Source organism: Canis aureus, chromosome 1 (assembly GCF_053574225.1).
Source record: "Canis aureus isolate CA01 chromosome 1, VMU_Caureus_v.1.0, whole genome shotgun sequence".
In the NCBI taxonomy this organism is placed as follows: domain Eukaryota; kingdom Metazoa; phylum Chordata; class Mammalia; order Carnivora; family Canidae; genus Canis; species Canis aureus.
The window spans coordinates 45,360,482-45,625,518 of NC_135611.1; the positions used below are offsets into that span (position 1 = coordinate 45,360,482).

Sequence of the window (265,037 nt, forward strand, 5' to 3'; positions counted from 1 at the left end):
TTCCTTTTCCTCCAAAGTAAATTAGTGGCTCAACCTCCATCTCAGACCAGTTAGAATTTCTAAGTGTGGCACTTGGGCATTAGTAGATTTGTGAAATTCCGCAAGTGATTTTTAATGTGCAGCCAGAGAAGCAAGTCTAGTCTAGTCCTATACCCTTGAGGATAAGGGCTGCTAATATATGAAGTAGATACTGGATAAATGTTTGTCAGTGTTAATGTTAGTTATTCATTCATTCATTTAGCAAACATTTTCTGTGTCCTTATCACCTGCTAGGCACTTACAAATCCCTAGAAAAGACTCAGCCCTTGACAATGATACAAATGATTGGTAACATTCACTACCATTAAAAAAAAAATTATTTATTTGGCAGAAAGAGGGAGAGAGAGAGAGAGAATGAGAACAAACAAGCAGGGAAATGGGGGGAGAGGGAGAGGCAGGCAGGTGCTCTGCTGAGCAGAGAGCTGATGTGGGGCTCGATCCCAGGACTCCAGGATCATGACCTGAGCTGAAGGCACTTAACCAACTAAGCCACCCAGGCGTCCCTCACTACCATTATTGAAAGCATATACAAGCACTGAGCTAATCACCATATGTTACTTCTTTAAATCCTTGAACAACTCTTTGTTTTACCAATGAGCAAAATTGAGGGGTCTGAAAGATTTAAGTTACTTACCCAATATCATATGGGAAGTCGTGGAACTGAGTGATACGTGTTTTGATAGAAGCACAGAAGAATGGTATCCAATAAACCAGTGTGTGTATAATCAAGGGGACCTATCTTTTGAAAGGTTTTTAGGAGCTGGCTCTGCAATATGGAGGAGAGGATATTTCAGGGATCAGTGCTAGGAAATTAAAATTGGTTTAATACTGTTAACTACAGACTTACTTAGGCTTCCTCAGTTTTTCCACTAATATATGTTTTCTGTTACAAGGTTCATTTCATGACTCTACATTATATGTATTTGTCGTATCTCTTTAGTATTCTCTAATCTGTGATCATTTCTTGGTTTTTATGACCTTGATATTTTGGTGAGTAATGATTTGGAATTTTGTAGAATGTCCCTTTCTTTGTGTTTGCCTGATGTTTTCTCAGATTAGATTGAAGTTATAGATTTTGGGCAGAATATCATAAAGGTGGTATGTCCTTCTCTTTGTACCATATCAGGGGCTCATGAAATCAACATGACTTATTATTGGTGATGTTAACCATGATGACTTGCTTAAAGTGGCGTCAGCTAGCTTTCTTCGTAGTACAATTATTATTTTTCCCTTTCTATACTTCTATAGAAGCAAGTTACCAAGGCTGGCTCATAATCATGGGAGGGTATTTAGCTCCACCTTCTGGAGGGAGGAGTAGCGAGTAATTTGTAGTCATACTTGAAAACCAGCATGATGTTTAGCAAATTTAAGGGCTGTACTTTGAGGCATTGCAGATATTCTATGTCTTTATAGTTTCTCTGTTTGTAATACTGCTTTTAGTATTTATCCAGCCTGGGCAATATCACTGCTATTCTAATGATGATTTCCTATGTTCCTCATTCATCATACGTTTAATAATTGCAGTTCTTTTGTCAGTAAGATTTGTTCTGTTCCTTCTACTTGTTTGTTTATTCAGTTATTTTTACCAATGGGGACTCATGGGCATTTGTTTTTTTCTTTGGGTTATAACCCAGTCCTATCATTATTATGTTCACGTTGTTCCAAATTTGATGATTGAAAACTCTTTGAGTTTGGCTCCTCCATCCTTTGGGCATTCTGGAACTACAGGATGTGCCTGGTTTATCTTTCATCTTTGGTTTATCCCTACTCCAGCTCTGGAGTTAGCCATTTCTCCAAAAAGCCCTTGGTGCCTTTTAGTTGAAATGGTATTTAGAAACCAAGATCTGGGCGCTGGGTGTGCTCATTGTTCATGGAGGGTGCTGTTGCTTCTAGTCTCAGTGCACAGAGCTAGGAAATGTTTGTATGTATACTGACCCATGTGTACACACATTTGCATATCTCTATATTAAAATAAGCATAAGTTCATGGTATCTCTGACTATATATGTCTATATTTTTGTATCTGTATAACTGTTAAACATGAGTCTATACTGATAGAGCAGAATCTACACCCATGTCTATATTTTTTGTCTTTTGTATCTGTTTATATTTTTTGAACTACACACACCACACACACACGTATAAATAAAATTATCCAGAACCATAGAGTTCATTCTGTCCTTTCCCCTTTTCTTGTGGAAATCTTGGCTCTTATTATCTACAATTTATTTGTAAATTTTTTCAATCCTAGTATATATAAAGTAGTTTCAGAATTGCCAGCTTGTACTCCTGAGAGCAATAGATTTACCAGCTCTACAGCACAGTGTTTATATAATTTTTGTTTTCTGTCATTAGCTTATAGTATCAGAATTCCGAGTTCCAAAGTTATTTAGGTCAGTCTCTTTCTCCCCACCCACTGCAGTGAAGTTATGTCTTCCACTTATAATATAGTTGCATTCCTTTATCATAGTCTCCATCTTATTCTGAGAGCCCCTGACTCTCAGTGATTTTTTAAAATATTACATAACAGTTTAGTTTACTCTTTGTAGCATACAGTTCTATGGGTTTTGAGAAGGACATAAAGTCCTATATTCACCATCCCAGTGCCTACTGAACAGTTCATCAATTTTTATTATCTTCAACTTTTTTGTGTGGTCCCCTACCCCCTGGAAATCACTGATTCTCTCCTGAGAATTTTGTCTTTTCCAGAATGTCATAAAATGAGGTTATAAAATATGCAGCCTTTTTTTTTCATTTGGTTTCTTTCACTTAGCAAAATGCATGTAGGATACATCCAGTTTATTGGGTGAATCAATAGATTATTTCTTTCGATTGCTAAGTAGTATTGCATTGTATTGGATGTACTACTGTTTTTTAAATCATTGCATTCTCAAAGGACATTTGGGTTGTTTCTAGTTGTTGGAGATGATGAATAAACCTTTCCATACAGATTTTTTAGCATAAGTTAAATCAATGGTAAATATGTTGGAGTGGGATTGCTGAGTTATAGGTGTGTATTTAACTTCACTAAGGAACTGAAACTATTTCCAAAGTGGCTGTATCATCTTGAATCCCCCCCGTTGCTGTAGCCTCAACATAATTTGATGTTATCAATTTATTAAAAAGCATTTAGCTATTCTAATGTGTGTAGTGATATCTCCTTGAGGTTCTAATTTGTGTCCTTAATAACTAATAATGGTGAGCCTCTTTCATATGCTTATTTGCCATCTGTATATCTTCTTTGTATATTCAGAGCTTTTGTCCGTTTTAAAAACTGGGTTATTTTCTTATTGTTGAGTTTTGATGATTTTAAATATATATTTTGGATACAAGTCCTTTATTGGATATGTGATTTGCAAATATTTTCTCCCAGTCTGTGACTTTTAACTTTTTTTTTCTTTAAAGAAAATAACTGGTTCAGATTTAGTGGCAAGGCAACATGATTTAATAAAAAGGGTAATGATTCAAGACTTAGAAATGCAGTAACAAAATCTCTGCATCAAATTGTAAATGATACTTTATTTTTTCCACAATCAACTAAAATGCAATGTTTTAGTAGTTGATCATCCTGTGGTTGATCTGTTTCCTGTTTGTTTATACCACAGCCTTACTTTGATCCTAAGGATGGAGTGTGGGTGGGTGAATGCATGCATGTATGTATGGACATGAACAATTTATGTGTATGTTTCCTGCAGTATATCTTGATCTGAGGGATAGTTGCATGAAATCTTTATATATAGATATATATCTTTGTAAATATATACATATATCTTTATATATACTTTTACATATATATGTAAAAAGTAGTGGAACTCTGCAGCTAAGATTTGTGCACTTTATAGCATGCGTTTTTATAACTGAGTGTATGTGGGTACACGGTGGTGAAGTGTTAGATAAAAGTACTAAACAGAAGAAAGCACAACTTATATAGAAAGAATGGATGAATACATATGGCAAAGTATTTATGTGAAATCCCATATGATTATCTCATGGAAGATACAGAGCTTGGAAGGAAGATGCTAGCCCAGTATGTGCCTCATGCAGAAGACTGTATACCTTATACCTTTGAGAATGGATAGTTTTCTCTTGATGACAATGAATGAGTAAGTAGCCTAGAGACATGGTTGCAGGGTTTTATTAACACTCTACAAACTTATCTGTAAATTTCTTTTAAGCTTCTTTCGCTTTGTGCTGATTTGGTGATCACCCAGAAGAGCTCCTTTACTAATACAGAAATGTGGATGTTATTGGTGAAGGTTGGAATAAATTAATGTAAAGTTCAGTACCTTACTTTTAAGAACTGAGCCTGAAACTTGTAGTCCAGCTTTTACCAGCCTGGGATGTGAAGACTTCATAGCCCATATAAAAGCGGATGGTCTCGTATAAACATTGCTAAAAGCATAAAACCTTGATAAGTTTATGTATCTGGCTTGCCTGTGCCTTAATTGTGATTGTGACTATATTTTGGGCTGGAATTTGAATATTTGACCTCCTTAGAACTTTTGGTTTGGCCCAGAACCAAATGTAGTCTAAGAGCTGGCAGGCACTGCAGGGGAGCGTCTCACTGCAGAATTTTATTACCTTGGCGGAGACTTTGTTTCTTTGTTTCTCAATGGGGGCAAAATGCTTTTGAGTAATTCCAGGTGGAGGCTTGACAGGGTTTGAGCATTAAAACTGGGTTACATAATTATAGTCCATGGCCCATGTGATTAATGACTTGTGTGCAGGCATATTGAAAATAAACAAGACCTCCTCCTTTTAGATTACATATTTATCCTGAGCTCTGCTTACTACTGTAGTGAAGATAAATGTCTCATTTCACCCCCTCCCTTTTTTTCTTTTCCTCTCCTCTCTTCCAACCTCTTCTCTCCTCTTCAGAGTAGGATATTGGCAAAATTAATTTTGTTCACATATACACTCTGTTACACCACTTCTTTCTAGTTTTGCCTATATTCTAGCAATGCAAGTTTCTATAAATAAGCCTGTGGAAATCGCTGTGTGTTTCTTTTCTTCTTGTCCCTATGTGACCTTCTTTTTTAAAAAAAAATTAAAATAACCTTTTATTTTTATGACAAAAGCACAACTGCCTTTTTATGCTTTCAAGTGTGAATTTATATTTGAAGGAAAATAACAACATAGTATAAAGGAGGAACAGTGTCTTTTTTTGGCCTGGTAACTCTAGTTCCAAATCTGGGCAGGTCTAGGCATTTCAAGCCAATTTGACAGCCAGCCATGCTGCTAATCTGTGTTAATAACCCCTGATTGAAGGATGACCCAGTATTAGTAATCTGGAGACAAGGTATTTGATGGGTACCTGAAAGTCCTGATGCTTTATTTTTATTTTATTTATTTTATTTAAAAAATTTTATTTATTCATGAGAGACACAGAGGCAGAGACTAGGCAGAGGGAGAAGCAGGCTCCCTGTGGGGAGCCCAATGTGGGACTCAATCCCAGGACCCGGGGATCACGCCCTGAGCCAAAGGCAGATGCTCAACCGCTGAACCACCCAGGTGTCCCCTGATGCTGGTCTTTAGATTGGGTAGCATTTGACTTCCAAAAGCCAGGCTGTGCTGTCTCTCTTGCCCTCCCTCTCCACCCTCTTGCGGGCTTCTTCCTCTACCCCATGGGCCACCTTCAGCCTCTCCGTGAAGACACCTTGGTGTTTCTAAGCCTGAACCTCTCTGTCAGATCCTTGTTTTGTTTACATCCTGTTTGATCTTTGTTATTTATTGTTTACATCACATCACATGTGAGACCATGACCACTTGTGGGCAGAAACCAGTCTTGCACGGATCTGCTGGTGCAGTGTCCCGGCCTGCCAAGGCTTCTTCCCAGGGGAAGAGATTCTTTGTGCGCATGCAGACTTAAGGGGGGCCAAGTGGGCAAGCTTGCAGTGGATGGGCTTGAGTGTTCCACGGGGACTTCTGCAACATATTTCTGGTGTGTCTTGCTGTTTGGCCTGGCTTTTTTTTTTCTTTCTTTTTTTTTTTTCCTTTTTATCCTTTGTCATAGACTTTGATTTGAGAAATGGGAAGCAAGCCCAGATTTTAACAATAAACTTAAAGATATTTGGTGAAATTCTTTTTTTGATACCTTCCTGATGTCTGTTACGTTGACCTAAAGCTTTTTGATTAGCTCTTTAATAGTAGTCCTCTTTATGATCTTCCCAACCTGCTGGATTTGCAGGGTTATCAGAAAGGCCCTGCAAATCTCTTCTAGTGCGACTTTAGCAATGTAGGGCCGCGGTTAGCAGGACCCTAGAGACCCAGTCGGGTTGTGGGGAACTAGAAACTTGGCACAGAGGCTGTGAATTTCTGCCTCATTTCCACGCAGCAGCGTAACATCCTGATGTTGAGGGTCACACCCCTCAATTCTGAAAAACCTCTGGCCATCCCACTGCTGGAGTTTCACTGCCACAGGCGCCCGAAATTTCCGATCTCTTGCCTTGTAGCTTGACCTCTCTCTTCATTAAGGCTTTGCAGGGAAAAAAGAAGAGACTTGGCAGGGATCTCCTGGCTTTCTCTATTTGGAGCACCTCCCCGACCCCTCCATTAACAACTGCTCAAGGCAGAGGACTCGGTCCACCTTGGACATGTATGCAAAAGGCGGAAGAGGCTTTGACATTTCTGTCTTTCCTTTCTCTTTCCTTCATTAGTCTTTCCAGATGAAAATGAGAAATATACCCTGATCTTTCCACAGACATGAATTGTGCTTTCTCTTGAGGAGACAGAGTGGTGGCAGTTAGTTTGGGTTTTACTTAAAAAAAAAATTTTTTTTTTTAAAGATTTTATTCATGAGAGACACAGAGAGAGGCAGAAACATAGGCCGAGGGAGAAGCAGGCTCTCTGTGGGGAGTCCGATGCAGGACTCAATCCCAGGACCCCGGGGTCACGACCTGAGCCAAAGGTAGACACTCAACTACTGAGACACCCAGGCATCCCAGTTAGTTTGGAATTGATTGATTGATTTAGTTATGATTTTATTTATTCATGATAGACATAGAGAGGCAGAGACACAGGCAGAGGGAGAAGCAGGCTCCATGCCAGGAGCCTGATGGAGGACTTGATCCTGGGACTCCAGGATCATGCCCTGGGCCAAAGGTAGGCACTAAACCACTGAATCACCCAAGGATCCCCAAGTTTGGGGTTTTAAATGACATTTTACTCTTTTCTACTCTGCCATTTTTATTTGTATTTAGGTCCATCTTCCTGTCCTGCATTGCACTAGATCATCTTTTTATGACCAGGATTAAATCTCCTTTCCATTTTTCTCCATATAACCTCAGTGGTATCCTTATGCACAGTAAGCATTCCCTAATCTTTGTTTAATTCATGAATCTTAAGCAGGTAAAGTCCTTAAATTGAAAGGATTTGCAAGAACTGAGCTTTGTATGTAAGTGCCCCATTTTGCAACACTGTGAGTTTCTGGTAGTTCTCCATAATCTTAGGAAATTTACAGATGCTTTAGGATTAGAAAGAGGGCTATACATATACTCTGTATCACTTAGGCAATGTCTTAAGGTTATTTTTATCTCTTGGTCTCTAATTATTTTGGGCTTACATGTAACATTTGCTTCCAGTGTCCAAAAAGTATCTTTATTGGTGTTCTAGAGGCAAAAATAGTGCCTGGGGACCAGACACAAGTTATTAAGTATAGCTACATGCATTAGGGAGCACACAGTTACTCTTCTCATTGTAACAGCATAAAAGTTTAATTCTTTTTGTTATGGAACCACTCTCCCACAATTCTGAGTGCCCCTTTGTGGAGAGACCTTCTAGGACATCATAGTGGAATTATTATTATTATTTTTTTTTTTTAGTAATCTCTGTGCCCAATGTAGGATTCACAGTCACAACCCCGAGATCAAGAGTTCCATGCTCTTCTACTGAGCCAGCCAAGTGCCCTGGAATTAACTTTCTTTTCCCAATTTTTAAAAAATATCCTACCAGTGTTATTGGAGAGAAGTCATATTTATGTGGAAAAAATAGTGATATTGAGAACTACCCCTACTACTATGTTTCTGAGGTTCTGTGGTACATCAGGCTCTGTGCTGGGCACAGGGACACAGAGGGAATGTAGCAGATATCTAGTCTGTGAGCCACATCATCATGATTCACTTCCATTGTCAGACACATCTTTGAGGGACTGCCCGTGTGGTTTCAGATGTGCTTTGTGGTGACAGCCTTGTACCTGCTCTCTGCCCTGGTTCCCATGCTGTGGGAGCCTATGTGGTGTGCAAGGGCACATGGAGATGGGAGAGTTAACACCCCTGGGCCTAGCCTGAAACTAGGAGGGGACAGAAGCCAGTGGACACATGCTTCTGCCTTCTTCCCCCAAGGAACAGTTCTGGGTGCCATCTGCAGGCTCCCAGGAGATCCTGGTAGAAATGATTCCCTGTTGTGCACAGTTTTGGTAACATGCGCTTGGACTGGCCTTCCCTCCTTCCGTTTCACTCTCCCTGTTCTCTCTCTTTCCTTCCTCCTCCAATGACTTCTCACATGAACTATCTGTACCCATATCCTCATCTCAGGCTCTGTTTCAGGAACACCCAAACTAAGACAGTGATAAAATTTGTTCCATGCCATCCCTTTGAGCCTAGGGTGAAGTAGAAGGGCATACATTGATGAATCATAGTAAAAATGTGCTATCTCAACCTTGAAAGTTCTTGGAAGGAAGAGGCACCTGTTTCTATGGGAAGTGGACCTGACCTAGCTTTGAGGATCAGGACGGGTAATAATAATTAGGCTGGAGTGGGGTCAGGAAGAGAGAAGACTCTTCTGCTTCAAGCAAAGGAGTAGTATGTGCAGAAGTCCTCTGGCAGGAGAGAATGTGGCTGTAGCATGACGACGGTGGAGGAGAGTGCAGAAGGTGAGACCAGAGAGGCAGGTGAGAGTTAACTGTGCAAGACTTTGTCCTATTAGGATCTTGGTCTTTATCCAAGAAATTGGGGAGACCCCAAAAGAGGTTTAAAAGGGGATTCAGGGAAACCAGTTGGGATGCTGTTGCATTAGTCTAAGAGAGCAACGTTGGTATGGCCGGGTGGGCAGTAGAGGGCGTGGAGAGAGCTGGGTGTACTGGGCAGATACTGAGAAGAAGCAGTCAGCAGGTCTTGAAGGTGGGCTGCAGGGGGTGGCGGGTGGGGGGTGGTGCCTTTGCATTGCCCTTAGACCACTGGATGGAAGGTGGTAGGTAGACAGCTTGGAGCTTGAAGGTGAGAGGTCTGTGCTGGGCACTTTATACACATTAAGCATGTAATCACTGCAGCCCTGTGAGGGGGCTCATCTCAGCCCCTGATTAAAACAGGGGTTGAGGCAGATTTACATTCAGGGCTGCCCTGCCCTCAGCACTTTCTCTGGTGACTTCCAAACTGCAAGCTACTCTCTTCTGGTCCTGTTTCCCTCTTCAGGAAGTTCTGTGAGTGAGAAGAACCTGCCTGGTGACTTGCAGTCCTTTATAGCCACGGAGAGCCCTTAGTAAATATGCAGCCTGATTTTCCATTGGTCGGTTCCAGAGAATCTGAGAATGACTAGAGCTCATTCACTGGAAGCAAATGACACACATTTGGGAGAACTTGTCAAAAAGTCTGTAAAGCAGTGTGTACTTGCATATGGTGTTGGTAAAGTACAGTCATCTGTACCTGTTTGAAGTTAGACACCAAAAAAAAAAAAAAGAAATAGATGCACATGAGGAATTACACTGTAAAAACATGGAGGAAGTTGATGGCCTATGTGGTTGTACATAGTAATTTCAGCATAGAAGATACCTTACATTATAACACTTGTGTATAGCAGCTCAAATATATAAGATACTTATGTATATGGTATATATGAAATATATAAGAAAAACAAGTTGAGATGATTTACCTTGTCTATAGTTTTGAGTTATATTATGTATCTTCTCACTATTACATAACCTAAAGGTGATTAAAATAATGGGATATTGAAGAAATCTATTGTCTTTCTGTTTTCACCTGTGCCATGAATTTTGTCATCTAGTGTATCAACTGAGGTGTGCCACCTGGACACCTATTTATTTTTTAGGCTGAAATTTGGTTTACTTTGGCTATCAAAAGAACCCAACCCTATACTATGTAGTCTGTATTCATCAAGAAAGTTTTCTGGCAAGCATATCCTTCCTGTCTTGAAGGCTGTTCCTTGGGAATTCCTTTATGATGAGTTAAACAGGGAAATGATAAATAACCAAAGGCAAAGGGGCTTAAAAACATGAGGTGAATTAATTGTCTTGGTCTTTTAAAGGAAAATTTATGTTGGGATGATGATGCCCTGGGGTTGGGGTGGGGACTCAGTTCCTAAGAAAGCACCTTTATTTAAGTGCGTCTTTACTGCTGAGCCTGTGGTTCCGCTTGGGCTTTGAATGCATAAGAAATATTTTTTTCCAAGTATGTTTGTACATTATAGAAATGAATAGGTGCACTTTGGCTTTCCAGACAATTTGGGGCATGTCTCTATGTGGTCTTCATCAAGATGTGGAGACTCGTGAACCAGAGGTAACTGGTTTTCTGGATGATAGGAAGAAAGTGGAAGCAGCATTTTAGAATGGGTTCAATTAGATTAAACTACTGTATTCCACAACATGGATTTGTTTATTACGTCATTGACTCATTGAACAGTCATTGCTCATGCAGACTTTTCTAGGCCCGATGTTAGGAATGCTGAAGAAACACTCCTAGAACAGACTTTGTGCCCTAGTGGAATAGGTGGGCATATAGCAAAGAGTATCTACCCAGTGTGGTAAGTGCTCTGATAGAGATTTGACTACAGAGCAGTGATATAGCCGAAAGTAATGATTTATTATCCCTCATATATGATGGGAGGATGTCTCAGAAGAGCCATGTAAATTGGTCCTGAGAATGGAGAGGAATGTGCTTTTAAAGCGAAGGCGGGAGGCAGATTTTAGCTGGGAGGGAAGGCACGGAGGCACGGTAGCACACGATACGCTATGGGCTGCAGGGAGCTGCATTGGGGGACCTGTAAGCCAAGGACTGGAAGGGTCAGTGGAGTTTCCTATGCCATGAAAAGAAGTTGGGACTTGTAATCCTATTGAAAGGCTTCAAAGTGGAATGTAATTGTGCTTTAGAATTTTCCTGTGGCTGGTGTGTGGAGCAGAGATTTGTGGATGGAGAAAGTTCTAGAAATAGGCAGCAGAAAGCAGTAGAAGCAGGGCTAGGATCATAGCTCCTGCAGGCTGCAGAAGGACAGGGAGGCACATATGAAGGGGAGATACTGAGGGAGGAGGAGCCAGAGGATTTACTGGCACCTGAACTTGAAGATGAGGCAGCGGCCAGGCTAGCCTGGGATAACTGATGGGCTTCTGTCTCGTGATGGTGGCCAGAGAGGAGCTGGTATCCTGGTTTGGGTACCCAGAACTGAGTTATTTGGGGGCAGGGGAGGGTTGGAAATAATTTTAGTTTGGGTCTTCTTGATTTTGAGGTGGCACAGCCAGTAGGTCCGGAAGAGCCATTAAGCTGGAGATGGAGCCCTGGCTGTCGTGAGCAGTGGTGAAAGCCACCCAGAAGGAGAATGTTGAAAGTGGAAAGATACTCAGGCTGAGGAACATTGTGGAGATGGGTGGAGGTGTGGGGGTGCTTGGGAGGTAGGTGGGAATTGACCGAGGCAAGGGGTTGGGCAGGGAAATGAAGGAACCCAGTAGAGAGCAGACAAGAAGTTGTTTAGGGAGCATTTCTTAGATTTTGGGGCAAATGAGAAGTGTTCCTGGGGGAAACGGTAGTCTACAGCTAGAATTAAACTGCCTATTTCTTATTAGGACATAAATCAATTTTTTTTAGATGCCACTTATAAGTGGGTGTTTATCATTCCTAAAGTTTGCTGTTAAAGTTTAAAAACTACAGGACTTTATAAAAAACCCTGCAGGAAATGGCATTATTATCCATTTTTAGCTGTCTGTGGTTCTTTTCTTGTTTCTTACTGACCAAGTACTGTTCCAGAAGGCCTAAGACTATAGCCAAGGCAGACTTTATGGAAGTGCAGGGAGGTACAGGTGTTTCCACTTCAGTTCATTTGCTCTGATTATAAGCCCTGCTTTTCAGAGGGGGCTCTGTGTGCTTAACCTGGCTTTGCAGAGCCACAAGGTGAGGCTCAAGGTCACATCCACCGCGGCAGCTGAGGAAAAATTAGAATCGAAGGGCCCCAGGTCTCTGTGTAGCAACTAGCTACCCCACCTCCCCATAATTAAAAGTCTATCCTGGTTCCCACTTCAAACGTAACATTTTCCTACCTGCAGCAGACACCCTCAGAAGAAAATTCTGAGCCTTCCCATAGGGCGGAGTGGGAGTGCTGCCCAACAAATACTCATTAGCCCCTTTCATCCCCAAAGATGAAAGATCTGTCAGACATCAGTAATCCCCACAAAATCCCTTTGAGTCTGGGAGGTGGAAAAGGCAGTGTGAATCTTAATGGAGAGAGACCTGAAGGTGTTTTTTCCCAAAGTGTCCGTGTAGTAGATCAACCCTAGAACCAAGATGCTGTCTTTGCGATCAGGGGAAAAAAAAAAAAAAAAAAACCCACAACAAGTATACTCTCACGCTGATGATGCTTTATGGTCCCAGGTCCTACATAAGTCATTTTAATCCATGCTCAATCGATAGCTGATACTGTTGTTGACTTGCTAATGTGGATACAGGGCTTCCAACCAAAAGACAGTTACTAATGACAGGTTTAGTCATGAGTTCCTTTCTGTATCAGAGCTAATTTACTTGGAACCTTGGGCTTTTGTAAAAAAAAAAGTGTACGGTGACTTTAAAATGTCTGGATAAGGTTTAAGCATATTAATCTTATCTAATAACTTAGACGCAGTGATTATTTAACATTTCTTTTGAAAGCAATATTTTTTGGAGAACAAGAGCTGTTCGAATTGTTATCAATAAGTTTTTCTCTTACATGTTTATTAAGTTCTCCATAAGGGACAAAGATGCTGTTAGTTCCTAAACTGTGATTGATGTACTTTCTGTCTTGAGAACAAATCCCAGGACTATTTAAAAGAGTATTAGATGTCCAGAGAATTGTCCATAGATCTGGGGATGGGGCCCCCAGTGTTCATCTCATGACCAGGGCTTTTGAGGGTGGGAATTTGAGGGTGGAGGGGAGGCTGGTAGAATGGTTAGAGAGAAGTGGGTTTCTGAGCAGCTTTGGGTGAGGATGGTAGGGTACAGGTGTTTAGGGATGTACAAGTTAGATGTAAGTAATTCGATGCTAGGTGGTGCAGACTCTGATTTGGTCCCAAGAGGATGGATTGAATGTGAATGGATGGCCACTGCAGGGAGCAGAAATCCAGAGCTCATGCCATAGCAACACCTATAGTTATAGTCAGCTATTGAGTATTGAAATTCCCCCCAATTTTTTCATTTTGCTTACACAGAGTTCACATCTAATACATTTGCCATAATTGCTGATTTGTCAGCAATTCCCCTATGACATTGGGCTCAAAGAATGGGAAGCTGTTTATTCCACAAATTCCTAAAGCATGCTGAGTACCTTTCTTAGTGGTAGGTAATTTATTTTTAAAGAACAACAGTCTCGGGGGGCTGGGCTGGCTCATTTGGTGGATGATGGGTCATGGGTTCGGGCCCCACAATGGGTGTAGAGATTACTTAAAATTTTTTTAAAAACCCCTCAACAATCTTATAGGCTTAGCCTTACATTAAACTTTAGAAATAGTCCTGTGATAAATACCAGGCCCTGTCAGAAGGCTCCCTGGTTTGTCTGTGATTGGAGAAGGCTTGAATGGTCTAATTAATTTAATTATTATTTTAGAATGTTATGAAAATAGTTTTAGAACATTATGATAGATATGGAAACAATATTTTCTAAGTCTGACTATGCGGATTTCTCAATTTGCATTTTCCTTTTAACTTATAATTTACCTACCTACTCCGTTCCTAGAGAAATATTTTTTGAAAAATATTTTACAGTATTTGTTAGTAACGGACATTTAGGCCTGGACTTGGCATTACTGAGTCATCTTGCTAGCCTTGTGCTAGTTAAAAATAATTTAGAGTTTTTATTAGGACTGCTCACTGTGGAAGAAAGCCTGCATTTATTTCTGCTTTACAGAAACCAGGACAAGAAGAGAGAACTAACATTTATTGTCTAACCTTTATTAACTTGGACCAGGCCCTATGTCAGGTAATTCAAAAAAAAATTTTTTTTTCTCATTTTGTTTTCACAACAGTCTGGGAAGGTGGGTGTAATCCTTTCCATTTCGTGCAGAGGGGAATTAGGTTTAGAGACATGGATAAATGACCAAGGGGCAGGTCCCGGCTTTGTCCCTAGCTCCTCACCATGTACTCTGGCATTCTTATGACTGAGCTCTTTCTATTTCGCAAGCACACTCTGGGATTTCTAGTTTATTTTCATTCTTATGAACTCCTTTCAATTCTCATTCAGTACGGTTGGATGGTGCTGGTCTGGTGTTGGTAGGAGGCCCCCCACCACCCCATGCTGGCTACTCTCGAAGTTGTCTGCTAATGACTAAAGACCAAGTGACAGCTCGGACTCCAGAGGTGGCCACCATGGGCCATCCTGAGCTTCTCCTCTGTCTGCACTCATTTCACCTTGTGCCTCATCACACTGCATGCTTGTCCATGTCCCTCAGGCCTTAGGTCCTGGGCTCTCTGTCCTTCGTGTGTGCTTTCCCCTCTCCTTATAAGAATGCATGGCCTCCCTGCCTCCTCACGTCAAGGCTGAGGCCACCAGCAAGGCTGCCCTGCTCTGGTCAGCTGGGCATTAACGTTGTCTTGGTCTGAACTCCTGGCCCATCACTGCCCGGTGCTCAGTATGCTCCAGAGGCTGTCACCCTGGGCTGTCTTCTTGATCCCAGCCTCCCCTTGTCTGTGCACGTAGTATCTGCCCCTTCATCTCTGGAAATGTATTCCCTGCATCCTCCAAACTCTTTAAAAAAGTTCTGTAGTTTGTTTCATTATAGATGTTCATGTTTTCTTGTGGGTGTGTTTTCTTCTTCTAAGCTGGATCCAAACCACCCCCGCCCCTAGTTTGGGTGGATAATCTTAGGGGCATTGCTGTTGAAAATGTCTGTTTGGGAGAGATTCAAAGGATTTTGTTTTATTTTTTGGTGTTTTGTTGTTGTTCTGTTTGTTTTTAAACCAAGGGAAGTTTCTGGCATTCTTTTCCACAGCACCATCTTGCTCTCACCCCAGATGGCTGATTTGTGTTGCCTCTTCATATAATTTATAATGTCTTTGCTGTCTTTTCTCCCCTACTGGCCCTAGGCCCTTTGGTAAGTGGTGCTGAGCCTGACTCATTCTTATATCATGCGTTCACAGGGTCCAGCGTAGCGCCTTGCTGCTCATAGGGACTTAAGTGTTACTAAGTGTAAAATGGGTTATTTGTCAGCTACAACCAGCCCAGCTGAAGGTTCAGATGTACCTAGTATGAAACTGTAGGTTGAGTTCTTATGGATTCTAGGATTTGCTTTAAAAAGTTCCTGCTGTTGGTTTGCTCCCTGGGTCACTTTGGTTTGCCCCGTAACATAAAGGGAAGCAGCCATAGCCATTCGATCCCGGGGACGCCAACATGGGCTCCTTTCTGTAAAATTAATTGAATAAAAAACCAAAACAGTGCTCTGGGAAGTGTTTCTCTCACCTTCCAGAAAGACATCATTATCTGTACTATGGCTATCAGTTTTGTGTTTGTTAGCATTGTTCAAAACCTTATCTCTTATTTCCATACCACTGACACAGGAACCCCAAGGGCCTACTCTGTGTCTGGTACCTTTTATCTCACTTGTATTGTTTGTTAATGGGACTACGTTGAATGTCTGTGCAGGGAGGTTTAAAGGAGAATTTACCGCAAAACCCACAAATTCTTTATTTTCAGAAGTAGAAGTATACGCTTTGCAGGCAAGGGTGTATAAGCACAGGTATTTTCTCCTAAATATTTGACTTTGAGCAGAAATTTTGGGTAAAAACAATATGGCCTCTTTAAGTGTCAAGTAAGTTTTCCTTTAAGTTATAGTGACATCAAGGGCTGTGAATTATGTTGCTATAAAAACATCATCTGAAATGTATCATGCCGTGGCCAGCATCCCTCAGCCTCAGGACGAACCTATGAGATGTCACCAGAGGTGGGGTATCAGTTAAAGCAATAAAAATGAACCGTGCTTGGGGAGAACTTGATGCTTTTTCTGGTGGGTTCTGTAGCATGAACGTTCCCAGCTAAGCTCATGACTTTGAAATTATTGTTTCCTGGAGGTCTGCAGGGAGGGGGCCAGTCAGAAAATATTTCTATGTCTATTGAAGTATTAGTTTATGCTCTGTCTCCAGGGAAGAAAAGTGTGGCAGTTCCGGAAAGTTTAGGAGGATGAAATATGTTAGTCATCAGCAGTAGCCCGTGTGTTATTAGAGTATTAGAGCAGGTGGGGATAAATCTTTCCCCAGTTTACATAAATCCAAGAATTCTTGAATCATCTGCCACTGAAAATTGAAATCACTATTTGATCATTCCTTCCTTCATTCCTTCACTCATTCAACAGTTATTTACTTTCAAGGCACTGTGAAAGGAATCATTGGTTACACTACCTTTGTAAACAAATCTTTTGGGGAAAAAACCCCAAGTATCTTTTGTGTAATACGCCCCTTTTCAGCAGTTATGTCTAGCCTTGGAATTTGGTGAAGTTCTGGCTCATTTGAGCTCTGTGGCAAAGGTAGAAGCCCCGTGATTCTTTTTTTCCTGGGGGGTCCCCTTACATAGCATGGGAGGTGTGTGGTCAGCCTTGCTCTAGAGCTTTTCAGTTTCCCAGAGCCGTTTGTTCCACAGAGATTTGGTGAAGCTGTTTAATGAGAGGTTCCCTGCGGGTGGCTCAGAATCCAGAGCTGAGTTGAACACACTTCTTGATACAGAAGTGGTTGAAGAATTCTCTTTATAGGTGCATTTCAGATACTTTCCCTTTCAAGGGATGTGCAGATTTTTATTTCCTGTTTTAAGGTCAATAGGCCCTTTCAGTTTTATCCCCTTTTGCTAAAGGAGCAAAAGGACTTGACCAACACAAAGACTTGAATCCATATTGTAGGTAGGGTAGCTTCTATGTGTGTGCTGTTGCTTGCCATCTTTTAGAGCCTATCATATTGTGCTAATTTGCTAATTTGACAGTTTTTTGGTGGCTCCTCATTTGATTTCATTTATTCTTTCATTCCTATGCTTCTTCAGTTACTGAAAAGGAAGATGTCCCTCACTCTAAGGATGGAGGAAGAGGAAATGATAATATTGCAGAGTTGATAGCTGTTTCTATAACGAATAAATGGATAGAATGTCCTCCAGTAGTTTTTTTTTTAAGATTTTATTTATTTATTCATGAGAGAGAGAGAGAGAGAGAGGCAGGGAGAGAGGCAGGCAGAGACACAGGCAGAGGGAGAAGCAGGCTCCACGCAGGGAGCCCGACGTGGGACTTGATCTCAGGACTCCAGGATCAGGCCCTGGGCTGAAGGCAGGCACTAAACCGCTGAGCCACCCGGGCTGCCCCCTCCAGTAGTTTCTTTAGCTGTTCATATGGGATATTTTTGCCTGTTATAAAGCTGGAGCCTTGTTACGCTTAGAGCTTGTTTCGGTCAAATGAAACAGGTGCAAGAATATGATAGATGGAGAGGGACATAAGAAGATGGTTTACTGTGAGAGATACTACTTCATTTTTAACAGCCCCTGCCTCCCCTACCCCAAGCATCCTGTTATATTTGTTTAATTTTATAAAAGGAAGATTTATAAAGTTTTTAAATTTAAGTAATCTCTACACTCAACCTGGGGCTCAAACTCATGACCCCAATATCAAGAGTCACTTGCTTTTCTGACTAAGCCAGCCAAGCACCCTATGAATCTTCCTTTCTCTTATTTACTTACTTACTTGTTTGTTTCAGTGAGAGAGTGCAGGGGGGAGGGGCAAAGGAAAAGGGAGTGAGAAACTCAAGCAGACTTCACGCTGAGCTTGGAGCCCAACAAAGGGCTTGATCTCATGACCCTGAGATCATGACCTGAGCTGAAATCAGGAATCAGACACTTAACTGACTGCTCCACCAAGGCATCCTTCTCTCTTCTCTTAAAATGGATGCCATATATGGTGATGGGATGGTTCTGAGTGTTGACAGGGCTGGAAGAAAGGGTGGAAATGGGCAGGACCATCATCTCACAGGGGAGAAGAGGAGGAAAGCAGGTATTTCCTGCCATGATCATCTAGGTGATCTCCTGGATGCACACAGTTTTAAGTTTCTCATGTATGGGGAGATTGCCTGACTCATAATTTGTTATCTGTGGGTCTAGCACTGTATTTTAAAGCAAGCCTCCTCTAATGCTAAATGAGTATACTTGCACATAGATGCTGTGATTTTGGAAGTTATGGGAATTCTTGTACTGCTATTCTGTACTAAAGAAGGTCCTCCCCACCATTCATGGAGTTCTGTCAATCAACTGGAGGAGAGTCATCCTCAATCTGGAAGCCAAAATTCAGTGATGGCTTTTATATACCAATGCTGAATCAGTTTCTTTTGTCTTGGCAAGGGATGGAATCCTTAGTGTCTTTGCATGTGCTGGAAAATATGGTGGTAAGTGTCAGGTAAATATAGGGATCAAGGAAACTGTATATGATGGCAGTTACATGCTCTCTCAGGGCTTCAAGTGAAGGTTTTCCAAGAGAACCAGCTGGAAGTTTTTGGCCTTTTCTGACCTGCCCATGGAAATCCTGTAGTGTCAGGTCAGCTGTACTCTCACAGATTGAAGCAGATTCAAGGAGAGGGAGCATAGACTGGTTCTCTCTCCTCCATAGGAGGAGTGTCAAAGGATATGTGGACATGTTTTAAAATATTGAATGGAATCCTAGTGGAGAAAGAGCCATTCTGCTATACCAGGGACACTGAATAGAGGTAACTCTTGTGACATGGGTATTATTGTTACTGAATTTGGATCTGTCTTGATGGCTGGGCTTGGGGCCACTGCTGTGTACTTTCACAGTATCTTACCCTCTGAACCATGTTGTCCCCATGATGTTGGCTTATTTGTAGGCTGTGAGAGAATGTCAGGCTCTTGGTCAACATCATATCCTCAACACTTAGCATAGTGCCTTGAACATGAGAGAAGTTCAACAAATACTCCTTGAATTGAATTTAATTACCTTAATAAACATTCTGCACATCCAGCACTCAGGTCAACCTTTGCATCCTTGGATTTTGTCACTGGATACATGAACTTTGTGGGAATCCTAGGGAAGGTGTGTTCTGAACAGAAACTAGCCTAGGGAATACAGTGGCCCAAATGGATCTGTCCTGTCCTGCTTCCAGCTGTTCACTGAGGGTTTTCCTCCCCTAGAGTTTCACCTGAGCCCTTTTGTAAAAAAAAAAAAAAAAAAAAAAAACAAGGACCTTGCTGTAACTTGGTTCATGATAAGCAGTAAACATGTGCTGTGTGTATAGAGAAGTCTGCCATTTGTGGAGGTAGACTATAACTTCTATTTGCATTTTTATTTGTCATCCTTTTGTCCTGAATGATGGGTTCTGTAACATCCTATAGTCCACTGGGCAACTGTCCAGTCTCTTTTTGTTAAGGGCAGCATCTGGTGTCAGTAGAACTTTGTGCAGAAACAGTGTGCTAGTGTTGATGGGAGAGGAGGGTGCACTTATCCTCTTGTGAAGGCATCCAGCACATCACGATGCAGTCTTACCTGCCACCTCAGAGCAAGAGCCACAGGTGGTTTGTTCATTGTGCCTGTGACGTCTCTCTGGGCTGAGAGATTGAGATTATGATCCACCTGTGAATGGAGGTCTGGTGGGGGTGAGGGGATGCTCTATCAGATGGCATAGACCTGGCTCCTGTGAGGGGTTAATGGAGTTGCATGTCTGTCTCCTCAAAAACTTCCCTGTGTCTTGTTTTACTCCAAACATTGAGTCTCTGAATTGATAAGCTGCCTTGCTGATAGCAAGCCTAAAGTAAACCCAGAGATTTGAAGATTTTTTTTTTTTTTAATTCAGAGAGATGGTGGTTACAAAGGGACTTAATTTGAAGAAGGGGGGAATTGTGGAAATTTCTGTGAGAAATGCTTTTTTCTTTTTTTTAAGATTTTATTTATGCATGAGAGATGCACAGAGAGAGGCAGAGATATAGAAGGAGAAGCAGGCTTCCTGCAGGGAGCCCAATGTGGGACTCAATACCGGGACCCTGGGATCACGCCCTGAGCCAAAGGCAGATGTTCAACCACTGAGCCACCCAGACATCCCCAAATGCATTTTTTAAAAATGAAATTGGGTAGGGGAGCCTCTCTTCAGGACATGGGTTAAGTAGTAGTAAGTTCGTCTTCCCCAGCAGTTTCTCGTTGACCTGTGTTGGTCATTGCACTGATGGCTACAGGCTGTCACACTCTTGTCACTTAGCAGTGAAAGTTTAACAAACACTGGACACTGCGACTTAGTCCAGAGCTTGATGATAAGCTTGTAATAGATTGGTTAATATGGTCTCTTTCTTTAGGTGCGGTTTCCTTTATTTTTCACTATGATGTGGCCGAAGGTCCAGTTATATTCAGCTTTTAGGGAAGGCTTGGGGGTCGAATCTTCAGCATTATAAAACTGAATGGCTTTTCATCACAAAACTCAAGGGAGAAAAATGAAAGATCTGTTCATGTTAATTAAAATGATTTCATGGTGGCAAGTAGGCAGGCAGCTCAGGGGTTCCAGGACTGGCTGGTATTCATGCCAAAAAGAGCATGAGTGAAATCTGTTGATTGATGATTCTGTCCGCACGTGGTGCCTGTGTGCTGTTACAGATACAACACACTCTTTGTATAACTGAAAACGTAAAATTACTAGAATTTTATTGTAGATGTAGGTTCCCTAGCCCTGCCTTGCATCTCATAAACCTACATAGATTGGTTAGATCTTCTGTAGTCATGGGACCCTGCTATACCTGTTCCATTGTTAACTCACTTTAAAATATGGCATCAATTAACATCTATCTGTGCTATTTTTTTTCTTAAAATTTTTACTTAAGTAAACTCTACACCCAAGGTGGGGCTTGAATTCATGACCCCAAGATCAAGAGTTACATGCTCTTCTGACTGAGTCAGCCTGGTGCCCCAAACCCATCTATACTCTTAAGAAAATATCCACTTGTTGAAAATGGGTTACTGTCCATCCTACTAGATGGAAGTTAATTGTTCATGTGGCCTTGAAATTCATACGAGGGGATCCCCGGGTGGCTCAGCGGTTTAGCGCCTGCCTTTGGCCCAGGGCGCGACCCTGGAGTCCTGGGATTGAGTCCCATGTCGGGCTCCCTGCATGGAGCCTGTTTCTCCCTCTGCCTGTGTCTCTGTCTCTCTCTGTCTATCATGAATAAATAAATAAAATCTTTAAAAAAAAGAAATACATATGAAAGGGGGGATCCAAGAACCTTTGGCAACCACTGATTTGTTACTGTGACAAAACTGTGTCATCTGTTTTGGGAACACAGCTGAACAAATTTGGTGGTCTGAGTTCAGGTCCTTATTCTTCCTGGCTGTGTGACGGGTCTAATTTGTCCCCGCAGGCCTTACATTCTTCATCTGCAGAACAAACAGGGTTGAAGTCAGCATGCCTAAACTTAAACATTCTGTAACCCTGCCTAAAATTATTTTAACCCAAATGATTAGTAGTTCTAATAATCAGGATTCCCCAGAGAAACAGAACCAACAGGAGCCTGCCTGTTGACCGACCTACCTACCCCACCTCCCCATCAAGAGATTTTAAAGAATTGATGCATGTGATTGATTGTGGGGCTAGCATGTCCAAAATCCATAGGACAGGCCAGCAGAGTGGAAATTCAGGTGGGAGTTGACGTTGCAGTCTTGAGACTAAACTCTTCATGGCTGAAGGCTGGAAACTCAGGCAGAGTTTATCTATTGCAGTCTGGAAGCAGAATTGCTTCTTCAGGAAACTTCAGCCTTTGCTCTATAGGCAGGCCTTCAGCTGATTGGATGGGGCACTCACATGGAGGGCAATCTGCTTTACTCAAAGTTTACCAACTTAACATGAATTGCATCTAAAAGAATACTTTTACGGCAATGTCTAGACTGGCGTTAGACCACATGACTGTGTACCACAGCCTAGCCGGGTTGATGTGTTACATTCACCATCATGGTACTTAAGATGCCATTTCCCCATTTTTTACAATTTAAGTCATGGTGATGCAGTGGAAAAAGCAGGCTGGTTTAAAAATGAAATCATGTTGTATCAATAGTGTGATGCATCAGTTCATATCTTTACTGAGCACCCACATGTAAGGCATTCTGCTAGATGTTAGGAAACCAAAGATAAGATGAGCCCTTCACTTTGAAAGCAATTAAAATCTGGTAAAGAAGACAGACAAGTGAAAATCACTGTATGCCATTGTCAGATTTTGATGGAATGTTGAGGTAAATGAGGGCTTGGTAGAGCCTCATGGCTTGGGGGGTGAGGAAGAAGGTAGAAGGTTGGGGAAGACTTCACAGAAGAGGAGACACTTAAGTTGGGTCTTGAAGGGGTAATTAGGGAGACATTCCTAGCAGGACACAGTATGTGCAAAGGCCTGGAGAATAAAAAAAACTCACATTCATGAAATGGCAAGGTATTCAGAATTAATGTATGGAAAGCTTCTGTCCTAATAGGTACTGGTGACTCCATATCTGTTATTATCATTGGAAAAATTTAAATGTGGCAGATGATATATTTTATAATTTCTTGATGAGTAAATAACCATGTATAGGCCATTAGTAAAATAGGTCAATTCTTGGATTTTAAAAAATTATCTGTGTAATTTATTTAGATAGAACTCATTGAAACGTGTTCAATTTTCCATTCTTATCATTTAAAAAATATTTTCTTAAAATATATTTTCTTGTCTGTACTGGGTTAATTCCAAAATGAATTAAAAATTTGAGGCACCTGGCTTGCTCTGTTGGTAGAGTGTATGACTCTTGATCTTGGGGTTGTGAGTTTGAGCTCCAAGGTGGGCACAGATGTTACTTAAAAAAAAATGAAAATAAAAATTAAAAAATCTATATAGGATTTATCTTAGAAAGCAAGCATTCTTTTTTTCTTAAAGATTTATTTAAAATCTTTATTTTGGGGCTCCCTGGGTGGCTCAGCGATTTGGTGCCTGCCTTTGGCCCAGGTCATGATCCTGGAGTCCTGGGATCGAGTCCCATATCGGGCTCCCTGCATGGAACCTGCGTCTCCCTCTGCCTGTGTTTCTGCCCCCCCCGCCATGTCTCTCATGAATAAATAAATAAAATCTTAAAAAAAAAATAAAATCTTTATTTTGAACAGGGGTGGTAGCAGGGGGCAGGGGAGAGAGAATCCTCAAAGCAGGGTCCCTGCTAAGCATGGAACCTGGTAGGGCTCAATCCTAGGACCACGGGATCATAACCTGAGCCGAAATCAACAGTCAGATGCTTAACTGACTGAGCCAGGCACCCCAATGAGACAGGCATTCTTGACCAAATATATCAGGTTTAAAATAATTTTCTCTGGACCATTTATATCACCTTGGGCAAGTCAGCGTACCTCCATAAGCTTTAAATTCTTACCTAAAGAGAGAGCTTGGGCTGGTTTTTAAAGTCCCACCCATAGGATATTCTGTGAACCTGTAAATGAAAATTATTATCTCTCTGTCAAGTTATATAGGTTTATTTCTGTAACATGAATCATTGTGATAATCACACCTTTCCCAACAGCAACTATTTACAATGAAAGTACTTCATTGCTACTTCGATTGAGCATTTCATGTTTTAGCCATTTTGTTGAGTATTTTATGTGCATTATCCCATTCAGTACTTGGAATAACCCTGCAAAGCAGAAAATATTTCCACTTTATGGTTGAAGAAATCAGAGGTTCAGACAATTTAAATAACCAGGCTGGGCTCCCTCAGGTGGTAATGGGGGAAGTGGAGGGTTGAGCCCCAATCTTTTGGCTTCGAAGCCTGCATTCTTTATTAAGGCTGCAACCCACAGTACACAATTATTACCATAATGTAGTATTTTATGGACATAGCTGAGGTGAAATGTCTTATAAAAAGACAAGTCTCACTCTCTGAAAGCAATCTGTTTAATATTTTAAAAAATGAAAAGGGAGGTACTTTCTGGTATGTTGACTAATGGGGCCATGAATTTTAATATGTCACTGGGCAGTGCATCAAACAACAGAAGAATGTATTATTCTTCATAATATGAGAGGATCCAGAAACCACCTGCTTCATAAGTAGTGCAACTCATTCTTTGACTCAGCCCACTTGCATGTGGATCCTGCCCCATGGTCCGTGATAACTGTCTCTGACACACTGGTTCTTCTTAGGGTCTGGGCAGTCCCTCTGCCTGGCAGGTCATTTCCCTAACTTTGGAGTAGCTCTGAGATCTCAGCTTAGATGGTCATCTGAGAGATCCAGTTCCTAACCTTCCATTTTAAGGTAGCTACTTATCACTCATTATCTTATCATATCTGGTCAGGTGTCTACATTGCACATATCACTCTAGGATATTTTTTATGTTTCTTATTTGTTTTGTTTCGACTGCTTTCTCCTGCTTGAATAAAGTTCAGTGAGAGCAGAGACCTCTCTTGGTACTCTACTCCCAGCCCTGGAGTTGTGTTTGATCGCAGTAGGCTTTGTTTGGCTATCTAATCACCATCTGATTGTCAATTTCTTCTCTTCCATCTGCTCTCTCTCCCTCCTTTTCCTCTCCCTCCATATATTTACCTATAAAACTGCTTGGCCATGTGGAGTTATAGTAAATCTGTTTCTCCAATTAAGATTGTGGCAGGACCCTCATATTTCCTTTTTAGTTAATCACTTAACCTTTGATTTTTTTTTTAGTTCCCTTTTTGAATCAAGCCCGAGATACAGCACAATGTTGAGAAATTGAGCTTTAATTATAAAATTGTAATAAAACATGGTTTCTTACCCCTTTTTGTTTTCTCTTGCTAGGGCTCTGTGCTTGAATTACAAAGAGACCTCTTCAGCCAGCATCTTCTGGATGAATGAATGATTAACACCAAGTGTCATTCACACTCCCTCTAGGGGTAAGTTTGAGGGACTTGTGTATCTTAGAGGTATTAATGTATGTCAGCTGCATGTCTGTTTCCCGTGTTACTGCTCTTTGTCGTGGACCTGGGTGGGGAAAGCCAAAGTGGATTGCTCAAGTTGGGGCCGGAAATTGAATTTCCTTGCAGGTAGTAAGTGACCAAATATGAGTGGCTTATTATAAACATGCTTTAATTTGATAGACTGAATGGTCCCCTCTCTGTGGGGTTATGCACACACATCCTCTTTGGGAACTTAGGTGGGGAAATAAATTGCAAGTGTTCATTTCTGTCTCTTCACGTACCACACACTGATACTGCACACACTGGAACTCCAAACCAAACAGGACATCCTGCTGATGAACAGATCTAGAGCATAGCATTTCATGTTGGACTTGTAAGATCAGGTGAGCTCAGGAGACTTGGACATGAGGAAGACACTGAGGGAAAGGTAAGATTCCAATTATGTTAAGGCTGTTCCATTCTGACCGAGGTGCTTTACTGGGTTGATGGAGTGGTTCTAGTTTAGGTACTAAAGCAGAGAGCTGAACAGTTCAGTTCGTTCCCAAAGCAGTATTTGGAATGGTTGCCAGTCATTCCCTGGAAATGTTTGCAGCATTTGCCGTGCATGCTTTCTTCGCTGAGACTCACAGATACAAGCATAAGCTTTCCAAGTGGCACTTCTGTCCTGAGCGGCTTCATGCCCTTTGGATCTCATCTTTGGGTGCTGCCTCTGAGAGCTCATCTCTCTGTACACAACTGAAGGTGGCCACCTCTTTTAATTCTCTGCAAAGTGCTTGTCTTCCTGGATAGCTTTCTCCCTTGTGTATTTATTTATCAGCCTGCTGTTCAACCTTACCGTCACTGGAGCACAAGTTCTGTGTGGTCAGAAGCTTGTTTCTCTGTCCTCACATTGCTCCACAGCCCAGGACAGGGTCTGGTGCACAGTAGCTATTTTGTGACTGAGTATCTAATGAGTTCAGCAGTGAAATGTAGCTCACTGTGTAAGTTGCTCAGTGTCAGATGGTGAGAAATTTGTTGGCACCAGAGGAGGTTTTGAAGATTCACTTTGTTTAGTAGCTGTTTTCTTTCTTTCTTTCTTTCTTTCTTTCTTTCTTTCTTTCTTTCTTTCTTTCTTTCTTTCTTTCCTTTCTTTCCTTTCTTTCCTTTCTTTCCTTTCTTTCCTTTCTTTCCTTTCTTTCCTTTCTTTCCTTTCTTTCCTTTCTTTCCTTTCTTTCCTTTCTTTCCTTTCTTTCCTTTCTTTCCTTTCTTTCCTTTCTTTCCTTTCTTTCCTCCCTCCCTCCCTCCCTTCCTCCCTTCCTCCCTTCCTCCCTTCCTTCCTTCCTCCCTTCCTTCCTTCCTTCCTTCCTTCCTTCCTTCCTTCCTTCCTTATTTATGATTTTATTTATTTATTCATGACAGATACAGAGAGAGAGAGAGAGAGGCAGAGACACAGGCAGAGGGAGAAGCAGGCTCCACACAGGGAGCCCGACGTGGGACTCGATCCTGGGTCTCCAGGATCACACCCCAGGCTAAAGGCAGCACTAAACCGCTGGGCCACCGGGGCTGCCCTAGTAGCTGTTTTTAAATGTGAGTTATTCTCTCACAGAATTATCAAGTTTAGCATTATCTTCCATGTGAAAAGGAAGTTTTGTAATGTTTTGGGTCTATTTGCAAAGGGAGCACTTACTAAAGTTAGAAATTTTGAGGGTGATTAGTAACTCTTGTGGTGATTGAACTTTATATCATCTCCAGTAGAATATTTATTTTTAATTTTTATTTTATTTATTTTAAAATATTTTGTTTATTTATTCATGAGACAATCACAGAGAGAGGCAGAGACATAGGCAGAGGGAGAAACAGACTCCCTATAGGGAGCATGATGCAGGACTAGATCCTAGGACCCCAGGATCATGACCTGAGCCCAAGGCAGATGTTCAACCACTGAGCCACCCAGGTGCCCCTACAGTAGAATATTTAAAAGGAATTTCTGATTAACCTTGGCAACTGTTTGATTTCTGCTTTAATAAAGTTCAAATACCACGACTGAAACACACCTATTCTGAAAAGCCTAAAGTTTAGGTTTTTCTTTTTGTTTGTTTGTTTTTTTGAGTCAAATTGCCTGAGTTTTTTGAATCCTGTCTCTGACATTTCCTGGCTCAGTGACCTAGGGCAGGCTCTTTAAGCTTTGGTGCCTCATTTTCTTCTTCTGCAAGATGAGGGTAATATGAGCATTTTTCTCATGTTAGTATACATGTTATATAAATTTCTGTTTTTTTATTTAGTATATACTCAGAAGTTTATATATAAATACATCAACTAGGTTTACAAGTAATATGTTTGGATACTGTTCATAAAGTGGAGATAGGATTTTGAGCATTTACTTTTGTGTCATGTAGATGAAAAGAGACCATACCCGAAGTTAGCAGAAAGGAAAGGCTTGCTTATAATCATTAATAATTTTAATTAGTTGTCATAGCAATAAAATACAGATACGCCATTTTCCATAAGTATGGCAATATTGCTGTCTCTTTGGTATCAGACAGACTTGGTTTGGGTTTTCTAGTTGTGCTTAGCTTCAGTTTCCCCATCTGCATTAGCACTGCTAATACAAATCAATGAGGATTACTATGAGAATTAAATGAACAGAAATTCATCTAGGTGTAGAAAACTCACCTAACACTCTTGGCACAGGGCTTCATGATTTTTCGTTTCCTTCTTTCTAAGAAGAAGGATGAGATCTAAGAAGGATGTTACTATCTGGACAACTGTGATCATGCTTAGGAGTGTTTGGAAATAGGGTCCCATTTGTAATGATGAAGAAAACAGTATTTGGCATGATATTGCTCTTGAGAGTGTCCTGCGTGCAGGGTGCAGTGGTGATGAGATGCGAGGATCAATGAGTAGAAGGAAGCCTAGGAGCTGGGGGAAGACAGGAGGGGTGTCCCTGGGCCGTAGTGAACTTCCCAGTGTGGGTGGGTCCAGAAGCTGCTGGGCTGCAGATCAAGAAAGGATTTCTCTGCTGCTCAGGAAGGGGGCTGTCTTGGCCTGTATGGCCTGTTATGACCCCTCTTCTGTATAAGCAGCCCCCCATCTGAAATCCTGTGTGCACATCTGGTTGTCTTGGCCAAGTTGGTTGTTTGTGGATGTATGTCCATAGAGACCCAGGATTTAGCTTTCTGAAGTCAGGGAGCTGAGACTGCTGATGGCTTGCTGTTAAAACTTTATTCAGGATTTAAAATTTTCCTGTTTGTGTCTTACCATTTCCATCAGACATGGCACACTGGTGGGCTTCTGGCTGCTTCTGCGCTGTGGGTAAGCTTTGTTGGGCCTGCAAAATGTGCTCCTGACAAGTGTTTTAAAGATGTTTAAATTAGTTGCCTACCTTTTAAAAAGTGAAAATTTCATATAAACCAGCATGCTCAGTGATTATTAAAAATGCAGTTCAACTAGCAGCATAGGGTTCTACATTCCTGAGTGGCGGTGGACAGTGGGGCTCCGTGGCTGCTGGCCCTGTCAGGTGGGGCAGGCGAGGGCCGGTCTGCCATATTATTCACCACTTCATGTCTCCCCAACACCGAGTGTCCAATGCTATGTTTCATTTACATAAGTTGTTTTTCTTTTAGTGGAGTTTGGAGTAAACTGGAAAAGCTCTATCTTCTTCTGTATTAGTAGTGGAAAAACTAAAAATATTTTTGTAGGGTTTCAGGTTTCCAGAAAAATAGAACAGAACTTTTTTGTGTGTGTGCTGAAGAATACTTGTACAAGCCTAATTTGCAAACAGATGGCTTCTGTTTCTTAAGAATATAGTACTCTGGCCTCCATCGTTTCATGCATTTAAAGGGCCGCGACTATGTGTGTGCAATCTCTAACCTGGGCAGTAAAGTTTTCCCTCTGTGTACAGACACAACCTTTTTACTTCTATTTTAGGTCATTTCTTCTTTCTTGGCAACAAGCTTACTCGTCTTCTCCAAGGTCAATTGTTGGGACCACTGGTTGAGTGACGTGGGAGCAGTGTGTAATTTGCACACGTGTGGGCTGTGGAATGAGGTTCCTTTCTGCCCTCTCCAGTGGACCCCTTGACACTTCCCCAACTTAGTGGCACCAAACAGGCGAGGGCCTGTGGCCTCATTGACTTTGAGTGGGATTAGAGCACTGCCCTTTTAGCCCACTGAGACACAGACTGAGGTCTTAGGACTCTTTTCGTTCTACATTTGATGTTTAGGGAAGAATACGGGCTGGTTTTGCATGTGAGGTCTGTTTTGCAGGGGGTGGTTCTGGTCTCACTATGCAGATAAATTAGAAGAAAGCACGCCATGAAATTGGACTTCTGTTGTTTGCAGGGTGGTTGGGAGGAAGAGAGAGTAGGATATGTGTTGATAATGACGGAAAAACTAACTTAATTAGTGGGATTTTGAGGATGACTGATTAAAAATCCCTACAAGGAGTTCTCATCCATCAGTTGGTTTTTAAACAATGGAATGTGCCTTAATGGAGCTGTGAACTTCCCATCCGTCAGTGTATTTGGATAGGAGAGAGTGGCCCATCTGTCAGGATACCGTAGGAGGGTCTCAAAATAGAAATGAGATGGGTCTAGTGGGATGACCTCTGTGGTCTGTTAGAAAACTCAGATTCAATTATTCTCTGTATTAAACTGATTAGGAACCTTTCAGCTCAAACAATTTCACTTCAGTCCATAAAAAGAAAATATTGTGCATGGAGTGGGATGCTGAATAGAATACTTTTTAATTGATTACATTTAATTTTGGACAGGTTACTTACACTTATTTAAATGTTCCAAGAGAGTCTTTCAAAAATGTTACAAACAGATGTGTATGTGTCCAGTGGTTTGTCTTTATAAGTGTATTTCCTAAATGATTTTTTTCTACAGAAAATTTTTATTTTTACCTTAGTGGAAGCTCATTTTGTACTTTTATTTTTGGTAGCATGGTTTTTTAAAAACAATTTTTTATCATTTATATAAAAATATTGCCTCTTGTTATAAAGCATTCTATTTAATTTCAAAATTTAGGAGTTGATACATTATCAATAATTGTCAATAGTCAAAGTGTATTTAATTTGGATATAATGCACCTATAGAAAAAAGTCCATTAAAAGAGAACTTTATTGAGCCTGGGTGGCTCAGTCAGTTAAGCATCCAGCACTTGATTTCAGTGAACTGAAATCCCAGGACCCTGAGATCATGACCTGAGCTGAAATCGAGTGTCAGTCGCCCAACCTACTGATGATCTCACTGTTGTGAGATTAAGCCCTGTGTTGGGCTCCGTGGTAAGTGTGGAGCCTACTTAAGATTCTCTCTCCCTCTCCCTCCACTCCTCCTCCTGGCTCATGTGGACACATTCTCTCTCCACCCCCAAAAAATAAATAAAGGAAAACTTTTATTTTTTTAATATTTTATGTATTTATTCATGACGGACACAGAGAGAGAGAGGCAGAGACATAGGCAGAGGGAGAAGCAGGCTCCCTGCAGAGAGCCTGATGAGGGACTCAATCCCAGGACCCTGGGATTATGCCCTGAGTCAAAGGTAGATGCTCAGCCACTGAGCTACCCAGGTGCCTCCCTCTCTCATGTTACTTTAAAAAATGTATTTCAATGTCCATTTTTCTTGTAACTATAGATTAATACATCCTTATCTATTATTGGAGATGGACATTATTATCATCAACCCCATTTTTATGATGAAGGTACGATTCAGAAAGCTTCTAAAGTCACTAAGATGAATTGCTAACTCAGATCTACTGATATTGAAACCTGAGGTATTTTTACCATACTTTGTGGCCTTTTTTTTTTTTTTTTTAATGAATTGCGATTAGTCATGTGACAGAATGTAAGATATTCATGTCCTTGGTTATAATCAGGTTAGAAACAATTTTTGCTTGGTGTTGACTAAGACTAGGTTTTATTAAAAACATGATAGTTTTTAAAACTTTGACCTTTTTGAGGTATAATTGACATATTAAATTTTAGGGTATTTAGGGCATCTGAGTGGCTCAGCTGGCATCTGGGATCAGTCCTGCATTGGGGTCCCTGCTCTGAGGGGAGCCTGCTTCTTCCTCTGTCTCTGTTTCCCTTTCTCTCTCCATTTCTCATGAATAAATAAATAAAATCTTATAATAAAATAAAAAATTGTAGGATATTTAAAGGGTATATTGTGATTTGACCTATGTATACTGTGTGAAAGGATTCTCTCCATCCAGTTCATTAAGAACATCTGTCACCTCACTATTTGCCCTATGTGAGAGAGAACACTGAAGTTCTACTCTCAGCAAATTTCAGTTACGCAATACAGTGTTAACAAGTGTAGTCACCATGTTTCACATTAGGTCCTCAGACATTACTCATCTATAACAGTTTTTTGTTTTCTGTTTCAAGATTTATTTATTTTGGAGGAGAGGGAGGTGCAGAGGGAGAGGGGGAAGCAGACTTCCCACTGGTGTGGAGCTGGGCTCTATCCCAGGACCCTGAGATCATGACCTGAGCTGAAATCGAGTGTCAGTCGCCCAACCTACTGAGCCACCCAGGGGCCCCTGTAACAAAGGTTTTTAGCAACCTCTCCCTCTTTCCCCCAGCCCTTGGCAGCCACTTTTCTATTTTCTGTTTTTATAGGAGTTTGACTCTGTGCATGTGTGTGTGTACACACATATATCTTTCCCACCAACTTTTTATTAAGAGAATTTGCAAAAATATGAAGAGTTGAAAGAACTGTACAGAGAACACCAACACTTGAATTCTATAATTGTTAGTATGTTGCTGTATTTATTTTTATATGTGTCCTTCTGCATTGTATGTGTGAAGATAGAATACTTCTTAAGTAGTAATGTATGTAATTCTTGGAGATCTTTGCCAAGGAATTTAATTTTAGATGCCTGTTAACATGAATGTCCTGTTACATTATTATCTCACAATTAAACAGGTAATACGGTTTGGAGATAGGCTGACTTTTTTTGGGTTGGAGTACTAAATCAAGAGTGTTTTATTGTAGTTGGGCAAAATTTAAAGAATTAAAAAAAATCTTACATAGTTTGAAACCCCAAGGGACTTCATTCACCCATAAATTAAAGTTCTTTGGGTGACCTCAGTGATTAGAAAATGGAATGCAAACCCACTGGAAATGTATGAGGAATATTGGAGACAATTCAGTCCTACAGACAGTTCTGGCATCAGCAGATCTACATATAACATGCATCAAAAGGTCAGAAATGTCTTAAAATCTAGAGGCAGGGGTGCCTGGGTGGCTCAGTCAGTTAAGCATCTACCTTCTCTCAGTCATGATCTTGGGGTCCTGGGATTGAGCCCCAGGTGGGGTTCCCTGCTCATTGGGGAGTCTGCTTCTCCCTCTCCCTCTGCTCACCCCTTGCTCATGTGTATGCAGATGTTCTCTCTCTCTCAAATAAATGAATCTTTAAAAAAAAAAAAATCTAGGGGCAGGACTAGAATAGGGGCATGCGAATATTTCCACATAGTTCATTGTTTTTCTTATACATTTTTCACATTGAGATGCATATCTTCTTAAACTTCCTTCTTCCGTAATTCTCCTCTATCTCCCTTTATAATCAGGGGTAGTTCTTCTGTCTCAAGAAACTACTTTTTATGCTGACTGATACCTAATTTTACTTTTATTTTAGTAACAAATGGTACTCCTTGATGACTTAGCCTTCTTTCTTCTCTATTTCCTCAGGCTTTTTTTTTTTTCTTTCCCTGAGTAGGATCCATGCCCAATATAGGGCTTGAACTCATGACCTGGGGATTCAGACTTGCATGTCCTACCAACTGAGCCAGCCATATGCCCAGCCCAGGATATTTTTCACATGTGCACACATGCATATGTGCATGTGCACACAAACATCAAATCAACATTTTGGGAATCCCCAGGTTTTCTGACTTGGCTTCCGTGGCAACCTTCTGACTTCAGTCTTGGGGGTTGTGGTTACTTGAGTGGCCTGTCCTGGCTCTGCTGCCTGCTGCTGACCAGCTCTGTGACCTTGAAAAGTCACTTCAGGCCTCCTTTTTTTTATCTGTAAAATGAGGGGGTTGGAATAGGCAATTTTTCAGGTGTGCTCCACTGGCACTAAAAATTGTTTGGCTCTGTGTTCATTAATAAAGTTTTGTAGAGGTTAGACTAGTTTTTATAGCTATTGGACAGATGACCTTATGTAATGGCTCTTATTTTTGCTAATTAAAATCAGAAAGTATTATCTTCAAGCAGGTATTAACTACATGAAACCTATATGGGGAAAAAATGTGTGTGTGCATATGCATATGTAGTGATTTGTTTTTCATGCAAGGCAAGGAGTTAAAAGCTTATATGTCTGTAGTACAATCAGGTCTTGAATATTAAGAATCTTGTCAGTTGCAGGCGTAGATCCATTCATGTTTAAAAAATAATGACAATACTACCTTAAAAAGATGTCATAATTTAAAAAATTTAAACACTACACAGATGTAATCCTGTTCTCCCTGTTAGTGTACCTTTCCCAAGAATTGCTATAAAATCGTTCGAAACTGTTGCTTTCCCTGTTGGGTGTACTTTAAATTGAAAGCCTTATATCAAAAGATACAGCAAGACTTCAAAATACTTGAATGCTTGGTCTGTCACTTTACTTTAAAAGGCAGTTTAGTGCTTATTTTTCATAAAAATAGTGACCTGTTGGGATAACAAGTACTTCCAACGTAGGACACTGTAGCACAGCTAACTTAAAAATGAAATAACTCTAGCAAGGAACACAGAGTAAGCGTATACCCGATATTTTGCAAATTGCAAAATTATTTTGAAGGGCTGCTCTTGAGGCAGGGTTTTTATGACCGTGACATTCCAGCTGTGGTTTTAGAGACAAAATGTTTACTACTGCTCTAAGCACAAGGATGGTAGGTGTGTATTCTTACTGCTGAAAGGCTTTAAAAAAGCAACTGAGACTCCCTTCAAGTGAGTAAACCTTTATTCAGCAAACTTTGGGGCTGCGTTCCTATGGAACTTTGGTGGTAATTCTGGAATGTGCGTCCAACAGCAGCCCAGTCATGGGTGAGCCTGGCGGCTCCAAGGCATGATGGCAGGCTGTCCTGGCTAATCGCTTCAGGCAGCCCATGGAAAACCACTTTCTGGTTAAGTCTGCATCATACTCTTCCACCAATGGAAAAAATTGAACATGATGAGGGTGTGTAGCTAGCAGACAAAAATATATCCAGCATTGCACAGGATCTGTTTTTAGCTCTTAACGGCCGAGCATTTGAAGTGTTCAGCACTGTTTCCTGCCTTACCATGGGCAGAAAGAAGAGAGAGTTTGTGGATTTGTACACAGACCCTGACTTGGTGAAACTTTTTCTACTAATTAAAAGAGCCTGAGAAACACTGGCTACATCCGAAGTTTTGGCAAAGGTAGGTTATAAATGTTTATTTTCCCCCTTCTGGAGTTGAGACTTAATTTTTATATGTGAGGTTTAAATGTGTCTTGAAACACTCCTTTGGGGAATATTTCATTGTGCGCTGACCTTTACTTTGTTTTACATTATTTTGTATTTAGGCTGTGTAAGGCTCTCTGATCCTCAAATCTGAGTGTATATGCCTTCTAACACCTATTGGTCATTTAATACAGTTGCCCATGCCATTTAACTAATAATTCTCCAAAAGCTAAAGGCATATGTTGCATGGATTTATTTTTTCTGATAGCTCAAGAAAGTGTCATTTCTCAGTCTGATCATGTTAAAGCATTAATGACTATTACTTTATCTTTACCATTTAATTCTTTTAGGGCACAAAGGGAAATTAAAATGTGGCAGAGATTGTATTTTGTAGTTTCCTGGTTCTTATATAACCTCATCAGGCCTTGGTTTTGAGCTTAGTGAAGCTATTTGGTTTAAGAGTTTCTTTTCAAGCTTGTAATTTGATGTTCAGTGTTCATTAATGTTTGTCCTTCAGCTTTGTCTTGAACTTTCTGAAAAAGATATGAAATCCCTTGTAATCTGTGTGTGTGGGGTGGTACCTGGTTCAAGTAGAATGAATGATTCATGTCACAATCCCCTCAGAAGCTACTCCTTCATTAGGCATTTGTCTGAATCCTGAGCTTATCAGCAGGGACTGAGGAACCCTGGCTTGGCATAGTACTTCCTCAGCTTTAGGTTTATTTGGCCAAGCATGTAATTCTCAGAAAATTGGTAGGTGGAGAGACAGAAATAGGAAGCTTTTTTGAAGTCATTGTAACTTGGAAGATTATTTATAGAATTTCTGGAAAGTAGGGGTACTGCTGCAGAGCCGCTAGGGTTTTTCCTAACACATTTAAATATTTCATTGTAGCCCTCTATCTCACTTAGGGATTCTACAGTTTTTTCTTACTTTCAGTATAATAGGGCTGTGAGTTATTTTAGGATAGGCAGTGTGTGCGTTTCACTGTGTATCCACTGTATGGATATAGTGCACATTGTCCAGTCCTTCACTTCCTTTACGGAAATGTCTTTTTGGGATAGGGCAGTGGTGAGGACTGTTCAGGTAGGTTCGAATTAATAGAAAAAATGAATAGTTTTATTCATTACTTTTCCTTCGGATCTGGAAAGGGTGGCTCTGATGAGCTGGCAACCATTTCGACCAGGGACAGAGTGCTGTCTTCCTCTCTAGTCCGATTAACACTTGTCAACTGCTTTGATTTTTACCAGAGCTTGTCGACAGAAACTGAAGTCCATTGAAGAACCTATGACTCCAATCCAAACCAACCAGACTGTAAACAGTGTTTTGAATGCGAATAGATAACACCCTTCTTTCCATATTTCAGTGCAGAGGGAGTAACTTGCAAAGGCTTCTCCTTAGACCGGGCCTGTTCAGGGATGCTTGGAAGTGCACGATAAGATTAGGCCCCTTGCCAAGAGATTATCCTTCCAAAGTGGTCCCTCATTTAACCACCAAGTAAAGTAGGTATTTCTGTCTTGGTGGCCTACAGTTGTGTTTGAGAAGACACATATCCTCTTTTTCAGAGATTTAAGGTTAGTGCCAGGTCGCTGTAATCTCTTTTTTATTGTAGATATCAGAAGGAGGTGGGAAGAACACAGGGGCAAGTCTGAAAAGGAAAGCACATGCTCCTTAAATGTTGGATGGGACACTCTTCTGTGCCTATACATATCTCCATGTTTGGCCCACTTTGTGAGATTTATTTACGTGGAGATGATAAACTGAGTTAGTGAGATCCTTAACTCTGCTGTGAGATTTTTTTAAAAAAAATCACTTTTATGGAACATTCAAAACAAGATCTTTATGGACATTAAAAAGTTTTTAAGTGATAGTCTGCATTTTTAAATTTGAGATTAAGTATACCTTTGGTAAGGGCCAAGATAAAAATGGCTTTATTGGGAAGACTCAAAAAAAACTTGTATGGAATCAAAAGTAATAGCACCAATATTAAAGATGGAGAAAGGTAGTAATAATGTAGCAGATCATCCTGAATCTCTGACTGTTGACACATACAAGTAAGAAACATTGTGTTTATAATGGTTTGAATTCTGATAATGGCAGAGTGAGTGTCTTTATTACTCAGTCCTATCTAAAATAGGCTTATAAATGGTAGGAGGCTGTAACGTCAGTGGCCCAGGAATATATAATACACTATTGTCAGCTACTTATAACCCACATTATTGTCAGGCTGAAAAGGGCCCTTGCACAATTTTCAAATGGGAAAACTGGAAAAACCACAGAACTGACGTGGCTTGTCCAAAGTTCCAAGATGGTTAGTTGCTGAGTTGGGACAGGATACCAGGTGTCCTGTTAGCTCCTTCCTTTAGACCTATTTCTTGAATTGGAAATACTTTAGTATGTCCTACTCTATCTTTGTAAATGTAGAGGCACGCATATATACATATGTCTGTACGTGTGTAGATGTATGTTTACATACACATCCCATCCATTCCCCTCCCTCCCTCCATTCTTTCTTTCTTTTACTCAGCTGTCTACATATCAGCCCAGACAGACTCAAAGCTCTACTGGGAGACAAGACTTGTCTTTATATATCCTATCCTAATGAAATTCAAAGCTGTACACTCAGTTGGGGGCAATCGTTCCTATTGATTTGTTGCCAGAGAAAATTTTAGGGGCACACATGCTGCTCTAACCTCTGGTGACAAGATAGCTCTGGTTAGACTTCATCTGCCAGTCTTCTTGGTTTAGCCTTAGAGTTGTTTTGTTTTTGTTTTTGTTTTTTCATTTTCATGATCCTATTCCCATAGTAGACTGTTGAGGATTTGTTAGTTCTGACCCTTAATAGAAGGAGGCATGGAAGGGAACAGAAAAATAGCAGATGGGCTTTATTTTAGTGCCATGGTAGTGCAAGGCACTTTCAGAAAAATAAACCACATATAAAGTGATAGACCAAGTTATCATTTCACTGTAGGAAAGGGATGGAGTAGGTGCTACAGATAATGTCAGGAAGGAGTTGGTCCAGGGCGTTCCTAAGACTTAAATAAGGGCTTAAAAATCCTGGCTATCTTTAGGACAACATTGGAAAGTGAAAAATACTCCTTATCCTGTTTTTGTACTTGACTGTGACACATCTCTATAGTGATAGAACTGTTAGAGCAGGGTTTCTAAAATGGAGATGTGTAGAAGGGCTTAAGGGGTGCCGAGTCTATGCGCTGGGAAGGACAGAAACCAAGAGTTCATATGAAGAAAGACGACTATAAGGAGCTCTGGGCAGAGAGAATGAAAATATTTTCAAGTCATCTGTAGCCACTCCTAGAAGGTGAAGTTACAAGTGAAAAGACTCATTATACACAGTCACAAACCAGGAAAACTCAGGACAGTAAAAGTGAACAGAGAGTAAAGAGCGTCATGAAAAGTGTGCATAAACTCATGGAATACACACGCATGTGTATATGCAGATGTGTTCCATTAAACATTGTTAGCTTAGTTGCAAATGAATCAAATACAGCCAGACAGGTGAAATACAAAACAGTGACAAAACACCCTAGACATAACCAGCACCTAGCAAAGACCTTCACTTATCTTTTTTTCCCCAACATGTGACTTATAGGAGAAAAATGGAAATGATAAGAAGATACAGTAATATGCAGTTTCCCAAAGAGTCCTGCACTGGAATTAATGCTGTTGCATCCTGGTGCTCTACTATGTCTATACAGTGGTGTTCTCAAAATTTTTTTTTTCTAAAATTTCTCTAGTACAGAGCGGTTGCCCTTGGGCCAGGTCTTCCTCTTGTGAGAGTCCTTCCCCATTGGCTACTTAAGAAAAACATTTCCCCCTTCCCCACACAGCACATTTTCTCTCCAATCATTCCTGTTCAAATGCTGGAATTTCTCCTGAAGATGTACAGGCAGACAGACAGACACACATCAGTGACCATCACCCTTTTTTGGATTCCTCTATCCTTCCCCATTCCTCTATCCTCTATCCTTCCCCAGAGGAACCCATTGGTTCCTCTGTCCCTGTCACAGTAAAACAGGAGCGAGTTCTTGCCGGCCACCATCTTCTTTGGTTTCCTTGACCTCATCCTCACACTCACGCCAATCCACTGTGCTCCACCTCTGCTCCACTCTGGTCAGGTTCATGGATCAACCTCCACATTGCTAGGTTCGGTGCTTTGTTCTTTCTCAGTCCTTGTTATTTGAACTATTAGAAACATTTGTCACTTCCTCACAGTCTCCTCCCTTAAATACATTTTTTGGTTGGTTTTAAGGGCAATGTATTTTCTTGATCTCCTCCTAATTGGATTCATTGACTGTTCCTTCTGTTTCCCTCATCTGTGTGTGCGTCTCCTTATTTCCTTTACCTCTTCATGGGGGAGCACCCCAGGGCCTCTTCTTTTCCCTTTATTTACTCCCTTGGGGAGTTCATCCATTTATGTTTCAAATACCACCTTCATATGATGAGTAGCAAATTTGTACCTCAAGCCCACCTTTTCCCTGAACGCTGGCTTCTGTGTCCAGCTGTCAGCTCAATATTGCCACTTTCAACAGACATCTAAAACCCAACTCTTTGTCTTCCTCCTAAGCCTCCTCTGCTATGCCTTCCCCATTCTTCCAGATTGAAAATCATGGCAGCCTTCTTGGCCTGTCATCACTCAGGCCCATCCACCTGGGAATCCTGTTGGCCCTTCCGTCCACTGTATCCAGACTCAGACCACTCCTCATCACTCCCACCAAGTCCAGCCCACATCATCTTTCACCTGAATCAACCTCGTTGTCCCCCATCCCACCTCAGCTTCCACTTGGCTGCCGGCCATCTAATACAGGGCAGCCACAGTGAGTCTCTTGAAACATGCCCCTTGATGAGCCTTCTGTAGACACCACCCTCTAATCATGACATTTAATCTCAACACAAAAGCCAGTGGCCTGAAAATGTCCCTTCGGGCTGCACTCCCTGGCTCTCTGTCCCTTCTTTGACCCCTTCCATGCCAGGCACAGTGGCCTGCCTGTTTCACCTCCCTGGGCATTTGTACTTTCCATCCTCTGCATCGAGTGCCTTTTCCCCAGAATCCACATGGCCTTCTCCATGACCTATTCCCCCTTCATGTTTTTTTTTTTTTTTTTTTTTTTTTACTAAAATTCTCAGCACCTTATAATAACATACTTTCCTCATTTATTGTTCATTTCTCTCCACTATAATGAAAGCTTCATGAAAGCAGGAATTTTTTTTGGAGGGTGGGTTATTTATTGTTATATCCTCAAGGCCTGGAACAGCATCCAACACAGTATTCACTAAACATATGTTGCATTAATGTATTTTACCTAGGATGCCTAATTAGGTAGTTATAGCAGCCTAATGCAAATGCTAAATGTTGTTGGACTTCTATATTTTACCTTAAACATGTGAGTTTTATATTTAATTCTTGTTATATTCCTTTATTGAAGCAATTATGAAATTACTTAGCATTAGATGAAATTGAAGCTTCAGGAAGGTGCCACTTGGTTGTTCTGTGATCTTGAGTGCCCTTCTCCCCTCTTGGCCTTGGTCACCATGGCTCACCCTCATAGCCTTTGGGAAGCATTTTCTTTCTTCCATTCCTTCCCTTCCTTTCTCTCTTCTCTCCCTCTCCCCTCTCCCCTCTCCCCTCTCCCCTCTCCCCTCTCCCCTCTCCCCTCTCCCCTCTCCCCTCTCCCCTCTCCCCTCTCCCCTCTCCCCTCTCCCCTCTCCCCTCTCCCCTCTCCCCTCTCCCTTCTCCCCTCTCCCCTCTCCCCTCTCCCCTCTCCCCTCTCCCCTTTCCCTTCTCCCCTCTCCCCTCTCCCCTCTCCCCTCTCCCCTCTCCCCTCTCCCCTCTCCCCTCTCCCCTCTCCCCTCTCCCTTCTCCTCTTCTTCTCTTCTCTTCTCTTCTCTTCTCTTCTCTTCTCTTCTCTTCTCTTCTCTTCTCTTCTCTTCTCTTCTCTCTCTTCTCTTCTCTTCTCTTCCTTTTCTCTCTTTTCTCTTTCTTTTCTCTTTCTTTTCTCTTTCTTTTCCTTCTCTTTCTTTCCTTTCTTTTTTTCTCAGGGAGATGGGCAGGGGAGAGAATCTTTAAGCAGACTCCAGGCTGAGTGTGGAGCCTATCGTGAGGCTCATTCTCATGACTCATGAGATCACAGCCTAAGCCTAAACCAGAGTCAGAGGCTTGTCCGACTGAGCCACCCAGGTGCCTCAGGGAAGGTATACTGAATTCCAGTGGATATTTAGGACTGTGACCATGAAGTTTATACCACCAAGAAAGCAGATTTTTCCTGTGTGATGATTTTTATAACACAGTGAAATGGAAAAACTACATTGTAACCTTAAAGTTCCTTAGTTAATTTAAAAGTTCAGTTTTTCATTTCTTTCTGCTGGCCCCATTCCCAGCTGGGCCAGCCTTTAATGCCTGGAATAAGGATACCTCCAGAGAAAGACTTTTTCAGTGCTTTCTTTATGAAAGGGACATAAATTACAACTGTTCTTCTAGAAGATAAGCCTAAAAGTTAAATTATACTTAAAAAAAAAAAAAAGATCATTTCAGGTTGAAAAGTACAGAAACATTTAAAATTATTTAGATGTAATGCCTATGTTAAAAAATATTTTAAAATTTCCAGATTGGATTCCTACTCTTTGGAGGCAGTAGGGATGATCCTGCAAGGTTCTGGGGTTCTCGTGTCCCAGGTGGGCCTGGGACACAGAAGCTCAGGACACATTAGACCCTTCCCCACTCTGTGTGTCCATCTCCTCGAGGTATCTCACAATTATAAATTCCTGTAAATTATGAAATTTAAACTACACCTAATGCTATTCATTTTTTTCCCTGAAAGTTTTTGTAAATTTGCCAGCCAAAATCTTTTTGCTTTTGCTGTGAATAATCATAGAATTTAAGGAAAAGTTTGGCAATGACTGGTTTAGCTTTACTTGCGGACCCTAGAACAACTAATTGTAGCCTTAAGCCTTCAACTGAGAGAAATGAGCTCTCAACTGGGGCTTCAGGCTGAGATGGAGTAGAAGAGTGACACATTTATAAGGGTGAGGAAAGCACCTATTCAAAGCAGGGGAAAAAAATGTGTGGTTTAAGCCTGTTCACGTTTTAACTTAAAAGGAGCAGTGTATAATGAAGAAATATTTTGCCAAGAATCACTAGGTATAATTACCATGGTATATTTTGGTCACAGAATGTGATTGAGTTCAGGAGTGCAATGCCTGCTTCTGATTTACTGAAGCATGTGCCTTACCTGCACATCTCTGAGTCACTGAGAAGCCATGTGGTTAACAGCCCGGGTTCTCGTGCAAGGTCTTCTGTTTTAGTATGGAGCCTGGGAAGTACCTACCCATGCCTGGACTCCCCTTTTGTGGAAGGGTTGCTGTTCATAAAAGTTTAAAACGAAAGGTTATTTAAAAGTCATGCTAGCAAATTTGAATCTTGTGACTCTTCGACAGTCACCAAATGGACTGCACAAGGTCTATGGAGGCAAGGATGTTGGCCAAATTTTGGATGGGATTTTGATGTAGACTTGTAGACTTCGCAGAAAAGGGTGGGACTGAACATTTAATACATTAAAAAAAAGACAAAACAAAACACTGGAGAGAACATGGATGAAAATGTGTGAAAGGCATTTTAATAATTTCTAAAAAAAATAAGAAAAAGCTATTATTTTCACTGAGATTATTTTATTTTAAACTATATTCTGTAATTTTGCTTGAAAAGGTGATTAAAAGAAACAAAACCCTGAAATGTTCTCAGTTTCTGCTATGGCCCAGATGTAGCTGGGCCTCTCAACTCCCTGACATTCCAATGACATACCAGTAATATTTGTGGGATTGTTGGTCTCACCACCTCTCTCATAAACTCCATACTGTTAAAGTTGTCATAAACTTGCTTATTGATTCTCCAAACCGTTCGTGTTGGTAATTAGCCCCTCCTTGCCCAAGCTGATAAGTCCTTTTAGGGATGGGATCAGATCATCCCTCCCTTTTGTTTCTCTTATAGTCCCGGAGGGGGGCGGGGGGGGGGGGATGTGTAGGAGGGTCTCCAAATCCATATTGAGTGGTGAGTAGAAGTCTTCACATCACTTGAACTTCCAAGTTTCTGCCAGCGCTAAGAAGTTTTTCTTCCTTTGCCAGAGCTGCCCCAACACTGATCTTCGAGGTGTGGACTACAGTGGGCTCCTTCCAGACTGTATTCTCAAGTGTCCCTAGGAAGCAGCTCGCACTGTGGTGCCTCTGGGACAGTGGGGAAAGGGGGGATGGGCTAATGAGTGTCAACACTCCCTCCCCAGCCTCTCTCCTCCTCTTCTCCTACCTCCTTCTCCTCTGAACATTGTCCCTGACACCAGTGGTCAGGCCCTGCTGCCCTTGATCAGTTTTTCCTGAACAAGCTAGGGTCTTTCTCCATTCAATCACTTGGGGACTCGCACGCTGTCACAGAGTGCCCAGTCTTAGAAACCCCTCTTTTCTTTGGAGGGCCCTCTTTTCTGTTTTCATCTAACAAAATCCCACTCATCCTTCAAGACTCAGGTCTTCATTTAACTTTTTTGGGAGGTATTTTTTTTTTTTTTTAAGATTTTACTTATTTGAGAGATAGAGTGAGAGAGCACCAATCATGGAGCAGAGGGAGAGGGAGAAGCAGGCTCCCCACTGAGCAGGGAGCCTGACTTGTGGTTCGATCCCAGGACCCCAAGATCATGACCTGAGTCGACTGCAGATGCTTTACCACCTGAGCCACCCAGATGCCCCTGGTGGGTAATTTTTAATTTTCCTCTGAAGAATTTGAACATCCATTGAAAATTTCTCTTAAGTTGTAGAATGAAGGAGAATGAGCACCATGTGCCTGACTTGTGGGGCCCAGGATTGCACACTGCCCATGACTGCTCCTCATCTCTTCCTGTCTTTAGCTCAAGTGTTTACCTGGGGCAGTGATTTAGCAAATATTTTGACTCTCTAGACTTTGTCTTTGGGTCTTACTAAAATGGATGTGCCATTCAGCTGCTATGCATAGTTTTATGTCATTATTTTTCACACCTTTTTTTTTTTTTTTTGACCATGAAGAGGAAATGATTGTTCTTCACAGTTCAGGATACAGGCAAATATACAAGCACACATGAGAATTTATTTATTTATTTTAAAGATTTTTATTTACTTATTTGAGAGAGAGAGCAGGAGCAGGGGGAGAGGCATGGGGAGAGGGAGAAGCAGACTCCCTGCCCATTAGGAAGCCCGATGCAGGGCTCGATCTCAGGACCCGGAGACCTGACCTGAGCCAAAGGCAAATGCTGAACTGACGAAACAAACCACCCAGGTGCCCTGAGAATTTAATTTCATAAAACAGTTTTTGCCTTTGCTTCCATGTGCTTCTCAATATTTTTTCTATTTTACCCTAAGCTCTGCTCTATTTCTTTTCTGTTCTATTTTTTAAAAAAAATATTGATCATTGATTCATTAAATGAATTTCATGACCCATAGTTGAACAAACATTTTTAAAGCAATGCTGTGGATGTTAGAATTTGTTATAAAACAGGTGTGAGTGTAGAGACCCTCCTTGTGATAAATTGGCTTCCTTAGGTGATGAACGGTACAAAAGCCAGGCTATTGTTTCTGTGGAATTTATTACCTGCTCCCCTCCTAACACCAGCCATGCTTGTCCTCGGCATTCCAAGGTACAGATTGGTTTGTCCATTCATCTGTGAATATGCATTTGGAAGGGGCCCTGCTGACTTGAAATAGAACCGATAGTGTTCCACAATGGATGTTTAGCTTTTGAGGCCTTAACAGCAGCTTGCTTTCTGCCCACTTTATTTTGTTAGGATTACTCTTCCTAAGCATTATTCCTATGGAGACCAGATTCTTCTTTTGCCTGCCTCTTTTACAAATTGGGTTCAAGTCTTGTGATTAGTAATGAGCTCCTTTGAGTCATGGCATTCAGTTCTCAAATTCTGAGTGTAGTTCATTGACTCAGAATAAGAGAAGCAGGTTTGGGCAATATTTATAGCACTTGTTACTGAGTTTGGATCCTGGCAGAGATGAATACATTTGTTTCAGATTTTTAGGCATGTTCTTGTATTTTAGCCATTTTTATAAGACAGTAAAATTTGAAGGCAGGGTTTCTCAGCCTCAACACTATTGACACAGGTAATACATGGAAGCCATCCTGTGGACAGTAGGATGTTTAGCAGCATCCCTGAATTCCACCCCCTGGATGTCATGACCCCAGTTGTGACCATGGGAAATGTCTCCAGATGCTACCAAATGTCCCTGTGGGGCCCAAACTGACATTTTTTTTTTTTTTTTAATTTTATTTATTCATGAGAGACAGAGGCAGAGAGAGAAGCAGGCTCCTTGTAGGGAGCCTAACGCGGGACTCCATCCCAGAACCCCGAGATCACGACCTGAGCCAAAGGCAGACGCTCAACCACTAAACCACCCAGGCATCTCTAGAATGACTACTTTAAAGTCATACCAGTTGTTCAGTGAGCACTTAAGTTATTTTTGTACATTTTCTGTCATGACTGTCTAATAACATAAGTACGTAGCTTGTGTCATTGTTTTTGTTGACATTTGGCAGACCTTGACACATTAGGTACTTTTATATGCTGTTATAATTTGGAGAATTGATAAAAATCAGAAAAGTGCTAGCAGGATTTATAGGATTCTAAATTTATGTATATAAACATATGATAATTAACAAAATATCTGGAACAGACTAAGATTTGGTATCATAGTATCCAAAATTATACTTATAACTAAAAACTAGTAATAGTACTATAGATTTGTGTTTCCCAATTTTTAAGGTAATTTTATGTATATTTTCACACTCGTCTCACTCTGGGAGTTAACTAGGGTAGATATTTTTATCCTCAAGTTGTAAGTGGGGGGAAATGAGATTCAGAGAGTGTAAGTAATTTGCCCAAAGACTCATTGCTATTTAAGAGATGGAAACGGGTCTACAACCCATTCTCTGACATAAACTAGAGTAAGATTCTGAGATTTGTCTTTTTAATGAATGAAGTTTCAACTCTCCAACCTCCCACGCACAAATAAAGGAAATCAAGTAGATGTTGTTACCGTTAATGATGGCTAGTCCTAGTCTCCTCTTTTTTCTTAGTTCTTATCACTACCTAGAATGTTGGCCTTGGAGAAGGATGAGGCTCCTATTTCAGTATGAAAAGCTCTCTGGAATTACATGAGAAGCCCTGTTGGTGTCGCCTGGTGGTAGAACCTGAGTTTCCCTCACAACCTTGCCCAGCCATAAATCTGCTTTTGTGCAGTGCCTCTGTTATGCTTGCTGTCCCTATTCGACCCTGGTCATCTTCTCCCATCTGGCCTCATATTCCTCTTTATTTGCTCCTTCTGAGCAGCTGACCCAGGCCAGAGACAAAGCAGCCTTTCCTCCGCTGTAAACTTGCCGCTACATGGAAATGGACACTTTGGGAATCTAACTTATCAGTATAAGCCCGAGCTCAAGGCAAATGAAGGAAAGGCAAATCTTGAATTTCCCCCTGAAAGATGGTTCACTGTGGATTTCAGTAGGTCCCAGGGGATTGTAGTGACATTTGTGAATTCCTTCACACTTGACACTTCTGGGGTGGTAATTGATCACAGCTTTTTTTTTGTTTTGTTTTTAAAAAATATTTATTTATTTATTCATGAGAAACACATAGAGAGAGGCAGAGACACAGGCAGAAGGAGAAGCAGGCTCCCTGCAGGTAGCCCCATGCGGGACTCAATCCTGGATCTGGATCACGCCCTGAGCCGAATGCAGATGCTCAACTACTGAGCCACCCAGGTGTCCCTTGATCACAGTTTTAACAAGAAAAAGCATCATTCTTATTTGTGATTTCAGCTTAAAAAGCTACATGGCATGTTTATGATTGGGTATTGGAAGGGAATGCAGAAAGCAAAAGACAAGGACTTTTATTTTTCTTTTAGGTTCATGAGATTGTGGTCCATTTTAAAAATTGCAATATTTTATTACCCAATAAATAAAAGAATTATTATAAAAAAGTGTTTATGCAACATACAACATTTGCTAGGTACACACAATCTTTGCACCATATCCTTTATTCTAGAATGACTTCATTAAATTCTCTGTCAATCAGCTGGGGGCCTGGATGCATATTAGCATACCTAATAACATAAACTGTAGGTTACCATACCTAATACATGTTACTACATGGTAGTATTCCTAATAAGTATTAATACAGGTTAGTATACCTAATATGTATTTTTTCTGTCTAAAGAGACTGGGGGCTTTGAACTACTACTTCTCTTTTTTAAAAAAGTTCACAGGGTTCTGTTGTTTCAGTATTTTCAGTCCCCTCTCTGTCAACAAAGAAAATTTTTAACTTGAATACCGTAAACTTCCCTTAGAAAAGGAGTCAGAGGTGCTGAACACTTGGCCTATTTATTCTTTCTTCTCCAGACAAAAATTACAACTGAAGCATGACGGATAAGTGTCTGTTCAATTTGCCAAACTCCTGAGGGATCATTGTTTCCCTCAGAGATTACCCTTCTTGTCAATAAATTCCTCATAAATATTGAATAAATTCTTCTCGTTTAAGGCAGGTTTTATTTTGCCAGGATTGGCTGGAGATGTTAAACATCTGGTAAGCATTACCATATGCAACAATGCACATTGTTCTCTGCCCCCCACCCGTCCCCCATGTCATCTCCCTTTTGCTTTTCTCTAGGGAGTGTTGTGTTTGTTATCAAAAGGTCCTCGTGGGCATATCTGTATGTCTTTGGGCCAGACCCAGTTGCGAATGATTCCTGTTCTGTCTGTGGTCAAGTCAACCTTCTACCATGTGATGGTGGTTTCATTTAGTTCAACAGGTGTGTATTGAATGAGCCCTGAAGCTACAGGCCTTGGGTGGACAGTGTCTTGTAAAGGATAGGGTCCAGGGCTGTGTTTCTGAACTGTAGTATGACACAAAAATTAAGCTACTTCATTTCAAAGGTAGTAAGAGGAATTGAGCTTATAATCTGCTGCTGGGGATTCAGCTTCCACCCTGGAGCCATTCCGCAGCTTTGAATTCTGGCTCTTGTGTGTTCTTGGGCTGCTGACAAAGGGGGCCTCTTGGTGGAAGTTTTGTGGAGAACTTGACGCCAATGCTCTGTGGGCTGCTGTTCAGGCAGGTGTCTTTCAGATCAGAAGGGCCTGATGGAGCAGGTGGCCGTGGGCGAGTGACCCTGGAGCCTTTCACCTCTGGGGTCATCACTGGGTTTTGGTTTGGAGGAAAGTCATTAAGCACCGAGGCCAGATGCCTGGGTGGCTCAGTGGTTGAGCATCTGCCTTCGGCTCAGTGTGTGATCCCAGGATCCAGGATTGAGTCCCACATTGGGCTCCCTGCGGGGAGCCTGCTTCTCCCTCAGCCTGTGTCTCTGCCTCTCTCTCTCTTTCTGTCTTTCATGAATAAATAAATAAATCTTTAAAAAAAAAAAAAAAGCACCAAAGCTCCCTGCAATCAGCTAGTGGGAGAGGTCTCAGGGGTGGCACAGGAGCAACCCTGGCCACTTCTAGTTCCTTAAGTTAAGATGTAGCTGAGAAAATCCTGATCACTCAGATTTTGAGCTTTTAAAAGGTGTGGGTTCTTGGGGTGCCTGGGTAGCTCAGTCGGTGAAGTGTCGGACTCTTGATTTTGGATCAGGTCATGATCTCAGAGTTGTGAGATCGAGCCCCATGTTGGGCTCTGAGCCGTGTAGGGAGCCTGGTCAGGATTTTGTCTCCCCTTCTCCCTCTGCCCCACCCCCCTTCAAAAAAAAAAAAAAAAAAAGCGTTCTTGTGATCCAGCTCTGGGGTCAGAGTGGTCACAGGGGCCATGTTTTAGTGGCATGTCAGCCAGTGGCTGTTCTCTCTTTTAGAAATGTCTGAGAGCACCCACTGAAAGGTAAGTGGTTAGTAGCAGAGCAGGTGCCCTTTCAGGCCACGTGAGTTAGATGCTGGCCTGAAATAGCTCTGTAGAGTCTCTTGTTCATGCCAAAGTGAAAAGTCTTTTTGACACTCTTCCCAGCCGCCCAACTTAAAATATATATGTGAGACTATGTAGTAGTCTCAGGCAGACACTTGTCTCTTTGGCCTTATCAGAGAAATTTAGGGCCAGTGTCAGTGCTTCATTAACTTTAAAAGTCACCATTGAAAATAAATAAAAGTCACCATTGAACCCTTCAAAGAAGCTATATGAATGGCCTGCAAGCACATAAAAGGGTGGTCAACATCACTAGTCATTAGAGAAATGCACCCTGAAACCGCACTAAAGTGTCATCTCATATTCATAGACGGCCACCACCAAAAAACCCAGATGACAGTGTGGAGAAATTGGAATCTATACGCTGTTGGTAAGGATGTTGAAGTGGTACAGCTGCTATGGAGAACAGTGTGGTGGTTCCTCAAAATATAAATGTAGAATTACCATATGAGCCAGCAATTCCACTTCTGGGTATATACCCCAAAGGACTGAGCAGGGTCTTGAGATGTTTGTATCAGCAGCATTATTCACAGTGGCCAGCAGGTGGAAAGCAATTGGAGAATCCACTGATGGATAAGTCGATGAACAAAATATGGTACATACATATAATAGAATATGACGCAGCTTTAAAAAGGAAGGAAGTTCTGACATAAGCTGTAACATGGATGAACCTTGAAGTCATTGTACTAAATGAAATACGGCCTTTACAAAAAGACAAATGCTGTGTGATTCTACTTACATGAGATACCTAGAGTATCAAATTCATGGAGACAGAAAGTAGAATGGTGGATGCCAGGGCTGAGAGGAGAGGACTGAGGAGTTGTTGTTTAATGGGTACAGAGGTTTAGTTTTGTGAGGTAAAGAAGTTTTGGAGATTGTGTAACAGCGCAAATGTATCTGACATTCACTGTATACGTTAAAATGGCTAAGATGGTAAGTTTTATGATATGCATATTTTAACACAGTTACAAATACAATTTTTTTTTTTGAGTGGGTAAAAATCACAACTGAACCCACCCAGCTCTGCTCTCCTTGTCTTCAGAGAAAATTCAGGCTTTGTATTCTGGGGTTGAGCATGGCCAGTTGGCAGCTCTCCTAGCCTGTCATCTTACCCTCCAAGGTGGACCTCTTGCTCTGCTTCTTGTGCAGAAAGACCCAAACATATGCTGGAGGTAAACTTTTAATGGGGTCAACCTCTATAAGAGAAGTTATTTCATCCAAGGACTATTTCACGCTGATTCTACATTTTGGGTTTCGTTTGCCACTGAGTCAAAATAGAGAACAATATACTGTTGTCCTTTCGGGATGATGCTCCTGCGGTGGTGTCTGTGTGCAGAGTCTGCAAGTTATTTTCTTAATGGTGGTGACAGATGAGCCGTGACTCATGCCACTGCCTTCACCTGCCCTCCCCTGAAACAAAGGCATGCATTTGACTACAGACTGTGTGTTAATGGCCTTTACAAGATTGGATGGGCAGTTCTAGCTTCCTTTATATCTTCCAACACCTCTGATGAATCAGGCAGTTCACAGACATTTCATTTATTATTCTGACACTGATTCTGGACACTGATTGTTTCTTGGTATAATCTATACGAAACCTTTGTTTTTACCTCTTGGGAGCTTGGCGTAAAATGCTTGACGGTTTTCTGGTATTTCTGTTTTTCAGGCTCATTTCGTGGACTCACTTCCCCCTCTTGTGAACCATGCTGCCTTGTCCTAGGACCACGTAAAGTCTACTGACTGTTAGTCTCCCTCAGAGCACAGACTAGACTTCAGGTAAAGCCATCTCAATGAGTCGTGGTTCACGTCAAGTGGCAAGACTGTGAGGTAGTAAGTATGTTTGATTATTTGATCAGGTTATTTTGTTTTGTTTTGTTTAAAAATGTGCTTGCTAACTCCCACCAAAGAAAAGTCAATCCATTTGACTTTTGTTTTGTGGCTGTACATTCTTAGATGTCAAAGAATTAAAATTAAAAACCTACTAAATGTATTTTGAAATGGACCTGGAAACAGGACCTCCAACTTGCCTCAAACAGTGATCTATACTGGTTAGGATGAAAAACTCAAGGGGGAGGTTTTGGCTAAAATTTTGACTTGCATGTTTGGCTTAAGTAATAGACTTATTGAACAAAGTGGGGTTTTAAAAGGAATGAAAAGAATCTATTTTTTTTTTTTCAGATATCCGCATTCTGAGAAGTCAGCTTCCAATTTTTTTCCCTCCCTATGTTCTAAAATGAGGACCCTTAAAGGCTTTAGAGAAGCCTTTTTTATTTTTATTACGTTTTATTAAGATGTCTTTCTTCCCCAAATGAGAGCTTTTATTCTCTACCCCCACCCCTGTTTTCATCTCAGCCTCATTTTGGGGGACTGGTTTTGTGGTGTTCCTACTCTGTGTGATATATATCAAAGCTCCTACAGAGTGTGGTACCCTGACCCATGTCATTAAAAATGTGATTTTGAGCAGTAGTCTCTTATACTGGGGTGTGGCATTAGCTCTTCCAGTAGTTTGTGTAGAATGAAAATCTTTCTCTGATCACTGGAAAATCAGACTATCGGAGTGCCAGAGCAAAGATGCTTTCCTCTCAAGTTTCTGTTCAAGAGTCATTTATTCAGAACCTCTCAGCACCAAGCCTGAAGGAGGCCTCAGCTTTAAGCTGGTTTTTATGCCTGTTCAACTTTTGGACTAATATCATGCAACCCATTATGTGTTTAAAGCAACTAGGGGATCCCTGGGTGGCGCAGTGGTTTGGCGCCTGCCTTTGGCCCAGGGCGCGATCCTGGAGACCCGGGATCGAATCCCACGTCGGGCTCCCGGTGCATGGAGCCTGCTTCTCCCTCTGCCTCTCTCTCTGTGACTATCATAAATAAATAAATAAAAATTAAAAAAAAATAAAAAAATAAAGCAACTAGCACCTGGGCATGAACCCGGTCTACTTGGTTGATGACCCGCATGGCACAGAGAGAGCCAATTCAGTAGGTCACTTCTGTCCCTACTTCTCTTGAGTTCCGTGAGACACAGAAAAGAAGTTGCTTGGTTCTTTTTGCCATGTGTGGAGCTTTTGTTTTGTTTTTAGGAAATTCCGTCCTGGGCAGCCCTGGTGGCTCAGCGGTTTAGCACCGCCTTCAGCCCAGGGCGTGATCCTGGAGACCCGGGATCGAGTCCCACGTCGGGCTCCCTGCATGGAGCCTGCTTCTGCCTCTGTGTCTGTTCCTCTTTCTCTCTCTCTCTCGTGAATATATATATATATATATGTATGTGTATATATATATATATATATAAAGAAAGAAACTTCTGTCCTAATGGAATGTCACTTGGGTCATGTTTCTTACTGACGCTACTGTTCTTAATCTAGGTTAAAATGGGGAACTCCGAGAGCCAGTACACCCTTCAAGGATCTAAAAATCATTGCAACACGCTTGCCGGTGCTAAGCCGAAGCCTTGCTCCCTGAAAATCCGCAGCATTCACGCAAAGGATGACAAGTCGCTGCACGGGTGGGGTCACGGAAGCAGCGGAGCCGGCTACAAGTCCAGGTCCCTGGCCAGAAGCTGCCTTTCGCACTTTAAGAGCAGCCAGCCCTACGCCTCGAGACCCGGCGGGCCCGCGTGCAAAGGCCCCAAGGGCGGCGCGTCCGCCAAGCACAGGACGAGCGCCCCGGCCCCGGCCCCGGCCCCCGCCCCCGCCCCGGCCGCGGGCAACGGCTGCCACCGCGTGGGGCGCCAGCGCGCGGGCCCGGCCGACTGCAACGGGCACGTGGCCGCCCCGCGGCCGGCGGGCGAGGGCCGCGGGAGCCCCCGGGTGCTCATCAAGACGCTGGGGCGGCTGGACGGCTGCCTGCGGGTGGAGTTCCACAGCGGCGGCCCGCACGGCGCGGCGGCCCCGGGGGATGCGGGCGGCCCGGTGCGCCTGCTGCGCTACTCGCCCGCCCTGGGCCCCGGGCCCGGCTCGCCGCCCGACCCGCACTCGCGGCCGCGCTCCAGCAAGGGCAGCTCGCTGAGCTCCGAGTCGTCCTGGTACGACTCCCCCTGGGGCGCCGCGGGCGAGGAGGCGGGCGAGGAGGCCGGCGAGGCAGGGGAGGCGGGGGAGGCGGGCGAGGCCGGCGAGGCCGAGGGCCCCTGCCCGGCCGGCGCGCCCGCGGCCCCCAGGCCCCTGCAGCAGAGCTCGTCCCTGTCCTCGCTCCGGGAGCTCGGGCCCGGCGCCCGCCTGGCGCCCGCGGGCCTGCGGCTGCCCCACGACTTCGCGGGCGCGCACGCCGGCCTCAGCCACCGCGTGGCGTTCGCCTCGGACATGGACGTGCCGTCCCGGGTGGAGCGCCGGGACCCCGCGCCCTACGCGTCCCTCACGCTCCCCTGCCGCCGGCCCAAGGCCCTGACCGAGGACGCGGCCCGGAAGGACACGCTCAAGGCGCGCATGCGCCGCATCAGCGACTGGACCGGAAGCCTGTCCCGGAAGAAGAGGAAGCTGCAGGTGGGTGCGCGCGGCGGCCGGTCGGTCGTCACAGAGCGCGCGGGCCGTGGGCCGGGGCCGACGCCGCCTGCCGCAGCCCCTCCGCGCGCGTCCTGTGCGGGCGCCGCCCCCAGCAAGCACCGGGCCCCGGGGAGTGCCCCGACGAGCTGGCCGCCCGACAATTTCCCTAGAGCTTATTCTTTAAAAGCCTGAGCAAAAAGGAGAGGGGCTGTCGTTATTTTCGGGGATGAGGGGCCTTCCTGAACCTGATGCTACTTTGGGGAAATTAACTTTTTTTTTTGGATACATAAAAAAAAAAGAAAGGTCTGTACAATGTACGATCTCACTGCCTTCTAAGGCGATGGCAAACACTTTTGAAGACCTCTTGCACCCGAGGACACGTAACAGCAACAATACGAGAGTGTCTGACCAAACAAGAGTCGTGCGGACGGTGATGCCTGTACATGACGATGATGTATAAAGCGGTAACGGGGGAAGCGAAGTGGCTTCGTCGCCAGGAAGGGGGTTGCCTTTTTAGGCAACTCGGGGCAGCTGATAGGTTTTTAGCTCTTTGGCTCTTGACTTTTCTGTTTTGTTTGTTTCTGCTTTTAGTTATCTGTAGAAGGAAGAAAGCTTTTTCTTTTTCTTTCTTTTCTTTTTTTTTTTTTTTTCTCCCCCTTAACTTGCACAATATGTCACGAGAACTTGAGCGGGCAGTTTGTCTCTACTAACACTGCACTGTATCCGCCATAGATAGGTAATTACAGAATTTTATAGTGATTTGGGGGTGAAAAAGAATATGACTTCCCTGAGTAGATTTGTTTCAGGCCTGTAAAACTGTTAGTTATTTCCTCCTTAGGCATGAGGTACACCACCACCACCTCTCCGATGTTGTGCTTTGTTGCCTTTGGCTCGCCCTTTACCCAGAGATCAAGAGCAGACGATCCCCATCCTGCTGCCCAACTCTTCACATCCCCACATGTAGTAATTTTCGGACTCCTTACTCATCACTTCTTTCTCTTAAACCACTGCCCGGTGGAAATTAGACCTTTTCTCACGGGTCCTGTGTCCCAGACATCTGACAGACGTTGATCCCTGATGGGGGAAAGTAGCTCCTGCTTTCTCTGAGGCTGCAGTCCCACACTGACCGCTTTCATGCCTCTGATTCACGTGTTTTCATGCTGACTCGTGTAGCCGTCGTTTTCTGTGACCCCGCGCTGATCCTGGCATTGAGCCAGTTATTGTACATCTCTTGTTTGTAGAGACTATGTTTCTCCTCTGTGTTTGTGGCCTGGCTTACACACCACTCTGCTGAGTGCGTTCAGGTTCAGTTGAGCTAACAGCTGACCAGTACCATGGTGTATTGACCATGTTCTGTCCCGTTCAGGCCCTCCTCACTGCCCCTGGGTGAGGTGACCGCCTTCAAGTCTGCATCATCCAGAGGCTTTGCTCTGGATGGTTTGTAAGCCTGTGGAATTAATAAGAGACTGCTTATACGATCAAAGAATCCGAATTTTGAAAGCTGGGGAGGACTTCCCCCTCATTTTAAAAATGAAGAAAGTAAGGCGTAAGGAATTTGAGAGTCCTCCCTGAAGGCACGGGGCTGGTTGGTGGAGAAGCCAGGGCCAACACCATTTCTGCTAAACCTCGTACCTAAACATTTTCCACTTAGCCACATGGGCAGGATATTGTTGATAACTACGAAGAATTGCTTTGGGATTTTTGAATGTTAAACTGCTTTGGATTTTTTAAAAAGTGTCCTATGAAGGCAGCTTTTTAGTTTTGCTTATGTTGCCACAATTGATAATCTATAAATGTGAGCAAGATGAATTTTTCTGGTGAGTACGCCACTTTTGTTGGTCATTTTTTTTTTTTTTCTCCCTCCTTTGAAATCCTTGCACAATTCATGGCAAAGATCAGGTTTAGATCCTTAAAAATGTAGTCAATGCATGGGAACAGAAATTCTGACTTTATAACATGGCTCCAAATGAATGCATATTCTCTCACACACACCCAAACTTCTGTCTGTCAGCAGGGTTAAGGTCCAGAAACCCCTTACCATGATGGACAGAGTTACTTGTTTTGACTTTTTAAAAAAATGATATAAAAAGAGCAACATTTTTTTTTTTTCTTTAAGGGCTTTCAACCAGTAGGGTAAGTTAGGCCCTAAAAGCAGATACATTAGTAAGGAAAAATACACAACTGAAAAAGAATATGACACTAATCAGAGACAGAGAGAGAGAGACACAACATGTGCTAGCAAGTAGTGTGTGTTTGATGACAATAAACTCTTCATATCATTGGGCTGCACTGTAAGTCCTTGTTCCTGTCCTGGGTGAACTTTCAGTTCTGTCAGGGTGGGCTGGGTTATGCTGAAGTAATAAAAAGCTCTCAGATCTCTGAGGGTTAGCACAAGCAAAACTTCTTTCTTTCCCATGTTGTCACCCTGGTCTTCATTGTTCCTCTTTGGGACCGCAGGTCCACAGAGCAGTTCCATTTGGAATACCTCAAGCTGTGATAGCAGAAGGAGAAAGGAAATCATATGTTGGCTTTTTTTTTTTTTTTTTAAGATTTTATTTATTTATTCGAGAGAGAGAGAGAAAGAAAGAGAGGCAGAGACACAGGCAGAGGGGGAAGCAGGCTTCACACAGGGAGCCCGACATGGGACTTGATCCTGGGTCTACAGGACCAGGTCCTGGGCCGAAGGCAGTGCTAAACTGCTGAGCCACCTGGGCTGCCCAGTGTGTTGGCTTTTAAAGCTTCCACATTTCACTTCTGTTCACATTTATTGGTCAAAGCAAGTCACATGGCCATGCCTAACTCTGAGGAAGAGGAGTGGGGGGAGGGGAGAAGGAATGGGGGAGGGCAGGCATCTTTGGTGGGTAGCATTGACAGAGGAGATTCAGGATGCAGAGATCCTGGCCTTTGGGCTCTCTGTCTTAATTCTAGACTTCACAGGCTCTCTGATGAAAGGCATGTGAAGAATTTCCAGGTGTGAATTTGGTATATTTTCCTAGAAAGTGAGGAATGGTGACGATTAGTTTTCTTTTAGCTCCCGAGAGTCACTGATGTCTCTTGAGTCCCTCTCTTATCTTTGCTGTAGGGCCCTGGTCCTGATGGTACGTTATCCATTGCTTATGATTATCCAGTTGCTGAGAAATGGAAATCAGACTGCTTTGTGTACGTGTGTGACCTGGTTCCTTAGTTTCACACCCATAGCATGCTGATCAAGAAATCTAGCTGAGCTGATTTAGGAATGGATGTCCATTCATTCATTCCTGTTACCCTGAAAATCAGTCACTGGCTATTAGGATTCTTGATAGAAAGCCTTAGAAATGTATTAGGAACTGGAAAAGTACACATCTATGTCTCAGAACCAGTTATAAATGCTAAAATGCAATGATTTCCCATTTCATACAGAGGAAAGTCTGTCATGCTCTGCTATGGTGGAACATTTAAAAGTCAACACTACAACTGGAAGACTCTCTTATGAGAAACACTGTCAGGAACGTTTTTAGGTCACATTTAAGTTTGGCACCCGAGCGTCTTTCTCTGGCAGGGTTTGGCTTGTTTTGAAACACTCCATTATAGCTCTTGCTGGGTATCAGAGGCATCCCAGTGTTTCGTGGCTATGAGTCAGAGTCATATTCATAGCTGAAATGATGTAAATGCTAGCTAAATGAGAAGTATTCCTTCACCTCTTAGGTGTTTTTGAAGAGCAATAAAATGACAATTAAAAATATCTTAAAACTTTTTTGAAAGGTTCTTCTCTAAGTGACTCACCACAGCTGGCTTATTTGCTCTGTTCTTGCATAAGCATATGTGTATAAATAAATATAACTATGGGACATAGTGTAAACACAAGTAGAAAATAATATTTTTGTTAGTAATAGCTGTGCTTGGGGCTCAGTTGTTTATTTCCCCTGGCTATTTGGAAGCACTCTCCAGTTGATGATTTTCCTACAAAAGATAGCAGATACTTGCTACTGGATTTCTGGATTGAGTTTCTGAAAGGGAAACCCCTCCACACAGCGCAATATTTAAAATATGGCCTTTGGTCAGTGGTCCTTGACTCAGTTTCCCCTCATTTTTACTTTAATGGGTAAAGCAATATAATGGAAAGCCCTCTAGCAGCTGAGTTGATAGATGTGTGTACTTAGCACCACTCTGCAGGCTTACCTTAATCTAAGCTCTAAATTTGGAATGTTAGTGTCTTTTGAGTCTTTAGTTAGGCTCACGTTCTGCTGAAAAATGTAGTAATTGATGTTTACCAGTGAATGGCCTATATGAGAGTTTTTTTTCTTAAATAAATAGATTTGTCCTCCTCTAAATGAGGAAACAGTCCATGTTTTCAGCTCTGTGCCTGGTCAGAGTGCTCACTGCATTGTAGTCTAATAGGGGGGCAACTATTATTATATGAATATTATTTTATTTAGAGCTGTTTGGGTCTGATTTTTATGTTGTAGTACACATTAAAGTTAAGAGTCATGTCCTTGGTATCCCCAATGCCTGGAATAAAATAGATGTTCGAATAAGAAGATATGAGTAAATGAATATATTTTACAGAAGAAATTCCCAAAATAAGTAAAAACAACAACAAAAAAACCCAAAACTACTTATGAAAAACAACAGTTACTAGCAAAAACTTCTTGTAGATCAAGAATCCCAGTCTGAGGTATATGGTTTTTACTATCTGAAGAAGGAAAATAAATGCTAGAGATCTTCAAGTCTTGATTAAAGTAGAGGTAGGCAGAAGCTGGAGACCGTGTTTTGGGCAGACGAAAAGTGTGCATAACGACACCTAACAACATCCCGGTGCCTATTCCTTACCCATCTTGACCCTGGAGCTAGAGATTTTCTGCCTTAACTTTAAAAGGATCCGGGTGGAAGACAGACTGCAAGGAGTCTTCCTTCCAGGAAGACACCGATTATTCATAGTTAGCAAAGAAATGTCAGCCTAGAAAACCTTCACTGATGTGTTTTAAATATACTAGCTAATTTTTTTTTTTTTTACTAGCTAATTTCTTGATGCTCAACATTGGTTAGATTAAGGAGAGTCAGTAGTATTTTGTTTATGTCTGTAAGCATTGACTCCACTGGATGTCAGTTGTGTTGGGCAACAACACTTTCTACAGTTCTTTCTGGTTTGGTGACTTGATGATGGAAGATGCATTTCTGTTAAAGGATTTTGCTTTGCGGCAGCAGCATTAGCAAACAACAGACGACACGTTTGCAGTGTTGGGGAAGGGATGCTTTGTGTGTCCATAACCTCTGATGGGTGCTCGTCTGCCTTGCTTACAGGAGCCAAGGTCCAAGGAAGGCAGTGACTACTTCGACAGCCGCTCAGATGGACTGAACGCAGACCTGCAGGGGCCCTTCCAGGTGTCTGCTTCCCTGTGGCCAGCAGGCTCAGCTCAGATCCTGTCTCAGAGAAGTGAATCCGCTCATGCAATTGGCAGCGATCCCCTCCAGCAGAACATTTATGAGAATTTCATGCGGGAGTTGGAAATGAGTAGGACTAATACGGAGAATGTAGAAACGTCCACAGACACTGCAGACTCCAGCAGCGGGTCACTCAGCTCTTTGGAGCAACTTGATCTGCTCTTTGAGAAGGAACAAGGGGTGGTCCGAAAAGCTGGATGGCTGTTCTTCAAACCCCTCGTCACTTTGCAGAAGGAAAGGAAGCTCGAATTGGTGGCCCGGAGGAAGTGGAAACAGTACTGGGTAACCCTGAAAGGTAAGTGCCCTGCTGACTCAGGAGGGCCCCTGGAATCATTGGGCCGAGCTGTCCTCTCTCCTAGGAAGCACCAGTCAGTCTGGTGTTAATTTGTGTCAGTGTGAAGGGATTTGATACACAGTCTCCCAGCCTGCTTTTCTACAGATACTTTCTCAAACCTAGATAATATGGCTTGCATAATATTCAGATATATTATTTATACTAATACAAAGTGATGGAATTCCATAGATACAGCTTATTATTTTATAGTAGGTATTTCCACACCATTCTTAATACTTTCCCTGCATCTGGGGGTAAAAATATTCCAAATAAGTAACCAAATGTAGATCCTGAGTATTGTATTCTGCACACATTCAGAACTCCAGAGAAGAATCCTCCTCAGCTTGTATGACTAAGAACATCTGGATTATTTGATTTGTGTCCTCTAACCTTTATAAACTAAGAAAGTCTAATTGTGATCATCACAAACAAATGCCCCCCTTTTTCTTCACATAAAGGAAATAGGAGTAAGGGTTTGTTTTGTTAAGATGCTGCAAGTTTCTTGTAAGCATTGCCATTTAAAAATTCTAATTGCCTTGCTCATTGCGGATGTATAGATTTGAAGTGATCTAAGTGTCCTGAGGAATAGCGAGGCTCTGAGTCAGTACAGTGTGGATTTATACAGATGTAAAGATGGTTTACACAGATGCAAACAGGAAGAGCCTCACAGCCTCTGGCACTTCTGCACAACCGTCTTGTGACTCCGTCAGAGGAACTGAGTGTGGTGTTCAAAGCCAAGCTTCCCTCATTATCGGGCGACAGCCTTCTCTATCCTGAGAGAAAGCAGAAATGGGAATTATATTTGCAGACAGTTTGTGTGAAAGGCCTGGAGCTCTCCCACAAGGATCCTCACCTTGCCTCCCCATGTAGAAATTGTGAGATGTCCCCACCTTGGCCTTAGGGAGCTGGTGCCATTTCATGATAACCCAGTAGCCTGTGTGGGAAAGATGCACTATGGAAGGCATTTTGTCTTTAAGTGACACTTCTCCCTAGCAAACTGGAGGGTTTATAAAACTCGACCCAGTCCCCCTTTTCTAGCTTGTGGTACATTGTGGTTGAGGAAGGCCAAGAACTTTAACCTTGTTTGGGCAGGCTCTTACACCAGGTGACAGATGAAATTTGGAGAGTCGGAATAAGGGATTGAATCTGGCAAGATATAATTTTAAGGGATAAGTTATGCTCTCAGGTTTAATAATCAGATATCTATCCAAGTATAGCATAAGGAGATGTGGCTGCAGAGTATTACAAGGCAATTTGGAGATTTGACCTGTAGGCCATTCCTCGAATGAGTTTCTGATTGATACTGATTTGATACTGACGAAGTTGGTATGAAAGTAAATATGATTTAAAGGAGTGAATGTGATCATTGGCCACGTCGTTATAGATGGCCCCGGTTCTACAGACACATCAGTCTCTCCTTCCTCTGCCCTGGGTGGAGCTGGCCATTTCTGTCCTTGGGAGCATGATGGTGCAGAGCCCTGTTAGTAAAGCCAGATGAGGATTCTTGAGTGGGTTTGACCTGAAGTATCTCTGACTGCAGGGGGGAGTGAAATTGTCTTCTCAGGAGAGCGAGCATCTGGGATTGATTATGAATCACAGCCTGAAGCTGCCTCCTTCCTGCATGTTGTTTGAAAGAGATGCACTCGACTCCATATGTGACACGGATCTGTTTCTTATTTATTGTGTTTATTTATTTATTGTATTTATTAATGTGAAATTTGTTTGTTAAAATGGATGCTTTGGGAAATTGTTCCTTGCCTGTTTTTATGGCTCTGAAGCTCCCCTCGACCCCCCGTGGTGGTGGAGGCTGATGATGGTGTGTGTGTGTGTGTGTGTGTGTGTGTCCGTGACCTATTCTAAGAGTTGGGGCCATAGGTGACGCCGGAAAGATTGAGTCATGCCGTTTGGAGGGTGGCGTAAAGATCCAGGACCACTTAGCCTGCAGAAAACCAGGAGTGGGGCGGCAGTGAGCAATAGTCTTGTAGAAGAGGTGCTGCATTTATTCTGGTTCTCCAAAGGTTGGGCCAGGACTAATAGCTGGAAGGCAAAGTGATTCTGAATTCAAAGTGACCAGAGCCAGGAGCATGTGGAGGGATGCCATCTTCCAGATTTCCCTGCCCCTGGAGACATTTGTGCAGAGCCAGATTGTTGGGAGGTTTCCTGGGGGAGGAGATTCAGGCAGGTCTCACTTCCGGTTGGCAGAGCGGGGTCCCGCACTCCCCCTCCAGATTCTGGTTTCCCCAGAGACTCCAGCTGCTGACTTCCCGGGGAAGGGATGGTGTCTGACACTTCCAGGATCTGTGCTCTGGACTCTGCACTGCTGTCTTGGTGCTTGCTTGTAAAACACTTCAAGACCCATGGATAAAGGGTTCTTTGTAAGTGTAAATGTTATCAAGCACACATTCCTTCCTTTCCTTTGCAGCCAAGGAAAGTCATGCGATAAAGATGTTTTTTTTCCAGCATAACCTTTTCCATGTGGCTTTCTATACCTCTTTCCTCTGGGAATTCACTAGGTTGAGTTCAACTCTCTTGGCTTAGACTCCAAGTTGTAATGTTTGGACTTAACTATTCGGTTTAATCTTAAACACACACATGTATATATACACACATGTACATTTAAGCAGAATTTAAAAATTATCCTTGAACTACCTAGGCAAATAGATTGGAAATGGTGTTCTGGAGAGAGCAGCTATAAGCACACCGTCTGGTTGTATGCCTGTGTTGAATATATAGTGTGTTAAGGGTGTGAATGTTTTTGGGGGCTTGGAGGATGTAATACATTTTTAACAAAGATAATTCTGCTTTCCGAATGTCTTTTCCAACGATCGGATTTTCACGTTGTTCACAGGGGACTTCCTGGACTGAGTAGTTGGCAAGGTGGAAAAGATAATCCCTCAGAATGCATGACGTCAGGAGAGAGTTTCCCAAAGTAATTGGGGGCTGCTGGTGGTTCTGGCCTGCAGTAGGGCAGCTCGGGATGGCGTGATGAGCGTGGCTTTGAGAGGGTATCAAAGGGAAGGTTGGGTTTGAGGGAAGATGAGACTAACTCTCTTTTTCCATTGATGGTATTTCTTATAGTACTTCATCTATTCTTGTACTTCCACTGCTGTTATGGTCTGTTTTCTCTTTCTGCTCCATGGCAAGAAGAACTTCCACTGTCCTCCAGGCCAACACCAGCTCCTGGTGGGGTCTGGGCAGGGCTGGTGGACGCAGGCTGGGTACAGGCAGTGGGGGCAGGAGGGCTGCACTGACAGGGGTGCACCCCTTTCCATCAGCGTTATTGCCCTGGCATTGGGGACACAGATGAAGTTGACTTTGATGGAATAGATTTACAACTGATTTCCTGTTCTTTAAATCCCACCACAACAGAATTGGGCATATTGTTTTACATTCTGGCCTGAGTCTAAAAGGACATGTCCTGTTTTGGCTTTGCGCTGCCCCGGTAGAACTGCAGTCTATCGCAGATGGGGCATTTGGGTTGGCGGCTTCTTGGCACCTGCCCAGGGTTGTGTTCATTTCCTCTAGATGTAATGACTCAAACCACAGCCGCTGGGAGTACAATGGTAGGAAAACTGGCAAGTGAATGTTAACCTCTCAGAAAGAACTGGCTAGAACTGGCATGGGTCTATCACCTCGCCCCCGCTCCTTGGGTCCCCAGGTCGTGGCAGATTGCATACATAGCAGCAGACAGGCCTTTCCTGATGGAAAGATTTGGGGACATTGTTTCTAAGTACATCAGTGCTGGAAAAAGAGACTTGATCAGCCCTGCAGGAACAGCCCTGGCCATGTAACTCTTGTTGCTTTCCCTCCTTCTGGAAGCCTCTCTTAGCCTTTTGTTTGCAGGAAGAAACATGGCTAATGCTTCTTGGGATCAGTAAGTACCACAGAGGAAGAAAATGCTGTCCCGATGATGCTGTTCCTGAGGGCAGACCTGCCTGCCAGCATCTTTTTCTCCTGGCTTCTGTGCTGCACTGGATTCCATTATCTGAACTTACCTGTCCAGATTAAGATGGGATTTCGAAGGAAGAAATGAGACTGGCTAGCATGAAATAGCTTATAAAAAACATATAGACTTTTAGGAGTGAGGACTCCTAACTCAAAGGGGAAAACAGTCACGTAGTGGACCTCACTCATTCACACTACAGCTGAAACCAGGCTGGTGCTGCTTTACCATCAACCTACGAGATTTGTGCAGAGCAGGGGATGGTGACCTTATCTGCCCTATTTGGATGTCAGGGCTCAGCACTTGAGAAGTACTCAAATGTGTTCATTGGAAGGAAGGTTTTTCAACAAGAGAACATACTTGTGAGCATTTTAGAATTAGCCTAAAAATGGCATCTAATAATCATCAGACACTCCTACCTAATTATCAAAGTAGATCCTTAATAACTTCTGCCTACAGTACCTCATTAGCTTATTAGGGGAAAGCTGTGCACTTGCAAGCATTTTTCAAGTAATATTTTAAAATCGAGAGAGAATTTAGTTTCATTTTTCCCTTTTAATCTAAACTAGTAAAATTTGCAATATTATCTCTTCTTATTGTGAGATAAAAGAATACACTAGTACTAAATTAGTTTACATGGCATTTGGAGAATTAACTGGGTACTTTATCATAAATGGCAAAGTTCTGCAGGTAAATTTGTTTTCTTATTACCACAAATTCTAAGTGTAGAAGCTCCCTTAGCTAATGAGGATGGGTTTTCTTTCTGCATTCAGATCTCTTAAATAATGCAGTGTTGTGGTTAAGAACGAGGGCTCTGTAACTCGTGCCTGGGTTCAGGTCCCTGCTCTGCTGCAGTCCAGCTGTGGGACCTGCCCAGTGCTATATATTTCTCATCTGTAAAATGGGGTTAATAACCATACCTGTCTTCTGGGGCTGCTCTGGAGACTGAATGAGCCATTGAAGAACTTGGAAGAGTTCCTGATGGAGTAAGCAACAATATTCCTTGGTATTGTTGTTACTGTGTTTACAGAAACATCTCCTTTTCATCTGAGTTACATTAATATGACAAGGCATGCTTTGGATACCAGAATTTCCTTTTGTATTACATGGTTGTCTCATTCCATTTTCTTCCCTTCCCTTCCCTTTTTTTTTTTTTTTTTCAAAGATGTATCCCTTTCCTTCTCCCTACTTTCTTGGATCCTCAGGACTATGACAGAGATGATGTTACTTTGCTTCTTTCTCTCTCTCCTAGGATGCACCCTGCTATTCTACGAGACCTATGGGAAGAATTCCATGGATCAGAGTAATGCCCCTCGCTGTGCCTTGTTTGCAGAAGACAGCATAGTGCAGTCTGTCCCAGAACATCCCAAGAAGGAAAACGTGTTCTGCCTCAGCAACTCCTTTGGAGATGTCTACCTTTTCCAGGTAGTGTCAAGCTTTCTAAATGTGGGGTTGAGGCAATGGCATGTGTACTATGAGGACAAGAAGGAACAGAATGAAGAGGCAGAACCTAACAATGAAATAGAGTAAAAGCTTAGTCTTTGGGTGGGAGCTTAAGCAAGAGAATTGGCCTCTGTTTGCTGTCAGGTGTCATTAAGTCATTCATACAGCCAACATTCCTTGGGATACCCTTCAAGTGCCAGGCTGTGGCCCATGGGGTGGTCTTTGGGATAGGAAGAGAGAAAAATCGTGATCTCCATTCTGGCATAGCTCATGATCTAGTGGTGCAAGGTCTGAAATTCCCAGAGTGGAGGCTTTTAAGTGAAGCCTGCAGAGTATGGCTAGGAGAGCTTTCGATTTTCCCCCAAGAATCCCAGTACAAGTAGAAGGAGCAGCTTTTCAGGAAAACCTTATAGACAAATGCTGTAAGGTCTCATTTCCAATGGAAGTGGGCTTAGGATGTTAAGATTCAAGTTATCTGCTGTTACGATTTTTAGTAATTTTTTAGCAAATGTGAAGCTTAAGAGCATGGTGTAATGCCAAGCCATTGGTATTGGTGTCAGCCTTAGGTATGAGGTCCTGGTGCTGTCGTTGAGTGTGTATGCTACCTTAGAGTACTTCCTGAATTGCTCCGAGCTTTGGATCCTTCAACCAGCAGGATAACAATAGCTTATAGAATTGCTTATTTAAGGATAAAAAATGTGCATGTGTTAAGTGCTAAAGAAATTCTAAGTATTAGTGATTAACTCGAAAGAGGTAGAAGTGAAGAAAGTGAAGTATGCTTCTGAAGAGCTTCCCAGTCTAAACCCATTGCGGCATGTAGACCCAATTTGGGCTGCAGATTATACCTGACCGGTAAGGCTCATGGAAGACCTCATGGGTCCTAGGTGTCTCGATGACAATGGTCCTGGACACCCTGAGGAGTCTTGCAGGACTTGCAGGAATATAATGTTCTCTCAGCCAGCTGACTTTAGGAATTTAGAAATCTCTGCACAGGATTTCCTGTTGCCAGTTCTAGGTAAACTCTTTGGGCATCTAGCCTTATTGCTGTCCTCAACTTGACTTACAAGATTCAGAGTTTGAGATTTGATTTTCCTTCTCATAACAGAAAGGTTGCTTAGAGTTTCTTTGATGCGCTAACGCTAAGGAATGAATTGCTGTTAATCTGAATTGTAGGGACAGGAAGAACATTAGATTAAATCTGCATGGACTGGGGCACCTGGGTGGCTTAGGTTAAGCTCCTGCCTTCAGCTCAGGTCATGATCTTGGGGTCCTGGGACTGAGCCCTGCATCAGGCTCCCTGCTCAGCGGGGAACCTGCTTCTCCCTCTGCCTCTCCCCCCGGCTCGTGCTCTCTCTCAAATAAATAAAATCTTAAAAAAAGTTAAAAAAACATCTGCATGGATTTCTCAGGGGCAAGTGTGATACTAGTATTTTGTGATTTAGTTCAAATATCCTTAGTTCTCAGAAATTTTCCCAGTAGGTCCTATTGTATGATCCCAGAGATCATTGGAGGATCAATCTGTAGCTTGAATGTGTGTGGTTTTTCTGGACATCAAGGAAGTGGAAGGGCTTTTTAGCCCTGCTTAGAATCATAATCTTTGCCCATTCTGCTTTTTTCAAACTTGCTTTATTTTTAAAATATTTTTCTCATGTGAGAATTGCATGTAGTCATTGTGTCTGAAGTTGACTTAAGAGTAGAGAGAATAGAACCATTAGGTATGTTCCCAGTGCTCAAAGACAACTATTTTAATGTTGTGATGTCCTGTCCCACCCCCATTTTTTTTTATATATTTCATAATTGAGTTCATACCATAGATGAAATTTCATATCCAGGTTTCAGAGTTTAACATTTTAAGCCCTAATATTTTCTCACTCTATTAAAATTATGAGGAGAAGCACCTTTTAGAGAACAGCATAGCATAGTGTAGACACTGAGCTGAGTGACTCTACCCTGGTGTTTGGATTACTCCTCTGCTCTTGGCTCACAGCTTGTTTGTAGTTTGTTGTCCTGTCATATTTGGAGCTACACGATCATTTCTGCTGTGCTCCGGGCATTGTCTCAGACTCTCTGGAGTCAAGGAAGCCTGCAAACCTGAGCTGAGTGGTTGTGTGTGTTTTTGAAATTAAACAGTTTTTATGAAGTGAAGTACTTCTTGGGTTATACATCAAAGCCCAGCCTCCCACTCTGGATGGTACTTTGTGGTAAAACAATTCCAAATAGGTTTTTTCTCCCCCATGTGTTTAGGCCACAAGCCAGACAGATCTGGAAAATTGGGTCACTGCCATACATTCAGCTTGCGCATCCCTTTTTGCAAAGAAGCATGGGAAAGAGGACACGGTTCGGCTACTGAAGAACCAGACCAAAAACCTTGTTCAGAAGATAGATATGGACAGCAAGATGAAGAAGATGGCAGAGTTACAGCTGTCGGTGGTGAGCGACCCAAAGAACAGGAAAGCCATAGAAAACCAGGTACTGCTTATTTGTGTATTTTCTTTCATTGCTCATGTCACTTAGAGCAAAAATCTGAGTTTGAATGCAAATGGCGTGATGTTTCCTACACCTGTGGGGGAGATTCCTTCTGTGGCCTCTTGTTTCAAGTACTTAATGGCAGCACTTTTGTGACATCCATGACGTGTTAGGCTTTACAACCTTTGGTTGTTGTTTTGTGTCCAATGGAATATTTTGTGACCAAGGCTTTTTTCGTAATACTGAATAGTTCTTTCTGGCCTGGCTGACTCTTTCATATAGTCCCTCTCAGACCAAGATTTATATAATAAGACCAATAGAAGATTAGACAGATAGGATTCTAATACAGAGGGTGGCTTTGAAAAGTATGGTTTGGTGTAGCACAGCTCTTCCCATCTGTGGATTCCAAAAAACAGTATATGTATTTTTTTTTTCTGTTTATAACAGATATGGTCCTTAGGAAAATGCTTTCTCTGGTCTAGTTCCACATTCATATCATAATTAAATAGCCAGTTTCTATGCTGTTTGAATTTTGGAGGAGGAGAAGCAGCTTTTTGTTTTCCTTTGCTCACATGCCCTCGGCACTTAGACATGTGGCAATGAAAATTCTAGCATCTCTGTCTTCATAAGTGCAGGATGAGTGTTGTATCTTTAGAAGATTAATCAAGCAATGGCTTGGAGGGCAGATAGGCTTAGAGAGAGCTGTGATTTAGTGGGATGGCACTGGTCTGGATGTGTGGTTACCAGGGCTCGGTGCAGAGTGTCTCCAGAAGTTTTCACAACTTATGTGGAAAACGTATTTCAGAGTAAGTAATTTCTGTAATTCTACGGAATCTCAATGAGAGTATCCTACACTCCTGAATTGAACTACTCCTCAAAGAGAATGTGCCATTTATCTAAAGAGTACCTGCTAGCAAAATACAAACTTCCAGTTAAGAAGGAATTGAAAAGGGAGTTGAAACTGCCTGACAGAAGGAAGGGAGATGGCAGGTGTGTGGGAGTTTGGCAGGAACACCATGGCTGGAAGAAGTGCTGCCAGGAGCTCACCCTGAGTTATCTCTGCCCTCTGCCTGCTTCCTCTGAGCAGCCTCCCCTGCTTGTGGCCAGGAAGAGTTAGGTACTGAGGCAGGTCCCCATCACCCAGCTTTCTGTGCTCATCGCATGTAGAGATGTGACGGTATGTTGAGTTACCTGGCAAATCCAAAAAGCTTGCAGAGGAGAAATGGTTATCCCAGTACCACATCTCCTGTGTGGTCCTGAATTTCTAAGGATCCAGTAGCCACAATAGTCTGTCCTCTGAGGTGAAACTCACGGATTCATGTGTCTCAGAGTGTTCATGGTGCTCCAGTAAAACAATCTCGGGCTGATCACATGGGAAGAAGTGTGGCTTGGACTTCTACTGGCTCTCTGAAATTTACCTTTGAAGCCATACTTTAGTGCTCTGAAGGGATGTCCACCTTGAAGTTTTTAGGTCCTTATATAATGTCAAATGTTTTGGTCCAGGGAGTAAAAGGGAAATCCGGCAACATGCAGACACCCCTGGCCTGCCCCTCGCACTCCCCTGCCCCCCCACCCCCGCATTTGTTTCCCTTTTCCTTTTTATGGTCACAGGAAGTCTAAGCACACTTGAAAAAAAATACACATTTTCATTAAGTGTAATTTTATTCCACTAAATGCAGTTTCATTAAGTATATTTTATAGTTGCCAAACAACTAATTTATGATGTGTCTGGGAGCAGAGTTTTACTTTCACATAAACTGGACACAAATCCAAGAGTCTTCGTTGGTTGGATGGCCTGAAGAGAAGCTCTTTTAATTATTACTTGTAGCACATTATGCATTCTTTGTCAGAATCATTAGTTATTTTAAGCACGGTGTCCTGATACTACTAATTTTTCATTTAAGTTCTCGCTGCCTTCACCGCTTCTCCCTCCTTCCCCTGCTCTCCCTGCCCCTACTGTGAACACAGTTACCTTCTCATATTGTGCTTGTGCATTTCTGGTAAGAAACAATTGGGTTTGATCTTTAGAAATTCCACCTGAAAATATTCTCTCCCCCATATCGGCAGTTTCTAAGATTGTATTTGAGTCATGCTTTCCCAGAGGTCTTTGCAGTGGGTGGGTGTCACGAATTACATTTGCTGGGCTCACTGTCCTTAGCTCATTTACCAGATGGCGGTAAAGAGAGCTATTAGCTCTTTACTTGCAGACGCAAAGTATATGAAACGTAAAGGGGATGAAAAAGCACATGCTTAGAATTATTTTTATGAGATGGTCTTTGACTAGAGAATGTTATGTGAAGCTACAAAGGCAAAGGTATTTTCAAATCAAGACCAATAAGAACATGATCTCCCAAATATCCCGTAACTGTATAGTTTTCTCTAATCTACCTTTTATAAACTTCTTTGAAAGAGCAGTAGTGCTCTATCTACTTACCATTTAAAACTCTCAATGTCAATATATTTTATCTTACATAAAAGGAAATATTTTATTTATGTAGTGTTTTCCCGCAGAGACCCCAAGAACCTCAGATAGAGTCATTTATAGTCTAATAATAGCAGAACTTACAGAGTCCATTACATCATGCACGATAAAGTCTCTGGAACAGATTTTCTTTGAAGTGCTTGGGTGGAGAAGATCATTGTGTACACCCTTTCCAAATAAAAAGATAAAATGAGGCTATCATAGTCATAACGGCCGAGCTTCATAGTGTTGGGTGGTAACGTGCTTCTTGAAAGAGACCGTCCCATGGGCTTGTCCCAGGGCCTTTTGGAGATTCTATGGGGCAGGATGACACAGCTTTCATTTGAGCATATCCAATGTGGAGCAGACCGTGTAGCCATCCACATGTTGGATTCCTTTTGAAGTTCTGAGGAAGAGCTGTAAATTAAGTCCAGTTAGTACTTTATTTTCCTTCCCGTTTATTATTTTAAACAAGCAAACAGAGACCAAACCTCATCGCCCTTTGGCGATCTTGGCTTCCCCCCAGATGGCTTCCCCGCATCCTGAGGATGCATTTTGTATGCTCCTCACCAGTCCCCCCGCCCCCCCCCCCCCAACCCCTGTTGGCTTGTGAGGCCTGGGTGCTGGAAAGCAGTCAGAATGGGGCAGAGGAGGTAGTGGGAGCAGCAGGCTGGGGCCGTGGGCTCGGGGTTGCTCTGGGCTTTGGGGAAACGTGGGCTTCATCTTAAATATTAAAGTTTCAAACTGGTAAAGAGGATGAGTTGGATCTAGGCAGTTGGAAACTGTGGTGATGGGGGAATAAAGTGAACGGAGCCTTGAAGAAAATACAATGTGGATCGTGTGTGTTTGTGGGCAGCTATTTGGGGAATAAAACACTGGAGCGTGAGATATTGGTAAAAAGGGTTTGAGGAGACGAGGCCAGATTATGGAGGTTCTGGGCATGCTGTTTAGGTCAGTGAACATTTATTAAGTGCGTATCTGGACCAGGCAAATGTACACAAACTGGAGATTCAAAAAGATGCTGTCTTTGCCCCCCAGAGCTCTCAGGCTAGCAGGGTGCCAGTCAGTTAAGCATATTATTTCAACATAATTTAGTGACTCCGGAGCAAATGATACTCCAGAGTATTGTGGAAGACAAATGGGAGGTTTAGCCTCCTGTGTAGTCATGGAAGACTTCCAGGAGGAGGGATGCCTGAATTGCTTCATGAAGAGTGAGGAGTTAATCAGGGGAGGAATAGAGAAGGGAACACCAGGCCAAGAATCAGCATAGCAAAGGCAGAGTGCTCTGAAATGATATGGTGCAACCTTGCAGTTTGATTTTTCAGGCACACGGTGTGCAGGTGAGAGATGGAAGGCAAGTAGGACTGTCTTGTCCCTTCCCTGGACCACTGAGGAGGCTCTGTTTTCCCCTTTCTCAGATGCGACTTCTATATGAGGCCAGAGTGTTTGCTTCTATAAAGCAGATCTGATCATGTGATTGCCTGGTTTAAAAATCCTCTAGTGGTTTGTACTGCTTGTAAGATAAAGCCCCTAGACCTCTCCTACCTATATTAGCAGAGCCAAACATCATGCAGGTTCCATCCCTTTCTTTGGGTTTTTTTTTCTTACAGAGAAGAACCGTGTAGGCCACACACATCTGTGTACAGACATGCCCTATTGCCTGTGCCCCTCACTGGGCTCATCTCTTCTCATTTGTGATGAAGGGTTTAGGCATTACTTCCTCTATGGAGCTGCCCTTCACTTCCCTCCCACTCATTCTTTTATAATTCTTGGGGTCTCTATCATAGCCCTCATCACATTGTTTATAATTATCCCCTTGTGTGTAAGACTGCTCCTGGTCTGAGATACGAGCTCCTAAAGGATCCATAACTTTCCCATCTCTGTATCCCTGGTGCTTTGCCCGAAGTAGTGTGTGAGTAGACCTAGGTCTCCTGGCCTCTTTCCTGTGGCACACTGGGCTCTCCTCTCTGTAGGCCCCACCCCAGCTCATTGCCAGCTCTGGGCTTCCTTTCCTCAGGCCTTCCCTCTTTCATTCCCAGCTAACGTATCCTCTCTTTGGCCTCACTCCTTAGTCTCGTGGCCTCTGAGCTGATTTATCAGGGCTCCTATCTCAGGCCATAATCATGTAAGATTTCAAGTAACTGCATGAGGTAAAGTTATATGTATCATTGGATGAATGAATAGACCCTAAGAGAGGTTAAGTAAATTTTCTAATGTCACAGAGATGGCATGTGGTAGAGCTGGCATTTGACCACAGGTGTGCATTCCTAACCATTGGACTCTGTTGCCTCTCAATAATAAATCAGATTGTGTTTTGCTTGCTGATTAATAATGTAATGAATGGTTTTGTATAAAATTTTTATTTTTATTTATTTTGTATATATGTGTATATTTATTTTTAAGTAATCTCTACATACAGTGTAGAGCTCAAGCTCATAACCCCAAGATCAAGAGTCACATGCCTTACTGACTGAGCCAGCCAAGTGGCCCCAAATTAGTTTTTTTTTTTTAAGTTTTGTTTATTTTTCTTCTTGAAAATTTTAAAAGATTTTATTTATTCATGAGAGACACACAGAGAGATAGGCAGAGACACAGGCAGAGAGAGAAGCAGGCTCCCTATGGGGAGCCCGATGAGGGACTTGATCCCAGGACTCTGGGATCATGACCTAAGCCAAAGGCAGATGTTCAACCACTGAGCCACCCAGGGTCCCTTATTTATTTATTTTAGAGAGAGCACAGTGGGGAAGGGCAGAGGGACAGAGAGGGAATGTCTCAAGCAGACTCTATGTTGATGGAGCCCAACATGGGGTTCAGTCTCACGAATCACAACCTGGAGATCATGACTTAAGCCAAAACCAAGAGTTGGATGCTTAACCAATTGTACCACCCAGGTGCCCTCCAAAATTAGTTTGTAAATAATTTCTGTAACTTGTATTTTTGGGCTTAATTTGATGGGAAGCATATTTATTATAAAATGGAGTATATTTTATGGCATGTGATTTCTATCTCAGAGGAAGAACAAAACATATTCTCTAAACTTTAGCTGGTTGTTCTAACCAACTAGTTAACTTCAGTGTAATCTGTACCACCAGATGGATTCTTCTGAGAAGGGTAGGTTGTAGTGCTTGGAAAACACTGCATCAGAGTTTTTCATCTTACTTACTGAAAAGGAAAAGCTAATGATCTTTTAGGACAGACCTCATATAAAGAAAAAAAAAAAAAGACCTCATAAAGGACAAATGACCAAAGACTGTGATCACATGACTAAATGATAGAAAATATTTTTCTAGGGATGTTGGGTGTGGCAGGAATGTGCTTGTCATAGTTTTTATGTATCATTTACTCATCTGTTATTTTTAGCATTAGGCTCCCTCTCCTTCCTGCTGCCCACTTTCTACAGCAGATCATAACCTTTCTGAGCTCATTAAATGACTATAGCTGTATTTGCCATAGAGGGGAAACTTTTGCACTGTTTTTGTTACAGTGCTTAAAAGTGGAAGTTTTTGTCCTTAATTTTGTTGTTAGTACTTTTTCTTTTGCAATGGAAGTTAATTCCTTAGAGCGAATTTTCTTCATGTTGTTTTTCTGTTTTGTGCAGGATGTTAGAAGAAATAAAAGCTCAGTCTACTTTAGGGAAATTGAGTGTTTGTTTTCATGTCCTGATATTTATCTTAAAAAATAAATGTCTGAGGACAATGGTCAGTATTTAAGGAATTTAAGGAAAAAAAGGGTGAAAACAGTCTTGTTTTAAGGGAATTGATTTTGGGCATTTTGGCATTTGATGCTGTTCGAAAAAAAAAAAAAAACTCCAGAAATTCCTTGATTAATGTGATGTCAGATAACATTACTGTGTTAGTGATGATGGTGATGGGAATTTCCCCACATAACATTGAAGAGCTACAAAACTGTCTTCTGGTTCTCCCTTTACATTTGTAAAAATGTATCTTTATCTCATCTTTTGAGGGATAATTATAAAATATGTTTATTTTTTTCATTAACAGTGCTTAAGATTTGGGATGAGCTTTGTACATCAAGGTGGGTAAGGAGACAGAAATGCCCAATGTTCAGTATGCACAGGACACCCAAGTGAGAGTGTAGATGGTCTTACATCATTCCATGTTGAATACTTGAGGATTTGTTGGGAGAAATGAGGGTGACATGGAAATTTACATGAGTGTTGCTGCAGTAGGTCTTGGAGAGTGAACACATATTTGCCTCATGAGCAAAGGGGCCTGTGATTCGGGATTCAAGGACTGCATTGTAAGTGCTTTGATAGAAGCTTACTCTCATACACTGCTTACCTCAGGATCCACTCCAGGCCTTTGCTTATCTGGAAAGGAGAGCTTATTTTGGGGCCCTGGTCAAGTCACTCCCCTCTGAGGACTCAGTTTCCTCTGCTGAGAAACAAAGGTGTGGTAATCCCGTTGCCTGTGTGAGCTCACTTCACATGTTGGCAGACTCTCAATGTCACTGGGTCTGTTTTGAGCTTGTGCATCAGCCTTTTTGCTTTCCTCTTCCCTCCAAGGAACCCAGGCACCTGAATGTACATCCTTCACCATACTTGATACCTGGTATTTTCCTAATGCCTTCTCTACAACTTCCATGAGTTTGTGGAAAGAAAAACCAGATATTTCATTGTTTCTTATCCAACAAATCCTCATTTAACCTCTGTGGCGGATCCTCTCTAAAAGAACCACGGCCTTCGAAATAAGAGAAATATTCTCTTTAAGTACGGAATAACTGTGTGACTGATGTTGATGGACTTTGGTGTAGAAATCTATGGAGGTGAAGGCTGGATCAGTCAGGGTTCTCCAGAGAAACAGAACCAATAGAAGGTATGAAAGATTGTGCATAAAGAGATTTATTATGAGGAACACAATCACGTGACTATGGAGGCACCCAGGTCCCAAGATCTGCAGCATGAGTAAGCTGGAGACCCAGGAGAGCTGGTGGTACTATTCCCATTCCAGTACTGGCAGCCTTGAAACCCAGGGTGGGTTGATACTTCAGTTCAAGTCCAAAGTCAGAGAAAAAGCCAATATCCCAATTGGAAGGCCTCTGGGTAGGAGGAATTCTCTCTTACTTGGGGAAGAGTCAGCCTCTCTGGTCTGTATTCAGGCCTTCAGCTATTGGTGAGGCCCACCCACATGGGGGAGGCAGTCTCTGGTACTCTGCTTACCCATTTAAGTGTTAAATGTCATCCAAAAACCCCCTTGTAAAAACACCCAGAATAATGTTTGACCACAACTCTGGACACCTAATGGCCCAGTCAAGTTGACACACAGAGAATGAACCATCACAAAGGCTGAGTCAGGATGAACACAAGAGGTGTTGTTAAAATGGAACAGTCATAAAGTCCCTTCTCATTTGCATTTTTCGTGCAATTTAATTTTAAAACGATCTCTACCATGTATGGTATTGATTGAGATACTAGTTTTCTTGAAACATAATTGCATATGGTAATGAACTTCTTCTTTGTAAGGTCTGCTTTAGCCTGGTCTGGGTGCCCCAAACTCTTCTTCCTTTAAGTGATGTAAGCATTTAAACCCATTTTCTTCTCATGAATCTCCCTGCATTTTGTCCCAGGTTTTGCATGGAGATGTCTAGTCTTCACTTTCCAGGGGTGTTTTGATGTAATCACATAAATACATTAAGTGATGCCTTTAAAAATATTTGGTAAACTGCAGAATTCAGTGAAAATATAAGAGTGTCCTCTTCCCTGATCTCTCATGATTGGCATAGACCTGGATTTTATTTTATTTGATCTTTTTGTCTTTGTATTCCACCATGGGTGCATAGGCTTCTTTCTCTGTCCTCTGATGCATCCTTCCCCAACACAGCCCCTAGAAATTATCTTGTAAAACAGTTTCACCCAGAGGTATAAATGAGGGGTACACTTTAATACATTACCCAATCTGGAAACATCTGCATATTATAAGAAGACAAAAGAATGTGTCTGTAATTGTGGATTTTCAGCAATTAGCTAGAGAAGATACTTGAGAGACAGAACTGGGAGTATAGTTTTCACTGTGGCTTATAGCTTCTGGTAGGTGTCAGTTCATGGTTGTGTAATAGTCATTTGTTACTTCTGGAATCTAAAATTCTCCTATATGGTAAGATCAAGAAGAGATTTGCAGTTTTGGTTTGGGCTGTCTTGTTAGTCTAGAGCTGTGGTCCTCACTAAGGCTGTGAATTAGAATTGGTGGAGGTGCTTTTGAAATGTAAACATTCCTAGGTTCCACACTTAATGAGTAGACTCTTCAGGAATATGACCTGGTCATGTTCATTTTTAAAAGCCAACAGGTGGGGCACCTGTGTGGCTCAGTTGGTTGGGCTTCTGCCTTTGACTCAGGTCATGATCTGCCATTATATTTCTTCCATGGGGAGAAGGTGTGTGCTGACCTTCCTAGGAAATAGATCTGGAAAACATGGAAGGGGGTGTGGGGAGTAACCGGAGTTTGTACTGTTTTTTTCTCTTAAGAGACTGAAGGATGCGTAACATTAAGTGTTGGAGATACTTCAACGTATCATTTATCCGGAATTAAGAATTGACCTGAAGGTTTGCTGTGATGAGTTAGAATCTGCTTGGATGCTAAACACTACCAAACTAGTGATGCAGCTGGTGCAAGTGAAGTGACACATGCATCTTTATGACCAGCCTTCAGTGCAGACCATCTGAATGTGGCGATTGCTCAGGCTACCACTGGAAGGCCAGCTTTCTGCTCTCCTTTGTTTTCGCAAGTTACTAGAGCCTTCTTCACCTTTTGGTATTTGACTGTCTTTCTTTACCAATTCATAACTTCAGTTTTGAAGAAGCACATAGACATTTCAGTTGTGTAAATAATTAGATGTGTTTTAATTTTATTCAGATGTATAGATGGCGATTATTCTCTAGTATACTTACAGTAGGAGTAGAAGCTCTATCTGCCTTCACCCCTGAAGTCCATTTGCTTCTTATTATTTTTGAGTCATCTACTCACAATGCATGACAATGTAAAAGTCACTATGTCATTATCCAGCCTTTGTTTGTAGGCAATTCAGTCAATCTGGTTTAAGATCAGAGGCTGGAAACGTGTAGGGAAATTAAACAAAGTGAAATAACCGATTTACAGTTGTGTGTTCTGCCTTAAGTTGGCATGGTTTGGAGTTGGGACCACCGGCTGTGTTTTGGTTTGTTTTGTCCTGGGCCATCCTGATGAAGCACAGTGCTTTCTGACTCGCTGTGTTTAGGGAGGAGGGCTGGAGATGGGGCGAGCAGGGAAGGCTCATCTCAACCATACAGCACCAGCTGAAACAAATTGTTCCTTGAAGTTTGTGAAAGGGATCATATATTCAGTTGGACCCATGAAAACGTCTCATCTTAATTTAAATTGCCCCTGTTCTTTCTTAAACAGATCCAGCAATGGGAGCAGAACCTGGAGAAATTTCACATGGATCTGTTCAGGATGCGTTGCTATCTGGCCAGCCTACAAGGCGGGGAGCTGCCAAACCCCAAGAGCCTCCTCGCTGCCGCCAGCCGCCCCTCCAAGCTGGCCCTCGGCAGGCTGGGCATCTTGTCAGTTTCTTCTTTCCATGCTCTAGTAAGTTCCTGGGAAAGGCCATTTGTGGCATTTGGGGGGGATTGTGGATGTTCACCCTTTCCCAGCTGGTTGCCCTTCAGCTCTCCTGTGACTTAACCTAGTTAGGGTCCAGGGACCCCCCCCACCCCCACCCCGCTGCATGCCAGACACTGCGGGGATGGGGGGTGGGAGGCAGCCTGCTGTACTGAGTCCTGGCTTCTTGGAGCCCACCTACTCATAGACAGTTATTAAATATTCATGTCTGCCTCTGCCGTCTGTCTGTTCTGCTTCATCTGGTCAGGAAGGTGGAAATCCCTGAGGAGTAGCAATAATGGTATGAAGAACTAAAAGGCTGAGCAAAGGTGGTTTTGTGTGTACTGCACAGAGCCCTCCATTAGGTTCTTGACATTGGCTCCTGGGTGGCTGGCTTCTGTGGACAGTATGAGCTCCAGCCTGGGGGCAGGGGGTAGTCTGCAGGTCAGTTTGTCGAGCCTGCTGCCCACCCTAGAGAGATCTGAATGTTGTAATTAGGCTTGTGTTGCCCAGATAAGAGATGTCTGGGCACATGGGGCATATAATGCATCTGGGGGATGCATTTCTGGCATGTCAGACATGCGGTAGCATTTGGCTCTGGTCAGAACATGATGGTTACAGGCAAGCAGGGGCTTACCTCTGTTCAGGCAGCAGCTAATTCTATCACCCAAATAATAAGTTTTAAGATTTTTAAAACTGTGTTTTTAATTAGGTTTGTTCTAGAGATGACTCTGCTTTCCGGAAAAGAACGCTCTCACTGACCCAGCGAGGAAGAAACAAGAAGGGGATATTTTCTTCATTAAAAGGGCTGGACACTCTGGCAAGAAAAGGGAAGGAGAAAAGACCTTCTGTAACTCAGGCGAGTTCCTCAGTATCAGAGGGACAGCAGACGTAGTGGGAAATCCTTGATAGTCAGCAAAGCCTAAATGTTCATCACCCATTAAGAATGAGATAAAAGTTGATTCAGAGGAATGCAGTCTTGGCATGGGCTTTTTCCAAATGGGAACACACAAGTCACCCAGCCTCCTTTTGGGACTTCCAAAAAGGTACTCACACCTTGCTCGCATCTGCAGCTCCAGGCACACAAAAATCAGAAAAGAATCCATGCTTTTCATTGCCTTTAGAATATTTTTCCCCCTAAGATTTGATATGAAAATACACATTAAAATTAATAATTAAAGAAAAAGCAACCAAGTTCTGATAATGCTAGGCACTTTTCTCAGTCTTTATGACACAGAGTAGACATTTTGTCATCACACTGTACAGATGAGAAGCCTGAGACTGAGAGGTTAAGTCACTTCCTCATCTTTGTTCACACAACGCCCTTAGGGCAGGGCTGGCCTTCATCTGCCCAGATCCAGGGCTCTGCAACATTGGGCTATTGCAGCTGCCAATTGTCTTAGAGGAAGGGCACTGGTTTTAATATTTTAAAAATAATCTGAGTACTCATTGCTGAAATGGGGCCCATGGACAGTGCATTGTTTTCAGAATTCCAGTCGGAAGTATTTCCTAATGACATTAATAGAGTATATGATAATGAATTTTATGCTGCAGACTGATATGTTTCAGGATTATTATTTTTTCAAAGACTGTTGAAAAGATGAGTTCTTCATATGTTAGTCTAATCATTTAAATGGGAAGGAAAGATGTGATTAAGTCTGAAGAAGTTCTTGTTTTTTACTTTTAACATGTCATTCTGAATATGCTTCTAGTATCATCTGGAAGAGAGGGTTACATTTTGTGGCACTTGATTTTCTAATTTTACATGGATATTTATTTGTGTGTCATAGTTTTGTGAATTGTGTGAATTGTGTGATAGAAGCTACTTCTTTGACCTATTTACATGTTTACAACACATGAACCCTCTTTTCCATGGCCTCTGCTTTGCATATTCCTATACAATTTTTATGTACTCCTATACAAGGGAAAAGAATATCACATAGAAAAATTGTGATTCTACTTGTACTTTAATTGGAAAGTAATCATGTGTTGGTTATAAGTGGAAAAATATTTCTTCATTATAGAAGGTAGTCATCTATAGGCCATTGGCTAATGCTAGGCTTATATTTTGAATTGAACTTCTGTGAATGTATTTGAAGCAAATCTTGGTTTAAATCCAGACAGTCAGTTCTATATAGTTAAATGATAATGATAAATAACTTGATAACTTGCTTATTTTTCTTAAATATTGACATTCAGCTAATTATATATGAGCCTAATATGGTCTTTATCACATCAGATATGGTAAATGTTCTTCATGTAAGATTTCTTGAGAAACAAAAACATTTGGTTGAACATTTTTGTTTTAAAAAGATATGAAACTAATATTAATCTATTCATGTAACTGAATGAAGTAGATGTGAAAGGTATCAATGAATGTTTAAATGGCTAGTTCTTTATATTTTGCTACAAAATCTAAAAGATAAAAATTAGAAAAAAGAAATTATTCGTCTTCCCTTTATCCAGACACAACCAGGTTTAGTATTTAGGTATATTTCTTCCCAATTTTTCTTCTGTGTACATTCAGAAAATAGTTACAAACTTCATTTTGGTGGTCTTGAGAACCCAACTTTGAGCTCCATTTCCTATCTTCAGAAATGTATACTTCTTGGTTAAAAACATCACGAATATTCAGGATATTCAAGTGAATGATATATGACACCATAGAAAAGTAATTTGTAACTCTATGGGAAGTAAAAAAAAAAAAAACTCTTCCTTTAAAGTTAAAATTTTAAATGTAGTAGAGTAGTAATTAGTATACATTTTGGTATGAAGATCTTTTTTTTTTTCTTAAAATTTTTTATTTACTTATTGAGAGAGAGAGAGAGAGAGAGAGAGAGAGAGAGAGAGAGAGAGAGACACTGAGAGGCAGAGACACAGGCAGAGGGAGAAGCAGGCTCCATGCAGGGAGCCCGACGCGGGACTCAATCCTGGGTCTCCAGAATCACACCCTGGGCCGCAGGTGGCACTAAACCGCTGCGCCATGGGTTTGCCCTGGTATGAAGATCTTATAAAATGTTATAGAACATAACATTTTAAACACTGAAAAAGGATAACTGCCAAATGAACATTGCAGAGCCATTTCATTAGCTTCCCCTCAGCCCTCCAACTCCTGTTATCAGATATTTGATTCAAGTAGCAGTTAGGTGTTTTCTGGAACTCTGCTATCACAAAACTCCCAATATCTCCAGTGAAGGAAACGTTGCTGTAGGTGGCACCCATCTTGTCTTACATTGATAATGCAAACACTAAGTTGAGTGGGCAGCATTAGTTCACAATCTTCACATGAATCTGTTGAAAATAAATTTAGGGCAGCCCAGGTGGTGCAGCGGTTTAGCGCTGCCTGCAGCCTGGGGTGTGATGCTGGAGACCCGGGATTGGGTCCCGCGTCCGGCTCCCTGCGTGGAGCCTGCTTCTCCCTCTGCCTGTGTCTCTGCCCCTGTCTCTCTCTCCGAATAAATAAATAGATCTAAAATAAAATAAAATAAAATAAAATAAATTTAGAATTCAAATGGTCTCTAGTGACCAAATAAGAGATGTTCTCAGAATGCCAAGTTATTTTGAAGATACCCTGTCTTAAAAGATAGGTAACCCTATCTTAAAAGTGGCAAGGCTAGACTAAGATCAAAATAGCAACTTTCATTTATAGTTCCCGATTGCTCAGCAATGCTTACCATTGTTTGAGTGTTTGGTGAATCCAAAATTGCATTTTCCTTTCAGGATTGTTAGAGAACTTCACACAGATAGTACATCCATGCTGTGAGTCAGCAGCCTTTGGATCACCAAGTTCCTTGTCCAGACTCCAAAAGGGTTTCTGACGAAACAACTCAGAACCATTTCTGAATGGAACTGTGGAGTAGAGTAAAAGATTGACTGGATGAACTTAGGCTTTTTCTTTGCAGTTTTTTCAAATCCACCTTCCCCTTAAAGTTGTGTTTCATGATACTGAACGATTTCTCTGTCTTCTCCACCAAATCATTTTATCTTGGGATTTATGTCCACTAAACTTCTAAACATTTTGTTGGGATTGAAACCTGATTTTAATAGGCTTGGACAAATGTAATATGCTTTTGCAGAAGTAGGTGCTGTTATTTAATTAATTAATTGTGATGATTTAGCTAGTTGACAATTTAGTTGGAAAAAAACTGAGGAATGGCTGAGTATTATACTCCTGAGGGGGAGGTAAGGGAGGTGCTTTCTTCTGATCCTAAAATAATATAAAACAGCTTACCTCTTCTGCCTTCACATGAGTTTGGCCCCAACCATGGGCTCCAGAACTCTTCAGTATGTTATGTTATTGTTGACGCTGCTCCCAGTGGGCTGCTCTGCCAAAGATGTCCTGAGGTGGGTAGAAAAATCTCCACTCAAAACCCCATTCCCCTTCACCGACCATTCTCAGAAGTCAGGGGCTGCAAGAGGTGGGGTATGAGATGGAATGGCTTGTGCCAGGAACCATTTTGCTGTGTTGCTCCTCTGTATTCTGGGTGCTCTCCTTTTGCTAGATCTGACCAACCATGGGACTGCAAGGAAGCCAAATCCGAACCTTCCTTTTTTTTTTTTTTTTTTAAGATTTTATTTATTTATGTAGAGTGTTGGGGGGAGATTGGCAGAGGGAAAGGAAGAGAGAATCTCAAGCAGGGGTCAGCTGAGTGCGGAGCCCCATATGGGGCTCAGTCTCACCACCCTGAGATCTTGACCCCAGCTGAAATTAAGAGTCAGATGCTTAACCAACTGAGCGAACCACGTATACCTCAGACCTTCCTTTTTATAAATCATACCATCAAGATGTCAGACTTCTATAATTGAATATAAATAATTCCCATTCTCTGCCCCTTTATTTCTATACACAAGCAGAGCCTATTTCAAAATCCAGATCAAATTACCATCCTTTTCTCCCCCCTCATTTAATTAAAAAATTATATGACTTTCATAGATTTCCTTAGTAATTGAAAGTAGAGCAGCATTCCTGTGAAACCTTTCATAAGCCGAAATGGCAAAAAGTGAAGAAGCAAATACCGTTAATTTATATGGAAAAATGCTGAGCATTTCCAGACCCCACAAATAACCTGTAAGGCTTTTCTGATACCTCAGGGCACATCTTGCTAAAGGATGCACAAAATAAATCGAGGTAAAGCTCAGATGCTCACAGACACAGTTCAAAGCTCTGGTGGCTTGATGCTCTTGATGCCAAGTGTAGCTGCTCCCAGGGCAGGAAGTTGACCATGCCACTCTTGCTGCTGGGGCATGTGTGCTGTCTCTAGAATGAATGACTTACTGCAAAACAGACTCTGAATGTGTTTTTGCTTTTCACCTGATTTCATAAAAGTGCACATCTTCTCTGGATTTCTTTCATTTAGCTATAACAGCTACAAACGTAGATCTTTCATGAAAAGCCAGTGAGTGGCACAGTGTGGACTATGGAAAAGGAGGGGACACCTGTATTTCTTTGGTTTGCTACCTTTTACTCTCAGTGATGTGAACAAGTCCTGTCTTGCAGTCAGGCTTGTAAGTGAGACCCTTGCTCTTTAGAGGTTATAATTTATGATTACGTATATATTCTCAGTCCATTTAGCAAACTGCTAAAGATATAGTATCGCTTAATAAGTCTGCCTGTTGTCTACATGAGATGTATAGTCCTTTAATAATAGTTGAGAAGAAATGTTTGATCTGCGATAGAAAACAAATTTTTTTTTATTGTATCTCGCCCATCGTTAAATAATGATTTAGAATTCTTTCTTTGAAAGTTAAGAAAGTATATCATGGAAGCATTTTTTATTAACTGAAATTATGTCAGGCTTGGAAAATAAATTTTGCTAAAAAAGCTATTGATGGTCAGAATGAAGCTTAGTGTTTATTTAAATTGTGCTCAAATTACCAAATGATCTTCTTGTGATTTAATTGACAAGTCCCATTGGGGCTATAATCAGTGAGAGGGAAATATTGCATCTGTTTTTTAAAAGCATATACGCATAAACACTTATTTCTATTTTAACTAAGAATTGCTTCTGGTATAGGGACACAATGAATTCTGCATTAGTAGCCCTGTATTAACATATAGGGCTATTTTAATTGTGTATTTATGATTTCTGTACAGTGGTACTCAGATAACTAGGTTCAAATTGAGTTGCAGGTGGAATGTAGGGTGTTTTGTTTTGTATCTCTAGGACTTAAAATTCTACCTGTAGCTGGTTGAATCATATTTCACTAGTTTTCCTTTGCTCATCATTCTTGGAGAATATTTATAATTTGCAGAGACCATCTATTTGTGTATAGCCATTGCATTATGTCTATTTGCGATACAGAAAGGCAGCCATTCCTGAATTGGGAGGGAGGGGTCACAGGCATTTTTAAATATTCCACTCCTAATTGGTGCATCATGTAACAGTCCCAACATTGAGTCATCCTAATTCAAAATCTGTTAAGATTGGAGTAAAGCCAGTCTTATTTGAGCATTTTTGAAAGGACATTTTGGCGAGCCCAAAATGAAAGCTTTTCATAGCATGCTTCTTGATGAGTAATAATGAGTCTCAAGCAGTGTTTGAAGGGAGGTGTTTGTTATGGAGATTGTGACAACAAATCCCCCGCTGAGGCTCTGGAAGGCAGCTACCCCAGAAGCTTCAATGCAGAAATTGCGGAGCCCCTGGGCCTTGGCTCTTTCTCCTGGAAAATTGGCTTGGGGTGTCCCAACTTTCTGTGGCTGCTAGTGAATGAAGTATTGTCACATGAGTCATTAGCTCCAAACTGGAAAAAAAAAATGCTAATGTTGGTTTTTTTTTTTAAATGGAAAATATGAATGAAACCACTTATTCTTGACCACAGCATAGTAATCTGTTTAAATAGAATTAGTAGTGTGGAACCCTGCATAAGACACATTGCATATACAGACAGATAGATAGGTACAAAGATAGGTCTTTATTTTCCCTTCATATCAACTGATGTTTGGGCATCAGCCCAAGAAGGCGATCAACACTTTGTCCTCCATGACGTTTTGCTGTTATTAAGAAAACCCAGAGCCTGTAAGTCCTTTTGTGTTTTCTCCTCATCTCACTTGCTAATAGACTTTCCTTTTATCTGCAAGTGTGGTAGAGGACCCATTTGTGACAGCCAGATTGTGATTTTGCTACTCACTTCCCTTCAGTGATCCAAGTAGTAATTACAAGCCATTTGATCCAAAAGCATCTGCTGTGAGAACATGCGGAGTTTCAATTTTCTCTCCTTGTGGCACACTGAGCATAAGTAATTTGACATGTGCTTTCAGGACCATGAATGTAATAGTAATAATAAATGCTTCTGTAGAAGTTGCCGACAAGGAAGGCACGACGTTAATCAAGCTGGGGTGGCCATGCCTGTGGTTGGGTGATGTTCCTCCTGCCTCATGGGTGGCCACTCACAGTCCACCACATGCTGCTCTGAGTACCCGGGGCTCCTCAGGGTCTTGAGACAATGTATGGTTCTCATGCAGTTCTTTTCCAGTGGCCACTGCTGAATTTTGGGTCTTTGGGTTGCTACAGTATAATTCTAATTTTTGAAGTTCTGCAGACTGAACTTCAAAAAGTTCTACAATGTTATGTTATGGCCCTTTAGGGCATAATGCCTTCTAATGCAATTCCTCATGCCAGTCTCTCCTGGCCTCCCCATGAAGCTGGGGGCTTCTAGCACCCTGTAAAGGTGAAGGAACTGAAGCCCAGAGACTTTAGATAGCCAGCCCAGGGAAGGCTGGGATTTGACCAGATTGTCAATTTTTGAGCAAGCTAATTGGAAACTATTTAAAAAAAAATTTTTTTTTTAAGATTGTATTTATTTTTTTTGAGAGAGAGCAAGCATGTGGTTGGGCAGGGGCAGAGGGAGAGAGAGAAGCAGACCCTCGTTGAGCAAAAGGAGCTTGACATGGGGCTCCATCCCAGGACCCTGAAATCATGACCTGAGCTGAAATCAGGAAGTCAGCCACTTAACCCATTGAGCCACACAGGGTGCCCCTAGAAACCAATTTTTAGTGAGAGGATGGGGTTTGAGGAGAGGTAGAGCCGGAGGCAGGTTGGGCCTTGGTGGAGTAGCTGACTGCAGGCTTCTGGGTAAGCGGTAAGAAAGGTGAACGAAGCACCTCTGAAAAGGGTAGGCTGGGAAAAGAGCTTTCCAGAAGGCTTAGTTTTTTTGCTTCTATTCAAGATTCTTTTTTCCTTTTATGAAAAAGAATGGCTTTTATCTGGCTTATTGAAAATAAAGCCACGTGTATATATTCTCGGCCCAGACAGCATTGACCCTTGCGGAAATCTGTCTAGTTTTTGCTCCAGGTAGGCAAAGCTTACAACCACCTAGGACAACCTCTGTAAACATGTAGCCTTTTCTTTTTCTTGTTCTAATTAATTAATTAGCTCCATATTCCTGATGTTTCCTTGAAATAACCAGGTTTTCCCTTTCTTTAATTGCATACATTTGAGATTGTATGTTACGCACAGGAAAAACATGTAAATTTTCACTGCAGGAGCTCTTGAGGGGCTATCTATGAATCTTCCACAGCCTTGGCTTTGATAGGCATTTTCCCTTCCCATCATTTACTCGATCTTAGGTCAACAGTGTAGACTCAGGAAATGATTCCTCAGAGCGGCCAGCTGTAGGTACAAAGCCTTATTTCATTGAGAGGAAGATGATCATTCTCTCCTTCGTCATTTACCTGCATCCTTTTCTCTTGTCTAGAACTTCTTCCTCTTCAATACTCTCTTACTAATTTCGCTTCTTGAAACTTAGGAAAGATTAGGAACTTGGCTGTATGGATAGAACAGCTTTTACCTTTCAAGCCTATGTATGACTGTGAATTTCTAGTTGCATCCAATTCAACGCCCCTGTGCTGGATATGCAGAATGCATGGTGTCAAGGTCCAAAGAAGACTCAGAGCCAGAAAGAGCCTCTGCTGTCATTTGTCTTAGCACAGGGGTGAGGGGGTGAGGGTGGGGTTGGGGATGGGGGTGGGGAGAGTGAGGAGTGGAGATTTGGCATCAGCCTAAAAATGACTGTCCAGTGAGCTGGGCTTAGCTAAGTGCTACATCAGAGATACGACTGTAGATTCATTTAATCGAGTCAAATTGGGGTAAAAGGAAAGGAGCAGAAGAGACTTCATTAGAGAGAGAGAAAGCCTGTAGCACTGGAAATAAGGTTGAAGGATGTATGTGGTTTTCGCACTGGATCTGTGAGGAAGGTAAAGCGGGGAAGGGAAATTGAGATGAATAAGGAACTGGAGGCAGGAGAGTGCTGCTGCCTTGTGGGGAATGTCAGGTGGGCTGTTTTGTTCCACTAGAACTTGGTTAGGTTGTATCCACTTTGGGGAGGTAACTAACTGCCAGGTTGATATTTCCGTAGCACAGTGGTGGTGAGCTGGGGTTTTAGGGTTCAAATCCCTAGAGTACCACCATCGCAGCTCACTATGTGAGCTTGGGCAAGTTTCTAGAATTTTCTGAGCCTCATTTTCTTGCTTGTTATGTAGAGGGTCAGGGTAATGCATAAAGTGTTAGTAGTGAGTGAACGGACAGCGAGATGAAATATTATTTCATCCAGGGTCACCTGACTGCCTGGGTGGCTCAGTTAGTAGAATATGCAACTTGTCATCTCAGGGTGGTGAGTTCAAGCTTCGCGTTGGCTGTGAAGCCTACTTAATAGCAACAACAAACTTATTCCAACTAGCCCCATGTAAAACAGTCTCTCTGTGATCTTGTATTTCTCCCGTCCATCTTCAGTCATTTTTTTCTTGTCTGCTTTTAAAGGTTAAATTGCTTTGCAGGTGTAATCCACTATTTGGTTTCTTCTTGGCCTGGTTTCTTGTGTGGTTTCTTACTCCGCAGTGACCTCTGCTGGGGTTTTAGTTTGATTCTGAGCAAGCCTGGTTTGAGAGCTGAGGTCTGTACCTGTAAAGCAGTACCTCCCTCCTTATTGCTGATGCACCTGGTTGAAATCACTCTCTACAGGAAAAGGATCTGGAGGTTGAATCAGAGAAGGAAGAGTGATCTCTATGAGATAGGATCCTTCAGGAGAAAGTGGTTCCATCCTGGCTTCCTGCTCCTTGGCTCCAGGCATCTATTCCTTTCTTTTTTTCTTTTGCTTTGGCACATGAGGTTGGTATTCATTCTGGGCTGTGATCATCTTCCAACAAAATGTACAGAAAGTGACAGATCCATGACGGATCCAGAAACGTTCCTCTAAAGACAAATACCACATTTTTAAAAAAGATAACACAGAAAAATGGATTCTTCTCTTGATTTCCTAAGCCTGTTTTTCCCCCTAAATTTTCAGTATATCTATTCTAGTTGTTTTTTTTTTTTAATTTTATTTATTGAGAGAGCAAAAGAGAACACAAGTTTGAGGGGAGGAGGACAAACAGGCTCCCTGCTTAGAACCCAGGACCCCAGAATCATGACCTGAGAGCTAAAGGCAGATACTTAACTGGCTGAGCCACCTAGGTGCCCCCCATTCTAGTTTTTTAATTCATCATAAGAGGGTTTTTTGCTTTGTGGGGTTTTCTTTTTCAATGCATGGAATTCAAAGCAAAATCTGCTGATGATAACTTTATGATAAGTAGGATATAATAATGTGATAGTATTGAAAGTAACATTTTCTAATGTGTAAGGTATTTTCACATGTGTATTTTTTTGCTTGCAAAATCTGTATTAACTAATAAACTTATGTAAATTATGTTACTATCCCCTTTTACAGAATAGGAGACAAGGCTCAGTAAAGTCAATGTCTTGTCCTACTGCTGATTAAATGGTAGAGTGTATAACTGGAACATTAGGTTTTTTGTTATCAAATCCCCAACTCTTTACCACCAGACTAATGCAAGAATCTAACCAGAGGACAGCATTTCTGAGTTGCTTAATAAATGTTAACTATTTTTGTTTATAAATCATGGAAGTACACATTAGCATGAGGTCATTGAATTAGCATGTTAATGTCATCCAGAGAAGTAAACATCTTTGGGAAAAGCTTCCTTTTAAAGGTGGTATATTTGGGCATGATTTCTAAGAGTATCTAGATGTGAAATAGTTGAAGGAAAGGAAAAAAAAAATGTTCCCAGGATTAGGGATTTTAAAAAGTAAGTTGAAGGAAGAGAGAAGAGAAACATGCTTGGATCAAGTGCAGTTTGGGTTAGGATGTGGCAGGCATCAGTGGCCATAAACAAGAATACCTGTGTATTAAAACTCACAGGTATCAGGAATGCAGATTTCACAGGGCTCTTGTCAACTGGCAATTCTAGAGCAGTGAGAGTGGCTACCAAGCATCCTTGCATCCACTGTGTCATATTCAGATTTGAGCTAAGTGGCAAATGGCACATGGCTATAACACTGGATGAGGAGTCCATTGCCTTCTCGTCAGCCTCCCCGGGCTTGTTTCATGTGGATCCAATGAGAGGCATTGAACTTGTCTGCCCCAGAGGATTGTGAGAAGCCAGACATACAAGGAATGTGGAAGGGTTTACTATAAAATACGCCATGAGTCAAGGGGACACTGTTTTAGTAGTGTCTATGCTTTGTGTATCAAGTCTGTATTTTCTTGTGGTATCTGAAAACAGGTGGATGAACTTCTGCATATATATGGTTCAACAGCCGATGGTGTTCCCCGAGACAACACATGGGAAGCCCAGACTTACGTTCATTTTCAGGATAATCAAGGAGTTACTGTAATGATCAAGCCAGAACACAGAGTAGAAGATATTTTGACTCTTGCATGCAAGGTAATGGATTTTGCTACAGAAATACGCCTCAATAGAAAGAATCATTAATCTTGCTTCCCTATGCCTTCCAAATTTGTATGGTATTTAAGACCTTACTTTCTATACTAGGGAAAAGATTAGCATCTATTTTTTAAAATTTAAAAAAAGTTTTTTTTTTTTAAGATTAGCATCTATTAATCAACATGTTTAATAATGGACATATTTATTACTTTAATTAGCATTCTTCTCCATATTTTAGAAGGGTGAGTTGTTAGGTTACAACCCCTTGCTTTCATGAAAAACCTGAGCTGTTTTACTAAAATTCCTTATATACCTTAATATCTAGAATAATTATGAAGACTTGTTATTTAAGTTCCTTAGAGACAGTGCTATGTAAGAAAGCGGCATAAACTTCAAAGTAGTTTGGTTTACTCCTAAGCAGTTTTATAGAGTTAATCTAGATTAAATGAGTAACTTGGCTATTCACATTTGCTTCACGGAGATTGTAGGAGACGGTGTTTTACTCGTTATTCAAACTGCATTGTATTTCTGAAAAGAGTGTTGACACTAAGTTTTAAAAGAAGGCCTGCTGAGATAGTAGCCTGAACGTTAGAGCAGAGATTTTTAATCCACCAGGTGGCGTAGTAGAGCTGAACTGTTCTTAAGTTTTCAGAGAAAATGCTGTCAAATCCGTGGAGTGGTGAGAAAAGGCATGTAGACTTTGATAACTCTTTACCATGTACACTTAATAGACTTGGGTAATCTTTAATTTTATCCTTTAATCGTCTCACTTTGACTTATGCCTTAGAACACCAGACACATATATGTAGCTTACATTCTTAGGAGTTTAATGTCCTTTTGCTCTTTTACGTAAGGCTCTTATTCAGATAGCCAACAAGAGTGTTTTATAGCAACAACATGAGTTATGAAATTCATAAGTCTTGTAAGTGATAGAGGATGCCAGAAGTCAGAGTGGGTCAGTTAGACCCAGTTAGAGCATGGGCCTGAGATAATTTCTGAGTGAGCGAATGAGTACGTGTCTACATTTTCCTTTTGAAACATTTTTGGGGTAGGAAATTCCTGATTCTGAAGTCTGTAGAATATGAGATTTTTCACATTTTACACAATTTCTCTACTTCGGTAATCAGAAACAACTTAGGTAAAACCAGCATATAAAATGATACAGCATTTGCTGAGATGGTAAGATCTATTTTGTCAGATAAATATACTACCAGAAGTTCTTAAAAATATGTCTTTCGCTTTTAGTGATAATCAGTGTCATTTAGAGAAAACCTTCCTAAAAATAATTATTTGCTCCCTCTTTCTTTTTTTACACCTTTAAATTTCAGTATAATTTCTGTATATAGTGTGTGAGTTTAAACTCCTTCAGAAATTTCCACTTTTATTTTTAATGAACAATGATGAATTTAGAAAAAAAATGTAAAATCTGAGTAGATTTCTGTCTTTTTTCTTTACAGATGAGGCAGCTGGAACCCAGCCACTATGGCCTACAACTCCGAAAATTAGTAGATGAAAACACTGAGTACTGTATCCCTGCACCATATGAATACATGCAAGAACAGGCAAGTGTGTATGAGCTTTAGAAAGGGATTTTGAGCCACATCCATGGCCTCTTGATTTTAAAAGTCTGTAATTTGTGGGGGTGCCTGGGTGACTCAGTCAGTTAAGTATCCGACTCTTGATCTTGGCTCCAGTCTTGATTTCAGGGTTCAAGCCCTGCATTGGGCTCCATGCTGGATGTGGAACCTACTAAAAAAAATACATATATATATGTATATGTGTGTGTGTGTGTGTGTGTGTGTATATATATATATATATGTATATATGTCAGGGAGGGGAGAATCCTGTTTTAATTTGGCATCTAGTTTGGAAATCATAAATTTCTAAAGAGGTGCCTGGGTAGCTCATTGGCTGAGTATCCGACTCTTAAAAATGGTTTCAGCTCAGGTCATGATCTCATGGATGGTCGAATTGAACCCCATGTTGGACTCCGGGCTCAGCTGGAGTCTGTTCCTCCCCGTTTGCATTCTCTCTCAAATAAATAAGTAAATAAAATATTAAAATAAATGTGCAAGATACCATGACATCGTATTTTTGATTTTGTTTTTTTCCTTCTGTAGGTTTATGATGAAATAGAAATCTTTCCGCTGAGTGTTTACGATGTACAACTTACCAAGACTGGCAGTGTGTCTGATTTTGGTAAGCATCGGAACACTGCCCGAGAGCTGTGTTGTCCATCCTCGTCTAGTATGCTCTAGTATCTTTGGACTAAATTTTCTTTCTTTATGTTTACCTTTTCAGTATAAACTAGGGTAGCCTCTTCCTTCATTTTTTATTTATTTATATTAGACTAAAAAGATACATAAGGAAAAATGCCACAGTAATTAAAAGAAATGAGTATAAAAATAGATGAATTTGAAATGATGGTAGTAAGAGTCACACAACAAATAGGCTGTGTGCTGTGTGCTGTTCTGACATGAGCAAGTCCTAATTCACCTCCTGCCTTTGCTCTCAGCTTCTCACTGGCTGGGAATGCTGCCCTTCACCACTTCCCCTCCCATGTTCCCTTTGTGTAAATCCACCAGGGCCTCCAGGGATGAACTGAGGGTCTAACTTTCTTAAACTTATGTTATTGCTTTACCTTCAATTTAGAAGTTAAGGGTCAGTCTTACCCAAGTCACTTTGTAATATTTGATTGCATTTCCATTTGTTTGTATTTAAACTTGGCTTTGAGCTCCTTATGGGCTGTGCTGATATCTTAAAGTTCATTTCAACATTTTATTCTTTTATCATGGGAACTCAATAGATAACGATCAGTACGTATCTTGTCTTGTTTGAACACGTGGATGTAACTTTTTTCCTTAAAATGAATCCAGCTAATCAAGTTCTAGTCGTTGTAATATGTTAAAATTTTCTTGTGATTTGTTCTTTGTTTTTTATTTTGTTGAGTTGATAAAATTGACATGCTCTTTGTTTCTCAATTTACATATCTATTTTGACCCAATGTTATGTTGGTTTTCTCTCTGATGCCTTCTTAGCCTCTTGTCTATATTCTATTGACTTTCACTCTACTTTCCATGGTGGTGTTTGCAAATCTTCTTGATATTTAAGTGGCTGAAGGAGTGAGTGAAGGTACTTGGCAAAGAGAGTTTTTGGAGATCACAGCCTGAGGCAGAGAGGGAATGGGTGGGGGGACACATCATTCTTGTTGTCAAAGTACTCCCAGTATTATGGGACCAAGGTGTGGAAACAAATATTCCCGACTGTGGGATCCGAGAAGGGCACACTTCAGGTGAGGGAGATGCATATTTAGAAGAGGGGATGTTTCACCTGGGTTTTGCATGTAGTCACATTTAGAGTAGGTACAGTATCCATCCAAGTGGTTTTCTACCTACTTAAAATGCCTAACCCCATATAGTGTTTTTTTTTTTTTTAACAAATATTTTGTATTGAGCTGAATTTAATTTATTTCAATAAGAGCATTATTTTGGTTTCAACTTCTAAATTTTTTTTTAAATGGTAAAATACACATAACAAAGCTTTACCATTGTAACCATTAAGGATGGTTAAGAATGACAGCTCCGGGACATTACATATGTTGCTGTTCAGCCATTAACACCATTCATATTTGGAACTATTTTCATGTTGCAAGACTGCAACTTTGTATCTATCAAACAAACTTCATTCCCCACCCCTTACCAACCACTATTCTGCTTCCTGTCTATGAATTTTGACTGCTCTAACTATCTTATAGAAGTGAACCCTATAGTATTTGTTCTTTTGTGACTGGCTTATTCCACATAGCATAATGTTCTCAAGATTTGTCGATGTTACACAGCATGTATTGGAATCTCTTTCCTTTTTATGAGTGAATAATTCCATCATATGTATATACTGCATTGTGTTTATCCATTCATTTGTCAAAAGAAGGTTAGATTGCTTCTACCTTTTGGTTTTTGTAGGTAATGCTGCTCGAAACATGGGTATATCTTTTCTACTTTTTAATAAGGTTGTGCACTCATACTAAACCTTTATTTTTTTAATTTTTAAAAAACATTTTATTTATTTCACAGAGAGAGTCAGAGAGCACTAGCGGGGGGTGGGGGCAGAGGGAGAAGGAGAAGCAGGGTCCCTGCTGAGCAGGGGACCCTGAGGTCATGAGCCAAGGCAGACGCCTAACTGAACCCAAGTCAGACACCTAACTGACTGAGCCATCCAGGAGCTCCTAAACCTGTAGATCTAACATGTTCCTCTTTTTCTGCCCCTCCTAGATATCTGTGCTTTCAAAATACTTGTAATTTGACTTCCTTGACACTGCATACTTATGACAAAAGATGTTCAAGGGAAATACTGCTGATGAAGTTGGTGAAATTAATTAGTGTGCTGAATTTAGACTTTTTTTTTCTTATTGTCACTCTTAGGGTTTGCAGTGACAGCGCAGGTGGACGAGCATCAGCATCTCAGCCGAATATTTATAAGTGATGTTCTCCCTGACGGCTTGGCATATGGAGAAGGTCCGTGTGGCACAGAGTGTCTCTGTTCTCTCCTAACTCAAAACTACGGAATGCAGTCTGGCTAGTGAGATTATCTTTTTTGCAGTTTTGTCAGAAAATGGTTTCTCCTATAATTAAAAGAAAAGTAAACTTCATAGTTTAACTGAAAATGTATATGTGGATAGATAGACAGAATTGGGAGGGTGTTTAGAAAGAGAGTACATGCATACATAGAGACGGTACAGTGCAATATGTACCGACAGATGGATTAAGAAAACAGAGAGCCAGACAGACACAGATAAATGTTATTTCACAGGGCATTTCACATCAGGTAAATAGAGGAACAATGAACTTGAGTGATGGTCAAATGGTTTTCCCTTTTCTTTTTAAGGATATATTTATTTACAGAGCATGTGCTATTGGGGAGAGTGGCAGGGGGAGAGAGACTCTCAAGCAGACTCCCTGCTGAACACGGAGCTCAACCCGCCCTCCCACCCACTCGTGGGCCTTGCCTATCTTCCCAGTAACATCTGCTCGGGGGCCTGGTCTCAGGACCCTGAGATCATGACCTGAGCCAGAATTGAGTCGGACATGAAACCGACTGAGCCATCCACACACCTCTGGTTTTCTTTATCCAACTTGTAGGGGCACCTGTCTGACTTAGCCTATAGAGTATATGACTCCTGATCTCTAGGCCGTGAGTTAAAGCCCCATGTTGGCCAAAGGCTTACTTAAAATAAAACAAAACCTAAAACTGTTCCTTTTAGCCCCAGCTTTGAGAGAGCTGACATTTGTTATCAGTGACATCTGAATACTCTATGTTTTGGCACTTTGTTTGAAGGCAGCAACAGGCCAGTTCCTGAGAATATGTAGTGTAAGTTTGCAGCTGTCCTTCATCTTTGTGTTAATATATTTCTCTCAGTAATCTTTTCTTTTCTTTTCTTTTCTTTTCTTTTCTTTTCTTTTCTTTTCTTTTCTTTTCTTTTCTTTTCTTTTCTTTTCTTTTCTTTTCTTTTCTTTCTTTTCTTTTTCTTTCCTCTTCCTCATTCTCAGGGTTGAGAAAGGGCAATGAAATCATGACCTTAAATGGGGAAGCTGTGTCTGATCTTGATCTCAAGCAGATGGAAGCCCTGTTTTCTGAGAAGAGCGTTGGGCTCACCCTGATTGCCCGGCCACCAGACAGAAAGAGCACCTTGTGTTCTTCCTGGTCAGACAGTGACCTGTTCTCAAGGGACCAGAAGAGTCTACTTCCCCCCCCAAACCAGTCCCAGCTTCTGGAGGAGTTCCTGGATAACTTCAAAAAGAATACAACCAATGGTAAGGCTTTGTTCTTTCCTCCTTCTTCACTGCTGGTATCACCAGCTGATATTTTTAGGCTGTAATTTTGCTTGCAAACTTAGATTATTTAGGCTGTTCAAAGAATGTTTTCTCCTTTATTAGAAGAACACAGATGCCGACCAAGTAGATTTAATTAAAATTCCATGCATTGTAGAAATTATAACATTTTCCTGAAAATAGAAAATAAACTTTTGCATGAAAACAGTATTCTTCAAAATTGCAGAATCTTTAAAAAAAAAAAAAAACACCCACAGTAATTTTGTATTATACTTGCTTTGTGATTGAAGGTAGATGAAAGCCATCATGAATGATAAAGTTTGATTTTTTTTTTTTTTGTTCAGTTGAATCTAAGGCAAAAACATTTTGCAGCAGTCTTTTGGGTTCTTAGAAGAGTTGATACAATTTGATTCTTTACCTCTTTTGTTAAGTGACTACTTTCTCTATAAACTGCACTTTTAATGTAGGTCGTATATTTTAAAATTTTACTAAGGCTTAAAAATGGAAAGTTGTATGCCGGCTTATTCTTCTAAAGGTAAGATTTCCATATGAGGAAATAATTTGAAGGTCTGGATTTCTGAGCTTATTAATTCATGCATAATTCAAATGTTGCTGGCTAATGAATCAGAGGCTCCAGCTAATACTGAAAACCTGTAGTTTCCCTCCCTATTCCTTGAGGAAGGGAGTCAAGCCACCACAAGAGACACATAGGATCTTTTTGTTACGTGCACACAAAAGAATTTTTCAAAAAAAAAAAAAAATTTTATTTATTTATTTATTTATTTATTTATTTATTTATTTATTACAAACAGGGTGTGGGACAGAGGGAGAGGAGAGAGCATCTCAAGCAGGCTTCTACACTTAGCTTGGTACCTGATGTGGGGCTTGATCTCTGATATCCTAACCAGAACTGAAATCAAGAGTTGGACGCTCAGTGGATAGAGTCACCCAGGTGCTCCCACACAGAGGAATTCTTATACTTAATTGCAATGATAATGGATTTCCCATTGAAATCTCTGCATGATTACTAGAAATGAATGAAAAACACAAAAAGAGGAGTTCAGATAGATTTAATTATAAAGCAAGTTTATTAGGTCATTTTTGGAATTAAAAAATCAGATGTAAGATTTGTGATTCAATAAGGTATATAGCACTTTCTTCTCTTGAGGCTTCACTCCAATTTAAAATGCCATTAAGTTGACTATTGGCATATAAGAGGGGATATCATAAAGCAAAAATCATGATGGAACTAATTAATTACTTGGCTGTATTAGGGCCATCATTCAGTGACCCTGGGCTCTGTTAAGGCCTGAGGATTCCACATAATACATGCATATGTCCATCTGTTGGATTCATTATTCTTGGGGGATACATTCACTGCCTGTTCTATCTTGATGTATTTTATCATAATAAGAAATGACTGCAGAGTCCATAACACTTTTGGTACTGCAGGAATGAATTTCTGTAGAAAGCAGCAAAAGGGGCAAATTTACCTTTAAAAAAATTTTTTTTTAAATACTAAGGATCAAGCAGGTCAGCTAAGCCTATTTATCCCTTTTCATTTGTTTTTTTTGCGGAAACAATTTAAAGAGGTCCTGTGTCAGATAGCCGTTACATTACTCACCCCAGGGAGCCGTTCTAATAGTTGAAACCTTTCTAACTTACCTAAGAGATACCAATATTGATGTCTGTGTATACTAGTAATATGCTTTCATTATGGAAATGAAATAGCCATGGTGGGCTGCTTCCCCAAACGCTTTGCAAATATGGAATTTATTGGTTTTCTTTTTGAAGTTGTTGTGTAGCTTGTGAAGGAAGAAAACACCTATTGAGTGAACATCTCAGAAGGAAGTCTGTGTTGTTAAGTTTGAAGGAGGAGAAAATAAGGGGTGGGTGGGTGAGGGGGAATGGGAAGATAAAAAGGGTGAATCCCACATGTGTGTGTAGTACAGAGATGTGCCCGAGAGCCTGCATCGATGAAATTAGAGCTAAGGTAGAATGGTGACAAGCACGCAGCCTTTGAGTCTGACCTAAATTTGAGTCCTGGCTGCCCTTAGACAATGTGCGATTCTGGGGCAGCTCTCAACCAGGGAAACGGGTACTGGTGGATGTCACCCTAGTTTCCTTACCCTGTGTGGGGACAGTTCTGCAGTGCATAATATAATTCTTCATGTGGCTTCTATAAAATTGAGCCCCACTTGCATGTAGCAACCTCATTTTCACATCTTTTATGGGCTTTCTCCCCTGCCCCTGTGCTTCCCTTGGGCCTCTTAGGATCACCTTCCAAATAAACTTGTAAACCCACATCCTTGGATTGGACTCTGCTGATGGGGAAGCCCATATGAAGACATCGAGCCTTGACTTCTTATCTGGAAGGCAAGGTTTCACCCCTCAACCGAGTAGGTCACTATGAGGGAGTCCACATCTGTGTGTGTCCGGCCAAACTTCTTGCACGTCAGGAATTCAAAAAATGGGATTCTCCTCTTCCCTCTCCTGTGCAGCTTAATGTTTTATGAAAAATTACTTGCTTTACTTTGGCAATGAATTAGAGAATGGTGGTCCTGTTTTCTTGCTAAGAAGGTTAAAAATTACACAAAGGAAAACTTAAAGGACTCTGATAAATAATTTTTCTTTTTTTTTTTTAAGATTTTATTATTCATGAGAGACAGAGAGAGAGGCAGTGACATAAGCAGAGGGAGAAGCAGGCTCCTCATGGGGACTCCCAGTGGGGGACTTGATCCTGGACCCAGGATCATGCCCTGAGCCAGAGACAGATGCTCAACTGCTGAACCACCCAGGGGTCCCTGATAAATAATTTTTCATACAACATTGAGTTATTCTCAAGAGTGGCCAGTTCAGAGTCTGCCTTCCCCTCCATTTTGGAAGGGAAGTCAAAAAAGGAAGATTTTTCTGGTTTTGTTTTTCTGGTTTTGGTTTTAGAGAAACCAATCCTCTGTTGATAAAATACAAACAGCTGGTGCTCTGGAAGGGAGGACATGTTTTGTTGTTTTTAATAGGAACATAAGAATATAAGAAGGTAGTGGAAGAAGAAGCTGCAGGGTTATTTTGAGCATATCTTGACTATCCATGATGAATGTTTACTGATCCCATATTGGGTGCTTAAAACATGTGAGGCCCTGGGAATAAGCTACATTGAGTTTATGGCTTTTGGTTTAATTTTGGTTTTGGTCAGGTATCCAGAAATTTTTGTTATCTTCAGTCTCTTCTTGCTCTCAGGTTAGAGCAAAACAAAACATCCTTCTTATTTATATATCTGTCTGAAAAAAGTGCTGGTCCAGTAGCAGGTCCTGAGAAGCTGGGACGAGGATTGTAGCTTGCTATTCAGCATCTTTGCTTTTCTTTTTTTCTCTTCTAGAATTTTGTTTACTTGAGAGAGAGAGAAAAAGTGCACTTGCACAAGCAGGGGGAATAGCAGAGGGAGGGAGAGAGGGAGAAGCAGACTCCCGCTGAGCAGGGAGCCTGATACAGGGCTCTATTCCAGGACCCTGGGATTATGACCTGAGCCAGAGGCAGTCACTTAACCCACTTATCCACCCAGGTAACCCCAGCATCTTTGCTTTTCTAGAAAAGAAGCATCCTACTGTCATTTGAGACTCATTGATATGTGTCCTGGTTAGGGAAATGGTTCTCAAGCTTCCTGTTGCTTAAGACTCCCCTGCTGAACTTGTGAAAATGCACATTACATTCCTGGGAGGGGGGCGGGTGACGGGCTACTTCAGGAGGTCTGGGGTAGTGCAAGCCTTGCTGTTAACCAGGCTTCCTCATACCGCTCTGGGGCCATTAGTCTACAGGAGTCAGGTCTGACCCTGAGAGGTAGGACCTACCCTTTCTTGAACCCTTATGCATCAAGAGTTTGAGGACTAAATGAGATAATCCATGTGACAGTCTCAGCAAGTCATAGCTGTTCTGTTTGTGTGTTGGTACTGTCTCAGCAGGAGGATGATAGGGCCCAGACTGCCAGCACTGCCTGGGGCGGCCCAGGATGTCGCAGGCCAACAGGTTAGCTGAGCTCGTTTGTGCTACAGCTTGCCCTCAGGAGACATTGGCCCGGTCAGCAAACTGAGTACACCGAGGAGGAAAGAGCTTCTCATGCTCCCTGTGAGCCTCCTGTGAGCTTCTCTGATCCTCCAGTGACCTTCCCATGAGCCTCTCTGACCCTCCTATGAGCCTCTGTACAGATGGGAGCAGACAGGCAGATCTAGAACTGATGTATTAAGTTCCTTGGTTTCCTTAGACATGAATGACCATTTGATTCCTGCCTTGAAGGGTCTGACTTTCTGTTCTAATTATCCACAGAAGAGAGGAAATGTGTATAGGCTGTATTGGACTGGAGCGGAAATCTCCTCTGTAAAGACTTACTATAGAGAGATTAATTTTCCCCAAAGAGGCTGGTGTTAGTTTTGAGCCAACAAGGCTGCCATTGAAGGGCTTGGGCGTGCCCAGCCCTCATAATACCGGGGGTCCTGTTCATGCCGTCTTTGTGGCTTCTAGTAAAAATCCCTTTTCTAGGGTGTGCCATCTTTGGGGAAATTCCAGCGGCTTTTACAGAGTGTCTCATTGGGCCTAGAGTTTCTGAACAGTCTTTCTGTTGTGAGACTGGAGCAGGTTTGTGGCATCCTCGCAGCCTCCATCTGTAAACAGCAGTTCCCACTGTGCCATGAGGATCGGGGTGCATTTCACAGGAGATGGGAAAGAGCAGCCCTAGGTTCCTGCTCCCCTCAGACAACATCGGCCCAGCAGTGCTTACCCGATGATGAAGGTAATTGCAGCCTGAGGTTCTTTTTTTAATTCCTCACCCGGCGCTGAATCACTCTCTTTCTGCAGTGATGTATGAGGAGTGTAGATCCTCAAGCTACCAGAAGCCACTTAGATGCAAATGTGCTCTTTGGAAGGAATGGCTCCTGGGACTGTGTGTGTCCTTTATACAGCTTTTTCACCAGGGGAGGAACTAGACCCAACACTGATGTGGCAAGCTCACTTGTTTCCTGTTGATGAGGATGAGGGCAGACTGGCTTCCATAGCCTGCCATAGGATGACAAACAGCATTTAGCTCAAGGAATGCCCTGAGTCCCTGTGTCTGGCTGGCTGACACCCCACATCCCCAAGGGTAAAAATAGGTGTTCATAAAGATGGAGGGTGCGTTAAAAATTTTAAAAGAAAATATGAGGGAGAAATAGATCGCTTTTACCAGGGCATGGAGAATGTTGGTCTCAGAAGTCTTCATTCCTAATGAGGCTGGTGAAGGTCACTGTCATCCATGGAAGTGAGCGTGTGGCTTTCTGTGAGCAGAGCAGGGAGATACGGTCCTTGGCTACAAAATCTCTTATAAAGCTTAGTGGTGTTGGAGAATCTGGTCCCCTTTTCTCATTCTTTGTCCTTTACCTATTCACTTAACACATAAACAAAGTGTTGTGCTAAATGTTACGGGCAGATAAAGATGAATTAGACATTATTTTCTATTCCCAAGAAGCTTATTGTTGAGTAGGAAAAGTAAAACGCTGGTAAATAATAATTTGCCATTAAAAAAAATAATTTGCCACAAACCTTTTCTAAAAAAGAGAAGTCCAGCTTGGAGGTGGAATTCCCACTGATTTTTCTGTTTATTTTGAGCAAAGAGTCCAAAAGAGTTGTGAGAAATTAGGGAGAGGTTAGCATTTGCCTTGAGCACTGCAAATGGACAGGTTACCTGTGGGGAGGTGTGTGGTGTAGGGTCCAGAGGGCATTTCACATACAGCATGTAGAACTCACCTGGCTAGTGTGTTAATAGGAAATAAAATTGGAAAATCTGTTGGGGCCAGATTGTAGAAAACTCTAAACTGCAGGAATTTATAACCTGTCATGGCTTGTATCTGAAAAACAAAAACAAAAACTGGTGAGCATTGCATTACTTTCCCCTGCCTTGTGTAAAATGCAGGGGATTTGTCTGGTCATTTATTATTCTTATTTTTTAAATATTTTATTTATTTATTTGAGAGAGAACACGAGCAGGGGGAGGGGCAGAGGGAGAAGCAGACTCCCCAGTGAGCCCGACTCTGGGCTCAATCCTAGGACTCCGGGATCATGACCTGAGGTGAAGATAGATGCTTAACTAACTGAGCCACCCGGGTGCCCCTGGTCACCTATGACCACTACCATGTAGCTTGAAATACTTCCAGGTGCTCTGCTCTTACATATCAGCTTTATTATTCCATGACTGTGGCTTCATTCCTGTGGGTCTTAAAGTATTGCTTTTAGTGACCAAAGGCCAAGGGAAATACTCAAATGTTTTGTTTTGTTTTGTTTAGGGGGAGGGGAAGAATGAATACATGAATTACTATGGGTGTCCTATAAAACCATAGTGCTCCTCAGCATGTGAAGCCATAGCCAGGAATGGTGTGGTCCTTACAGTGCTCATTTAGGAGGGCTCCCTGCCAGCTTGTGGTAGGGGGTGCTCCCATAGCAAGGAGAATGAGGCATCCTTGGCACTAAGGGGGAGCTGGTAAATAAAGTTTGACAGCATTTTGAATTAAAAACCAGTCCTATATTCTCTTTTCTAACATTAAATGTAAATTCATCTTTTAGGTAAAAATCTACAGAATTTCTCTGAAGAACACTGTATGAAATTTCTATGGGGTATGTTGCTTTTAACAGCCCTTTGAGAATTTGGGATGGCTGGGTCAAATCTAGTCTCCTGTGCAGGCAGAGTGGGTCAGGTTGCTGTGCAGTAGTAGTACTTGCGTGAAACTGTTGGGTGTGGTTGGAAAGAGGAAGCTTTATAGCTTATTACATTTAAAAAAAAAAAAAAAGATCTTATTGTTCCTGGGGATATCATGAGTACTGATCACTGAATGATACTTGTCTGCATTTCCATGTTTGTTCTTTGTAATGGGTGTAAAAATGAATTATACTCCTGACTTTATTCTTCCTTGGGAAGGAATTCAGACCATCAGGAAGGACCATGTGGGGATATCTCCTTTTCAGCTTTCACTTCTAGAGATAGCTGTATTGTGACTGTCTTTAATTATTTGGATTGGTAATACATACATACACACTCCTGGTGTGAAATTCCAGCAGTGTGAAGGGTTCAGCAGTCAAAGCTGTGTAGGGAAGTGGTTGAGAACATGGATCCTATGCATGAAACTTGTGGTCAGTCTTGCTCCAGGTTTGTAACTACCTGTGGGACCTTGGTTGGGCAAGTCACTTAATCCATCTCTGCTTAGTTTTTGCAACTGTAAAATAGGGTTTTATAGAATTAATGAGCTGATATTTGGAAAGAGCTAGATAGTGGCTCATAGTAAAGACCACACAAACATTTAACTGAATAAAATAGATGAATTTCTCCCACTCTGTCCTTAGCCACCCACTTTGTCACCCAGAGGTAATCATTTTCTTAGTTTCTTTCTCATTCTGGTCTGGAGAGTCTTAAATGTTAGGAAAGATGGTGGGGTATTTTTCTGCTCTATTTTCTTGAATTATCTTTGTACCGGCTATATGGCAGGCAGGAAAATCCCCCCCTCCCCAATAATGTCCACACCCTCGTCCCTGGAACCTATGAATGTGGCAAAAGAACTTACATGGTAAAAGGGACTTCAACAGTGTGATTAGATTGATGATCTTGAGATGGGGAGATTATACTGGATTATCTGGGTGGGCCCACTATAAAACAGAGGCAGGTGTCAGAATCCAGAATCGGAGACATAATCATATAAGCAGATTGGAGTGGTGTGGGCCTGTGAGCAAAGTAATTTATGCAGCTTCTAGAAGTCGCAGAGACATAGGAACAGATTCTCTCCTAGTGCCTCCAGATGGAATATGACCCAGCAGACCCATTTTAGTCTTCTGACCTCCAGAACTATAAAATAATAAATTTGTGCTTATGTGCTAAGCACTGTGTTTGATGGCAGAGGTACAAAAATAAAGAACCACAGCCCCTCCTCCAGGCTGCTACAGTGGATGTGGGGCAGATGTGTGAACAGACAACAGTCATCACCTGCCATCATAATGGCTCTAGTTCTGTGGTTCCTGAACTTATTGGTCTCCAGGGCCTTTACTGTGAAAAATTACCAGAGACTCCAAAGAGCTTTGATTATGTGGATTATATCTAGTAATGTTTACTATATTAGAAATTTAAACTGAGAGGCACCTGGGTGGCTCAGTTGATTGAGCGTCCGATTCTTGGTTTCAGCTCAGGTCATGATCTCTGGGTCCTGAGATGGTGCCCTACATCGGGCTCTGTGCTCAGTGCAGAGTCTGCTTGAGATTCTCTGCCTCTCCCTCCCCCACTCACACATTCTCTTTCTAAAATAAATAAATAAATAAATCTCTAAAAGAATTTAAAAATATTTATTAAAATTTTACTGTAACAACAATGAATCTAATTTTGTGTTAACACAGTGAGCATATTTTTAATGAGCTAGTTCTACAAACCAAAAAAAAAAAAGAGAGAAGAATAGCATTGTTTTACATTTTGCAGTATCTTTATTGTGTGTATTAGTAGAAGACAGCTGGGTTTTATTTCTGTATCTGCATTCAGCCTATTGCAGTGTTTGTTTTTGTGAAAGTGATTTGAAGAAAATCCAACTTCACACAGATATGTAGTTGGAAAAGAGAGGAGTATTTTAATAATCTTTCAGATAACTGTGGATATTCTTCTTTAATAATTACACCAAAGCACAACAAGTGGTATCCTCCAAAGTGAGCTGTGTGTGGAATCTGAAACACTATTGGTAGACCTTCCTACTTGCTTCCACTAAAGCCCATTGGCCTATCTTACACTTTGATCTTTTAGTCATGCGGTTTTGTAACATGCAATGGTTATTTGGAAAATCCTAGATTGCTAGGTTAGGCAGATCTTTCAAATATGGGCATTAAACAGTAAATGGTAAACATTAAGATCACATTCATTAATATCACCACCAGTTTCATGTGGCAAAGGCTTGATGTATTGGGAAGCTGTCAAACTCACGGTGGAAGATACAAGTTTTCCAAGATTTGAGTTTTTGCTAGAAATTTGGAATTAAATCTACAGTACTGTCAGTTTTTTCCTTGGAAGTGACAGGCTCATTTTGTTCATTGTATTTTTTTATTTTTAAAAAGTATTTTATTTTTAATTCAAGTAGGCTCTATGCCCAGTGTAGGGCTTGAACTCATGACCCTCAGATCAAGAGTTGCATGCTCTACCAACTGAGCCAGCCAGGTACCCCACACTTGGTTCATTTTAAAGAAAATATTTTTGTCAATATTTATTTTCAATAATTGTCAATGATATTGTCAATAATAATTTTTTTTGAGTTAACATTTTGTAAAGAAAAAAAGCTAGTTCGGCTTGCAGTACAATGGTGCAAGTACATTTTCGTGCAACAACCATTGCAGAAGGGCTGTATGGATACTTCTCAAATGTGTTCCCAAGGGTTGAGTTCTAGTACAGTCAGCCATTTTTACTGCTTCATGGAGGAATCCTAATGGATGTGGGCTTGTTCTTGATGGAAGTGCGTGGTAATGGAGTCTGTGATGACTAGTACAGTTAGTGCCGCTGCTCTAATGTGTGCTACATTGCTAGCAGATCTACCCACGACTGCCTTGCACCGCCATCGCAGATTTCCTCAGAGAAGGTGGCAGATGACATCTGGCTTTAGTATTGAAAATGATTTTGAACTTGCAGATCACTTGAAAGGGTCTCAGGGGCCCCAGAAGTCTACAGACCACACTCTGAGAAGGGCTAAGGGGCAGCAGTAATTCATGTTCCAGGCTCTTAGGGGCCACTTCTGAGGGTCATTCTCACTTGTGTTAAACCCTGAAGGAGGCAAAGTGCATTCTGGGCTAAGAGAAGTTGTGGAGGGTGGGTGTCAGGGTCTTGCTGTGGCCAGATGGGTAAGTTAGGGTTTCTGGAAGGTAAGGTTTTCTGCAAATGGGGGAGCTGGAGAAGATGAGATTGCTCTAGTGAGCAAGGGCCAGGTCACAAAGGGTCTCGTGTGCCAGGCGAAGAAGCTGGGTGATGAGGAGTCGCAGGGGAGGTGAAGCCGCTCAAGTGCCACTGAGAAGTGATAAGGTCGTGAGCCAGCCTGAGATGGTGGGGGGAGGGGTGGGCGGCACTGGGTGGCCCTCTGTGCTTCTCTCCACCAGAGCACTTATGCTGGAGGGGTAACTGTCCTTCCTCAGCACAGGGTTTCCTGTATTTTATCACTAGTAAGTCACTGGACACAGAAGTAGAGCCACTCAAGAAATATTTGCTCAAATGTAGGAATGAATGAATCAAGGATAGAGGAATGACAGGGCTTAAGCTTTAAAAAACAAAACCAAGAAAACCCTCTAAGGTCTTGTATTTCCGTTTTTAACTTTATTTTTCAACAAACTACTACGTTTTATGTTATATTTAAAACGTGGTTTGCTTAAAGTGCAGAAAATACAACTTATGACTAAGAAGGGAATCATGGCTTGGTTTAGGAGGCCGAATTTCCGGTGCAAGGAATTTGACCTCGAGAATTCTTTTTTCCTTGAGGTTGGCAAATGAACTATGAAGCTTAATTTTAATTTTAATCCTGAATTCAAACACTGAAGTTGTCTGTGACGTGAGACCTGTCATTTTCTACCCTGTTTACCATGGTGAGTTCTCCTTACTCAGGAGTGCCTGAGGCCAAGCAGAGAAACTAGGGATTTCTCTCTCTCTCTCTTTCTTTATACTCTAATTTACTCATTGAACAATATTTAGTGGCTGCCTATTCTGTGTCAGGCACTGTTTTTAGAAGTGCTGGAGAAAGAGCAGTGAACACAACAGGTTAAAAACTCCTGGAGCACATAGGCCTTATGTTTCAGTGTGTGGAAATCAATAAAAGTAATAAACACAATAATTAAATTATACATTGTACTGACAGGCGCTAAGTGTGATGGAAAATAAATAGATCAGGGGAGGAGGGACCAGGGGTAGAGATGGACAGGTGGCAGCTGTAAGTAGGTACTGGTGGTTGTTCCTAAGACCTGTGGTAGCAAAGCTTTCCAGGTGGTGGGTACAACCACAGGTCCCCCGAGATAGGGATACAGGAGGCATGTTTAGGGATCAGCAAATAGCCTGGCCTCCCTGGGGAGCCATGGGAAGTGAGGCCCAGGAAGACATGCGAGGCAGGATCAGGGAGGAATTTATAAGCCAGTTTGAGGTCTGAGGACAATAGGGGGCCATCCCATGTTTTTGAGGAGAAGTGACATGATCTGACTGGGGTCTGAAAAGGATCACTAACTATTGAGAAGAGGCTGTAGGAGGCCAAGGGTGCTTCGAGGCTTTTGCGGTGATCCAGGTGGGGCATGATGGTGCCCTGGCTCTCAGTGGTAGCAGCGGTGAGGGTATGGCCAACAGAACTTGCTCAGAGATCGAGTGTGGGGTGTTGAGGAGGGAGATGAGGCAAGGTTGGCTCCCAGGTTTGGCCTTGAGCAGCTATTAGGAAGGAATTGCCATCAACTGAGATGGAGAAGCTGTCGATGGAGCAGGTTTGGGGGAAGACCAGGAGTTGACTTTGGAACACCTTGTGTTTGTAGTGAATATTCCACCTGCTTCCAAAATGGTTTTAAGATGACTTCTACTGAAAGCCCATACATAAAATTCCACAAAATTACATAAAGGGAAGGGGAGGAGATTTGAATGACAACTTGCCTACTTTAAAGGTTTTCACTCATGGTATAGGGGCAGAAACATCTTTGTGAGAAAACGATGTTTGAAGTAGTAGTGCAGCAAATTAATTGATTTCACTCCATTGAGTTATGATTTGTTGCGTCTTATGTCTTTCTTTCTTTTTTAAGATTTTATTTATTGATTGATGAGAGACACAGAGAGGCAGAGGGAGAAGCAGGCTCCATGCAGGGAGCCCAGTGTGGGACTCAATCCCAGGATTCCAGGACCACACCCCAGGCCGAAGACAGACACTAAACTGCGGAGCCATCCAGGGATCCCCATCTGATCCTACAGTTCTCAGCTCTGATTATTTATAAATTGCTTGTTCCCATATGAATCCCCCCCTTGTTTTCTTGAGAGTGAATGAGCGCAAGAGAGAGTCTATGTGCATGCAAGTTGGGGGAGGGGCAGAGAGAGAATCCCAAGCAGGCTCCATGCTCGGCACAGAGCCCAATGTGGGGCTCAGTCTCACGACTCTGAGATCATAACCTGAGCTGAAATCAAGAGTCAGACACTTAACTGAGCCACCCAGCCCTCCCCCCCCCGCCCATATAAATCTTTTATCCTCCCCGCCTTTTTGTCATTAATATCTTTAACATGTTATGGAAAACTGTAACCAAGTTCAAATTATCCAATTTTATTACTTGTTAATAGCTCTGTGAAAACTTATTTGGAAAAATACATATGAAATTGTTAGCAAAATTAATTTGTGTTATTTGTGTGGAGCCCTGGCCAGCTGCCCCTGGAGAGTGGGCAGATGCAGTGCCATGTGGGACAGTGTACAGAATGCTCCATCCTCCCAAATCTCCCAGCAGGCTTCCTATAGAATCTAGTATTTCTAGGGAAGCACTTAGAAGCTTCTAAACATGCTATGCTCAGCTTTTCTACATTTACCTTCCCCAAACTAATTACTCCTAAATTGCCATTTGTGAATTAATACTGACTTTAATGTTTCAGTTGATGAATGACCACATCACACTTCTGTGAGGTTGAGGCATCTTTGCATGGAAGTATTAGCAGAATTATTTGGATGTCTACTGAATTGTGTCATTATTATGTCATGAAAATGGTCGAGGAGAAAAGGCTGAAAAATGTTGATAAGAAGCCTAGGTTTCATAAGCTTAATACATATGACCCAAAAATGCCAGTCATCAGGTGTGCGCCAGCCAGTGAGCCTGTAGCTCCATGTGGATGTTCTTTGATCTTTAGTAGGCCAGCGTGTGTTCCTTGGGGAAGAAGGAGGAGAAGATTCAGATATGTATCAGGTGACTACAAATAAAGAATTTTATAATTTGTTTAGATCCCTGGGAATAGAAGTCTTCATAGGAACTATAAGTTCAGTTTTTGCACTTTGGGATTGCATTCTGTGAGAAGTAGGGGGTTATCTTCACATCATCTTGTGGGGATCTTGGATTCTTCCTCCTTTGAACTTTGAGAACATTTTGCCTGTATATCTGATATGGAAGTTAAGATTTATTGCCTCACAATATTGCTGTATACTTATAATAATTTACCTACTAGATTAAAAATCCCTTGAAAAACAGGGACCTTGGGGCAGCTGAGTGGCTCAGTTGATTAAGTGTCTGCCTTCAGCTCAGGTCATGATCCCAAGGTCCTCGGATTGAGCCCCACATTGGGCTCCCTGCTAAGAAAGGACCCTGCTTCTCCTGCTTCCCGCCGCCCCCCCCACTCCCCCACACGTGTTCTCTTTCTCTCTCTTTCTCTCTTGAATAAATAAATAAAATCTTTTAAAAAATGGGGACTTGAGGAATACCAAGTTTTTTTTTTTTTTTTTAAAGATTTATTTAATTGAGAGAAAGCGAGCACAAGAGCACAAATGGGAGAAGGTAGGAGCAAAACGTGAGGGACAAGCAGACTCTGCACTGAGTGCAGAGTCCAACACAGGGCTCAGTCCCAGGACCCTGAGATCATGACCTGAGCTGAAATCAAGAATCCAATGCTTAACCGATTGAGCCACCCAGGCACCCCGAGGAATACCAAAATTCTTTTTTTTTTTTTTAAAATTCATTTATGATAGTCACAGAGAGAGAGAGAGAGAGAGAGAGAGAAAGAGAGAGGCAGAGGCATAGGCAGGCTCCATGTACCGGGAGCCCGACATGGGACTCGATCCCGGGTCTCCAGGATCGCGCCCTGAGCCAAAGGCAGGCGCCAAACCGCTGTGCCACCCAGGGATCCCCCCAAAATTCTTAAGACAGGACAGCTAATGCAGTTCTTGGGAATAGCAGGTGTTTCCCTCAAATATCTATTAAGTGAAAAAAAGGCTCATAGGAGTCTAAATGTGAAGTAAAGATGGTGTTCCTGAGATTGGGTTCTGGGGGATAAAAAGAATCCTGGAGCGCACCAAGGAGCTTCCCAATTTTCTTTTTTATAAATCTGACTACAGGGGATGTTTTGCTGTTGAAGAAAATGCTGAGATTTTGCTCAGAGCTGAAGACTCTGCTCACCTGCACGCATGTGGGGGGCTCTGGGATGGCTCCTGATGGTACTAGCCAAACCACATGCCAGCTCCAGCAAGCGACTGCTTGTCCCAGAACAGCCCACACCCCAGGCGGTGCTGCTCTGTAACTTCCATGGGCCGGCTGGTGCCCATGACATGGGATTCTTTTGACAGATAAACCAAAACCACAACTAAAAAGAACAGTCTGTATTTACCACTGTAGGTCAGTGCTGATAGTGAGGTATGTTTTTAGTTTAATTTGGGAGTATAACATTTCTGTAAGACTGGATCTGTAATAAAGGGATCTGGATTCTAGCTCCAGCCTTATACTTGACCTTGGGTGGGTTACTCTTGAAGGATCCGACAAAACAGGTTAGCATTATTTTTCCTCTGAAATTCAGTTTTATTTAATAGGCTTAAAGCACCAATGGAAATGACAATGAAAATGTGCATTTCTAAGAGAAGTTTGCAAAGTGAAAAAAGCCAAGTAATGGATTAAGCATTCCATTTTGGTTTTGCAACAAATCTCATTACTTCTTTAAATAGCATCAGGTCTTGACTGCTGCAGAGAAGGTGTTTGTTAAAGCTTCATAATGATAGGCTGAGTCAAATCTAAAGATCACAAAGAACCTTAAAGGCATTAATTACCCCTTATATCACCACAAAGGAACAGTGATGTATTATTATCATTTTACTTTCACAGCTGGGTAAATCAAGGCACAGAGAGACATTAAATTGCTGGTAACTTGGACAAGGTCATGGTCAATGGTAGAGAGAGAGAGAACTGTAACTTCTTGTTTCTCCCTCCAGGTAGGGAAAATGTCTGGATTTTAGCTACTTTTTCCCTTTTAAATGTTTGTCTCTTAATATCCGTAGAGTGCAATCCAGTGATAACATGCCTCTGCACTAAAACAAATTCATATGTGAGGTGACTGGGTGGCTCATTTGGTTGGGCGTCCGACTTTGGTTTCAGCTCAGGTAGTGATATCAGGGTTGTGGGATCGAACCCTGTGTCAGGCTCTGTGCTTGGCAGGGAATCTGCTTGAGATTCTCTCTTCCCCTCTCCCCTGTATCCCTTGCCCCCCACGCTTCTTCATGCATGCGTGCTCTCTCTCAAATAAATAAATCTTGAAACAAAACCCAAGTAAATTTAGATGTAACTGGATTGATAATGGCCCTCTAGCTTATGCGAGTTCTTATCTGGAAGCTGGGGATGGTAATTGGTAGCAGATTGCCTTGTGATTGGGACTTTCTTAGCTCAGGGGACGATCAATCATTGAGTAATAATTTCACCTATCATTCTTATGCCTTTTTTGATATTTCACACTGGTTTTCCATAACTTTGCAGTAATGTGACCATATATTTTGTGTGATTTGGTTCTTTGTAATCCCCTCATGGTGGATTGGACTCTTAATTTCTCACCTGTAAAGTCCACACTAACATTCTTACCTTTTTTTTTTTTAAAGAAATTCACCTACCATAAAATTCACCTTTAACGTGTCAAATAGTGTTTGTTAATATATTCATGGAGTTGTGCAGCCATCACCACTGATTCCAGAATATAATCTTCACCTCCAGAAGAAAGTGTTCCCGTCAGCTGTCGCCCCCACCCCTGCCAGCCACTCATCTACCGTTTCTGCGGCCACATTAATGGAGTCATACACCATGTAGCCTGTTGGACCTGACTGCTCTCATTTAGCCTAATGCTTTCCAGGATTGTCCATGTTGTAGCATGAATTGGCCATGGATTCTTCTGTCTGGTTGAGTGGTACTCTCTTCTGCCCTCTTTTAGATCCCCCCACCCCCACCCCGCCCACCATGTTAGCTGTTCCTGAAGAATGTTACTCTGGTGTTTTCTCCTATAACACATCCCCTAATAGAATTTGTGTGTGCTCTTGTTTTAGATTTCCTCTCATAGTCTTTTTTTTTTTTCTTTCCCCTCTCACAGTCTTTACACAGAATTCTATCTAAGTAGTTGGTAGGGGTTTTGAACTTAACTTCTACTTTATTAAAGCCCTAAAGTGTCTGAAATACAGTGGTGTCTGTTCTGTGTCCCCAAAAGTAATGAAGGGTATGTCATCTGCGAGTCTTCTCAGCTCTGGTGGATACCAGTTTCTGCTAGATCTGAAATGTTGGCTGGAGATCTCTTTTACCACTTACTGTTTTTCATCAGGGACCCTGATAAGGTATGATGGCAGGCTCTTTGCCTTGTTTCTTTGGGCTAAGTGCATACCTCTGTCACAACCATAGCCCGGCTGGAAAACAAGAATGTGGGTACACCTAATTCCTTTCTCCCCACTTCTCAGGAGGCCTCTCCCCCTGTATGTTGTAATTGACCTGGTGGTGGCCTGCAGCCCATTCCTACCCTAAAAATACCTGCCATCTTCCTATTCCTCCAAAGATTCTTTCATATGCCAAGAATAGTTATCACAAGATAATTGACTCAAATCATGGTAGCTTGCTGGTAAAACACATTTACTACCAGTGTTTGCTTCTCTGTGTTTAGCACCAGAGATCTTGCATTGTCAGGAATATCACCAATTGGATTGTGACCTCAAGTGAAACGGATTTGGAAGATTTATGAAATTTATATTTTTCTGGCACAGTATTTATGCTGTAATAGAATATACTTCTCTGCAAGCTTAACAGTGACATTCAGACAGATGCTTTGATTTTTCTTGACACAAGAATAGTAACAATAATGATATGTAGAGTCCCAGATACCTTCAGAAGAGCTGATCAGTTTTTATCTTTATTAGAAGCATGTAGTGTCAGTGGTGATGTCTTTGTTATTGGCACAGTAGGACTTGACTGGCCTTTGAATGTGATCAACCCAGAGCTACTATCTTCTCTTATTGAATAGTCCACCTGTTTCATTTAAGTGGTTTTATTTTCATTCTGTTTCACTGACTAGTGATAACTAATATTTGCCTCAAGGACAAGTACAGCAAATGTCATTAATGAAAGGTGTCATAAATCACTGCATTTTAAGTAAATGGATGAGTAAAATATAAGGAAATCTGAGTTAATTAAAAATAATGCTATACAAAGTCTGTACATTTAACCTTAAAAGTTGAGAGATTTTTAAGCTTTCCTGTGCAAATGAACTCAATGTTCGTTGTGCCCTCGGCACGATGATAAACTGTATGGTGGACACTGATGCAGAATTCTTCTATAACAGTGGGTGATACTTGGAGAACTGAAAAAAAAATTGTGATGTAGTATCCACAAAGTACTGTACTCTTGCACTGGCAGCTTTGACTTACTAAAATCTTTTATCTTTTCCTAAAATTGCATTCACACTTTTTAAAAAAAATACAAAAGATCTATAAGTTGAAGGAATTCAGTTGGAAAACTTTCTAAGATTCTCTTCAGGTCTAAAATTTATAGATTCCCTATAAGCTGTTCATTTATGGAATTGCATAGTAGAAATTTGGAGAAATTAAACAAAAATTGAATAGATCGAGTAGATTAAGAACATAAATTCCACAAAGTATGTTCTCTGAATGTACGTAGATATAAAATTATTAAATGTCAAAGATGTACAACTGTAATGCCACTGGGGATTATATAGTTGAAAACTTAATGAAACCATTTATTATTTACTTGTAAAATCTTTGAAATTATTTTTTAGATTTTTTTTTTCAATCGTCTTCATAGATGATCATTTTTCTGTAGTTTCCACCTCAGAGGGGGACCTCTGGGCTAATGATCAATCAACTAAAACATTTTTGAGCCAAAATGAGAGTCCCAATTAAATGTGCTACATTATTTATCTGAATACTATCTTTTTAATTGCCTTCTTTAGCATATTTCATTTTTCTTCAGGAAGTAAGGGAGCTAATATTCATGTTGCACCTGCTCTCGACTGTAAGCTTATGGTGCATTGCACCTCTTCTGATGTGACTGACCTTCCCGGAGGTGAGGTCATAGACTTGGCTGTGGAGAGAGGCGGTGGTGGTTCTCAGCGGAGGGGCCACTGCCCTACCAGTGACATTTTGGAAGTTAATGGGTTTGTTTTAGTTTTCATAATAAATTGGAGGAATATAGCATTGAGTGGTCGGGGACATGGTTGCTACGTGTCCTGCATGTTCAGGTTAATTTCTCACACTGCAGAATTACCGTTCCACTGGACATTCTTGTCGATGAAGAACATGCATAATTATCTGAGCCAAGACCTGGCTTCATTTTACAAATGAACACAAATTATTTCTTTTCCCCACAGCTACAGGCTACTAGGAAACCAACAGACCAGTAAACCAACAGAGGTTTGTTCTTTATTTTGCTCAGAACTTTGTCAAGAGTTTTTTGCCCATTTGGAAAATCAGGTCACTGATAGCAGCACCCCAAATGCATTTAAATCTCCACCAAGATACCCTGGCATGGGTTTCTGATGAAACTGGGATATTTAGTGTGATTCTTTGCAGTGCAAATGTTGGACAGGCTTCTAGAGTGGTTGCAACCAAGCATTTACATATTCAAACCCACATTTTAAAAAATTGCAAATTACTTTCCTTTTATTTGTCTCCTTGTGGTATTATTAGAGCATTATATTGCTTTTTGTGAAACTGCATATGAATTTTCAGAATAGTATTGAAAGGGGGGCTTTGAACGTGATGATACCAAGAATCTATACTACAGTGCATGCTTTGAAGCATGAAGAGCATAGTTTAAAAATAATTTCCAGGGGCTTCTGGCTGGCTCAGTTGGAAGAGTGTGTGACTCTTGATGTCAGTGAGCCCCCGCTGGGTGGAGAGATTACTTAAATAAATAAACTTAAAAAATAATTTCCATTTTCACTGCCTCTCTTTTGAGTGTGCTTCAAATGAATCCTTAACCCACAAACTGAAGGAGTTTTCCCTGATGCTATGACTGTCCTCATCAATTTCTCAAAAAGGGCTTATTGAGGCTAACAGGTGAAAACATTCTAGTTTCTTGTTTTGGGCTGCAGGGTTTGTTATCATCCTGAGACTTTAACTCAATTCTTTAGATAATGGCTGTGTCTGAGAGCACAGGGGGCATTCTCAGACCTCGCTGAGGAGGTTCTGGATCTTTCTGAGGAGCCTCCTGGCCTCTGGGGCAGAGCACCTTGCCCATCTCCTCACAGCCCACTGCCACCTGGCGTCTCTGGGCTCTGCTGGCAGCCAGCTGGGTGACCGGCCGGGGACTGGGAAGATCTTCTTGCCTCTTCCCTTGCCACCTGAGTGAGTGGGGAGGAGGAAGGGGAGGCAGCCAGCAAGACCAGGCTTAGGAGATGGCCCTGCTCAGTGAGCCAGACTTTGTGGCTACCTGCTGAGCAGAGTGAGGGTTCCTGAGAAGGAGCAGCAGGCTGGAGACCTGCCAGGATACCTCGTGCACCCGAGCCCTTCCCAGGGTACCTCCCAGGAAGGCCTGCCTCATGGGCTGCCACTCTTGAAGTCGGTTTGCTTTGTCACGCAGGCAGTGGCCAAGCCTGGTCTCGGGCGCGGCGTCTGGCACAGTACGTGTTACCCAGTGGGGCGCAGAGCCCGGCGGCCGTCTGGCGGGGCTCCCGGAGCAGGCTGAGTGGGCCCGCACGTGGGCGCGGGGCGGCTCGGCTCCGTGGGGCGGGCTGCCGAGTGGAGGCCCTCGGCCGGGGCTAGAGCTCACGCACTTCGGTGGTTTCCACGGTGAACGAGATGAGAGAGATGGGGCGGGGGAGGGCTTACCAGACAGAAGTCACTACCTTGCCCTGAATTTATAATTTTGTTGTTTTTCCCTATTTACGATTGTATTAGCCCAAGACTTGGGGAGCGAGTCTGAGCTTGTGGACTGGGGAGCACGGACCCGGCAGGACGGTTACCCGATGGGGGAAAAGAGCCCGGACTCATGTGTAGGGAGCACGGAAGCTCTCCCAAGGGGAGGCCGGCTTCTCGGGGGGAAGGGAAGGATGTGTTTGCCCCCTTGAGCAGCTGGGGCTCGGGGCGCGGGCATGAGTGGGGCCGCACGCAGGCTCAGCAACTAGGACAGGATGGCAGCGCCCGGCCTGTGTAAGTGGCTCTGTGAGTAAGCATTCGAATCGTCCTGGCCTACACTTGCTCTTTCTTTTCTTTTTGTTCTTCTTTTTTTAAAAGATTTTATTTATTTATTCAGGAGAGACACACACAGAGAGAGAGGCAGAGACACGGGCAGAGGGAGAGGCAGGCTCCATGCAGGGAGCCCGACACGAGACTCGATCCCGGGACTCCAGGATCACACCCCTGGCCGAAGGCAGGGGCTAAACTGCTGAGCTACCCAAGGATCCCCTCATTCTTCTTTTTAAAATAGCCACTCTTCTCTTCTCCCAGGGCCTACTTTGTTCTCACTTCTCCTCTAGAATACTAAGGGCACACTACTTTTTATGGGGATACAGGTCCTAGTGAAACTTGAGGCTCTTGGAGCTGGGCTCCAAACCTGTGGACCCCCCCACGCTTGGCTTCCCCTGTGCTTTGTCCGGTCTAGGACAGCGTTGGTGCTTTGCTAGTGGATTGGAAAAGGAGTCAGTCGCTGCAGAGACTCTATTTGTGCCCAGATACCATTCCACCTCTGTGGAATTTGGGTGGTGGAACAGCTCTGAGATTTCATATCTTGGCAGAACTCAGGAACCATCCAGAACTGCTCCTGCCTCTCAGATCCTTGGGGCCAGCCTTAGTGGGAGTTGGTTCCTGAGATTCTTCCTGTCTAAGCTTGTGCCTCTGGGAGGATCTGAGTTGTACCCAAAGGCTCTCTAAAGTTAAAGGGTAGTAGAGGCGATAGGGGAGCTTCACCGATTCACAACAAAGCCTGGGGTGGGCAGGGTTTTGACCCAGAACAGGTAGCCTGGGTTTTGTTACCAGGTAACCATTTTGCCTTTGTAGGAGGTAAAAAGTTTGGGGAGTTTTCAGTGTTTTGGTTCTAAAGTTTTGTGAATATATTGAATAGATGACTCAATTCACTTGGCACCCACTTTTGACATCAGCCGTGTTATTTTCACTAGCATCCATCTGGCTCCTCCAGGCTCCTTCTGCCCGTGTGCCATCTCTGAGATCCTCAGGGGACTTCAGGTCTCCATCATCTTTCTTTCCCTAGGACTTAGGGTGCTGTAGAACTCTTCATCATGAACAAATGCATTGACTGTGTCCCAAATCCTGTACTTGAAACAACTCTTTGGCAATAGACACTCTGTTGACAAGGTAAAGGCTGTAGTAATGCAAATTTGATTCTGTTCAAACAAGGTGAGGTGTTGTTACCTGTACAGCCTCTGTGACACTGCTCTTTCTTGATTTCCTATGTTCCTCTGGTATTACTGAGCAAAGGGAGGTGTGTCCTCTGCGGACCTCTTCCCCTGTACACTGTCACTGATGTTTCCAAGGTTGTCTCCTTGGTCTTTTTCATGTCTCACTCTGCACATTCTTCCTGGGGCTGCTTTACTGCCAGAATCTGATGACTCCAGATCCACATCCCCATGTGGACTTTCCTGGACAGCTTGACTCCTGAGCATCTCCCATTGGACAGCGTACATGCGTCTCAGAGTCAGAACTGCCAAAGCTAAGCTCAGGAGTTCCAGTCCTGCTCTTCTGTTCCCCATCTGGCCCATCACTAAGGCATAAGACCAGGTCTTCTGCCTTGACGCTTCCTTCCATATCACCTTCTATGAAACAGGCAGCAAAGAGGAGGCCTGGAGGGTCCACCTGCCCAGATTTCTATGTTCATTTCTTTGCTCTTACTCTATTCTGAGTTCATTCGGGTCTTTCCACCTCACACCTGCAGTATTGCTGTGACTCTCTGACCCATTTTTCTCCCAAGGTCTTGCCCTTTATCGATGCCCCTGTTATAGGACACCCTTCTCTCCCTCCTCCACTGCAGCCACGCTCAACACGTTTCCAGAAGGTGCTGGGATCTTCTTGTGCTTTGCCTTCACTCAGCTGCCTCCTGCTTCTGGAATCCTTTCTCCCCACTGCCCATGTTCATCATCAGCCTTAAAGGCAAATAGATACTTCCAAGATTTAAAGACTTCACTCAAGTGTTGCCTTTGTTATTAAGTCTTCTCTGGTCTTTTGCAGAAGTAACTTCCTCCCTGACTGTCCCACTGCATGGACTTCCTCACATCATCTGTGACACTTCACCTTCTCCAAAGCTAGAAGCTCACCTTGAGAGTAGTAACTGGTCTCATTCATCTTTGTATCCCTAGCACTGAACCTAGAAAGCAGCCAGTGCTCAAAAAAGTGAATGCCAAATGGATGAAAAGGTGCATCCATACTGAAAACATGGGCTGTTTTCTTTTGTGGATCCTGTTGGTCGGTCTCCCTTGAACACAGCGCACACAGCAGCCTGAGGAGGCAGCAGTGGAGGAGTGATGGTAGATTGCTTTTGGCTCAGGCACATATCTTGCTTCCCATGCGGTCAGCCTCCTGGTGACTGGACTGCTTCTGTGGTGTGATGTTTAGGGCCTGGGGAGGCGAACCCAAGTCTTCCCACCTGTCACCACTATCTGAAATTTTCCCAGGGATGTCTCATGCGTCTGTGATCCAAGCTAACTCACGCCAACCACAAGTGTGACTTGGATTCTCTGGTCCTTTTCTGGATGAGGGTTTTGGAAGAGGCAAAAGGAAGAAGAATTATAGCTCCAGAATTCTGTAGATCATTCAGATATCTCCTTTAGGTCTCCTCTTAGAATCAAGTGTCTATGTAGTGGTTGGTTGTATTGGCATGGATCATGGACCAGCATTCCTATCCATGGGTTTTACCAACTTTCTAGGGCTTCCATAGCTTCTAAAGACCTAGAGACCTAGTGTCCTGGCCCCTATTATGCTTTATTAACATCTGTCTATGCCTGGTCAGCCTAGATCAACTTGGACAGGTGCAAGATCAGTGACTTCTTGTTGTAGCTACTGGGATCAGAAACTATTTGATTTGACCAGGTTGAGGGGACAATCTACTAAATACAAGAATTAGGATGAAAACCCACATTATATTATGATAGAGGCTAGTCTTTCCATCTTTCTTGGATTTGTTAATTTGAGAGCCACTGGAAAGAATTGGGCTTAGCAGGCATGTATGGTTGTAGGCTGGAAAAGAAAAATAGAAGCTCTACTTACCTTTGATCTTCTTAACCCTTACTCTGGAAGTTAACAAAGATTTACTGTTCTTTGGGACTTTCAGTTTAGGATAAAATTGTGGTGGATGCCAGAAAAAGAAGAGTTAAGCTTTCAAATGAGCAAGTTATGGGTTGTCATAAGAGTCCATGCTGTTGCATCACTGGTTGTCCAAGATTTCCCTGGTGATTTTGCCCAAAATAAGGAAGTACTGATGCTGGTCACTGTTATTTGATTCTTGGTCTGAATAAATTCTTTAAGATCAGAGCTTGGTGAAATAGAGTTTGCACAGCAACAGGCAGAGTGACAAGGCATTTAAGTCACTGTCTTATTTTTTTTTTTAAGACTTTATTTAACAGAGAGAGACACACACACACCACATGCTCACAAGCAGGGGGAAGGAGGGAGAAACAGACTCCCCACTGAGCAGGGAGCCTGATGTAGGGCTGGATGCCAGGACCCTGGGACCATGACCTGCACCGAAGACAGACCCTTCACTGACTGAGCCACCCAGGCACCCCCAAGTCATGTCTTGACTGGCTATTGGTCTCCTTTGATTGAAAGTCACAGGAGCCCTTGCTTCTTCCGTAGTGAGAGCTCAGACCTGTTTCAGAAGACCGAGCAGCTCCCTGAGTACCTTGTACCTTCCAGCGTCACTAAGGACCGCTCTTAATCTGAACCCTTAACCTAGTCATGATGGTTCTCTGCCAAGCACCAAACTCACTTTTATGTGTGTGTTTGTCACTTTTTATGCAGATTTCAGCAATGTCCCTGATGTCACAAGTGGCCTGAAAAGGAGTCAGACTGATGGCGCACTGGCCCGAGTTCCCCGTGAGGAGGACACAGCACAGACGCTCGGGGTAAGGTGCTCCTGATGGGGAGGACACAGGGCAGATGCTCGGGGTAAGGTACTGTCCCAGACCCACAATTAGGACCCGGCTGACAAGTGCGAGTCCCCTCCTTCACCTGAAGTGGGGAGAGAAGCTGGCGTTATTGGATCCCTCGGTCAACCTGCTGAAACAAACTGTTTTTTTTCCTTAATGGAAATAGTTTCCTTATTTATTTGAAGGAATTGTTAGGACAGTTTTGACAAGGTAAGCTCAGGTGTTCTGAAAGGTAGGTTTAATGAGTCCATTTCTTTCCTGCTTTTTTTTTGTCTTTTTTTGCCCATAGATAAATTATTTTTGGAATGTTATCATTCTGTTGTAAGATATATAAAACATTAAGTTTGGTATTTTCACCATTTTTAAGTGCACACTGCAGTGGCGTTAAGTACATTCACGATCCTGTGCAACCATCACCGCTACCCATTTCAGGACCTGGTCATCAAGCCAAACAGAAACTGTTGTCCCCATTAGACCATGACTCCCCCCCCACCCTCCCCCACCTCACAACTGCCACTTACTTCTGTTTTACTTCCTGTGTCATTTGCCTGTTCTCGGTCCCTCATGTGTGTCCTTTTGTTTCTGGCTTATTTCACTTGGCGTAATGCTTCCAGAGTTCATCATGGCGTAGCGTGTGTCAGAACTTCGCTTCTTTTGAAGGCTGAGTAACATTGCACTGTCTGTGCTGCGTTTTGTCTACTTGTTCATCTGTTGAGAGACTTTTGGCTTGTTTCCACCATTTGCCTGTCGTGGGTGATGCTGCGGTGAAGATTGGTATACAAATAGCTGTTCGCATCCTTGTTTTCAGTTCTGTTGGATGTGCATCCAGGGGTGGGATTGCTAGGTCACGTGGCCATTCTGTGTTTAGCTTTTTGAGGAGCAGCCCACCTGTTTTCCACAGAGCTGCACCATTGTACAGTCCCATCAATGATGTGTGAGGGTTCTGATTTCTCCGAAGCCCCGCCCCCACTTGTTACAGTCCACGCCTTTCCTACATTTTTAATTGTTCATTGAACATCCTTTCAGAAATGGTCTGATTGACGTGATCTGTTGTAATACACAGTACAGCTTTAGTTGGTTTTGACATTATAACTCTGTTTTCAATTCCTTGCTTTTGTCTCAAATATAAGAATGGAGATATAGAAGCTATGACAGGTGTTTGAAGACAACTTACAGTCTGTTGGGTTAGACTCCTGCTACCAGGGCTAGTCCCTTTGGGGAGCGGCCATGTGGCACACCCGTTGGTGATAGTCACTGTGAGAAGGGGATCAGGTTGGAGCCTGCCTACCGCAGAATGGGTTCTGTGCCACCCCCCACCACCACACAGCAATTTTCTCACCCATTCCTGATCCACCTCCTCCAAAATCTTTCTTCTCTTCCTTCTGATTCCTCATATGAAATGCTCAGCTGCCTGCACTGGTCTAGCTGTGCCCCCAGGATAGAGTGTCTTTTACTAAAACCAAAATTGTCCACATTTTTAGTCTTATGCCTTTGTTTGATCTCTGGTGGATTAGTACTTTGGGAGCCCGACATCACAGCTAATGGTGATTATTATTTTTTTAAGAAATGTGTCCTAGAGCATCAACAAGATGTGTTTTGATTGCTATTTCTTAAATTTTTGTAAAAAAAGTAAATATTTCTGAGACACTCTAGAAGCTAGGCTGTCTATTTAAGGTAAGTGTGCCCGAAGGGCACTGTAGCAGCTTGGGGAAAATCACTTAATGCCATGAGGGATAATGATTTCCTCTCTGCTGTCTCTTATTTGAGTTCCACATTAAAGTTCTTAAGAAGGAAATTAAATTATTTTTCCAGATTTTAACATTCAATAAAATAAATACACAAAAGTTACCATGTTAAGGCTATTCCCAATTGTCATTTAACAGTGTCTGACATGATGAAACAAAGCATTTAGCAAATGCACATTGGAATATCAGTTAGACTTTGAGGAGAGGAAGAAAAGCTGTAGTTGAGCTTGAAATTGGAGCTGGCTGAGCTGAGTTTTCATTGCTAAAAATGGTTAGAGGAGAAAACAAATAAATAAATACCAAAGAGGGGTGACTGGGTGGTGTAGTTGGCTGTGCTCGACTCTTGATTTCGTCTCATGTTGTGATCTCAGGGTGGTGAGAGTGAGCCCTGAATCGGGCTCCCTGCTGGGCTTGGGGTCTGCTTGACATTCTCTCTCCCTCCCTCTGCCCCTCTCTGCACTCACATGTGCTGGCTTTCTCTCAAATAAATCTTAAAAAAAAAAAATACCAAAGAACACAGAAGACAAAAATATTGAAAGAGAATATCATCGTGGTGAGCAGTGCTGTCAATCCCTCTCAAGTCCAGAGTAGTCGTCATCTGATCTTTTTCAAACCTGAATATCATCCGTCCATAATAATAGACTTCAGGACATTTCTTAATCTCCGTGAAGTGCCTGGCAGTTACTTAGTTCACACGTTCTTTGCTCCTTGAGAAAGAAGAATCGGTGACTATCAGACGTAATAATTGGGATGTATGTTAGTGAAAAGAAAGCTCTGAATATAAGAATTAAAAGATGGGGGTGCCTGGGTGGCTCAGTCGGTTAAGCATCTGACTTTTGATTTCAGCTCAGGTTGTGATCTCAGGGTTGTGAGATGGAGCCCCACTTTGGGCTCTGCACTGGGAGTAGAGCCTGCTTGAGATTCTCTCTCCCCCTCCTCTGCCCCTCTGCACCATGCTTGCTCATTCTTTTGCTCTTAAAAAAAAAAAAAAAAGAATTAAAAGACAGTTGTTCTGTATTATTATTTTCAGCCCCTTGGAAACATCAGGTTATACCTAAAAGCAGTCTTTTTCTGTTTTCCAGTGTGGTTTGATGGTGTGTGTCCCACTGTTAGGCATGGATCTTTCGGGCTTGCCCTGGCACTGCCCCCACGGTGCCCACAGGAGGTGGTCACTTCTCTGGAGAGAAGACCAGACTCTGGCTACTGGGCTTCCCACTCTGGCCCCTGTAGCCTCCTTAGGGGTCATTAACTTCTTTTCAGATTAGACCCTGGTTGAACCTGAGTTGTTTGGGATATTTTACTAATAATATTCTAGACTTTGAAATAAGGAATAATTTCCCTTGAAAATCAAATGCAGCCTGGCTTGATGAAGCACAGCTGTAAGTGGGGCTTTTGACAGCTCCGCAATTTCTGCAAATGGCTCATAATTGATTGCCTTCTTGCTCTTCAAGGGTGCCTATTACTGTCACAGCTCTTTGTGTGCCCCTGTCAACCTCTCCTGTGTGGGGGCTCTTTTTTTTTTTTTTTTCCACCCAGTATTGTTAGCAATTAGCTTGCACTATTGTAACAGTTTGGATTTTGAAAGGAATAAACAGTTTCTCTTTGGGCAAAGGGGTTGAAAGAGTTTCTGGGTTGTTCTGGGAACTTGAGGTGGGTTCAGCAGGCCCTGCAGAAATACGGTTTGCATTCCACTTTGCTGTCTCTGAGCTGACTCTGAAGATGTGGCACTCGGTGTCTCTGTCATCTCTGAGAGTGCCCTGACCTGGTGCCTTCCCAGAGCCGGCAGGTTGGGCATGGGCTGGAAATCTAGAGGAAGGGGGTGAGCTTGCCCAACCACCGGCGCTGCCTCGGAGGAAGAGCTTGGTGGCGCTAGGACGTCCTTGCCAATGTGACTTGGAACAACAGTTTGGGATTTTTTTCATTGCCTGGAGATGAGAGTGAGAACGTGCATCTTACTCATTTCCCAACAGCCGACTGTAGATGTAATCCTTTCTCCCCGAGGGAGCAGGTTTCTTTGAACTTTTCCTTTCTCTGTACAGCATGTAAGTAAGTGAGGGCTTTGATCTCAGGGGTGTGGATGTTGATCCAAATGTAGGCATGCTTGCATGGTTTCCTTTTCTCTGTCTTGAAAGTTGATTTTACTCTGAAATGTCTTTAGATTGTTATGCAGATGAGAAGATATGCCTTTCTTTCCAGAAGGGATCCTGACTGTAATCGTTAAATGCTCTTTACAGCTAAGGATGCGAGAATTTCTTTTGGATTCTAGTTTCTCTGTGGCACTTTTCCTTTCTCGTTCCCACATTGCAAGGATTTTTCAATGGATCTCTGAAGTACTTTTGTCCTTTTGAAATGTATCAGAAAGCCCGGAAATTCCAAATACTTACTCTGTAAAAATCCGCTTGGAAGAGGAGTAATTGGAAGATGGTAAATAATTTTATGCTTTGTGAAATTTCTTTGGAGCATAGCACATGCTAGTATTGGACTTAATGCTGTAAAAGAAAATCCACAAAACTGAAACCATTTTCTGTGAGGTAAGCAGAATTTTTACTTTAGTTTTTCCTGATTAAATATTTTTTTCAGCTTTTTAGAAGAATTTTATATAATCACCTAGTGTAGCTTTGGCAGTGATTATTTTTACAGTTTGTAGGCGTTGTGTTGCTAGAACAGAGAGCATTGGGAGTCTGGAGATACACAGCGTGACGACTGTGTGTTGTGCTCTTTGCAATTTAATAATGCTTAAGATCTATTTGCCCTTTCATTTGTGCAAGGTGGAAAAAAGGGACATGCGCTAATGGTTAGTTTTAGAACACAGCATGAACATAACTTGCATTTAGTATTTAATGCCTGCTCACCCACTTATCTTAACCTTTTGGGTTTTTTACATGAATTCCTTTTAAGAGCTTGCATATCTGAGAAGCCAAAGGAAAAGATTACTGGATATATTCTTGGTTTTCCAGCATTCTCATGTTGTACATCTTTCTTACTTATCTTTGAGTCTCCTGAATTATTTCAAGATCCGTCTGGTCATGAGATGTTTTGGTCAAAAAGTGAAATTAAGATACAATTTCTTTATAAATCGTGGTCTTTTGACATGGATGCTATTCAGTAGATTAACATGATCATGATGTCTTTGGAAAGGGCTAAACATACCTATTTCTGAGCGCATGTCGTCTGACATAATCCCCACCATCTGACTGGAGAGGTAGCATCCTCCAAGCAGACCCATTGTCCCTGCAAATGACTTGAAGTCTGGCGTTCTCCAGGGTGAGATAGTCCTCTTTCACAGTGCATAAATCCGGCCGGGCAGAGGTATAATGGGAAGAACTCTCGGCCTGATGGTTGGAGACCTGGATCTGTATCCTGACTCACCAGGCTTTGCCAGTGCCTGACCTGGGGCAAGGTACCCGACCGTTCTAAGCCTCTGTCCTCACTGGTGAGTAAAAATAACAGTGCCGTGAGTCCCGCGTTGTGGAGAGGATTGTGCAGGATGACACACACACACACACACAGACACACACACACACACACACTCGTGAGGGGTTGGGAGGTTCAGAGGTCCTCCTTCCTGATGTGTCTCATGCACACAGAGCGTTCTGAATGCTTTCTTGTTCTGCGCATCTAACACCCCACATACCTCTCTTCGCTGCCCACCTAGTCGTCCTGAAGTTGGTATCAGGGGGTCAAATCCTGTTGAGCTGTCCCGGGGGACAAAAAAGAATTGGAAACGAAGGTCCTGGCAGTTGGGTCCTCTTAGCTCTTTGTCACCTGCCTGAAGACAAAGCCCACCCACCTTTGAGCTGGTTTTTCTTATAGAGTGCTGTGGATGGACGCCCTTTCCTAAAGGGCTGCTTCAAATGATTGAACAGGAGAGTATCTGTCCAGTGTGCCTTTCTCTTTAGCAGGAGTGGGCTGTGAGTATCGAGTTGCTTACTGAAGCCTGAGCCCTCATCCGGCAGGAGGTCTTGCAGGCTCGCGCCTTTTGGAAGAGAAGCGTCTCTGCAGGACATAGAGAGGCGCCGAGGCTACAGGCTGTAAAGGGTCAAGGCGAGCTGAGTTTTCGGCCCAGCTCTCACATGCACCGTTCTGCGTTTCTAACGCTGGACGTCCATGTGGCAGGCACGAGGTGGCAAGTTTGTGGATTTGTTGGAAGCAACTATGCTTAGTTTTCATGGGAGTCTAAAAGTCTGTTTGATCTCTTTAGAGCTGGAATTCTTTCTTTTTAATTACTGTTTTCCTAGCGCCAGGTGTTCGTGCTCTGCACCTGGTCTATCCTGATCTCTAGGGCTGATTTGTCAAGAAGATGTCAGCTCTTCGCTGGGTGTGTCAGGAAGGGACGTCGTTGCTGCGCCGTGAAGCATACAGGAGCCCTATCCTCTTTGTTGCCAAGGATCACTTGCGTACTCTGTTCAGCAGGGTTAGAGATGTCACCTGTAGAGTCAGATGAGAGGGAGACGGAGAGGCAAGGTGGGGGCAGGGAGAGAGAAAGAAAAAGGAGGAGAAAAGAAAAAAATTGCCAAATCTCGGTGCAGGGTCTGGGGAGGGCCGGCAGGGAGTGGAGGCAGTGGGTTGGCGTTGAGAGCCAGTAGCTACATGGCAAGCAGTTTGGGCAGGGAGAGCTTGTCCCAGGGAAGAGGACAACCAGTGGAGTTGACAAGAAGGCAGTGGGAAGACCTCTTGCTGGTGTCTTCTCTCCACTTGCCCTCCCAGCTGCCAGCCTACCAACGTGGCTGTGGGGCTGGGTCCTAGCGCGGCTCGTGCTGTCCCTGGGCCCGAGCAAACTGGAAAATGGGGAGTGGGCTGCTGCCGCTGCCAGAGCCAGAGAGACAGAAACTGCCAGTAACTTGGTGGTGCCTGATGAGCGCTCCGCTGTCTCGGCCTTTGCCAGGGAGGCTCTGGAAGCTCAGATGCTGGGGCTGCTTGTCGGCGAGACTTGCCTGGGGTATGGGGGCGGCGGGGGCCGTGCTTGCCTGCCCTATGTCGGCGTAGAGTAGGCTTGTTCAGGCCGCACAGTGAGTGGAGCTGGGGAGCCTGGCCTGGAGGCCCGACTCTAGGGTATTCGCCAGGCCCTGGGGCTTGGCCCGGAGCCGGCCACGGTTCTCTTGCTCTCCTGTCCTCTCACCTGTGCACCGAGCACAACAGCACCCGACTCGGGAAGCCACCTGGGCACCGGGCACCGCGGCACTGACTCGGGGCCACTCGGGCCCGTCTTCCCCTTCCCTTGATAGCGTGGCTGGTTTCCCTTCCAGCCTCGTCCTCCCTCCCCATGTTTAGCCGCCCCCACCCCTCCGTGGCCCTTTGCTTCCTGCCTCCCCTGGCCCTTCCTCATTCTCCTCCACACTCCGCCTTTCCTGCTGGTTTTCCGGGAACAAGAAGGAGGTGTCACTGGGGCCCTCCTGGGGGTCCCACAGGAGGGAGGAAGGAGCAGGACGCGGTCGGAGGCCCCGCTGGCACCGGGGCGCGAGGCGGCGGGCGGGCGGTGGAGGCAGCCGAGGGCTGTGATTGCCCCCGTCCCCACCCGTCCCCACCCGTCCCCACACCGGCAGGCCCACAGCAAGGCGCGAGACGCCCGACCCGGCCACTGAGGCCTCACCCCGCGGAGCAGGGGTGCGCCACGGCGGCCGCTCCGGGCACGGAGACTTGCTTGCCACCTTCATTTCTGCTCCTCGTCCTGTCCTGGGAAACGGCAGGGGCCGTGCCTTTGCTCCCACCGCCCTGGGGGGAGACTGGAGGAGGGGGGCGAGCAGGGCCCACGCTCTCGGAGCAGCCAGCTGCACTCCTGGGGACCGTCCTGTGGCCTGGCCTGCCCGGGCACGTCCCGGCGGGGGGGCGGGGGGGGGTGGCGGGCGGCGAGTTGCCCGTGGTCTGTGTTGGTCGCAGGGTGGGCCGTAGGCTTTTGGATGTGGTCGTGGAGGAGAGGTTCATTCTTTCATCTTCACCCCCGTCCTCCATGGTGTTCAGCCCTCTGTTTCTCCATATTTTTTTTCTTTCTAGGCTTCCTGGATTGGGGACAGAATAATCTCCCCTTTTGGAGGAGAAGAAGGCGGGGAGTCTGAGCGGGGAGTCTCAGGCCAGACCCTGCCTTCAGTAAACACTGCCTGCAGGCTTGTGCATATTCTTGGGGGAAGCCTCCTAGATGTGGGGTCAGTGGGGAAGAACAAGTGGGGGGTTTGGCCCAGTCTTACGCTGAAATCCTTTGTCCTTGAGGAGCCGTCAGACTTCTACATCTGCGCACCGAGGGGTAGGTCTGCCAGTTGTGGAGGGCTGACTGGGTGCTGCTCTGACACTTGTCCTGGCCTCTGCCCCAGCACCTGATCTGAAGCAGTCTTTTACCTGACGGAGCCTTTTCTCCTCATGAATACAGAGAGTTGCTTAAAAATAGATTCTAGAAGAATCCAATTAGAATTAACCCTGGTTATTTATTTACCTTCACACAGTGATTGAAGTTAAAACCTGTAAGATTTATGAGCTTTAAGGTAAATGAGCAGTGAAGGTGAGGATGGGTAGGTGCTTTATTCCTGTGTCTTCTCTAGTCTTTCATTCTCTTACCTGGTTGAGAACAATTACTTGGAGCAGACCATTGAGCATCTGATGGAAGCGATGGGCCCTCAGGAAATTGCTCATGTACGTGAGAGGTATTCCTGCAATTCTGGGGGGTTTGCTCATCTTACGACATTTATCCACAGATTTCCTCCTTAGGGATCTGTGAGCTCTAGGTTCATAATTCTCACATTGAGTAGACACCTGTATAGTCTAGCTTTTGTGTTGACTATTAGTAACATTACAGACTTCATTATCAGGTACTTACAGAATGAAAAGCACTGTGTTTCTTTTCCTTTCCTTTCCTTTTTAAAAAGTTTTTTTAAATTTTTTAATTTTATTTTTTTAATTTTTTATTAGAGTTCAATTTGCCAACATACAGCATAACACCCAGTGCTCATCCCATCAAGTGCCCCACTCAGTGCCTATCACCCAGTCACCCCTACCCCCCGCCCACCTCCCTTTCCACCACCCCTTGTTTTTTTGACCCTGAGATCAAGACCTGAGCTGAGATCGAGTCAAATGCTTAACTAGTGGAGCCATCCAGGCACCCCTAATCCTATGTTTCTTTAGCCAAGTGACATTTTGAACTTTGTCTTTATCTTTAGGTCTGATTGGTGGGGTAGGCTTGGCAATATTAAGGCCTTATTATTTTAAAGTCCTTAGAGACATTGAAGGACATTACATATTAAGACCCCCACCCCAGATGGCAAAAACCGTTAGGTTGAGACCAAGGAGAATATTGATGGTGGTGGTTAGAGATCCCTACATTTTTGGACACCAAGTATAGCATTATGCACTGGTGTTCTAGCATTTTCAGTTTTATTTTCTGTAATTAGTGGAAAGAAAATGTGATTTCTGAGGAGGCAGGGCATAAATTCAGGTCTTGACCTCAAACCAACATTTTGTAGAGGTCCCTTTAGTAATGTCAACAGCTGTCTGTGGGACCAGAGCGGTGGTTGTATGCCCAGTTCAGGGGATGAGTAGGGAGCAGGTGATCCCCTGGTTTCCCTGGGACCACTGCGGGAACTTTACCCTGGCCCCTGTCATGTCAACAAGCTACTGAGGGCTCTGCTGCTCACTCCTTTCCAATACCAGCTACAGTTATGATCTAATTTTGACTGGCCTCTCTTGGGGCACCATGAATCTTATCTGTCTTACTTTCAATATTTACCAAGAATGGGGGTTGGTGTAGGGTCAGCTCTGTTCATTCATTGGGCCCTCCCCCACAAAGGCACTCCCAGATGTTAGCCACTGGCAAGAGGCCTGAGAGATGCCCATGCCTTCGTTAACGATCTTGTGTGTGAGAGATTGGAGTCCTGTGAGGACTTCGCTTGTGCTGCATGAGTACAGATGTATCTGAGCTTCAGTGCGTTCTCTTCATGCCTGTAGATTCTCACCTTTTAATAATGTCCTAGTCCCACATGGTAGCTGCTTTCACTTGTTGAAAAGTTCTGAGAAGTTGTTGTGAGTCATTATGCCATTTCCTCTGTAGTTTCCAGCTGACTTAGTGCCCCTGGGGTGGGGGCCAGGCGCCAAGGGAGCAGGGGTTTGGAGACCCCGCGGGGAACACTGCGCCCCTTCCAGGACTGGCCTCTAACTCCCCTGGGGGAAAGGTTGGATTATTAGTTTCATCAATGGATCAGTCTTCTGCTGTTCTGGATAATAACAAGAAGGACCAGGCAACAACAAAATCTATTTTCACTAATAAGGGAGACAGGAGGAAACTGAAGGCAGGGTTTTGAAGACACCCCGGTTCTGTCTTTTCTCCTTTCCATTCTTGTTTGTTGTCACGCCTCCCTATCCCTTCTTTTGTTTGTTCAGCCTCCAGGCATCCCTCCTCCTCTGTGACTCACCTTCTTCCTTCACACTCTCTGACTCTTTGCTGCCACCTAAGTTCTCTTGTGTTTTCAGAAAACAGACGTCAGATGAGGAAGCTCCTAGATGTGCAATTGCTCAGACAGTTCTGGCTTCGCATTGCACGGGCCTGGGGCTCCTTAAGTGTGGTGTCACTTGAGTCCTGCCACCTTTCTATCTCTCAAGGTGCTTGGAGAGTTGGCTTTGGAATGTTCTAGAATCCAGGACCTTCATGGTTCATTCAGCCACGACATAAAGGATGATCAGATGAGAAGACTGGCCTGGGTGGCATCAGCCTGCTGTTCCAGGCCCCAGGATGGGGCAGGGCATCTGCGCTCTCTTCTCAGTTGCCTGGTGAAGGCTTGAACATGGTGGTCTTGTAGATAGAGTTCCCACGATGGAAAGACGATTATCAAACCATTAATCTCAGGTGAGATTTAAAATCAGCTGTGTCTGAGGCTCTAAAATTTTTTTTAAAAATTTACATTCTGTTGTGGTCATGTTGTCTCTGATATCTTTCCTGCCTGTTTTGCTTTCCTGCCTGTCTGTGTATGCCGTCCTAGGCTGTCAGCTGTGCTCCACGTTCCTGGGGAAACATGGCTTTGGCTACTATGGATTTATTGACTTGGATTTTCTAGAAGATTAATCAAATTGCCTGACCTTATCAGAAATAATTGTCGTTCTAGTTTAAATTTTATTACCTCATTTCTATTTAGTCGGTGCTGGATTTTAGAGATTGGTGGTAAAGTCTCAGATAAATGTGTGTGAGGCAGAAATTGTTCCATTTGAGATAATTAATTTGAGACCCTGTCAATAAGATGCAATCCAGAGTAATGTAACAAACTTGATTGTAACACTGCCTAAATGGGGCGCCTGGGTGGCTCAGTTAGTTAAGCCATCTGACTCTTGGTTTTGGCTCAGGTCATGATCTCAGGGTCGTGAGATCAAGCCCTGTGTGGGACTCTGCTCTCAGCATGAAGTCTGCTTGGGACTCTTTCTCTGTCTGCCTCTCTCTCTCTCAAATAAATACATAAATCTTAAAAAAACAAAACAAAACACTGCTTAAATCTAGCAAAAAGAATTTAACTACAGCTAAGAGTAAAGGGGCCTGCAGGTCATATCTGTGCTCACTCAAGAGAACTAGCACTTGGCAATATCCATGCCTAAGAAAGGTGGTCAGGACATTAATAAGTAATTTATATTTCATATTTTTATGATTTTTTTCTTCCCAAAGCTACGGTTTTTTGGAAACCAGATTCCAAGTACTATTTTCAGGCAAATACTGGAACTGACAGTCTAGGACTTTTTAAGCCCAAAGGGGATGTGGATTTCAGACAAGTCCTAGAACTTCGACCTTCTCTCCTACGCCCACACCATTCTCCATAAGTGACTGAGGGCCATCCTTGACCATGCAGAAGTCAGTGTAGTTGTCAGAGGGTCACAAGGGAAGGGTACTGGCCTCCAGAGCAGGTAAAGAGAGGTCCTCTCCTCCTGCAGCTCCAGTGAGGTCATGTGATGCTGTCCTCGTAGCCACCTTGGTTTGTGGTGCAGCAAGAGATCATAGATGGTGAAGCTGAAATGCTCAGGAAAGTGTTTTAAGAATTCAGAATTTGTCTGCATCAAATTTGGGCAGGGAAATAGCCCCCTTCAATTCCAAAGTTAGAGCACATACTCTCATCTGCCTGCCCCAGAAAGTAACCATGGCTTGGTTTCTTCTGGAGAATGTTACAGGGCAGCGGCAAGCATGCTGGCTGTTTTGCGCCTCCTTCATGGGTGGCTAGGTGTTGCTGTCACTTGGGGTTGACTCTGATTGTCTCCATGGCCAGGGCTATCCCAAACAGCATATTTGCAGTTTATATTTGGAGAGAGTGGGATATATAAAAGATAAGATTCACAAGAAGGATTTCATGCCTTGCTGTACTAAGAGGGAAAAGAAAGTAGATGTTTGTCTCTGAATTTGCTGTTGCTAGGACAGGCAGGGAGTGGAAAGACAGCAGGACCCAACAGGACCTGATTGCTGGAGCCTCTCACTCCCTGGTTGGTGAGTTTTCGGAAAGTTGCCTCAACCCTTGAATCCTTCCATCCTTATTAAAAAGAATCGGACTGTATTTCCATGACAGTTTCAAGGAGGTGAAATTAAAAAAAATTCCATGTGTGAGAAACAGCTTTGTGAACTGCAAGGGGCACCCAGCCAGGGTGGAGGAGGTGGGGGGCTCGTGTAGGATCTATTAGTCTGTGTGGCTGGGAAACCCCCTGCAACCCTCCACACACACCCTCGTGGACAAGAGGACTCTGCAAGAGGCGGCCAACCCAAGGCTTGTGTTCCAAAAGACAGACCAGGACAACTGGGGGACGTAGTTCTAAGGCAGTCTGGAAGCTTTGATGCTCAAGGAGTACCACCATCAAGGACCTGAAATAGGCGCAACTGAATTACAGCTTCCTGAGCATCTGAGAACTGCTCGCAGAGCTGAGTGCTTGGTCTGCAGCCAGGAACCAGGTGCTACCCTACTTTTTGTTTTTCTAGGTAAGGCAACAAGGAAACCCATGTAGATGGCAACTATAGAAAGAAAATATACTTCTTAGGGAACCCCAGGAAAGGGGAGAAGACTCAGCTGGAGGACAGTCTGGACTTGGGTTGCTGGGCAGAGCTGTCCTAGGCAGAGTTGGACACAGCCAAGAGTATGGGATTGCCCCCTTTCAGGGTTCAGCTGTTTGGTCCCATCTTTTATTTATCATACAGATTTGACTTGCCTGAAAAATTGGTGGTGGACAGATTGATCAGAGCTCTAGTTGGTCAAGAAATATGATTACAGTTGACATTTATATTCATGCATTGTTTTCCTTCAAATACAGTGACAAAGATAGGAAAAGATCTCAACTCCGTAAATCCTCAGAATATGTGACACTTAAAGACCTTTCCGGAAAAAAACTGCTTCAGTAAGCTATTATCAGTTGCCAAGAATAGTCAGAGGCCTAACTCTTGAATAGAAATGTTGTATTTGGGAAAACTGGCAATAAACACGGAAACCAACTAGAATGTTCAGTGAAGACATTAACTGCTAAAGGAAGAGTTACAGTAAATACACAAGTTTCAACTACTTTATTTGATTGCCAGAATGAAAGTGGGCTATGAGAGAATACTGTAGGAAGAGAACAGAAGTGGAGCTGAGCCCAGAAATCAGTACTTCTGGATGGAAAAGTGGCTGAGAGTAGTGTTGATAGGAAAGAAATAGTTAAGTATGTGTTTTACAAAAAAAAAAAAAAAAAATTCAGTTGAAAGATATTGGCTTAGAGACCAGTATCTTTAACGAGATAAAGATATTTAGAATGGATGTTAAGTGATACAAAGTAATCATAGAATTTAAATTCAGTTCTAAATGCCCCAAGTCACAGGACAAATAGAATCATCTCAGCCATCAAAAAGCAACACAAAATAAAGCAAAAACCAGTAGGAGAATTGGAGTCATTTTTCTGGGCCTGGATCGGAGCCAGTTGAGCATGCAGGTGTTTTTGTTTCATTTTGGACACAGTTAAAAGCATAGGACATAAAAGGGTTTATATCTTCTGTGAATTAAGATGCCATCTGTAGTCTCAAGAAAAATAACACAGAAGTCATCTCTTAAATTTCCACTTTGCTCACTAAAAGTTTTCAGAATAGAGTCTTATAGATTATGTTGAGTTTTATATTAAGGCTAATTTCAAGAGAAGAATCTCTTGATTCTTTGGCAAACTTATCCTGCGAAGGGACAGTAAATGTTTTAGGCTCTGGCAAGCATTCAGCTCTGCATTTCAGGGTAGACTCAGCCAGAGACAACAGGCAGGTGAATGAGCACGGCCAAGTGCTAATAAAATCTGATCTACAGCAACAGATGGAGGGTTTGGTTGGCTCAGAGGCCTGAGTTGGCCGACCCTTGCTCTGATGATCCACCCTTGCAGCTTCCTGTTTCAGAGTGGGGTCGTTGAAGTCTCATACCATAGGCCGCAGATTTTTGCATTCAGAAGTCAAGGAGAACTTGTGGCCCACATGCATCTCTCTCTTGATGAGCAGGTTTAGCCGTCCCTCCGAAGGAAGCCACAGCTTGCTTTCTGGGTGAAAACGGGAAAGCAAAGATCGAGTACCCAGCCCAGGCAATATGGGATTGGATGAGGCATTCTGTGTAAACTACGTGGGAGTGATCTTGAAACACCCAGGATTTTCTGCGAAGGAAGTGTCCAGTGGTGTAGAAATGCTGCCCTAGCCCTTGAGACATCCTTGGCAGAGACAGTGCGTCTTACTCCTTTCTGAGTTCTGACCCGACTTTAGTTAAATCAGGAAGCCGAGCAGAAGGCAGGCGGCAGGCCCTATTCACAGGGGCTCTGGATCAGCTGCTCCCTCCCCAGGAGCTGACTCTGGCCCTGGGAGCCCCAGCGTCTCTAGGGGATGCCGCTCGCCTCTGGGCACACAGCTCGGGCCTGTCCTCACAGCGGTGCCACCCGAGCTCTGAGTGTTTACTCCTGGAATGCACAGGTGTCACACGCATGCGCTGTGGCCCTCTCCCTCGAGAGTTGCACACACTGGCTTCTCTGCCCATCGGCTGGGGAAGCTGCGCCCCTGGGCCGTGCCCTCCATGTGCCCCTCCACCTCTGTCCTAGATGCCCTGTGCTCCCCCTTCCTCCTCCTGGTCTTACCCCTTTTTCTGCCCTCCCCCAGCCCCTCCTTACACTCTCACAGGCGGTCAAAGTTCCCGTCTTGGGGGCCAGTGCTCCATCCTCAGCACCTGGAGCAGAGCCTGGCTCAGAGAAGAGGCTCCGTTAAGAGAGGTGAAGTGATTTTCCTGGCCTGTCCTTCAGGGAATTCAGAGGACATTCAGTCTTCTATACTTTAAAAAAAAAAAAAAAAATTAAAACTTGGCAAGCTGAACTCCCTGTATAAATGTTAGCTTTCATTGATCCCTTGTACTGTGGTGAGTATAGTATTTGCACATTTTACTTCATTGACTTGTAAGGACGCTATAAAACATGCTCCCTGCTTTCCAGGTGAGCCCACTGAGTCGGGGGTGGGTGGGGGTCAAGGCCACACAGCTGGGAACCAACACGGCCAGCTGGGCTTGTACCTCCAAGACTGTGTGCTTGTCTCCTGTCTTGGAAAAAGTAACCGTTTCAGGAATCTTGGTCCAGCGTGTGTCCTGAGACCCTTGGTGTGAGCTTTGCACGTACACTTGGGTAGTGAAAAGGGGCTCGGGTGATGGGCTGCCCCGCTTGGGGGACACGCTCCCCTGTCTTTAATGCCACCATGACTCGCAGCTTGTCCTCCTCTGTCAGGCGTGTACGTAGCAGGTGGCAGGGATTGCCATGGTGCGGTCAGGATCACCCAGCGCCGCCGCCGACCCCTGCTCTCCGCTGAGGGCCAGGCCCCGCCTTTGGCTCCCGCCCGCCTCGCTTCTCTGCCCGGCCCTCTGGCCACGGCTGCACTGGCCTCCAGGTCCTGGCACGCTCTGTGCTCCCTCCAGCCCCAGACTGCGCTTGGTGTAGACAACTCGTTCATCCTCGAGTGCCCGGTGTCAGTGTGAGCGGCTCAGAGCAGGGTAGGTCTCTGTTCTGTCCACAGGACCCCACATTTCGGGTGCCGATCATCTTGAATTACTTGCTCAGAGCTTGTCTTCCCAGCCAAACTCGGGGCACCGTGAGTGGAGGAATTGTGTCAGTCTGTTCATCACTGTGTCCATAGAAACAGAACACTTTGAGCCTCTTCAACCTCAAATTATTTTTTTTTAAGTGACAGGAAAGGAGTCCATTTATGAAAAATATTAAAAAATTAAGCCACTGGAAAAAGAGGAAATTCAAATGAGCCAAAGGATAAAAATATCTCGGTTAACACTGCATTTGTGATATATATCATACTATTTTTAGAAAAGCTGTGCGTGTATGTTCATATGTGGTGGAGATGCATAAAGCACACACCTCCTCACCTTCCTGGTAAATTGTGGTCTTCTCTGGTCGGCAGCCACACATCTGTCCCGCCGCTGGTAACTGTCGTGTGTGTTCAGAACGTTTCTGTGCTCCGACTTGTTACATTCATCTTTATGTTTCAGTGTAAAATAAAGGCTCTCCTGTGTCATAAGCTCACATTTACTTTTACGGTTTCCGTTCCCCTTCTGCTTTTGGAAATAGAACTCTTTGGTCTAGAAAACACAGTATGAGTGTCGTCTCGTCCTTTTTGTACCCTTTTGATAAATGTAAAAACCTATTTCCCTAGAGTTTTCCATCCAGGGATTGTATCACTAAGACAAGTGGTCCCCCAGATATAAATTTCATTGATCACCGTGAATGTTTTTTAACTTCCACCCAGCCCTGCCAGGGTGCTGAGCACTGCCCCCTCCTAGCGTCCCAAGAGCCTCTGGGCGGCAGGCAGGCTGTGGTGCTGCCAGCTGCAAGCCTGGAACGGAGTTTAGCCACCGGCCGGGCAGGACACCGTCCACCCTTGCTGCCCATGGATGAAGCCCATCTCTGCTCAGTAGCCTTCCGGGGAAGTCACCTAGCCCTGTGCACTCCTTCTGGATTCCTGTTGCCGCGGCCACTTGGGATAATATTAGATCTTTCTGTAAGTTAGTGACTTTGATGTAGTGCAAAGTAGATTGAGAAGTCCTTTGTACAATTTTTAGATAGTTTTTTTTTTTTTTTAAACTAAGGAATTTTCTGACAACTAATTTGCTAGGATGTGACAGCTGACACCATAGTTGCATGCAGATTAGTCAGTCATACAGGCTTCTCGTAGCTTCCAGATGATGAGCCACAGAGGTTTTAAGTGCACAGTGTGAGAACACGCACCATGGAAACTGCACCCTTTCAGGGCTAGAGTGTCCTTGAAGATAAGTGTCCATTTGCCCAGAGTCTAAAGCTTTTTCCTTTTTCCCCCGCAACATTCTTTTTAGGGATAATAGAAGTAGTAGAAACCTAGTTCTTCTGCTTTGCATGCTGGTATAATGAAACCCTGTGACCGTGAACCAGACTAGCACTCGATCCACAGCGATGGCTCAGTCTCAGCTGGTCTGCGTGACGGAGGGAGACGAGGACGTGGTGGCAGTTAGGGATCCGCCAGACTGACTACATGTTGTCAGAGGACCAGTTACCCAAGCAGTATGAGAGTATCTTTCCTGCTAGCTCTGCTGTTGGCCAAGACCATTAAAGATCTTCCCCCGAAGTTAACATCAGTTTCCCCTAAGTTAACATCTGTTTCCTCTCAACCAGGGAGTGAAAGGAGCACACGCTGCAAATGCTGTCATTTACCTTTAAGTATCTCCCTGTGAAATAGAACTCCAAATTATGCAGAGCTTTTCAGCTTTTTTTTTCTTAGCCTGCAAGTATTTGGGGCCCAAGCAGTACAAACAGAGAAGTCTATAGTACCTGGTGTCCCTACACGAGGACTCTGGGGTGTAGGTGGAGCCAGGAAAGCTGGGGCCAGACTGGGCTGATGACAGGTGCAGGGCTGCCAGTGGCCGCGATGTTCCATGGAGTAGCAAGATCTCAGTCATCATTCCTGAATAGTGCTAGATAATGTGATATATTTATCTCAGTGTGATTTTTTTTTCTCTTAAGATCCAAATCCTAGGGCAAAATTGAAAAGCCTCGGGTAGCCGTAACTCTAAATAAGAGCACAGTAAACATCAAAGTTGTCACAGGGCATCGAATTTTATTAATTCAAGCTAGGAAGAAGGTGGCATGACACCTTTCTGATGAGAGTATTGCACTGAACCAGGGTTAGCAGGGCATCTCAGACCCTGTTTGAGGAGGCTCTGCCCCCGCATTCCTCCAGACAGACTCTGGGGCAAGGTGCTTGACCATCCTGAGTTGTTTTGTTGCCACTCCTGAGAGATGGGGCTCCTGGAAGAAAGACACATTTCAGCTCTTGTATAAGGAAGCAGAAAGGTCTCCTTGGCCATACATTTAAAACTGCAAAACCAAAAGTAACTTTCAGATATCTGTTCTCCCCCGGCTTTATCCAGATACGGTTGACAAAACCGTATCTTTAAAATGTACAACTTGTTGATTTGTTATACAAATACATTGTGAAATAGTTACCACGGTCAGTTAATGAACATACTTACCCATCACCTCACATAGGTTTGTGGGTTTTTTTGTTTGTTTGTTTTGTTTTTGTGGTGAGAGCACTTAAGTGCTTTGATGCCCAGGTACTCAGTGAGATGTTCCTCATCTGTAAATAAGATCAAATCATTTTGAAGCAGAGATTAGCCAGCCTTAGTATAAGCTTAAAAACCTGAAAAATTTTGTTTTGCTCAGTATCACTGCTGTATCCTTACAACATAGTTTTAGGGAAAACTGTTTTCATTTAATTTTTAAAAGGAATTCATAAAAAATATTTGTTTTGTTTTCTCCCATAAAAAATGATGCCCATAGTGAACCCAAGATTATTAGCACTGAACCTACGAACTGCAAAATACTGATCTGAGGTGTGCATTTGAAGTTGGGGTGTTCTTTCCTCCATGTAGGCAAAGACTATTGAGCTACAGAATCCACAAGCATCCCCGGCCCTGACTTGCAACCACCTATCTATATTGCTTTTAAAGCAGCATTTCTGCGTTGGGGTTGGGGGGATGGTACACATTCCAGGTGCAGTTGTCTGCAGATGTGTGGGAGCTACATATGCTTCTCCAAGCAGAGGTGGCCTCCAGGGCCTGGTGGCGGCATCCCTAGGGCACCTGGAGTGTGTTTGGATTCTGTTATGTCCTGACCACAAGGGCAGAGGCAGGGGAGCACATCTGCTTTGCCTCGTGCTCTACCAGATTCCCCGGGAGGGGCGGGTGCCCCACAGAGCTAGACAGGAGATGGTCCTGTGCCATCACAGCCCCCCATCCCCCTGCCACATTTCTTGACCCCTCATCTGTTAGTCTCGGTTATAATAAGGATTACATGCCAGCAGATTTTGGAGAACACTTGCTGTGTCCATCTGGCATACAGCAGGTACTCAGCAAATGCGAGTACCTTCCCTTTTATTCTTGACCCAGTTGGTAATTTGAGGGGTTATTTGATGGAATAGGTAATCCTGCTTCTCTTCCATCAATAAGGAAGTCGACTGAGAAATGAGCCAGGATCATGCGGACGACTGCGGGGAGAGCTGGGATAGAACTCTGGTCCTCTGCATCTTGCCTGTGCTTCTCACCCCATCGCTGTTTTGGGTGTGAAAACAGCCCAACCAGTCACTGTTCCTAGAAGTTGCTTCTCAGACACACCCAGAATTCTACCTTTAACAGTTCAGCGTTGAGGACTGTTGCTAAGAATGGAGAAACTGCAACGTAACCACCTAAGCAACTCTTGCAGATACAAGGTGGAAACACCTTTAGGTTAGTCTCCTTTTAGAGTGCCTGCCTCCTGCTCCCAAGCAGTCCTCACCACCTCCCTCAGATAGTAGCTAAGCTGCTCTGCCTGAGAAAGGTGACTTTGTCGCACTTGAGCACTTCATTTTGGTATCTTAAAAAGTACATTTGCTACCAAAATCTCCACTAATGTTCACTTTTCCCAGTTAGTCTTACCAAAAGTGTTCTTAAAATGAATTCTGGTTTTCTAAAATGGCAAGATACTTTATTTTTAAAAATCTCGTTATTTTAACACTGCATTGTTAGGTGTGATTTTTGACATCCCAGCAAGGCAAAGCTGTAAGCTCACCAGCTGCCATTAACTTATGGTACATTTTGTCAGATCTTATTTTGTGCAGTATATGTGAGCTTAATATAGATTCTATAGCCCTGGAGGCTGTTATTTTTCAGAATTGCAAAATTATATTGTCTGAGCTTGTGGTGCAAATACCAGGATAGAGATTTCAAATAAGTGAGTGTGGAGTCTCAGTATTATTATCTGGGGTTGTTTAGCTCAGTTCGTAGAGCGCTGGACCCGGACTACGAGGGCCACTGTGGGTATGATTCTATCTACTACTTCCTCTGTTTCCTGGGCTCAGACCGCATACCTTTTACGCGGCCGTCCTTCACTGCAGACCCTGGGGACAGCGTGGTCGGGCTGAAGGCAGCCCTGCCTCTGGGAAGGTGGAGATCGCTCACTGTACTGATGGGTAGAACAGCAGTTCTCACATGGGTCACACATTAGCCTCACTTGGGAAGCTTTTAAAAAGTAATCATAGCTTGGGCCCTATAGATCCTGATTGAGTGGGTCAAGCCATGGGTATTTTTTAAAGCTCCTGAAACAGCTTAACGTGTAGCCAGGGTTGAGATCCAGTGGAAAGGAGGAGCACAGAATTTGGAGTGGTTTGGTTGTATTCCTTAATGCTGCTTTAGGATGCTCCCATCCTGGAAGAGAGGAAAGCTGCCTTTTGCCTGCACTGTTCTGTTTGGCTTTTATTATATGTCATTAGGCTTTGAGGGCATGGCTGAACAGTGTTGGGATTTCTTCAGTAATGAATCATAAGATTTGGATGTTTTAAACATGGAATGAGACATTTTTGATAAATCAAGATGCATTTCGATTGAGCCTTAAGATCCACATCTGTTTTCTTATTTTTTGAAAGTTTACCCAGAATGAATGTCTTCTGACAGGCGTTACCAGAAATATGCTTGTGTTCACAGTTAATGAATAAAAATGTGGATAATGCATATATTAGAGGAGAATCATTAGTACTTTCTCATCCTTTGAACTGTTTTGGAAGTAAATTATTTTTTATTATCTGTGTCTGTTCATCTAGCTGAAAGCTTAGTATGTAGTATATGACTGATTGAACTTTTGCACCAAGATTTATGTGAAAAGAAAAGAGAAACAGGGATATTTAAAGAGCCCCAAGATCTGGAAGTTCTCATCACAGACATCTGGCTGGGGGAGGAGGCTCGCTTTCACTCCCCTGAGTTCGGTTCTTTATATTACGATGCTCTTTCCCCACTGTACTTCTGGCTCATTCTGTGGCTCTCCCTGGGAACACATGTCCTTTCCAGGACCATGATATGACTCCTTCCCGAAGCCTCCCAACACAATGAAGTGGCTGCTGTTGGTTTACTGCGTCTTACCTCTTTTGGATCTGTTCCACATGAGCTTGGGTTGGTTTCCAGAGTGCCTATGGTGGTGCTCCAGTATCTCTTACCTTGGCAAGTATATTATCTCCTCACACAGGAACTATTATCTCTTCTTTTTTGGAGCTAGAAGAGGCCCCCACTTGAGACCATTGAACTAAAAGGTTAGCCAGAAGATCAGTGTTGAGGGTGGAACAGAGAGGAAGACAAGAAGGGAGGGCAGCAGCGTCCTGTTTTTGCTTCGAGGCTTCCAATTTGTCAGGTGTCTGCTTTCATAATAAGGGTGCATCAGACCACTGTGGTCGACCAGCATGCTCATGTGAGTTGTTCACGCTATGAAGCATTCCCAAGAAGCTGGATGGAGCGTTAAGAGATGGTTGTGGTGTGTTCAGCTTTTTACTGCAGCCAGAGTGTAGAGATCAGGCCCGAAGGCAGTGACAGGGAAAGGCACGGCCCCTGCCCATGGCAGGCTTACACACTGGTGGGTGGTCGGAAGGGCTGGAGCTTGTTTGGGCGTGGGACGGAAGGAGAAAGGTTAAGTAAAAAGACACTGAGCGTAATCTGATGACGCACCAGGCACTTGGGAAACCTACAGGAGGAGACACACCTGAGACTTGCAACCACCGGCCTCAGGCAGGACCGTACAGACGGGCTCCCCTTGAGAAGACTGTTTCAATCCACATAGGAACTTACTCTGAAGGCCGTCAGTCCCGGGGGCCGCCAGTAGGCGGGGTGACAGCCACTCTTCTTGTCCCTCAGTCTGTGTGATTTCATTCCCACTGTCATGGTGAAGTTCCCATGAAGCCCATTTATCCCTCCTCTCTGGTAGTCACTGCCTTTGCTGTGTCACCTGCTGCCCTGTGGGCCCTCCCCAGGGGCCCTGCACCCCACAAGATAGGGGGTATGACCCTACCTTCACCCCCATCCCTGGGACGCACAGCAGCTCTAACCTTTCCACTGCCATTCTGCTGCCTGGCGCGAGACTGCAGAACTGCAAGCCCCTGGTGGCCTCGCCATCCGAAAATCCTTGGGGTGCCACGCCACTCTGGAGGCTCCCAGGGCTGTTCTGTACGGGAGGCTCCTCAGTGTGCTCTTAGGAAGCCTCAAGCTTGGTTTCAGAGCAGCCTCAAACCGATGGCTAGTCCCATACGTTGTTTTTTAGTTTCAGTACGTAAGAACCATCTCTCAGCTCTTAGGACAACAAAAGACAAAGCATTATGTGTCCGCACTGAGCTCATATCTTTACTACCGTTATCTTAAATGACAGCCAGACTCTTCTGACACGACTGAGACCACTTGCCCTTGATTTTTGCCCCTGTGAGGCTGCTGAGAGGGTGCTGGGCAAGGGTAAATTAAACACTGGCTGGCTGATAATAATGGAGCACGTCCTGTACGTTATTTTCCCCGTCTCGCCGTCTCTCAGAGTGCAGAGCAGATCACCGTGCTGTGTAGGAGTTTCAACGACACGCAGAGTAACGGCATGGAAGGGCCTAGGGGGACTCGGGACCCACCTCCGAGGCCACTGGCTCGCCACCTCTCTGATGCAGATCGCCTCCGGAAAGTCATCCAGGAGCTGATGGACACGGAGAAGTCCTACGTGAAGGTAACGGGAGACGGCGCGCGTTCTTGCCTGCTCGGTCTCCCTGTGGTGGCCAGCTGTGTGTCGGCAGGGGTCCCCAGGCCACATCTGCCCAGAACACCAGCTCATGGTGGAGCTGCCCTTGAAGTGTGGATTGCTGCCCAAGAGGGTGACAGGGCGGACGAGCTGAGAGGACTTGGGGAAGAATTCGATTCTCCGCTCATGTTGTTACCAAGGCAGCTTTCGCTATGGAAACAGATGTTCTGGTTTGTCATCTGCAGTCCGTGGGAAGGGAGTCTGTGCTGTGGGAAGAGAGGGCTGGGGGTAACTTTAGGGGATGAGGCCCCGGGGAGCAGCTTGCTCACAAGCAGCCATCGGTGCGGCCCCCAGACCTGCCTGGTGGAGGTCGCCACGTAGGACAGGTCCCACACAGGGCCGCTCCCACCCACGGAGCGGTAGGTGCCAAGAATCTTCGGTACCCGGAGAATTCACTTACTTTTCTCTGAGGCCCCCAGTGAGTAGTTGGAGAGACATTCTGTGGCAAACACTGGCACCTGGGAAGGAGGAGAGTTGTTCTGTGTAAGTGTCTGCTGGAGCCTGGCGCTACCGTAGCCCCTGGCTGGCCAGTCGCTGGGAGCATGGCACAGGCGGTGGGCTGAGAATCCCCCGTGCTCCGCCTCAGTGGGGTGCTGCGGCCTTGGGCGGTGCCCTCCAACTCCCTCTCACCGGTGTGCCCTTGTTCCAGCATGCCTGCGCGGGCGCACACACACATGCACGCACAGCTATCAGCTTTCTCCACAGGGCAGATCTGAGCTTCCCCTTTCATTAACGTTACTGCCGTTTTATCCGGACTCGGCCAAAGGCCTGTTCACAGGTAGCCCAGGAGAACTCCGCAGAGCTCCTCCTTTTGATCCCATAGGGGAGAAGGAAAAGCTATAGAGTGGACTGCTGAATTTCAAATCCCATTATGTCTCGTCCCGTATCTAATGTGGGGAGATGACATGAACATCAGGGAGTGCAGACTAGATTTCTGGATCACCCTGTGATCACGATGGCTTTCCCGAAGCCCCTTTGTGTGTCGTGCAGTTTGAGGCTTTGGAGACCCTCTGACCTTTTGAGGGAGGGTGTTCATGAGCTTTCACCCACTGAGTCGAGGGCGGAGTGCAGTTTCTGTTGCTGCTGTCAATGCTCTGTTTTACTGTTGGGCCCCGGTGCACCGGGAGGGTTGTCGCACTGAGATGCTGGTGGAGTGTCAAGGTGGATGTTCTGGGTGAGCTACACAAAGAGGACCCTTCTCTCTGCAAGAAACCTGCATTTGTTTTCTTAGGGCTGCAGCTGTCTGGCGCCGCGGCTCAGAGCCCCCCTGCTCTTGGTGTAAGTCCTCCTGAGCAGCACCAGCCGGCACGAGGAATGAGGGCAGCCCGTCACTGTCTGACCAAATAACCAGCACCGGGTGCCTATTGTGATTCACACACACACACCATTTTTATTTTGTAATTTCTTTTTGTGGCTGACGTTTAACACGGGATTTTTACTTCTTGTTCATCTAACCTTGATCCCTGCATGCAACTTGGAATTTTCAGCATTGGTGTGTTCCCTGAAATACAGTTCAGTAACTTCTCACATCTCCCTGCTCTGAGGCGGTTGCTGTGGAAGATGGTGAGGGAGGGAAGGCCAGGGAGCTGTTCACTGTGACACAGTAAAAGGCATCACAGGCCTGTCCACTGGCTCCCAGGACCTATGCCATAAGGTTCTGGAGGCTTTGGGCTCTTACAGAGCTCTTCAGGTCTCCACTGTAAATGAGGGAGCAAAGTAGTGGACTTTGTAATCAATTACAGCGTTTTCATACTTAAAATTCTTCAGAATAAATGAAACAAAAAATCTTTCCTATTACAAAATTATATACTGGTCTTAGCTTCAAATTATTACATAAACCCATTATCTAAAGAGTTTTATAAACGCAGTCTACTCCCACTATTTTATACTGTTGGAGCCCAGTTCGCTGGAGACTCAAATATGGCCTAGATTATAAATTATGACTGCATTTAATCTTTGAAAATTTTTCCTTGTATTCAAATATGGGAGTTTGAAATTCTGCTAACGTGCCAACCCCAAAGTTGAAGAGCTTCCCAGATCTTGTCCTGTCCCTCTCAGCTCCACGGTGGGGCTGTCACCATGCTCCCTGATGCACAGGAGGCGGCGAGGTGAGCTGGTCACGCCCGACAGGGGTGCCTCGCCAGAACTCCCCTTCTCCGCAGGCAGGTGGATGTTCCCGCTGCACTTGTCCACAGAAAGAGGCAGGCTCTGCCACCAGGCTGTCTAAGCAGAATCGGTGGTCCAGCTGCTGAGTGCACTGTGGTATTAGCCTCTGTGAATTCCATCAGAAATAATAGCAACCACTTTTAGGGTCATGAATTTTAACAAGACTTGAAATCCATCATTCCCAGTGGGAGTCTGGAGCTGTGGTCAGGGTTGCTGGAAATTCTTGGATATTTTGGAGACACGCACGATGAAGAATCTTTTCTTCTATCTTTCAGGATCTGAGCTGCCTCTTTGAATTATACCTGGAGCCACTTCAAAATGAGACCTTTCTCACCCAAGATGAGGTAATCGGTCCCCTTCCCCCTATCTGCTAACACACACGTTAGTCTCTGTTTGTCCTTTAGTGGGTCTCCCCAGAGGTTTTATCTGCTGATCCCCAAAAAACATCCAGGACTTCTGGATCATCAGAGGGACTCAGGCATGGCCTCCTTCAAACCCTTTTTAATGTGGCCTCTGCAGCAGCAAGAGTTTACCCATGCAAGATACTCGATGTCCTTTTTTAAGAGGAAGGTGTGGTCAAAAGTTATTCTTTAATTCATGACTTGACAATGTTAAATATCAGGAATTAGATCTTTTCTGCTGACTTCCATTTTTCAACAATTTGAATCCCAAAAAACGACCCATTTATAAAGTTATTTTAGAATTCCCAGAACCAGAGCTATAAAAACTCTGTGTATAAACTATGTCTCGGAGTGAACATGCTGCCTTCTTTCAAGGATTTAGTTCTGTCTGCTTCTTGGTAAACAATTTGGGATTAGTCTGTGCCTCTGGGATTAAAGTGTTCTCTGGGTCTTCATTGCTGATGTCCTCTTTTCAATCCTGGCCTTCATATAGATGGAGTCACTTTTTGGAAGTTTGCCAGAGATGCTTGAATTTCAAAAGGTGTTTCTAGAGACTCTGGAGGATGGGCTTTCAGCATCATCTGACTTTAATATCCTCGAGACTCCTTCACAGTTCAGAGTAAGTATTTTGGACTTGAGTTTAAAGCAAAAAGAGGTGGATAGAGTACAGAACTTTCCCTTGAAAGAGAAATTGCTGTCCCTTGCCTATTAACAAGGTAAATTCAGTGCTTTCATTGCACAGTTTTCCTCTGCCAGGCGGTAAAAGAAGGCTGCATTTTTATCTTGAGTGGTTCTGGTAATCAGATGTCTGGGTGGCACAACTTACGTAGAGTCTGCTTGGTGGTTGACCATGTCCACCACACTTTGCTCAGATCTACTGAAGGGTGTGTAGGGAGTTTGCTTCCGAAGCAGGAGCACCTACCCCTGCATCTAATCTTTCACCTTCATGGTCACATAAGGCTGGGATGCAAAACCTAGGTCAGTGGTTCTTCTACGGAGCCCAGTCTCCAGTGTGAGCACCAGTGACTGGTGAGGAGCCCCTTCAGGGAATCAGATGCAAGACAGAAGAAAGAGGACAGGGCAGTGTGCAGACAGAAGCATTTGTCCCGAGTAACGCAGAGTTGGCTTGATTAATTATCCTCTCACATCATCCATATCCCACTTTGTCAGATGTATTTTTGTAGAACTTTCGTTCTTGTCCTTTGATTGCCCGTGGTGTCAGTAGGCTCTGCTGCCAGAAAGCTTTCAATCAAACTAAAGATCTGCTCAGGGAATGCCAGGCTGTTCTCCGTCTGCTGTGAAAATGGGGCAGTCCTGGGTTTATTTCATTTGGTGATTTCTCTGAGGCATTAGTGCTCTGGTATCTGAAAGACAGATGCCATGGATGCACCAAAGCAGTCAGATGCCATGCCGGAGCCAGCAGACATTGATTAAACCATCTCCAATGTGACTTTTCCCTCCCCTTCTAGAAATTACTGTTTTCCCTTGGAGGCTCTTTCCTTTATTACGCGGACCATTTTAAACTGTACAGCGGATTCTGTGCTAATCATATTAAAGTACAGAAGGTTCTAGAGCGAGGTAAGTTGTTCATACCTTTTAGCTATGCTTTTTTAAAAACTATTAACCGTGAATTTGCATTTAATAGATAGAGATAAGTGCAGTTTAATGGATCATGTTCCATTCTTTACCTGTAAATTAACAGACATTAAAAGGGCAAATTCTCAGTTTATTTCAGTTTATTGGTAACAGTGAACATGTGTCCTAAGAGCAGAGATGTTTCTCTGCCATGTGTCACTTTGCTGTTAAATTACCTCTGGATTCTTTTTTTTTTTTTTTTTTTTTTCCCCAATATTCCTTGATCTAAACACTGGGAACCACCAACCACTGGAAGAGGACAGGAAAGAATGTATGCCGTTTTCTTCCTTTCTCGTTAACCTTCGTAGGCTTGGGGAGCCACTGTGAACTGAAGCAGTGTATTAACTAAAGTTAAGGTCTTTTTGAGGAAGCCAGGAAAACACTCAGCAGCCCACATCCTGTCCCCGAAGTACTTTTCATCTCTCTACATTTTTATCGTTTATTTTATTGGCTTTTTAACAGAAGCCTTTATTTTTTTGAAGCCCAGGCAGTCCTATGTGGTTGACCTCGTTACTCTCCCCTTTAGTGCCAATGCCAGACGTTACTCTGTGGGGCTGAGAGAGGTGCCTGGGTGCCGGAGGCCCCGTGCCGTGGGTTGGTTCAGGCACAGGGCCAGTGCATCATGCCGCCTGAGCTTTCAGGAATGGGCTGGTCAGTTGGCCCAGCTGGGGAAGTGCATTTGAAGATGTGATGGCAGCCATGACCTTGTTCAGGTCCACGCATACTGTAGGGAGTTTGGGGCCACCATCACCCTCACTGTGGTGGTTCAGTCTATTCCTGTAATGCCCACACCAGGAATGTTGGTTCACCTGATGCCATTCTGTTACTGGAGACTTCTTTCTGTTGCCCACACCTCTGAGATTCAAATTCTCAAATTTGTGTGTCTCGGAAGTTTTTCTATCCATTGTAATTCTCACCTGTGGTGGCAGAGGTAAGAGGGGGAGAATCAGCGATGTAGGCACAGGACTGAAGGTTGGGAGCAGCGGTGATGCGGTGTGCACAGAGAGCAGACACACAAGTGCAGGTCCTCAGAGTTTCAGGGAGGCTTGACACTGGAAGGTGTCTTAGGGAAATACATGTACTCCTGTTGACGTTCATCTGAACTGTCTCCAGAAAAGGTTACCAGGTCCCCTGCGTTCCCTTATGGGAACCAGGGAACAAGACAGGAACCTCCTGAAGCCTAAACTATTACAATGTCATACATTTCTTGGATAAAGATGACTTCCCCCAGGGCTTGGATGCCTTCTTTAGAACTACAGATGGCCTCATGCAGTTCACTCCCATTATGATTTGCCAGCTCTCTCGAAGCCAGGGAACCAGGGCTCTCTTCTGTGACAGTGGCAAATGTTTAGGGAGACGTCTGTATTTGAACTTTTTAAATTACATCAACAGGGCGGTAGCAGCCAAGGTAAATTCCAAGCCCCTTCCCCTGCTGTCATTATACACTTCTAAGTGGCATCGTCCAATAGGGTCTGAAGGTTGCCCTTCAGTGTTTCTTTCTCAAAACCAGGGAACAGTCTCTCTGCGGTACCATGGAAGGCATGTAAAGTTTATCCCAACACTCAGAGCATTTAGCCAGTTCCACTGATGCATCTCTGCCATTTGGTTGAAATCTGGATCTTTACAGTATTGTAGAAGAGCAGGCTCAAAGTTAAGAATGGAGTCTTAAAGTGCTTTAAGTGAACAAATGCCAGCCAAAATCCATCTCCTCTACTTACTTAAAAAGAGATCTGACTCCATCGGCATTTCCTTCCAGGAACACCTTCTTACTGACAATATGCCATAAAATTAAAGCCTATCAATCCTTTGCTCAGTTCTGAACTCAGTTCTGAAGGATCAGCTCACCATCCACTTTGTCTGGTGGTCACATTCAAAATGGTACTGCATCTCCTAGAAATTGTAGATTTTTGCCTTTGTGACAAAACCCCAAATAGGGGTGTAATTTCATTCAAATTGGCTGAATTACAAATGGCTGGTCAACCATTGTCAGCAAGTGGAATCCAAAGCAGCAACTGGTACCCCCAATAGCACTCTCAAAACTAGAAGGGGTTGGGTTCCTGTGTGCCTCCTTCATAATGTCAGACACTGGACACAGGTAGATTTCCCTGCCCGTAGAGGTCTGAAGGTCACATCTGGTGGCACTAGATGGCTCAGAGCCATGGAGGTGAAGGCTAGAGTGCTTATCAATTTATTTTAAAAGGAAATAAGTCCCTACCTAAGCGTATAGAATAAATTAATCTGTGGGAGGACAGTAGGGAAAAAATACTAGTTTATTTTGCTGTATGATTGTTTTGAAGGGTAGGTGTAGGGTCTGGATAATACTCTTTTGTGGCTTTCTAAATTGGCTGAAGCTCACTTTTTAGGCGCCTCTAACAATGTCTCATGGGTTTGCATGTGAATCTGCCTTTAGAGTCAGACATTTCTACATTTCAACTTGGTGTTCCTCTTTAGTGTACAGACTATACTGTGTAGACAGCGTAGTAAGCTCCTTTTTTTCATGGGATTTGCCACAGGCTGTGATGCTGAATCCATGTTGACAGCTGGGTGCTTGACCCACTTAAGTATTTGGGTTTTTATAAAGAACAGGCATTAGCAACACTGCAGAAGTGGATGATCTATGACTCCATTAAAAACTAAATGAAGTAGGGTTTAATTCATCCTGCTGTGCTCTTCTAAGGGTCTTTTATCCACCTGCTTGTAGCTAAAACTGATAAAGCCTTCAAGGCTTTTCTGGATGCCCGGAATCCTACCAAGCAGCATTCCTCCACACTGGAGTCCTACCTCATCAAGCCAGTTCAGAGAGTGCTCAAGTACCCTCTGCTGCTCAAGGAGCTCGTGTCGCTGACGGACCACGAGAGTGAGGAGCACTATCACCTGACAGGTAAGAAAACTTTCTGCAGACTGAATGTGACAGCCGCCAAGTCTACGGGACCCTTCTTCTCTAGAGCCCCTTCCTCCTTTCACATTCTCAGATGTTCCTCAGTACTGTGATTATTAATCTTAGATATGATTTTACTCTGTGAAAATAGCTCTACGGCCATCACTTTAGGTGGGCAGAGTTCTTTGGCAAAATTTTGTCTTTGGAGTAGCTCCAAGCCACCCCTCTGGAGGGATGGTTCCATTTTCATTTTTCAAAGTACGTATTTGAGCTCAGTGATTTGAAATCCATTACTTTGGGTCTCGGTTAGCAGAACTGTCCTGCCAGAACTGACATGGGGCCTCTTTCCCTACCACCTTGTGAGTTTTTGTGTTGCCTGCTGCCCAGTGCTGCTGATCAAATCCATTGGGTGAGGCTCCACCTTGTGGGGATTTCAGAGCAGAGCCCAGCTCCACAACCCAACTCCTAGTAACAGGTTATGCTTTACAGCCGATGCTGTAACCTCAGAAATTACTGGCCTAAGATACAATTTATCAAATACACAAAGCTCCTCAATTTGATAGTAAGTAGAGTATCCTTTAAAGAGCTGTTGTGTTTGCATGAGAGAGATATAGTGATTTGTCTTCTACATGTGAAAACTAGGTGGTCTGGTAATTATTACCTGTAATAAAATACCTGGGTAGAGTAACAAATTTATTAATAAGTATTAACAGTGAAAAGGATGTCAAACTGGCTCCTTTTTCTATGACAAGCATACTTTCATAATAAGTAACAATTTTTTAACATGGAATTTAAATTCTACAAATAAATGCTACAAATTATGATTAATATTCAAACAATGTGTGAAAATGTCCTTTTTCATTAAGATGATGTTTAAGTGGGTCAAGAACTGCCTTCCAAACTTCCCTCCAAACTGAACTAAAATACTGAATCAAGAGGACGAAATACGAAAAATACTAAATTTATAGGTAACCTGAAATTTTGCTTTTTGACTTTGCCAAAATCATTTGTCTCTAGCACACCCAAGTAGAAAATTATAAATAAGCACCATGTATAAATGCAAACAGTTGCTCTGGTCATTTGGGGCATTTACAGAGATATTGGTAAGTTCTTGCTAACAAAGTGTTGTAGTTCACAGCTGGCCCAGAAGAGAGGCAGAATTTAAGGGTAGGTATCCCACTGGCCAGTCAGTCTTGGCTCCACTTATTTCTCTCTTCAGATGTCTGGCAAAATACCTAACCCTTCTGCATCTCAGTTTCCTCATCTGCGAAATGGGATTGATTACAGTTCCTACAGTCATTGAGTTACTGTGGGGATGAAATGACGAACATAAACCACCTGCCATAGAATCTGCTGAATAGAAGGTGCTTGATCAGCGTTAGCTGTTATTATAAGTGATACTTTTTACCTCTGTTTTGCCTCATTTAAAAGAGAACTGGAGGTGGGAGATCATTCTGCTGTTCTTCATCATAATGACTGGAGTACACTAGGCTGCTGGGCTGCAGCGGAGTATGGTGCTTCTGTTAGTAAGAACTGGTCTTGAATCCTGAGCTGCTTCATTACTGCTGTTGGTAGGACTTAAACAAAATTTATAAAATAATTTCATATTTTTCAGAAGCACTAAAGGCAATGGAAAAAGTAGCGAGCCACATCAATGAGATGCAGAAGATCTACGAGGATTATGGGACTGTGTTTGACCAGCTAGTGGCAGAGCAAAGTGGAACAGAGAAGGAGGTCAGCAGAACTTCTAGATTCTGAGAGGCTTACTGCATTTGCTCACTGGATCTATAGGTGACCTCCAGACTAGGCTGCCGTGTTCTGGCTCTTCTAGAGGATAATATGCCTTTTTTTTTTTTTTTTTTAATCTTAATGCTTGCAATAAACCACACCATTTAAGTATAAATGTTATATAAAATTCATTACACTGTTGTAGGAATGTAACCCTATGTCATCTTCACATTGTACAAAGGACAACAAGAAATATCTCCAAACTTATATTCCTGTCTCCACCTCCTTTTCCATGGGCTATGAGGCAAGACTCACCCCCGGGGCAGGCACGCAGATGGAGCGCAAAAGCTGCAGAGGGAGAATGAATACAGGATGTGGGTGCCAGCAGATATCAGTACCTGATATCTAGTATTGGTGGCTACCTCCTTACTTACAGAACTAGTTTAAGTGGAATTTGACAGTTCCTATGTTTTTATTTTCTCGTTGATTATTACTAAATTAGAATCTTGAGCTTTTCAAGTCTACATGTAAGAAAACAGCTTCAGTAGAGAAAGGCCAGAATAGAAAACAACTGGAGTTAAATTTTTTGTTATGGTTTTCAGTGTTGGTACTTTTTTATATTTGCAGGCCTAGTGTAGGTTATGGATCAGGGGTAGTAACTGTGCTAGAGCCTGAGGTCAGTATTAATGAAGACACTTTGGATGGACCTCTCGAACTGTGGTGGAATGGATGCTAGGGAGTAGATCATGAGGCATGTATCACTTACATATGTGTGCAGTGAACCAAATGCCTTCCCATTTATGGTATTTTCCAAAGTTTGATGCTTCGCTCGTATTTTCAAAACCTGTATTATTTAAAGGCCCTGTGTTTACAGGGGCTATAAAAATCACATTGAATATACTTGCATTTGAGCAATCCCCATATATACATATGTGATTCACTGTCTAACATACGACAGCCTGTCTCTGTGGTCTCCATGTCTTCTTTATCTCCTGTTATGATACAGGTAACAGAACTTTCCATGGGGGAACTTCTGATGCACTCTGCAGTTTCCTGGTTGAATCCATTTCTGTCTCTAGGAAAAGCCAGAAAGGACCTTGAGCTCACAGTGTTTGGTTAGTATCCCATTTGAAAGGATGTAAACTTAAGGCTAGTGAGAATGAGGAACTTTTTAAATCCACCAGTTCAGCTAACTCCTGATTTTCAGGAGTTAGAATCATTGCTATAATGGCTTTTGACTTAACAGAGCCAGCCTCCAACTATTTAAAATGCTGTCGCTCTGCATACTCATTTTCTTGTTCTCCCTTCTGCTTGGCTTAGTGGTTTTGGCCAAGTGTTACAGGAACAGATCTCCTGAGGCTATTTTGAAACTGCTATCTTAATTGTTTGCTGCATTTCAGAATGTCTTAATTCTCACTAAGACTGATTATAGACAGTGTATTCTCACTGAGATGAACACCATGTCCTCAGATTTCAATAAAACCAGAATTTTTAAAAAATCCCCCAAATCTACTTCAGATAATCGCTTTTAAATAAGTAGGTACTTTTGCATCATTCAAATATGACCAGAGGGAAGCACCATTTATTCACTCTTGTGCTAGCATAGTGGGATCCTGGAGCTTCATAAGTTTGAAGAGCTTGGTTCTATTAAAACATTCAGCCTAGATCAACTTTGGAAAAAAGTTTGTACAAAATAATGAAAGACTTTTCTTTTTTCTTCTTTAGTTTTTAAAAGAGCTGTCATATTGGTTTATAAAGAAAACTGCAAACTGAAAAAGAAACTGGTAAGATGAGAAGTACATTTAAGCAAAGCTACCTTTTCATGGCTCTGTCCTGTTAGTGTTGATCTGAGAAGTCTGCTCAGCACCAAGGCCCCACTTGACTAACGGGACTTACTCCTAGTGTGACCAGCCGAACCAGCTATTAGTCTATTTCTTATTCTCCCCACAATGTCTGTTTTAAAAGAAGATGTAGACAAACACCTGTGCTGGAGCCTACACAGAAAATCAGCTTTCATATATCCGAAATGGTCCATGTTTGCTCCATACACATAAAAGACTACGTAACTTTGATTTGTTTTCAAACAACTTTACCTTGGTTCAAAAAAAAAAAAAGAAAAAGAAAAAAGAAAAAAAAAAAAAAGCTTAGTTGTGGCTACCATAAGCCATCAGAGTTATTACCATTCAGAGGTAATGAGGACATATAGAAGGCTTGGCTTGGCTGTCATTCTTGCTTGGCATCTAGAAGTCTGCTCCCCAGACCACAGCTCTGGCTTATCCCCACACAGTGTGAGCTCTTTGAGAACGGGAAGCATACCTGACCTGATTCGTTTCTGCACCCTGATGCTCCCACGGCTGCAAGGAGCCTTGCACAGGGAGAATTAAAGCTTCCATTCCATGCACACCTCCTCTGTGGGTGAGAGCTTGCTCTAACACTTTTCTTGGGGGGCTTTCCTATTACAGCCCTCGAATTCCCGGCCTGCACATGGCTCTGCCGATTTGGACCCATTTAAATTTCGCTGGTTGATCCCCATATCCGCACTTCAAGTCAGACTGGGGAATACAGCAGGTAATTGTTTCATGTGGGATGATGCCAGGAAAAAGCATTTTAAAGAGACTTATTTGCATTGTGGAATGAAAAACCAGAAAGAACTTTGGGGATAATTTTTGAGTTTTATTTTATAGGCAAGGAAAATGAGGACAAGAGAGGTTGTTACGATGTTGCTCTTCTTGTTTTTGCTCTTTTACAGACTTTTAGAGAAAGTAAATGCCAGTGGATTGCTTTTCTTTGCCAACTACCTCTCTTCACTCTCTTCACTGTTTATTTTCACTATCAATGGTTTTCAACAATTTTTTCTAATATCCTTGATACCCTAAAATTTGTTAAAGAAACAAAGGACCACAATTTAAAATTTAAGAATTTTTGATACACCAGAAAGTCTCTTCAGTTTAAGCAGTATTATAAGTGATACTAGAAAAAAAAATATCTTAAAGATCTTCAGTCTTCCATCTTGGAAAATGTTCAGAGATCTTCTAGAATAACCACATTCTGGTGACAGTGCCTCTGGTGACAGAAAGGACCAGCAGTCTAAGGCATGCCGCGATGGTCTGGGTCCCTGCTTCATTTTTGTTTTGAAGCGCTTATGTTTCCTAACACGGGACTGACTTTGGGCTGGCCTGTTTTACCTCAAGTACCTGGGCACATCCTGCTGTTCCTTCCAAAAAATACAATGAACTAATGGGGTTGAAAAACAGGATCCCTTTAACCTCTTTCCCGGAGAGATGGAATCCAGGGCCAGGGAGAAAGCATGTTAAGAGGGATAGAAAACTTTACCAGGAAATGTAAAAAGTAATTACAAAGTATTTTTGATAACGATCTGTGAAAGTCAAATGATAAGAGGACAGAGAATATTTGACTTGAGTTTTGAACTTCCATCTTTGGCAAAGTCGTAGACCCTTGTTTTCTTTTACACAGGGACAGAAAATAATTCCATATGGGAACTGATCCATACGAAGTCAGAAATAGAAGGACGGCCAGAAACCATCTTCCAACTGTGCTGCAGGTATTATTGACTTCCAAAAATTAAAGCCAATAGGAATAAGACAGAATTACACTATCTTAAAAACGGGAGTTTATTTTTAGTGCTCTCCTGAATTTTGATGACTTCAAGATCACACCCAGCCTCCCCCCAAATGGCAACTGTGACTGGAGTAGAACATACTGGTTAAATATATATCCAGATTTTAGTGTTCAGAGGCGCTTCAAGAAGGATTGCTTCTCCTTTTGTAAGTTAGGAGGCCAAGGTGCCCAGAGGTTGGGTGACGTGCTGTCAGTCTGGCCCTGAGAGCAGTGATGGGACACGTAAGGACTGGGGAATGTGGACACGATGCAGGTGACACTGGACAGAACAGCTATTTTCTCTTCTCCCCTCACCAGTGACAATGAAAGCAAGACCAACATCGTCAAGGTGATTCGGTCTATTCTGAGGGAGAACTTCAGGCGTCACATCAAGTGTGAGTTACCCCTGGAGAAGACCTGTAAGGATCGCCTGGTTCCCCTTAAGAACCGAGTTCCTGTTTCAGCCAAGTTAGGTGAGAACTTTGCTGGCCTTGTGTTTATTGAGGACCATCTGAGCTTCTCTGTGGAAAATATATGTTCCTGCAATAACAGCAGTCCATCCTCGCTTTGTCAAGTACCAGGGGTAGCTTGGTAAGCTCTGAACCAGACACCCGAATCCAGAGTGGTGTGTGAAGGTGGTGGCGATTTTATTTCTGATTTTATTTCCTTTTAAGAAAGTGAAAAGGCCTCTTGCTCCTAGACCTTGTATAAGCTCTAATCACCCCCAACTCCCAAGTCCTTGCCTTACTACCAGCTGACGCAGTCTCTACACTTACCATCTTATCTGTTTCTTCCACCAAGATGTACAGAAGTCCAGGGGTTGGGCTTTGTTCACTGCAGCAATCCCAGTGCTCAGAGAAGTTCAAGTCATCTAGAAAGCCAATAGTTGGTGAATTAAGGTCAAGAAACCTTATATTCATTCTTAGTCAAATGAACACTCCAAAATAATCACTCCAAATCAAGCTCTTAAACTGTATACCTTTAAAATTCATTTAAATTTTTCTTTTAAATTTTCGGTTTAAAACCCTCTTCTGTATTAACTGTTTTGTTAATATCTTTGGTCTTATTTGTAGTCTTTCCTTTTTCCTTTTTTTTTTTTTTTTTTTTGTTACAGTGTAACCTCTTCAGATTCACTGTATATTTTCTATTTTTTTCCTCTATTGCCAAAATAAGCTGTAGACATCAAAACTATGCTGTAACTGCCCACAGAAACATCACAACTGAGAGCCCCCCTTTTCCCTTCAACGCAAGAGAAAGAAACACACACAGAGGATTAAATATTCGTATTAAATCTCTGAGAGTTGGCTAGAAATTCCAGCAGAGAGAGTTCTCATGAGTGATGAAGGACATTTTCCTACTTTTAATTGAGAAGCAAGAGAAATAAACAAGGTGAGAAGGCAGGGATAGAAATATGGTATAATCTCGGCTATCCATTTTCAAAGTACTTAGTGAAAGAAAGGGACCTAGATTTTATTAGTAACTTTTTCATTTGTGCATTGGCAAAATAAGAAAGCCTTTGTAACAGTTTATAGCTTCTTCTATCTAAACAATCGGGCTCTGGTAATTGATCATCTAGAAATGCCAAATCCTCTAACATTTCAAATAAACCAAAGTAAAAAACTTTCACATTTGCAGTATCTGCATTTTCCCCCAAGTTCCAGGATAGTTGGCAAAAAAGTGAGATGATAAAATTTTAAGTTATTAATGTTAAATCTTCTAATGTACAATGCAAAACTTATGCACTGTGGAGTCTGTTTCTTGATCGTGACAGGAGATGCACTTTTCCTCATTGCAGCTTCCTCCAGGTCCTTAAAAGTCCTCAAAACTTCCTCCAGCAGCGAGTGGCCCAGCGAGCCGGGCAAGGCCAGCTCCCTGGACTCTGACGAGTGCAGCCTGAGCAGCAGCACGCAGAGCAGTGGCTGCCACCCAGGTGGAAGCCGGCAGGACTGCCTGCAACACCCCCAGACGGGCCTGGCTGATTTTCCAGACAATCTCATCAAAGAGAGTGACATTCTGAGCGACGAAGATGAGGACTACCATCAGACTCTCAAACAGGGCAGCCCTACCAAAGACATTGAACTTCAGTTCCAGAGACTGAGAATCTCCGATGACCCGGACGCAAACGCCGCTGAGCAACAGCCCAGCACAGAGGGCCGACCCAAGGGGGAGCCGCCCAAACTGGTGCGGGGGCACTTCTGCGCCATTAAACGGAAAGCAAACAGCACCAAACGGGACAGGGGAACTTTGCTAAAGGCACAGATCCGTCACCAGTCCCTTGACAGTCAATCTGAAAACACCACCCTTGATCTCAGTTCCGTTCTGCAGCGAGAGTTCAGTGTCCAGAGTTTAACATCGGTAGTCAATGAGGAGTGCTTTTATGAAGCGGAGAGCCACGGAAAGTTGTAGTGCAATTTCAGTCCGGACATGGGTTTAATTGCTTGTTTTAAACTGGTGGTGAAGTGGAAATTGCAGAAAACCTATTTGTTATTGGGGTTTGTGCAGCATACATTTTCCCACAAAATAGTTGTAAAGATTTAAGTTATTTTAATTTATTATAGATCAGAGAACTAGATTAAACTGATCAGAATCTGTAAGAATCTGTAAATTACTTAGTTTATATCCCTTTTGAGCAGGTATCAAAATGACTTAGGATCCTTAAAATTACAATCTATTTTAATTTATGTGGAAAAAGTAAGATGGAGAAGTTGTGATTAATAGTTTTTAAAGGTCCCCCCCCCCCAATCCTCTGGGCATTTTTCTTTGAGCTGTTTTTGCTTTATTTAAAGCATATTTATTTTAATGTGGGTGAGGGGCACAATGTGCAGATATTTCATTTTTGTAAGGTTGTAACAGATGCTGTTTATACTGAACCTGTCATATCTATGCAGTATATATATTAAAAGAAAGCTTGTACTGTATCTTATTTGATTATATTTATTTTCTCTACCAAGCTGTACAGTAAAAGGGAAATAAGTCACATCTGGTAATCGTATTTTTATTATCCTTCGGTAGAAGACAAAAGTGCACATCTGAGCAGCTCAACGTTGTGGAAATCTACATCTGATATGCTGCTTATAGTCCATTTCTCTCCTTGTCATCCTCCTTTTCCTGATTTTTGCTTTTATTTTGCTTGAGTTCTTCTCTGAAATTGTAAGCAAAGAGGTGTGGGTCTTCATCACACATTTTTCGGTATACATCACACAGGCTCTTAAAGTGTGAGACGGAGAGCTGGCTGGGCCGGAGGGTAGGGTCTACGTCTGCCAGCTCTAACAGTTTCCCAGTGCTTTCCACACGGTGAATCTGAGGGAATAACATTCTGAGAAGAGAAAATCATCAGAATTCTACTTAAGAAATTCTGTAAACCATGATGTGTCTTTCTATTTGCACTTGAAAATGACATCATTTTGATCACTGACAATGGGAGGGAGTGTCCGCGGGGCCCCCAGCCACTGGAGAAGGTTCTTGGCCATGCCACCGCAGCAGGTACAGAGGACCCCTGAAGGCAGAGCTAATCTGACCTGGGAGGTATGTCCATGAGGGGAAATACTTTCCAAAGCGCAATACAAGTATCTTTAAGGTAAGTTTAAAGAAACATCTCAGTTTTAGTCTTACAGAAACAGGTTTAGTTTGCCTCATTTCAATATAAAACTTATTTCTTGATTTTTTTGTAATTTGAACTTAGACTTTAGAACTGTTCACTCTCAAGGAATGACCCTTCTTTGCAAAGTTTGAAAACAGGAGGTGTGAAAATACAGAGATCATTCTCTCTTTCAGGTTTACCTTGTGGCAACTTTACAACTGATTGGAATTATAGATTTTAAATTTCAACTAACCAAGCAGATCACATTTTTAAAATGAACAGCAAAACTGATGATTGAAATGTTGCAAAACTACACCTAGGTTTTCTTTTCTTAATAGTTGCTCTACAGAGCTCAGAGATCATGGCCAATGTCAGTGGAGTTTCTCTTACAGGCTGCTGGTCCTCTCAGTAAGGAACTGCAAGTTCTCTATGGTGTCTGGGTGAGCTGTGATATTGGAGTACAGTTTGGTGACCGATGTGTGGGTGCATGTGCTTGAAGGACACCAATGAGGCAAAGCACGGCACACTAGGTTCCCTATCTGTATAAGGGACTGTGTCTATGAAATGAAAGGGCCCATCATTAAGGTTGGAAACACCAGGGCCAGCTCTGAGGCCAGTTCTAGCATTCTCAAAAGAGAGTATACTTTATGTCTGTTCCCCCACCATGAATCAGGACCATCAGGTACAGCTGTACAAGTCACACCCTGTGTGAAGGGTGATGAGTGTGAACTGAAATCCAGCTGGGGCTCTCATCAAATGATACACATCCTGGCTGGGCTTGCAGCCTATGGTGTGTGTGTGTGTATGTGATCATTCTAACTATCACCAAGGTAGCCAGTGGCATCTGTCACCAACTCTGCTCTTGAAGTCTCCGCTAGAGCAGTAGCAACTACCTGGTGAAGAATAAATCCTGGCCTAGTTAGAGCCACCAACGGCAAGACAAGGATTTCATATCAGCTCAAATCTGTAAGACTGAATTGTGGGCTGCAGTGATTTCAGGATGCAGCTCTGAACTGTACCTGAAATAATTTCATGTGCTAAGGGGACACCTCACAAAACCAGAGAAGAGATGGAGCTTTGTATTAATGGGGGTGATCGGGAAATGAGAAATGTGTGCCTATAAAGCCAGGCATCTTTAAATAGCTAAAAGTTGACCATATTAGATGGCAGGCTTTTAAACACACACAAACACACACACACCCACCCCTTCCTGCCTTACTTGGGCCTAATTAAACATTTTCTTGGATGTCCATGAATATAAAATATCACTGTGATCACTTCAGGGCCTCTGGAGGCATGTGGATTCTAAACCACCATGTTCTGTCTGGGATTCCTGACAGTGGCCGTGTGTGTGTGTACAGCAGAACAAAAAGCTCCCCATTAAATAAAAACGTGCTTGTATGAATATTTCATGACAACATTTTGGCTGCTCCAACACTGTACTTGCTTCCTGGTTCTAAGTGTGTCCTTAAAAAGGATATAATTAGTGTGATACTATATTATTTGGCCTTTGGTCCCAGGTTTCTGACACAGAACTTCTAAATCCTTTAAAATTTCCTGTTAGGGGTGATAGCATTATTTGTTATTCCTAATAAAACCCCTTTTCAACCACACCTGTGTTTGTACTAATGTGATGACTCTTGGTAAGGCCCCTAGATAGACCGCTTCAGGGTCTACAACTGTCAAAGGAACCAACCCTGTAATTAGAGGGTTGGAACTTTCAGGCTCACCTCCAGACCCCTCTAGGGAGGAGACGGGCTAGAGACTGAGTTCAATCTCCGGTGGCCAATGATCTAATAAACTGTGGATTTAAGAATCCATAGAAATTCTTAAATGATGGGCTCAGCGGGCTTCCAGGCTGGTGAAAACCGTGAGGTGTTGGGAGGGTGAGAGGGCAGAGAAGCTCCATTGTACTCCTCGGTTCCCATATATACCTTGCCCTACATCTCTTCCATTTGGCTGTTCCTAAGTTATATCTTTTATAATAAATTGATAAAGAGATTTCCTGAGTTCCGTGAGCCATTCTAGCAAACTACTGAAACTATAGTGGCAGGGGCAGAGGGATTTGTCACAAATCCCCATTTCATGGCCTGTGGGTTGGAAATACAAGTGGTGACCTGGGACTTGTGACTAGCATCTGAAGTGCAGGCAGTCTCGTGGCCCTAGAATCATTATCCTTCAGGGTCTGTGCCACTCCAGGTAATGTCAGACTTGAACTGAATTGTAGGGCACCCAGATGGTGCCTAAAGAATTGGAGGACTTGTTGGGGTTGGAAAAAACCACCACATGCAGTGTCGTCAGTGCTGAGTATAAAAACAGATTGGATGGTCTGCCCTGAGAAATCATGGCCTCCACAATACAGGGTCACTGTCAGTTTTAGGTTGTGTTGATGTTAAAACCTGGTAGTGGCATCTGAGGTTAAAGCAAGGGTTTGCTTTTTCCTCCGTGAGAGTCAAGGTTTGTTCACCTCGGGATCTGAAAGAAGACTAACATTTACAGATCGCTTCAAGAATCATAAAAACAAGATTCTTAATCTTTAAAGGTGCTTAAGGATTTTAGAAAGTGCCAGTGAAAGGAAGAGACGGCATTCTTACCCAAGCCCTCGATAGCAGTACTTCCTTCGGAACTGAAACGTGTTTTGAACCACCTTCTCCACCAGCTTGAACGGCTGCTCTATCCTGGGCCGCACCAGGGGGGTGAAGTGCACCACACCCACGTCCACCTTCGTGAGCAAACATACATCATTTTGTGCCATGGCAGAACAGGATTAAGCAATGCATCTTTGTCAAACACAGGAGGACGGGTTGCTGACCGCGTCATTTTCATAAACCTTTGGTTTCGTCCAGGTCCACAGCAGACTTATCTGCAGGCAGGTAAGTCGCTGCACTTGGCGTTGAGCTGACTCAGAGCCACCAGTTGCGTCTGCTCTGTAATGACACCCACTAGACCTGTGCTTGATGATCGCTTAATTTTAAAATGTAGTTTTACAATGGCCTTTAAGATCAAATAATCCTTAAAGTCAGTAGGCAGCTAATGGATAGCTTTAGAGTATTTTATTTAGCTTTGGAATGAGTAAAAAATAAGCTGCAACAGCAGTTCTGGCTATAAGGGTGGGCATCCAAACAGAGAGAAGGCAGATGGACCCCCAGGGACTACTTAGTGCTAAGCTCCCCAGAAAGGGCATCAATTAGGACACCACTTATTTGGATACAGACACTGACTAATCAGTCGGACTGGATTCATGACTGTCATCTGCACAGCCATATCACTTTCTAGGAGCAACTTGAAATGCTCCAGGAAGCCCAGGCGGGATGAAGTAGAAACCCCCAGAATGTCACTGAGTGGTGGACTAGCACTAGCAGTTGAGACTCACAAGTATATATTCAAAATAAAGGAATAGTATTGAAAGTAAGACAAAAGGAGAAATGGAGTCAAAGCAGTTACCACACACACAAATGCCTGACAAAGACCATGGGTCTAATAAATGGGAAGTCTGTTCATAATTTACAAAGGCCTCAGTCTCTAAGGAATTGTTAAATTTCCTCCTTAGAACATCACACGGACACTACAAAGGCTAAGAAAGTACAGCAATTTATGAAGTAGGGGTTGTACCACGGCTTTTCAAAAGGAATTAATTCTATTTTTTAAATTCCACAGGGGTTATCTTGTTCTTTTAGGAGGTGTTGCTTCTAAAAATCCTTGGCTATAGAACTCCTTATAATCAGCCTGTCATCCATGAGAATGGGAGTATTTTCAATTTCTTGATTATAGGGTGGAGGGAAAGCACTTGTGTATGATGTGAGACTGCATGGACAAGAAAAGAAAACGAAACGAAGCCCATCATCAGGTGGCCTAGACAACTTTCAGAGGAGCCAGTGGTGTGTCTCTTGCTGCCTAGACCTACCCTGTCCTCAAACTATCACCGATACTGTCCTGAATGTTTCAGAAGAGCTGTGGTGTGCCTACGGGATGACTAGAAGAGACCCACGGTAGCAATGCTGAGGATGGCCAAGGCAGGAGATTGAAAACCGCCAGCGGAGAGGCCTTTCCACACCAACTCCCTTAAATGTCCACCAGCCTCAGGCTTCTTTGGTGGAATCATGGTTGTTCCACTTCAGAGAATGACTTTCTGTAATGTGAAATGTTCTCATTAAATTTTAATAGTTTTTCAAGTTGTGTTCTATGTGTTTAATCTGTTTCTCCCAGTTCAGTAACACTACTTTCACAGGAAATGAAGCACTCGGTTGAAAGGCCAGGACTTTCTGTAGATGGGCACGAAACCCAGAAGGGCCCAGGGATCCTGGGGAGGTCTATAAGGCACTGAGGAGGTAAGGGTTGTGGCTTTGGGGTTTGGGTGGACAGGAGCACTACAGGAAACAGGCAAGAAACACGGCTTCGTCTAAAAGTATTTCTGTGGCAGGAAAGAGAGCTAACCTGTGTGTAAGGCGGTGCAAGAAGCTGCCTTCTAAAGTCACTATAATGACTTTAAATGTCAAAGACTCTGCTCAAAAACTCTGAAACATCATTCCCATTTTTCCTCCTATTGATTTGGAACAGAGACGTGAACCCAGCTGTTCAGGGAGGTTCTAAAGCCTCACCCTGCCATCACTCTGTATGTCTCCATGTCACTTCCCCTGCTCAGAGCCCACTGGCAGCCTGTCCTGTGTCTCTCACTGCTACCCTCTGGACTCAACTCCTCCAACCCTCCTAAACCCATTCTTCCACCAGCCAGTCAGTTCTGATGGAATCCTTCATAGGCACCAGTGGGATCCAACAGCCTGCCATTCTCCAGGGAAAATAATCTTTTAGCAAAATAGATACAGCTTAAGCCCTGGCCAACCCCAGCCTGTGAGATATTGTAAAAACTGTATCATGTTCAGATATTAAGAACAAAGGCACAAATACAGGGTTAGATACATTCCTCTTCTAGGACAGAAACTGTCATCTCCAGCTTCTTTGGGTTTTAAAATTTGGCCTCTTCTTCTGATTTTATTCCTCTGAGATACACTTGGTGTTTCCAAATACAGGAAATGTCTCACATTTACTTTAAATAAAGTTTTAAGCCCTATACAAATATAGCAACACCCTATGTTAACTGCAGCAACCTTCCAAAGTTCAAATGTAATTTTGATACCCAGTTAAGTTGGCTAACAGGATATCCCAGCTAAAAGATAATACCCACTCACAATCCAATACAGTTCCTATTTAGTGGAGGGCCCTGAAAGACTCAGTGTGAAAATGGCTATTTCAGCAATGTGTCCTGCCTCTCTGGGAAACCTCCTGTACTCTTCTCTACAAATCTTCTCTACTCCTGCCCCTAAAAAGCACTTTTCAGAATTACTCTGAATGACGGAGACCATTTTCTCTAGAAATACAGGAAAGCTGCTTGGTAACTAGGGTAACAGATACAAAAATGTTTTTTACTTATAAGTGAAAGCTTATTTAACAATTGCAACCATCATTTTTCCTTCCCTGAATTTAACTCTATTAAAGGATTTCCTTACAAAAAAGGTATCAGTACACAGGCACTAGATGCACTTAGAAATTCCATTTTAATGTTGTCAGCCCCTTTCCAAACTCAGTCTACTGGTATACCAAAACGACCTACTAAAGCTTCAAATTAAAGGATTTATAAAGAATTTAAATATTTGCCTCTCAAATCCTAGTATCAATGCTGTACCAAGATTATGTTTCTCAACACTAGCAGCCGTGGCTACAAAAGGCTGCAGGCAGCAGTTCCATTTTCCAGGCCAGTGTGTCTAGGGCATGACTAGTTAAGAGCTCAGAGCAGCACTCTGGACTCATAAGAGACCTGGGATGAGAAGCTATTAAATCTCCAGTCTTAGATATTGCCAACTCAGATCTCAAATCAACGTAGAAATAGAGATGGGCAGAATTTCAACCTAGTTCCTGAAAGCAGAATTTCTGTCTTAAGTTCCTGATGGATAATCATAATATGCCAAAGAGCTAAATAACCACCTTCGTGAAAAGACACAGAAAAAATAGGAGCCATTACCTAAGAAAGGGTCTTCAACACTTCCTCTGGCATTCAAAACCATTAAAGGACAACCCAATAGGAGGAAAATTGATTAGGAAACCACAGTTTATAATTAGCTGAGCTAGAACCATAACTAGGAGAGGACAGATTAGGGTGAGAAAGAATAACAATAGGGAATAATTGAAAAGCTTTCAAAAGCAAGAAGAGAAGGATTCAAAGCTCAAGGTGGCACCGTCTCAGACAGACTCATGTAGATGGGAATGGGAAGGGTATGGCTGGATCTGAGGTGTCCGGCATCACCTGAGGTTTGGGAGTGTCCCATTCAGCATCAGGTGAAAATGACAGAGCAAGGTGAACACACTCACTGGGGGATGCCTGGGTCCTGCACCCACCAGTGTCTGACTCTTCAGGTACCCACACCGAGCTAACGACAGCTTCTACTTACAATTGCCTGATACAACAGATAACAGAGTGCCAAGTCACCAATGCCTGGGATATTCTTATTATGTATTTTGTAGAAAAACATTTACACTTATGAATGTATGTCAAATTTCCTATAACTGGTTTATTCTGCCTATAATCTTTGTCCCAAGCCCAAATTAAGGACAGAATTTCAGTCCTAAAACCTTAAAATGCAGACACTTGAATAGCATTCCAGGTGTTCCAAACCAGTATATTCAACATAGGCTGACACACTGTTCATACCCACACACATCTCTTTGAAGTTTAGAATTTGTATTTTCTATAGCAATATTAATTTCTCCAAAAGTGCTATACCCCACCTTTTATTTCTCCTATACATTTTGGAATGGTTTTTCTCTCACTTTCCTCCTTGGAATCACAAAACCGTCACAGTACTTGTCCCTCGGAAGGTAAGTATGTAAGAGAACAACAGTGAACTGAGAGCAAGATGAGGAGAGGCCCACATGACGGGGGCAGATGGAGAGAAAGAGTTTTACTGTGTAAATTATGCATGTAGATATATGCATGTCAGTAAATGTATGTATATATGTATATAAATTATGCCTATCAGTAACAAAAACAGCAAGATGAGTCAGGGTTCGTGGTCCCAAAATAGGGAGACAATTTCAGGGAGATGAATGCTTAACTCTAAACAAAGCACAAGAGGGATGAGAACTAACACCTCTGTTACATTAAACCTGGAGTTCCTGGATGGTCATGGGGAAAACGCCTTTCTAAAACCATGGATTTGGTATTTGTGAAACAGCAGCATCTGGAAGTGTCCTGCTCCTGCTGGAACCACAGGTGGTAGTAGCACACTGGTCAATCAGGAGGCCTGACCTCTGCTTTTGCAGGCCCACAGAGACTCCCAGCACCTCCGAATGATCCATTCCTCACACAGAATTTCAATCTAGGCAAACTCACAAAGCACTCAATAAATATTGCTGCTATGAAAAATATTAAAAGACTCATAAATGAGTGCAGATGTAAATGTATTAACTCATAAGGAGCCATAACTGGCAGAGACTAGGCACAAAGTTGCCTTGTCAGTACCTTTCCTTCCTATAAAAACTACCTATAAATGCAAGCTCCATTATGATTAGAAGATCGTGCAGTGCCACGAAGAGGAACAAGTATATACAGACTGATGGTCGTAATGGTCATGGGCACCAGCCTGAGGGCCCGACTACTCACCGGCACATGCAGTACTAGGTTCTCCTCAACTCTGTGCTACAAGCACCCAGACCAATGTTCCTTTTGCTGAGGAAAATATACTCATGCTGTCCTGCTCTTCTTGTTTCTGACTTGAAAGACATTCTTTTTATTTTTTTTTATTTTTTATTAAAAAAATTTTTTTTTAATTTATGATAGTCACATACAGAGAGAGAGAGAGGCAGTGACATAGGCAGAGGGAGAAGCAGGCTCCATGCACCGGGAGCCCGACGTGGGATTCGATCCAGGGTCTCCAGGATCGTGCCCTGGGCCAAAGGCAGGCGCCAAACCACCGCGCCACCCAAGAATCCCGAAAGACATTCTTTTTAAAAGATGGATTCTATAGCTACTGGATCGCATCTTCTACACATTTATTTTACTAGTTTAACTCATGGAGGTCTGGGGGCCTCAGAGTCTTCCCTATGTATCACCAGAGATGTAAGAATAAATAAGGGAAATGATTAGAACTGATGCAAGCTTTATAATTTGGAAGATCACAAAGTCCTCATGAACTTATCCAGGGCTCTAGAGTGTGCACTGGGGCTGAGATGCAGGAGCCCCATCTGGGTAGGAGAGAAAGTCACAGGGAAGAAAGGTAAAGAGGAACAAGAAAATAGGAGGGTCAGTCCTAAAAGGAGGCATGCTCAGTCCACCATCCCAGTTACTGCCACTAAATGAAGATGTTTTTAAAAAAGGTCCTGCTCTTCGAAACGATGTGCAAAGAGGACGCAATAGTAAGGCCGAACAAATACACATTTACATTACCTGTGAGACTGAAAAAATCTGATCTGTATATGTCATCACTCATCACAAAATCCAAAGATAGTCTTAATATTCTAAAATAATGTGAGGAAGACACAAAACAAGTCCTTAAGATCCTTTCTCATAAAGATAAAAAAAAAAGGACAAACAAAATGTAAAAATAAGGTAACATAATAAACTAATGTAACTGCAACTTATATATAGTCTCCCGTTATCGATGGTTTGCTTTCCATGCCTGCAGTTACTGGTGGTCAACCACAGTCTGCAGGCAGATGATTCTCCTTCTGATATACTGTCAGAAGGTCACCAGTAGCTTAACGCTGTGTCACAGCACCTACGTCACTCCCCTCCCTTCACTTTACCATGTAGGCATTTTATCCTCTCTCCTCATCATAAGAGTACAGTAAGATATTAAGACCACACATAGCTCTTAGTACAGTATGACTGTTATAAGTATTCTACTTCATCACTAGTTATTGTTCGTCTCTTACTGTACTTGATTTATAAATTAAAGTTTAGGTATGTACACACACACACACACATACATAAAACATGCCATATAGAGGGTTCAGTACTATCTGCAGTTTTAGGTATCCACTTGGGGACTCTGAATGTATCACTTGTGGATTAAGGGTGGGGGGAGTACTCTGCAGAAACATGTACCTGACTTGCTATAAAAATAAACCTAATTAGGATGGCTGCATTAGACATTTGAGAACACACATAAACCAAAGGATATTCTTTTTTCTTTTTTTTTTTTCCAGAGAGACAGTGTGAACCCATGTGCATGGAGGGAGAGGCAGAGGGAAAGGTAGAGAAAATCTTAAGCAGGATCCATGTTCAGCACAAAGCCTGACATGGGGCTCGATCTCACGACTCTGAGATCGTGACCTGAGCCAAAACCGAGAGTTGGTCACAATCACCTGAGCCACCCAGGCGCCTCACCTCATCTTCATTTTTAACAAGGTCCTCACTATAACTAACTAATCCATAACCTACTAATTTTAAAATTTAAAGTCTTCAGGCTGGCCTAAAACTTTATTTTAAAACTAACAGGACCATAAAAATGGAGGAAAATAATGAACTGATCATGTTCACAGCTGATATTATTAATTCCATAAGACTGGGTCAGAAGAAAATATTTTAAGATTAAGTCAACCACTTTAAATTTGTGGGACTAGAATAGGTAACTACTTTATCTTACTCTGCACATTCATTGTTTCTAAGCCAAAGAGGAAAGCAAGTAAGAGAAGACATGGCTTTTTAAAAATCAGAACCTCAGCTTTTCACTGGAATTAAGTGGGGAGCATTTTAAACATACAGAGAGTAGGCATCATCCCAGACCAATGACATAAGAGCCATGGGGCTGGGGCCTGGGCCTCGGGCTTTTTTAAAAGCCAGATGATATTTATGTGTGGGTAGGGGTGAGGAATCTATGTCTGGTGAGCAACCTCATATAAAGTATGTATTGTTATGATTTCTAAAATATTCAGTTAAATTATTAGGTCTTTCAGAGAAAAGAGAAAAGCTTGTCTGAGTTTCAGATTATCATTACTCAGAAAAACACATTAAGGAAATCACATGTAATTTTTTCTTAAAAATAGCTACATGAAATATTTTAAAGAAAATAGATGGACTGCTGAGTCACTGACCAGGTACTCCGCAGGGTCTGGCATGGACTCTACATGAGTAAGAAGTGTTTTACTATAAAGCCATGGAGATGTCAGGGTTATGTTTTTTGCAGTTATCCAGACTACCACAGAAAGAAATGACTCGTTATAATGAGACTTAGAAATACATTCGTTTTCGGGCACCTGGGTGGCTCAGCCTGGTAAGTGTTTGACTTGATTTTGGCTCAGGTTGTGATCTCAGGGTTGTGAGGTCATGCCCTGCATTGGGCTCCACACTGGGCATGGAGTCTGCTTAAGATTCTCTCTCCCTCTCCTGCTTGTGAAGGAAGGAAAGAAAAAAGGAAGGAAGGAAGCGAAGGAGATAGGGAGAGAAAGGAGAGAGGGAGGGAAAAAAAGAAAAAAGAAAAGAAAAGGAAATGAAAAGAAAAGGAAAAGAGAGGAGAAGAAAAGAAGAAAAGAAGAGAAAAGAAAAGAAGAGAAGAGAAGAGAAGAGAAGAGAAGAGAAGAGAAAAGAAAAGAAAAGAAAAAAAAAGAAAAGAAAAGAGAAAAGAAAAGAAAAGAAAAGAAAAGAAAGAAAAGAAAAGAAAAGAAAAGAAAAGAAAAGAAAAGAAAAGAAAAGAAAAGAAAAGAAAAAACATTCTAAGTAGAGGCAGGGAAGTGCTAGGAATGTATAAGGGCTTCAAAAATCACAATATCCTGGGCCTGAAATCCCATACCTGCTACTTGCTCATTTTATAACCTTAGTCAAGTTACTTTACTTCTCTGGAGTTCCAGTTTTCTCATGTGTAAAATGAGGATTCCTATTATTTCACAGGCTTGAGAATCAAGTAGCATAGTGCCTCAAACGGTACCCAGCATGCAAGACGCAGTTTTATAAATAGTAGATATTATTATTAGGCCAAAAGGACAAAACTAAAGAGTCAAAATTACCTAAAATTACAGTCTCTTTTAGGAAGGGCAAAATTATATTTTTAATCATATAAAGTTAATGTATAGTTTATTTAATGTTATGCTCAAAATCAGTTTGATTTGCTCAAAATCAAAATTTGATATGCTCAAAATCAGTTTCTAAATTCATTCACCAAAGATCTGTTGTACCTCTACAATGTGCCAGACACCATTCCTGGCACGGGAGACTCAGCAACAAACAAGTCATATGGGAGTCTTTGCCCTTGTGAGGTTCTTTAGCCAGAGAGTTAGCAGTAGCGGGGCTCCAGGGCGGTAGGGATTGTGAAATCAAAGGATGAGTTTGACCTGAATGGGACATGGGGAAAATGAGAACAGGTGTGGGGAAGGTCAGGAGCTGGGCTTTGTCCAGGACAGTCCACCGCGTCCATCAGTAATGCCGCATGGGCTGCTGCATGGATAGAGAACTAGAATGTGCAGGTGAGAGGGCCCAGGAAGAGGCAGGAACTAAGGTTAGGGGGAGACTTACCTATGAAAAAGTCTCTCGACTTAAAAGATTTAATCTTGTTTAATGTTCACAGTGGAAGTAGATGAGGTCACTGAATTGTATTTCTCTATCAACCTCTACTTTTCCATCTCCTTTTTTTTATACAAGGAATTCTACCTTTATTAAACGTCTGTAATTTATGAAAGTTATTTGCATTTCAGAAGTTTGCTTTCCTAGAAGAAGCTAATATCTTATTGGATAAGTGTTCCCCGTCAAGGCAGAAGAATGATAAAAAAATGTGATGGAAATAGAAATAAGGCCTTCTTACCCTGGAGGCCAGAGCTGGGAGCAGGTTGGCCTCTCCACCTGCCATCAGGAAGCCTCACTACAGGTGAATCTGTACTGACAACCATGGCAGAGAGCAAAGCGAGGCAAAGCACTAAAGGGATCTGGCAGGTTTCTTCCGCTACAGCAAAAATAACAATGCTGTTACTGTTCGTGCCTGAAATTCAACTCTACTTTGTCCAGTATTTACACAAAGAATTGCTTAAATATTTCCATGAAACAGAAGAAAGTAAGCTCATATATTAAAATTACACCACTATGGCTAAAAATCCACAGACATTATTTTTCTAAGAAAAGAAAATATATCACTAACTGCCAGACTTAGAAAAGATGAAAACAAAGCACCAAAACATCTAGAGAAATCCAGATAATTGAAATGTGCATTCTATTCACTGTTTTTAAAGAAATGGCTATATTTGGAAAATTTGAAAAAACCAATCATAAAATTACCTTCTTTCTCTACAGTGGCTATGAATTTATAGCTTGTAGAATTAAAATTAGTGAAGAAAAATAAAATGCGAACCCAAAATAGACAGACGTGAAATATATCTGTATCCCTATTCATGGTAGTAGGACCTCAATATTTGATTTGTTTCATTTTATATGCTCCCTCACATCACTTTGGTGTAATTTCTTTCTTTCTTTTTTTTCTTTTTGGTGTAATTTCTTTACAATATTTTCTAGAAGGTCTAATTTATTAAATTATACTTCAGAAACTTTTCTCAGTGGAAAGAATAACAGAAAAAGATTCAGGACACCCCTCCAAAAAATACCTATTGGTTTAATGGTCGGATTCTAGTTAATAGTTGTTGCTGTGGAGTTTTTGTTTTTCTTTTATTAAAAAAAAATTGTTTTTAATTGTCTTTTGAATGTTTTTTTTGAAAGTTACCAATTTTATGACTTGATTTCAGGCAAGTTACAAGCACTCGAATAAAGAGATAGCCTCAACTATCATTTGCAAAGCACAATCTAGTTAAAAATAATTTCAGACCATATTCTTTAATTGGGGACATAAAATAACAAATGAGATCTTCCAACACAGATAAAAATTCAAAAATAAATTATAACTGTGGGCTAAAACATAATATTAAAGGAAAAGAAAGCCTTTTTGTCAGCACCCAAATAATTCCTCCTCTGTATACAATGACACAAAAGCATTTTCAGCTTTCAGGTTTCGACAAATCCTGTTGTAACAACAACTCCCTCCCTTCCCCGCCTCTCCTTTCTTAATTCTCCCACAGCTCAAAAAATGAGATGGAGAACCTGGTATTTATCTTCTAGCACCATCAGCAATTTCTACCTCCGATTTCCATGGTGCTCTTTATCTGCAAGTTTACTTGTTGGAGCTTTGTCACTAATACTCAGAAGCTGTGAGATGAGCCTCATGTGTGTAGCTTCTCCTCATCATACAGCTAATTTGAAGACAACTGACAGAAGGGAGTTAAGACACTGAAGGCTACTGGCAAAAAGGTATGGAAAATGAGAAGCTTCTATAACGCTCAGAAACATAGAGACCTTTAAGGATTCATTTAGCTTGAATTAGAAGCTGTAAATCTGTTTTTTAAATTTTTGTTATAAATAAATCTTGTCTGCAAAACTGACTTTACGTTTTAATGAAATCCATTCCAGACTTTCTGTTGGCAAATAGTTAAAAAAATTAACATTCATAGTTCTGTTCTGTGTGCAGTCAGTATGTTTTAAAACTATAAGAGACTTCTCTATTTGGAACTAAGTTTTTACCTGTGACCCCATTGCTTCTGCTTACTTTCAGAGCATTTCACCACCACCACCACCAGCGAAACAAAGTATGCTTTTATTCTGCATCAGATAGAAATTGAGAGAACAGGCCACAAACTGTATCATACTTGTGGCTGGAAAGGAAAAAAAAAGACTTCATAACAATAGCTAAGATGCCAGTATATTTTTACAAAGGAACAGAATAGTGACTTTCATTGTGGAGGACAAATTCTTTCTGCATAAGTTCTCTGTGCAGAAGAAAGCATTTAAAATCCAATATTCAACAGTAAGCGAGCACTATGCGAACTGAATGCAATGTCATATTGTTTACGCTGATTTTGGCTGTCTGTAATTTATCACTGCCAGTACTTGTTAATTAAGATGAACAAGCTGTCTGCAAGCCTGAATTACACTGAAATTTATAAAATGTATTGGTTAATGGGAAGAAAAAGGTTATAATTGGGAAGCTGAGCATAGACTGATCAACACATAAAGGTTACTCAACCACAGTAAGAAAAAAAGAGAAATGAGATGCTCTTAGAGAATGTTAACAGCAATCTCGACGTTGAGGAAACTCTAAGCTGAAAATGGTCTGGGAAGGCAGTAATTTAGTGAACTGGCTGGAGTCTGAAATGTTAAAACCCAAACCTGAAAACAGCTATTACGAAACTATAAGCACGCTTCATTTTTTTCTAGAATCTTTAACTTCTATTTTGGTCTCAGATATGAAAAGAAATTTGGAAAACAGAAAAGAAATGAACTATATGGTTGCACACAAAGCCTAAGTACTCTGATGTGTATATCAATCTGATACTTAAGAATTTAAAATTTCAGGAAAACCTCCCCTAAAATTGTTGCATTTTAAGACTGCAAACAAAAATAGAACAAGGGAATTTAGACAGCCCAGGGTTTTAACTTCTTAGAGAACCAATGTTTTAACTACGTTAAGTATGTACTTTTAATACAGGCATAGATTAGAATTACTTCAGATATTTTATAGAAGCCAGGCATCAACCTCCTTGCGTGAGTCTATAAGGCTAAGCCATTTGTCCTGTTAATGCCGTCTCAAGTGGGTTCTTTTCTTGGTGGAACAGGGAGTGAATGAAGTTGATAGTTAATGGTGCTTTCTGCCTCCAGATGTAGCATTTTCTCTGCTTCTCGGGGGAGTACACGGAGAGGCTCTCACCAAGGAATACTGGGGTAAAGGTGGGGAGAGGCGGAAGACCAGGGCATTGCTGCTGAGAACCTGTGAGGCACAGGGTGATCTGACCACCTCAGAGTCCTTCTTAATCTGAAAAAATGATGCACAAATTTATATCTACAGTTTCTTTCAGCTCTAAGATTCTACGAAAATAAATCAGCTCAATGAAGAGAGAAATTTCAAACACCATTATCAATTGTCACATGACATGAAACAAATATACCGTGTCAATTATAATTTGTAGAGTACTTTCCATGTGTTAGATATTGTTCAAAGCCCTTAAAATACATTTAACTCTTTGATATGTAAATAATCCTCCCCATTTTTCATAAGAGAATACTAAGGCACAGAGAGGTTCTGGAAAGCTAAGAATTGACCCCAGTGTTCTGGATTCAGAGCCCATACTGCCTTTTGTGAAATATATGTGAATCGTGGTAGAGCCACTCTAATACATCATTTAAAATTAATACAGAAACATAAAAAAGCTGTTATTTCTGTATTTCAGAAACCACTGTATTTCTTTTTAAGGCAGGGTATATTACCAGGTGAAAGCACAGCCAAGCCACAAATTCAGTGCTAAATCTTTTGTCTCTTCTTAAAAAAAAAAAGTTACATTATTTTTTATATCCTTTCATATACAACTAAATGATGTGATTATTTCTGGCATGTACTCTCAAGATTCAATGTCACTACTTCTGAAGCCTTCAGAATAACCGGTTTTACAGCAGACTACACTTCATTTGGGTCAGGGAATGATTTTGGTCCCAACTAGACAGGATCTCACATTCTCACAAGCAAAGGACAGTGGCTTAATTGTTCCAGTTTTGAGTATCTTGTACCTGAAGTGAAACGAGTGTTAACCTAGATAAGGATTTTGCAGAAGGTTATTAACTGGAAATTAGGGATAATCATGCCTATGGCTTTGCCTTCTTTCCACGAATTTCCTTTCCTCCTTAAGTAAGTACTTCACTTGGGTCATGTGTCTGGCTCATGGTGAGTGCTTAATAATTTTTTTAATGAAATCATTTTTTGATGCTTGAAACTTTTCTAATATGTATTTATAAATCATTTTTAAGAAGTAAGCTTAAACACTTTCTAATTAAAATACTCTGTAGGTCATAAGGAAGAAAAGAAAGTGTTAAAAACCTGTAATACTATTAAAATTCTTATTAGATCCTACAGCTGGAATTTGATATGCCAAAATCTCCTAACAAGGCACACTGTCCACACTACAGACAACTTCAGTATAGTTCGAGTTTTAAAAAGAACAAGTGGACAGCTCTTTCCTTTATGCCATGTATCAAGCACCACCCATCCACAAACAGGAGAATGGCAGCCGCAGCCTCTGAGAGCCTGGTGGGAGCTTTTCTCCTAGGCTAGAGTGTCCTCATCTACTCTGGGGTCAATTCAAATGTGTTCTCTGCTCCCACTGTTGGTGGAATTGGAAGCCGTTTTGTTTATGCTTTCTTTCAATCCTGATTTTTGTCTTCTTTCCCTAGCCTTTGTTACTTGGTTCTCTGCTGCACAGATATAGCTATAATTTTGATCAAGGGCCATCATAATCAAATACAGGGTCACCGTGGACAAAGATAAAGGTGACGTCATGGCATCAGCAGGGCTCCAGCTCCTTGCTTTTGTCCTGGCCTTATCTGGAGTCTCTGGAGTGCTCACAGCCACTCTGCTGCCTAATTGGAAGGTGAATGTGGATTCGGGCTCCAACATCATAACAGCCATTGTACAGCTTCAAGGGCTTTGGATGGACTGCACATGGTACAGCACCGGTATGTTCAGCTGTACCCTGAAGTTCTCCATTCTGTCCCTCCCCATCTACGTGCAGGCTGCACGGGCCACCATGGTCCTGGCGTGTGTTCTGTCTGCTTTGGGGATCTGCACTTCTACAGTAGGAATGAAATGCACTCGCTTAGGAGGAGACAGAGAAACAAAGAGTCATGCTTCTTTTGCTGGAGGAGTCTGTCTCATGTCTGCAGGGATCTCTGGTTTGATACCAACAGTGTGGTACACAAAGGAGATCATAGCAGACTTTCTCGATCTGACAGTTCCAGAAAGCAACAAACATGAACCTGGAGGAGCCGTCTATATTGGATTCATTTCAGCCATACTGCTGTTTGTCTCTGGCATGATTTTCTGCACTTCCTGTATTGAAAAGAATCCAGAAGCTTGGCTCTATCCACCCAAGCAGCAACATATCCCCGCCACACAACTAGAGGGCAATTCAGCATACAACCTGAAAGATTATGTGTAAATAACTGTGTAATGCATGTGGAATTTTTAGCTGCCTTCTGTGACTTATGTCTTCTTATTTTAGGGAAAAAATATAAATGAGGTCATTTAAGATGCCGACAAATTATTGTGTACAATTACATATCTGTTTTAAGATTATTTTTCCATTACTATTTTCATGTTTATCTAAGGGTTTATAATTGAGAGAAGTTCTGTTATATTAAAGCAGTTAATTGGTGGCTTCCCCCCCCCCTTTTTAAGATAAACTGTTGATGTATCTTCCGAATTGTTACTGAAATGGATTTTATAAAAGAACTAAATTGCCAAGTATAAAAAACATCTTTCTCTGGTGTTGATCTAGGGTGTCATCTGCTTTTGTGGTCTGTCTGCAACACCACAGTGACTTTCTCCTCTTTTCAAGCCCCACTGTTTGAATCTAAGGGAAAGAAGAAATGTCCACCTTTCTTAGATGTTGCCCAAAATAGCCTCCCCAAGTTCCCACCTACTGTGACCTCTCTGCTTCCTTTTTCATTTTAGAAATATCTGTGTCCAGGTGTGGAAGCCAACAACAGGATATTCAAAGATTAGGTAGGCAGAACAAAGGAAAAAGAAATTGCTAAATGCTACCATAACAAAGCAAAACCAAACCAAATGCAAACTGATGCCTCTAGGACTTTAAAACATTAGGTACAAAGTAAGTGAGAATAAACAGCTTGCTTTAGGATGCTCAAGAAGTGCCGTCTTCTGCTGCTAGCAAGAGGATGCTCCAGATTAAGTTCATTGATCCTACAACAATTCAGATCCCTTCACTTCCCTCTCATTTAACCTCTCACGGATTACTATTAGGATGATAAAAGTTACTTTCAAGTTGTCGTTTTTGTTGTCATGTTTGATTCACGTTAACAAAAACACTGCTGTTCTCAAATGAACTGTTTCAATTAGTTACTAGAATTATTTCAAAGTATAAAGAATGTTTTTAAAAATATAAATTATGACACATAATTCAAATATCTTAACAAGAAAACAAAACCTGGATTTTCAAATGTGCAAAGGGGACACTGCACACTGTTGTTTCTAATAATTCATGCAATTTAAACTTAGTCATTGTTCACCATGTACTGGCGAAGGGGGTAAAAAGGACTATTTTCTTTGTGTATTAGTAACTCGGGAAGTGAGAAGAATATCTTTTATATGGGTACATATTTTTCATTTGTGCCTAAGGAAGTAGAGACTAAAATATCTTATACCTACTTTACTTATTCTCTTTTGCAACAATGTCATTAGCTACTAGTAGAATAGCTAGGGATGACTGGGTGGCTCAGCGGTTAAGCATCTGCCTTAGGCTCAGGGGGTGATTCTGGAGTCCTGGAATCAAGTCCCGCATCGGGCTCCCTGTGCGGAGCCTGCTTCTCCCTCTACCTGTATCTCTGCCTCTCTCCCTCTCTTATGTCTCTCACGAATAAATAAATAAAATCTTAAAAAAAAATAGAATAGCTAAAATGAAGAGGTACTATTTCATATGAGAATTAGGAAAAGACTAAACAAATTTAAATAACTGAAGTGTAGATTCCTTTTGGATGATCAAAATATTTTCTAAATAAATGTCATACTAAAAATAACTGATAAAAATAATATTTTTATGCAAATTAATGGGACAGGATTGCTTTGACACCTATATGGCTCTCTCATTTGGCTTAATGATCCTTGCTTTATATGTAGTTTATGTATCCCACAATCCTATACTAAAAGTTTAGAGTATATATTCTACAAAAATCTATATGTACTTCAAAAAATAATTTTTATTTAGTTCTGGAATGTTTTCTTAAATAGACACAGGAATGTTCTGAACTCCAGAAAAGCAGCCATTTCATATAAATAATGGCCTAATTCTATCCAGACTGGACACAGCATTGAGCAAATGGTTTGAGTCCCTCCATCCCTGTAGGATTCCCCCCTGATGCATGCCTCCACCTGGAATCCTCCTACACTTACCCTCTGCCTGCCCAAGCTATGATTCATCTTTCAGGGTTCATGCGGAGTCTCCTTTGTGAACACAATCCTGACTCCTTGAAGAAGTTTGCTGTTTCCATCTCTTTACTCTCAGAGAATGCTCTATTATAATAAATTAACGGTTTACATGATTGCATTTCCAAGTAGACTATGAGACAAGTGTCTTTTTTTACCTTTGTATTTTCAGTGACTTGCCAAAAGTGTTTACAAGGATATGCCAGTCCTATTTCAGTCCTTTGAATAAGTATACTGACTGGTTTAAAACTCAGGATGGGGCAGCCCAGGTGGCTCAACGGTTTAGTGCTGCCTTCAGCCCAGGACCTGATCCTGGAGTCCTGGGATCGAGTCCCATGTCAGGCTCCCTGCATGGAGCCTGCTTCTCCCTCTGCCTGTGTCTCTGCCTCTCTCTCTCTCTCTCTCTCTCTGTCTGTCTCTCATGAATAAATAAATAAAATCTTTAAAAAAAAATCTCAGGATGACTCTGGGCAGCAGGTACTATTCTTAGTACCTAGGGAAACTGAGGCAGAGACACGTACATTCCCTAGCTTGCCCAAGTTCTTCAGCTAGTTAAGTGGAGAGATGGGATTTAACCTGAGGGAACCTGGCTCTCAAGTCAGACCAGGTAGGGGACAAGGTTACACAGGGCACAAGGCTATACAGTACATATTACTGAATCTAAGTCTTGGTTTGCTCATGTGAAAATGAAAATGAGGATAAAACAGCACCTACTCACAGGCTGTGAGGATTAAAAGAGAGAAAATGCACACAGCATGTGGGAGGAGGGTAAGCACACAATGCCCAGTGGTTCCTGGTCTAATCCAGAGGTTTCCAACTGGGGGTAGGTGGAGCCTGCAGAGGACTCATGGCAGCAACTAGAGACATTTCTCGTTGTCACAACTGGGGTAGTGGTACTGAAATATAGTGGGCAGGGGACAGAAATGATGTTAAATATCCTACAATGCACAGGCCAGCTCAGACAACAAAAAATTTTCTGGTTGAAAACATCAATAGTGATAAGGTTGAAAAACCCTGGTCTAATTTATCTGAATATATTTAAACATTTTTTTTTTTTTAAATAAGAAGTTACCAAAACCAACCCAAAGGAAGAAAACACCAGAAAGCCCCAAAATATCATGCTTATTTTACTTTACTTAGGGAGCAGATATGTGTGTATATGTATATATACACACATAAATATATATATTTATGTATATATCTGACAGAAAGAATCAGCAAAAAGGTAGACAATGAGCTAAGTCAGGAAAACTGGGTACCCTAAGAGTGGATAGATTTAAGAGAAATGTAAGTGATGTCAGAAAGTGGTAACTAGTGGACTCGTTGTGTGAGTAAACGTGAAGGGAGTGCCCTCAGAAGTCCTCCCAGTGATGCCTGCCCAACATGGACAGGGGAGGAGTTAATCAGTCAGCACATGACATACACATGTGTAGGAGCAGCCTGGGGTATGTAGACAGAACTTCAATTCTAGATTCAATGTTTTCTCATTACATTCCTTTTATTACCATATTTTTAGCTCCATAGCTTCGGCATAAATTAACTTTACTGACTTTTGAGGATTTGTATCCTAGCCTATAATCTTGCAGAATCTGTTGCATATCTCTTCATTATTTCCAATGACTTTTTTATCCACTTAATTGTACTTTATACATATATAAAAGTATCACCTCCTTGGATTTATAGTATTTCTTGCTTATTTTATTCTGCAGTAGTTATTAAAACATAACTACATACTACGATAAATTTTAATAGTAAATACCCTGTTTCTATTCAACACTTACTTGATTTTTAAGGAAGACTCTGGTACTTTTCTACTTATAAAATTGGTTTTAGTTTACACATTTATTTTTATTTTAGACTCATCTACTTTCAAAAAGAATTTAGGCTACTTACAATAAAATTCCTGGCATAGTAAGTGCAAAGACAACCATAAGAATGAAAGACTAAAGTTACAAAGAGAAGGAAGAGAGAAAAAATGCAATTAAATAATCCTTGTTGAAGTTACTAAAGGAATTAAATATGAAACTCAAGTCTAGAACTTCCAGGCAGCCAAAGCACAGGTCACACAAAGAATCTGACAGCTCTGTCTATGGGCAGACACCCAAGAGGCTGCTGTAGTGCCTTGCCCAAACTCTCACTGGGCTGTGCATCCATCCCCTAGCTGCTGTGAGTGCAAGGTGCTAATGGCTCACAGATCTGGATTTGCCTCCCTTGGTAGGTTAGGGCACCGCTGCTCCTAGGAGGTGGCCATGAGCCAAGGGCTGCTCCCCTGACTGACTCTGTGGGATAATTTGTGCCCCAGAGCTCCCCTTCTCCCCGCCACCCTTTGATCTGGTGGGACCAGGCTGAAGCTAGTCTCTAGGCAGAAAAATATCCCTGCCTAGCTTTTCCCCCCTTCCTTTAATCTGTTTCCCATACTACTTTTTTTTTTTTTTTTTAAAGATTTATTTGACAGAGAGAGAGAACATGTGTGCACAAGCAGGGGAGTGGCAGGGAGAGGGAGAGGGAGAAGCAGGCTCCCTGCTGAACAGGGAGTCTAATCCAGGGCTGGATCCCAGGATCCTGAAATCATGACCTGAGCCGAAGGCAGACACTTAACTGGCTGAGCTACCTAGGCACTCCCTCCTCACCCCAACTACTCTTCTGAGAGTAGTTTCCTAAAAATTCATACCTCAATCTCTGATTCCACAAAACCAGACCTAACACAGAAGAGTATTAGCTAAGCAGAAGAACTTAAGTCTTCTGACCTTATGGCCAAAGGATTCTCAAATACAAGATAACATACAACAAAAATATGAACCTTAATATCAGATTTTGAAAAACACAAAGGCATGAAAAATAGTTTTCTTATGTGGATCCACCCATTTTACTAAGATCAAGATTATTTCACATAGAAGTCAAGGCCTCAGAGCACCTAGGTGGATCAATGGTTGAGCATCTGCCTTCAGTACAGGTCGTGATCCCAGGGTTCTGGGATCGAATCCCGTATCAGACTCCCCACAGGAAGACTGCTTCTCCCTCTGCCTATATCTCTGTGTCTCTGTGCCTCTCATGAATAAATCAATAAAATCTTAAAAAGAAAATTAAAAAAAAAGAAGTCAAGGCCTCGATAGCTGTCAGCAAGGATAGTTAAAAGCTTCTGAAATGTGATCCTCAAAGGTCAGGCATGGATGCCTCAAGTCCTGACCTTTTCTTTATAATGTCATGGGTGTGTCATCAATTCATCTAAAATTGTACTGACGATATGCTTTAAATCTGTACCATGTTTATGGATGACTTGTTGCATATGCAGTACTCTTAATACATAAAATTAGATATAAACTATATAAAGGTCTTAAAAAATAAAATCTATACAGCTATTTCAGAATATACCAACTTAGTCCATAAAATATTTGCTTATAATCATAACTACCACATTCCACTGACCACCTCCAAATGCGAGATACTCACATTACTTCACACAGATTATCTCTATTTCTCAAAACAATCCTTCAAGGATGACATTATTGTATCAACTTGGGATAGGTTCAGTCTATTAACCTGACCAAGTTCTAATAACTAAGAACATTCGAATTCCAGTAGATCTAGCTTCCTTTGAAATACTTCTAGTTTTTCTACTAAAGTATGCTGCTTCTATTATGCTAATCAAATGAGCCAGTTGAAATTCTCATTTTAAAGTGACTTCCCTACTACGTCTGAGTATAGTGGTTAGACCTAAAGCCTATCCATTCTGTTGGAAGTATGTTAAATATTTATTTTATTTGAGAGAGAGAGACAAAGAGTGTGAGGTGGGGAGTGGCAGAGGGAGAGAGAGTTTCAGAGCCCAATGTGGGGCTCAATCTCACAACCCTGAGATAATGACCCTGAGAGCATGACCTGAGCCTAAGCCAAGTTGGATGCTTAACCAGCTGAGCTACCCAGACACCCCTGTTGGAAGTGTGTTAGGTTATGAGCCCCATGACCATAATTTTTAAAGAAAAAAATGACACAGAATTTTGAGGTTTTAGCTAATAGCTTAGTAGTTCTCAAACATGACTAATGTGAAGATCAGCTTAAAAAATTACTGCAGAATCCCAGAAATATGTGGATTCTCAGGGGTATAAACATGTCAGCTTGAAACAAGTTTTATTTTTCATGGAAGGATTTTTTAGTCATGAATATGCACTGCAAAAGAAATATTTTGTCTTGTCATTGGTAAAATCATTTTATTAACTCAAAAGTGAAAAGGAAATACACAATTTTAAAATTCTAACTTAAATTCTATATACTACAAACTCTAGGAGATTAAGACACATAGAGTAAGCCAATTAGTCTAATTTTATGACTCTAAGAGGTTGCATTTTCCGTAGATAGAAAAGAATTTGGGGTTCAAATTTTGGGGACAGTACTAGAGAAGTTAATGAAAGTAACAAGTTAAGTAATAATTTAGGTCAAGTAGCCAAAACAGGATTGTTACAGTTTCCTGGAAGTAAAAGTTCTGTTATTAAAGCTTGATTGTAAGTTAGTCTAAAGACCAATAAACAGTGGATTACAGATTCTCATAGGAAAAAAATCCAAGGTGGTTATAAATAAGTTCTTCTTGAAATACCACAAAAGTTCTCATATCTAATTCTCAGGGTTGGTTGAGAATACTGAATTTTAGTAAATTTTTTTCAGTATTGATAGAGAATTAACCTCCTTCTCTCAATTCCCCAACGAACCTGCCTGTACTTCTATTTTAGCACTTAGCATATTCTACTTGTGTTGTAGTTAGCTGTGTTTATAACTTTCTCTTCTTGTGTATAGAAAGGTTTAGCCAAAGGGACAGCCTTATATTGTTATTTTATATTCTCTATAAAATTCTTCCCCTTTCTTACTTAAGAAAATAAAAATTTAAAAAATTTGCTCAATACAACTATCAGTCAAATATTTTCTGGCTTTCCTCAGAGTATTCCTGCTCTGCTCTATAATGGTAAAACTACTTCAGAGCAGCAGAGAATTCTTTTATGTATTTTTATTTATTTTTTAAAAGATTTTATTTATTTATTCATGAGAACCACAGAGAGAGAGGCAGAGACACAGGCAGAGGAAGAAGCAGGCTTCCTGCAAGGAGCCCAGTGTGGGACTCGATCCTGGATCCTGGGATTATGCCCTGAGCTGAAGGCAGACACCCAACCGCTGAGCCACTCAGGTGTCCCGAGAATTCTTTTAGAACCAATATTTAATCATTTGATTTACTGTTTTGCTTTATCATAATTCATTCTTTCTCCTCCTTGACAACTGCTTTACTAGATTACAAATAAACTCCCTGCATGTAATATTTATAATATGATGAAAAGCATATAAACAAAATTGCTGTGAATGTTTAATTTGCCAAAAAGCAAACATCCCTCAATAAAGTGAACCAAAAATACAGCTAGTTTTTTTCTAAATATTTTCATGGGGCCTTAATCCTAAAGGAAGAAACATTTAATCAACTAACTACATGTGTATCTTCCCCAAGATCAAAGACAAGGTTGGTAACAACCTCTAAACACAATCAAATGCCCTCAACTATAATGAAATCAATGAAAAACAGTCCATTAAAAATATTCTAAAATCCTCTTTAAGAAGTCTTTGGTAAAATTTAAACAGCTTAAAGACTCTGGGTTAGGGATCCCTGGGTGGCGCAGCAGTTTAGTGCCTGCCTTTGGCCCAGGGCGCGATCCTGGAGACTCAGGATCGGATCCCACTTCGGGCTCCCGGTGCATGGAGCCTGCTTCTCCCTCTGCCTATGTCTCTGCCTCTCTCTCTCTCTCTCTCTCTCTCTCTCTCTGTGACTATCATAAATAAATAAAAATTAGAAAAAAAAAAAAAGACTCTGGGGTTATGGTAATAACCCTAACTATAAATGCCTAAAAGTAAAGATCTTGGTTTCTGATATATTTGGATCTGACACTATTCAAAATGCTATATACACACACACGTGCGTTATAAGAAGAAAGAAAACTATATGGTTGACTGATTTTCTTCATTACAATGGCCACCTGTTCTAGGACAGAAAATACCTGAAAGCACAAATATGTTAAATCTGATGATGACCTAAAAGATATCTCCAGTCACCGAATTCTGTCTAGGATCTAATAGGATCTATTATTTTGGAAGAAGTCATTTATAATGTCTGAGACCTTGAAATACTAAAGGTAGGTGGTACTGAGAATGAGTTCTCTGAGCCAGACTTAGAAAAAGTTGAAAACACTCTGTTCTGTAAGTGGAAGATGAACTGAATTCCTTCAGTCACCCAAAAGCTCAGCTAGATGTGGTAGACAACATGGCAGAGGTAATGGAAGGTGGTAGCAGATGGGGACTTCCCAGACCGTGCTTTAAGATGTACATATAGGTCTAACTTTATTGTTTGGGGCCCCATTCTAAATATATAATCTATATCTAAATCTAAATAATACAATTTTTTTTACATACTATCTACTTTCCTTAATATATCTCAAATGACATAAGGGAAACTTTACAAGAGTTTCACCAAGCAAGGAGAAATCTGTTCCTCATCAGTTATAAACTCTCTGAAGGCAGACTCCATGTCTGACTGGGATGACCCCCAACTTCCCCACCTTACCCCACCAGCCACCCCGCCTAGCTTTGCCTAGCCTGGGCCTTTACATGCCGTAGCTGCTCAATACACATTTGACAAAAAAGATGGAATTTTATAATACATGTCCTGTAGTGACTCATCCAGTAGTAGTAGTTTTACTAAAATAGACACCACTTTTATTTTGGGCAGAGAAACTTTGTAATTAACATGCTTCTGTAATTAGCACATAATATTAACAACCTAGTTTAATATCCAATTATTTTCCACAGATGATTAATCACAAGTAACACTGCCAAAATAGGGTCTTTCAAAAAAGTGGAAAAAGGAGGACAGGAAGAAGACAGTAGAGGAGGAAGATCCTGAGCTCACCTCATTCCATGGACACAGGAAGATAATAGCTACATCAGTGCAACTAACTCTAGAAATGACCAGAAAACCAGCAGAACAGAGCTTCCAGTGAATCACAGACAGGATGCAACACTGGAAAGGGAGGGAGGATCAGAGATACAGCTGGGAACCAAATCCCGAGGGAGACTAACCACACGAGAGGGACAACACAAGCACAGAGAAGCCAGAGGATCAGACCAGACACCAGGCACCCCAGGCACTGGGAAGCCAAGTACCTATTGTATCTGGCTTTGAAAACTAGTGAGGCTTAATTTAGGGTACTTTAAAAATCAGTGGGAAAAAATAAAAAATAAAAAAAAATAAAAATCAGTGGGATTAACTTCAGGAAAGTAAGAGGGCATAAGAAACGAAGTACCCACTCTTAAAAAGCCAGTGTAATAAATAACTCCACCCAAAACACAGCACAAAACCAGCAATTTGAAAAGTGCCTATGGTACACATGAAGGAGACTTACTTACTAATATCAAAATGTTCACGAGTGGGACAAGGATCTTCAGAAGACTCTCTGAGAACAAAAGTGCTGGCAGACAACACTTCTCTTTCTCTCTCTCAGCCTAGATAGCTGGCCATTTGTGGAAAACAGCATTGATACTGTTCACCTGTCTAGCTAGCACTGCATGCTTCTCCCCCCCTGTTCATCTGGCAGACTGGCCCCATCTAACCTGGCTGCCCTGGCAGTCATCCTTCCCAAGTGACTCTTGCCCTATGACACACAGCAAACAGCCCTGGCAGGTAGTGGGACCACTCCACACTGACTTCTGCCCTGGCAGAGGGAGAGATAACCCCACACAGCATTATGTCCAGTTCTAGTAGTTGAGACTTTTAGCTGGCTACATAGGGACAAAGTCCTACCACTCAGCATGCCCACAGCTGTGGCAGAGGCTGACTGCAAATGCCTAGTATGACTACTGATCTTGCCCACCTACAAGCCCATGTAGTCTTCAGAGAGACCCCTTGACAATGCAAGGACTGAACCCCATCCAGTGCACCCACAGCATGCAAAGTGGATCACTACAGCTGACTGGGCTGAAGACAGACATGGCTCAGCCACAACAGCATGGCATATGCAGTCCATACAGGAAACCTCCCTCGAGCACCTGCTCTAGTGACCAGGAGGCACCATATGACTTCTACACAAGGCCATTATTCTTAAGACCATGAGATTTGACTGACCTCCCTAATCCACAGAAACAAAGAGAAAACTAGACAAAAATGAAGAGACAGGAATATGTCTCAAATGAAAGAATGGACAAAAATCACAGCAGAAGAGCTAAACAAAATGAAGATAAGTAGAATGCCTGATAAAAAATAAAAGGAATGGTCATAAAGATATTGGACTTGAGAAAAGAATGGATGAACCCAGTCAGAACTGCAGCAAAGAAAGATAAAATATAAATCAGAACCAGTCAGAGATGGAGAACTCAATAACTGAAAATAAAAAGACACAATAGAGGGAATCAACAGCAGATTTCAGAGAGAATTATAGATTGGTGATCTGGAAGACAGAGTAATGGAAAGCACTACGCTGAACAGCAAAAAGAAAGGATAAAAAATGAGAATAGGTATTACATCAAGTGTAATAATATTTGCATTATATGGATCCTATGGAGAAAATATAAAAAGGAAGAAAATTTGTGAAAAAATAATAGCTGAAACCTTACTTAATCTGGGAAGAGAGACATCTAAATCCAGAAAGCACAGAAAGCTCCTAATAAGATTAACCCAAGGAGATCCACACCAAGGCATATAATAATTAAAGTGTAAAAAAATAATAATAAAAAGAGAATGTTAAAAGCACAAAAAAGAAACAGTTACATACAAGGGAAACCCCAAAAGCCTATCAGCTGATTTTTCAGCAAAAACTTTGTAGGCCAGAGGGAGTAGCAAGATATATTCAAAGTGCTGAAAATGGAAGAACAATTGCAATCAGGACTACTCTATCCAGAAGGGTTACTATTCAGAACTGAAGGTGAGATAAAGAGTTTCCTAGACAAACAAATGCTAAAGAAGATCATTACCACCGAAACAGACTTACAAGAGTGTTAAAGTGACTTGAGTGGAAAGAAAAGGTCATAACTAGAAGAAAATTATGAAAGGAAAAAAATTCCCAGATAAAAGCAAACTTCTAATAAATCCAGTAGATTAAATCACTTATTAATAAAGCCAGTATGGAGGTTAAAACATAAAAGTAGTTAAAAAAAAAAACCCACAAAAGTAGTAAAATCAATTATATCTACAAAACTCAGCCAAGGGATTTCACTTTTTACAAAATAAAAAGACGCAAAATATTATATCATATACATAAAATACAGAGGGGGGAGTAAAAATTTAGTACTTATAGAATGTTTTCAAACTTAAGCAACCATCAACTTAATAAAGCCAGTATGGAGGTTAAAACATAAAAGTAGTTAAAAAAAAAAAAACACACAAAAGTAGTAAAATCAATTATATCTACAAAACTCAGCCAAGGGATTTCACTTTTTACAAAATAAAAAGACGCAAAATATTATATCATATACATAAAATACAGAGGGGGGAGTAAAAATTTAGTACTTATAGAATGTTTTCAAACTTAAGCAACCATCAACTTAATACAGACTGCTATACACATAAGATATACATGTCTATTGGTAACCACAAACCAAAAACCTATAAGAGACACAAGAAAAATAAAGCAAAGAAATTCAAGCATAACAATGAAGAAAGCCATCAAACCACAAGAGAAGAGGGCAATAGAGAATAGAGAACTATGAAAAAAAGCACTAGAAAACAATGAACAAAATGGCAATAAGTACATACCTATCAATAATTACTTTAAATGTATATGGACTAAATCCTCTAATCAAGACATCGGGGGATTGAATGGATTAAAAAAAATCCAACTATATGTTGCCTAAGAGAGACTCACTTCAGATCTAAAGACATATACAGACTACATGTAAAAGGCTATAAAACATACACCATGCAAATGGAAGTGAAAGATAAATGTCAGGGTAGGGTAGCAATACTTCTATCAGACAAAAACGACTTTGTAAAACAAAGACTCTAACAAAAGACAAAGAGGAGCACTACATAATGATAAATGGAAAAATCCAACAAAAGGATTTAGTGATTATAAATAGCCATGCACCCAACATAGGAGCACCCAAATGCATAAAGCAATTATTAACAGACAAAAAGGGAGAAACTGACTATAATACTATAATAGCAAGGGACTTTACCACCTGACTTACATAAATGGATACATCATCCAGAAAGAAAACCAACAAGGAAATTGTGCCTCTGAGTAACACACAGATCAGAGAGCCTTACAGATAGATATATTCCATCCACAAACATTTCATCCCAAAATAGCAAAATACACATTATTTTCAAGTACACATGAAACATTCTTCAAGACAGATCATATGTTGGGCCACAAAAAAAATCTCAATAAATTTAAGACAAATCATAGTGAACATCTTTTCTAACCACAATAGTATAAAACTAGAAGTCAATTATAGTAAAATATGTGGAAAGAACACAAATATATGGAGGCTAAACAACAGGCTATTCAACAATGAATGAGTTAACCAAGAAATCAAAGAGAAAAAAAATACATGAAACAAATGAGAATGAAAACACATTAGTTCAAAATCTTTGGGATGCAGCAAAAGCAGTACTAAGAGTGGATTATAGCAACATAGGTCTACTTCAAGAAACAAGTAAAATCTCAAAAAACCAAACTAGCCATACAACCTAAAACAGAAAAAGCAGAACAAAGCCCAAAGCTCGCAGAAGGAAGGAAACCGTAAAACTCAGAGCAAAAATGAATAGAGGTTAAAAAAGAAAAATCAACAAAAACAAAAGCTGATTCTTTGAAAAGATAAAATTGATAAACCAGATTCAAGAAAAAAAGGACTCAAAATCAGAAATGGAGGGAAAAAATAATACCACAGAAATATAAAAGATTACAAGAGAATACTGCAAAAAATTATATGCCAACAAACTGGACAACTTAGAAACGGATGAATTCCTAGAAAACATAATCTTCCAAAACTGAATCAGGAAGAAATACAAAAATTCGGACAGACTATTAGTAACACAATCAAATCAGTAATCAAAAAACTCAACAACAACAACAAAAACAAATAAATAAAATAAAATAAAATAAAATAAAATAAAATAAAATAAAATAAAATAAAATAAAATAAAAAAGAAACTCAACAACAGAAGTCGAGGACAAGATGGCTTTACAAGTAAATTCTACCAAACATTTCAAGGACAGTTAATACTTTCTAAACCATTCCAAAACATAGAAGAGTAATGAAAATTTCCAAATTCATTCTACAAGGGCAACATTACCCTCATACAAAAACCAATCAAAGACACTACAAAAAAAGAAAACTACAGGCTATATCTCTGATGAACAAAGATACAAAAATCCTCACAAAATATAAACAAACCAAACTCAACAATATATTTAAAAACCATTCACCACAATCAAGTAGGATTTATTCCAGAAATGGCAAGGGTAGTTCAATATTTGCAAGTTAGTGTGATACATCACATTAATAGGAGAAAGGATAACCATATGATCATTTCAATATTTGCAGGAAAAGCATTGGACAAAATATATGCATTCATGATAAAAACTCTCAACAAAGTGGTCTTAAAGGAAACATACCTCAACATAATAAAGACTGTATATGAAAAACTTACAGCTAACATCATCCTTGATGGTGAAAAACTGAGAGCTTTTCCTCTAAGATCAGAAACAACACAAGAATGCCCACCCTTACCACTTTTATTCAACATAGTACTAGAAGTCCTAGGTACAGCAATCAGACAAGAAATAAAAGACATCCAAATTGGGGATCCCTGGGTGGCTCAGCAGTTTAGTACCTGCCTTTGGCCCAGGGCGTGATCCTGGAGTCCCAGGATCGAGTTCCGGGTCAGGCTCCCTGCATGGAGCCTGCTTCTCTCCCTTTGCCTGTGTCTCTGCCTCTCTCTCTCTCTCTGTGTCTCTCATGAATAAATAAAATCTTAAAAAAAAAAAGACATCCAAATTGATGTGAAAAAGTAAAACTGTCACTATTTGCAGATGACATGTTATTATATATGGAAAAACCTAAAGGCTCCACCAAAAGACTATTAGAACTGATAAATAATTCAGTAAAGTAGCAGGATACCAAATTAATATACAGAAATCTATTGTATTGCTTTACACTAATACCAAAGTAGCAGAAAAAAATTAAGAAACCAATCCCATTTATAATTGTACCAGAGAGTATAAAATATCTAGGAATAAATTTAACAAGGAAGTGACCACCTGTATTCTGAAAACTATAAAAGACTGATGAAAGAAATTGAAGATGACACAAATAGAAAGATTCTATGTTCATCGATGGGAAGAACCCACACTGTTAAAAGCCCCATACTACCCAAAGTAATCTACAGATTCAATGCAATCCCTATCAAAATACCAACAGCAAGTTTCATAGAACTAGACTAAATAATATTAAAACCTATATGGAACCACAAAAGACCCCAAATAGCCAACACAATCTTGAGAAAGAAGAACAAAGCTGGAGGTATCACAATCCCAGATTTCAAGACATACTACCAAAACTACAACAATCAAAACAGTAAGGTACTGGCATAAAAAAAGAAACGTAGATCAACAGAACAGAGAACCCAGAAATCCACAAATATACACTCAATTCATCTTTGACAAAGGAGGCAAGAATATACAATGGGGAATACACTGTCTCTTCAACAAATGGTACTGGAAAAACCAGACAGCTACGTGCAGAAGAATTAAACTCAACAACTTTATTTCACCATACGCAAAAATAAACTTAAAATGGATTAAAGACCTAAATGTGAGACCAAAACCATAAAACCCCTAGAAGGTAACATAGGCAGTAATATCTTTAACATTGCCATAGCAACATTTTTCTAGATATGTCTCCAGAGGCAAAGGGAAACAAAAGCAAAAATAAACTATTGGGACTATACCAAAATTAAAAGCTTTTACACAACAAAGGAAACCATCAACAAAACAAAAAGGCAACCTACTGAATTGGGGGAAGGTATTTGCAAATAATATATCTGATAAGGGATTAATATCTAAGTTATATAAAGAACTTACACAACTCAACACCAAAGGAACAATTCAAATAAAAAATTAGCAGAAGTTTTTCAAAGAAAACATACAGATGGCCAAGAGACACATGAAAAGATGCTCAAGATTCCTATTCATCAAGAAAATGCAAATCAAAACCACAATAAGATATTATCTGTCAGAACGGCTAGAACCAAAAAGACATGAAACAACAAATGTTGGTGAGGATGTGGAGAATAAGGAACCCTTATCACTGCTGGTAGAAATGTAAACTGATGCAACCACTGTGGAAAACAGCTTGGGCATTTATCAAAAAATTAAAAATAGGAATACCATACAATCTAGTAATCCCAGTACTGGGTATTTACCCAAAAACACAAAAACACTAATTTGAAAAGATATACGCACCCCTGTTTAGAGCAGCATGATTTGCAACAGCCAAGATATGGAAGCAGTCGAAGTGTCCATGGATAGATAAATGAATAAAGAAGATGTGGTATGTATGCATGTATGTATGTATAACACACACACACAGGAATATTACTCAGCCATAAAAAAAGAATTAGATCTTGCCTTCTGTGATAACATGGAGGGACCTAGAGTGCATATGCTAAGTGAAATATGTCAAACAGAGAAAGACATACCAAGATTTCAATTATATATGGATCTAAAACATAAATGAACAAGCAAGACACAAAGAAACAAACCTAAAGTCAGACTTAACTACAGAGGACAAAGGTTGCCAGGGGGAAAGTGGGAGGGAAGATGGGTAAAATAAATAAGATTAAGAGGTACAAATTCCTAATTATAAAAAAAGTCATGAAGATGAGAAGTACAGCATAGGGACTATACTCAATAATACCGTAATAACATTGCATGATGACAGATGGTGACTTTACTTATTGTGTGAGCACTGAGTAATGTATAAAAACTGCTGAATCAATATGTTGCATACCTGAAACATAACACTGGATGTTAAACTACTTCAATTAAAAAAAAAGATGGAAAAATTCACAATAAAAAATATTTGATGTAACCTGATTGTAGAAATCACAAAATAAATACTGATTTCTTTTTTTGAGGATTAGGGGACTATATAATTTATCTTACATACTGGAAAACCTTTAAGAGTACAAGGTGACAATAACCACTACTACAGTAACACGGATAACAGTAACACTCCACCACTACTACAGTAACACGGATAAACCTAGACATTTGGTCACTATGAAGGGGAGAAAAATTAGGACAAGAACAATTCACACAGTGTGGTTTTTCTTATTCTGGAGAAAAAGAAAAAGTACAGCTTGTATACAAATGACAACCAAATTCTAGAGATAATTTCCTATAACACATCCTCAGATGAACAAAGATATACAAATAAACAGAAACTTACCTCTGGTTTAGGGACAAAAGCCTGACCAGGAATTGTCAAGATGTGCTGAACATTGCAGAGGTACTGGGCCATAACAGAAAGGCGACTACGCTGTTTGCTTCCTGTATTGGCTGTCAGTCTCTACAGAAGGACAAAAAGGAATTTTAGCAAACAATACAGTCTGATAAGGTGGAATGCAGCCAACATCCTATTATCTATGGATACTAGATGGAGTTTTGAGACAAATTTTAAAATCATAGGCTATCTGACACATGATACATAGATAACACCGGGAACATTTTCCTCCATATCAATTGAGGTCACCTAAGAAGTGTGAATGCATGCATAGCATCAGAAAAGGTGGAAAACATAAAGGCCATCAACAGGAATGAGTAAGTAAATGGTGTTACCAACACAGATCCCAAAATACAAAATAATCAAGTGACAGAAAATATGTAGAGCATGATTCCACTTATATAAATACTTCGGGGGATCCCTGGGTGGCTCAGTGGTTTAGCGCCTGCCTTCGGCCCAGGGCATGATCGTGGAGACCAGGGATGGAGTCCCACGTCGGGCTCCTTGCATGGAGCCTGCTTCTCCCTCTGCCCGTGTCTCTGCCTCTCTCTCTCTCTCTTTGTCTCTCATGAATAAATAAATAAAATCTTTAAAAAATAAAAAAAAATAAAAAACTTCAAAGCATTACTTTTTATGGCTTCCTCTGTGTGTCTGTGTGTGTGTTTGTGTGTGTGTATATCTACATATGCATGGGAACGAATATCAATTTTAAGAGAGTAAACTCATAGGAGAGAAAGAAAGGGGACAGAAGGGGGTTCCCTGCATACCTACAACATTTTAGGTCTTAAAAAAAGACATGAAAAATATGGCAATATGTTAAGACTGGACAAAGTTGGGTGGTGGATTAAAATAAATTAGGTGCACTGATTTTTAAAAAATGTATCCTGTTTCTTTGTGTTCTTAGAGTTCACTGTATATTCTAAACCTCTTCTAAATGATACAGGGTCAACATTGCAAACACCAATGGTTACTGGATTAATCCTGGAGTTGGGTATGCTGCCAGTGTGCCTTCCCACTAAACAAAGATGTGATGCTTTTTGAGTTGTGTTTACTGCATTACGTTTTTTCTTTCCTGCTTCACTGTCATGTGAAAATCCCTAAAATTCCCCATTATTTGCTACTTCTAACCTGCTGTGGGCATGAAAACCACATAATTTGGCTTGTAAGAGCTTTGCCTTAAGATGAAAAAAATAGGTTTTAAACTGAGATGCTTAGAAAATTTCCTATGGGCAAAGTTGTAACTGTGTAGCATCTATTTTGTTACTCAGAAGCCATTCCTCCCCTTCATCTTTTCAAATTACCTGGCTCTTGTCTATATTTAGACATTTGAAGTTACTGGGAGGCTGAATTCAAGAGAAGTGATGAGTTGCTTTAGTATAAATGACAAAGTAAGTTCTTCCTTACTGAACTGTATAACCAAGAAATGTATATATTCTCAAGAAAATGTCAAAGATAAACACTAGAAGCACATTTTTAATGAATAAACTTATGGATCAAATGCTAAAAAATATTTCTAGCTCCTTATAAATTTCTTTTGGAGCTTAACTGTACCATTGGCATAAAGGTAAAAAATTCAAAGTGTATTGTATAACGGCACACTTCAAAGCAGTTGTGCAAAATTAAAATCCAGCATGAACATAATCACAAAATTAAAATATAAACCAAAAGAATGGGGGATCCCTGGGTGACTCAGCAGTTTAGCGCCTGCCTTCGGCCCAGGGCGTGATCCTGGAGTCCTGGGACTGAGTCTTGCATTAGGCTCCCTGCATAGAGCCTTTTTCTCCCTCTGCCTGTGTCTCTGCCTCTCTCTCTCTCTCTCTTTCTCTGTGTCTCTCATGAATAAATAAATACAATCTTTTTTAAATAATAAAATAATAAAGTAAACCAAAAGAATGTCTCCCCTTAAAAATCATTATTTCATGCTAAATTCTCTTTCAATATTTTACATTTCAAAGGTGTTTTCACTGATGAATTCAACAAAATTTTAAAAATCACTGGAAATAACTGGAAAGCAAACTAGTGAGCCATGGAGGGTAAATACTTTGCACATAAAGACATGTTTAAGTCTATTTCACTTAGAGCAGTAGGCATCCACTCCTGCCCAGGGAAGCCTGACCCATCCAAACTTTGCAGCACATACACTTAGGTTGAGGAAATGTAACATGTGAATCATGTATCTGAATTTAGAAGAAAGCAGCACACAAACCTGTCCCAAATTTGTTATGGAAAAATTCAAGCCACAGAACAGAAGGCTCCGTAAAAGCCTTCATTTAAAACTAGCACAGAAGTTAAAATGGTTCATCAATCATTCAAATATAAGTTAATATTTGTGTGATAGATATGCTATCCATAAAGCTATGAAAATTCAAACTCCATTACAAGATAGAAGATTTTAACAAACAACAAAAGGCCAGGACACCAAACCAGTTAATTTTTCAGTAAAAGGCAACCTCTAACCCTTGAAATTTTAAAAGCATTCTAAGTAGAAGAAAAACAAGGGGGTCAAAGACTTCACAAGGACAGTATGATTTTCCTCCTTATTTATCTAAAATAATTTTAAGTAAAAATATTAGGCTTATTCCTAAGAAGCTACACAGCCAAATATCAGGGACAATGAAAACTATGTAATTATTGGCGAGGTGACTCCCTCTCTGTTAGGGATGTGACCATTAAATAGCCAGGGTCCCCTGAAGATGGGAGGACATAAACAGGCTAATCCTGGACCCAAAGAAAAGACCACAGGTCCAGTCACACGGAGAACTTGGTCATGACTTCACCGGAAAACATACGACCTGCTTTCAAGTTCAGCCTTCCTTGTAACTAGCTCCATGACCTTCTGGAAGACATTAAACTACTCTGAGCCTCAGTTTCATCATCTATAAAATGAGGTTAGAGGAGATTTGTTAAGGTCTCACTTACTGCTACACAGTCTGATTCTACTTTATGAGCTGTAACTTTATACTGTCTATATGTTCTTTAATGTGTGTGAGCTGAATTCTTCTATTTAGACCCTGCAGACCTAAAGAGAAGAGGATCATGCTCATTTACTTCTGTTCCATAATTCACAAAGCCAAATAAAGTGAGTGGTAAAAAAGTGCTATCTGTGAAATATAAAATTACAAATATGAGTGTCAAGAGCAAATAGGGTATATAAGAAAGTGCTGCTATTTTCACTTGCAAAATGTGAAAACTGGTTAGAGGACGAGTGTTAACCATGCTTCTAAAGCACTCCAGAAATTATGAAAACTGGTCAGAGGACAAGTGTTAACCATGCTTCTAAAGCATTCCAGAAATTATAGACCGAATATAAACTTTCTCAATATTCATACTAAAATTTAACTAAAATCAACACTTTTTATGGTTAAAGAAAAATAATTGCATATGGTGGAGCTGAAGCAACACTATTATTAACAACCACAACTGACATTCTGAGTCACTAAAAATATTACTCCATCTCTTAAGCCTCTGTTCCACTGCATTTTTCCCCAAAAGAATTCAAGTACATGGTGTTTTGCATCTCAATTGTGTTACTCAAGAACAGAATACCATAATAATCATGTTATCTGAGAAAATAAAAGTACAAGGACAAATCAAAAGGCTGAGAAAACAACAAAGAAAACTATTAAAATGGGCTCAACTCAAACATACAGAAGAGAGTTAACAGATTCATGAGCAGTAAAAGACACTGACCTTTGGAAAGTGGTAATGCCTTAGGGTTCCTAACAAACACAAAAGAGTCCTACATTTTTGACAGAAAATTCTAAGACTGCTAAGAAAAAGATTTTATGGATAATACTCTAATAAAAGTTTCCTATCCTTGGCATTACAGACATTTTGGGGTAGTAAACGTGGGGTAATTTTCTATTGTGGGAGCCTATCTTGCATACTGAAGGATGTTTACCAGCATCCCTAACTTCTATCCACTTAACACCAAGAGCATCTCCTAGTTGTGACAACCGAAAATCTCTTCAGACAGGCAGAAGGTGAGAATATGGCCAAATAGGAGGATCCTGAGCTCACTTCCTCTCATGCACACACAACAGCTACAGCTCTATTTAAAGCAACTCTCCCTAAGAATGACCTGAAGACTCACAGAACAGCTCTTAGACAACTATAAGGATAAAGACAAAACCACATCAAGAAGGGAAAATGGGATAGAGACGTGGTCAGGTCAGGAACCAAACCCTGGAACTGAGACCCAAAAGTGGGAGGGATATCACAGGTAAAAATGTCCTTCCTGAAAAGTGAGAGGTTACAGTCCCACACTAGGCATCTCCCACCCTGGGGATCTTCACAGAAAGATAAACTCTCATAACTTGTTTTTGAAAATCAGCTAGGCTTAACTTCAAGAGAATTGGAGGGCTAAAGGAAACAGACTCCATGCTTAAAGGAACCACACACAATCTTACTTGCTCACTCTACCAGAGAGGCAGCAGTTTGAAAAGTACCTGGGCCCTAAATAAAGGAGTTTACTAACTAATTTTAGGGAGCATGCCAAAGGGGCAGGGTTCTATAAGAACTTTATCCAAGAATGGAAATGCTGACAGGCATATTCTTCTTGCTCTCTGTCAGCCTAAATAAATCTGATACTGGTGGGCACCAGTCTGACACTACCCATACACCTAGCTAGCGGTGCCTGTTCTACACCAGTGTTCCCCTGCAGACCTGCCTTGTCAAACTCGCCTTCCTGGTAGGCATTCCTTGGCTCCTATCCTGCATCCCTGGCAGATACCCTTGGTGGACACTCTTGACCCTAAAAGCAACTCCTGCTAGGGAAGTAAGGAGGGGACACCCCTGCCCACCAGTCCACCTACTGAAGTCATGGCCCAGTCATACAAGGGTGCATAGAGCCAACACGGGGGACATCCCTAAAGTACCTGGTACTGGTGACCACATTTCTAGGCCCCACAGCACACATTCCACACAATGCCACTACCTTCAATGCCAGAAATCACTGCTGACCTAACCTATCATATATATATAGAAACAAATACAGGGAGTCAGACAAAATAAGCAGACACAGGAATAGGTTCTAAACAAATGAACAAGACAAAACCTCGGAAAAGAACTAAGTGAAAAAGAGATAAGCAATATACCTATTAAAGAATTCAAAGTAATGGTTATAAAGATGCTCACCAAACTTGGGAGAGGAGTAGATGAACACAGCCGAGATTTCAACAGAGATAAAAAATATAAAAAAGAATAAAATCAGAGCTGAAGAATATAATAACAGAAATGAAAAACACAAGAGAGGGAATCAACAGCTGATCAAAGGATGCAAAAGAACAGATCAGTGATCTGGAGGATAGGGCAGTGGAAATCATTCAAGTTAAACAGCAAAAAAGAAAAAAGAATGAAAAAAATGAGCATAAGTTAAGGGACCACATGGACAACATCAAGCATACTAACATTCATATCCTTTATGATATGATAACACAAAAAGAGGAGGCAGAAAACTTAATTTTAGGAAATAACAACCGAAAAAATTACCTAATTGGGGAAAGAAAACAGATATCCAGGTCCAGGAAGCACAGATTCTCCTGAACAAGATAACCCAAAGAGGTCCATATGGAAATACATTAATTATTAAAATCTCAAAAATTAAAGACAAAGAGAGAATCTTAAAAGCAGCAGGAGAAAAGCAACTAGTTATACATGAGGAAACATTCATAAGAGCTGATTTTTCAGCAGAAAATTTGAAGGCCAGAAGACATGATATATTCAAAGCACTGAAAGAAAATACTCTACCCAGCAAGAAAGATTATCATTCAAAATTAAAAGTGAGATAAGGAATTTCTCAATTAAGCAAAAAAGAAAATATCATAACTAGAAGAAAATCAAAAAAGAAAAAATTTCAAAATTTCACTGGCAAAACCAAATATTATACATTAAAGGTAGTAGATCAATCCCTTATAAAGCTAGTATGAAGATTAAGACAAAAGTAGTCAAATCAACTCTATCTACAATAATTAGGAATACACAACATAAAAAGATATACAATATGACCTCAAATACATAAAACATAGGCAGGGGGATAAAATAGTAATGCTTTTAGAATATCTTCGAATTTAAGCAACCATCAACTTAAGGAGGTGATTACATACATAGGTTATTATATATATATCAACCTCTTCATAACCACAAACCAAATAATAGATTCATAAAAAATTAAGAGAAAGGAATAAAAGATCAGTACTGAAGAAAGTCATCAAATCAGAAGGGAAGAGGGCAAGAGAAGAAACAGAGAACTAGAAACAAACCAGAAAACAATTAATAAAATCAAAATATGCACATACCTATCAATAATTACTTTAAATGTGAATGGACTAAATTCTCCAATCAAAAGATACAGGGTGACAAACAGAAAAATAAGACCCATTTATATGTTGCCTACAAGAGACAGAAAAGACACAATCAGACTTAAATTGAAGGGATAGAAGATATTCCATGCAAATGACAGTGAAAGAAAAAAGGTAGCAATACTTATTATTGGATAAAATAGACTTTAAAAAAAGACTAAGGAAATACAAAGAAGGGCATTAGTAATAAAGGGATCCATTCCAACAGGGTTGAACAATTGTAAATATCTATGCACCCAACCTAAATATATAAATATATAGAGTAAATACTAACAGACACAAAGAGTAATACAGTAATAGTAGGGGACTTTAATACCTCTCTTAGATCAATTGATATTTCATCCAGACGAAAATTAATAAGGAAACAGTGGCTCTGAATGATACATTAGACCAAATGGACTTAACAGATATACATAGAATATTCTATATAAAACAGAATATACATTCTTTTCAAGTGAACATGGAATATTCTCCAAGACAGATCACTTGTTGATCCACAAAACAAGTCTCAATAAATTTAAGACTGAAATCCTATCAAGTAGTTTCCAACCACAATGATACTAGACCAAAAAAAATCTATTACAATAATAAAAAAAAAAAAAACCCAAAACTTTCAGAGGGGTACTTGGACAACTCAGTCAGTTAAGCATCTGACTCTCAATTTTGGCTCAGGTCAAGATCTCAGGGTCATGAGATCAAGGCCCACATTGGGCTCCATGCTCAGGGAGGAGTCTGCTTAAGACTTTCTCTCCCTCTGCCCCTACCCTCCCCACCCCTGCTTGTGCTAGAGCACTCTCAAATAAATAAATAAAATCTTAAAAAAAAAAAAAAAAACCTGGAAAAAAGGCAAACCTGTGGAAGCTAAAAAACATACTGCTAAACAATCAATAGGTCAATAAAGAAAGCAAAGAGAAAATTTAAAAACAAAAAACAAAAAACCTTTAGACAAATGAAAATGGAAATACAACATTCCAAAATCTCTGGGATGCAGCGAAAGCAGTTCTAAGAAAGCTTATAGAGAAACAGGACTACCTCAAGAAATAAGAAAAATCTCAAACATCTACCTTACACTTAAAGGAGCCAGAAAAAGAAGAACAAAGCCCAAAATTAGTAGAAGGAAGGAATAAAGAGCAGAAATAAATGAAACAAATACTAATTAAACACTAGAAATGATCAATGAAACCAAGAGCTGGTTCTTTGAAAAGATGCACAAAATTGATCATTAAAATCTCCAAGCTTCATTATCTTTTTAAGGGAGGGAAGGGGAGAGAGGAAAGGAGAGGGAGAGGGTGGGGGGTGAAGGGCAGAAGGAAAGGGAGAACAAGAATCTTAAGAAGGTTCCATGCCCAGTGCAGACACCAACATGGAGCTGGATCTCACAACTCTGAAATCATGACTTGAGTTGAAATCAAGAGTCAGATGCTTAACCAACTGAGCTACCCAGGCACCCCTCAGCATTCTTTTTGATCAAAAGTTAGTAAGTCACAAGGATGAAAGGTATAGCACAGGAAATATAGACAGTAGTACTGTAATAGAGTTGTATGCCAACAGATAATAGTTAGACTTGGGGTGAACATAGCATAACATAGTTGTTGAATCACTATGTTGTACACCTGAAACTAACGTAACACTGTGTCTCAATGTCAATTAAAAATAGATTTCATTAGGTGGCTTTGAGGCTTAAATAAGAAAAATATGTAAAGTGGCTTTCAATAGGCATTCCGTAAGTAACAGCTAATATTATCATTATCACACAGGCAAATAAACAAGGTGAGCCTTATGATTGTCTAGCTTACAGCCTGAAAGCCATACTCCATGCAGCAGAGGCAGGAGTATAAACAGAGCCCAGAGGTCTCCTTGATGTGAGAAGCCATAGGCCAGAGCTCTGGGAGACCAAGGCAGCCAGAATTTGTGAGGCAGACTACTGGATATGGAAACAGAGAGAGAAAAGGGGGAATGGGAGGGAAACAGTGAGAGGAAGCTCCTGAGATATGCAGAAGCATCCTTCAAGTCTTTTACCGAGTATTGATCTGTTAGTACATGAGGCTGGCAGGCTGGAAGGCTGGAGAAAGTAGCATCAGAAAGTAGGACAAAATGGAGCTCACACAGGGCAAGAAATAGTTTGCATTCCCTAATAGGCAAGTAAGGAGCTCTTGAAATACACAGGACACTGGATTCCTCAGAAAGGTTATGACTTAGTATTGGGACTTAATTAGCCCCAGATTAAAGGCTGCCAAAGACCTGTCATAACAAAACTTAAAAGAAAGCTTCAAACCAATTTGCAAGTGACTTACGTATGTGCCAGAGCAAAACCTACCATTCAATCCAATCCACGATCCAGCCCTCGACAAGACTAAAACAAAACCTCACAATATCTAGTATCTTGTCAAAAATTACCAGTCTTGCAAAGAAGCAGAAAAATAGGACCCACAGAAAGGGGGGAGCAAGAAGCAAACAGTAAAACAGAACAGAAATAACAGAGGTAGTGAAATTAATAGTCAAAGACCCTAAAACAGCTACTATAAATATCATACATATGCACAAAGATGCCAAGGAAAGCATGAGCATAATGAGGTAAGGGAAAATATAAAACCCAAATGGAACTTCTAGAAATAAAAATACAATAACTGAAATGAAAAATAAATTGAGTATAATTAACAAGTTAGACACTTCAGAAAAGAGCAATGAATTTGAAGACACAGTAACTGGAATTTTTATTATATTGAGTTATTATTGGTGCTTCTAAGTATATGTGCTTATAATAGTTAAAGGGTGATACAGGTAAATTCAATATATCAAGAGAATTGTACAGCATCTGTTCATAAAAGATTCTATATTATACAAACTATGAAAGTCACACAAAATCACTCTTTCAGTGTCTTTTCAACTGAGAAGAATCCTATTCAGCATGCTTCCCCTCCTGAGGTGGTTCATACTAAGTAAGCTTTGTGTTCAGATTTTTATTTTCTTCTACAATAGCTTCATAGTTCTCTTTCATTTCTGCTTATTCTAGGCAAAGCAGCTCTATTTCTGGATTTTCTGGGTTAGAAGCTCCTAAATGATGCTTTAAAAAAATCCAAAGTATTATTAGGTTTCCCTGGTTCTTCATATAAGGCTACCAATACCTTGGTCAGTCCAACTTATCAAGTATCTCCAAAACTGCTTGTGCTTCAAGTTGGCAGTTTTGTAATGGGCCATAGAGACAGCAGCAGAAGCAGAGCTGGTGCCCGAGACTGTGTCTGGCAGACTCTAGTAACTAGGATTTTTATGTATGGTGAATTATTAAATTGTTTCTTAGGAGTTAACCAAATATCCAAACATTTGCTAAATAATACTTTTTTTCTTTTTTTTTCTGCTGATATATGATCTGATCATTATCAAACAAAATTGCCTGATTCTGGACCTTCTAACGTAGCCATCTCTCTGTCTCATAACGACCCACAGTGCTTCAAATATTAGAGCTTTACAATACATTTTAACATCTTATAGGCTAGTCTACTCTCACCACTCTTCTTTTTCAAAATTTCCTAACCATCGTTGCTGGTCCACTCTTCAAATGATCCCTGGAGCTTCACTACATTTCATTTGAAAAAACGTAATTGCATTTTTATAACACTCTTTAATTTTTTTTTCAGGGCTCTATTTGTCTTGATTTATCTCAGTGATCTTTTGAGACTCTCAGTAAACTGTGACTATTTTTATACAGGTCCTTCTTTTTTTCCTTAGGTTTCCAAAATAAATAATCACAGATTTTCCAATAATATTTTTGTGTCTCTAATTATGATATACTTTATTTCCTTCAACCCCTACTGTATTTAATTTTCTCTTCGCTTATCACTAATTCAATCCTACACTCTCCCCAACTTACGTAACTATTCTTTCAGTATATGCAAACATGATAGGTTTTTTACTAAATTCTTGCTGCTCTGATGTGAACTGAACATTCTTCTGAAGATGCCCTGCTCTATCTTCCATACCGGGGCTTCCGTTTCCTAGATTTCAGTCTTTCTTCTTGATGTCTCCATCAGACCAATGTTTATAGGTAAAGGCACTGTATCAGACATGTTGATAGAGGTCAGTGAAAAAGACTTCAATAACTGGTGCTAGGTTCATTGGGATCATATATTAAAAACAGTAAAACTGGGGCACCTTGGGGGTTAAGCATCTGCCTTTGGCTATGGTCATTATCTCCAGGTTTGGGACTGAGCCCCGTGTCAGGCTCCCTGCTCGATAGAGTCTGGTTCTCCTTTTCCCTCTGCCCCTCCACCACTGCTCATGCTCTGTCTCCATCTGTCTCTCTCTCAAATAAATAAATAAAATCTTTTTTTTTTTTTAATAAATAAAATCTTAAAAAAAAAGTGAAACTGGCTTCTTTTTTCAACCACACACAAAAATCAATTCCAAGTGGATTATAGACGTAAATGTGAAGGGTAAAACAACAGAGCTTCTAGAAGATAACACAGAAGGATATCTTCATGATATCAGGATATAAAAGTTCTTCAAAAAGACACAAAAAGCAATAACCACCAATTTACAATTAAAAACACCTGTTCTAAAAAAAAAAAAAAAAAAAAACACCTGTTCTTCAAAAGACACTGTAAAGACAGTAACATGCCAAAGAGTAGAAGAAATTTGCAATACATTGAACTAATAAAAGACTAGTATGGAAAGTATGTTAGAACTCTCCAAATCAATGAGAAAAAGACAAGAGATCCAACAGAAAAGTGGACAAAGGGCAAGCACTTCACAAAACATAAGTTATCCAAAAGGCCAAGAAAGATGCAAAATGGTGCTCAATTTGATTTTTTAAAAACTCAGCAAAAGACAAAACTGCAATGACACACCATTCAGCTCTGATGAACAAAAATGTACAATTCTGGCAATTCCAAGTACTGACAAGGATATGGAACAAAATGAACTTATACAAATTTTGTGGGACTATAAGTAGGCATAATGACTTCGGAGAATAATTTAGCATTACCTAGCAAAAGTGTAGATTTGCAGAACTTATGATCCAGCACTGCCACTCCTAGATAGATATATATATATATATATATATATATATATATATATATATATTCTAGGTAAAGCTGGAACATGCAGCATGCTCCAGCTGACATAAATAGAAGAATCTTCATCACAGTTTTGTTTGTAATAACAAACACTGAAACTAATTTAGGGTCCAAAACAGGACAATGGACAGGAAAATTATGAGTTAATCAAAGAGTGGATCATATCTGGCTACACAAACTACAGCTATAAGCAGCATGAGTAAATCAGGATAAAAAGAATACATGCTGTATGAATACATTTGCATAAGTTCAAAAATGAAGAAAACTAAAGTATATTAATTATACAGATACAGTTTATCTATGAGATAAACTAAGCAGGAAATAAGAAGTCTTGGATTCACAGTACTGATTACCCTAGTAGCATACTAGGTACGATCACAATGAAGCATATACGGGGGTGTCAAAGATGTTGGGAATATAACTATTGACTTGAGTGGTGGGGATTCAGGTGTTCTTAATAGGCACACAAATATGTCATATACTCTTCTGTATTTGTCATATACACTTGCAGTCTGCAGATCCCCTCATTAAACCTCTGCAGCTCACAAATTGCCCTTTGCAGGATTATTTTCTCAAGTGAACCTGGAACACTCTTGCCATGGGAATGCAGGCATAGCTGAAGGAAGGGATTAAGTGAAAGTCTGTGTACTGCAGAATAAGACACCACCCCCTTCCCTTTCTCCAAATTGATTATCACATTCTTTAACTATCATCTTATTCACTTCAATATATCAATTTTAACATATCACATGCCAATCTTTATATATTACTATATCACCAATATCCTACAGGTTTCGTCTGCTTCTAATGTGTTCTATGGCCCTAGTGAGTCCCTGAATGGACTACACTGCCTTCTCGGCTGGTGGCACATCATTCATATTCTCCATGGAGAGCTTACAGCAGTTATGCCTCTTCAGCTGTTGGTTTGTGCATGTAATGGGAGTATTAACTTAGAAAACATAGTCTGGGATGCCTGGGTGGCTCAGTGGTTGAGCATCTGCCTTTGGCTTAGGGCGTGATCCTGGAGTCCCAGGATTGAGTCCTGCATCAGGCTCCTTGTGGGGTGCCTGCTTCTCCCTCTGCCTGTGTCTCTCATGAATGAATAAATAAAATCTTTTTAAAAAGAAAAAGAAAAAAAAATAATAAAAAATAAAAAGAAAAAGAAAACATAGTCTGTGACAAAAATGCAGGATTATTTTGTTTTGGAATTTCATCATGTGATAAAATAGCCAAAAAAAGTTAAAACGTACCTCTGCCACTTCCTTTTGAAAAGTCAGTGTCATCCGGGTTCTGCCGTAAACAAAAGGTCCATCTCTACAAGAGACATTTTCAAGCCACTTGATAATCAGCGGAGTTGATACACTAAAAGGCAGATTTCCAATAATATGTACATTTGGAGGATCTGGTTAGCAGGAGAAAAAAAAAACCAACTTGTTATGATTTTATCAATGAATTCTGAATTCAATTTTAGTTAAGAATTAAATCAAACTGGATACTAATAGTATCAAACAAAAATATATGAAAAGATAAGGATAAATATTTTTCAGTCCATTTACTCTTCAAGAGCAATGTTTACTCACAATCAGCTCTGAATTATTAAGAAAAACAATTCTAACATTATTAGTGTTCAAAGTCCTCAGGTTTTTTGGCTTAGGAAAAATATGACAAACGCTTGGTTTGAGGGAAAAGCCAATTTTATCTGGACATGATGTGGTCAAAGTCTATGGGGCATCCAGATGAAGCTGTCAGAGGGTCAGATGCCCAGGAATGGGATACAGACTGTGTATAAAGATGGAAGAGTTTGCAATATATAGCAAAACTACAGGAGCAGAGTCCTTCAAGCCAATCTTTAGCACAAGAGAAGATGCTCAAAAAGGAAAAGTCTTAGAAACAACATCTAAGAGGCTGGTGGAAAAATAACCACCAGCAAAGAATAGCTAGAGAAAGCTCACCCATTGTAAAAGGAAGAATAGGAGAACTTGGGACAGGAGCAGAGACACTTTTGGAAGAGAGCAGGTAATAGCCAAATAAATGCCTGAGAGCTCAGTCAGAGACGGTTTGAGGGAGGAATTCAGGAGGTCACTGTGACTCCAGCATGCCTGGGACAGAGCTGGAAATCTGGAGGCAGTGTGCTAAGGAGAGAATACATTTGGAAGGCAGAAACAAGCAGTACCAACCGCTCTGAAGAAGTCTGGCTATGGAGAGGCAAGAGACATGAAGCAGTTAGATGGAGATGCAGCAGTAGCACCTCCATTGTTCTGAGGGGTTTCATAGGCAAGTAATACACCCCATTTATCTATGTATTCCAAGGAGCTGACATGTAATAGTACCCAATAAACTGCCTATAAATGAAGAATGCCTTGGCTGGTCACTGAATCTGAGATAGTGAAAATTAGGTGGGGTCTGGTTTACTAATACATTTCTTTTTTCACCATTTGGAAAAAGTAACACCTCATAGTTTATCCCATCCTTACATGGACTTAAAAATAGCAAGTTTATTTGAAGAAAATTCTAAACACTTGGAAAAACATGAGACAAGTTAGAATTAAGAAAAAGGAATTAGGATTTTGATGGAATCTTGTCTCACATTTAGATCTTTCATCCATTTTGAGTTTATCTTTGTGTATGGTGAAAGAGAGTGGTCTAGTTTCATTCTTCTGCATGTGGCTGTCCAATTTTCCCAGCACCATTTATTGAAGAGACTGTCTTTCTTCCAGTGGATAGTCTTTCCTCCTTTATCGAATATTAGTTGACCATAAAGTTGAGGGTCCACTTCTGGATTCTCTATTCTGTTCCATTGATCTATGTGTCTGTTTTTGTGCCAGTACCACACTGGAAAGCTTTGTAGTACAACCTGAAATCTGGCATTGTGATGCCCCCAGCTATGGTTTTCTTTTTTAAAATTCCCCTGGCTATTCGGGGTCTTTTCTGATTCCACACAAATCTTAAAATAATTTGTTCTAACTCTCTGAAGAAAGTCCATGGTATTTTGATAGGGATTGCATTAAACATGTAAATTGCCCTGGGTAACACTGACATTTTCACAATATTAATTCTGCCAATCCATGAGCATGGAATATTTTTCCATCTCTTTGTGTCTTCCTCAATTTCTTTCAGAAGTGTTTTATAGTTTTTAGGGTATAGGTCCTTTACCTCTTTGGTTAGGTTTATTCCTAGGTATCTTATGCTTTTGGGTGCAATTGTAAATGGGATTGACTCCTTAATTTCTCTTTCTTCAGTCTCATTGTTAGTGTATAGAAATGCCACTGACTTCTGGGCATTGATTTTGAACTCGGCCACAGCAACTTCTTGCAAGATACATCCACGATGGCAAAAGAAACAAAAGCAAAAATAAACTATTGGGACTTCACCAAGATAAGAAGCTTTTGCACAGCAAAGGATACAGTCAACAAAACTAAAAGACAACCTACAGAATGGGAGAAGATATTTGCAAATGACATATCAGATAAAGGGCTAGTTTCCAAGATCTATAAAGAACTTACTAAACTCAACAGCAAAGAAACAAACAATCCAATCATGAAATGGGCAAAAGACATGAACAGAAATCTCACAGAGGAAGACATAGACATGGCCAACAAGCACATGAGAAAATGCTCTGCATCACTTGCCATCAGGGAAATACAAATCAAAACCACAATGAGATACCACCTCACACCAGTGAGAATGGGGAAAATTAACAAGGCAGGAAACCACAAATGCTGGCAAGGATGAGGAGAAAAGGGAACCCTCCTGCACTGTTGGTGGGAATGTGAACTGGTGCAGCCACTCTGGAAAACTGTGCAGAGGTTCCTCAAAGAGTTAAAAATAGACCTGCCCTACGACCCAGCAATTGCACTGCTGGGAATTTACCCCAAAGATACAGATGCAGTGAAACGCCGGGATACCTGCACCCCGATGTTTCTAGCAGCAATGTCCACGATAGCCAAACTGTGGAAGGAGCCTCGGTGTCCATCGAAAGATGAATGGATAAAGAAGATGTGGTTTATGTATACAATGGAATATTACTCAGCCATTAGAAATGAGAAATACCCATCATTTGCTTCAACGTGGATGGAACTGGAGGGTATTACGCTGAGTAAAAGAAGTCAATCGGAAAAGGACAGACATTATATGGTCTCATTCATTTGGGGAATATAAATAATAGTGAAAGGGAATAGAAGGGAAGGGAGAAGAAATGGGTAGGAAATAGCAGAAAGGGAGACAGAACATGGAAAACTCCTAACTCTGGGAAACGAACTAGGGGTGGTGGAAGGGGAGGAGGGCGGGGGGTAGGGGTGACTGGGTGGCGGGCACTGAGGGGGGCACTTGACGGGATGAGTGCTGGGTGTTATTCTGTATGTTGGCAAATTGAACACCAATAAAAAATAAATTTATTATTAAAAAAAAGAAAAAGAATTAGATTTATTATTTGGGAAAAAGTAGGAAAGCAGAAAAAAATACAATGTGTGCCACCTATTTAATTCTATTCTGATAATATTTAATATAAATATATAATAACATTCGTAACATATAAATATTTGTAATATAAATAATCATAAAAAAGAATAAGAAAACCAACCCCAAATCACTTACCATCCTCCCATGGTCTTTTAAGAATTTCTGGAAAAGCCCTTTCTATCTTAAATGTCAACACATCTCCATGGACAATTCTCAGTTTTCCAGGTGCTGCATCAGATAGCATCTAGTTTACAAAAAGGTCAATAAAATGAGCTCATACTTTGGACAATAGTGAGACACACACACTCTTTCTCTTTCTATGTATATATTTTACTTCCGATCTGTGCATCATTAAATCAGTTTGGAAAGCCACAGACTAAGAGTGATCACTAATGAACTAAAAGTACACTGCATCCACTGCAATATATGGTGTTTCATTTTTGACACATATGAATGACTAGTGACAGTAAAAGATAATAGTAGAGCAACAGCTTATAATTTCACAAATAATATTAATATAATTCTGACTCCCAGAATGACCTGTATTTCTGTAGATTTAGCAAAAAAACAACTCCCATCTGTAAGTTTTTAGAGACTAAGAACAGTATAATGAAATATCGAGATTTAGAAGTAAATCATAAAGATGAGCTTAAATCAATAAATCCTTATAGCCTAAATATATACAAAGACTTTTACATATTACCACAAGCTTTAACCTAATCTATAGGTAGATTCAAACCAAGTAAAAGGTCATTTGTCATTGCCAAGCTATATGTGGCACCCTGAGACACTCCCCTAACATTCCTAATCTTACTATTTCTTGATCCACAGGCACTTTCAACCTAATGAATTAATTATCCTGCATATTTTACCAACTGCTACTTCCCAGCCTATTTCAACTTTCTAACCATTTGCTTTCCTTCCTCTTTCTTTAGTCTAGGTATAAAACGAAAAGGAGGGGGGAGGGAAGTACCCTTTTCTTTCTTATTTTTCTTTATTTTATCCACCTTAGTACCATACCTTAAGAAATGTTCTTACAGTACTAAAGGGTTGGCAGCCAGCTGAAAAGAGCCTTGAAGCTAAGCCATCCATACAACTATATTATGTTAAGGTCCCCTGTACCCAACAGGAGACTTGATTCTTGAAGTCCTCAGTTTAAAAAACAAACAAAACCAACCCAGATGTAGTCCTTGAAGCTTAAAGTTTAAAATGCAGGCGTGAATGCAATCAGTGAGAACAAACATCCTTGCTGAAGTGGATTACAAGGAAGAGATGACCCTCTTTTCACATCAAGTCTCACCTCAAGGAGCTCAGACACCCTTGGCTCCAAATCAAGGAACTTTTGCCCTGAGTCCCCCTTGGTCCTGCTTCTTTAGCTCAATTAAAGCTGATTTTTCTCTCCTAACCCTCCCCTTGCCTAATTCTGGCAACTAATAGGAAGGATGAAAGAAACATCACAGAAGCCAGAGAGGAAACCCCAGACTAAGGCATCCAGTTTGTAGATTATTCCTTCCTTTGGGTAAATGCTATGCCTTGCAGATGCTTCTTTACAGCATTTATAACATACTATATTGCAATCATGTATATAGAGGCTTCTTTCCCCTACTCCTTAAGGGCAGTACCTGTTTCTCATCTACCTGAATGTCCCTTGCAGCTACAAGAGCACATAGTAGGTGCTTCACATTTTTTGATAAGTGAATGAATAAGTGAATGGCCAACTGTAAAACTGGAAACTTTCCCTATCAGACTGAGATTTGAAGTTCCCCAAATCTGTAAGGTCAGGAAACTTGAAAAGATTTATTTCACTGATAAATCAGGTAGGATTATACATGTAACATTTCAGAAATACAGAACTGAAATGCTTATATCAGTAGGAAACTAAACATTTTCAGTTTGGGAATCACCTTGTTTGGTATCTTTAGTCATGGTAGTTTAGCAAAAATAATTGCGTACCTCTGATATTAATATACTTCTGGATTATTTTAAATTACCAAGATTTGCTTAAACAATCTAGTGAGTTCTAAGCAATAAATCATCAAAAACATAATAACCTCAATATACTATGAATAAAAAAGGAGCTAGCTCTCTATGGGACAGGCTCTTACTGTATAAAAACTGAGTATTTTGGGCAGCCTGACTGGTTCAGCGGTTTAGTGCCACCTTCAGCCTGGGGCGTGATCCTGGAGACCCGGGATCGAGTCCCACGTTAGGCTCCCTGCATGGAGCCTGCTTCTCTCTCTGCCTGTGTCTCTGCCTCTCTCTCTCTCTATCTGTCTCTCATGAATAAATAAACAAAATCTTAAAGAAAAAAAAAACTATGTATTTAGTGATAGCATTTACCACCAATGAAAAATACTATTTTTTTCTATAATTATGCTTCTCATAATTAAAACAAATCAGCATACCAAAAACAAAGAGGCAGGAGAACTAAAAGCTTATGCTTCATGATGTCAATATATAGAAAATAATGTATTAGTAATTAAGACTACAACAAAACAATGTGAACTTGGCTCTTTGGCATTAATGTACATGCTCCGATAACCATGTTTGAAATGTTCATTTTTTCCCACAATGACACATCCAGTGGCATACCAGAAAACTGATATAACACACATTAGTTTTCCTTTCCCAGATTTAAAGTTGCATTTTTATCCTGTTTCTTTTGACTCCCCTTCAGCCTTAAGTCTCAACGACAAAGCAAATCCATTCTTTAAAAGGTCTAGCTCTTCTAAGACCACTTTGTAGTTTGATCTTCCCCTTTCAGACACTCAACTGCAGAAGGAATGAATAATGGTGAGCACAGCTTTAAGTGAAGGCCTTGAAACAATTACAGAGGAAAAAACACTATACAAACAGAAATGGTAGTATGATTACAGACAATAGCCATTTAATACCTAATGATATTCAGCAATGACAGACAAACACTTTCTAACCACTAACAAAAAAAGATGTTTACATTATCATGACAATATTTGGGGGATGGTAGAGGTGGGAAAGATCACTATCATAGCCCTTCAAGAAGAACACTGCTATATTACACTTTAAAACCCTGATGGTGAAAAAAAAAAAAAAAAAAAAAAAAAACCCTGATGGTGTTAACTCATAACGTGCTCAAAGGCACAGCCAACTATGAATGCAGGCACTTGATTACAGCCAAAAGAGTATTTTCACAGACACTCTTAAATTTTTCTATCATTTTTATTTTAGTTTTCAATCCTATGTCCTTCCAAAATGAGATTTAAGTCAGCTTAGAGTAAAAGGCACTCATTAGATAAGACTGTAAAAGAGGAAACAGAAAACCAAGCCATGAAAACAAGAAGCATGTATGTAAATCCTACAGGTATTAACTCTCACAATTTATATACTGAATTATAAAATTCTTAGTTTCTACTGGAAATAATTATACTAAATCCCCAAGAGAGAAAAAAAAATTTTTTTTTCTAGTATAAAGGGGTTTGTGGAACAAAATAATGGAGAATGCCTTTAATAAAAATGTGAAATAAATGGAGAATTCTTCATTTGGTCACTTAAAAAAAATCTCTCCTCTAAGTCAAGGTCTTAGAGATAGCTTTTCTATAGGGGGGCAAGTAACTATGGTCCACTTAAGTAATTTGTTAGTAATTTAATTGAATGAGGAAATAATTTATGCAACTCTTTAAATTTAGGCACAATTAGAAATTCCTTGAGAACAAAGAACTATACTGACTGGTCATTTTGTATGTTTTATGCCCCTTTTCATCATAAAGGGCTTACAGCAACCAGTATTGTACAGTGAGCTAAAGCATTAATTACATAGGTTGATGATATTACCTTCTTTCTGACTTGCTACATAATAGGAACCCTAACATTGTTGAAATAAGTGGTGGGCAAAACTGTTAGGCAAACTATATGAGAATGAAAGAATCTATAATATAGAATATGAAAGTGAAAACCAAAATTTGTATCTTCTATAGAACACATAGAAAAGACTAATGCTAATATTCAGAAGGAACTTAAGGTAATGTTACAAAAGACTTTTCTTTAGGGTAAAGATTACAGCATGATTTCAAAAAATCAACTTGCTTTGTTTTTTAACACAGGACCAAAACATGTATAGCGGAAAATAATTTACGCAGCCCCATCATGGATTTAGAGATTTGATTTAGTTAACTTTCTATTCAACCAGCACATACTCCTTTAAATGTTAACATTTCTTAAAAAGAAATTTAGGTAGTATCATATCTTTTTCTTGTCCAGTTGCTGTGGTTAGTGCTTCCAGCACTATGTTGAATAAAAATGGAGAGAGTGGACATCCTTGTCTTGTTCCTGATCTTAAAGAAAAAGCTCTCAGTTTTTCACTACTGAGTATGCCATTAGCTGTGGGTTTTTCTTAAAATGATGTTGAGGTGTATGTTCCCTCTAAACCTACTTTCAGTTTTTATCTTGTACGGATGTTATATTTTGTCAAATGCTTTTACTGCATCTATTGAAATGATCATATGGTATTCAGTCTTTCTCTTATTAATATGATGTATCACATTGATTGATTTGCGAATACTAAACCACCTCTGCGTTCCTAGAATAGATCCCACTTGATCATGGTGAATGATTTTTTAATGAATAACAAATAAAGTAGCAGAAAGAAAAATTAAGGAAATAATCTCATGTATAATTATACCCAAAATAACAAAATTCCTAGAGAGAAACTTAATCAAGGAGGTAAAAGACCCATACTACAAAAACTATGAAACACTAATGAAAAAATTAAAGATGACACAAGTTGAAAGATATTCCATACTCACGGACTGGAAGAGCCAACATTGCTAAAACTCCAATACTACCCAAAGCAATCTACGGGTTTAATGCAATCACTATCAAAATGCCAACATTTTTCACAGAGCTAGTACAAACCACCCTAAAATCTGTACAGAACCACAAAGGACCCCAAACAGCCAAAGCAAACTTGAAAAAGAACAAAGTTGGAGACATCACAATCCCAATTTCCAAGATACACTGTAAAGCTATAATAATCAAAATAGTATGCTACTGGCAAAATAAATAAATAAATAAATAAATAAATAAATAAATAAATAGGTACATAGATCACTGGAGCAGAATAGTGAGCCTTGAAGTAAAACCATGCTCGTGTGGTCAATGAATCTTTGACAAAGGAGGCAAGAATACATAATGGGGAAAAATGGTCTCTTCAACAAATGGTGGTTGGAAAACTGGACAGCTACTTGCAAAAGAAACTCTACCACTTTCTTACACCATACATAAAAATAAACTTAAAATGGATTAAAGACCTAAATGTGAGACATGAAAACACAAGACTCCTAGAAAAAAACATAGGCAGTAATTCCTTTGACATTGGCCATAAAAACATTTTTCTAGATGTGTCTCCGCAGGCAAGGGAAACAAGCAAAATTAAACTATTGGGACTAATCAAAATAAAAAGCTTTTGCAGAGTGAAAGAAACCATCAACAAAACGGGCTACTGAATGGGAGTAGATATTTGCAAATGGGAGATGTATTTGGTAAGGGCTTAATATCCAAAATATAAAAGAACTTATACAACTCAACACCAAAAAACCAAATAATTCTATTAAAAAATGGGCAGAGGACCTGAGTAAAAACATTCTGGAGAAGACATACAGATGATCAACAGACATGAAAAGATGCTCAACATCACTAATCAACAGAGAAGTGCAAATCAAAACCAAACTGAGATATCACTTTATACCCATCAGAATGGGTAAAATAATAAACAAAGAAATAGCTAGTGTTGGTGAGGATGTAGAGAATCCTTGTGTATTGCTGGTGGGAATGCAAATTGGTATAGCCACTGTGGAAAATAGTATGGAGGTTCCTCAAATACCAAAAATACAATTACCATAATATCCAGTAATTCCACTACCAGGTATTTACCTCCAAAAAACTAAAACACTAATATGGTTTTTTAAAAAGATTTTATTTATTTATTCATGAGAGACTCACACAGAGAGGGTGTGCGGGCAGAGGGAGAAGCAGGCTCCATGCAGGGAGCCTGACATGGAACTCGATCCCGGGTCTCCAGGACCAGGCCTTGGGCTGAAGGTGACACTAAACTGCTGACCCATCTCGGCTGCCCCTAAAACACTAATTTGAGAAGATATACGCACTCTGTTGTTTGTTGCAATATTATTTATACTAGCCAAGATAAGGAAGCAGCCCAAGTGTCCATGGATAAGTGAATGGATAAAAATGATGTGGTATATACATAAAATGAAATACTACTCAGGCATAAAAAAGAATGAAATCTTGACATTTGCAGCAACACAGATGGACATAGGGGATATAATACTAAAGTAAGTCAGAGAAAGTAAGTACCATATGATTTCATTTATATGTGGAATTTAAAGAACAAAACAAACAAACAGACAAATGTAAATAATAGTGAAGGGGAATATAAAGGAAGGGAGAAGAAATGTGTGGGGGATATCAGAAAGGGAGACAGAACATAAAGACTCCTAACTCTGGAAAACGAACTGGGGGTGGTGGAAGGGGAGGAGGGCGGGGGGTGGGGATTAATAGGTGACGGGCACTGAGGGGGGGCACTTGACAGGATGAGCACTGGGTGTTATTCTGTATGTTGGTAAATTGAACACCAATAAAAAATTAATTTATTAAAAAAAAAAGAAGAAAAGAGGCAAATAGAAAAACAGTATCTTAATTATAGGGAGCTAACTAGTGGTTGCCAGAGAGGAGCTGGGTAGAGGAATAGATGAAATAGAGAAAGAGAATTAAGAGTACATTTATCTTGATGAGCACTGGGAAATTTACAGAACTGTCGATCATTATACAACTGAAACTAATACAACACTGTATATTAATTATACTTCAACTTAAAAATTATAAAAAGAAAAAAAGAAAAATTTACAGATATAAATCCTTTCATACAATATCACACAATTCTCTACCTTAAGCTGAAAACAATGAACCTAATTTCACCCTCTTCTTGATGACTAGGGTCACTGTTGCTGCTAGAGTAATGGCTTCAATGGTTATGGTCCCTTACTACTGAGCTTTTTTATTTTTTAAGTTTTTATGTTTGCTTTTTATAGTTTTTCTGCCACAGTAATAACTGTTACTTCTTGCTGTTGTCAGTGAGTCTGCTTCTAGCATTGATCTCTGTACTTCTAATTTGTAGTGGACTAGGAAATCACTTTGGCTGTGGGCCACCTTTATTTACCTGTTGAGTTTTGATTAACTATGGCTGTAGCCGTATCAAGTAAGTTACATGTGTGAAGAACGTAATCATGTTACAACAGAAAGCCAGGCGATCTTTCCTTTTGTAAAATTTGCTAGAGATGGAAGAATTTGAAAATTTTATTATCTCTGTTGAAAAACAGTTCCTTTCGCCAGGATGACTAAATTACTTTATATATCCCTTTGTAAGATGACAGGGAAGGGGTATCATTATAATAGCAACCATTTACTGGTTATTGGCAATATGCTAGGCTATTTATATGCCAATCTCTTTACAAAAATTTCCATCTATCCCTGCAAGGATCACAAATGATTGCTATTATTCCCATGCTGCAGATGAGAAAGCTGGAGCTAAAACTGGCCCAACAACAAGCTCAAGATCACAAAGCTAGTATGTACCATTTCTGAGATCTGACACCAGCCAATTTGATTCTCAATCCTGTGAGCTTTCCAACCTGCCTGTCAAGTAGAAATAATCACTGTTTACCTATTATAAAACTCAGAGGTGAAACTAACAACAATCATGACTGTCTCCAAAATTCCATAAAACAAGCACATAATAATTAAAAAGAATCCCAGAGCTTCTTACTCTGGCTAAAACGAAATATATAAGACCAGCTGGCTTAAAGAGATTTAAAAAAATGGACAAAATAGATGAAACAACAGTTTTCAGACACTGGACAGCAGGAAATTCAGGAAAACCTGCATTTCTAAGAAACTCAAGGAGTCCCACACAAAAGAAATACAAAGAAAAGGACACAAAGGTGCACCATGATGAAATTGCTCAAAAACACTGATAGTAAATCTTAAAAGAAGTCAGAGAAAAAAGGCAGAGAAACAAAGACAAGAATGACAACAGATTTCTTGTCAGAAACAATGCAAATGAGAAGATGGCAGAGCAAAATCTTTTGACTACTAAAAGAAAAAAAAACCTGCTAGTATGTTTTTCAAAAACAAAGGCAAAGTAAAACACTTTTTCAGACATACAAGCACTGAAGTTCTGTCATCAACTGATCCACAGTTATAAAAAATGCTAAAGAAAGTCTTTCAGGTAGAAAGAAAATAATAGTAAATGGAAATATGGATGAAGAGAATCAAAATGGGGCACCTGGATAGCTCGGTTGAGCATCCAGCTCTTGATCTCAGCTCAGGGACCTGAGTTCAAGCTCTGTGTTGGGTCTCCACACTGGGCTTGGAGTATACTTAATATCAAAGGGGCGGGGGGGAAGTAACCATATGGGTAAATATGTAACAATTTTTCTTATTATACTTGACCCTTTAACAACAGGGTTTGAACAGCACTGGTTGGTTGACTTACATGCAGATTTCTTACAGTACTATAAATATATTTCTTTTTCTTATGATTTTCTTCATAACATTTTCTTTTCTCTAGCTTACTTTACAATAAGAATACGGCACAAAACATACAAAGTATGCATTAATTGGTTATTGGTAAGGCTTCTAGTTAACAGTAGGGTTTAGTAGTTAAGTTTCTGGGGAGTCCAAAGTTACACGCATATTTTTAACTGTTCGGAGGTCAGCACCCTTAACACCCACATTGTTCAAAATTCAACTGTATTAAAATCTCTTTAATATAGAATTGACTTTTAATTTTTTTTAAATTTTTTATTTATTTGTGATAGTCACACACAGAGAGAGAGAGAATGAGGCAGAGACACAGGCAGAGGGAGAAGCAGGCTCCATGCACCGGGAGCCTGACGTGGGATTCGATCCCGGGTCTCCAGGATCGCGCCCTGGGCCAAAGGCAGGCGCCAAACCGCTGCGCCACCCAGGGATCCTAGAATTGACTTTTAAAACAAAACAACATTGTATTATGAACTTTACAACATATGGAGAAGTAAAGCTTATAATAATAGTATAAAGGCCTGCAAGAAGAAATACAAATACACTATTACAAGATTTGTATGCTACACATGAAGTGCTACTTTATTACTTGAAGATTAATTGGGATACATTAAAGAGGTATAACCACATACCTTCAATAAATTACCAAAATATTGAAAGTTATAGATGTAAATTGTAGCAGGCTGAATTCCTGCCCCACAAAGATCTCCATATCCTAATCCCCATGGCTATATTATCTTACATGGTAAAAAGGACTCTGCAGATGTGATTAAAGATCACAAGATGAGGAGATTATCCTAAATTATCTGGGTGGACCCATGCAATCAATCACAAGGGCCTTCATAAGAATGAGGCAGAAAGATTGAAGTCAATAGTAGATTTAGAAGCAAGAAGTCCAGGAGCTAGTAAATGCAGGTGGCCTCCAGAAGCTGAAAAAGGCAAAGAAATGATTCTCCCCTGAAGCCTCCAGAAAAGGAATAGAGCCCTATTGACCTTCATTTTAGACTTATTCCCAGAACTGTAAGAGAATAAACTGGTATCATTTTAACCTACTGCATTTGTGGTAATTTCTTACAGCAACAATAGGAAACTAATACAGAAAACAGAGATGATCAAATTGGTGAGAAAAAAAGCAAGACTTAGCTATATGCTGCCTATAAGAAATCCACTTTAAATATAGAGCCACAAATAAAAAGGATGAAAAAGTGCATCACTCTAACATAATCAAAGGAAAGTTGGAATGGCTATATTATCAAGGTAGATTTTAGAGGAAAGAACATCACCAGAGATCATGATGATCATTTCATGATAGAGGAACCAATTCATCACGAAGACATAACAATCCTAAATGATTATGCATCTAATAACATTACTTCAAAATAGATGAAAGAAAAACTGAAAGAACTGCAAGAAGGGATAGACAAGCCTGCAATTAGAACTGGAAATTTCAATATACCCTTCGCTTAATAAATAATAGAACAAGTAGGAAATCACCAAGGATATAGAAGACTTGGGTAACCCCAACTTGACCTACTGAAATTTCTGTAACATCCAACAGAAGAACGTATATCTTTTTCACCAGAATGTATATTCTTTCCAAATGCGTAAGGAAACATGATTTACCAGGACAAATCATGTTACACCAGAAAACAATTACAAATTAATTTAAAAGTATTCAAGTCATGCAAAGTATGTTCTCTGATCACAATGGAATTAAATGAAAAATAACAGAAAGATATCTGAAAAACCCCAAAATTTACAAGCCAAATGATACATGTCTAAGTACCCCAACAAGTCAAGTAAGAAATTAAAAGGGAAATTGGAGTTGAAGCTTTCTATGGGAATTCTGAACTTCTTTTGTAAGTCTTTCTTTCCGTCTAAGATCTCAAAAGAAAATTTTTTTTCTTAAGTTAGTATTTTGAATGAATTAAAATGAAAACACAACCTATCAAAATTTGTGGGATTTTGCTCAGGTAATACTGAGAAGGAAATTTATAGCACCAATAAACATCTAGGAGAAAATAAGAAAGGTCTTAAAGAAACAACCTCAGCTTCCACCTTAAAAACCTATACAAAGAACAAATTAAACCTCAAGGAAATTGAAGATATAACATAATTAAGATTTCAGAGCAGAAATCAGTGACATAGAAAACAGAACACAAGACAGATCAATGAACTCAAAAGCTTTTTTGCTGTTGTTTTTTGAGAAGATCAATAAAGTTCACCAATATGCAGCCAGACAGATAGGAAAAAAAGACACAAATTACCAATATCATGAATGAGAAAGAGGATATCACCAAAGATTGTACGGATGGTTGGTTTACCGTTAGAAGAAAAAAAGAAAATCAATATAATTTACAATATTAACAAACTAAAAAAAAAAAAAGTCATGATTATCTCAATAAACTCAGAAAAAGTATTTTTGCAAACTCAACACCCATTATTTAAAAAAAAAAACAAAAAACTAAAAAACAACAAAAACAAAAACCAAACAAAGCACCACAACCTCTCAGCAAACTAGAACAGAGGGATCTTCCTCAGTTTGAAAAACCTACAACTAATACCATACTCAATGGAATGTCTGAATGCTTTCCCCCTGAGATCAGGGACAGGCAAGGATGTCTACTCCTATTTCTGTTCAACATTATATTGGAGATTATAGCCAAGACAAGAAACAGAGGCAAAACTGATTGAAATGGAGGAGGTAAAACAGTGTGCACTGCAGATGAAATGATAATACGTGCAGAAAATGCTAAGAAATCTACAAAACAGCCACTAATAAGTGAGTGCAGCAAGGTTGCAGGATACAAAGTCCATGTCAAGAAAAACAGTATTTCTACATAGCAGCAACATAAAAATGGAAATAGAAATTAAAAACTAATACCAACGACCAGGGTACCAAAAAATAGGACATACATGGAGTAAATTTGACAAAAGATATGCAAGACTTATATACTTAGAACTACAAAACACTGTTGAGAGAAATTAAAGAAAATCTAAATAAACAGGGAGACATACCATGTTTACAGATCAGGAACTTATACCATTAAGATGCCAGTTCTCACAATGATCTATAGTTTTAGTCCAATCCCAATCAAAATCCCCTCGGCTTTAAAAAAAAAAAAAAAGGAAAGTGATGATCTAATTTTACAACTATATGGAAATGCAAAAGGACTTACAGAATAGCCAAAACAATTTTGGAAAAGAAAGGCAAGGTGGGAAGACTTATATTACCTGCTCTCAAGTCTTACTATAAAGCTACAGTAATCAGTATAGGTTGGTCTCAGGGCAAAAAACAGACCTATATATCAATAGAAAAGATACTGATATTTCTGGACCTCAGCAGAAGCCAGAAACAGACCAGAAACAGACCACTGTATATAAGACCAGCTGGTTTTTGACAATAGGACCAAGGCAATTCAATGAGGAAAAGATAAATTTTTTTAATCAAGTGGTGCAAAAAAAAAAAAAAAAAGAAAGAAAGAAAGAAAGAAAAAAATTACAAAAAAAAAAACCTGTACCCTTACCTCACACTACACACAAAAGGTAACTCAAAATGTATCATAAACCTATGTGCAAAACTTGAAACTATAAAACATCTAGAAGAGAACATAGAAATTTTTAGTTCTCATTTTGACAATTGTTTTTTAACATAAGATGCAAAAAGCATCAAACTCAAAAGGAAAACAAAACTGATAAACTGTACTTCATTGAAACAAGCTTTACTCTTTGAAGGACACTGTTAAATGTCAAAGAAAAAAAGGTAAGTCATATCTGAAAAGAAAGCACTATAAAACATATATCTGACAAAATACTTGTATCTAAACTATATAAAGATCTCTTATAATACAGTAATATGAAGACAAAACAAACAATGCTCAAAATATTTGCAGAATTCCCCCTCGGAAGATACAGAGATGGCAAAAAAACAAAACAAAACACATGAACAATATGTCTAGGGGTACCTGGGCTGCTCAGTGGGTTAAGCAGCCGACTTGATTTCGGCTCAAGTCATGATCTCAGGGTCCTGGGATCAAATCCCACAAAGGGCTTTGCACTCAATAGGCTGCTTGAGGATCTCATCCTTCCCTCTTCCTCTGCACCCCCTGCCCCACATTCTCTTTAAATCAATCAATCAATCAATCAATCAATCCCACAAAGGGCTTTGCACTCAATAGGCTGCTTGAGGATCTCATCCTTCCCTCTTCCTCTGCACCCCCTGCCCCACATTCTCTTTAAATAAATAAATAAATAAATAAATAAATAAATAAATAAATAAATAAATAAATATCCACTATTACTGATTAGGAAAATGCAAATAAAAACCACATTTAGGGGCACCTGGGTGGCTCAGTGATTGAGCATCTGCCTCTGGCTCAAGTCTCGTGATCCTGTGGTCCTTGGATTAAATCTTGTATCAGACTCCCTACATGGAATCTGCTTCTCCCTCTGCCTATGTCTCTGCGTCTCCCATGAATAAGTATATACAATAAAAAAAAAAAAAATTAAGATACCACTACATACTCATTTGGATGGTTACAATTAAGATGATTAACCATATCAAGTATAAGAAGCATGTGAAGCAAAGGAACTCTCATGCACAGCTGGGGATGGGGGCAGGGAATGTTAAACGATACAGCCAGCCACTTTGTAAAACAGTTTGGTAGTTTCAAAAAAGTTTAACATATACCTACCATAAGACTCAGACACTCCACCTCCAATTCTTTATTCAAGTGAAATAAGAGTATATATTCACACAAAGACTTGCATGTGAATGTTAATGACAGCTGTATACATAATTGCCAAAAAATGAAAACAACTCAAAGTCCATGAACTGGTGAAAGGATTTATAAATCTGGGATATCCATACAATGGAATACTAGTCAGCAATAAAACAAACAAAAAAATCAAGCTATTGATAAACACCCCAACATGGATGAATCTCAAAATACTTATGCTCAGTAAACGACATCAGACAAAAAACAGCATATACTTACATAAAATTCTAAAAAATGGGGATGCCTGGGTTGCTCAGTGGTTGAGCATCTGCCTGTGTTTCAGGGTGTGATCCCAGGGTCCTGGGATCGAGTCCCACCTTAGGCTCTCGACGGGGAGCCTGCTTCTCCCTCTGCCTATGTCTCTGCCTCTCTCTGTCTCTCATGAACAAATAAAATCTTTAAAAAAAATTCTAAAAAATGGAAAATATCCTATAGTGACAAAACAGCTCAGTGGTTGTCTGAAGATAGGGAAGGGGAGGAGGAAGGGATGGATTATGAAGAAAAATGAGGAACCCTGAAGGTGACAGGTAGTCATTATCTTGTTTGTGGTGATGGTTTCATGATATATATTTGTCAAAATTCGGTAATCTGTACACTTGTAACAAGTGCAATTTACTGCACATCAATAATACCTCAATAAAGCTATAAAACAAAGTACTTAGTACAGTAAACCCTCTATAAATATGATTGTTATTAATATACAAAATCTTTAAAACAAAAAGAAAAAAAATGAGAAACCCAGATTACTTACTTCAAGAACATATTACTCATGATGTTCTCTCTAACTCAGAAATGGGGAAGCACTTACCAAAATCTCAAGTTCTCTGAGTTATCAAAAAATCTCACTTTCCTCCAAAGCACAAAGAACCTACCCAGCCATAGAAATGTAACAACAACAAAACAACCTTAAAAATGTGCAGTCACTAGAGAATGCTACAACATAGAAACCCTGGATGTCCAATGCTAATGTGAGGAGTGGGGGAGAAAGCTCCAACATTTCCAAGGCACTGGGGATTTAAATTCTAATGCTCCAAAAGGAATAACTTTGCAGTCCTCCTTACCTGTTTCCAGATTAGCAGTCTCCTGATCAATCCTTAATTAACAGAGATGCCTAAGGCACAGGGATAATAATCTAATTGATTACCTATACTGAAAATTATATTGAGTCCTTGACTTAAGTATGAGGCATTCATTTAATCATTACAATCCTATAAGCAAATGGAGGCACAGAAAGATATAATATACCTCCCCAAAGTCCTACAACCAGTAAATGGTAGAGCCTGAAGTCAAAGCCAGGCAATTTGATGAGGTCTGTGTTCTTTACCACAAAACTATCCCATAATGCCTTCACATATTAGACATGCTTTTTTACTTTACAACATGCCGATGGTAAAACCTGTATGTTAGCACTATGTACTTTCCCCTAAGATGCCTCATGACGATATTATAAGAATTAAGATACAAATGACATACTTTCAGATAGAAGACATTTTATAAATTATTACAATTTCTTTAAAAAGTAATTCTATTAGCTTAGAAACCACTAAAATGGAATCCTTAAAATAGATCACTCCTTCTGCCTTTATTCATTTTTATGATTAATTTAGTACCTCTAAATGAAAGTGGTTTTACATATTGAAACATCCTTTACAGGAAAAAGAAATCTATTTGATATTTTAGTACCCAATATTTCTTTTTAAGGCAAATTCCTTTCTTGCAATATAAGACACTAAGAATTTTGCTTTTTCTACAGAAACAGGAAGACAAATCCACATTTTTTTGCAGAGTAATTTACCTTGAAACAAATATTTATAGTTAGAAAAATGAGCACAAAACTTTTTAATAATCAATGCTATATAATTATTCATTTTCATTATTAAATGACACATTTAGTTGGTTACCTAGATAGATACATACGCATATAGTCAACCTTTTATTTTTCCATGTAAGGCGTTATTGAACACCTGCTATATGCCAGGCATGGTTGCATGTGGTAGAGATAGAGCAGGAAATGAAACACAAGAATCTCTATGCTCTTGGCAGACATTCCAGAGGGGGCAGATACAGTATGTTCTTATTTGTTGTCCATCAGAGGATCAATCTAATGAGACAGGGGTCAGGAGTGCAGGGACTTGGTAGGGCAGCTGAAAAGAGAAGTGTGTAGCTGCCTTCTAAGCAGTCTGTCTTCAAAGATCCTTAGTTGAGATCAGAAGGGATAATATGTAAATTAGGTGGGGATGAACAGAAATTTGTTTCACCTCCTTGACTCATGAGAAAGAATTATACATAACAGATGCTAAGATCGAGGGTTAGGAAGTCTCTTCAAGGGCAAGAAGTCAGATGAGTATTTCCCATGTCCAGAAAGGGCTAGATGAAAAAAAGCTAAATGGAATTACACAGTGTTATTCAGCTTCTTTTCATCATCTCATGATCTCACCAAAAATAAAATATTCCCATTTTCACCTCTAATTGAGAGACAGTTCTTTAATGAACAAAGTAGTTCAAAGCTAAACTCACTATTAAATTTCATGTCAAGAAATAGGTACCATATGAGAGTCCCAAAATAAAGTTATAAAACTGAAACTAATTCTGTCAATTGAGTGGTAAAATTAGATAACACTAAATATTATATAATTTTTACAGCATAAAACAAAATGTAGTCCAATAAGAAATAAATCACTAGATTTAAAAAAAAAAAAATCAGTTGCATGTATACAAAGCCCAGACTTTCAAACAAATTTCCTCAAATTGTTCTGGTAGAAATGAAACATTTTTCAATTATTGCACATACAAGCATTAGATTGTACCAATTTTAAACCAATTTGTTTCTTGTATGAAAGTAATAATGCGGATAACTTTATTATTCTATTGAACTCCCTTAATAAATTGCTACTCATCTAAGCCAAAGGCTAAGGGCTCTTGTAGAGTTTCAGAATTATAGAAGAATCAAACAAAGGCCCTTTAGCCAGTAAGTGCCCCCCTGTGAAGAATTCCCTTTACAAAATCCCTGATATAATGGGTTTCACTGTTTGCCACCATTGAAAATATATAAGTCCCTCCTTATTTTAAATCCACATTTGCTTCCCTCAATTTCCATCTACTTGTATTAGTTCTTTACTAGAAATCAAAATAAGCTGTCCTCTTCACTGCTACCTTTTCATAGGCAGCTATGAATCTCCTCACTCAAGGCTCCCCTTCTCAGCCTCAAACATGCCCAGTTCCTTCAAATATTTTTCATATAATTATGGCACATACTGTTTTAAGATGCATGTACCACTTCATTCAAACCTCATCTTAAGTCTACATGTACAGTGGTACAACATTTCTTCACTTAAAAAATTCTTAACAAATGCTGAAGCTTAACAATTAATCTCTCTTTAAAAAAGCATATGTTTTCTCCAACTTTTGCTTGTAGAAATGCTTTTCTGAATCGAAATGAAGTTCTCAGAAGCCATGCCAATAACTAAGTCATTGGCATTATTTATTTTACTTATTTTTGAAGGAGTGGGCCAGAACATGCACAGCTATTAGATTTTAAAAAGAGATCACACAAAACAACTAGTTTGTCTAGCATTAATGCATAAAGCAGGTTTATTTAAGTAATGGTCAACAGACCATGCTGGGATGCTTGCTAAAAATACAATTCCTAGATCTTTCCAGGCTATGGAATCAGGATCTCTGGAATGGGGCCTGGAGATCTGCAGTTTGAAGAGCAAACTATATAAATAATCCTCGGAAATTCTGAGGTTTAAGAATCATGGCCTGAAGATTTAAATTGGGTTTTTGCCTCCTAAAAAAGACAATTTTAAGTATCTTACCTGTAGCCCAGGAATAAATCGACTATCCTTTTCAACCACCAAAAGTTCAGCAACATTAGCATTGAGAATTGATCTTGTGATTCCTCCTGGCCCAGGGCCCACTTCATAAACATAAGTGTTTGTCAGATTGCCAGCTTTTCTTACAATTTTATCTAGAAAAAAGAATGTTTTAATTACCTTGATAAATTTCAACGTACAAAATTTAACAACAGTCTCCACAAATTCTTATCAACCATTACTCAACTAGTCTTTTATACCGTATTTATCCAATTACTTACCTCTTAACCTAAACCAATATGGTTTAGGCCATTCAATATTCTACTATATGATTGAATTGTATTATCAGTCTCTTAAAAATAAGATTGTGACAAATTTCCTAATTTAAATATAGTTAATGCTGTATTTTTGCATCTGTTCTTCTGCCAAACCTATCAATTCCTAAGACCAACTGGGTAAGCATATACCATCTCTCTAGTGCCAAATATTTTTTTTTTAATATTTTATTTATTATTTATTTATTTAAGTCACAGACAGAGAGAGAGAGAGAGGCAGAGACACAGGCAGAGAGAGAAGCAGGCTCCATGCACCAGGAGCCCGACGTGGGACTCGATCCCGGGTCTCCAGGATCGCGCCCTGGGCCAAAGGCAGGCGCCAAACCGCTGCGCCACCCAGGGATCCCACTAGTGCCAAATATTGAATATTTGAATAAGACTAGTTTCACGTTCGTAATTTCCAATGCTGGTAGTTTTAAATCCCAAAGCTAGTTGTCTCATTTTCACCTATAAACAACTAATTGGTCACAGCAACAAGTTCCTAGATCATAGGACTAGCAGAAATTTAGATTCTTGGTCATTTTTAGAAAGTTAAACTTCTCAGTGGAAGTGTTTTAAGCTTTACAAATATGCAAATTGATATGGAAAAGTTAATATTTTCAATTGATCAACCTCTTTAAGTTAGCAGATCTTAATAAATCATGAAAAAGATTACTGAGGATTCATTGCAACCAATTATCACTTCTGATAAAACATATAACAGGCTGGTCTTATTGACTGAGATACTAAATTCCAAGTAACTGGGTCTCCTGGGATAGTGGAAATTTAGCCACTGAAAACATTATCAGCACTTCTTTGCAGTATTCACTGAGATGGTATGGCACCACTTTTTGTAGGCCGAAATGCAAAAATAGTTTTGTCTCTCTCTCTCTTTTTTTTTTTTTTTTTAAGATTTACTTATTCTAAAGAAAGGCAGGGGAGGTGGGAGAGGTCAGGCACAAGAGCACCTGTGAGTGGGGGTGGGGGAAGGGCAGAGGGAGCAGGAGAGAGAGTCTCAAGCTGACTCCCACTGAGCACAGAGCCCCACACTGGGCTCAATTTCACCACCTCAAGATCATGACCTGAGTGGAAATCAAGAGTGGTACACTTAATGGACTGAGCCACCCAGGCGCCCCCAAATAGCTTTTAACTAGTGCTGGGAGGGAATTAATATATGTTCACCAACAATTTGTTTTAGATGCTTTACATGCTTGCTCCCTTGCATCTCACAATCCTTCCAACCCTTCTAACGCATTAAGAACTACTATCCCAATTTAACTTCTCTGAACTTTTCAATTTCCTTGTCTGTTGTTTCATGTGTACAAAGTCATCTAGAAAGAAAAGGGAAGAGAAGGGACTCCAGCTCAGGGGTAAATTCTAAAGCGATCCTTCCTCCACTACACACCAATGCCTTTCAGAGGCAACAGAGTTGATACAGTAAGCACAGGTATTATGGATTTAAATCCTCATTTTTTTTTTTAAATGAGGTGCCACCATAGTAGAGGTCAGGGGCTCTGCCCTCAAACTCTTCAGGCACATTCCAATACAGTATCAAAGAGGCACTGTCAATTCGCTAAATATCTGCTCCCATCTGAGCTTCTTACCCCAGACAAGTACTTTAATCTTCCTTCACGTTGGTTCCCAGAGAAGGAATAGTATCTAGATTCCAGAATTTACTCCTAAGGATGACTAAAGGCTCACACAAGATACTGTACACAAAGGATTTTTTTTAACATCAAAAATATAAAGACCTGTATCTTCCGTCTTAAGAATGGAACTTTATTTAAAAAAAAAAAAAAAAAAAAAAAAAGGAAAGGCGCTTTATTTACCTATAGAATGGGACTAGTGACTGGCAGACAAGGCCAGTTCTAGTTACTGCTAGAACTAAAGAATTTTAGAGGTGGATAACTCTTTAAAGCTCTCGAAGTAGGGGCCCTCCTCCAATTAACAGAAGAGAAACTGAAGTTTAGTCAAGGTATTTTACCCTAAGTCCTATTTCTACTGGTAGCACGAAGACTCCACATCCAAGAAATAAAATATCTTATTTCATACGTCACTTAACTGAAAAAATCAACTTTTGGGGTATGATTTGCTGATCTTTCCAGGTTCTCAAGAGGGGCCAAAATGGAACTAAGTACCAAATTCCCCAATACGGTAAATTCTCCAGCAGTGGACCTATTGCTAATACATGTTATTCTTGCAACCTCACCTTTCAGAAGAAACTATCACCAAGATACGGGGCGGGGGAGAGGGGGTGGCGGTTAAACGAATGTATATCAAACTCTGCACTCCAGACTGGCTCACTTTATGGCACATAAAATTTTACCGCATAATAAGGGACTTAAAATAAGGGGTGGGAATGTGAGCTTACTAAAAGTGCAAGCTCCTTGGTTCACCCCCCAGCTGCGTCTCCAGCACCAGCACGCCGCAGGTTCTCTGATACGCATTTACCGAGTATCTGCGCCCTCAAGAGTTTTGCATTCAACAGGTAACCCTTTAAATAACGTCATCCAAAAAAAAATAAAATAAAAAAAAATAAATAACGTCATCCCACGAGCGACACTCTTGCGACACGTTACTGAAAAACTCCCTGCACTAATACAAATTCTGACAGCTTTAAACTGCAAGAGAGGTCAAAGTCGCACGTGCAGCCCCAGGCCGTGGGTTGGCACACCGTGATTCCAACTTCCACATGCGCCTCAGGACACGCGACCCCGGCCTCCCCTAGCGTCTGCTCGGCGTCTGCACAGCCTGCACTAGCCCACGGCGAACACCCGCGAGCACGCCCTCCTGCAGGCCAACCACCCACAAAGCGGTAGAAGGCCCTGACCTACGGCCCCCTGCCCATCGCCTGACCCCAGAAACCCGCCCGCAGGTCCAGGCCAGCTCCCTGACCCACGTGCCCGGGGATGCGGGGGAGACAGCCGGGCAGCCCTGAGAAGACAGCCACCTGTCAGCCTCAAGTCCAGGAGAAAATTCTGGGACAGTTGCTTCGCGGCGTGCAGCCTGAACAACTTAATGATTTCTCGAATCGTGGGCAACGGCGGGAGTCGGAAAGTACTCAGCGTCCCGGACGCAGCCATCAAGCCCCGCGGAACCGTCCACTTTGCACCGCGGAGTTTCCGCGCTGCCCTTAAATCCTCCAGGGAGGATGGCGGGAGCCGCGAGCATTAAGGCCCGCCCCCGAGCCCGCTCTATTGGTCGGATGTACCTCGCCGGAAGCTGGGAGGGCAGACAGGAAATCCGGACGCATCCAGAGCGCATGCGCCGTTTCTCGCTAAGCGCGACGCGGGCTGGGCTTACGCTGTGTTCCTCCGGTGACGGAGCGGAGCCCGGGGGCGGGGCCTCTCCTGGTGGGCGGGGCCTCTCCTGGTGGGCGGGGCCTCTCCTGGTGGGCGGGGCCGCTCCTGGTGGGCGGGGCCGCTCCTGGTGGGCGGGGCCGCTCCTGGTGGGCGGGGCCAGGGCGGCCTGGAGGCGGGGACCTCACGTTCCCACCGGGTCTCGGAGGGGTGGGTCTCAGGAGCTTGGCGCCTAGGAACGCCCCCTGGGGCTTCTGGCGGTTGGACTTGCCGCGTTCCCCTCCGTGGATAATTGCGGGAAAGCCAATGATTAGAGGCAAAACTATCGGTTGCTAACAGTTTTCTCTTATGGTAGATGTTTTCAAAACATCGGCATTGTAGGGGTGCCTGGGTGGCTCCGTGGTTAAGTATCTGCCTTGGGCTCAGGTCTTGATCCTGGGGGCCTGGGATCGAGTCCCCCCCACCCCCCACCCCCACCACATCGGGCCCTCTGCAGGGGGCCTGCTTCTCCCTCTGCCTGTGTCTCTGCCTCTCTTTCTGTGTCTCTCACGAATAAATAAATCTTTAAAAAAAAAAAAACTGGCATTGTAGGTGCTGATGGCAGGTTTCTAACTTCTTTCAGCCTTAGTCTTTCATCTGTTAAATGGACATATCTACCTTAAGGTTGCAAGAACTAAAAGAGGAGTCGCCTGGTGTGCAAGGCATGGGTCAGCTGGTGATCAGTGGTGGCCTTGCTACCGCAAGGATCTGGCAGATGATCCCGGCCAGAGCGGTTAAGGAGGAGCGCAGTTTGTGGTGAGAAGGGCCGGAGGTAGAATCCAACTCTTCTGCCCCCTTTAAATGTATCCAGTGAGAAAAGCTGCCCTGTTTAGAGTTCAGGAAGTGTTTTCAAATATGTCGAGTATTTGTTTTTGAGCATTTCACCAACAGTCTTATGATATAAATATAACTAGTCTCTAGTGAAAGCGGAGGAAACAAAAACTTAAGTGATACAAATTAATTGATGCTCACAAAACTAGAAAATAATGGAACCCAGACCCAATCTAAGTTTCTGGACATGCATAGTGGCTACTTTTTGTAGTCATCTGCCTTTGCATTGAATGTTAGTTGCCACTCCTTGTTTGCCTTCCCCAGATTTTCTTTCTTTTTTTTTTTCCCCCAGATTTTCTTACTGCCCCTTGCTGCTCCAAGTATTGCAGTCTCTTCTTGCAGTACTTGGAAAGGTAAGGATGAAAAGGAAGGGAAATAAACATGATAATACTTGTAATAGCTAACATTTGCCCAATGGTTCCCAAAGTACCAGCTTCACAGCTGAGTGCTTTACAACTGTTATCTCATTAATTGTTACAAAAGATAAAGGCTTAGAGAGGTTCAGCGCTGTGTCCTAGGCTGCAGAGCTAATAAGTAGTGGAATCAGGATTTGAATCCACAAGTCTGTGTCCAGAGCCTGCTTTTTAAGCGGTACAATCAATGTTGAGAGGTCATTTGACTCACCTAGGATGGTTATATCTAAGGTCAAAGACTCAAATCTGAATTCTGTTTATTATAACAGGAAACAACAAAGCAAAGATTGAACTCTCTCTGCTATGTGGGAGAATTTAGCTTTCCTGACCGTGTTTTTTGCAAATTGCTGCCTTGATCACAAGTGAATCAACATTTTTTATTTCTCAGAGTGGTGAGTTTACAATAAAGCTAATGGAAAACCAAGTACCTGCAGATATGATAAGAGTGAAATTGAATGAAATTTTCGCTGAAATCTCAATGGAAAACCCAACCACTTCCTATTGGAGCTATATTAAAAGAACTGTGAGATAATCTGACATAGCTCCTAGCTTTAGAAAATTGGGACATGACTCTCATAGAGGTAAGGTGATTTGCCCAAGGTGGCATAGAAATGTAGTTTGAAAGCCTAAACTCTTGATTCAGAGTCCTTATATTCCACAGTATACACAGGCATTCATTTACAATTACATATAATTATTTCCTTTACTCCTCATGGTGTTCCTATGTGAATGAGATTGTTATCATTCTTTTACTGTGAAGGACGTCATTATCCAGGATTGCACAGCAAGGTACAGAAAGAAGACTTAACCATAAATTTTTTCTTTTCCGAGTTCTGATCTCATGGGTCACACCCCTCAAGTATTATTTTTAAGTTAACTAAGATATGTTAATTTTATAATCTTATTTAAATAAATGGAGTATTAGTCTGAGCATAAGCTTAAGGTTACAATTTTCCTATGGCTATTTAACTAAAACAATTACAATAAATATGTGCTAAGCTACAAAATCAATATAAATGATGCAAGGTGTTTAATCACTGCTCTTTTTTTTAAATTCTATTTATTCATTCATGAGAGACACAGAGAGGCAGAGACACAGGCAGAGGGAGAAGCAGGCTCCATGCAGGGAGCCCGACGCGGGACTCGAGGGACTCGATCCGGGGTCCCCAGGATTACACCCTGGGCCAAAGGCAGCGCCAAACCCGCTGAGCCACCCAGGCTGCCCTAATCACTGCTCTTAAGGCAGGATTTTGTTTTCTTAAAGTTCAGTTTACTAAGGTCACAGCATGCCTTGTAATGATTTTCTCATTGGTTTTCTGGATTCAAATTACCACCAAATCTTTGCTCAGAATTTTTGCCATTGTACGCTGCCTTTCCCTTGGAGGACATGGAAGCTACATATTAAGGTCTGCTTGTATCTGTTTTCATTCACTTGGAAACAAATGAAGTTGAATTACTCGGTGTTAATGCTCTCCTGAAGATATATGTTGCATGGCAGCTATATGGAGGATATTCAGATGATCTAGAATGTGCTCACATGGACTTTTTTAAAGATTAGCACCAAAAATCATCAGAGTACCTGGATGACTCAGTGGATTAAGCATCCAACTCTTGATTTTGACTCAGGTATTGATCCCAGGTTTGTGAAATCAAGCCCAACATGGGGCTCTGTGCTCAATGGGGAGTCTGCTTAAGATTCTCTCTCCCTCTCCCTCTCCCTCTCCTACATGTATGCTTCCTTTCTCTCTCTAATAAATGTAAAAAAAAAAAAAAAAAGATTAGCACTAACATAAACAACAAAATTAAAAGGAGTAAAAACATGGTTTATGTGGAGAATTTGTGGATTCCTGAGAATTTATCCTTTTTTATCCTTATATCAAAATATGAGAATTATTGTCTTAGACCTGCTACATTCAATAACCAACATTTGTGAAGTTACAACCCATTATACAAAGTTTCCCAAGTTACTTCATTTAATTCTTATTTCAATTCTGTGATGTAGGTTTACAACAGTATCAGGTGAGCAATGTTATGGTGCTGGTAAGTGTGCAGCTGAATCTCAAATTCTGATCTTCTGAGTCTCCTCTGCTCTTTTTTTATCTCTGGCATGTGTTAAATAATTGTTGAACTCAATTTTTAAAATTCCATTTTAGGAGAATCTTCCAAGTTTTTAATAGTTCTTGAGATCTAATTTTTATCATCATAAATACTGATCCTCGGTCCTTTAATTTTCAGAAAATTATGCAAAACTCCTGGCAAAGCCTATGAAATCAGCAGGGGGTGTTTTAGTAGTGTATTTCACATATTAATGCAAGCAGTTTTATCCCTTAAAAGAGAAGTATGCAGTTTCATCAGTTTTGAAGCTTTGAAGTATCTGCTTCATCTAGATACAGATTTTAACATGCTAAAATATTATAATTAATACAGAAATTACTAGCCCCACCTATCAGTGAAATGAAGAACTACAAATGACTCATACTGCACTGTGGTACAGAATTCTAATTTTCATAGATCCCAGAATGGTTATATAGCAAAATCACTTATTATTTTAAGTATTTACTTTAATGAAAATGCATATGTGACTTTATTTGGCAAAGTGATTTAGTATCTATTTATAGAAAAAGTGCTAATTCCAAAAGGTTGTCATTTTACAGTTCCCTGAAATAGACTTGAAAGCCACAAAGAGCAATATCTCTCTGCCGCGTGGGAATTTTCAGAGAAAATTAAATGTGGCTTGGAATTGCCAAATTGAACTTTATAAAATGACTATTATGGTATGTAAAGTGCCCTTTTCTGATACTATTTTATAATTTCACATAATATGACTCAATATGAGTTAATGCTCTTGAGAAATATTAACAGCTGCCTTTTGCACATATTTAGTTTTTTTTTTTTAATGGTTGTTTGATGCCCACTGTTCATAAAGGAATCTAGTGACCTACCTAGAGGGAAGAAAGAAATACATGATAATTCCAAACAGACAGACCAAATTACTTACTCTTTGGGGATAGAAGCAGGACAACTTGTAGCAAGCAGGCTAATTGCCTGAGGAAACCATGTAACAGTTACCATATTTTTAAAAATATAGGGTTTTCACTATTCCGACAGTATTTGAAAGCCTGCAGATTACCCCCAAAGGTCTGTGAATTATCGTCAAGTATCCTAACGAGGTGATGAGGACAGACAACCTTTTCGACTCAGGATGCTTTAGAGAGCTATGGGTAAGGGATTTCTTTTTCCCTGGACATTTAAGCAAAACCTTTTTGTGAATGAAGAGAAAAATCAGCATTTGCTGAAGCATTGAAAAATAATTATTGCATTAATGATTTATTATTTATTATAATTATTTTATTAGTATATTAATTTTGTTAATATATTTAATTTATTAATACTTTATTATGTTTATAATATTAATAGCTTTTTAGTCAAAGCCTCAGCATTTAATTGGGAAAAAGTTTAAGAATAAATAAAATTGTGAATATGAACACATTTACATTGAAGGCTTTTCTGCAGTTAAAAATTGATGCAGAGCAAACTGCTCTGTGAATGGAGAGGCTCTGAGTTTAAGCAGTAGTGGGCCTCTCTGGACACTTTGGTGACAGCTCTGTCCTTCCCCAGCAAAAGGACTACAGGTAGACTACTACATAAGGCCACATATAGTCCTTCTTTCTCCTTCTAGGTCCCTTCTCCTTGACTCTCACTATGTCAAACCCCAGAGACCCAAGAGTATAGGCCGAGGCCACAGGAGGGAGGCAGTGCCCTGTGCACACACTTGGCCTGTGATCTGCCTTTCTCTGTACAAGTTAGTGAGTTGGAATTCATTTACAGCCACTAGCTACCTATTCCCCCAACTGAGAAGGGGGAGGTGAATACAAAAGGAAGAAGGATGGAGGAGTCTTGTTCAACCTCAAGGGGCAGAACCAGAGAAGGGTGTTGGCATGCTTTCATTTCCCTTTTGGCCCACCTGGAGTCCAGTGCCTTCAGACTGCTACTGGACTTACCTCTACCCTACTAGACTTCCCCTCCTCTCAGTCATCCCAACTTTCCTTACCATGCTCTGCACTTCCAAGTTGAACTATCATTCCCCTAATGAGTTTCAGCTATTGGGTTAAATAACCTAGAACAAGCGTTCTTATTCTTTCCCAGTACAATGATTGATGTTTCTCCAGTTTGGGAACCAGGACCAAGCAGAAATCCTGGTCGGAAGTCTAAGTAGGCAGCCTCCCCCCTTCACCCAAGATGAGGGTTTAGATGGGCAATTCTCGCTTCAGATATCAAAGAGGATGCTCAGGAGGAAGGAGGAGTCAAAACGACTGTTCATCCTCCCACTTGAGCCTCTTGAAGAAGAGGAAGCCACCTGGCATGGGATGAGAAGAAAAGAGAATGTGTGGCTCCAAACAATAATCATAGCCTACATGTGTCTCCTGCCTTAAATCACTTAATCATAACCCCTTTGAGCCAACTCCTCTTCAGCTCCTGCCCCATTGCCAGCCTCTCTTCACAGTCAAATTTGTCTAAAGAGTCACGTAAACCTGCTCATTTCCTGCCCACTCCTCAGCCCAGTCCATCCGTGCTTTAAAGTGACTGTCATTCAGAGTCCCAAGGATCCCCATGTTCCCAAATCCAAAGGACACTCACCTATTCTCACTTAATGTGTAACAACAATAGCTAGCTTTAGCAACACTTACTACCTAGCTACAAAATTCCAGGTGCCTTGCCCATGTTAACTTTTTAAACATATTGTCCCCTTTTACTAATGAGGCACTTGGAGCATAGAGAAGTTGAGTGACCAAGTTCACACACCTCTTTGCTGAAAGAGAAGCGGTGTGAGCTCAGACCGTGTGACTGCAACATGTACAACAGGTACACACTTCAACTTTTGGCTATGTGGACTCTCGCAATGGCTGGCAGTTAACCTTTCTTTGGAGTCCTGGGTTCTTGCAACTTCTACCACAGCCTGTGTCTTTCTCTTTCTCCTACCCAAACTCTCAAGTATATGATTTCTTGGGGCTCAGTGCAGGATATTTTTTCCTCTTTCTCCTGCTTTTTCCTAGATGATCTCATTAATGTTCATGGATTTAATGCCATTTTAAAAATTATTTATTTATTCATTGGTGAGAAAGAGGCAGAGACATAGGCAGAGGGAGAAGCAGGCTCCTCACAGGGAGCCCGATGCGGGACTTGATCCCAGATCCTGGGATCAAGCCCTGAGCCAAAGACAGACGCTCAACCGCTGAGCCACCAACGCGTCCCTAATGCCATTTTTATACTGAAGCTTCTCAAATATATTTCCAGCTCTGAACCTGTGTCTGTAACTGCCTGCTTCATTGCCACTGGGAGGGCTCTCAGATATCTTAGACATGATATGTTCAAATAGAATGCTTGCTTTTCTGCATGAAATGTTGTCTCTCCACCAACTTTACCATGCAGTAACTCCAGAAACCTCAGCCTAGCTCTCCCTCCCCTCAACACCATATCCCATCACCGTCATCGGCTCCTGACAACAGATCTCACACCTGACTTCCATTCTGCATTTGCACTGCCAACATTTTTCACATACATTCTTGCAAAAGCCTCCAATCTTCTTGCTCTACAATCTATTTATATTCAGCAGCAAAATGATCTTAAAAATGTAAATTGGATCACTTCAGTCATCTGCACTTAATCCTCCAGGGGCTTCCAATTGCATTTAAAATAAAAATCCAATTGCCTGCTATGGCCTTAAAGAGCCTAGTCTGGCCCCTGTCTCCAACCTCTTCCCAATAAACTACGGCCATGCTGGTCTTTAGTCCTCAAGCATGCCAGATTCAACCTGCCTCTCTTTTCCTGCAAGTACAATTTTCTCTGCCTGGAATGATCACCTTCTGCTTTTTGGTGGCCTTCTCTTTTTCCATGTCTTACTATTGAGGTTACCTTCTCAGAACTTTTCTTGTCAAAGTGTAACAGGAAAGAAAGCTAATTTGACTCTTGAAGACTTTTATATCAAGTCTGCTTTTACATTGCTTCCTTTAACACTTTTTTTAGGATAGTTTTTTTTTTCTTTTTCTAAGATTTTATTTATTTATTCCTGCAAGACAGAGAGAGGGAGACAGAGACATAGAGGGAGAAGCAGGCTCCCCACAGGGAGTCTGATGCAGGATTCTATTGCAGGACCCTGGGATCACAAACTGAGCCAAAGGCAGATGCTCACCACTGAGCCACCCAGGTGCCCCTAGGATAGTATTAATAAGTGTCATATTAACACATTTCCTCCAAAGGTTCCATTTTGGTAGAACAGACTCAGAGCAAGCAACTGCTCCCTTTCCTCTCTATGTGTCTGTTAATCTACCTACCAAGAGTCAATGTCTAACATCAGAAGGATGTGAGGAATTCTAAGGAGTTCCATGGGAGAATTCAATGTGGCTCTGGTACAAAGTGGGGGTACTTAGTGAGCCTGGGAACATCTATTAAAATAGGATACAGAAGGTGCGGCTGTATTGTAATAGTTTAACAACTATGGTGCCCTTGGGGTAAATGTCAGTTAGTCCGGGTTCTATCCTGAGGGACAACCTCTTCTGTGACTCTCCATCTCAGTCCTTGCTTGTCTCCTCTGGTACAACTACACTTTATTTTAGTTATCATTTTTGTTGTTTACTTTTTTTTTTTTTTTTTGCCTTGTCTGCCCTGCTAAAATGTGGGACCCATGACAACAGGGCAGTATCTATTTGTTCACTAATGTCAATCGACTATTCACCTAGCATACAGCTTGAAACACAGTCAACTATTTAATAAACATTTGCTAAATAAATAAATAAAAATGACTCCCTCTGATTAGAGTAGACTTTATTTTCTGTAGGGATGTGAAACTCCAAAAATTCAGGTTGTTCTCAAACCTTAAAAGTTTAGATACACTTTTTGTGAAATGCCTGGCATGGTTTTCCCCCAAAAGCACGTATAACGAAATGATCATATCAGCCTTTCCAACAGTCTCTCTTTCTTCAGGCTTTCTTTTCTAAACCATATCTAACTTTAGCTTAAATATTTTCCTGGTTCCTATCCTCCACTAAGAGGAAAAACTCAAACATCTTGTCCTATTCAAGGTCCAACACAATGTGGGGCCAAACTCCTTTCTAGTGCTACTTCAGTCATGTCCTCTTTGTTTTCCCTTCAGTGTATCCTGAAACTTGCTGCTCCACAAAAATCCCCCTGCCATTTTGTTTATTTGCTCTTCTGAGTAAAATCCTATTCATCTTTCTGGACCCAACACAAGTGTGACCACTTCAGAGAACCTTCTTGGTATTGACTACCTTCATGGCACTTCCTGCTTCAGGCCTGATTACTCCCACTCTGAGTTTCTGCGGCACTGCATTTCTAAAGCCAACAGAGTGCGTATTGTATCACAATATGACGTACATTGTAATAGGCTGCATTATAATAAAACTATGTAGAGTCTCCTTTGTCAGAGTCTTGGTTCTTCAGAAGGAACCATGTCTTTCATTCATCTTTGTGTATTTTGCAGTAGCTCAGTGCAACAAGCACTCAACGTACGTTTCTTGATCAGACCCAAACCGTGGAGATTTATTTCTGATTTTGTTTTATTTTATTTTTTAAAATATTTTATTTATTTATTTGAGAGAGAGAGACACATGCACACACAGAGAACATCAACATGAGCGGGGGGAGGAGCAAAAGGAGAGGGAGAAGCAGACGACCAATTTTTTCCCTGATTTTAGACATATAAACTGTTCAGCAAGGTGTACTGAATAGAGCAGCAGGGGTGCTGAAGTTAGGGAAATTTGAGTCAGAATCCAGGTTCCACTCTCCTTCTATGTGACCTTGGACACAGTACTTAAGGTTTTTGAAAGTCAGTTTCTGGTGTAAACAAAATAACACCTCCCAAAGACTCCTGCATCCTAATTTCTGGACCCCGTGAATATGTTAGATTACATAGCAAAGGGGAATTAAGACTGTAGATGAAATTTAGGTAGCTAACCAGCTGATTTTAAGATAGAGTATCCTAAATTATCTGGGTGAGCCCAATGTAATCATGAGGGTCCCTAAAATTGGAAGAGGGCATTGCAAGAGAGACCCAAAGAAACAGCAGCATGAAAAGGACATGGTGCTGACTTTGAAAATGGAGGAAGAGGGTCAAGAGCTTAGAAGATGAAACCTTCAAGGCTGGGTCTCTAGAAGATGAGAGGCTCTAGAAGATGGAACAAAGAAATGAATCCTCCCATAGAGGCTCCAGAAAATAATAGACCTGCTGATATCTTGATTTTAGCCCAGTAATTCCCGCTTCATGTTCTGAAGTATGGGATCGTAAGATAAACTTCTATTGTTTTGAGCCAACAGGTTGTGGTAATTTGTTACAGCAGCCATAGGAAACGAACCTAGTTTCTTTAACAGTAATGTGAAAATAGTAATAGATAATGTATTACAAAAATTTTGTAATATTAAAATATCACAAAATACTACGTATCATTATATCTTATAAGATAATACATATGAGAGACCATAATAGTGCTAACACATTGAAGATATTTCATAAATGTTGATGCTTTTCCCCTTCTCTCTTCCTGTCTGAACACACTTATCTAGCAGATAGATATAAATCTAGCTATATATAATCAACATTGAATTGTTAATACTCTTATGGTATTTAAATCAAATAACTATTAGAATATTGTTCCTTTGTTGTTGTAATGTATGACAAAGTAAGCTCAGAGGATTACCTGCCCATTTATTATTCTGTGGCTCTCATGAAAGATGACTTTCCCTTCTGCAGATTTTTATTGAGCTTGGCAGTTGAATATTAACTCTTTATTCTTTTTATCATTATTTAGAGACACTGACAATTTTAATGATTGAGAATGATCTTAAGGATAAGGTTACAAATGTTATGCTTTAAAGAAATGTTATTTGATCCTTATTTTTACCCAGTTTATAAACTGTCATCATTTTAGCCTATTCAATACTTCTCTTGTTCTTTTTGGGGAGGGGAAGCTGAGGAAGGGTAAGTGGTTAGAAAAAAGTTTAGATAACAGTTATACCAAATCAAGTGACAATACAAAACGTAAAATATTAAATTATCATTACAAAATGTTCAGTTGTGTTGTGAAATGCATACACATGCTGTTGTGATTTAAATCTTATAATTTTAGACTTTAAAACAGTTTGCTCAGAAGTCATATGAATGGAAGAAACTATGGGGAGCGGAATGGATGTGCTGGCTTAGGGCTATACTAGTTACAATAGTTAATTTACATTATATTATGCTCATTATATTACTTCATGTCACTATATTAATCATATCATATCTTGTACCATATATCATAATTTATATAGTAACTGTATTATGAGTTAAATAAGCTTTTGTGGTTTCAGCTAGACATCCAGTCATAACATACTATTAATTCCTTAGGAAAAATGCCTTCCAAATGCCAATAAATTTACAAATAATCTGCTACAGGGGAGCCTATGTGGTTCTGTCCATTAAGCATTTGACTCTTGATTTTTTTGGCTCAGGTCATGATCTCAGGGTCCTGAGATCGAGCACTGCATTGGGCTATATGCTGGATATTGAGCCTACTTAAGATTCTTTCTTTCCCTCTGTCCCTCCCCTTCCAAACAAACGAACAAACAAACCAACAAACTATTACAAATTGCCAAACTGCATTCTGGAAACTGTCCCTGTTATTCTTATTCTCTTGCACTTCAGTCTGTAGCCACTTCATATTCTTCATATGTATTTTTGAAACCTTTTAGACTCTGACTCAGTAAAAACACCATTTATATTGTAACCCTGTACACGCATCCATATACACAAGTTTCATAAAACATTTAAGCTGACTATATGTAATGTACTGTATTTTCTACACTTTTCTGTTCTGTTTTAATCATTTTCTTCTTTTCTGAAAAATAGTTGTTACAATATATTACACTAATTTTTACCGCTCAATGATGGATCATGAGCTGCCAAGATCTCTACCATTCTTCTTTCGTTAATCTGCAATAACTATTCTGTAATTCAAATGACACATGCATTTTGTTTGTTTTTTTAATTTTAAAGTGCTAATGGGGCAGGTCACTAGCAAATGCAGTAGGCGGATAATTTTTTTTCTTGAATAAATGTATATACTCTCCATTTATTATAAAATATAATGATTTCTGTTATATCAGAAGATCATATACAGTTTTCTCTCTACTTTTGTGGGTAGAGGTTCTTACGGTACATATCCATTTCTGGAATATAAGCAGAACATAGAGCATTTTGCTTCTTTTCAGTTGGAATGCATCTGATACATTACTATCACTGACGAAACTTTGGGAAGAGATGGGCTGAGAAGTTTATACAATTTGGGAGGCTCTTTTTAGGAAAAAGAATGCAAAATTATAAATCCACAATTAGATATGAAAGAAAATAGTTATTTGGAATGAGGAAAGAAATCATGACATGATTTCTTGATTTCATGACATGTCATGAAGACATGACAAGTATTTAATGATAAAGAGCACAAACATCACTACATCCAGAAAAGTAACCTAATACTTTTTATTATTAGCTACTCTCATACTTCTTTGATAATCTTCCCTCTACATTTTTGTAAGAAAACTCTGGTTGCCTCTTTGTATGATAAGTTTTGGGGAATATTTCCATAGAAAGAATAGGAAGATAATTTAGTTTTTGCTCTATGACCATAATTGATTAAAATTTAGTTTTGTTTTTGCATAGTTTAGAAACATTTCTTGAAGCTTTACAACTTATTGGCAATGCCATATAAATTGCTGAGGTTGTTGTCAAAGTTGGAAAATCTTCTATTAAGTTTTTTTGCATATATGATCCTTATGTTTTTAGAGGATTTCAAGTTTTTTTATACAGTGTCTAATTTAAACACTTTGAATTAATGACACTCATTAACCAATTTGTCATAGATGTCCTCATTGTAGTGATGTATTATAAATTTATATTATATTTATTGATGTCAGTATTTCGTGTCAAGTAATCAAGATATTTAATTTTTTCCAATGTATTTATATGATTCACTCCTTTCTATTAATTGGGTTATCAAACAATCCAGGACCTATTCATTACTTCTACTCAATTTATTTATTTCTGTTAATAAATTACTGCATTCAATATGATGAAATTTTTGGTTGCAATTCACTTCTTGATATAGGAATAATTTCTGCTGATTTTATTGCTCTATTTATCACTCTATTTCTTTTGTGTCTTACTCCATTACTTTTTTTAATCTAAATTTTCTCTCAGTTCTTTTAATATATAAATTTAAAGATAACAGGAAATATGTTCCAAATTCACGCAAGTCAGCTGTGTATAATTTTGCATTTGTTTTACTGAAATGTTCTAAAATATCATTTCACATTTCAATTAAAATTTATTTTCCTAACTCAATTTTCCCTTTTGCTGGATTTTCAAAGGACACTCCAGCACCAGAATACCACCTGCAAAGGGACAATGGTTTTAACTGTAGTTAAAGTGTCTTACTTTTGCAAATGTTACAGAAATATACAACAACATGAGTACATTTCCAGGGCCCTTCATAGGGCCTTGAAATCATTTAGTTCAAGTGAAAAGCCTGACCACTTCCCAAGTTTTGGGGTCTATCTGCTATGTGTAGGAGTAAGGGCCAGACTGAATGACCTCCAGGGACACCGTTATTGGAGGACTAATCATACCACCAAGGCAAAACAAGAGCTTCTTTACAGTATGAGCATGATAGTTTGTACCTGCTCAAGGTCAGAGTCTAGGGCAAGGATGTGGATGCATGCAGGTTGTTTATCTGGCAAGTGAGCCCAGGAGGAAATGGGAACTATCAGGATAGGAAAGGAAGAAAAGCCAATTAATGTAGTTAAAAAGTAGTGTAGGGGCGTCTGGGTGACTCAGTTGGTTGAGCGTCCAACTCTTGATTTCAGCTCAGAGTTGTAAGATTGAGCCATAGGTCAGGCTTTGCAAGTAGTTTGGAGTCTACTTGTCATTCTCCCTCCTCCTGCTTGCACTTTCTCTCTCAAACAAATAAATAAATCTCAAAAGAAAAGGTAGTTTAATGAATGGTAGGGCTCTAGAATAACCAAGGCTCAGTCCCATCAGAGACCTTTTCAAAAATTTTTTAACACCCAACTAAAAGGTTTCCCCACCAGAAGCTGGGGAGGCTCCCAAAGGCCTCAGAATGGAAGACAGGAGTGCAGGGAGAAGCTCTCAGCCTGCCCATCTGCATGCATTTCAGCTGCTAGTTAAGTCAGGAGGACATGGGAGATTGGGTAAGAATGTGTGGTACCTGCTTCTCTGTGAGAACCCTACTCCACCTGAGAATTTAGGAGCTCAGTTATTTAGGAGTGATAAGGAATCTTCAATGCGATGGACCTTTCTTATCTTACTATGACGAATGAAGTCAGAGAGGGGATTGAAAAACAATGTGTAATCATCCCAATTTGCCAAGGAAAATTCTCTAATCCCTGCAATTAAATTGTAGAATCAAGACATTTTGAACCAGAGATAAGTATTTTCTTTAAGCCCAAAGGGAGCACAGTTAGAATTTCTAATTCTCTGTACTTAAATTCATGACCTTCGAGGTGTAAAGAAAAGGGGTGAAATATTTTTTTCTATATGCCAACAGGAAACCATTCATTCATGAGAATGAATTTTGTCTTTCTAAGTGCTCCTGTGGTGTGTGGTTCTTTTTCATTTAGAGGAGGGAGAAAAACGTGACCACTTTATTCTCAGGTATTATGGTGACTTATGGAAGACGAGAATTATGATAATTCAAGGGAGAAAAATAAAACAATTAAAAATGGGATTGATTTGGTAAGGGAATGAATGCCAGACTGTGTTAATGAAGCTGGGTTCATGTCCAAATTCAATTAATGCCATGAACCTTGAAAGGCCATTTCCTTTCTCTGTCCCTCAGTTCTCTCATCCATATGAGAGAAGGCTTGGATTGGTTGACCCTGCAATTCACTTCTGTCTCTGAGTTACAGTCATTGGAAAAATTAAGGGCATAGCATGTTTTGAGGCATGGGTCTTACTGTGACACTGTGGCCTTGGCCAAATAGGTTAACATTTTTGACTTTCAGTTTTCTCCTCTGAAAAATGAAGGGGCTGGGTTAGATATTCCTTAGGGACACCTCTGCTGTATATAATCCAATGAACTTAAAATAAGGGGGGAGAAAATCTGGAAATATGCACAGAAGGAAGCCCAGTCTGGCCACTGGGTGGTGATCTTGTTCCATGTTAAGGAAGATTTTTATAGCTTTTACCAATAGTGCCAAAGTTTGAATTAACTAAGGACAGTGAAGAAAGATTTTCGAAAGGATACTGAAATAAAATCAGGTCAGCAAAAACCCAGAATTATGGTGGAATGACAATAAATAGCTATGCCAAATAGGAGACATAAAATCCCTATAGTCAAGGCAGTAAAACATAGAGGGCTATATGAGAGTTGTGTGTTGGGTATTATTTAAAGGAATATAGGGAGAGGAGTACATTGTAAATTTATATAGTTTTTGAAAAACATGATTTAAAAGTCAGCTCTAACATTTAAAGATTTAACTTGCAGAATAACCAAATATTTTAAAACTGCTGGAGTATAAAAGCCTAAAACCTACAAAATATAACCAAATCAACAAACGTATGTTATTTATTTTGTCTGAATCTAAAGGAGACACATAAGGGAATTATAATCCTGTTCCAATATTTTAATGTTAAATAAAATGAACCAATCAACAGGTTTTAAGCTTTTCTACATTGTCGGGGAGAACTTGGTCTCTGTCAAGCTCTTAAGCCCACCATTTGGATTTTGGAATGACTGCTCTTAGAGTTAATGATCTCTATTGGTACCTGCAGGGCTTTGAGTCGAGGTCCGTTTCTGTGGAGATAAACAAGCATCAGCAGGAATGCAGGGGAGGATAAAGGCTTTCTGATCACAGCACTGCCCACCTCTATTTCTAGGAAAGGTTATATTCAAAAGAAAGACATAATCTCCCCCAGTAAAGCATCAGTGAACATGAAAAGGAAGACCCAAGGGCTTGAGGAAGGAGGCAATACCGGAGAACAAGACTCTGGCATTCAACTCTTGCTCTCCCAAATATTGTGAATCACATCTTGTACAGTGAGCTGAGAGCCCATGGCAGAAGGATGGGGTCCCAGCCTGCCAGTTTCCACTGCTAATTCCTTGGCTTGCCTTCCTCTTTCATTTTCTCCCAGTTTCTTCTTCTCCTCCCTCCGAGGGTGGACCCAGTCCCCACACACCCACCCCTCAAGGCTAAAGTGTGGGCCTCTTGGCTCTGGTTGCCATGGCTGCTCCTTTTCTCCCCATTCCTTTGATACATTAGCTATTAGCTTACATAATCCTCTCACAGGAGGATGTCCCCATTCAAAAGAAAAAAAAGTTATATTGCTAAGTAACCTTTAACAATGAATAGCGTTCATTATGCATTTGCTTAATGATACAGAGGCATTGTTTGCTCCATTTCAGGTGATAACAGCAGATCAAAGTCACCGGGACCAGGATGTACTTTAGAAGAGCCAGCAGAGACTGTATGGAAATAATGCTTAGCATTTATGTCGCACTTTATACTCTCAAAGGATTCTGCGATTATTAATTATCCTGCACAATAGCTCTATGAGGAAGGTCAGTGTCATTAGCTCCATTTTGCTGATGAGGAATCAAATAGCATTTAGGAGATTCCCCAGACTGCCAACCCACCATTGAAAGATCTCAGGTCAACGCAGACCCAGGGGTGAGGTTTGCAGGTAAACTGTGAAGCAGCCGAAGGGTAAACAGAGCAAAGCAGCCCCTTCTGAGGTTCCATTTCCTTTGATCTGCCCTTTGAAAACCCTCTGAACAGAACCTTTTATAGATTTGTATACACCCACCGCCCCACCCCCTGGAGCCTGTGTCCTCTTGTTCTAATTGTCTTTTGTACCTATCCATGGTTCTCTATGTAACTTCGTTGTCTTTTCATTCATTCATTCATTCATTCATTCATTCATTCATTCAATGAACGTTAATTGAGTACTTATTATTGTTGATTTGGGTCGGAATGTAGAAAGGGGAAGAAAAAGAGGCCTGATTCTCAAATGACTCCTGTGCTCAGCAAGCAACTTTTACTTTGTAGCAGATAGAGCAGCACACAGCCCTCACAGAGGATGCTGAAGGAGGAAGGAGCAGGGTCTCTCTGTGAAGGACCACACTGAAGAGGTGATGCCTGAGAGTCCAGCAGTCGGGCTCCTAGAGAATCCCAGGCAGAGGAGATACGAGTAAGGTGTCCTGAATGTTGGCCACTTCACATTTTTGCCCAAGGCCAGGCCCTCTATTTGCTAATATGATAAACTCACATTGTGTAGTGTTTTAATTATTTGTGAGAATGTTTTCTTTTTTTAAGGGAATATAAGCAATTTGAAAATAGGTGCTGATTCTTGTAGCACATGGCTATTGCAGGAAATCACAGAATGAACAGCCACCACGCATTGCGTGCCCGCTCTGTTTCATGCTTTACAATGCTGGTGTTGGCTAAGCTTCACAACAAGGCAGTTATGTTATTACCCTTTTTACAGTTGAGGAAAGAAGGACTTAAAATGTTTAAGTAATTTGCTCACAGCCGCATAGTTCTTTCAGCCATTTAAAAGGAATTTGGTGACCTATGTCTTGTGCTAAGCACAGAGTTCCAAATGGTGAGCAAAACGGATATGGTCACTCCCTATTTTTAGCTTAGAGTCTCTGGGGAGGAAGACAGACATTAATCAAATAGTAACTACATATCAACATAGAATTACAACTGATGAGAAAATGAAAGATACAATATAGGAGAAGCTCACATAGGATGAACTGATCTGTTCACAGGCTAGCAAGGCAGGGACAGATATAGAGGGGAAGGTCAAGGATGGTGTGCCTGAAGCTGAGTCTTGAAAAACAATGAGCCAAAGTGCACAGCACTGTAAGAAGGCCTTAATGTAGGAAGAAGCTGGGAGTGTTTGAGAATCTGAAAGCAGGTCTGCTGTGAAAAAGAGGAGGGAGATGAGTCACAGCAGGACAACAACTGGAGAAGGAGGTAGGGTCTAATCTTGTAGGGTCTTACAGCTTAGGGTAGAATTTGATGTTTGATGTTTAGAAATAATAGTTATTCAAGGATTTTAAGTAAATGCATGCCTTGGTCAGATGAAAAGCTGATCTGCATGCAGCGGGGAAAATAAATTGGAGAAGACCCAGAGTTCACAAAGGGACAATGATATGGAGCATATTATGATAATTCAGCTGGAGATGATGGTGAGACCAGGGTGGCCATGGTAAAGATGGTGAGAAACAGGTTACGTTCTGAAATTATTTGGTAAGTCAAGCACATGGTTTTTAGTGATGGGTGTGATGAGACAGGGTGGGAGGAAAAGGCAGGTGTTAAGGCTGATTCCCAGGTTTCTGGCTTGGACAAATGAATGGCTGGAAATGTGTAGAGGAGGAACCAAGGGTTTGGGGCAAGTTCTTAAGTGGTAGATTCAAATTCTAGCTCTGTTTCACATCAAACTATCCTCTATCACCATAACACACATCTGATTTTGAAAATCTAGTATTGAATTATACTTCCAGCTTGCTAATGGTGATCAGCTTTCACCACCATCCCTGTGATCTTCTGGAAGAAATGCACTTCACCTTTGTTGTCTAATCTGTAGTGATGTCCGTAGCAGAAATAACCAGCCAGGCAGGAATGCAAGGGAGGTCCCTTTTGGGAGGGTGACCTATAATTCCACCAACCTTGGAAGGGTGGGGCTCAAAGTGGTAGGGTTTGACTCTTGTCCCCATGACTTGTGATCTCTGTGACATCAGGCAAATTACTTAACATTTTAAAGCCTCCTTTTCTTTATCCATGAAGAAAGAATTATAATACCTTCTCTATCATGAGGTTGGTGGAAGAATCAGAACTATTTCTCGTAGGACACCTTTGAATGAATTAGAGAAAGTCTCCTATTCTCAAGTAAAAAGTCTTCTTGGAGTTAATATATGATATATTTTTAATTAATTACAATTATACAAACATAAAATCCTTTTGAATAAATAATACAAATCAAATTATTAAACATAAAATAATATCCAATCTGAATTTTTAATCACAATAATTAGAAAATCAAATTTAAAAATAATAGATACATAACAAGCCAAAAATTTTAATAGCAGTTAATTATGTAATTTCCATAGCAACAAATAAACAAGTGCTCTAATGTAATTAGCAGCTCGTTATATAGTAACCTCTAATTTGTCAATTTAATACTTACTTTTTATATTATTAATGCTAAATTAATATTAGTTATTACCCAGTTATTTGTTTCATAAAGAAAGTGCCTGCATATTTAAAATGGGAACTCTGCAATCCCACTTAGTAGAGAAAACAAGTAGCAGAATGTATGCATTGCAGTATGGTGACACTGATAGAGAGTTTTAAGAATTTTAAGATACTAATCAATTGAGACTTCAGTAAGAAAGCAACTTCTTATTTAGAAACAGAAGTTATTCTGAATATTGTTAGATCGTCAAATTATTTTAACAATCAAACGTATTCTTCCTTTGTAAGTCCAAGTTGAAAGGGATATATATCAATCCTATTGAAAAAGACATTTTACAGTCACGTCCCACAAAACTATATTAATAAATATGTAGTTTGCTCATCTTTGAAGCTAAATTTCAACTTATGATAAAAACACAGAAAAAAATTTCAAAGCTATAAGATGGCTAAGACGGGAGTGTCTCCTTAGATGTGCTACTTTTGTGCAGTATACAACCTAAACCACTGAATGCAGTGGTCTGGGCAGGATAACAAGAGATAATTCTAAAAAGTACTTAGAGTACATAGGAACTGTCATACACTGAGTGGTCACAAATGTTAGCTTTTTACTTTTAGTTATTAAACCTACAGAGTAATAGAGGCACTGCAGGATAAAAGTATCCTTGCTCCAATCCTAGTTCCCTTTTCAATTAGCACTGAACGTACATTGTCAGTGTGGATAATGCACTTTAAAGAGTGATGCTCAACTAAATTGCCCACTTTCTCGGTGAACTCTTCGGCACCACACTACTACAGGTGAACTATAATTATGGGATGCACAGTGTTTTGTTATCAGTTGAAGTTGACTGCTTATTCTCAGATTCACTGCAGACAAAAAGTCCACATTATGGTTCATCTTTATCTTAGTGTTTTGCTTTAGTTCATGGCAGCAGACTGGGAATGGAAACCCAATGCTGATTGCTAAAATACAAATGACTAGTTGCCCCAGTAAGTATTCCATATTGGAAATCCAAGGGAAAGAAATGACCTTCCCCTAGCCGCTAGCCTCTCAAAAATTAGAAGCCTCATTCCTGGGTTTGGTATTGTTGCCCTATATCTGATATTTGGCCCTCAGTGCCCTCGCCATGTGAATGTCCCAGGAACTGCTGCTGCCCTGGAAGTTCCTGACACACATGCCCGGTCTAGAGCCCTAACTGCTGGCTATGACTCTATTTAGCTTTGTCCTCTGTTGGAACTGGGACTGCTCTGAATTCTCACTCCCTTCTCCCAGACTTACCCTCTTGACTTTGCTGTCTTTTTCCTCCCTCATCATTTCTTACCCCTCCTGACCAATTCCTGTAGTCCAACTACCCCTGGAAATACTGGGCACAAAGTCCTGAGACCTAGGAGGACTCTTCCATTGCCTGACTCAGAGTCTGGGCACTGCATGCATCCTTAGCACTGATTTGGCATTTTATTTATTTATTTATTTTTTATTTTATTTTTTAAAAATATTTATTTATTTATTTTTTATGATAGTCACAGAGAGAGAGAGAGAGGCAGAGACACAGGCAGAGGGAGAAGCAGGCTCCATGCACCGGGAGCCTGATGTGGGATTCGATCCCGGGTCTCCAGGATCACGCCCTGGGCCAAAGGCAGGCGCCAAACCGCTGCGCCACCCAGGGATCCCTGATTTGGCATTTTAATCAGACATTAGGCACAAGTTCAAGAAATGCCCTACTTATTGTGATTTGGACCATTGGCCTAATTTGTCTGTATGAGACTCCTAGATTCAACCCTGTCCTTTTAGGTTAACTCTGTGCTCCTCACCTGTCAGCTACAAGTAGCATCTTGCCCCCCCAGGGGAGCACATCAGCTATTACAAAGAGCAAATGATTTCTGAGAGAAGACATGAAGGGCTTCCTTCTGTAAGGGCATCTTTCTAGAGCAACAGTATATTCTGGTTTGCCTGGGATCAGCATAGTTTATGTTTGTTGTCCTGACATTATAATTTATAAGGCCCCAATTATTGTCCTGATTTGGATGAAATCTTATATAGTAACTCCACATTTCTCATCTGAAAAATGGGGATAATATTGCCAACTGTTTCTCTCTTACAATGTTAGAAAGAGGACCAAATGAGATTATGTTTGTGAAAGTGTTTTAAAAGGATTTTTTTAAAAAAGGGACACCTGGGTGGCTCAGTGGTTGAGCGTCTGCCTTTGGCTCAGGGCATGGCCTCAAAGTCCTGGGATCGAGTCCCACAGTGAGCTCCCCGCGAGGAGCCTGCTTCTCCCTCTGCCTATGTCTCTGCCTCTCTCTGTGTGTCTCTCATGAATAAATAAGTTTAAAAAGTAAATAAATAAAAGAATTTAAAGAGTGGGGTGGGGTAACTGGGTGATGGGCATGAAGGAGGGCATGTGATATAATGAGCACTGGGTGTAATATGCAACTAATGATTCACTGAACCCTACATCTGAAACTAATGATTCACTATATGTTAATTAATTGAATTTAAATAAAATAAGATTTAAAAAGGAAAAAAATGATTTAAAGAAAAGCTGCCCTGGCAACATGAAGTAGCAGTATTATTTTTTGTTGTTATGATCTATTTTGGCTTTTGTAGTCTTATTAGTTCAATTCCATTTTCTTGGATATGTTTTAGATGGTCGAGGTCATGAAACAAGTTATCTCCAGATTAGAGGGTATTATATCTATATATGATTCCCTTAACAGTAAAAAATCTAATTTTTTCAAGTTAACACTTCATTTAAAAATACAATTGATTTTTATAAAATAGAAACATGCTATCACTCTAATTTTTTCTCCACTATTCATGCTAGACTTCTAAATGATAAAACATAGAAAAAGATATACAAGTAGAATTTTAAGTAAAGGAGAAACAAAAAAGCACTCATTATAGCAATAGCACAAAAGAAAAGAAAACCAGAACACAGAATAACCTTGTGTGTATGGAGTGTGTATATGTATGTGTATGTGTAGTAGTTTTGATTCAATTTAAGAGGTATAAACTTAGGGGTGCCTGGGTGGCTCAGTCAGTTAAGCAGGGTTCAGGTTGGTCAGGTCATGATCTCAGGGTCCTGGAATCGAGCCCCATGTTAGGCTCCCTGCTCAGCGGGGAGTCTGCTTCTCCCTCTCCCTCTGTCACTCCCCTTGCTTGTGCTCTCTCTCTCTCACTCAAATAATTAAAGAAAATCTTTAAAAAAAAGAAATGTAAACTTATAAGTGCATATTTTCCTGTATCTTTTCATACTGAAATGGACAAATATTCTAAGAAAGAAAAAAAGGTGGAACTAGCTAATGAATAAGGTGATGGATCACATCCTAAATGACTGCAAGTTGACTGTCTTTTAAGCAATGACATTTCTTCACTTTAGCAAAACAAGCAATCCCATCTGTAATTAAACTCTGGTCTGATTGTGTTCTGTCTCAAAGTGTTGCCTCTGGTGTAATAATGCACTTGCTCAAGTGAGATTGCTTTTCTATTGCTCTTTATTCCTGAATGACCTGATCTTTTCTAAATAGGGAGAAAATGTGCTTACCTTAATGAAATAATTATTTCTTTTAAGGCCTGGCAGTATTATTTGGTAGGATATCTATATTCAGACTTCTGGTGATGCCTCGAGGCCATGAAGGAGTTAATTTCCCTCAAATGGACAGTGTGAGTTCCTTAAAAGAAAGGAAAGCTTTTATGGATTTCACAGGAGGGTTCTTGGCTATTCCACTAGAGCAACTTGCCCTGGCCATTCACTGTAATTTTGTTTTAACATGGTGAAAGTAATCTGTATTAGAATGCCCATGAAGTTGAAAATTGGTAGCCTAAATGTTCTGTTTGACCTGTAGTTATTAAAAAAAGAAAAGTAAAAATGATGAAATTTCATATAGAACTATAGATTTCTGGCTTCTCAAAAAAATTGGAATACTTCATGTCAACGAATTGGCTAGAAGCTGAGTAGTGAGTGGCTGACCTTTTAATGATGACCTCTCTCATCTAAAAGACTTAATGTTAGAATTTGCAACCCTTAATCTGTGTGTTCATTCGTTCAACCGGTTATAGAGACCTGTTGTATGCAAAATTCCATTCAAGGAGCTAAGCCAATATGTTCATGGCTCTGCTATCCAAAGGATTTTATGAATGTCAGTCCCCTGAGATGCTTTAGTGGAAAGCATTCCTTGGACACATGAGTTGAGATGTGCTACAGATTTCTTTCTTGGAAATTCATAACACATATTAGCATAGTAAAGGCTCTGAAAAGACCTCAGTAATGAAACTTGTTAAATATTGCTTATCATTGTTTCTTTACTAAAAAATTCTGTTTTGGGGATCCCTGGGTGGCTTGGCGGTTTAGCGTCTGTCTTTGGCGCAGGGCGGATCCTGGAGCCCTGGGATGGGGTCCCGTGTAGGGCTCCCAGCGTGGAGCCTGTCTCTCCCTCTGCCTGTGTCTCTGCCTCTCTCTCTCTCTCTATGTCTGTCATAAATAAATAAAATATTTAAAAAAGGATTAAAAGATTAAAAAATCTGCTTTAAAAAAGATTAAAAAAATTTAAAAGTCCTGTTTTAAGTAACATCTACTACCTCTATTACGGTGAGTTCTGGGGAACACACTTTAAAAAAAGAGATCTGTAGCTTCGCTCTAAATTGAAGGCTATTAACATTTACATATTAATAAATGTAGAGAATAAATCAGAAACCTGGAAGAATTTTGCAAAAATATCCAAAGGGGAAAAAATAACTGAATTAAAGACTGTTCATTTATAGCATGAAATAAGGTCCATAAGATGTAAGGGCTCACATACCTTGTTTTGTAAAACACTAATATTGGATGGAGCTTTGTACTCTCTCTTTTTTTTTAAATTACCATTTGTATAGAGGACTTTTCTAAAATTCAGTTGGTATGGTAAGTGGGAAGAATAAATAAGTGTGAATTGTTTTGAGGGCTGATTCACTAATAACATTCATGTGCCATTTAACAAAGCCCGGTCCTGTGGGTTTTATGTCCTAAGAGTCCCTGGATGCATATGCTTCTTTCCATCTCTCACATATCCCTATAGCAGACACCACTGCCATCTAACTCATGTCCACTGAAAGGCCTCTTCACCAAATTATGTTTCCTACGCCATACCCAGGAAAAGCTTTTGGAAATATGTATCTGAAAACCATTGAGTGACCTCTAATTGCTCTTGAAGACCAAACTGCTTGTGAAGTCTGCAAAACCTCACATGCTTTGGGGCCAGTTCTCTCCAGCCTTATCCCACTCAACCCTTCTATTCTTTTTTCTGTTACATTCTCATAAGTCTTTCCACTCTTCAGTGAGCAGTCTCCCTCCTGTCCCAGGGCCTTTGCAGATGATATTTTTTCTTGCCTGCAACTTTCCCTTTCCTCTCGTGATCCCTCCCTCCCAACTTCTGCTGGGTTAGTCTATTTATTCAAATCTCAGCTCACACACTGCTTCTTTCTTGACCTACCACCTCCCCTGTCCTACAACAATATCAGATTCCCTTGTTTTATCCTCTCATGTAGCATGCTCTACAGCCATCATGATTTGTAACTACATACTTTTTATGGTTATTTAATCAATATTTGTCTCCTTCTTTTGTTTACTAGTTTCCTAGCACCTATCATGGTAAGGAACACTCAATAAATAGAAATGAAGAGATATGTGAGAGAAGGTAGAATTTTTATGCATATTGTCAAATGAAAGGATAGAATATACCCTTTTGGAGATTTAAACATAAGCCAAGACTGTTTATAAACTGGGACGTTGACCCATATATTTTGGTATAAACTTTGCTGGTAGAGGGAAGTGAGTGGAAGATGAGATGCAACTTATCTAGCAGCGAGGAAAAACAATTTTTTTTTCTAGTGAAATAAGTAATGGTTTTCTGGTTGGATAATTCCACACAGAAAATGATTGATTAAAGCTTCCTGCAAGCTTGGGCTATGCAAATATAGCAGGTGTCTATGTATATGCAAGGCTTGAATGCAGTCTTCAATTATTTTTTGGAAAAGTTGCCCTGGTTGAGTTTTGAATCATGCTTCCACATCTGTCAGTCTGTTCCAAGTCACTACTCAAACAGGAATCAGACATGGCCACCTAGGCCAAAATAAATAAGTAAATAAATAAAATAAATAAAAATAGTTTGGCTACCCAGAATGGAATGAATGTTCCACCTTACTTATTTCTGTTTCAATTAAAAAAAAAAGAATGCTCATGGAGGCATAAGTATTGCCCACCAGATTCCCTGGAATTGCCGTTGATGTGTGTAATAGCAGCTGAATGAATGAGCAAGTAAGTAAATTTCAGCAGGGAGAGAACTCTGAGGTTTTTGCTGTATTCTTCACTTGATCCTATGGTGATTTAATATAACCAATATCTCTTCTGGGAACTAGATCTTCACTTATGGCCTCCTAGTACACCAGGGTTCCTTTGGCAAATACTTTTTAGGTGGCATTAAATGGTGCCATCAGGGGATGTCTGGGTGGCTCAATGGGTGAGTGTCTGGGTTCGGCTCAGGTCGTGATCCTGGGGTCCTGGGATCGAATCCTGCATCGGGTGCCCCACAGAGAGCCTGCTTCTCCCTCTGCCTATGTCTCTGCCTCTTTCTCTGTGTCTCTCATGAATGAATAAATTTTTAAAAATGGTGCCATCAGGAGCTCTTTAAAAGTTGATGAGAAGAGGTTGTTTGTTCGAGAGAATGTTTTACCTTTCAGGTAGGTTAGTGGATCAATGTTTCTGGTACATTTCAGCCAAACTGCTTTCTATTTGCACCATCATTTATGATGGGCATCTTCCAATCTTTTTCTCTCCTCGGTGTCATTAAAAGCCTCCCCAAGGAGAATATGACCACTAAAAAGTGACTTCTGGCAATGAATTCAACAGCAAAAATGTATTCTGACACATGGCTATGTCATTGCTCAGTTCATCTTTGTCTTATACTGCAAAAAAAGAAAAAAAAAAGCTTGACCATTTAAATAGAAATTACTGAAAATAGTGATTAGGATGAATTCACATATAACTGGCACTTTCTTTCAAGATCCAATTTTTTCGTTATTGGTAAAAATTTCAAGTTGACATGTATTTATTAAGTGACTATGATGATTGCCAAGATTCCTTCTAATTCCAAGAAAATTCTATTACTCTCTTCTTGTGAAAACCATTTTAATTTCTGATTCTGTGACCCTGATTTATATGTGAGTCCGAGCTTAAATTCTGCTCCATTGAAGAGAATAATAACACCCATTTCTAGTATTACAAGCTAAGAAAATAATGAATCATATTACATAAATTAAAAAATTGTATTCACTTTAGAAATGGATGTTAATATTTTGGTTTTTTAGAGTTGAGTGTAATAATAGCTCCCTGAACACCTAGGTTACTTCAGATCTGAAGAAAGCAGACATGAAAGAAAGTCCAGTTATTCTCAGATACTGAAGAAACTCAGTAATATACATGGCGACCTTCAATAATTCTATCAATATGTAGGACTCTTTAAAATACTAAAGAGGTACCTAGGTGGCTCAGTCGGTTAAGTGTCTGCCTTCAGCTTGGGTCATGATCTTGGGATCCTGGGATTGAGCCCCACATCAGGCTCCCTGCTCAGTGGGGAGTCTGCTTTTCCTTCTCCCTCTGCTCCTCCCCTTATGTTCTCTTACTTGCTCTCTCTCTCTCAAATAAATAAATAAAATCTTTTAAAAAATACTATTTGAGTTAAATATTATATTTTTTAGAAGGACAGATCCATGCTGTTTATCTAATGGGTTTCTTGACAACTGAAAATGAAACATGGCTTACTATTGCCATGAATTTAAATATATTTATTTAAGTATGGCATAAAAAAAAATAAGTATGGCATACTTAATATGCAACTTGAAAATCTCGGGGCTGATATGAACACATACTTGTCTAACTCTGATTTGCTCTTCTGAAGCCTGGCCATACTTCTTAGTTATGCTTCTCTGGCTCACAGGAAACTGATGGAAAGTTCTCCAGGTCTTAGGATCACTTTCTGTAATATTAAGTCTATCCTGAAACTATCCTTTGTAGTTGTATACTTACAAGGCTGACATTGATGTACATTTAATTCTTTTAAGTCATTGCCTGGTGTGTCCTTAGCTTTATCGCAAGGGAAAATGCCTTGACATTTAGTCATAGGTTTCGACAGGTAAGAAGGAGATTCTATTATAAAAACAATTAGGGTAACTGGAAAGAGCTTTCCAGTCCTTGTTCAGGGCCATTTAAATAACCCTGGAATTCTCAATGTTAATTTTGACTGCTTTAAGTGTAGTGTAATTGTGTGTGTGTGTGTGTGTGTGTGTGTGTGTGTATTTCTGTGCGCCCACCTTTATGCATTCAATTCTCTAGTCTAATACCTTCAAGCCATATGTTTTCCACTTTTAAAACTCAGTGAACATATCACTTCTTCAAAGACATTCTGAATGAAGCTCTGTTGATGCCATTCAGAGCAGTTACAAAATCTCTCTGAATCAGGTAGAGGGGGCCTCACTATGTAGCAGTTCTTACCTCTACTGTTCTCCTTTCTTGAGGTCATTAAAATACTAGACATTTCGGTGATTTTAACTAAAGATAATTATGTTGCCTTACTCAACTTGCCAGGGATAAAACAAGGTACTTTGTAAGTGCTTTGAAAAGTTGGAAATTCTCATCATTTCCTTTCTCCTCTGCTTATGGGAGCTGGGGCTGGAGTGACCTCGGATCAGAGGGATTTTGTCATTTTTTGCTGGCGGAACAAAGGGAAGAAAAGGAATTTCCACATAAGGTGGGAATACGTGTTGAGGAGCAGAGAATGTTCCTGTGTCATTAGGGGCCAAGGTACACGGGAGGCTCCTGAAACTCCAAAGATTTAGTCATACATTCTTTTGTTCGCTAATTCATTCATTCATTTCACAAATATTTTTAGAATGCCTTAACTGTGTCAGGTGGCAGGATAAAAGACCAATGCATGTGCCCTGGAGCTTTTACTCCAGGGTAGCTAGTTTGTTTTCTGATTTGTCCTGGCTCCTCTTTAAAGGGGTTCTCTGTTCTCGCTACCTGTGTTTGCCAGGTTCAAAGTGAGTTCAATGAACTCTTTTTATTGATGATGATGTTTACAACCAGGCTTTTAACCTAATTTAGTTGCTTAAGATTTCTTACATAAGAGTTTTTCCTTTGCCCAAATCCTGTGTCTCCTTTCTTCCTTGTTCTTTAGTATCATCTGAGTTCTTAGACGACTGTTTGTCATTCCCAGATCCCCTATCCTCTTTAATTCATATTCTTTCTTAGATAACTAAATAAAAATGCTTGGTGAATTTTTTTACCCCAATTTCTTTTTTCATCTCTTTTATCTCTACATGACATTTTTCTTTTTCTGATAGCTCTTTCATTTTAGTGCTTTTTTCTTTTGCCTTTTATTTGGCATTGCTTTTATTCCCGTGCTCAGTAAAGTCAGCGTTTTTACACATTCTACCGTTTCAAGTTGGCCTGTATCCGCTCTCAGTTTCTCTCTTTTTCTCTTCTCAAGAAATCTTTTTTTCCCTCTCTGATCTTTTTCTCTCTCCACTTCTTATTCTCTTCCTTCATGTTTCAAATTTCCCAATATGCCCCCCTTTTTTTTCTTTTGTGATTTTCTTCTTCCTTTTCCTAGTTCTTTTATTCTTACTTAGGGAAGAAAGATTTGGGAACTTTTTTTTTTTTTACAGCTATTGTCAGGAAAGTGCATAACTTCGAGGCCTGCCTCCTAAGCACAAGCCAGGAGGCACTGGGTTTGAGAACCTGCCTGCCCCAGCCCTGAGATCAGAGTGTCAGGAGCTGAAGACGCAGCCAAGGGCCCGCATTTCAGCCTCTACTCAAGAGTGCTCTCTCAGCCCAGATGCACAATTTGGCAGAAAAAGTGATGTCTTTATTGTTTGTAACAACTTTCAGATCAATACCCCAAAAGAAAAAAATTAGGAAAGGGGATAAACCAATAAGACCCTAATGGAAATATACAAAGTAGGAGAAAAGGTGTGCACATTTTATGTGAAGTAGTAGAAGACTCATTTTTTTTCATGCTGTTCTTATATTTATTTGACCACTTGATTTTTATATGGTCTGACAGATGAGGCATGTCCTTTTCCAGTTCTTTTTTTTTTAAGACTTTATTTATTTATTCATGAGAGACACAGAGATTGGCAGAGACATAGGCAGAGAGAGAAGGAGGCTCCTCGCAGAGAGCCCGATGTGGGACTCGATCCCAGGATCCCGGGATCACGACCTGAGCCAAAGGCAGATGCTCAACCACTGAGCCACCCAGGTGCCTCTCGTATGTTTGTTTGTTTTTTAAAGTGACATCTTTGTTTTTCTTAGGCTTTAGCTGTTGATCTCTTTCTTCTGAGCTTTTATTTTAATTCCAGTTAGTTAAGAGGGTTATATTAGTTTCAGGTGTATGATATAGTAGTTCCATTATTTCACACATTGCCCATAGCTCATGACAAGTACTTTCCTTAATCCCCATCACCTATTTCCCCCATGGCTTCCACTCCTCTGCTTATCCATTTCTTAAAAACACTCAAAATGACTCTATAGCTTCATAACTCTTCAACTCGTCAAAGTACCTAAACCTGATTTTACCTCCAGCAGGTTGAATGAGGCAAGATGATCATCTCCATTGGAGGCACGGGGTAGCTGAGGCAAAGTGAGGATGAGGATGTCTCCTGAGTCCTGCAACAGCCATGAGGGGCCTGCAAAGGCATAGAGCATGTGCTGGACCAGGCTTCTTGCTCTAGATGCCAGATGGGCATCTCACTAGTTGCTCTCATCTGTCTTCTGGCAAGGCAATGTTTCCTGCTCTGCTTCTCTCCCCTCCCTTATACTCCTTGCCCCCCATTCTCTGAGAGCATGGTTAATAAATAACATAGTTCTCCATCTGTACATCATTTGTTTGGGAAGGCATTGCACTAGGTCTGGTCTCAGATGCTGTGGAATGGATTCTTGAATCTGGTTGGTGAGAGAGGACCATGGGATTCATCAGTATCTCTGTGTTGTGCATGGAAATGCTTGTTGTGAGGATTCATTTTTTAAGCAAATGTACATTCCTCTTGCTTCTATCTAAATCAATAATTCCTTTCATATTTTACTTTCCTGTTTTCACTTTTCCTGTATTTCACAAATAATTATCCATAATCACATATATTTGGATGTAGACTGTTATCAAGTGCCAGCCTTTTCTTTTCCAGGGCATAGCCCAAAATTATACAGATTTCAAGATTGTTGGAATAAGAAAGACCCATAGATAGTATCAAGACTTGCTTTTAACTTAGGGGCTGGACTCTGACAGTAGTAATGCAAGGGTAGCAATGATCTATTTTCAGTTTTAAAAAGGGGAATATTTACCAGTGATAAATTATATAGGCTATAAAAATGTAATTTTTCAGCTCTTAGCAATAATTATATCAACTTAGTGTATTAACACTGGTTGTCTCAGGGAAAAATAAAAAAAAAATAATCACCTAATAAAGGGGATTTGGTGGTCCAAAATTTTCTCAGCATGAGCCCAATGTGAGGGAGAAGTAGTAAATGTGATCTTTTGTGTTCAAAAGGTAAGAGACTTCTCATCAGAGGTTTACTGCATATCCAAACATCGGAAGTGGTTGAGGCAAGGTTAAAACTCAGGAATTTTGAGTTTTACCCAAGTGATTCTCACTGCAAAATAGAACACTGATTTGCTTTTTCATTCAACAAACATTTACTGAGTGCCTATAATGAGTTGGATAGGCAGAAATGGAAAGACACAAGGGACATGAAGCCAAGCAGGAAGACAGATATGCCTCTCTGCAGAGTGATTCATAGGCAACAGCACAGGTGTGCTCTGCTGGAGTAGAGAGATGGGCTGGGAAACCCTGTAAATCCTACATTTTCTGTTTTTATTGACTATTTCGTATCTGTTGTACTTACAAAATTTGCCTATTTTATAGCTATTTCTCTCTCTCTCTTTTTTTTTTTTTTGCTTTTAATGTAGGATATTAAATTCCTCTATGAAGATCAGCCCTTTTTCTACTTTTTTAAAAAAAATTTTTATTTTTATTATTTTTTTTCCCTTTTTCTACTTTTAAACTTCTTACACCATAGCTATATCTCCCCTAGCTTGGTGTCTTCAGGAAATACTTTCTCGAGAATAATGATTGGCAGTTTGTTCCTCTTCCATTTAGAAGATGATAATCAAAAAAAAAAAAAAATAGAAGGTGACAATCTATCATGAATCCCTATTCAATTCCATTCTGTTTAAGTCTGTCTCCACTTCTCCAACTTGTGATCCTTACTCATTTTAACCGAGATCTTAAAGTCGTGGAGCATTCCCTCCAAGTATAATTGGCATGTTCTCGGTTCGTTTATCCATGTGATAATAAAAGTGTACAATAGAACTGCTTTGGGGTTGGGGAGGTACCCTTTGTTCTCTGCCCTGGTTCCTGCACCAGCTGGCTTGGTAAGGAGGCTCAACTCATCCAAAGCCTCTCAAGGACAGCAAATAATGTTATTGTTAACTCAAGTTTAATATTTATTGCAGACAACATATTTATTTTAGGCAAATTCCTGACAAGCTAGAGTTGTATTTTTATGCAATCAGTGCTCTTACTGGTAGGTTAGGGCCCTTTCATAATCATTGTGTATGTTCTATTTTTGCCCATTTAAGAAGACCTGGAGACTAATTTTACCATTTCAAATGACCATCAAATTTTATAATTGCATCTTTTCCTTTATGACATATTTTGGTCATATCTATAATTTATTGATCAAGAACACAACTCCTAATTGCAAACTGGTTTCTGTGGGAAAGCACAATCTGCCTTACAGTGGCATTTTATGTTGAAGGTTTTCGGGAACTCACTATGGTAACAACTGCAGATCACGTACACTTAGAACTGCTTCAAATTCAAATTCTTATCAAATTTCCCCAAGAGGGAAAAATAAAATAAAATTTACCACTACATTAAATAAACCAAAGGAATTTCATTCTTTGTTTTGTTACGTCGACAGAGAAAGGTTTGTAAATTATTTTAGTTTCTATGCTTTCAGAGCAGAGACTCTAACAACTTCTTTGTAACGTAAGGGATATTGACATGTTTGGCTTTACTACTATGAACTTTTAAGGGGAAAGAAATGGGAATGGTATAAAAGGTAGGGATGAGTCCGTGAAATGAAGTAAGCCAACTAAACCTAAGCCTCTTTTGGTCACTGTCCCCATTTTTAGTGTCCAAAGTGCTTTGAACCCGATAATGATTCCCCAAGAGCTGCTGTGCACAGAGCTTCCAGGGACGCGAATCTGACGTCCTGAGTGTCTGGGGAGGGACAACTCAGTCATTCTCCGGGACATATTTCCACAATGTCACTGCATGGCAGATGCGGGCCAGGCTGAGGCAGGAGCTGGTACTTGACCAGTGAGATTCTCACCCCTGTATCTCTGGCAATGAAGCCACCCAGGAGGTGCATTTGGAGCAGGCACCAAACCTGTAATGCTGTAATTCCTGGAAGGCCAGTGGAATCCAGGTCAGGCAGCTTGGATGGAGTGAACCCCCTCTGCAGGAGCTTCCTGAAGTCAAATTGCCATCCTCTGCACACTTGGTCTTCCCAAACTTCAGGGAGAACTCCTCTCAGATGGCCCCCACAACTGCCTGAGTGTCCCTCTGAGCTTGCTCAATCTCAAGTTCACCGAACTCAAGCTCAATCATGATAAACAGGTAAACATGTGGTGTTGATCTTAGAGATTTGACATTTGCCCAACACTCAAATTTTACAAAACTCTTTGTAGCTACATACTCTTAACTCCTACATCTTTGGAAGGGAGACATTTTAATTACCATTCCCATTTTACAGATTAAAAAGACAGGCTCAGAGAGGTCAATTTAATTAACTTGTCTTAATGTCCCATAGCTATGAAGGAACGCAGTGATGACATAACTCTCTGGGTCTAATTCTAGCAATTGTCCTATATGCCTTCATATGAACTTTCTGTTTACATTCAAAATAAATATTTGATGATATATCAGGGCAGAAATGGTACAAATAATTCTTTGTAGTAGGAAACACAGAGATCTCATTCTTTCTAATGTGAATATCTCCTATTGGAAACTTCTACAACTTTGTTCTCTTTTTGTCTCAAACATATACACACATTTTCTCTCTTGTACTCTTATCTCACAGGCAAGTTTCTGTATAATTCTCTTGTGCTCTTAGACTGATACATCTGAGTTTGCAGAGGGAAGACCATTTTGCTGTGGCTGGTCTGTACTCCAGCTGACCCTAAGTGCTTCACTTGCTTCAATCTGAGACTGACAGTAGTTCAGGAATGGCTGAGAGCCATGGAGGGGAGGGGTTGGGAGAGTCCTATTCATAGACCACCAGGGCTATCTGCAGTTTCACACGAAAGTCAAAGTCATGTCGAATTTCTATCCTTTGGTGCCCCTGTCCTTTATATTATACACCTCATTTCTTTCTGCATCTGGCCTTATTATTGTTGTATTTGTGTCGTAGATGAATATCATTAGGAAAGTTGATTGAGCAGATGTTAGCATAAACTACATTGATAATATCACCTACAATGTTATTTAAAAATATTGTAGATCTGAGCGACATCAAGTTTTCCAATCACTAAGACATACATATTATAACACAGATTATGATGGTAAATACTCCACCATAATACATTAATAATAATATAATTATAATGATAATTATATGTAATATATATTGTCACATAATTGTAATATATAATATACAGTTTGTATGTGTGTTGTACTGAAAAGATATCCAATTTAAATTTCATAGAAGCTAATTATTCTAACAAGTCATATTTCCCTCTGTTTCATCAACCACGGTATCTTTGATGATGAGATTAGAAGGGGAAGGACAAAAAGGGAAATAGAAATTTTTTTCATGATGAGTATTTTGGTCATTCAATACATTGGTCTGTAATTTATTATGTGATGAGGAATAAATATCATACAATGGATAATTCTGGAGCTCTCTATCTGCCTCTGAGGATTCACAGAGTTGAGTTGTTATATAAAAGAAAGAATCATGGGGATTCACGCAGTTGAATATGGGATCTGGGAAATTGCCCTTGATAAGTGGTAGGAAAGAGAACTAAACTCAGGACTGACTTGCCTCAGTTTTCTGGAAAAGGTTGACAGTGAGCACAGTACAAAAGATGACCCTCAGAAGCATGGCAGCTTGCAAAGGACAGGGGCAGGTTTGGGAAAATGTAAATAAAACACAGTTAGGTGATTCACTGAGTTTACCTAAATAGTTTAGGAAATCCAAGGTTGTCTGGAGTCAATATGCATTCAGAGGAGGGCATGCAACTAAGTGGGTCCATCCAATAAAAAGAGGATGGATGCTAAAAAAAAAAAAAATGCATTGTAGCCACTGTACACCTGTCAGAAACTCGGATTCTAGCTCCTTGTCTCTCTGTACAATTGAGAAGAGCAAATATTAGTTAATGACAGAAACAAATGATTGGTCCTGAGTAACTGGTCTCAAGGCCTAATTTTGGCTCTCTGGGCCAAGCTAACTCGGCCCTCAGCCCTCCCACCCTCCCTTACACCTCAAGCATGTCCTCATCTACTTCTTTACTGAAATGCTAATGCCTTCAGAGATTTGATCTCCCTCCTCCTGTAGGTTCAACTCACACCAACCATGACTCTGTGATGTTTCACTCCAGTGGTTTCCAGTCATTGCAGACTCTACACACTGAGTCTGCCCTCCTCAGTCCTGGCCTCACACCCTCTTCTAGAAACATTTTTTCCTTTGTCTATTCACAGTGATGTCATGCTTCCAACGACAAAGATTCAAGGTCATTTCTGTGTCATTTTTCTCGTTCTTGTATCTGGGCAGTTTCCAAGTTCTGTCAGGTTACCCTGCAAGAGCATTTTTTTCCCTTCCTTTTATTTCCATTTCTAATACCCCCCCTCCCCCCCGTGCCTGGGTTGCAATTTAGCCTCTTAACAGTTCCCTCTACAACTTTACTCACTCTATTTGGCCTGACATACAAATGTCACAATACTATTTTTTAAACACTTAAAAAAATCATGTTGAAAAATTTCCAGACTTTGTTTTGCCAATGGAATAAAGATTGCACAAGACCACACAGTTTGGTAGAGACAGAGTTATGGCTAGAGCCCAGGATTTTCAAACATCAGTTCCAATACTTTTTCTACTAGAGTATACTGTGTCTTATGAATTCCAGCATGGGAATGCATTATCTGTCCTATTTTATCCCTAGATGCTTTAGTTTTTTTGCACTTCATTTTAATCTATAAGCTGCCTCTGTTTGTTTTGGAAGTAGAGTGGGGGAATCTTAAAACTTAAATTGAAACAAATGTTGGTCAAAAGAAAAATATTGCATAGATGGAGAGGTAACACTACATCAAATGGGTAGGTTTTTTTTTTTTTTTTTCTCTCTTTTCCAGAGACAATTCACACTGAAAAAATCTGGTTTCATGTGTCATTGGCTACCTCGCCCAGATGATTTTTGAATCAGGGTTGTTCTCCCTTCATTGTCTCCTGCTTCCAGGGACAGTATCTGTTCTGACTACACAAGCCAGAGGCAGCTCTTGGTACTGAGCTCTGGCCCTTGTCATACTGGGTTTCAAGAGCTTGATATTTCAATATTTTTCAAGGATGGAATACCATCCATCCAGGAAATCTTGACTAAAATCCTATTTCACCAAAATCTAAATTCAATTTGGAAGCATCTAACACGGCTATTTATAAAGTCTTCAATGGGCCCTAAGAGGCCTCCATCCGTGGGCCTACAGAGAATCAAAAGATTGGCAGACAAAAGCAGAGAACCCCAGGGGACTGGGACACCACAGCTTAACCCTACAGATACTCAGGAAACATGTGTTATTCAAAATCCTAGAGAAAGGCTATGCAGGGCTCAGCCTCCTGAAGGCCAAAGGACCCTCCATAGCCCAACCTGGGCAGGATATTTTTCTCAGCTCTCAGTGGGATGGTTTTTATCCACCCAGTTATAACAGTGAGAAATTGGTTCAATGTACAAAGCCCTTATTTGGCAATTTTCATCTTCAACGCGCTTTCCAAATGTTAACTAATTAATCTGCTTGACAGTGTTCCATTTAACAGTTATCCACGTTTTATGTTCACAGACTCTTATAAATGTTTAGTGCTTTGATATCTCATTTCTGGTTTTTTCCTGTGTTCTTCCAAGGCCGAACTAGCAGAGCTCTTTGCTGACATGGTGCCATGTTCTCCCCCATGGTCCAGGGGCTCTCATAGTGATAGATCCTCGAGCAAGAATATGAGATGCAGCTGTGGGAAGAGGAGAAGGAGGGAAGCAGCCTCACCCCGTAAAAATCAGAAAGGCCACTAGGGCCAGACCCCGCATTCACACAGCTACAGCCTTTGATAGAACTGCCAACACCAGTCTGGCTGTTGCGTGAGCAACAAGTATTATCAAGTGACAGCTATGTGCTAGGCACTTTTCTAAACATTGGGGATAGACTTGTGAACAAAACAGACCTTGATTTTGCCCTCATGGAGCCCCAATATTAGAGGCTTACAGATCGATTTCAAACAAAGCCCTCAAACTTTCTCATAAACTCGATTTCTTCTTGTTCTATGGCATTTCTTAGGGAAATGAATTCTATGTGTTTTTTTCATAGGGTAAAGACAATGTAGTTTGTTTTCCATCTTTCTCATTCAAGCCTCAAGATCTGCTCCCAGGACCTAGTGACCAAATCTATATACTCTTACTGTCTGGACCATGGGTTCTTGAGATTTTGAATTATAAACTCTGTTATGAATCTGTCGATAACTACATACCCACTCAACAGAAGAAACACATATATGTGATAATTATAGATATTTTAAACTCATATATATTTATGTACAGAGAGATGCAAATGTATATATACATACATGCATGCCTGCATGTAGATGCACATACCATTTTGAGGAGTTATAAACCATCTAAAGTCCATGCACTGCAGGTTAAGGAGAATCATCTAATCTAGAAATATTACTATTTTGTAGACTTTATCTCATTTACTTTATCTCATTTCAGCTATCACACTTCGGTTTTGCAGATTTGAGAAGGCCAATTACTAACACTCATTCTCATTGGTGAGTGGCTTTACTTCTGTGACATCTGATCACTTCTTTGAATTATTCTGGCCCTTCTTAATGCATGGAGCATTCTAACTGTGGATATACAATTATTTTAGAGGGTAGAATATTGGTTTCTGCATCATTTTTAATCCTTTAGTTAGATCAGTATATAGTTTTTAAGGTATAATGTGTAATGATGGCATGCTCCATGTTCTGGATGGTGACTGAAAGTTTGGAATCCATCCTTTTCTGCGGTAATTGGTCTTACAGTCTCCTGAATGTATTCTCTTACACTTGCCTATAAGGAATTTCATCTGCCAGTTTTCTGCTTCCATATGCAGTCTGGCGAAATTTTCACAGTTTCCTCTACATAAATGGCATAATATTTCATTATTAAAAAGAACTTAGTGTCATGTGCAAACCTGAGGATTTTATTGTAAACAGTCTCCTGTTACATCTTAGCATCCATTTGTGAGTTGGAACAATTTTAAAAATATCCTTACTCTTCTCTCCTTTTTTTTTTTTTTTTTTTTGGAGCCAGTGTCAGTTCTCTTTGAAGATTAAATAGTTAATTAAATTCCACGTTTGGTCCCAAATAATATATGGCAAAATATTACCAGTGGATATCTCTGGTTAGCTGGATTATAGATGATTTTAATTTTATTCATTTTGGTTCTCTGCATTTTCCACATTTTCTACAAAGAATATGTATTGCTCTTGTAATAAGAAATGTTATTAAATATGCAGGGTTTTTCACGGAATCTTACCCCAGTCTTACTTAGTTTTTAAATAGAGGACAGCTATTGGGTTGTCTTTCTCACATACTTCCTTCAAAATATGGAGGGAGTATAATCTCCCTTTCAAAAGCTACCTTGACTTCCTTACTGTAGATCATCTTATTCTTAAATGCACATGGAATCATAGCCTTTGGTTCTTATTCATGAATTCCTGTCACATTAGCACTTTGGCAGTGCTCCATTAAATTGATCTGTCTACACAAGTTTCAATAGATCCAAAATTTCACCCTTGAGTTTCTTCTAAACTCTTGGGTAGAGCCCATTTATTTCCAGTGATTACTCAAGTTTGGGAAAGAAAATTGTGACAAAATGC

At 40.9% G+C, this 265,037-nt stretch overlaps 3 protein-coding genes and 1 pseudogene across 15 annotated transcripts; 2 read left to right on the forward strand and 2 right to left on the reverse strand.

Moving 5' to 3' along the window:
- The first annotated feature begins 24,996 nt into the window (after nt 1-24,996).
- On the forward strand, nt 24,997-156,390 carry TIAM2 (TIAM Rac1 associated GEF 2). 13 transcript variants are annotated; one of them, XM_077897839.1, is made up of 26 exons: nt 24,997-25,091; nt 50,147-50,256; nt 51,834-52,946; nt 58,227-58,662; nt 63,897-64,069; nt 66,332-66,556; nt 76,409-76,594; nt 77,319-77,465; nt 88,164-88,325; nt 89,783-89,887; nt 90,446-90,524; nt 92,747-92,839; nt 93,872-94,135; nt 118,099-118,202; nt 140,795-140,974; nt 143,488-143,556; nt 144,107-144,232; nt 145,083-145,191; nt 147,950-148,129; nt 149,742-149,860; nt 150,861-150,969; nt 151,580-151,638; nt 152,317-152,422; nt 153,329-153,416; nt 153,791-153,945; nt 155,268-156,390. In XM_077897839.1, the coding sequence occupies exons 3-26, from the start codon at nt 51,840-51,842 to the stop codon at nt 155,876-155,878; spliced, it is 4,992 nt and encodes a 1,663-aa protein (XP_077753965.1). In that variant the 5' UTR covers nt 24,997-25,091; nt 50,147-50,256; nt 51,834-51,839; the 3' UTR covers nt 155,879-156,390. The 13 variants fall into 13 exon arrangements, with proteins under 13 accessions (XP_077753965.1, XP_077753972.1, XP_077753979.1 ...); XM_077897846.1 differs by lacking the exon at nt 24,997-25,091 and adding an exon at nt 34,332-34,486; XM_077897853.1 differs by lacking the exons at nt 24,997-25,091; nt 50,147-50,256 and adding an exon at nt 50,292-50,310.
- TFB1M (transcription factor B1, mitochondrial) lies at nt 156,391-227,174 on the reverse strand. The gene is made up of 7 exons (XM_077897960.1): nt 226,927-227,174; nt 223,666-223,817; nt 206,613-206,721; nt 203,270-203,421; nt 190,535-190,654; nt 159,647-159,774; nt 156,391-156,788 (listed from the first exon to the last, which is right to left on the reverse strand). Exons 1-7 carry the CDS (start codon nt 227,057-227,059, stop codon nt 156,545-156,547), a joined length of 1,038 nt encoding a protein of 345 aa, XP_077754086.1. The 5' UTR covers nt 227,060-227,174; the 3' UTR covers nt 156,391-156,544.
- CLDN20 (claudin 20) lies at nt 170,035-176,190 on the forward strand. Its single transcript, XM_077897961.1, has 2 exons — nt 170,035-170,325; nt 173,293-176,190. The coding sequence occupies exon 2, from the start codon at nt 173,397-173,399 to the stop codon at nt 174,054-174,056; it is 660 nt and encodes a 219-aa protein (XP_077754087.1). The 5' UTR covers nt 170,035-170,325; nt 173,293-173,396; the 3' UTR covers nt 174,057-176,190.
- On the reverse strand, nt 199,847-200,145 carry LOC144284392 (c-Myc-binding protein pseudogene; annotated as a pseudogene).
- Nucleotides 227,175-265,037: the final 37,863 nt, after the last annotated feature.

Coding starts and splice junctions, on each gene's coding strand:
- TIAM2 (XM_077897839.1), top strand. CDS start 51,840: ATGGGGAACTCCGAGAGCCAGTACACCCTTCAAGGATCTAAAAATCAT. Junction 118,203..140,794: donor ACACAGCACAGACGCTCGGG/GTAAGGTGCTCC, acceptor GCCGTCTCTCAG/AGTGCAGAGCAGATCACCGT. Junction 153,417..153,790: donor ATCTTCCAACTGTGCTGCAG/GTATTATTGACT, acceptor TCCCCTCACCAG/TGACAATGAAAGCAAGACCA.
- CLDN20 (XM_077897961.1), top strand. CDS start 173,397: ATGGCATCAGCAGGGCTCCAGCTCCTTGCTTTTGTCCTGGCCTTATCT.
- TFB1M (XM_077897960.1), bottom strand. CDS start 227,059: ATGGCTGCGTCCGGGACGCTGAGTACTTTCCGACTCCCGCCGTTGCCC. Junction 206,722..223,665: donor GATTTATTCCTGGGCTACAG/GTAAGATACTTA, acceptor TTTGTAAACTAG/ATGCTATCTGATGCAGCACC. Junction 190,655..203,269: donor TTCAAAAGGAAGTGGCAGAG/GTACGTTTTAAC, acceptor GTCCTTCTGTAG/AGACTGACAGCCAATACAGG.